Below are 288,358 nucleotides of genomic sequence, written 5' to 3' on the forward strand. Positions count from 1 at the left end.
GAACATTGTTAATGATGATGGTCTATAATTTTAAAAATTTAATAGACCTATTAAATAAATATAATTGTGCTACATTTGTTTAGCTTTGCCTATTGTCCATGCATAAAGAATGTAGTTGCACGTGCATTCTCAATTCAAAGTGACAAAATCTTATTTTGGATGCAATGGAAAAATGACATGCACCAGAAGATGGGAAAAAGATGTCACTTTTGCAAGTTTAGAGCTTTTTTTGTACTTTAAACATTGATCATTTCTTAAAGATTTTAGATGTTAATGGCGAATTTAAATGTTTTTGTGTGTGTGGGGGGGGGCGTTGGGGAGGGGGGGTGGGGCCAAATGAGCTTCTACCTTCATGTGGTTGGCCTTGATTAGTAGAGAATATTAAAATATTCTCGAAACCAAGTGAAGCTCAATATTAACCTATGATTGCATCATAGCTATTCAACATTTGCCACCAATTTTTTTTAATACAACACAATGTTGCAATTATGATGGATGGTCATCAATCCTACAACATTCTTGCCACATGCCCATCCCAATTATGATGAGCTTTCTGATAGCTTGTCATGGGACCCATAGCATTTTTGTCATGGGACCCAAATGAGCTTCCACCTTCATGTGGTTGGCCCTAATTAGTAGAGAATATTAAACTATTCTTGAAACTAAGTGAAGCTCAATATTAACCTATGATTGCATCATAGCTATTCAACATTTGCCACCAATTTTTTTTAATACAACACAATGTTGCAATTGTGATGGATGGTCATCAATCCTACAACATTCCTACCACATTCCCATCCCAATTGCGATGGAGCTTTCTAACAGCTTGTCCTGGGACCCATAGCATTTTTGTCACACAGATGTCACAATTGTGATAGTGTCTTTGATAGATTTTTGCTGCAATTCTTACAATGAAAATTAATGGTTTGCTAGAGTGGTATCCCAATTTATAATACCTATAGTCATCATAATTGCAACAGTAACCCTTGCTATCACAACTTGTGATAAAAAAAATTGGATGCCCATTTGACGGGAGCCAATTTTGATTGATGTTTGTTGGGCAACAGGTTACTATCATAATTGCAATGGCCTGCTATCACAATTTGGGCCCAAATGTAGTAGTGAGTGTTATTCTTTTGTTCAACATATTCATTCGATTGTCTAATCATGGGTCCCACACTTAAATGGTAGAGCAATGGTCGTGTAACCATGGCCTTAGAGAAATGAATGTTAAGTGAACCGACGAATGTGCAAATAACACTATTTTATATTTAATGTTTATTTTACTTGTGAATGCGCAATGAAAACTATACCACACCATCACAATGTGCGAGCAAGTTCATGTCATTTAACCTGCATTGCATCAAATAGTAGTTTTCCACATCATCATAGCCTTCGACAATTCGCATTGAAGTGATACTATAAACGAGCGAATGAAACAATAAGTAGAAAGCAATAAAAATATTTGTTTCTACTATACATTGCACATCAAGTCTTCCCTTTTCCCTCCTCACTTCTCACAATGAATATCAACCAACATCTAAATAATGATTTTGCATAAGCTTTGGGAGTCTTATAAAGTATCAAAATTATAAGTCATTTTTATTGTAGAAATGTTGAAATTGAGAGTGTTTTATTGAAAATTACAAGGCTTTGTGGACAATAGAAAACTATCAAAATTCCAAGTCATCTTTATTGTAGAAATGTTAAAATTGAGTGTGTTTTATTGAAAATTACAAGGCTTTATGGATAATAGATCATTCTTGATGCGGTGGGACTTTATATTTTGGAATCTTGAATAACCATTTTGCATAAGCATTATATTTATTTTGAATGATAGATATAAAAAAGTATATACTAGAACAATTTATGATAGATTTATAGAAGCACATAGTGGAACACTATAGTTGTTTGGAATTATAGATATATAGTGGTAAATACTTGAGCATATTTGAGAAACTTTTTGGCAGCAGCCCACTATAGTAGCATGCTGATTTTGGAGAAAATTGCACTCAATGATGTTTGTGTTGACTTATTTGAATGGTTCTTATGTTACATTTTTCCTCTACAAGCAATAGAATCATCAACCAATAAATAAGCAACTAACATATTACAAGGACTTGGTGAAAAATCTCAAGGTGCATTGTAGTTTCGTCATTATTCATTGAAGTCCACTCAATTTTAGATTCATTACAATTGCTATCAATCAAACCAACATCTTCACCAATATCGGAATGATTGCCATCAAGTGAAATTTCATAACTAGTATCTCTTGGCTTATTGTTATCCTCATGTGAAAAGGTTTTTACCTCATGATATTGTGAAGACATATTACCTGCTCTTGTAAAAACCAAAATTTTTGTGACAACCTTGTCTCATATCTTCTCTCTTCACAAGTACAACACCTAATTTTTGAAGAACCTTGATCATTTATATGTCATGGTTGAAGCTACTTTGAAATTTTCCCATGGAATCTATTATAGAAACTATTTCATTTCTACATAACGAAGCATCATTAATAGATTATTCATCAAAGTTCTTGTGTTTGACTTCTTGTTGGTACTTGTTTTTACATCCTTGATAAAGACTAATATTCTCACTATACTCGTGCCCTTTTTTCTACATCCTTTGAATATCCTTTGATATCCCATCACATAAATGACACAACTTTTTTGCTCATATAAACCATTGTCTTAACTCTTCCATATTTCTTCCTTCCATGGTGTTGTTAATGTTGGTTGTAAGATGAGAAGTGGTAGCAACATATTTCTAGTGGAAACATACATAAATGAATTTTTTTGTTCAAAATCAATGCCAATATATAATATTGTTGATGATAAGGAATTCTCACAATTTTGAATGTCGAAGGCTTTAATTGTAGATGTCTATTTCATTCTCATCTATGTCTACAACAATTTTACATGTTATTGTGGTATGTTTATTTCTTATGGATTAAATCAAACTAGTTGTAGGTGTAGTATGGATTAATTTCCATATATTCTCCAATAAAAGGGGACTACTTGACGGGGAAAGGTAGATTGAGGAAAGTGAGAGGTAATTATAAGATGTTATTGTAGTTAATTAATCCTTATCCATCATCAATATAAGTTGTTTCTAATTGGTCCATTTAATTTATACAGTTGCTCGTGAGTGGGATGCACTTCATTTGTATATTGCAAACAATCTTGATTGGATGATGGTATGGATTGAGTGATCTCAATAAAAGGGTTGCTCATTAACATGGGAAGGTGTTGCTTCATTGGTTAAAGAAGCTCATCGTAATGGAGATCCCAATGTTAGGCTTATTGGTGTTATAAAGCTACAAGTTACAAAATACTAGTACTAGGATACATAAGATCATTAACAGCCTAAGGATTAGCTAATTCCCATATTCACCATAAATATCTCATATCTAGACCAACTTCAAAAAAACACACAAGGGCTTTCTACTCTTTAGGCTATGCAAGGCTAAGGCGGGTGCACCTAGGGATTTCAATAGTTTATTCACTGATATTCCTTCACAAATTTATCCCTTATTGTAGAAAATGGTCATAAAAATTCTTGAAATGTAATCAACTGGTTGATTTACAACAACTTACTATAATTCAAAGAAAGTTGTCACAATAAGGGAATGCGTGGCAATTCAATTCTTTATTACAAAAATGGAAAATTGATTTTGATTTAAAAGTGTATTATGCAACCCAACAGAGGTATCAATTTGCATTTGAATTAATGACTAATGTCCTATCAATTTTTGCACAGAGTCAAATTAGTAACCCTTGACCTATTTTAATTTACTTGCAATTAAATTTGTTAGTTGTTAACCCTAAAACCATTTTTATGATATCTCTCTCATATGCTAAGAAATCCTATCAATTTATGGAAGAGTTTACTTAGTTCCTTGAATTAAAAAAAACAATAAACTAACATACAACTTATCCCAGCTTCATTAAATTGTATGGAGTTTGCTCGTTCAATCTCAAAATGACAAGCACATGAAAATGGAGACAGAAATCAGAGACACATATATTTGGAATTTCCTCTTTATATTAATTTCCTTGAAAACAACATAATATTGATATGAAACTCAAAATACAACTCAAGATATGAAAAAACTTGTCATCCAACATATACTATATTCTTAAGACAACATAACAACTGGACCGACTGTAATAGAAAAAGTACTAAAATTCTATAGACTTTGGACACTCACTCCACATCTTGAAAATCCTTTTATAGCAAGGATTGCAACAAGCTTCGGATGGGAGGACACATGTTCAAATTCTACTTGAAATAAAATACAAAGATATTTTACATTGTTACTTCTTCAAACATTCTTTATATTCCATCAAAAATTGGGGATGTAGTTGCAAAATTGGCAAGTGGCACTTTCCTCAGGTGTCTTCATCTTGAATCTATTTGTGCTTTAACTTCCTATCACTTTCCTTATGTTTTCTCTTTGTTTTGTCTCGTCTAACTCTAACTGTTGCTTTAACCATTCAATCACTATCCCCAGATGGTAAGGCCTTTGTCCCTACTATAACTTCCCTGATAGCTATATCTGTGTCCACATTAAGCCAAGTGGCATCTTTCATACCATTTATTTTCTCAAGGCACTTATTCCACTTAGCATCAGTTATAGCTTTAACTTCTAAAGTTATTTTACCCATCACTGACTCTAGTTTGTATAACATATCTATTAAATCATTCAATACTACAATATCAGCTTCACCATTGTAGGCCATGAACCTAAAGTGATTTAAGATGTCATCAAAGGAGGATGACCATTCTAGCCATTCCTTAACTCCTCCATAATTATCCAAAATGATGGGTACAAAATTAGGTATTCCTATGGCAATTGTTTTCATCTTATTTTGAATTAATTGCAACTTGCCCACAAAGAAACTATTCAATTCTTTTACCTTGTGGATCAGTTTTCTAACAACAATAACCTGCCCCATTGGTAAGTTCTTCTTCTAGGTAAGCATGGGCACAAGATTCTCAAAGAATTGGGTGTAGGGGCCCCATGTGGTGAATAAGGGAGATAACAAGGCAATTTCCTCAGAACATTTATATTCTACCCCTTGCAAAACAAGGTAGGTGCTATGCACAATCTGAGAAACCAATTTCAATGCATTTACCTTGTGAGTCAGTAAGTTCTTGATGGTTTTGATTTCAATATCCTTGCTAGACTCCAACTCTTCTTCATTTACCACCATGGCTTGACCTATCATATCCTCTATCTCATGTCCATAACCTTTTATCTGTATGCCCTTGTCTTCAATTTCAATGGTGGATCTTGTAGTATTTTTCAAGACCATTATCTCATTCTCTAACTTGATATTTTTCTATTCCAGCACATAGGTCTTTTTCATTTCTTCCTTATAATGCCTCCTGGTTCTACTGTACCGCTCATAGGCTCCTTCTAATTACTCTTTAAATACATCTATGATGTCCTTTCCTAATAGTGATGTTATATTTAACAATCCATAAATTTGATTTCTAGAAGTAGAACATGCACATTCTAGAATATGACATTTCCCCTAGGGGAATCCTTAATCTCCATGAGAGTTGGCTTCTAGTTTTCTAGAGCTAAACTCCATATTGTCATAGTTTGGGCATCAATGTTATTGTGCACATCTGATTAAATATAGTTTCAACAACTTATATAAACTACCAAAATTGTGTGGAAGGCTCTCCAAGCTAGAACAATAGCTTAAATCCAATTTTTAAAAAGAAGACAAACTACCAAAACTATTTGGAAGGCTCTCTAAACTAAAACAAGAGCTTAAGTACAATATTTTAAAATAAGACAAACTACCAAAACTATTTGGAAAAGTCCCCAACCTGTAACAATAACTTAAATTCTAATTTTCTAAACAAGACAAACTACTAAAATTGTTTGGAAGGCTCCCCAACTTGGAACAATATGTTAACTTCATATTTTCTAAAGAAGACAAACTACTAAAACTGTTTGGAAAGCTCCCCAAGCTGAAACAAACTCTTAAATGCAATTTTTAAAAATAAGACAACCTATCAAAATTGTTTGGAAGGCTTCCCAAGCTGGAACAATATCTTAAATCCAAATTTTCTAAAGAAGGCAAACTACCAAAACTGTTTGGAAGGCTCCCCAAGCTGGAACAATAGCTTAAATCCAAATTTTCTAAACAAGACAAACTACCAAAACTGTTTGGAAGGTTAGGCAAGCTGGAACAATATCTTAAATCCAAATTTTCTAAACAAGACAAACTACTAAAACTGTTTCAAAGGCTCCCCAAGCTGAAACAACTCTCTAAATCCAAATATTTTTAAAGAGACAAACTATCAAAACTGTTTGGAAGGCTTCCCAAGCTGGAACATGATTTTAAATACAAATTTTCTAAACAAGACAAACTACCAAAACTATTTGGAAGACTCCCCAAGCTTGAACAATAGCTTAAATCCAAATTTTCTAAACAAGACAAATTACCAATACTATTTGGATGGCTCCCCAAGTTGGAACAAGATCTTAAATCCATTTTTTTCTAAACAAAACAAACTATCAAAACTATTTAGAAGGCTGCCCAAACTTAAACATGATCTTAAATTCAACTTTTCCAAACTAAGTAGATTGCTAATGCTTTCAAGAAGGCTATTAAACCCACTACGACATAACTTTAAAAAGATCTTAAATTCAACTTTTCCAAACTAAGTAGATTGCTAATGCTTTCAAGAAGGCTATTAAACCCACTACAATGTTGCAATGTTAAGCAATTCAATGATTTAACTTGGTAAAGTGTAGTGGTAAGGCTAGTTAATCTATCAGCTTCTATATGTTCATTGAGATTCATATCTCAATGAATATGGGATGGTGGCCGCAAACTACAAAACAAATTTTGTTCTTTCGATTTAGTAATGTCTGGAAAAAAAAATTAAAATCAAAGAATTTTTATAGAAATAATATTAAAAATCAGGTAGAAATTGTAGCTCTTGCCTGAGGGATGTTGGAATCTTTCTTGTATCTCAAAAATGATTGTTGATAATTTTGGATGTTTACTTACATCCATCCACGAAGAATTATTATGATTGTATTTTGTAACTTAAACATACATTCAAATGTAGAGCACTAATTGATCTTTTAAATATTTTCCAAAACTGATTATATGAAGATAATTGGGAAATTTTTATTGTTAAGTTGGTTTTATATAGAGAATCTATAATTTTGGAAATAACTCAACATAAAACATACCTCTTCGTCATGGAGAGCATCGGTGAGAGATTGCAGGTCAGTGATTCTCTTCCAATCAGCATTGTCCCTCACTTGTGATGTTTACAATTGCTGCCCTTTCAAGTTCTTCAAAAACTCTGTCATTCCAACACTAAAGACAATGTCAAGAAATGCCTCATCCATGCGATTATAAACAAAGTCTACCATACACTCACTCAATTCGTCTTCCACACCTTGTAGCAACCATAACTTTAGATATTCCACTCTCTCTCTATACGCTGCCATATTTTGTGCATGCTCACGTAATCTTGCTCCTACCATTTTTATTACTAGTGGAATTCCTTGGCATAATTCAAGGAGGTCATCAATATCTATTGTGGGATCAAAATTTGTTTGACCACTAGCTAAAGCCAAATCGCACAAGATTTCTCGTGCATTTTCTTGTGGAAGAAATAGTACTTGATAAGGACATCATTCAACTCCTTGATAAGAATCTTGCTATGTGTTGGAGGTGACGCCAGGTCAATAACTGGTAGAAGCTTTTCCAGGTGATTTTGCTCCAATGCATTGTCAACAAAAATAAAGAGAGGCTTAGAGGAGGGCTCTTTAAAATATTTGGACAGTTCTTCCCAACCTTCATTCAAATTCCTCATGAAGGCAATATTAGGGTCATAAAGGTCTCTTAAGATTTGTTTTGTTGTGCAACCTTGCAATATTTGTAGTTTTGAAGGTCAAGTTTGCTGAAAACTGTATAGGCTAAAGTAGTCTTTCCTATTCCACCTTGACCATAAATAATCACTATTAGTTGGGAGGCAGCTATCTTCCCTAAAAACTATACAGTTGACCAATTTTCAAAAAACTGAAAACATCATGGATATTTCTGAAAATTTCAGCATTTGATCTTTGATGATGTGCGTAGTTTTTAGTTGAAAAAAATAAAAAAATAGGAAAAAAATCACTACATTTTCATGAATCTAAGAAAAAAAAATTGACTTTGTTTTGTCCTTAGTCCATTTTGTCTAGAGATTAGCCTGTCCCTATTAGTTGCTTCTTAGATACCTACTACAACAAACATAAATTATATTTATCAGAAAATTTGTTTAAATAGAAAAGATATTTTTTTTAAATAAAAAAAAGGAATAATTTCATTTATATAGAAAAATTGAAAAATAATACATGAATAGATGATAATTACATTATTCATTTTAATCTTTTTAAGTTTCTTATAATTACAAGAACCGCATAAACAAAGGGTGATTAAATAAAATAGAAATTAGTACCTACGTGAGGAGATCTTCCTTGTAAGGGAGGCAAAACAACTGGAATCCTATTCCTACCCAAGTCCTCTTTGCAATTTCCACAAATCATCAACCGCAACTGGATCTAACCATTCTAGTGGATTATTTTAATCATCAACCTTTTTGAATGTGTATTTTTGGGATCTTATTTCGAGACCAAATCTTTTCAACCCCATCAATGTATCTTCTATTGAAAAAAAACATGGTATTAGTTTAAGGGAATATTACAGAGTGACACAACCTAGGATAACATAAAAGTATCACAACCTAGGATAACATGAAAGTATCTGAAGAAACCAGTCACATAACACACATATGTAAACTAGTTACATAACAAACAGATGCATGTGGTTCAGCCATAGCCTACATCTATGGGAGAAGGTAGAGAGAGTGTTATTATTCATGGTATTAAGGCACAGGTCTTATGGAGGGGGCTTGGGTTATATTTTTTGGGAACTAGAGGTCGGGCATGTTTTTTTTTGGTGGAGGCTAAAGCTTTAATTAGAAACTTTTCCTATTTTATAGAAGCCCCTACTTTTTAGCTTTTACATTTTGAGTGAATAAAAAAGGGGTGGGGCTGGAATTAGCCCCACCAGCTTAGGAGAAAATTTTGCCACTTGTCAATAATCTGTTTTCATTTTCCCATCAAAAACCAAGAATTTGTTTTCATTTTCCCACCAAAAACCATTAGCTTCCTTGTTTGTAGGAGCTAATTGTTTAAAGCAAATTCACATTAAAAATTCATGAGACCGTTTTCATTTAAAAGTTCCTAAAAAACTTAGCGGCACCCGCTCTATTTTTAAGCAAGTGGGTGCCCATGGGAGCTTACCCTAAAAATGGAGATTACAATAGCTCCATATATAGAGATACATCAGCCTTAATTAGTGGCAGCAAAATTAGAAGCACAAATTAAGGAGAATCACACAAATTATGCACTCTCCATAAATAGCTCAACTAACTACCAATCCACATATAGAAACAAATCCCTCATAAATCTCTCTTCTCCAACACTCCCCGTCAAGTTGGTGTGAAAATGTCAATAAAGCCCAACTTGGACAATATTACTTGAAACTTGAGAGCTAGAAGACATTTTGTAAATATATCTACCAATTGCTGAGTTGTATGAACAAAGGTTGTGCAGATGACGTTGGCTTGCACATTCTCTCTAACAAAATGGCAATCAACTTCAATATGTTTAGTTCGCTGATGAAACACTGGGTTTGAAGCAATATGCATAGCAGCCTGATTATCACAGAATAATTGAGTTGGTAGAGATGAACCATAACCAAGGTCTTGCAATAGAGCTCAAAGCCATATAATTTCACTGGTAGTTGATGCCATTGCTCTATATTCTACTTCAGCACTTGGATGAGCAACACCACTCTATTTTAAACTTTTCCATGTGACCAAGTTACCTCCAACAAAAGTACAACATCCAATTGTAGACCTTTGATCAATGGGACATCCTGCCCAATCAGCATCACTGTAGGTAGTAATAGAATTATGAACATTCTTACACATCCATATACCTCTACCTGGTGACCCTTTCAGATACTGTAAAAATCTGGTAATAGCATGCATATGTTGAGCCTTGGGAGCATGCATGAAACAACCTACCAAACTAAATGCATAAGAAATGTCACATCGAGTAATGGTCAAATAGATTAACCTACCAACCAACCTCTGAAACTACCCAATATCAGACAACAATGCACCAGTATCATCTAGTTTTCCTCCACTATCTGTTCATGTATCTAACAGTTTAATTCAAAATTTGCCTATTTCTTGTAATAGATCCAACACATACTTCTGTTGATTAAGAAAGATACCACTTTTTGAGTAGGAATTTTCTAATCCTAGAAAGTACTTCAAAGTTTCCAAATCTTTAATAACAAATCTATTGTGTAGCAGAATCTTAAGCTTGGAAATTGCATGTTGATCATCACCACTAATGACTCTATCATCAACACAAATCAAAACAACAACAATACCAGAACTACCTCTTTTAACAAATAGAGAAGGCTCTACATTACTCTGTTTCAATTCATTCATCATAAGGATAGAACTAAGATAAGCATACCAAGCCTGTGGAGATTGTTTAAGCCCGTAGATTTCTTTTTTTAACTTACACACTAAACCAAACTTGGCCTCTTGTGGATGCCTAGGTGGGATGCTCATGTAAAATTATTCTTTAAGATCACCATGCAAGAATGCACTTTTGACATCCATTTGAAACAATTTCTTGCCTTGATTCACTACAAATTCTTCTTTAAGATCACCATGCAAGAATGCACTTTTGACATCCATTTGAAACAATTTCCAGCCTTGATTCACTACAAGAGAAAGGAGGACCCGAAATGTGTTCATCTTTGCAACAAGTGCAAAAGTTTCCTAGTAATCTACTCCATATGTTTGTGTGAATCCTCTAGCAACAAGTCTAGCCTTATGTTGTTCTAAGGAACCATCATTGATGTATTTATTTTTGTACAGCCAATGACATCTGACAATTTTCCTTCATGGAGGTGGCTTAACAATCTCCCATGTCCTATTTTCATCTAGAGCTTATAGCTCATCTTGCATGGACTTCCTCCAAACTACAATGGAGTTAGCTTCTCAAAAAGTCTTAGGTTCTTGATTATGAGAAATGATACTAATCAAGAAAGTTAGGTGAGATTGAAATATTATTATAAGACAGGTGTTCCTGCATAGGATAAGAGGTAGCATGATAAGTGAAGAAAACTTTCATTCTCTCTAGAGGGTGATTTTCTCTACTTGATTGTCGAGTAGCTTGAGGTGATGTGGGGATTGGGATTGCCTTAGTAAATTCTACATTTTTATCAGTAGAAACATGCTCATTGGTAACTGTAGGAAGTAGGACTAGGTTAGACAAAGACTCCCCCTATGACCGACTTCTAGATTCCACACAAGCTTGAAAAAAATATTCAATCTCCACAAAATTTACATCACATGAAACATAAATTCTACGATTGATTGGATCATAACATATGTACCCTTTATTAGTGGAAGAATACCCAAAAAAAACACACTGAGTAGAGTGAGCTTCTAACTTATCTCTGTGTATTTCTTGTTAGTGCACATAATAGACACATCCAAATAGCCTCAAGTGTGAAATGTCAAGTGCTCAATTTTTTAGTATCTTCAATTGTGGCTTGAACTCAATAACTCGGTTGGGAAGTTAGTTGATCAAATATGCAGTGGTCAATACACCATGAGACCAATATTTTTTTGGAACCTTCCTTTGAAACATAAGGGCTCATGCGATTTCCAGGATGTGTTGATTCTTTCTTTTGGCTACCCCATTTTGTTGTGGAATTCTGACACAACTTGTTTGACAAATAATGCCTTGGCTTCAAAGATATTCTGAGAAAGGTCCTTTACCATATTCGATACCATTATCAAACCTAAAAGTCTTTATTTTAGCAACAAACTGATTAAACACCATAGTAAGAAAATCTTTGAAGATAGAAGTCACTTCAGTTTTTTATTTTAACAAGTATAACCAGGTAGCACAAGAAAGATAATCAATGAAAAACACAAAATATTTATATCCATCATAAGAATCAATAGGTGCAGGTCCCCATAAATTAGAGTGAACTAATTCAAAGAACTCAGTAGACATAGAAGATGAATTAACAAAAGGTAAACACGTTTGTTTAAAAAATTGACAAACATCACAAACATCAAAATCAATAGTAGAGGGACAAAGTCTTGACAAGATATGGTTGGATGGATATCCAAGCCATTTATGTAAAGTGTGACTTTCAATTACACCACTGGCATAACACGCCTTATTGAGGGAGTTTAGAAAATAAAGTCCATGTGAGTATGTTCCTTTACCAATCATCTTCTTTGACTTTCGATCTTGAAAGATGATAGATTTTGGAGAAAAAATGACATCACAGTTTAAAGAATTAGAAATTCTTCCAATAGACATAAGTTGAATAGGAAAGGATGGGACAACGAAAGCATTAGATGAAGCACTATGAGAAAATAAACTAATTTTACCACTTCCTAAGGTAGGAATAGTAGTTCCATTTGCAACAAAAATGTCATGCTTATTAGTTTTTTGAATGAAATTAGTCATTGAAGAAGGACTATTGGCCATATGATCAATAGCTTCGGAATCAATAATCCAAGAATTAATTTTGGAATGGGAAGTAAGATAAACATGAAGTTTACCTGACACATGAGTGGAAGTGGATTGATTGTTGTTAGAAGAGATAGTCTTATTGAGTTGTTGAAGAAGATGACCCAACTAATTTATTGAAAAAGGTGTCTTAGCTATAGTAGCATGATCCTTCTAACCCTTATATTTAGATTTGAGATGTGGATATAATTCCCAACAATGGTCCTTGGTATTCCCAATTTTCTTGTAGTGATCACATTGATAGAGTTCCTTCTTACCCTTGTAGCGAGAAACATTCTTGGTTTAATCAAAAAAATGAGGCTTTCTTTTATTATCCTTTTCATCCAAAAGGACATTAGATTCAATCTTCTCAGTTGAAGTTTTGGATTTTGAGCTCATAGTCTTTCTACAAGTTTCTTCTCGCTGAATAGTAGCACAAACAACAAGAAGGGTGGCTAATGTGGCATCCATTGGAAGTTTTCTCCTTATGTATTCATACTCAGGCTTTAGGCTACTAAGTAGTGAGAAAATTGTATCCTCCTTAGCTTGTTTCAAAAGAGTTTTGGCATCAATTCTATGTAGACAATACAGGTTCAATTTGTCCCACAATTTTTTAAGATTCCCAAGGTGTTCACTAAAGGTTTTTTCACCTTGCTGAGCTTCAAAAATCTCACAAGTGAGTTCAAAAATGCGGGCAACATTATTTTGGTTCCCATATAATTCAGTGATTGAATCCCACAATTCTTTTGTCGAATTAGAAAAAGTGAGAATTTAGGCAATAGGTAAAAGCACAAACTTGTGTCACCCTTTTGTAAATGAAAAGGCTAACAAAAGTATAACTATTCACCTTCAATGATATAGAACTGGTATTATTATTTAGAATTTGAAAATGAAATAAACTAATGAAATGTGTAGAAATTGATCAAGTTTAGGATTATAATGTTTAACAATTATTTGGAATATGAATTGATATATTTTCATATTTTTTATACATGATTTTTTAGTTGTTGAAAAACGTTGAAAAATTAGGGGTCTAGTTCCCACCACAAAACTATATGGAAATAAACGTATTTCCCTTTGATCTCAGACTATGATATACATAACATATATATTTAGAACATTGAAAAATAAAAATAGGCTTTAGACTTATATTTTCTCTTTTATAATTATTCAAATTTCAATACATCTGAAAGATAGTTTTCATCTCCCACCACATTTTTCAAAACAAATATATTCTGACCTGAATAGAAACTATACATTCTAGAAGAGGACCCTCTAGAACGTCATATAATTTTTATATTTTTTTGATATGATTAATTTTTTTTTTTTTTCAAAATTGACATCTTTTCGAGTGTTAAAATATGTGTTTGTAGAATTTTTTAATTACAATATACTATATCTAATTAAAACACTATAAAATCCATATGAGAATATTCTTGACTTTGAGCTCTATAAAATGGCATTTATAAGTTATTAAAAAAAATCATAAAAAATAGTAAGAGTTATTGAAACATCAGTTTTTTGAAATGATTATATTTCTTTAGTAATTGGATACAAACTAGTAGAGAACATGCATTTAATAGACATTTCCAATTGGAAAAGTGTGAGAGCATATTTAATTTAGCTATAATGAATTTATCTATATCATATGTTTGAACAAAATTGATTTTTAGATGAAAATACTCAAATTCAGTCCTTCTGACAAGTTAGCGTGAACGGTGACAGAACTTTATACTTTTACCCCAATATGAGGTTCCATTGAATTGAGTAACCATGATCAAACAAGATGATCATTGGGTATCCAATCGTCATATCCCGATTCAGTATTTTTAGGAAACTTTTTATCACCATTAACGAAACCCAATTTTTTCTTGCCACCAAGCGACAAAGTAACAACTCTATACCATGCTAAATAATTAACACCACTTAACAGAACTGATGAAAGTCTCCAACTAGGATTCAAGTTGAACTTGGCCATGAAAAGAGCAAACAAAAAAGAAATTGCTAAACAAACTTACAATGAAAGTCTCCACAATAGATTCAGAACACACCAGATTTTTGATGAAGAGCATAAAAACCTCTGCATGAACTAGTAGAAAGAGCAGGCTTGGTATCAAACATGGGAGATCATGGGACAAGGAAGCAAACAAACCCTCTATCACAGGATTCTTAGAAAAAGAATAACTACGCAAGCGGAATAAAAAATTCGATTAGATCCTCTCTGATACCATGAAGAAACAAGTCACATAACACATAGATGTGAAATAGTTACATAACACATAGATGTATGTGGTTTGGTTGTAGCCTACATCCATGGGAGAAGGGAGAGAGAGTGTTATTATTCATGGTAGAAATAATGGAGATTACAACAACTCTATGTATAGAGATATACCAACCTTAATTAATGGTAGCAAAATTAGAGGCACAAATTAAGGAGAATCACACAAATTATGTACTCTCCATAAATAGCTCAAGTAACCAGCAATCCATAGATAGAAACAAATCCCCTATAAATCTCTCTTCTCTAATAGTGTCCAACCAGTTTTCTGTCTTCTACAAAATTAAAATAGATTGTTAGGGTTATTATGAGTGTATACACTCATACATTAGTTATCTTGGATCACTAAGATTTTATTTTATTTTGGGTTTGGAAATTGATGTTTTTCTTATGGTTTGGAAATTGATATCTTATATACTACTAGCAAACTATTAATAGCTTCTTAGTGTGCAATAGGCATGTAGTGTAGAAATTTGTAAAAGATAACATACTATTTTCTTAAAAGTTATGTGTATTAAATGTGAAAAATAAAATAATTTAGATATGATAGACCAGTTGTGTATATAGATCTTTGAGAGACACAATACACAATGAAAATGCTAACATAGTCACAAAATGCATTGGAAACACTTACAATGAAAAAGATAAAATTACTTTGAAAATGTACTACCACTTGAAAAGTATCTTCTATCTTTTAAGCTACTTTTATTCATGCACAAATCACTTTGTTTCAAACCTCTATTAAACATTTTGATATATCTTCACTCTCATGATATGTTACTTGTCTCTGAAAAAAAAGTTATGTATATAAACATTGTAGAAAAAAAATTCATAATTATTTTTATCTTAAGATCAGTTAAAAAATGTTTAAGAATTTTGTAGCAATTAAACTACTAATATCTGTGATCTAAAGAAACCTAAGGATAAATTAGAATCTAATGTAAATATATTATCTTTAAACCAATTTAATTAATATTAGTTTATATGTCAAGAATAATTAATTGTAAACTCACTAAATATTGATAAAAGAAAAAAAAAAGGAATAATTTTTTTTGTCATTACCCACCATCCCGCACCAAAAATCAAAGAGAAATAGTGAGAAATGCTCACATGTAATAAGCCCTATTTAGGGTTACACGAGAATCAATATTTTATTGGTTATTAATTTCCACTTTATAAATATAACATATTAATATTATAAGAACACATTTTGTTTACAAGGTTGGGGTTTTAAAAGCTTGCTATGATCCAAAGAAAAATGATCATCTATTTGGGAGTGAGAAAAGTATTGCATTTAAGTGTAGATAAATTAACATCGAGTAGGAAGCCAAGATATGTTTATTTGAATTTGGATAAAAGAATATATTTTAGTATAAAGATAATTGCTATACTTTTTTGTGGAATATTTAGTTACGATAACATGAGTAATATTTAACTAAATTAAATTTAAGTTTTTTTTTCCAAATACAAATTCTAAAATGGGGTGCGATTATAAAAAAAAGTTCTTTGCTCTACAAAATGGTGAATAAGACAAATTCACAAGGAAACCCTAAATCGTCCACTCAATTCTAATATGCGCACCAATAGCAAAAAAAGGAACTCAGTCCTTTGATAACCAACAACAAATTCGAAGGCCTTTTCTCTCAGAACAAAGAACAACTGAGTAAAACCAAAATAGGCACAAATGGGTTTGAAAACCTAATCCAACAACATAAAAAATGTAATGTGGAAATTATCAAGAGTCAAAGCTATAGAAATGAGGATGGATGGCAGCTCGTGCACAACAAGAAAAAATGAAATCAAAATCAGTGACAACAGGATCATGAAGGAGTTACAACAAAACTACAAATCCAAAAAGAGTTTTTCAGTAGAATAAAGTATGCTCCTCTATCAAATCAAAAACCTAGCCCAAGGAAGCCTAGCTAGACAAGGCAAGCAAATCAGCGTAGAACAATTTTAGAGGCCAATAAAATTCCTTTAGGTCCTGCATCAAAGAGCTTGTAGAAGACATTGGAAACCCATGGCTCACTAAAGAATAGCTACAAAAACACCCCGCAGAAGGCAACATTCCACCTAGCAAAAGAGGCATATATTTCACTGCACTAGAAGAAAAACATAGCAATGATGAATCAAAGAGGCAAGAAACTCTAATCCAAGATCTCCAATCAAAAACCAATATAATGAAGGGATTATCATCAGTAATTTGCATAGTGAAGGAAGATGGATGGATTGCACAGAAAAGGGCATCTATATGTACTGGAACGGACCACCAAAATATAGAATCAAGCTAGTATGCATCATATCTAAGAAATGGGGCAACAAGGTAAGTAATATAACCTCTTTTGCAAATAAATATTGGTTCATTCTTTGTCAGAATTCAAAGGACAAAGCTGAAATTTTAAGTTTTGATAATTATTTCTATAAGGGACATAACTTTAACTTCTCAACATGGCAACCAAATTTTAACAAAAACCACATTAAAAATATAAAAATTATCAAATGGATGGAATGCTTAGAAATACCATTGGAACTAATGGAGAAAAATATTATAAAGAGAATTGGTGAATCTTTAGTATATCTCATAGGTTTTGAAGATAACATAGTTAAATTCAATAAAATTAGGGTTCTAGTAAAATTAGATCTAAACAACTATTTACAACTTATCATTTAGAGAATGCTTAGGAGATATAGATAAAATAAAGGATCCAAACTTAACTATACTGCATATCAAAAGCAACATTAAAAACAATATAATAATAAAAGAAGTAGAGGTATGGGAAAAGAAAGGAAAGTAGAAGAAGTTGAAACAACAAAGGATAATAGAGGAAGCCAAAGAGTAGCAAAAAAGATTAATAATCTAGAGAATAAAGATGAATCCTTACAAGAGATTAAGGATACAAAAGGAATGGAGGAAAAAGATTGGATGGCCAATATAAACTATCAGCACTCTCTAGAAAAAATTAAAAGATGCAAGGGCTGTCAAATGGAAAGAGAGATTGTAGAAGAAATGGAACTCAATATTAAAAAGGTAAATAAGCTATTCCATGAAATCTTTCTACTACAAAATGATCTAATAGATCAAAGCATATTGGTAGAAGTTGTTCACCAAGAGCACGAAGGAAAGAGGATACAAATATTTAAAATAGGGGAAACATCAAAGAATAGAAATAGGTAGACTGAAGTTTGAGGAGAAGAACAATCTGAAGTCTTAGGTGAAAATTTAGAAATTGAGCAAACTAAACAAAGAAATAATAAAGGCAATGATCCTACAAATGATAGAGTTCAAGGGAAAGCCCACCAAATAAGGACCTCAGAACAAGTAAACATCCCTTTGATAGATTCAGCTTAGTAGAGTAACATCACTATCAGAAAGAAAGCAAAAAAGAAGAGTTACAAATTTTGGCAAACTCCTAGTAATGGTAAGGACATGTTTGCATCAATCACAGAAGGAACATAATCAGAATCAGGAATAAGGGTAACAACTCCAGAGTTAATGAACACGTTAATTAAAGATAAAATTATATGGAATGACTTAGGGGAAAACCTTAATAAAGCTAGATACAAAAAAATGATCAAGGTATTAGGGAAAGACCAAATCTCAGAACATAAAGATGATCAAATTAATAAGATGATAGGCAAAGAAATAATTATACAAGACAGCCATGAGAAAGAAAATTCAATGATAGCGAAAAAAGTGCTAAAGGATCAAAATTTGGAAAGGATAGGTATATCAATAAATCGGGAAAGAATAAAGACACCAAACTACAAGAAAAAAAAGCAAAAATGAGGAAGGAAATCACTAAAAGAACTTAGGGAGGCAGTAGGACAGGCAAAGGAACAAACCAAGATCTCCAATATTCTACAAAGTGGGAAGGGGAAGATCCTTCCTGAGGATCAATGAGAATCACAACTTGGAATGCTAGGGGTTTAAATGCCCCTAGCGAAAAATTCTTATTAAAGAGTAATCTCACCTTATTTGATTTAGACATTACATTATTACAAGAATCAAAACTAAACAAGGAAGAGGGAATAAAGTTAAGTTAGAAACTTGGGAAGTAGAAATCAGAATTTAATTAGTCATAGGGAGCTTCAGGAGGTCTTGGAATCATTTGGAATTCTCAGCAAGTGAATATAGAAGAAATAACCTCCCACACTAACTAGATGGGAAGTAGAGCAGTCAACACAAAATCAAAAATACAGGTGATTATAATAAATGTTTGCAAGCCCACTCAATCAACAGAGAAATCAGCTAACTGGAATGAAATCAACACATTTATCAACTCAAAGCCAAATGAGACCTTCATCATAGGAGGAGATTTCAATGTCATTTTAAGAAAAGAGGAAAAATATGGAAGAAATAATTCAGTATCTAGAGCTATGGAAGATTTCAAAAATTGGATCCAGAAGGACTTCCTTATAGATATTGTCACCAAGAACAATGTATATGCATGGAATAATAGAAGGAAAGGTTTTTTTTATATAGCACAACATTTGGATAGATTTTTCTTGAAAGGTGAGCTCAACACAATTGATAAAGCAGTAAATGCAAAAATACTACCAATGGCAAGTTCAAATCACTTCCCAGTAAAGTTGGAAATCAAAGAGCAATTTAAACCTAACAGGAATCCATTCAAATGTGAAAAGATTTGGTCTATGGACAAATCTTTTATTGGTCAAATCAAAGGATAGTGGTAGGAAGAATAGTTTCAGGGATCAAAAATGTTTTGCTTGGTTTCAAAATTAAAAAGTATTAAAATGGAATAAAATGCAATTAAAGAATATCTTCAAAGAAAAACTAGATATAGAAGAAAAAATAAGTAAATTAAACAAAGAAATTATAACTAAGGGGATGAATAATGAATCTTACCTATTAGGGAAATAGTACCTAATAAAACAAGAAGAAATATTAGCAAAAGAAGAAATATTCTAGAAATAGAAATCCAAAGAAAAGTGGTTGTTAGAAGGAGATCACAACACAATTTTTTTTCATAACAACACTATTTACAATAGAAACCACAATAACATAAGAAAGATAAAGAATCCACAAGGTGAGCAAACTGAAAATCTAGAAGAAATAGTTGATATCTTTGTCAATTATTTTAACAATACCCTTAATAATTTTGACTCTTCCAATAGAATAGATCAAGAGGAAATTTTAAAATGTATTCCCAAGTTTATCACAAATGAGGTTAATAAATTCTTAAATAAACCTTTTACTCTTGAAGAAGTCAAATCTGTGCTTTTCAATATTAACCCAAACAAATCCCCAAGTCAAGATGGGTTTCAAGCATTTTTCTTTCAACAATTTTGGGATATACTAGGAGTAGATCTATGGAAAGCTTTGGAAGCCTCCAGAAATGGAGGATCTCTCTTAACAAAAATTAACCATACTTTACTTACTCTTATTCCCAAAAAAAAGGAATGTGTAGAACTAGGGGACTTTAGACCAATCGCTCTTTGTAATACTATTTATAAAGTGTTCTCAAAAAATTTATCCAACCATCTCAAAAAATTCCTTCCTAAACTTATTTGAGAAGGACAAACTAGTTTTGTCCCAGACAGAGCTATCTTAGACAAGATTTCTATCATACAAGAAACTATCCACTCTGCAATTAAAAAAAACAAAGCATGTATGCTATTAAAGCTAGATATCCAAAAAGCTTATGATAAAGTAAATTGGAGATTCCTCTATAAAACTTTAGAGGCCTTTGGCTTCTCTAAATAGTGGATAAACATCATCTATCAATTTATATCCACCCCAAAAATTTCTCTCCTCATTAATGGTACTCCGAAAGGATTCTTTAACACTTCAAGGGGTATCAGACAAGGAAACCTGATATCCCCATTTCTATTCATCATCATGGAAAAATCATTTGGAAGAGCAATCAAATCCATGCAAGTAGAACACAAAATTAAAGGAGTTAAAGTAACAAATGACATAGAAAATATGACCCATCAACAATTAACAAATGATACTATTCTTGTTGGAATCAACACTTTGAATGAAGCAAAACATATGCAGCATATTTTAGAGACATATACTAAAGCATTAGGTCAAAGAATCAATGCTGAGAAATCAGAAATCTTCTTCCTAAACACACTTGAGGTAAGAGAAGTTTAGATATGCAAAAAAATAGGGTTCAAAAAGAGTACTTTTCCATTTAAATATCAAGGAATGTTCCTAGACAAAGGAAGTAAATCTAGCCCAGGATGCAAGCGTATACTAGGGAAAATTGATAACCAAATAGAATCGTGGAAAGGAAGATGGTTAACCAAGGCAGGGAGACCTACTAAAATCAAAGCAGTTCTATCAGTAATTCCCACCTACCAGCTCTCTTATACAAAATTAACTAAAAACACAAATCAAAAAATTGAAAAGAAAATGTGAGATTTCTTCTGGAATGGACTAAAGGATTAAAAAAAAAGGTAGCCCTAATCAATTGGAGCAATATCTGCAAACCTAAAGAAGTGGGGGGGGCTAGGAGTTGAAAATCTAGAATGACATAACAAAGCATTAGGAGCTAAAAAAGTGTGGAGATTGTACCAAGAAAGGGACAGGAAATGGGCCAAAATCCTATTTAGAAAATGTTTTAACCCGTCGGATAGTACCTCTTTATTCAGAATTAAAGAATCCCCTAAAGGTTTTGTAGGTTGGAACTTCATTATTAACTATCAGAACCTGATATCCAAATACCTCACTTGGGATATAGGGAAAGGCGATGAAACTCTATTTTGGGAAGACTCATGGAATGAACATCCACCACTAAACTATTCAAATATCACCTCAGAAGCTATGAATCTCCTTAAGACAACGTGGCCCGGGTCAAAAGTGAAAGATTATTTAGAGGAAAACCATTTTGAGGCAAGAAAGACATGGAAATGGAAAACTCTCTCTAATTGTGGACTCAACTAGGTGCATCAAGAGAGACTTGAAAACATTCTTTAAAAATGCCCAATTTTAATTGAAAATAGGGAGGACAAACTAATTTGGGTAGCCTCTAAAGATGGGATTTATAAAGTTTAAGAAGGGTATAGATTGATCACAAACTCCCAAAGATGGGAAGCTAGTACCATCCCAATAAGTTTATGTTGGGATCTAGTAGGACTCCCCAAAGTAGGCATGTTTCTTTGGGTAGCCTTGCAAATGAGAATACTAACAGAAGATAGAATTTTAAAAATGGGTCTTGAGGGACCATCAAGATGTATATGATGCAAAGAAAGTGAAGAAACTATAGAACACTTCCTATACCTTTGTAAATATACTCAGGAGTGTTGGAGGTGGCTCCAATACAAACTCAATTAGACTGTCCCTCTTGCAGGTAAATAGATTGATCATCTAATGGGTTAGCCCAAAGACCCTCCTAATAAAATATACAAGAAACTAGGGAATATATCCCTAGAAATTCTAATCTAGGAGATTTAGAAAGAAAGAAATCATCATATTTTTTCAAAATCAAGATCTTAATGTGCAAGCTCTTATTACAAAGATTGAAGTAGCTATTATAGAGGTTATGAATAGTGATCTTAGGAAGAGACCAAGAGAAGAAGGAGCATTTATAGAATGGGATGCACAGATTAAAAAATTATGGCCTCTTATCATTAATCCTACTCTCTACTATAAAAAGTAAAACAGTCTAGGTAGGCAAGCTTGTAAATGGGAACCCCCACTACCAGGATGGAAGAAACTGAATTTTGACCGAGCATCTAGAGGCAAGCTAGGTAAGGTAGGTATAGGATGTACTATAAGGGATGAATCAGGAAATTGGTTAGCAAAAAGATCTTAATCATTTGAAATATCGACTAATAATGTAGCAGAACTTGAAGTAATAGAAAAAGGGATAAAAATATGCAATAGCCTTAGCATCAAAATGATCATGATTGAAGGGGATTCTTAGATCATATTAAATGCTCTCAGAGAAGGGGAAACTCCAAAATGGATCCTAAATTCTAGACTAGAAATGATACTCAAACTACTAAGAAAATTTGAAGAAGTAAGATTCTCGCATATATACAGAGAAGGCAACAAGGAAGCCGATAGCTTAGCTAATAAAGCAACCGATGGAGAAAACTTATTAATTTACAATGAAAACTTATGATAATCTTTTCACCTTAGTTGTTTACTCTCATTCCCACCTTATTCCCCTATTGAGATTTTTTAAATCATTAAGCGAGCCTATACTAGATTATGAGGCATATCTCTCTCTCGTGTATGAAAATCCATTTAATTATGACTTCAAGTGGCATTTTTGAACCCATTAGGGTGTCCTTTTCATTATTTTTGTTTCTAGAATTTTCCTTCTTAAATCTATAACTAGTGGTTTCAGCTCAGAAGTGTTTATATTTACTATAGCTAGTGGTTTGCATATCTATTTCTCCATGGATACAAATTGACATGCAGGCATCATTTTAGTTTGTTAATTTGGGTTTTCCTTCGTTTGCATATGTGTCACTTTCAAGATCATTTTCTTGCCATGTTTAGTTTTTTCCATTTCCTGTGTTCATTTGCTTCATCTTTGTAGAATAATTTGCAATTAAAATTAGGGATTATTCACATTAGCCCCCTTGATCATTCATTTATTTGCAATGATTTACTCAATCTCGAATTCTCGAGATTATTTGCTATATGATGGAGTTTTCTTCCTTCAAATTCCATGAAACACGATCATAATTTAATATTTAATTTTTAATTATGATTTCCTAACCTCTAACACCCATTGCTATTTATTATGTGATGTCTTATAGAAATCAGGATTTCTATTGCAGCATGTAAAAATGGTCTAAAAATCAAATTTAAGCATTTGATGATGTAATCACCTAGATATTATGTTTGATTTTTAAAATTGGGTATGCCCCTTTTATTGATGTATAATATAGGACTTTGGTCCCAGGCTAGAGTGGAGGTTTTCTTTCTCCATTCTTTCCTACTAGTGCCCATCAGAATGGAGGAACTCTTGTATTTTTCAATTTTATTAATATAAAATATTTAAAGGCTACAGCCATTTACTGATCCAAAAAAAAAAAAACAAGAGTAATGTTTAAGAACTATACAAATAGAATAATATGTTTGTTTCTTATAAAATACAAGATATATAATAAACGATTGCTGAAATTTCACTTAGCATTCTCTATAATTGTGTTGTTTAACAATTTTTCTTCCTTAGATTTTAGTTTATACCTTAACTCTTTATTGTGCCCAAAGTGGTGGAAAACAAAACAATTAATGATAGAATCGGTCAATGTAGTAATCTATTAGAGACCCCTGAATTGAAAGGTACAACTCCCTTGTGGTACAAAGATTTACAAAGAAATTTTTTTAGTAGATCAGTTACTTTTGGGGGTATGCTTTTAACTAGAGAGCATAAAAGGTATAACCAAATTGCCCAACACTTCAAGCAATCTAGGCCAACTTTAGATTATGACTCACAACTTCCACCACTATGAATGAATATAAGTCACAATTAATCTCATCTAACACCTAAAATTCAGTCTATTCTACTTTTGAATGCAAGATGTAATGACACAAGACTATCTACCAATGTACGTTGTGTAAGATCAAAAATTATGGTCAACTAGACAACACCAAAATTGCCCTAGTAACTGAGAGTTGATAATACTCAGATTACTTTCATTTCATCTCATAAGACCTTTGGGTTTTTGTCTCCTTCCATTTCCACGTGTCTTCCTTGATCATTAGAGCAACCCATCGGCATGTGATGTACCTTGTAGGGGCACAATGACCTAAATGGAAACTGCACCTTTGGGCCTTCAAAGTAGGAATAAAAGACCAATAGTGTCAAATATTTAATTGCTAAAGGTATCATAACAACTGTCACTCTTGTCATCCTCATTTTCATGTGAAATAGTGTCTCCCCTTCCTCTCTACTACTCATTGAAACCTTGTCTCCATACCCTAATTTGCTCCCACCTTTGTTTGTTTCAAATCAATTTTGTCAAGAAGTCTATCTAGATGAAGAATATTAGTTAGAAGAATTAAAATTAATTAACTTAAATATAGAGAAAAATAGTATTAATTATCATTTTGCAAGTGTCAATTAGCTTTAGGTATTCGTACCTCTAAACCAAAATCCCTACTAATTTTTCAACTTTCTCATTTTTTAATGTGAATAAAAAATTCTATAATGCTTGGGTGACATGATTCATTATATATGGTATCTACAGAGAAAATGATGGCATCCTTCTCTATATATCTTTCTTATTGTCCTTCAACTTTATTCTCCTTAAAACACAAATTTGCATCATACTTTATCAAAATAGATACATAAATGAAAAAAGAAAAGGTCCTTAACTCATTCCAAAAATAAATGAAGCCATCTTTTCTTTGGGAAACTTGTTACTACTTATCTCACCCAACACACTAATGAGTCCCCCCAAAAATACCTATCTCATTACTACTTTCATAGGGTGCCTATTTCCATATGACGAAGGAGATACACAATATTTTACCACTCTTGAAAACTCTCTACAAGGGAAGGAATTTTTTCTATAAAAGAATAGAGTAAAACAACTAGTTTATTCAAGATAGATAAATTTAAAATACAAATAAAGTAAAATTTATAAGTTAAACACATGGCTAGTTGAAAATTATCTTGTCATATACGAAGATGATAATGAAAGTGGGATTGTAGTTCAATTTTCATTACTTACGAGGTAAAGTTGGAAGGATGGATACAATTCTTTTTTAGTCACATGCTATAGAAATGGCCAAATTGCAAAGGTCTGACTATGTTAAATTTATAGATCTAATGCATTAAAAGTAAATTGTTGAAGTGGTAGTACTAAAATATTGAAATATCAACTTAGAGTACTGAGTAGTATGCACATAGAAATACTACACTAGAATAAACAATGCATTAGTCAAAACTACAAAATGGTTGACTTAATTATTTATTTTTCACTAAAATAGCATAGCTAGAACACATGATGTCTTCACTAATTAGAGCACATATTGAGAACTTCCATCTTAACTAGTGGATTATTTATCTAGAAATTTTACTAATAATTTACTTTATAAAAGAATTAGAAAATTATTTTCCAAGAAAATGTGACCATGAATACATAATCCATATTTAATAATATCTAATGCTAATAATACTAAATCTTGCCTAGAACACTAAGATTAAATTACTTTTGTGAAGATAGTTTTAATACAATTTTTTAACTATATTGATATAATCCAAATATATAACCATAATCATACTTCATATTTAAAAGCAATAACTATATACTATAATAGAATAAAGATAGATAACAATATACTATAATATAATATTAATTATGTAAAGTAAGACTTACATAAACAAGATTAAGAGAGACCAACTATTTTTTAAGGGGAATTGAATATATCATAGGCACTTATAACAAGATTAAAGATTAAAAATTGTTTCAATTTTTTTTCAAAGAATACTTATTATTAGAGTGATTATTCATATAGATGTTATAATACACTTGTACACCCTATTAATCAAGAAGTAAAATAGTATTTTATTTATTTTTAGCAAAACAAAAGTATGATGAGTGTTAATCACATGATGAGTAATTATAATAGAAAGTATTTTGTTTTCATTATCAAAAATATCATATATTTTTAAATAATAAATAATTAAAGTTAATTTCTTAGTAAAGAACAAGAAAAAAATGAGAGAGAACCCTTAGAAATGGGTATTTTTAATGAAGGTAAGGGGTGAGACTCCACCTAAGAGGAGTAAAAAAATGTATGAAAGCAAAATGCCTTACGAAAGAAGAGAATCATTTTCAGATCCGTGCTCTTATCCCTATGAATACTCTATTCTATAATTTATTTGTTTCTAACACTCCCATATAATCTTCCTCTTTATTTTTCCCTCTACATCATCTCTTATCTAATTATACATCTCTCACACCCATACAAACATTGAGTTTGATTATGTTCCCACTTTTAAGATTTTGTGTCATATCACTATCACCATAAATTAGTTACCCACATCTTAAATAATTACAATTGACAAATATAAATTTAGAAATGATATATTAATATATAACATTTACTACTTTTAAAATTAAAAATAAGAAATAGAATAACTGTTGAAATATTAAATACAAAACTTTTTAAAATAATATAAATTTTTTTGTTCGAAAATATATAAACTCTTTAAATAAAACTACAATAAATTTAAAATTGATTATATAATAAATCAAGCAACTTAAAAGAATAAAAAAACTAATTCATAAATAAATAAAATAACCTATTTTTACTGATATTCATAAAATTGGAGCCAATCGTGAAATTTATCAAGGAGAGGTGGAAGGGCTCTAATATGAACAGAAGATGCATCACTGGGCAAGTAAAAGCAGTGTATTTCATATTAATACTCCAAGAAATAGGTGCCACGAGTTGCTGGGTCCCACTGAAAGGGTACAGCCCATTTTATTTGACTTGTGTAAGGATAATACATTCTCCAATGAATGGCAAACCTTTACAATATCAATATCTCTAATAGATTCTACTTTTACATACATCTATATAGTGAACTTTATATATAATTTGGATAATACATTTGAAACTATTTCACTTCTCACTTTACACATTTCCAAAGATTATTTTACTCAATTTTATATAAATGCAAAGAAATTCACTTTTCATCATATTATTATTACCAATGTATGCTTGTTTCTAAAATTGTTTTCCCCGAATGCTGAAAATGGAGAGATAAAACTGGGCATATTCTTTCCAATTTTTTTAAAGTTTCTTAAAAAAAAGATTTGAAATCGGATGTAGAATCCTCACACAAATTATCAAAACAATCCGACGAGAATCCTCACACAAATGAGCCTATCGGCTCAATTACATTAACGAAAATAATACATTTTCATATGAACACCATACATATATCATTTTAAAAGATTAAATTAAAAAAATTGGTAAAATTCAAAATTTCAAAAATATCACAAATAAATATAGAAAATGAGAAAGAAATATGATTTAAGTAGAAATTACAGGTATTCTAGTAGATTTTCTATTAAAAAGGATAAAAATATTTAATTCAAATTAATATAATTAAAAAAATTAAATAATAAATATAATTTATTTCTAACTAATGTTATTAAAAAACCTATTCTAACTGATCAAATATTTTTGAGTTCTGGTTTGGACAAGTTGATCTTCTACCTGTAATCTGAACTCAAGATCTATTTTAAAAATTTGTCACCAGAACTAGTTAACATTTCAGGAATTGTTATCGAGATCGATCATTTTTACAAATATAAGTTTATAAAATTAAAGAATCCAAGTTCAGAAATGCTCAATTTTATTCCATTTGGGGGTTCTTCACTATGAAAACAAGGGAGATTATTTGTTCTCATGCAATATTCAGTAGGACAACATCCAATAGGTGCCTAGATAATTTGTAAAGAAGGGAGATGTATAATTTGACACTACTGTTTGTCTTGAATTGCTTCGAAATGATTGGATTTTGGTGCACTACTCATGGCCGCCTGCCAGAAAGTCGGGTACAACAATTGCATTGCATTGCGTTTGAAATAGGGGACAACAATTGGTCGGAAATGTGTTCGCACTCAGATTGAGCAAGAGGAGGTGTTTGAAGGTCGGGCAGTATGAATTGGAGGTGATCGAGTTCAAGTCTCCTCCCCTCTTCATCTACACACACTGATGTGCCCAGGATGCAATTCCCGACTCCAAAAATCCGCCTCCTGACACTCTGTCTATTGTAATAACGCTGCACGGAATAGGCGAAGAGTAACCTTGCCCTGTTGTCAGGAGGCATCCAGGCAACTGTGCCGTTGGGCAAATGTGGCAGAGCTTCCTCAACACGCCCCTCTCTTTCCTCCCACGACCCTCCCACTTCCACAAATATCATCTGCCCACCCTCCCAAGCAACCACCTCCATCCACTTCTTCTTCACCGCTTCCCACCACCTTCTATTTGATGATGATGTCACATCCCTCTCCTTTAATAACACCCACAGCTTTACCCCATGGTGCAGGAGCACCTCAAATATTCTAGTCACAGTTGAAGATTATAAAGATTACAAAGATCCTCAAAATAAATGAGAAGGAAGGAATGTATAAACAAGGTCATCAAATCAATTGGGCATCTTGGAACCTATAATGATGCTAAAATAATATTAGGTCTTCAAGATAGGTTTAGGTATAGAAAAGAGTTTAATGTTTAATAAAACTATTGTATGGCTTTTCAAGTTCAAACATTAAATAAAAAAAAGGTGACAGCTGGTTTAGAGGGAAGTTCAGTTTGTAATAGTTTTAAAATACTCAACTCAACGATGATAGTTGGTTGGAATCAATTATTTTAGGGTGTCTTATAAATTGGAAAGAGTCTCTAATGTAAAGGAGGAGAGAATATATTGAAAGACTGGTATGTACTGACTGGTGAACAGCAATATTTTCACAAACTGATTGGTTGGCTCTATAAGTTTCATGTTATTATAGGTTTGTTGTTGCTGAACCAGTAGATTTCTTTTAATGATTTATTTACTACAATAGGTTTTAAAGGAAATGAAGATCTTTCCATGAGGATGAAGGCCTGATACTCATAGAAAGAGTTAATCTAACATGTATAATATATTACTAACCAAGCACGTGCAAAATTAAACAAGATAGAGATTCTACCCGAACAAGGAGTTTATTTGCTGATTGGAGACATTAAACAATATCCATGTGAAGGTGAATCCATTGTTAGTTGGGATTGGAAGAGTGTGTAATCAAGTGATTGAGAAAGCCCTAGTTCAAGAGTAAGAAGTCTTAGGAGGAGTCTGTCATATGGTTCCCTTGTAAATTCTGTGACATTCGAAATCACTAGAGAGGCTTTGTAATGCACTGCATCCATGCATGCTCACATATTCTAAATACTTTAGCTGACAAAATTTTTGAGGTAGATTCATGAGCTTCTCATAGTCTTGCAACTCCAAATGTTTCAGGGAAGCAAGATTTCCAAAACTTTCAGGCAACAAAGATAGTTGTGTACAGTTGACTAAATATAGTTTCAACAACTTATATAAACTACCAAAACTATTTGGAAGGCTCCCCAAGTTGAAAGAAGACCTTAAATCCAAACCTTGTAAACAAGACAAACTACCAAAACTATTTGGAAGGCTCCCCAAGCTGGAACAAGACCTTAAATCCAAATATTATAAACAAGACAAACTACCAAAACTATTTGGAAGGCTCCCCAAGCTGGAACAAGAGCTTAATTACAAATCTTGTAAACAAGACAAACTACCAAAATTGTTTGGAAGGATCCCCAAGCTAGAACAATACCTTAAATTCAAATGTTGTAAACAAGACAAACTACCAAAACTATTTGGAAGGCTCCCCGAGCTGGAACAAGACCTTAAATTCAAATATTGTAAACAAGACAAACTATGAAAACTATTTGGAAGGCTCCCCAAGCTGAAACAAGAGCTTAAATACAAATCTTGTAAACAAGACAAACTACCAAAACTGTTTGGAAGGCTCCCCAAGCTGGAACAATATCTTAAGTCCAAACGTTGTAAACAAGACAAACTACCAAAACTGTTTGGAAGGCTCCCCAAGCTGGAACAAGACCATAAATTCAAATGTTGTAAACAAGACAAACTACCAAAACTGTTTGGAAGGCCCCCCAAGCTGGAACAATACCTTAAATTCAAATGTTGTAAACAAGACAAACTACCAAAACTATTTGGCTCCCCAAGTTGAAACAAGACCTTAAATCCAAACCTTGTAAACAAGACAAACTACCAAAACTGTTTGGAAAGCTCCCCAAGCTGGAACAAGACCTTAAATTCAAACCTTCTAAACAAGACAAACTACCAAAACTGTTTGGAAGGCTCCCCAAGCTGGAACAAGACCTTAAATCCAAACCTTGTAAACAAGACAAACTATCAAAACTATTTGGAAGGCTCCCCAAGCTGGAACAAGACCTTAAATCCAAACCTTATAAACAAGACAAACTACCAAAACTGTTTGGAAGGCTCCCCAAGCTGGAACAATACCTTAAATCCAAATCTTATAAACAAGACAAACTACCAAAACTGTTTAGAAGGCTCCAAGCTAGAACAAGACCATAAATTCAAATGTTGTAAATAAGACAAACTACCAAAATTGTTTGGAAGGCTCCCCAAGCTGGAACAATAGCTTAAATTCAAACGTTATAAACAAGACAAGCTACCAAAACTGTTTGGAAGGCTCCCCAAGCTAGAACAAGAGCTTAAATCCAAACATTGCAAACAAGACAAACTACCAAAACTATTTGGAAGGCTCCCCACCTGAAACAAGAGCCTAAATTCAAATATTCTAAAATAAATAGGTTACTAATGCTTTCGGAAAGGCTATTAAACCCACTATAGTATCATAATGTTAGACAATTCAGATCTTGAACTTGGTAAAGTGTAGTGATAAGATTAGTTAATCTAACACGTTCTATATATACATATCTCAATGAAGACGGGATGGTGGCCGCAAACTGCAAAACAATTTCATTGTTTCTAGTTAGCAATGTCTTTAAAAAAATATTAAAATTAATTTGTTTTTCCAAAAATAATATTATAAATCAGGTAGAAGTTGTAGATCTTGCCTCAAGGACGTCGTAGTCTATGTCAGGGACATTGGAATCCTCAGAGTCTATTTCGGAGAAGTAGGAATTTTTTTTATTTCTCAAAATGATTGCTGATAATCTTGGATGTTCAGTTACATCCATCGATGAATAATCATTATGATTCTCGATGCTAAGCAGCCTTAGATTTTCAAAGGCTCCTCTGCATTCTCCATTTACTATTCTTGTGTTTCCTGTCAATCTCAAAACTCTTAAAGATCTCTTCATCATATTCAGATGATGTGCTTCCAGCTCGAATGCTTCATTAAGAGCGATCCCCTTTATTTTTTTTATGCTCTGCAAAAATGTTTGTAACTCAAAACTACAATAAAATGTAGAGCACAAATTGATCTTTAAAATATTTCCCAAAACTAATTCCTTTTTGCAACTCAAAACTACAATAAAATGTAGAGCACAAATTGATCTTTAAAATATTTCCCAAAACTAATTCTATAAAGATATATGCAGAATTTTGATTGTTAAATTGTTTATATATAAAATCTATAAATCTAGTAAAAAAAAAACAAGAAAAACATACCTCTACATCTTGGAGAGCACCAGTGAGAGATTGTAAGTCGGTGATTCTCTCCCCATCTCTCGACAACATTCTTCCTCGTGCTTTCACTATATCATGAACATTCACCATGCCTTCATCTGTAACATTGAAATGTGCTGCCCTTTGAAGTTCTTCAAACTCTGTTGCTCCAACACTAGAGACCACCCTCTCTCGCTTCCAATTACAAAGAAAGAAGACAATATCAAGAAATGCCTCTTTACACGAGGCATCCAAGCGATTGTAAACAAAGTCCACCATGTGCTCACTTAATTCGCCCTCCACTCCTCCGAGTAACCATGCCTCGAGATAATCCACTCTCTCTCTACAATCTGCCACATTTTGTGCATGCTCGCGTAATCTCGGGCTTACCATTTTCAATATCAGTGGAATTCCCTGGCATATTTGGAGGAGGCCGTCAATATAATCTATGGTGGGATCAAAACATGCGTGGGCAGTATCTAAAGCCAACTCACACAAGATTTCTTTTGCCTTGTCTTGTGGAAGACAAGGTACTGGATAATGGCATCGTTCAACTCTTGGCTGTAAAAGCATACTGGTCTCATTCAGATTTCTTGTTGTAAGAAGAATCTTGCTCTGTGGTGGAAGTGACGCCAGGCCACTAATAGGCAGTAGCTTTTCCAGGTCACTTTGCTTCAATGCATTGTCAACAAAAATAAAGACAAGGTTAGAGGATTGCTCTTTAAAATATTTGGACAATTGTTCCCGACTTTCATTCAAACTATTGAAGTTAATATTAGGGCCCTAAAGGTCTCTTAAGATTTGTTGCTGTGCAACTTTCAGCTAAGCCTCTGAACAGTTCTGCTCTAAATAAACCTTGCGATATTTGTAGTTCTGAAGGTCGAGTTTGCTGAAAACTGTTTCTGCTAAAGTAGTCTTTCCTATCCCACCATGACCATAAATAACCACTGCTTTAACCGATTGAACTTACATATGGAGAAGTTCGATAACAGTATTAGTTGCTTCTTCGATACCCACTACAACAAACACAAATTAAATTTATCAGAAAATCTGTATAAATTTTTTAAAAAATCTGTATATATATAAAAAATCCGTTTAAATAAAAATGAATGAATAATTTCATTTATTTAGAAAAATAAAAAATAATATATGAAAATATATGATAACTATATTATTGATTTTTTATTTTTTTAGTTTCTTATAATTATGACAACCGCATAAACGAAGGGCTATTAAATAAAACGGAAATGAGTACCTGCGTGAGGAGATCTTCCTTGTGAGGGAGGCAACGCAACTGGAATCCTATTCAAAACTTCTTCACTCCTATTCAACACAGCAATTAAGGATTCCATTGTCAGCTCTGTGTACTCCTGCCCAAGTCGTGCTTGTAAACTCCGCAAATCATTAGCCACAACCGGAGCACCGAAAAACCTATTTACCCATCAAAAGTAAATAAAGATTTTCAATCATTCAAGAGTCAAAATACGAACACATGGTGACTAAAGAAAATTGACAATGCATGGCTATGAGTTACTTGGAAAGCGGATGAGACTGCATTTGCGATATGCGATATGCAGAGGATATGAATTGGAGAACCCTCTTCAGCTTCTCTTGATTATCCAAATGATCCTCTAATCGCTTGATGTATTTTGCAAGGTTAAACATGTATTTCAGCAGCACTATTCATTCCTCTCTGTTGGAAGAAACTTGCTCTATTCTTTCCAACACAAAACCCACAATTGGCAATGCTATTCCCACCCACTGAATCTGCGATGCTTGCTTTGTCACATCAATCACAAATACCCGTGTTTCACGATTAAGATTTGGAACAATGCTCTTCTGCACTGAAGAACATATTTAAAAAAAAATTGTAATTTTTGTGAGAAATATAAATTAAAATTTAATTTAATATTCAAATACTCACAACTCTAAATCTAAAAATTTTACTCGGCACCTAAAAAACTGCTCGGCAAATGAAAGTGCCGAGTGTCAGTTTTACTCGGCACATGAAGGTGCCGAGTGCCAGTTATGCTCGGCACTTGCTTGACACTTGTTGAAGGTGCGAGTGACAGGGAATAGGTGCCGAGTGAGCTCAGCACACAAAGGATAGGTGCTAAGTTAGCTCGGCACTCAAAGAAGACAATGGATGCCGAGTAAGTTCGGCTCCAACTAATAAAAAATTATAACTTAGAAAAATCTAACGTGAATGCTTTCACGATTAAAACCAGAGAGTCGAGCTTTAACCTTTCAACCAAGTTTCTCAAATACAATGAATAGAAGAGGAAGAACAATAGATTCAAGCATGCCTACTTGTTTTTCTATTCAACTGAGATTTAAACTATTACAAATCTGGGAGCATGCAGCTTCAACCAAAAAACCCTAAAATGTTAAAGCTTCAAACTTTCAATAAACTTTAAACTTTAAATCTTAAACTTACAGTTCTAATGGCTGCATACAATGGTGCCTAGAGCAATCACTGCTTCAACAGGACAAACTCAACAAAACAATAAACGTACAGAATGATCAGAGAATGAACACGTGCAACTATAGGCACGAAATGAACTTCCTTTTCTCTGCACTCTGACGACTGGATCTGCTGATCTACTTCTTCCTTCTTCGTTTACTCTCCAACTTCTGAGCTCTTCCACTTCTTCTCCTTCTCTCTATTTGGTCAAATAGAACAGAACATTCCTTTTGTCTTCTAACCTAAAATAGTTTTCCTCTCATTTTCAAATTTGAAAATCTCACCTACCTATATTAATTTTTCTGGCTGTTCTGCTGGTCGTCAGATGGTAGGTGGGCATTTGGCTCAAAGGGACAAGACAACCACCGTATTAAACATTCCAACAATTTCTCTGTACCTCAATACATTCAATTGTGTACATCCAGAAGCTTAACTATGATAAGGAAATGAATTTTCTGAATTAGAATAGTTGTATACCTTGCATATATGTTCAGATCTTCAATATCTTCTCCAGTAAATCGCCGCTCGAATTGAGAGAAGCAGTCACCCGATTGGTCTTGGCAAGGCCGGCAATATTTGATTGAAGGTTTCCCTGATCAATGGCAGTTAAGAGCTGGTCTATCTAAGAAATGAGTTCATCAATGTGACTCATCTCTTTCACTGCCGCCAAATTATCAAGAAAATCTTGATAATTTACTTGACCAAGGGCAGAGCTTGAACAGCAGGAGCAAGTGTTGCCCATTCTAATCTCACAGAATTTTTGAAAGAGGGAAGCTATGTAAATGAGATTTGAACAAGATATGACTTAGGGTTAAACAAATGTATGTGCACAAAAGAGGAGATTCACAGTCTTTAATAGATGTATGTTCTCCAGCTGTAAAGGCCAAAGAAAAAGGGCAACGGCTATCCAGGATAGCCGTTGCCAAAAAAAAGCAGGTGCGAAAGCATCTTTTGCAACTTGCCGGATAAATCGGTACAATGTTCTGCACCAGTGGCCGTTGAACTTCACTTCCACTATTGTTTCTTCCCCGTCCTTTATGGGAAGAGAGCCATTAGATTAAAATATGAGTATTTGGAGGTTCCTAAGCTTTTTCATCTAGTTCACATTGTCAACACAAAAATGGGTTTCCTTGAATAACTAGACAAAGTAAGAAAATTCCACATGCACAGACGAAAATAATTGAATCCCTTTCAAATGGATTGGCGTGCGAATCCTCGTTTCCCTCTCCTTGTCGTATCTTACTTCATTATCGTTGTCCTTAGGCTCTTGATTCATTCTCTTACTATTGACTAGGATCTAACCGTTCCAGTGAATTATTTGAATCATCAACCTTTTTAAATGTGTATTTTTGGATCTTATATCAAGACCAAATCGTTTCAACCCCATCAACGTATCTTCTATTGGCAAAACAAAACGTGGTATTAGGTTGGAATATTTGGCAAAACAAAACGTGGTATTAGGTTGGAATATTACAGAGTGATACAACCTAGGATAACATAAAAGCATCCAACCAGTTTTGTGTCTGTTGCCAAATTAAGATAGATTGTTAGGGTTATGATCAGTGTATAGACTCATCCATTAATCATCCCGATTCACTACATTTTATTTATTGTACTTGCTGTTCTATTCAATTAATCAATAGTTATTCACTCACGAACCAACCATATATAAATTTTTTTTTCTTATTTGATATTACTAAAGTTGTGATAAATATTTATTAATTTGAAATGTTATATAATTGATTTATTTCAATTATGATTGGCTCACTCAATTTTCTCTTATAGGACCTTTTTTTCGGACGAGCACTCCATATTCATTATTTATCGGCAAGATTTTAAAATTGGTTAAATCTTCTAATGAAATTTTTCAATTAATACATTAGTAAAAATAGTTTTCATTTTCATAAACATATTTAATAGAAGAAATAGTTTTTTGGCCGATACATGAGATGGGATCAGTTACACCCAAAAAGCAGAATAAAATATACGGTTATGGCTCTATGAGAAATATCAATTAAAATTTAAACTCAAAACTACAACCCTAACCCTAAAAATTTTGCTCGGCACTCACAATTGTCGAGTGCCAATTTTGCTCAGCACGTGAATGTGTCGAGTGGCAGGTTGCTCGGCACTTAAGAAAAGTGCTCGGCACAGGAAGGTGCCGAGTGCCAGAAATTACTCGGCACTTGCTCGCACATGAAGGTGTCGAGTGACAGGCAACAGGTGCCGAGTGAACTCGGCACAAAGAGGAGCTCGGTAGCAAATGCCGAGTATGCCCGACTCACAAAAGAAATGCTCGGCAACAATAGATGCCGAGTGAGCTCAGCTCCAACAAAGAAATTATAACTTAAGAGATTTCAACGTGAATGCTTTTATCATTAAAACCAGAGAGCCAAAGCTTTAAGCTTTCAAACAAATTTCTCAAATGCAACATAGAAGGGAAGATCAATAGATTTAAGTATGCTTGCTTGCTTGCTATTCAATCTTTCACTAAACTATTACAAAATCTGGGAGCATTCGCCTTCAACCAGAAAACCTTAAAATAACCCTAAACTGATAATACTTCAAACTTCAATGAACTTTTAAACCTGCAACTCTAATGGCTGCATACAAAGGTGCCTGGAGCAATCACTGCTTCAACAGGACAAATCCAAACAACAAACTTACAGAGTGAACAAGGAACCACATGCAACTGCAGGCACAAACTTCTTTCTTTCTTCCTTCTCTGCTCAGCTCTGCAACTTCTCCCTGATCTACTTGATCTGTGCTTAATGAATGAATGAATGTGTAAACATTCCTTTTGTCTTCTGACCTAAAAAAATTTTCCCTCTCATTTCCAAATTCAAAAATCTCACCTACCGCATTCATGTTTTCTATCTGTTTTGAGTTGTCAGGTGGTAGGTGGGCGTTTGGCTCTAGGGGCAAACGTCAACGCTGCATTAAGTTTTCCAACACTCCCCCTTTGTCCCAAACCAAAAAAAACAAGGATCACAGCTGATCCACATCAACTACACCAAGACACTCTCTTAGGGGTACAAAAGGTCCAATGCCTAATGGCTTGGTAAAGATGTCTGCTAGCTGCTGCTCAGAGCTGCAAAATTCCATCTTGATATCCCTATTCTCCACCAACTCTCTGATGAAATGATATCTGATCTCAATATGCTTGCTTCTCCCATGGAAGACTAGATTCTTGGACAATGCAATTGATGAGATGTTGTCACAATAAATTGTGGTTCCATCCTCTTGCCTTTCATTCAAATCTATCAAGATCCTCCTCAGCCAAATTGCTTGACATGCTGCTGCATTTGCTACAATGTATTCAGCCTCTGCTATAGATTGAGCAACAATAGGTTGCTTCTTGGATGCCCATGAAATTGCACCCGATCCCATATGAAAAATGTATCCAGAAGTGCTCTTCCTATCATCTAAACTTCTAGCCCAATCACTATCAATGTAACCAACCAACTTGAAATCATCATTCGCAGTATACAAAATTCCAAATCCCTTGGTACCTTTCACATACTTTAGGATCCTCTTTCCCACTTGCCAATGGGAATCCTTTGGTGTTTCCATAAATCTGAAAATCAAACTTACTGCATGCATTAGGTCTGGCCAAGTTGCAGTCAAATACATTAGGCTTCCAACCATACTCTTGTATAATGTTGGATCCACTCTCTTGCTAGAGTCTTCTTTGCTCAACTTCAGACCTATTGCTGTTGGTGTGGGGGCTGCCTTACTGTTCAACATTTTAAATCTCTCCAAGATCTGCCCTGCATACTTTTCTTGAGAGATGAAGATGCCATCATGCATTTGTTTTACTTCTATGCCTAGAAAGTATTTCAAGAGACCTAGGTCTATCATTTCAAATTCACTTTTCATGGTCTCTTTGAACTCACCAATTAGAGCCTTATCATTACTAGTAAAAATCAAATCATCTACATACAAGACAACAATCAATACATTACCATCTGCTGCCTTGATGTAAAGAGTAGGCTCACCATTGCTTTTGCTAAAGCCATTTCTCATCAGATACGAGTCAATCCTACTATACCATGCCCTTGGAGCTTGCTTGAGCCCATAGAGAGCTCTCTTCAATCTATATACTTTATGTTCTTCACCTGCAACTTCATAACCAGGTGGCTACTCCATATACACTTCTTCTTTCAATAAACCATTAAGGAAGGCAGACTTCACATCCATTTGAAATACCTTCCACTTGTGCTGAGCTGCAATTGCTATGATAGCACACACGGTTTCCATTCTTGCAACTGGGACATAGGTCTCATCATAATCTCTTCCATATTGCTATTTGTAGCCCTTGACTACTAGCCTTGCCTTATGCCTATCAATCTTGCTTTTAGGATTGCATTTGGTCTTATAGACTCATTTCACTCCAATCACATGCTTTTTGGGAGGCAATTCAGTTAGCTCCCATGTCTCATTCATTTCTATGGCATCTATTTCCTCATTCATGGCTTTACACCATTTCTTCTCCTTAATAGCTTCTTCAAAATATATTGGATTACTATGAGAAAATAATGCAAAATTAACACTCTCATCATAATCTTCATACCTTTCATCTTGGTATATCTCCCTAAGACTCTTGGTCTTTCTTGGTAATAGGGAGGAGAGTGTGGGATCAGAATCTTCACTACTGTTGTTTTGCCGACTAGCTCGGTCTTCACTGGTACTCGGCACTGACACTCGGTCATGCCTAGAGGAGCTCAGCAATGTCTGAATCTGCTTGCCTTTTCTTCTATTTTCTCCTTCTTCTTGCTGTTCATCAACATCCTCTTCACTCATAATTGGCACTTCACTTGAAGTGCTTGGTGACTCATCAGTTGAACCATACCAAGATTGATTTTCAAGAAATTCCACATCTCTTGAAAGCATTATCTTGTTGTTCAATGGATCTTACAATCTGTATGCCTTTGATTCTGGGCTGTCCCCTGTGAAAATGCATTTCACACCTTTTTCATCAAATTTATGTCTTTGCTCTTTAGGCACATGTGCATATGCAACACATCCAAACACCCTTAGGTGTTCAACTATCCATCTTATTCGTGACCAAGCTTCCATTGGAATTCTGTCACGGACTGCCTTTGTAGGACACCTATTAATTAGGTAAACTGTTGTTGCCACAACCTCTCCCCAAAATTTAGTTGGGAGACCTTTCTCTTTCGTCATGCTTCTTGCCATTTCAACAATGGTCCTATTCTTTCTTTCAGCCACTCCATTTTATTGTGGTGTATAGCTGGTTGTGAGCTCTTTCTTAATGCCATGTTTCCTGCAAAAGTTTACAAAAGAATTGGAGGTATACTCTCCTCCTCTATTTGATCTTAGGACCTTGATATAGTGTCCACATTCTCTTTCAGCTTGGGCTTTAAATTCTACAAATTTATCAAATGCTTCAGATTTGTTCTTTAAGAAATACACCCATGTACGACTGAAATCATCAATAAATGTCATAAAATAAGTACTCCCCCCAATGGAAGTAACTTGCATAGGACCGACTAGGTCAGTATGCACTAACTCTAATGGATATCTAGCCCTCCTAGAATTTTCAGAATTAAAGGGAAGCCTATGTTGCTTACCCAAAATACAAGCCTCACACTTATCACAATAATTTCTTACATGTGGCAAACCTTCTACCATTCTTTTATTTGACAATAAATTTAAACCAGTGTAGCCAAGATGACCATACCTGAGGTGCCATAGTCGTGAGGGGTTTTCAATCACACTCCTTAGAGCTAATTGTGTGGGAGGTGCAACACAAACTTGAGATGAGAAACATGTCTCCATCCTCAAGGGAAACATTGTGTTCTTTGTCATTTGAACTGCTGCAAGTAGGTTCTTGCTCCCATCTTTTTCTTGAATGACACACATGTCATTTTTCATCAGCACTTTGTATCCATTTTGAATGAGCTGACCAATGCTCATCAAATTGTGCTTCATACTAGGGGCCAAATACACATTTTGTATTTCCCTTTTCTCACCTTTCTTGGTGCGGACCATAATAGATCATTTTTCCACAACTGGTAGGGTTCCATTGTTACCCATTTTAATTTCTAATTTGAAACTTTTGTCAATGAATGAAAACAAGGTTTCATTACCACTCATGTGGTTGCTACATCCACTGTCGAGGTACCAAACCTCAGGGCTTCCTTCTTCACCAACATTACACATGATGAAGACAATGTTTTCACTTCCCATATTCACGTCAGCCACATTTTCTTGTCCTGACTGATCTTTCTGCTTCTTCCAGCATTCATTTGCATAATGCCCATATTTATGATAGTAGTAGCATTCTACATTACTCTTATTTGAGTTGTAATTTTTCTTACCTCCTCTTGAAGTATTTTGTGAGCTACTTGCTCCATTTGCTCTTCTTGAGCTTTCTGCTACAGCATTTCTTTGTCCTCCATTTCCTCAGCCTCTGCCTCTGGAGTTTCTACCTGAGCCATTTCTTCCTCTCCCCCTTCCTCTTGGATTTGACTGAGCCTTGAATGCTTGGTCTTGGGTAGAAGAAGATGTGGATCTATTGATCCTATACTCATGGGTTTGAAGAGAACCCATCAACTCATCCATTGTCAAAGTAGTGAGGTCTTTTGCCTCTTCTATGGTCATGACCAAATGGTCATATTTATGAGGTAAACTGCTCAATATCTTTTCCACTATCCTCTACTCTTGATAGTCTTCTTCATTTGACTTCAATTGGTTAATCACATTGGAGGTCCTTAAACTAAAGTCTGCAACTGATTCATTCTCTTTCATTTGAAGGTTCTCAAACTCCCTCCTTATATTCTGTAGCTTTACAGTACTATCCCATGCTTCTTTTGCATAATTTGCTGCTGCAATCTTTGGAAAAATTATCTCTATCATTGCTACTTCAATAAGACTTAATGCCTTAGCATCCTTCCTCCTTGACTCTTTCAAATGAGTCTTCTGTGCATTTGTGAGGCCAGCATACTGAGTTGGGTCTGTTACATCATTGAACCCATTAACTACAAGCTCCCACAAATCATTTGCAACCATTATGGTCTTATTTTTTTTGCAAATGTATCATAATTCTATCCATTAAATGATGGTGGCTGCTGCCATATCTTTCCTGCATCTCCTGCCATGTCAAATATCCCAAGAAAAAATAAATGTGCCCTAACTCACTTTGGATGTGGGGCTTCAAAGCTCTAATACCATGTGAGAAATATCAATTAAAATTTAAACTCAAAACTGCAACCCTAACCCTAAAAAGTTTTCTCGGCACTCACAATTGCCGAGTGCCAATTTTGTTCGGCACGTGAATGTGCTGAGTGGCAGGTTGCTCGGCACTTGAAGAAAAGTGCTCGGCACAGGAAGGTGTCGAGTGCCAGAAATTACTCAGCACTTGCTCGACATGTGAAGGTGTCGAGTGACAGGCAACAGGTGTCGAGTGAACTCGACACAAAGAGGAGCTCGGCAGCAAATGTCGAGTATGCCCGGCTCACAAAGGAATTGCTCAGCAACAATAGATGCCGAGTGAGCTCGGCTCCAACAAAGAAATTATAACTTAAGAGATTTCAACGTGAATGCTTTCACCATTAAAACCAGAGAGCCAAAGCTTTAAGCTTTCAAACAAATTTCTCAAATCCAACATAGAAGGGAAGATCAATAGATTCAAGTATGCTTGCTATTCAATATTTCACTAAACTACTACAAAATCTGGAAGCATTCGGCTTCAACCAAAAAATCCTAAAATAACTCTAAACTAATAATACTTCAAACTTCAATGAACTTTTAAACCTGCAACTCTAATGGCTACATACAAAGGTGCTTGGAGCAATCACTGCTTCAACAGGACAAATCCAAACAACAAACTTACAGAGTGATCAAGGAACCACGTGCAACTGCAGGCACAAACTTCCTTCCTTCTTCCTTCTCTGCTCAGCTCTGCAACTTCTCCTTGATCTACTTGATATGCGCTTAATGAATGAATGAATGTGTAAACATTCCTTTTGTCTTCTGACCTAAAACGTTTTCCCCTCTTATTTCCAAATTCAGAAATCTCACCTACCGCATTCATGTTTTCTATCTGTTCTGAGTCGTCAGGTGGTAGGTGGGCATTTGGCTCCAGGGGCAAACGTCAACGCTGCATTAAGTTTTCCAACAGGCTCAACAAGCACACACAGAACTGGAGATCAAGAACATTGGTTGTTCAAGGAAGGTTTTGGAGAAGCGAACTCTACAAGAGATTGAGCCACAAAGATATTCAACATGTTCCTACATTGACTACTAGACTAGAAAAGGAATTGGAAAGCGAGCAATAGGAGAGTTGAACCAGCGATTACACTGGATTCTTACTTTATTTTGAAATTTGCTTTTGATTAAGTGTAAATTCTGTAAGAAGACGTATTTTGTAAAGGTCAAAGAAGATGGAACAAAAATGGAATTTGAACAGGTGTTTGCCATTCTTTATTGCTTTTGGAAAAACCTATTCGCTTCCTTTGAAAACTTCTCTCCTTTTAGCATAACAAAGTCTATAGGGATTGCATTCATATAACTTAGAGTGAGTAGACTAGTACAATCTGTAATAAAGAAGCCTTTGCGACTTTTCTTGAAAACCAAAACCTTCTTGTACATGTGAAACATAACTATTGCCACGGGTTATTAAAATTTGACTTGATAAATTCTGCCAAGGTAATCTGTAAGGAATATGATAAATACTCTTACTCTGCCTAAATCAACGATTTCTTCCAGCAGTTCGAGGATAGGTATTATTTTTTTTGGGTAACCAAGAAACAATTAGGTCATTAAAATCAGTTTGACCAAAACCATTGCCTATGCCTGAAATGGGATATGACTTGAAATATGTTTGTATTTCATTAAATAAACTTATTTCAGTATGGCCATTATGATTAATTTTTTTTGTTCAAAATAGAGACTCTCAATGTAAATGCATACTTGCGATAGAAATAGTATATCTTCAACCACTATCGATGGTTTCTATTCAATGTCCAACATAGGTGCAATGTCAAAAGCTTGCATATGCAACATATGGATTGCATTATATTTGTAGCTATAAAATTCTCTCTCATATCATTGTTTCCCATGGCTAGTTTATAAACAAATGGATTGTGCATTATAGGAATCGTTGTTTTCATTGTTCTTCGTCGTGTTTTAAACGAGTGTTAGTGTCTTATTATTTGTATTTAGGCAAATAATTCAAAATTTACATGGAAGTTAGTTTGAAGTGAATCGTTATTAAACCAGACAAGTGATGCATTTGTACAATTTTAAGAATTACATGAGTAATGGAGCTCTGTTAATTGCATTGCATAATCATGCATACAAAATGCTTTCGTATCTTTGAATATTATTATATTTCATTCAAAACTATATTAGAACATATAGATTTGACTGTGTGGAAATCAATTTTCTGTATTTATTTCCAATGTGAAATTTATATTCTTGAAAGGTGTATTTTGCAATTTGTGACATATCTATAATATATCCACCGGAAATATATTTCTTATTTAAAACTACAGATTTCCTTAAACAAAGTGGGGAAGCTTTCGCATCATATCAATGGAATGTAAATTCTTAAACCAATGGGAACCAATGAATTTTGAAAAGTGTTATACCTACTTTAAAATGTCCATTTTGAATTAATTTCAATGAACACATATTTTCTTTTAGCCTAGAACAAAGCCAATTAACCAAAATAAAAATAGAGGCTAAATATTGTTATATGCAGGTATAAACTTTAGTTAAAAAACAAAAGATTTACAATAACCTAATTAATTTAGATTGATTATTTTCCATAAATATTATGAACTCTATCTACTTTAATCATATCATCTTGTATCTTCATATCATAATCATAGAATATAAATTATAATAAAAGTGTTGAACAACTCATCATTAAATTATTATTATATTTTTATTAATATTAATATTTTTCTATATAAATTATTACCTTTTATGTCAAAATGGACAATTATTAATATTTTATAATATATTTCTTTTTATGTTTAAATATATTAGTTCAATTTAAATATTTACTATCCACTATTTCCTTCAAAACCACATAATACATTATGATTTTAAAAAGAAAATTGGTTAATCTTAACAAATCTTTTAATTTTTATTAAAAGTAATAATTAACGTACATATATTTAAATTTTTAATAACTTTTTACAACATAAATATCTTTCATACATAAAGTTAATATAATAATTTATTATACTCTATATTTGTCATCTTTTATTCAATTTTTCATAATTAGAATTTTAGAAAATTATCTTTAGATCAAGGCAACTTTGTATTTCAACAATTTATTGATCCTATACATATTATTTTTATTACTTTAAAGGCAAGTACATGCCACTATGTGGCACTTGTTTTATTTTGGGTTTGGAAGCCGATGTTTTTCGTAGGGTTAGAAAATTAATATCTTATACACTAGCAAACTAACAATGGCATCTTAGCGTGCTATAGGCACCTTGTAGAAATTTGTAAAAGGTAATATATTATTTTCTTAGAAGTATGAGTTATTTGTGAGCTATTCAACTTCTCTAGTAGACCAAGGGTCTATTGACAATACGAGTATTTTGAAAATGTACTACCACTTGAAAAATATCTTCTATTTATTAAATTTTACCTACTTGTATGCATGGATAAATCACTTGGTTTCAAACCTCTATTAAACAATTTGATCTACCTCATTCTCATGATATGTTACTTGTCTCTAGAAAAAAGATATGTATGCAAATATTGCAGGAAAAAAATTTATAATTCTTTTTATCTTAAGATCAATTATAAAATATTTAAGCATTTTGTAGTAATTAAACTACTACTATCTATGATCTAAAGAAATCTAGAAATCTAAGGATAAATTATAATCTATTGTAAACTTGCTACATATTGGTAAAAGAAAATAAAAATAGTAAAACTTTACGTATGCAAAATAGAAATTTTCTATTGGCTTAGTGAAGCTCGTTGACACTACTATTAGATCACATCAATATCTCCAAAATTAGTGATACAAAACTTATACATGTATAATTGCAAATTTTATGGTGATTTGTAATAAAGCCGGCAGGCTTCTTCTCCTTGATTTTTTTTAGTTTAACGCACCCTATAGGGGATGACAAGTATTTACGTGGATGTCGTATGCAGATTCACATGATTTTCTATATGAAAAAAAAGGTCATTTATGTTAGAGTAATTAGATATTTCCTAATTAACTCTAGTTGCTTAAGCTAAACTTTAAGCATCTAATAATTAATTCTTTTATTAATTATTTTGATGCAACCTAGGTTAGACCTTTTTAGGGTTTCAATCTCTTTTATAAGGATGATCTCTCTTTGTAAATTCACTTGAGAACCGAGATTAATTCATTGTTGATTAGAGAAATCTTTTTTTTGGCTCATCAGGGATGTCTTGTCTATGGATATGACATTTTTTGCCTCCATAGCTTTTTGCTTCTCTCTTTCTGTGACAAGTGTTTGTATGTAGGCGATTCTTGGGAGTTGTGGGGTTAATCTTTTATCAACTTCAACATGGTATAAGATATCTAGATATTCATGCCCCTATTCTATTCTTGAGAGATTTGGCATCGATTTTCAGATCTATGGCTTTTAGAGGATTTTGTATTGGATTTGGTCGAGGGGATGCCTATTTTTGGGGCACTATGAGCCCAAACAGACATCACTGTTGAGCTCAAAGTTTTCAAAAATCTCCATTTCCATATAAAATATGTCTAGTTCAGACGTTGTTGAAATTTGAGGCAAAAAAATTTACACCTAAGCCTGAGCACGCAAATCAAGGCAAAAAAATTTATTTAATTAAAATATTATTTTTTGTTTGAAAGCTTATTATATTAATGGACTACGGTGATTTGTTTTTGGTTTTTGGGTGCATGTGGAGAGGGGAGTTTTTTTTTATTTGAAGGTGCTCGCGCATATGTGTACCATCTTTGCATCAAGCTTGGATGCTCTTTTTTTTTGTGCAAGTCCATTTTCTATGGGACCATTTTTACTTGATCCACAAACTTTTCTTTCTCGAGCCCTTCACACAAGATTGAAGCCCACATTTTTGGAGTGGGCCCTCTAACTTCTTGTGGATGATAGCGCATTTGTGTGGATATCTATCAACACCATTTTTTGGCAAGATATGTGCCCAATGGTTTGCAAACATTCTTTTATCTGTGAGTTAGCCTCTATTTGTTTGGATAGCACAATTTTCTTTGGCATCTGACTGAAGGTTTAATCACAGTCCTCTATTTGCCTCAGTGTAGCATTTAAAATATTGGAGGGTGTGCTTTAACATTTGGAGAGGTCATGGTTACAAGCGTTTGATGTGCTTGTGTTAAAAAATTGAATATAGAAACAACATACACAGAAAAATCAGAATACAAAACTATTTTATTCATTCATAAATCTCTGTGATGATTTTTACATTAGCTCAGAGGTTCTATTTATAGAAGCCTTTAGATCATTCTAGATTCAAAATTCAGTTGTAACTTGCTTTCAATGTGGGCAGAAGATTTTGGTTTGATGGATAGCACTGAAGTTATCTGCCAACCATTCTATATGTGGATAAGCTATTTTTCACTAAAGAAGGATTTGTTTCAACTGTTTGAAAGAAATAAGGAATGTAATAACTGCTCATTCAATTTGTAACAAACCACATTACGTGGTGGTAGAATAGGTCTATCCAACACCCTCCCTCAATTTGTACCACTAAAGATAATGTGTGAGAGAAATTACAATAAGAAATTTAGATAGGATAGGTTCCGGCATTGAGCCTTGTTAGGTACCCTTTACATAAAAAGATTTGTTTCCCTTCTTTAGGGTTTTTCACCAAACAAGTGGTTTTGGCTTACCACAAACCCTTCAATAAACTTTTAGGTTTTTCACCTAAACAAGTGGTTTTAGATTACCACAAACCCTTCAATAAAATTTTAGATTTTTCTCCTAAGGAAATGGTTTTGGATTACCACAAACCCTTCAACAAACTTTTTATGTTTTTCACCATGAGTGGTTTTGGCTTACCACAAACCTGTTAAGACTTTACTACAAACCCTTCAAATACATAACAAAAAATCTCACTTTTCATGGATGACTTGCTAGATGATTTTGATTTGCATGAAACATTTGCAATCCTTCTTGAAATTTGACACTTTGATAGGTTTTGATTATTCGTCACACTCAACATTTATATCTAAACAAACCTTTTATCATACCTATGATATTTTTCCAACTTGATCCATAACTCCATCCAACATCCATTTTGAAGCATTTCTCCATAGAATTCTTTTTACACTCTCTATTCCACTATGTCTTTTCACAATGACTCTTTAATCCATAAAGACTACATGGATGTAGATCCCAACATTTGTCTTTCGTGTGACCTTTCCTATTACAATTTGAACATTGCATATATTGTTTACATTGAAAATTTTGATTGAATCCATATAATTATTTCTTTCATCTATCATATATCCTAGTCCTTCATACTTTGGTCTCATTATTGGCTCAATAGGCTCTATGATTCCTTGTTGGTGTTTTCCCAATCCTTTACCTTTGTAACCCATTTTCTTCATTATATTCCATCCAACATTGTTATTATCACAATAGATAGTATTTGATGCTACATTTTCATATTCTTTATCACAAACAACCTCAGCAGAGTGACACTTTTCTAGTGGTGAATTCAAATCATTTGTATCACATGAAACATCACATGCTGATTTTTCTTTGACAAATGCATTTCTTTCAATGAAAAATTGATTTAGTTCATCCTTTAACAAGTCATTTTCTTCTTTTACTTTCTTCATTTTCTCCTCTAATTCATCCTTTAACAAGTTATTCTCTTCTTTTACTTTCTTCATTTCCTCCTCTAATTCATCATTTATTTTCTTAACATTATCCAACAACTTTAATTTATTCTCTAGCTCTCCATTTGCATCTATATAGTCGTTAATTTGATTTTAAAAATTGCATCTTTATATATTTATTTCATTTCTTAATTGTGTAAGTTCTTCTTGCAAATGATTCTTCTCACAAATTAAGTCTCCATTTTCTTTCTTCACATTTATTAATTTTTCTTCTAAAATGGCTATCTCAGAAATTAAATTTGCATTTGCCTTTAACACTCTTTTACCTTGCTTCCCCATTGCTATTAATCCACAAATAACACTTTCATTGAATTAGATTGGCATTTTACCACATTTCATAATCACAATCACAATTTCAAATTTCCTCATCTATTCTTTTAAGAATTCAAATATAAGATTATTGAACATGATCACCATCTCAACAAAATCACACCAAACTCTTATGACCTTTTCTCTACATTGATAAAATAGATAATTTTACCTCCAACAATCTCATTCTTCTTTTGTAGAAATAGACAAAATACCAATAGCCTTTCTCCTGAGTAATCTTTTACCAAACATTTTTGTTCTCCTTTAGACAACAATTTCAAAAAAAAAAACAATCTATTCCACTGTCCATCTTTGCTTTCCAACCACCCAAAGATTTCTTTGATGCTTCTCAATCACATTATAACCTGCAATAAAAAAATTCACACAAAAAAATCTGCCACAACCCAAGTGTCAACAAAGCCCTGATACCATGATAAAAAATTGAATATAGAGACAACATACATAGAAAAATCAAAATACAAAACTATTTTATTCATTCATTGATCTCTGTGATGACTTTGTGATGATTTTTACATTAGCTGGGAGGTTCTATTTATAGAAGCCTTTAGATCATTCTAGATTCAAAATTTAGTTATAACTTGCTTTCAATGTGGGCAGAAGATTTTGGTTTGATGGACAACACTGAAGTTATCTGCCAACCATTCTATGTGGATAGGCTATTTTCTGCTAAAGAAGGATTTGTTTCAACTATTTGAAAGAAATAAGGAATGTAATAACTGCTCATTCAATTTGTAACAAACCACATTACGTGGTGGTAGAATAGGTCTATCCAATAGCTTGTACAACTTCTGTCAACACCAAGCGGTCCCTCCTCATGTGTTGATCTTGGGGCACGTCGATTCTTGTTGTTTGGAATCATTGACCCCTCCTCCATGGTCAGTGGCATTGATTGCAATCTTTTTCACTAATTGTGCACCCTCATTCAATCACATGCCTTTGATTGGGGGTGGTTTGGAGTTCGTTTGCTGCAAGTTTCAATGTATGGCTCAGGCTTTTTCTTCTCTCTGGCCTCTGTTTCTAACAAGTGTCTTCCACGTCTTAGATTTGGTGATACAAATTCTAAGCAGTTATGTCACTGAAGACTCTTGCAACTCCCATTTTCCATTGCAATGCCTTTATTTATGAGGGCCAATGCCCCCTTGAGATTGTAGAAGAGTACAAATACTTGGGCATCGATTTTCATAACAAACTTAATTGGGATACTTGCAGATCGAAAAGGATCCAAGGGGGCTGGAAGGCATTATACTCTTTAGAAAAAAAGTGCAGGAATGCAGAATTATGGGATTAGAAGACCATGAAATGGGATTAAACTCTTTTTGGTTTGCTGGTCACTCCGATTATTCTATACAGATGTGAAGTGTGGGGCGGTAGTATGTCCGAACAGAAATGGCGGCAAGTAGAAAGAATTCAAAAACACTTCATCACATGCAATCTTAAAGTCAAGACCACAGTTTCATATGAAATCCTTTTGGCAGAGGTGGGTTCCTTTCCATTAGAAGCCGTCGCATTGATCCGGATGCTAAGCTATTTAAAGAAAACCCAAGGTCTAGAAACACATCGTTGGCCCAAGTTGGTCATAGAGGAAAAACTTGTGAGGCGAAAAAGCACATGGATGAAGCAAAATGACAAATGGATGTGAAAATGGGATATCAACATCCAAACTTGCCTAGATAACATTAAAGAAATCAAGAAGTTTGTCAATGAAAAATTTCACAATATTCTGTGGACAAGACACATAGGGCGGAAAAAATCTTATTACATTAAAGAATTTAATCCCACTTCTAGTCATGATGAAAAGGCCTATATAAGGGCACCTATTAACTGGAAAGCAAAAATGTTGATGGCACAACTTAGAACTAGTTCACATCAACTGCGATGTGAAACTGGTAGATGGCAAGTTCCAAAGCAAGAGTGGGCAGACAGAACATGTTTATTCTATAATATGGGAATAATTGAGACAGAGCAGCACTTTGTCAAGGAGTGTCTGGCTTACAACGACATCAGATCTGATTATACAAAAATACTGCAGAACAAGGACTTCAACTATTTATTCAAGGAAGATCAAGTGAAGAGAACAACGGATTTGATTATCAAACTTCAGAGAAGGAGAGACAAGTTAACCAAAACTTTGCAACTGACTAGTTTCGCTCCTGACTCAGGAGGGTGACTGCATGGGTCCCATAGACTACTTTAGTCTCATGGACGTCATTAAAATCTATCATATCATATCATCATATCATGCAATCTCTATTTCAATTTTTGGTAATTTACAAATGTTTTGGGTCTTTACACTTCATTGGGGGAATGTGCATAAAATTTCCCACGTCAGCATGCTAATTGAACTTCGATCCATCATGAGGGAGTAGGGCTTGGTGCTATATGAGGATGTGTTTTTTGGGAAGATCATTTGAAGACATGTTCTCAAATGTATTACATGTGTCGCCCTGCATAACAAAGCAAATTTGTGGAGAGGCCGACCCCTGCCAATCTGAATGTTCCTTCCTCCGACCCACCTCGAGTATCCAAGTGGCCCCCTCTCCTTTGTGGGTCTGTGGCTACATTAAAAGTGCACTTTATGGTGTATTTTCAAAGACAAAGACATAGAGTGAGCAAGGATGGCACAATCATCTCACGTATTTCTAGTGAAATTTAATTGGTTGTGAGGAGAAGCTCATTCGACTTTGGAGATTGGCCAATTTTATTTTGGGGAGAGACGGTGGTTTTGTGGTGAGCATTGTTAGTTTCGCTCCCTTGTCGCTTCCAACTTCACCATTGTGGACCCGTGCTTCCTCCTATGTCAGCCTATGATCAATCTCCATGCCACTCTAGCAACTTTTTGGAGGGAGAATAGTTTTTAAGGCTACGTAAATGCCTCTGCCATGATATGACATGATGCCACCATGATTTTGCATGGTGTATTTTTCAAACACATGGGTATTTTTTGGCCACTGGTTTTTTAATCCAGCACTAGCCCTTTGATCCAATGACAGTGACTTTTTTGTCATCCTACATTGTATTTGGCGGTTGGATAATTTTTTTGATAGAGGTCATTTTCAGGCTTTTTTTTGCCATGACAGTCGTTTGATCGTCAAATTTGGGTTCGTCGCTTGCTAATGTCAGCACCACATCAACATTGCATCATCATTCCTGTCACCTCCTCGAGCTCTATTTTGACTTACCTTCACATTAACTTGAGCTCTATTTTGACTTACCTTCACATTTTTGCTTATATCTAGGACATACGGACTTATTTTTTTGGAAATGAGGTATTGCCGAAAAGTTGGTTCCGAGCCCATCACAGTGGTACCAATAATTTTCAATTTTTATGTTTTTTTGATGGTTTTTTCTACTGTCAAAGTTTGGAGTTCCTTTTTGCACTCTACGAGACATATCTTGAGCATCCGATCTCCAATTTGGGAAATTTTTATATCATTGGAAAGCTCTTTCCAGTGATGCTGGTTGTTTTTCCAGATCTCGCTTCAGGCACATTCTATTTGGTCTTCTATATTTTTACATTCTGGCGGATAACTTGGTTGTTTCAAGTTCAGGGATCAATTTCTTTGCTTTAGATGATTTGTCATGACTTGTACTATCTTTTGTATTAGTCTTATGTCTCTTCTAGTCTATTTAGACATCATTTCTATGCATTCTTGCAAATGCACTGAGATAAAGTGCCTTACTGCATCTATATTTTCATTTCAATTGTTTATCTTGTTTTGCCTTTTGATTTGAGCAGTGTCATCTAAGGACACTCATGTAGATTATTGTATTCTTGGGTATTGTATCTTGTGCCTTATTGTACATGCACTACTCTGATAAAGTGATCTGATGGATACTTTTAGTGAAAATTGAAGTGTCTTCAAATCTCTAGATTTTTGCACCATCAAAAAGATCTCAGCGTCTTGATTCCAACACAACTTGAACGGGGCAAAAAGGAGTCAGTTTGTGCAAGTTATGCTCAGTCAAAGTTCTGGTCAACAGGTAGACCAAAGGGCTAGATAAGGGGAAAAATCAAACCATCTTGAAAGTGGTCAACAATGGATTTCAAAATGAATAGCTTGATGAGAGCTTTCCAATGGCATTCGTTTCATCAAAATCGGACTTCATATGTGAAAGTTATGCTTGTTTGAAATTGGAGGGAAAAGTTTAAAATGGTGACAACATCATGATGTCATCATTTGACATGTGGCATTTACATGTCATCGGCAAGTGGATGGAGGACTTGGGTCAGTGGGGGTCGAACTCCCAACCACCCTTTTACCAAAATAAGGCATTGATGTTAGGCCACGCAAAGTAATCATTATGTATTTGTCAAATATTTTATTTGGATTGTGAATGCCGCCAAAGCTGTTTGAAAACATGTGCCAGCGAGAGTTGAACCTCGGACCAGCCAAGACATAAAATATTTAATTGCCACTATGCTACACACACATCTTAAAGTATATATTGGTTAAAATATATTTATCATGTGACCACCGACTCAGCCACCCTTAAAATAAGGATATATAGTTATTTTGTTAATTGTTTTAACCTCAAATTCATGTAATGTCAAAATTATTAAATCGCAAAGAGGTTAATGACAAAGCATGTATTGTTAATAGGCCTATTATTAAAATATTTTTGTTTTGGCCTAATTCAAGTAAATTTTTTGTATAAAAGGGGGAGAGAGTGAGTGTTTTTCACTCATAATTTTCAAGAGTTTTTTTTTGGAGGAGAATTTTGGCCAAGTGTTCTTGGAGGTAGATTTTATTCTCTTCAAGTGATGATGTATTGAAATAGGTGTTGAGATATAGAGGTCTTGTAAGGATATTTTTGTACCATTCTTGTATCTCGAAGTTTTGTTGCTGCCGAAGTGCTCGAAGGAATGGTCTTGGTGCTTTGTAATTGATTTTGGAGATTAATTGGATCAGTCGTACTCTATTGGAGCTGACCCAGAGACATAGTCATGTTTATGGCAAACTCTGAAATCAAACTTTGTTTACACTCTCTATCTTTTTCTCTCTCTCAATTCTGTTTATTTCTCCTCAAGTTTTTTGAGTTTTGATGCTTAATTTAATTTATGTATAAATGTATTAAGACTTCCGTTGAGTTGTGTTTTTAATTAAGCATTCAATACTGCAATTAGTCTAGATCCCTCCATCAGATCATAAAGTGCCATGGGGGGTTGATGTTTTTCCTTTGCTTGATATCTTCCTTTGTCTAGTGAGTGTCCCTTTCGTGACATTAGCCTCATGATGTGTCTGAGATTGATCACCTCAGTACACCCATATGTACTATTTTGTGCATATTGATCATGGTTCCTTGACATGTAGTTCTTTTGCCCACTTTTCCAGTTGCCTGTCACCTCACCCTTGTCTACATTAGGGGCGGGGGGGTGGGGGGGGGGGGGGGGGGGGGGTGGTGGGGTGGGCAGAGGGGGTTCTTCTATTGGTTCTTTTATTATTTCTCATGCTTCCTTAGTTCGATTCATCAACTCTTCAGGCTTTGGTGTTTCATGCCATCTGTATTTTTGAGTTCAATTGTTTGTCTTTGTGTGCCTCTTGATTCGATGAAAATTACAATCTTCTCTACTTGGTCAGGTTCTATTTCAATGGAGGTTTTTCAGATCAATAGTTACTTTTAATAGAGCTTTATAGCTTCTACATGCTTCAGTGATGTTCTTCATGATCATCTCTTGTTCCTATCTTTTGGGACATTCCATAGTTTGGAGGATTCTTCAGTCCTTCACTAGTCTTTTCAGCATGTTTTCCATCTCTTTTTGGAGTAGAGTTTTTCCCCATGTGGTTTTCTCTATTTCTCCTCTTTTTAGAGATTTGATTATGCTTGGGTACCTTATCAGACCTCGTTTGTCGGGACCCATTTTCTACTTTTAGTAGTAGTTTCTAGGTTTTTAGCTACTCCCTAAGTTTATCTTAAGGGGGGGTGTTAGAGTAATTATATATTTCCTAATTAACTCTACTTGCTTAAGCTAAACTTCAGGCATGTAATAATTAATTCTTTTATTAATTATTTTGATGCAACCTAGGTTAGACCTTTTTAGGGTTTCGATCTCCTTTATAAGGACAATCTCTCATTGTAAATTCACTTGAGAATTGAGATTAATTCATTGTTGATTATAGAAATCTTATTTTTTGCTCATCAAGAATATCTCATCTATGGATCTGACGTTTTTTGTCTCCATAGCTTTTTGCTTCTCTCTTTCTATGACAGGTTTTTGCATGCAGGTGATTCTTGGGAGCTATGGGGTTGATCTTTCATCAACTTCAACAATTTATTTGGGGATGAGAAAAGTATTGCATTAAGGATCTGTTTGTTTGTGGGAATAAGAATATGGAAATAGAAATACGTATTCTAGAATTGCCTATTCTTGCTTGGTTCAGTCAAAATTTGATGTGAAATTCACAGACCCAAAAATTTATGTTTTCTAAAATAAATAAAACTGGAATAGGAATACAAATTTCAATTCCACCTATTTAGGTGGAATTGCAAATGCTCATTTTTGGCCAAAATTGGAATACGTATTCCTATTCATAATTCTGATTTGGTGCACCCAAACAGAGAATTTAAAATTTTAAGAATTTACATATGCCTATTCCACTCATATTCTGGTTGCCAAATGGTCATAAGTGTAGATAAATTAACATATAGTAGAATCGAAGATATGTTTTCTGCTGAATCTTTAATTACATAACATAAGTAATGTTTAAGAGCTATACAAATAACAAGTGCCAACTTGTATTTTCCTCAAAGTTATAGTAGTTTAATTTGATAAAGTAGCAAAAACAAAAATTTAATGGTTATAGTAAAATAATTGAATTAAATTTCATGATAATATTTAATATTAATTAATTAATATTTTAATCTTCGATTAAAATTTTCATATTTTTAAATAAAAGTTTTATATAATTTCTTTAAAAAAACTAATTTTTTAAATCATTTTTATTTAAAATACATACATATATAACTATTTGAAAAATATTTTTTTGTTTATATAAGAATATTTACAATAGTTATTTTAGTATAAAATGAGTGAGCTTAATTGATAATACTTAATATTACAAGTAGTTAATAATTTAATATTTAATTAACATTATCATATTTTTAGATTAAGATTTTATATACAAAAATTAAAAATATTTTTAAAATTATCATTTTTTAAAAATATGCATAATATTTATAATTCAAAATATTTGCTAACTTATCATATTATTATTTTTTAATTACTATTATTGTATTTGATGTATTAATTTTTAATTGGAGTGAATAATTTTTTTGAATATGTTTTATAAGTTGCATCCAAAAAATATATTGTGGTAGTGCTTCCTTGAAATTCGCTAAACATTAGTAAAATAGAATTTTAAAATAAAAATAAAAATACTTAGATATTATTGGTTGAAATAATTTCTTAGTTGAAGTAATTACAATAATATGTTTATTTCTTATAAAAGATGAGATATGTAATAAATGATTAATGGGATTTCATTTAGAATGAGGCCTATTATATGAGTGTCATCTAAGTATCATTTTAAATTTGGGTTTCTGATAATCTTGGTTGAAGAATTAATCAAAGAATGAGTAAGTAGGCTTGTGTTTTGGGTAAATGTCTCTAACAAACTTTCAATAGTATTTGTGTTTTAAAGTTCTAATTAGTCCTTATGTATTTCCATTTACATTTTGTTTTCATAATATAAAAATTGTTATTAGGTTTAGTGGAAGTGGAATCTACAGGCTTTTTTTTTTACTATTATTAAATTGTCTAAATTAAATCTAAATGAAAAATAAATTATTAACTAATTATAAATAGGAAGGGAAAAATAAATACTTAAAAAAAAGATCAGAACAAGGATATTTTGATTATATCATTTATAAATAAAATAAACATTTTTAAATTATTTTATTATTTATTATACTCATTCTCACTCAAATTATTTATGTATTGTCACTTTAGTTTATATTTAAATTATTATTTTTCATGTTTAAATTTGTATTTATAAGCATTTTTTTTATGACATCATTCTCTAAGTAATTTAGGTGCGATTATAATTTTAAAAAGTATACATTGTTCAGTTATGGAGGAGTAAACTAGATACTGAACGAGGGGCGGGGGGGGGGGGTGAATCAAAATCTATAACAATGTATATCTTTTCACAGATTCATCCACATCCAATAATAACTTATGCATGCAAATCTATAAATGTAAACTTGTTGTAACATGTAAATCAATTCAATCACATGCATGAAAGTAATAACACATAGCACAATATTTGTTACCAAGAAACCCTCCAAGGTGAAGGTAAAACTAGGGTGGGGATGACACACACAAATCTTCACTACTACAGTAATAAAGTTAACCAATTAAGGTTACAATGTTTGACCATAATATATGATCTACTCTGTGAAAGGTTTGTCTTGTTAAAGACTTAAGAAACTATTAGGTTTCACCTTGTTAGAGGATTTGACACTTACAATTAAGTAAGGACTCTCTTAGGAGATTTACAAAGATCTATTAAGAACACTCTGTTAAGAGATTTACCCTAATTCAAGTATGTTAAAACTAACTCAGTACCTGACTCTTAGTTTTCTCTGCAAGATGATTTCAATTCTTCTCCTTTCTAACTGGTCCTCTCCTCTGACCTGATACTCTTGTCTTTCTTTTCCACTTTCACTGCTTATGAATAGGTCACTTGTTCTGTTAGATGATAACATAATCCTTGAATGACTTCTGATCTTCTCCTCTCTGATATTCACATGCACACACACGATCACTTCCACACTTGATCTAGGTTAAGATCATCACTATATACAGATTCCATGAAGAGTCTTCTAGATGGTTCCATGTTTTTCCTCTTCATCCTGATCATTGAACATACACATGGGGATATGTGATCCATGCCATGTAAATGTTCTATAACAACTTCTTCAAATATGAAATGTTCTATAACAACCTCTTCAAAACTTAACTAATCCTTCCAAGTCAACCTGATAATCGTTTTGTCTAAAACTTTGTTCCATTCCTAACTTTTATGTAGACTCTAAATTGCTCAGCCTAACCTATTACTGGTGCTTGACATTGATGTTGCTTGACCTTTATTAACTTCCTAATGCTTGACATATACTGTGCTTGGCACATACTATATTACTCGGTACTTATATACTTGGAATTTCACTGGCCGGTGATGACTTGCTTGGTCACTGAATGAGCTCGGTCCATATCAAAAATTTCTCTATGACCATGCTCACTTGACTTCTATAGAATTAATCAGTACATACCATCTTATACACATGTGACTCGGCCTATGTAGAGTAGCTCGGTTGTAGTGATTACCTTCTGACTCTACCTCGTAAATGACTAAGTGATTGATACTAATAGATGGGTAAGAGCACAATGTTGGGTCGCAATTTTGTGAAATGAGACCTTTTTAGAATTGGGTACCTAATTGTGGAAAACTAGAAAAGCCAATTTTGGGTGGTTTTTTGGTTCATTTTTACTGTTTGCAAAATGTGAGCTCGATTTTAGCTAGATACGGGAGCCCATTTTTGGATTTCTACTGACCCCCTATTGCTCTTTTTTGGTGTACTAGGTATTTTACTTTGTTTTCTACTATTTTATTTCATTTATTTCATTTCTACACTTTATAATTCCATCAATTTATTATTATTATTTTCACTTTTAATATGTAAAATTGTAAAATTCCATTGTTAATAGTATTATCTTTAGATTATTGTATATGTTCATTTAAATAGTTTCGTATGTTTTAATTTTTTAAATTTGTAGATGTTCATTTAAAAATTTACTATTTTAGATGTTTCGATGTATTTAATAAAAATTACAATGTTGAATGATTGGATAGATGTAAATTAGATTGTTTAAACATGTAATTACATTCAATATTTTATATTTATTTCAACTAAATAGTAATTAATTATAAATTAGTTTGTAAACCATTTAACAAAGAAAGTAAAACTAACTATATTCCTAAGTCTAACCTCAACCTAACCATAACCGTACAATAATTTAATCTAAACCCTAAACATAAAACTAAGTATTTAATGTGTAATGCCCCGCCAAGGGATCCAAATGTGCAAAACTAAGTATTTAATGATTTTTTACTTATTGTATTGTAATTTTTTTCATGGATTGGAAAGGGATCATGTAATCTATTTAATAAATATATATTCTTTCAGCCTTACATACCTTGTGACATGTACAGTGGATGATTGTGCATTCCTGATTAATGCCAAGTGGCATTCAGAACAAAATGTATATTATTTAAATGGATTGAACTTGTAGTTATTCTTTCATGTGGATGTGTTATTTATTTTACTTAGTATTATTTAAAAATTAAATGTGACTCAATGTCTTGGGATCCTTAAGGAATGTAATCTATTATGTTTGATTATGTATTGTATGTTATTGCTTACTTAGTAAAACCTTAGGTAAGTTCTTTGGATCCCTTGGTGGGGCATTACATAATGTGCTCCCTTACCTTAAAACCATATCTTTTTTAATAAAACTACACACTAACCGTAAACATAGTATTAACCTTGATGTAAAATCTCACTCCCACTATAATTCTAAGCCTACCCCTAACATTGATTAAAATTTTAACCAAATTATATAATTAAAATTGAGAAACCTAACCCTAATCATTAATAAACTTAACCCTAAATGTTAAACCCTAATTCTAATTGTAACTTCAAATCTTAAACCTAACACTTGATCCCTAGCCAGGTAACCATAACAATAGGTCCATAATGGAAAGTAATCTTAATCCTAGATTTGAAAACTTTATTTAATGATTTTAAATTGGGTTGAAGAAATTTTGAAATCTTAAATGATAAACTATAAAATATTACTTCAAGAAAAACTTATTTTGTACACTTATAATCTAATTATATTAATTTGTTAATATTTCTCTTGATAATGATATTTAAAAATGATTTATATTCTTTTAATTTCTCCACACAATATGTAGGACTTAACTTTTCACCATAATTTATGTAGATAATGCATTTCAATTGATATGGATTTTATCTTTAGATGTGCTTTTTATTCTTTTAGCACGAGGTTTGTTCACATTGGACATAGCTAGAGTGTCATAAATTTGACAAAGAATCCAATCTTTTATAAGAAAGAAAAACACATGGATATCCACTAATATCTTCCAACTAAGATCTTGTTATCACCCTAACTATTACTATGACATTCACACTAAACATAATTATGATCTAGTAATCAAACATGAAGTTGCCTATAAGGAAACACCACTTTTTGATACACATTCTTGGTTGCACAAATCTTCACTGAACATCTAAGGTCACAATCTACATGAGCCTCCAACTTAGCCTCTTTACTAAAATTTATACTAGCGGGAGAAACAATATTTTGGTTACTTTTGACTACATCCTCCTCGCATTCACTACAAAGACCTTTTGAAACCATTACTTTTGGGACCACCTTCTTCTATCGTCCATTAATAGGTGGCTTAACCCACAATACTAGGTACCACTTTTGGGGGACAAAGGAAATTGTGAAATGATGAAAATTATGCATGTCGAATTTTACATATGTTCGCCCGAACGTGCTAACTATGTTCGCGCGAACATATTAACAAGGTATGTTCATGCAAACATGTTAAGTTTAAATAAGGTATGTTCGCACGAACATACCTTGTTAATATGTTCACGTGAACATTTTAGTAACAGTGATTTTGTGATTAAAATTCCACTTTTCTGTTTGGGATCTTGATAAATTTGCCCTTTTTGCATGTTTGTGTGAACACAAATTATTATAAATGTTCACACAAACACATTAAATAAAAATTTCAGCTGTCAAAATATTTTTCTCATACGTTCGTGTGAACATGGGTTCGCGCGAACATGCCCAATATGTTCGCGCAAATGCGTAAAATTAGGAAAATTTTAACCCTTTTTCCTTTTTTTTTTTTGCTCTTTTGACTCCCATAATTGCAAGAGAATGATCTCCTACAGTAAAATAAAAAATATCGAAATATTCTGCTTGGAGCAAGCTTTCCAATGACTATAATTGTAATACATATTTTAGTCATTAAGACTTTCAAATATGAGTTTAACTCATTATAGTTTCATTAACGATTGAACATCAACCGACTTCGACACCTCAAGAAAATTAGTAAATCAGGTCAAAAAAAAATTGAAAAATATGTAAGAACTAGCTTATTGAGATACCTTTCTATTCAAAAAAAAAAAAAGGTTTATGATAAATTGACTTCAAATTATCTGTGTCAAATGGAACATATGTCTAAATTACAATTCGTGTCACTTCAAAACTTCATAAACTATACAATGTTCAACCAAAATAAATCAAACCAAATGCATCCTCTAGATATTGATGTTACAAATCTAACGCCAAAAGAATTACTTCATTATCATTTTTAAAAAAAAAGTTATGTGTGTCAAACAGACTGTCACTCTTTAAAAATATTGAATTTTATTATGTACCACTTTTCGAAGGAGATAAAAAAATTTGATATAAATAATTTTTTTATTATTAAAAAATATGGTTACAAAGTAGGAACAAAGTACTCAAAATCACTAGTTTATGTCATCTTGAAATTATTTATAGTTTTGGAGATATAGTCACTGGAATGTGACATTTGTTGCAAAAATATTGATTTTAGTGTCAAAATTGGTCAAAAAGTGGAACCCATTATTATTGGATCACCCAGGTCCAACAATTTCTTAAAGAAAAGAGTACTCAATCTTACCACTATAGACACCTCTATTCAATTCTTGAAACATCACCTAGTTGAGAAGGGAAAAAAATTCACCTCCTTTTATTTTCTACATATCACTCGATAGTTCTGTAGAAACCTCTTGAGAAACCCTTTTGAATAGTTCAATTCATAGAGCACATGTCATTTCCTTTGGTTTACTAAGATCCAATAGGACTACAAAAAATTTGGCAATGATAGTGTTCACATGCATTGTATGTAAATTACTAGGTCATGTCCAAAAATCAACCATTTTAATAATATTCTCCAAAATCACTCCTAAGAAAAGCATTTTTTTTTTTTCTTAAATGAGTTTAATCCTAATCAACATATCCATATGATGGCACCTTAAGTGTAGAGTGTCACTACTGGAATGTAAAGGAAAATTAATATTTCTACCTAGCCCATGATATTTATAACCTTCACTATATGTTACTTGATAATGATTAAATTAGTTTCTAAAGTCCCATCATTAGATGGTACCATTATTCTTCCACTAGGAAAGGGAGTATTTATAGGAGGAAAAGAAATTGGGCAACCCATGAGAGGGACACTCGGCAAAGAGATAATAGCTAGAATATAATTCACCTGTGGAATGTATAATTAGTGTACATGGAAATATTAATCTATAAGTTATATTATATCTTTGTTAATAATTAATATTAACTGATCAATATAAATTAAATTTAATGTAAATAATATATTATACAATTATTCAATAAATTGACATCTAAATAATATTTTTTTTGTTAAGAATATTAACCAAATAACCTACAGGTCTAATAGTATAGACCGTACTTCCTCTTCTTATGATAATATATCTCTAAACTGGCAGTATATTATATATATAACTCTTCCTAGGAGCTGGAAACTTCTCATGAAGCAATAATATGATGCTTAACTAAACTAACAAATAGTTAGTTAGGTCTTATTAATCCGTCTTCCCAAAATTGCTGACTTAGAGGAAGTTTAGTTAAGTGCTAGTTTACGAAGGGTTATGTCCCTTTGAGGGACATACCCTTTAGGAAGGATATATAGGGAGGTTAGAGATGTAGATTAAGGACACTCAATTACAACAAAGTCTGCTCACTAAGCATCTATATCCTACAATTTATATTAGAGATACTCCCTCACAATCAAAGGTTGAATATTCATTATTGGATCTGCAATTAAAATAGGCATCAACTTCATCAATATTCAAAATTCTTAGAATAACATTCTTAGAATTTAAAGACTGGGTTAAAAGTTGGATTCAGAGATCAGGAATTAGCAAAAACTTTACATGGTATCAGAGCTCTGGTAGTCAAACCTAGGCTCTGCAAAATTTAGTAATCGAACTTTGTATATATCTAGCAACAATCTCCTATCTTCAATGGCATACAAAATCAGACCTACAAATAGGTTTGATGGGAAGGAACATTTTGATGCCTAGAAATTCAGAATCATGATGATTCTTGAAGAGAATGATGTAAAACAATTTGTTGAGAAAGCATCCAAACAACCTTTAGTTGAACCTCACAAATCTATCTGGAGCAAAGGAAATAGAAAGGCAATTCAAATCATATTAGATGGAGTTAAAAATGATATCATACCCACGATTACAAAACATCAAAATAAATTTGATATGATGAATGCATTACAAAATACATATGAGGTCAACAATACAACAAGGGTTCTCGCACTAAAAAGGCAACTAAATCACATTTAGATAAAGAAAGGAGAATCAATGAATTCCTACTTCCTAAGGGTTGTTGGCATTAGAGATGAACTATCAAGTATAGGAACCATTATTAGTGACTTATATTTAACACTAATGGCTATAGATGGATTGCTAGATTCATGGGAGACTTTTGCACAAGGAATAAGTGCAAGAGATCAACATCCTGACTTCAACAGATTGAAGAATGATTGTCTTCAAGAAGAATCCAGAAAACTAAAGAAAGGAGGGAAACTGAAAGTAGAAGATGAAGAACTTCACGTTCTTAATACAAACTCCTATAAGGGCTCAAGAAGAAAAAGGGAAATCAAAAGAATGGAAAACTCAAGAAAGAGCTATCTAAAATAAAGTGTTTCAAGTATGAAAAATTTGGACACTATAGAAGCATGGGTAATTGATAGTGGATCTTCTAGACATATAACAGGATACAAAGAAACTCTAGATTCTTTATCAGAGAAGATTAACGGTGAAGTTACCATTGGTGATACCTCAGCACACTCCGTTGAAGGAATTGGAAATTGTACTTTGAAACTAAAATCAAGAAATAGTCTTATTCTTAAAGGTGTACTCTATGTACCAAGAATTAAAAGAAACCTAATCTCAATTACAACACTTGAAGATGATAGGCACAATGTTGCATTCGTGCATGGAAAAGTATTAACTTGGGCTAAGAACTCCCCCATCAAGAAAGAAAACTTAATTGGTCAAAGAAAAAGATATTTATATGAACTAAATACTAAATCAAGCTGACCTATTCAAGCCTTAATTCATGAAGCTACAGACATAAATGAGATATGGCATAGAATATTAGGGCACCTAAATTTCAAAACCCTATCAACTATGGAGAAGATGGTTACTGAGTTACCTAAAATAAATAAAGACCACTCAAGTATTTGCAAAGGGTGTGCTCTGGGTAAGAACACCAGAAGTCCATTTCATGATAGTAATAGGAAAACAAATAATGTATTAGAATTAATTCATTCAGATTTATGTGGAGCTATGTCTATTCCTTCTCTTGGATGATTTTGGTATTACATTTTGTTCATAGATGACTTCTCTAGGAAAACATGGATTTACTTCTTAAATGAAAAGAATCAAAAGAAATCGTAAAGAGATTCAAAGAATTCAACACATTAACTGAAAAATTTTCAAGACATAAGATTAAAACCCTTAGAACTGATAATGAAGGGGAATATAACTCAGACTTGTTTAAATTTTTTTTTAAAGAATTAGGGATTAAGAGTGAGTACACTATTCCTTATAATCCAAAACAAAATGGGGTAGCAAAAAGAAAGAATAAGAAAATTATAGAAGATACTAGAGCTATGATTTTTTATCAAAATCTAGAATATTATCTTTGGGCAGAAGCCTCTTGTATGGCTGTATATATTCAAAATAGAAGCCCTCACTCTTACCTTAGAGATAAAACTCTTTAAGAAGTTTTTACTAAGGTCAAACCCAATATAAGTCATCTTAAGATTTTTGGGTGCCCTGTATATATCCATGTTCCAAAAGAAAAGAGAACCAAGTTGGAACCCGCTAGGAGGAAAGGTATTTTTGTAGGGTATAGTGAAACATCTAAGGCATACAAGATTTTCATACCTAGAAAGAAAAGTATTGAACTTAGTAGGGATGTGATTTTTGAAGAAGATCTTGCATTCAAAATAGCCCTAAGTTTTGAAGAGCCTTCCCCTTTATCTCTAAGTTCTAAAGGAAATAGTAAATTTGGGTCCCAGAGGGAGAACTTAAGAGAAATTAAAGATGAAATTCAAAACCTGAATTTTGAAGAAATTCAAAATTCTAAGAAAAGACCACTTTGGGCCATTAAAACAGTCGAGGCAGCTCAAGACTTTGTTGCACCTTCTGGAACAATCAAAGAAAGCAAAAGACCTAAAAGATTCTCTAATTATATTGTAGTGCCTGCCCTAGTCTACATTTCTGATATCATTGCCAAACTCTTTTAGGCCAATTTATGTTTGATGATTAGTATTATTATTTTAGAGATTATCAGATGTTGTTTTACACTCAGTTTATTATATGATGAGATTACTTGGTACTCTATATTTCATGCATGTATGATGATTATTCAATGGTTTCAATTATCGATGATGATTAGTTAGATGGTTTATTATTCCATGTGCTTCTTATGGATACTTACCCCATACTGCATGTGTATGGTGTGCGTGTTGTTTTATTTATGTATGGTGTTTCTGATGTGGTTGAGGAAGGGAGTCGTAGTCACCTACTAGTCGGGATCTACACAATGCACCACTTCCTGCCATTGTCTGTTTAGCTTAGAATATTGCGTTTGTACATGCATGGATTTTTTATGTAGGTTGTAGGTACTGGGTATCGACTTCCCTGAATTGTCAGGATGAGCATACCCTATCGCATTGTCTCAATGGTAAGAGAGGGGAGATAAACTCTTAAGTCCAATTCCTAAACCCTTTAGCCAATTGTCCTAATTGATAATTAGGACAAGTATCTGAGTTAAGTACCCTCTAAATGCATCAAATGATGTAATTTCAGGATTATAACCTTTTTGTTTTGATTTAGTATATGCTTTTCTATGTAGGGTTTTCGTATATTGTTATATGAGTCCTTGATGTGTTTTCTATTAATTAAGTCTAATTAAAAAGATTAATTAAAGATTTAATTTAATGGAGAATTAATATGATATCTTTAATATTTAATTGATTGAGAAATTAATTAAATAAAAGAATTAAATTTAAAGGTTAAAGTTCAAAGATAAATTTAGAACAGGATAATATTTATTTAGTTTAATAATAATATATTTGGAGTTCAATTTTAAATAAATGCTAAATATTATTGTTATTTAAATTAATTAAATATGTTATCAATTAAGTTCTAAAATAAATTAAAAGTGAAAGATATTAAATTATTAAGAATTCTAGATCGCATGATCTAAGCATGAGTTTAAATATGAGAATTAAATTAAAAGATTAAATTATAGAAATTAATAATGTTATTTTAATTTCTTAAAAGTGCACATAAGATTAAAGTAATAAATTAATTTAAAATAGAAGTCAAGTGGAATATTAAATAAAGTTATTTAATAATTCAACTTTAATGTGCATGAAAGTTGAATGCAAAATAAAAGAAAAGATAATAAAGCTTAATTTGGAGTTAACTGAGTTGCGCAAAGAGTCTTCTCGGGTAAACGCACAATTAGTGCCCCGATTTGAGGAGAAATTGCTTATCACAACTTTGGGGGTTCATTTTTGATATATACGAAGTTGGACGGGAATTTTTGGAGAGACAATTTTTGGAAGCGAATTTCAGAAAGATGATAGCAAGAAAGTTTTCCAGAGGAAGGTTATTGAGAGGAGCGAATTCTTTTACAGTTCTTAGAGATTGCATAATAGCATCAAGATCAGGTAGGGTCTTGTGTTTTCGATTATCGATTTATTACATAATTATCCTTTCCTGTCTTCTTCGTGTCTGGGGTTTGTAAATTTGGAATTCTCTGTGATGAATGTTAAAACATTACGATATTGGAATTTATCAGATGCTTGTCAATAAACTTCTGTACACATAAGATTTAAATGGGAAGGGTTGAATCTAATACCGAAATTCTAAATTAGAAGTTCGAATGGTTGACTATATTTTCTATATCAATTTAAAGAAGGGAACCAATTTTTCAATGCTTTTATATATATATATATATATATATATATATATATATATATATATATATATATATATATATAAATTTTATATATATATATATATATATATATATATTTATAAATTTATATATATATATTTATAAATTTATATATATATATATATTTACATATGTTATTAGTGGGGGGGAGGGAATTATTTCATGCCCACCCCCACTGTCGACGGAGCCGACAGTACCTACGTCGTAGGTACTGCGATGGCAGGTACAGACTACCTGCCATCGCAAGCCTTGCGACCGCAGGCCTGTGGCAGACCGCAGGGTCTTATTCAACCAACGGGCTTTAAAATATATTTTTTTTAAAGGATTTTTTATTTATTCATTTTTTTATTATGTATAAATTTTATTACTTTTTAAAATTTTCCATTTATAAAATTTTAATATATTTTAATTAATAAATATTTTAATCTTGATTAATATTGATTAGTTAAATAATAATACATTTAACATAGTTTGTGAATATTAATTTATTAATAATGTTGGTTAAATATTAATAAATTAACAATTAATGGATAGATTAAAATAAGTAATTGGAACAAATGATTATTGATTAATTTAATTAAAATTAGTTTAATTAAAATTAATTAATAATGAATGTTAATTGATTAAATGGTAGATTTGAAATATTGACTTAATGGAAGTTATTATAGAAATGGGTTAATCGTAAGGGGTAGTTATGAAAATTTAGTTACTTGAAATTCGACATTAAACTGAAACATAAACCTTACCTTAACTCAAATAATATACTTTCAGATCCAATCTTTGAGACTTTGATGTTGTCTTTGTGCTTTGAATGTTTTGGGGTTGGTTTAGCGTTAACCAGTTTAGGTTGTTACCAGAGGCTCGGGGTTGTGAATGTGATCTCATGATGATTTGGTCTCGATCTTTCTTAACCCGACCATGGTAATGTGATGAAGTGCTCTATGACATGATTGTGTTTACTGTTTGTTATTGCTTTCTGATTTCCTTGTGTGAAGCTGAGATGTACGTATTTGAGATACTTGACTTAACCATTTTCGAGTCTCGATTAGTTATATTTGATAACCATTTTTGAGTCTCGATCAGTTATACTTGGATTGCTTTTCAGTCGCTTGAAAGGACTGAAGCGGTTTTTATGTTTTTGATGATGTCATGTGTTGGCTTGACCATTTTGGAGTCTTCGATCAGTATGGTAATTTACTATTGGGATACTTTCTGGTTGCTCATTGGAGAACCATTGGATTTTGTGACTTATCATTGATGCCTTCAGTTGCTGATAGAGAACTGTCGTGATCATATGATTACTAATTGATATTATCTGTTGCTCATGAAGAACTGATGTAATTTTGTGGATTATCTTTTATGATGTTTTTCAGTTGCTTGTATAGGACTGAGGTGGTTTTATTATGATTCTTTGATTTATGATTTCATGAGCCTAGGGTAGGTTATCTATGTGTAGAGTCGAGAAGTGGCTTGCAATGGGGGTCGGAGCCCTAAGAGGCTGCCTTGAGAAACCCATTGTAAGTCATTTTTAATAAGTGAAAACATTTACACTAAATGAGAGAAAATGAACCTAACAAGATAATTGTATGTTCTCTCCCATGCCTTGAGTGCTAGTACAAACTAGGATGGGGTAGAGAGAACGCTTGGTTACGACCTTGCATTCCATAGTAGGCCTCCTCAGTACGAGAGGATACTAGTGGCCGTAGGATCAGTAGGGAACTGGGATTCCTAAGGGATTGCTCGGGTAACTTCTACATGACTTTTGCGATGACACTTTCCCACTTGCATATTAGGTTTCCTACGTGTCTTGTGGTACCTCTGGGATTTAGATGTCAATCTTTTTAGGAACCTTTGAGTTAGCATACTTATAGGATTTCCTGGACTTAGAGAGTATTTATGATTATAGGTTTTGTTATCCTATTTGGGACTTGAGACTATCTCCTTAGCGCGGTGGAAGTGGACCATTTAGGTTCCACGCGGTCGGGTGGTAGTGCTTTTACTCTTACCATTGAGATCCGTTCCGTGGTCACCGTGGCTAGAGTTTTTTGTGATTGGCATTTACCTTCACTATGTTCTTGGATTATTATGATGGACGGTTAGATTTTATGATAGATGTTTTATCATTGTGGATGTATGGATGTATCATGTATGGGAATAGTTTCATATATTTTTACTGTACTTTGTATCATGGATTTGAGGATGTTGTATCTTTATCTTTACATATGTATATTCTTTTAAGCCTTTCATACCCTGTGACATGTACAGTGGATGATTGAGCATTCCGAATTAATTTGCCGAGAGGCATTCGGAACAAATGTATATTATGGACATGGGACTTTCTGATTATTCTTTCATATGTATGTGATAGTTGTTAGACTTAGATTTAATTAAATTTTAAACATGACTCAACGTCTTGGGATCTTTAAGAAATGTAACTTACAATGTATGTTTGTCGATGATTACATGTTATTGCTTCCACTACTAAGTGTTTGATGTGTATGTTGTACTTTCTTACTTTAAAAAAAAAAATGTTTAGCAAACTTAGTAACTTTAGGTTAATTCTTTTGGATCCCTTGGCGGGGCATTACTTATATAGAAAACATGAGTGATTTATCCAAATTAGAACCAACCAATCCTTTTGACGCTATTAAACATACAGCTTGGAAAGAAGCTATGACAAAAGAATACCAATCTATTATGAAAAATGATGTTTGGGAAATTGTTCCAAGACCTAAAAGAAAATCTATTGTTTCTTCCAAGTGGATATATAAAATAAAGCATGTAGTTGATGGTAGTATTGAGAAGTATAAAGCCAGATTTGTAGCTGGAGTATTTTCTCAGAAAGAAGGGATTGATTATGAAGAAATCTTTGCTTCTATTGCCAAATATACCTCCCTAAGAGCAATATTAGCAATTGCCACATCAAAGGGATGGAAGGTACATCAGATGGATGTAAAAACAACATTCCTAAATGGAAAGATTATAGAAGAAGTATATCTGGAGCAACTCAAAGGATTTGAAACTCATGATCTTAACCTTTTTGTTTGCAAGCTCAAGAAAGCTATTTATGGGCTTAAACAGGATCCTAGGGCTTGGTATAAAATAATTGATAAATATCTCACCGGCTTAGGATTCTTCAAGAATGAAGCTGATCCAAACTTATATTATAAAAGAGATAAAGATGATATGGTAATTCTGATATTGTATGTTGATGATTTATTAATCACAGGTGATGATCATCTTATAGATCAGTGCAAGAAAGATCTAACTAGAGAATTTGAGATGAAAGACTTGGGGCTTCTCCATTATTTCCTAGGATTGGAAGTATGACAAAATTTTGACAGTATCATACTTAATCAAGGGAAGTACACATTAGATATTTTAAAGAGATTTGGAATGTGAAATTTCAAGTCAATGTCTTCTCCAATGGAAACTAATTTACATAAACTTAAAGAAGTAGCAGCAGAATCACCTTCTATAGATTCTACTCTCTACAGAAAGATGATTGGGTCCCTTATGTACTTAGTAAATACAAGACCATATATTTGCTATGCAATTAATGCCTTAAGTTAGTTTATGTGTAAACCAAAGGAGATTCACCTAGTTGCAGTTAAACACTTTATGAGATACTTACAAGGCACTCTTAATTTTGGACTCAAATATGAGAAATTTTCTTTAAATTTCAGATTGGGGTGGAAGTGTTAAAGACAGAAAAACTACTTCAGGATGTTGTTTCAGTTTAGGATCAACTATGATATCTTGGATGTGCAGAAAGCAGTCTTCAGTAGCTCAGAGTTCCATAGAAGTCAAATACATTGCAATAGCAATGGCCTCTTGACAAGCAGTCTGGCTAAGGAAGTTACGTGTAGGATTATTTGGGCAAGCCATGAATCCTACAATTATTCATTGTGATAATCAGAGTTCCTTCAAGCTTTCAATGAATCCAGTTTTCCATGATCTAGGTCCAAACATATTGAAATTCCTTACCATTATGTAAGAGATATGGGAGACAAAAAAATTTTAAAACTGGAATACATTTGCACTGTAGATTAGACAGCAAATATTCTCACCAAACCTCTATCTAGAGTAAAGATAGACCACTTCACGAGAAGGCTCGGTATGGTTGAAATGTAATTCATTTGTATTTTTCAAATTATTAATAAAATGATTTTATTTGTCAGGCTATTGATTGTTATGGGCTTCACCATTTGTATTCATTATTTAAGAGGTGATGATCTCTGAGATAATGAACACTTGCATAAAAGACATTATGAGAGATGATGATCTCTTAGCTAATGTTCTAAACAATAGATTTTACTATAAGATCTAGATGAGTTTTAGATCATATTGTGATGTTGATATTGTTATGTTCATGGGTCACAAATTGGATAAAGGAAGAATCGTAGTATTCTCTGGGTTTATCCTATATTCTGGTAGATCTTAAAACTTAGGATCTTGTTGTGATATAGAAATATCAGGTTCTATGAAATCACACCTTGGATAAATGAAGAGATTACTCTTCAAATTTATCTTGTATAATATCACTAGTAGCAGTGATTTGTCATATAATAAGATTAGTAATATGACTTTGTATCATGTGTTCTATGATAACACTTACTAAGAAGAAACAGATAGATATAGAGTATTAATTCTTGCTTATTCATCTATAATGGTGTTGCTAGATATAATATCTCTTTGTAGGATTATAAGGTTAAGAGGGAGTGTTAAGAATATTAACCAGATAACTTATAGGTCTGATAGTATAGACCGTACTTCCTCTTCTTATGATAATATATCTCTAAACTAGCAGTATATTATATATATAACTCTTCCTAGGAGACGGTGACTTCTCATGAAGCAATAATATGATTCTTAACTAAACTAGCACATAGTTAGTTAGGTGTTATTGATTTGTCTTCCCAAAGTTGCCGACATAGAGGAAGTTTAGTTAAGTGCTAGTTTAGGAAGGGTTAAGTCCCTTTGAGGGACATACCCTTTAGGAAGGATATATTGGGAGGTTATAGATGCAGATTAAGGACACATAGTTACAACAAAGTCTGCTCCCTAAGCATCTATATCCTATGATTTATATCAGAGATACTCCCTCATAATCAAAGGTTGAATATTCATTATTGGATCTACAATTAAAATAGGGATCAACTTCATCAATATTCAGAATTCTTAGAATACCATTCTCAAAATTTAAAGACTATGATTCAGAGATAAGGAATTAGCAGAAACTTTACAGTTTTTAAATTAAAGTACTTAAAATAAAGGGGCTTGGTGCATAACAACACAATGGTTAAACTATTGGGCACTTTCACATCCTTTTCCTTAATATCAAAAACATGTTCCCTTGAACTTGCATAGACAAAACAGGTTCATATCTAACATAAAAACCAAATTTCTAGTTCCTCCTTATAACAGAGACACACAGATAAAGATGTACCATCTACACCTACTAGAAGCATAACTACTTAAAGGGTTATTTAAGTCTACTTAAAGAGTTATTTATTCAATTATTGGAAACCAACACATTTCCCTGTAGATGTCACCATCTGAAAGGCTACTTATGTGTGTTATTATAATATGTTCAATCCTAACCCAAACCACAATCTTTTTTATATGTTTAATCCTAATTGTTTAAATATTGAACCTTAATCATACAAATTTGCTAAGGCATAATCATAAACATATTTATATAAGATATTTTTAGAATTCACATTTAAGTTGATTTATTAATATAGTTTTTTGGAGTATTATTTTATGATTAGGCTTAAATTTGGTATAATGTTCAATTAGCCTTAACATTAAAGTTTACTTTTAAGTGTTTAACTTTATTTATTTAATTGATATGGTTTTAAAGATCTGTGCATTTATATAATTGATATTTTAGATTTATTTTATTAAATAGTAATTTTGTGGTTTTTTATGTTGTTTAAACATATATGCAGATTATATTTGATGGACCCATCCCCACCCCCTCCCCCTCCCCGACCCCCGCCTCTGTCCTTTTCATCTCCACCTCCAACTCCACCCCCACCTCCACGACAACCTAGTCCTCCTCCAGCACCTACCACAAATGATATGTGAGAGAGCATGAGGCATAATCTTAGCAACCTCATGTGAGATATTGAGATTATTAGGCGCAAGGCCCACCCCCCTCCTCACCTACTACACCTTATAGATAGCATGCAAGGTTTCATTCACTCTATACAACATTTGGATTCTGATATTGATAGTTTTAGATTATGGAGGCAAAACATGCATGCATTTTATTATGATGACCTATCCTATAGAGAGGTCCGTAAGCTGAAAATAGTTAAACAATATTTTACAAGATATTTTGTAAACCCTAAGATGGGTGATGAGATTAGTGAGAAGAAGCCTCACATTTCTATTAGATGGTGCACACATCCATGTATATCAGCACACTTTTGGGAGTGGTGGTGGATGGTATTTGACCATCCACCACACACAAATCAAGAGGTGCTTATTTACTTCCTTAGGAAGCTATGGGATGAATTTGAATTGGGTTTGAAACCCAATTATTTTGCTATTAGATCATTTTAGGGGGTTGGTGGAGGGATGCCCTAGGATAGGCTTGGGGCAAAGCTGAGCAATAGAATGAGGAATCACATATGACCTTAGCCTCTTGTACCTCTTCCCGTACTAGTTGTCCTAGTGCCACATCATCATCGAGTAGTGTCATATGCTCTTACCTCATTGAGTGCACTTTCGGGCAATTTAGTAGAGCAGTAGACACAAGCGAGAGATATTCGTCCACTTGGACACATGTGTACTAGTTGTGGAGATATATGGAGATGCCCCCAGAGTGATGTTGATGTGGCACATGATGAGCATTATGCTGAGGATGCTGATTTTAATGATGATACATATTCTGCCCATGGTGATGGTAGTGATGATATTGATGTGGCATCATTTGTTGAGCTCATGCAGGGAGAGCTTGGAGATAGTTAGGAGTAGCAAGTAAAATTTTAATCAAAATTTAAATAAAGTACATAATTATTTACTTTCTACATACATGTGTAATTGTATTAACCATATTAATGTATGTTGATTTTGAAATAACAAAGGATGGATGATAATATTCCTCCTAGGAGGCAATATAATCTTTTTTCAAGACCTACAAACGTTGGCTTCCCTCATATAGTATGCACTTTGAATTACACTATAAATAATATACATTCGAACTTGAATTTAATAACATGTGCGCATATGTTCTTTTTATCTAATTTTGTATAGAATGTCAGCTGCTACATAGTTTGATGTCAGTACAGGTCTTGATCCATTGACCACTAAGGCACAGCCTCAAATACCTACAGTATGAACTTTTGACTCCAGACAAATAATTTGTACTATTTTTATGTATGTACATTGTTATTAACTTATAATCTTCAACTTTGATTCATGTGTATAATTTTATGTGTTTTAGTTTTACGAATAGGAGATGGGTCGTACTTATCCATATAGGCCTCAGTATAGTTTATTTTTGACTCCATCTTTTGACCATGTGAGACATGTCGATGATCAGTGTGGTAGCATATCTTTAGACACATCTGTGACATTGGCTACTACTCAAGTATGAGACATATACATGTTTTTATAGTTTATAAAAAATGTAGTGTACAAATTATGTACTTTTTAGTTTACATACTTTGTAATTCATGTATATATAATTTTGACTCAACGTTTATGTATCCATAATTTTAGGACTATGTCACCATGAGTGTTGCTGAGAGTACGGGACTAAGCCAGATGGAGGTACATACATCATCCTTTGAGATCAGTATTGTGATTCATGTACATACATAGTTCATTATGCTCTATATCAAATTTTAAAAATGTATGTATTGTAAATTACAGGACCTCACCACTACCACATTTGGTAGCTTTCATAGTGCACCTCCTCCCATTACAGAGGGACACCCATCTCATGTGGTATTATTTTTATTATGTAGTGAATATTTAATTTATTCGCAAGCTAGATTTTGAAACCTCTTTCAATTAAGCATGTACATGATGAGACACCTCATGTTACACAGGATGATCCATCTGCCTTATGGGGTGTCCCACATGAAGAGACAACTCATGTTACATAGGATGATCCATTCAAGTCCTCTTCACATGGACTAAAGAGGACTACAGATAAGATAGATTAGATCTTTTTGGCACCTTTAGATTGTGTTTTTATGACACATATTGTTTATTTTGATACACTTTCTATTAGGACAGTTAATTGTATTATATGTGTTTTTTGACTTCATAGATCATGTTATGACATGTTAAACCATGTACTATTTTTTTATGACTTCTTATCATGCTAGTGTATGTAGTATATATTATTATGTTATCATGTTGTATGTATGAACTATTTTCTTTATTGTGACATATTTTATTCGTGTTATGACACATTTTGTAAGTATATGGTACATGAACAATAATTTTAATAATTTTAACTATTTATATACAAACATTAATTTAAACATGTTTGAATGTAAAAGTAATGGAAAAAAATAGGAGGTCATTACTTGAATTGAAAATTAATTTATAATATCAAGTGCGCACCTTTAACTTTCAAATAGAAGTAAACTCCTATTTTTAAATGTTTACAACATGTTTCAAATGAGATCCTATAAAATAAAATTGTAAAACAAAAACACATGTTAATAAAAGCATAAATTAATATGAGCTATCTAAACTATGTAAATATGTGTAATTTGTATGTACTCACTATGTGTAATTACACAAGATGTTGATGTTTGATCCACCTTAACATTTAAATTTGCATAAATTGTAACTAAGACCTAAATAAGAGGTATATATAAGTTCTCTAATTTGCTATTGAAAATGCATACATTCATGTAATTAAATTATATAAGTACATATATAAAAATAGTACAATAAAGAAAAAACTTATATGTGTTTGATTTAAATGTAGTCAACCCACTGTACCATCTGCATCCTCTCTCTTTTGCAATGCATCTATGATTGTCTTGTGCTCGTCCATTGAAATTGTCCATAATACCTTATTGGCGAGTCTCCCTTTGTATCTTTCTAATTCGATATTCATTGCCACAACCAAATGAGAATAGTGTAAAATATTCTTTTCATATTGGTAGTCTTCAAATGCTGGTAAACCATTTCTTCTTGTTAGGTATGTACGTAGCCACGTGCTAGGTACAATGACAGACCCATTTGGATACTCAAAACCATCATCATCTACTAGATGACATATCAATTTTTTCTTAGGTTCCACACATCTAGTTAGCCAATACTCAGTATGTTCATCGTTATCATTAGGTGCAATAACAACACAAACATGTCCTACAAGATAAGATAAAGTACATAAACACTTTAATCACATGTGTACATATATAAATAATATATTAAAGACATGTACTTGAATTATATTAATGACATGTACATAAATAAATAATATAAATTGAAGCATGATCACAACAAAATATAATTTAATTATGCATACCAGGTTGTATGAGGTCTGAAATATGACCATAGTATTTTGATGCAAAAGTAACATTCTAGCCTTCATTTACTATATCATCTTGAAAATGTGTGTCAGTAGGTGCTAATGATTTTTGTTTCCAATCTTCAACCCATTCTGTATTCTCACATTCTTCCCATTCACTTGCAAGACAAAACTGACCAAAAAAAAGCAAGCTCCCTAGTCCATATAATCCAAGTTTTAGAATCTGAACTCCTAAATGAATGCCATTTAGTTGACCCACTAATTGTATCACAGTCATATCTTGAAAGGATATTCTTCTCTTCAACTAGGTAGAAGAAATGTTTGATTGTAGAGTTCTGACTTGATCCTATGTATAAATATTTGTTACACCATTCGACAATCTCATGTGCATTTTTGAATTTGGCTTTTTCCTCAAATTTTAATTGCTCTCTACTAAGGGCTCTCTTCACGCATGCACCAACACCATCATGTTCTCCTTTACCATGTCCAACCTCAAAAAAACTTCACACATGTTGGATATTAGTTTGCCTATGTGTCCTACTCAACAAATAGAACATTCTAGCATTCTTGAATTGTCATGTACAATTATCTGACCATATCCAATGTTGTGTCATTTGAATTTGTCTTTGTTTTAAATTATCATAAAAGAACTTGAAACAATATTGAACAAACTCAGATGAATGAAGTTTATTATCACTCATATAGAAATGGTACTCTCTTAATATTTTTTGATCGTCCTCTGTACTAAACTATATGAACATAATTTGTTACTTGCACTAAATTGTAATATTGTGGTTGTACCTCATCTTGTGGTGCAAATGTGTAGTTCTCTGCAAAGTCAACAATTGAAAGTATAGTACCATTTGGAAATGTATTCTTACATATGCAAAATTTTCCATCAAGCCATCTAGCATATTGAGAGTGTTTAACATATTTTAGTATGATCACACTCTTAAACTCATCCATAAAAGCATGATAACTAACTTTATTTTTAACTAGATCACACCTTCTTCCAATCTTCTTATCCTTCAATATATATTCAATAGTTTTGAATCTTTTTACATCAACTAATTGTTGTCCAAAAGTAGTCAAACCATTTTTATGCAAACATCTATCTAACAAAGAAAGATCGCCACACATATCACATGTACCAGAAAGAAATGTATTGAAAAGAAAGTTTTGATCATTAGGTGGCTTACAAAACAAACCTAATATGAAATCCTTTATAGTTTGAGGTGGTATTTTTATACTACATTCCTACAACATTTCTTTACTATGCATGGTACCATGTATAGATCAAAATACATCATAATGGTAACGAAATTGAACATGATTTTTACAACAACATGTGATTCTTTCCTTGTTAATCCTTACATACCATGGTTTACACTTTTCAAAAGATCTTTGACTAATAGTAATAGTTAACACCTTACCATCTACAAATTTTCTAAACAATTCAGTTTAAGTCATGTCCAAAAGGTGTTTAGGATGTGGATCACATATTTTTGAGCCAACTCTCAATTTAAGAATGTCTCTTGAATTAGGTGATACTCTTGTATTATAATGCCAAAAAATTTCAACCAAACTTTTCACTTCACTAGTAAGTTTCATATCACATCTTGGGAATCTACCACTAGAAGTCCACAAAATATTTGTTGGATCACATTCAAAGTTAACCCTTCTCTTTATAGCTCTTTCTAAAGTCTTACGATTCACATTAAGATATCCACTTATGTTGCTAATCAATCTTTTGGCAGTTGTTGATTTGTTAACTAAAGTTGTTGTTATTGCTCGTCGTGTTGTAGTTTTATCTTTAGAGCGACTTCTCTTTTCGATAACATCAAAGGAACTAGCAACGTTGGATACAACTTGTTTTAAAGACTCATTTTTATTCTTGGGTTTTGCATACATTCCTAACCTTTTCGTTACTTTTTGCATTTTAGACATTTTAATTAGTTGCAACATCAACTGACATTGAAACCCAAATTTCTTATTATAAAAAAAATGTCTATATAATCTATTAACATGTGTCCTAATTTGTCTCCATGAAACCAATCCCTCAAGATTATCTAGCACATCATTAGGAAAATAAAAATTATGTTTAGGCACTTTAGTATCATTCTGACATGTTTGTTCAGTAATTGGTGTTTCTATGTCTACATTCATACAATTGTTATTTTCAACTGGCATTTCATTTTCAGTGTTATTTGGAATTTCAATCTCATTTTCAATTTTTCTTGGTATTTATTTTGGGGCATGCATTTCTATTTGATTTTTTTGTGCATGATTATTTGACAATCTATTCTTATGAAGAAAATCTAAATCGTTTAAATCATAACCTGCTTCTAAAAAATCACCAATTTTATCATGAGAAAAAATTTAAGGGTTTGGAGACACACATGTATTGAATGTTTGATTAGAATGTGCACCTAAATCTCCTTGTATTTGTAAGGAAACTCAGGTGAGAAAACAGCTTCCTACACTAATCTCTTAAGAGAAGTATGGTGCAAATCCTATTAAAATATTTTACACTTACAAATTCAATATCATGTAAACAACAATATTTCAACCAACTAAACATAAAGAAAATATATTAAGAAAGAAAACCATAACACAAAGATTTTTTGATGGGGAAAAACCTTTCAGTAAAACAACCCCACCCCTCCAGAACCTGCATAATGTTTTATCTTCAACACAAGGTTACAATACACTTGCAATGCAAGTTCAACAATGACAACAGAAGACTCCAGTAGCAACTCACAGTACCAACAATACACTTTCTCGCATCGCTTCTCTTCGCAACCCTAAAAATGCTTATAACGTGTGCTTCACTTTAGGGCTACACCCAAAGGTAACTATATTAGGGTTTTACCATTCTTTGAGAAAATAGGAACCCCAAAAAAATTTCTGAACCCCGTGATTGGGGTAGAGTGTACAATACTCAAATTTATTAGTTTCCACATGTTTTCACCTATCATTGAATCTTCCTGACATAGCTCTTACATGTCATAGGAATCCATCATAACTATTTTAGCCATGATCTCCTTATACACAATTCAAGATGTCGACACATCAACATTATTTGCAAGAAATACATTTTACAAAACAAATAATAAGAATAGGAATTATCCAAGGTTGAGACACCTTATTCCTAACAGTATTGGGTTCTCTTCTTCATCCTCTTCATCCATCGTGGTATCCTCAATGTCTTTCTCCTTTAAAACATTGCTCAATTCTTTAATTCCTTGTCTTCTCTCTCATTGACATTGTGCTTCATTCTCTTTATTTGTTGCAATCTCCTCATTTTTCAGAACTTTTATTTTCTTCTTTCTTTGTTTTTTCGATCCCATGTTTGCACCAGTTTTGAATTTGAATCGACAGCTTGCAAATTGTAGAAGAAGACAAGAAAATAGAATAACTATGACAAAAATTCATTGTTGCAAATCGAAACTATCATTCAATCATTGTAATCATTGAAAATTGGTCTATGGGGCATCTTTTGGGGCCCAATGGGTAGATTAGAATTGGGCACCCGATTCTTGAAAATTAGGTGCCCATTTCGGTTAATGGCTAAAACAAAATCGAGCACCTGATTTTTGAATTACAAATTGGGTGCCTGATTCTAGTGACATGGGTGGGAATTTGGAATAGCTACAAACTTGCATGAGATTTTTCCTTGGGGAAAGGTGTGGCATAGGCTCGGTCCCACCAAGTCTATGCCTTTATGAATCATTGTTTTTCTAAGGCATTTAATTGACAATTTTAGGGATTGTCATAATTTTTATATGGTCGTCCCCATTGAATTTTTTGATGAAACAAAAACCCATTATAGGTCTTACTATTTTGATTCCAAAAATGTAAATTTTATAGTGTTATGAGTTCATTTGCTATTTTTTCATTATTTATTAATAAAAAATATCTCTTAAATGTTAGATAACTTTAATAACTTTTTACAAATTTTATATTTTGTAAATTAATTTACATGTCATCAATCCTCACACAATTATTTTAAATTTAAATAAATTAAAAATTAAAAATTTAAAAAAAATTGATTAAATTATGGTGTTCATACACGGGAGGTTTTAGATATTAGCTTAATCATCAATTAAAAGTTAATTTAAAAAATTCAAGAAAAATATTCTCATCAATCTTTGGTGTGTCAGGTAACTTCCTTTTAAAAGATTCCCAAAAATTCATTTAGTTGTGTCAAATTATGGTTTCTGTACATGAGCGTGGTATGGTCTTGAAACAGGCATTTTGAAAAAGTGGTTTTTAAAGATCCATACCAAAAAAATAATCTATCATATGGGTATAAAAATAAATTACATATTCAAAAAGAAGATCACAGGCACTCCAATTTTTATTCTTAATTTTTTTAATATTTAATCTCTAAATGGCTCAAATTTTAGCATCAATTAACAATATATTTCAAAAACAGGAAAAACAATTCCACTTTTTGGCCAAAAGTGAGACCCAACTTCTTCCACTGACCTAGACAATAGTGGTTAGAGATACCAACAATATTCCCCTTTGACATTAGTGGAAAAATAATTTTTATCATATTTACACTTTGTCATATCAATACAAAAATGAGCTTTTTCCCTAAGTCTTATGACTTATGAAAAATGAATATAAAAATTCATTACAACCTTTATTCGTTACCTCTACATGATACTCCTTCTATATACATTTCTCCCTTGTATACATTTCCCCCTTGTTTTTGAACACTTGATGTCATTACTATTGGGGTTGAAAGGGTTGAAGTAATCCATTTGTTTCAATGAATTCCTTATGAACTCTGATTCCATGTGGTCCTTGTAGCCTCCAAAATTTGATTTTGCAATTGTAGTCTTGCAGCTAAATCAATCAAAATCTCAACCACTGATAAGTTATGATCTTCTTGGATAAAATCTAGGGCTATTTTCAGTTCTCTTTGCATGACCTCCAAATGAGGTATCAACATTGCCTTAATTGAGATCAATTTATATCTCATAGTGATCTTAGCTTCCTCAAGCTCAACCATTTTTCCTTGAGCATTCAATAGAATATTGAAGTGATCTATGCTAGATCTATTGACTATGAGATAACACTATTGGGTGCCTTCATCTTAGCCTGAGTCTTATCTACTTGCGCCTAAATAGTATCTATAAATCTAGGCACATCTGACAAAATTGTGTACACCTATTGTACCCTCTATATTAGATTCATCATTACTTGTACCTTTCCCTATAATAACACTTTTTTCTCAGCTATAGCTATGAAAACTTTGTCCATAACCTTGGTTTTAACTCTTCTTGTTGTCCAATCCATTAACTTGTCACTGGATTAAAAAATTTCAGCACTCACTTGTTCAATGATATGTACAAGTTGATCAATGATTGGTGTCTCTTCATCTACATTTTGTATGTCAAAAGCATCAACAAAAATATGCTTTACACCTTGTAGAGTCTTTTGCTACTTTAGCTATCTCCTGAGTTCTTCTTGCCTCTTTTTCTTCTTCAAGATTTCTTGTAGCAAAAATTTTTGCTGCAAGGTGAGATTTTTCAAATCAAATTGTGGCATCTCAATATGTTCATCTAGACTAACCTCAATATCTAGTGAAATATCTTTTATTTCTTTTCTGTTCCTATTTGGTGAAGGGGTGTTGTTGCTCAGCATTGCCTTAGGAGTAGGTGAGGGGTTTTCACCACTCGGTCATGCTTGTGCATCGATGCTCAAGATAGCAACAATTCTTAGTTCAACCTTATTCAATTTTGTTTTCCTCAATTTAAGGTGTTGAAACAATATTATCATTTTTATCAACTTCTCTATCTTCACCATTTTCTTCTTTATTTGTAAGCCTTGACTACTTAGCTTCTAGAGTGTCAAGGGTGTTGACATGTATAGGAGACACGTTGCCTTGTGGACTCGACACACATGAGGTTTCTCCACTACTGTGTTCATCATCAATATTCACAATCTCTACCTCCTTTGTAGCTAGCCCAAAAATGCTTTTCCATAACAATTAGCTTTGTTTTCGTACAACTTCCTCTTTACTTTGTACTATCAATAACATTTTTGTATTTAGGAACAAATCTTCTCCTGTGTTGTTTCAAAAATGTGTCCTTTTTTTCTTGAGACAAATCAGGGATAACTTTGACTAGTGTGTCAGTTCTTATCTAATTTTCTATTACTTCAACCTACTGTCATCTTCTCTCTAATATATCATATAGATCCTTGGGTATCTTCTTCTCTATTGCACTAGGAGCTATATTTTTATCTTCAATCATTTCTACCATAGCTTCCTCAACTTTATTTCAATCATCATTATCTAGTGTATCATATCTCACATATCTGAAACTAGATAATCTTATAGATCTTCTTAGGTTGTCACATACCTCTTCAATAGTTTTGATCTTCTTGATAAGTGGTCCTCTAACCAATCTCCTTCTCCTGGTCCTAGGTTCACTTGAATCAGTAGTCTTTTCTACTTTTAGCTTCATAGACTACTCAACAATAGCAGTTGCCCTGGTCCTTGGCTTATTTGGTGGTGGAGATATCATTGCTTTGTTTTTTTCTATTCTTTTGGCCTTCTTTCTCGATGGCATAACAAAAACTAAGGCTTTACCCTTGTCAACTGCTTCATCTTCTTCATCACCACTTTCTTGTTCTTCGTCTTCACCATGACCTTGAGTCAATTGCAATGACTCTTTTCCCTTGCCTAGGGTGTCTAATTTATCTTATAGGTATTGAATCATCTTCTTCATGTTCTTTTCTTTGGAAGCCATCTTTATGTTCATTGTTATCCTTGCATTTTCTTCTTCATATCTTCCAAAATGTTCTACCTCAACATCTATCTCTTCTTTTAATAGTGCGTCAATGTTTGCACGAACATCATCACTCTCTATTTCATATCCAAAACTTTATAGCCATGCCTTCCTAGGCTTTAGTACTTGCAAAAATGTGTTATCCATATCAACAAGGAAAAAATGTCACAATAATATTTTGTGACCAATTCCTTTGGAATTCTCATTCTCCTTTTCATTCTCAACTTGAATTCATCAAAATATGTATTCATTTCATTATCAAAATTGTCTCCCAATTGAGTAATAAACTCACTGATTTTCCTTGTAATTGGTTTTTCTTCTTCCCATACAAAATTCCCTATGCTAGGAAAATACTTCTGAATATAAAATAATGTAGAAACAATTAGGGAACCAAACTTACACATTAAATTGTTTTCCTTTCTTACGGATGATAGGTTTTCTACCAGTTGTAACATTTGCAGCTTGGCAAGATCATACTTGTGATCTTTCACCACAATCTTCCACACTTGGTCCACAACCATACTTGGCACACGATTTAATCTTCTAGATTGATAGAACTTGTGAGAAATGACTCTCACTAAAAATTCTATAAGTGGATTAGAAATGCCTATAATGGACAAACTACACCCATTCCACCCGACTCCTATATTAGTCTCAACTTCTTCTCGGCTCAAGCATCATACGGTTTTCTTCCTATCTAGGGATGGATAGTCAATAACCCTATGCATCACCATCTTCATGATTTCTACTAGTCCTTCCTGTAGCCAGTACTTCATATCATGAATTTTGCTCAAGATGACATTGATCCATTTCACTCTAAAATTTCTCTAAAATTATAGGGCTCGAGTTAAACCTTTCCTTTCAACAATTTTAAACTCATCCTTTAAGGTTCCTTGATCACACAACTATTAGATTGTGGTGACTGATCAAGAAAGTACTGTAATTTTTTGGGCCATATTTTATCAAGATTTTGGGCCAACATGTAATAATTAATTACAACCCTAAAAAAACATAAAATACTTGTATAAAAGGGTTTAGGGTTAGGTATTTTATTATTATATTGTGATACGAAATTGGTTCTTGCAGCAGTATTGAGCTGTAAGGGATTACAGATTGTAATCAGGTTGTAATCGCTGGATTGTAATAAGATCAGACTTGTTGTTTGGTGGATGTAGCCTAGGGATTGGGTCAACTACGTTAAATCTTGGTGCCTTGTGCTCATTTTTGTGTGATCTATTATTTTTTATTATTGGTTTTATTTGCATGTAGTTTTTATTTTTGTCCATGGTTTAATCCTAACAAGTGGTATCAGAGCCTAGTTGTTTTTCAGTTATCCTCTATAGGAAAATTTCACAATTGAGTGGAAGTTTCATGGTTGAGTGAGAGCAATGGCAGATGAGGGTAAGCTAAGGGTTGATAGGTTTAATGGGCAAAACTTCCAGTAATGGAAGATGCAAATGGAAAACTATTTGTATCAGAAGGATTTATGGAAGCTGTTGGAAGGCAAAGCCAAGAATCAGGGAACTATGTCAAATGATGAATGGGATCTTTTGGATAGAAAAAAATTTGGAAGCATTTGATTATGCCTAGCACCATCAGTGGCATTTAATATTACAAAAGAAAAGATGATAGAAGAATTGATGAAAACTATAGTGACAGTGTATGAAAAGCCCTCTGCTTCAAACAAGGTATTTCTCATGAAGCATTTATTTAATATGAAAATGGTAGAAGGTGGATCTGTTGTAGATCATTTAAATGAGTTTAATACTATTACTAGTTAGTTATCTTTTATGGGTATCAATTTTGAAGAAGAAATTAGGGCTCTCTTGATTTTGTGTTCTTTTCTTGAAAGCTGGAATGGCTTGGTAATGGTTGTGAGTAATTTTGTTCCTAGATCTAGTACCCTAAAATATGATGATGTGATTGGTGTTATTTTAAGTGAGGAAACTCATAGGAAAACCTTAGTGGATCTACATCAGGAAGTGCTTTGAATGCACAAAGTAGGGGTAGAATGACTGAGAGTGGAAGTAATTTTGGAAATCGTGGGAAATCAAGAGGAAAGTCAAAGGGGAAGAGGTCCCAATTGAGAGGACCGAACGTTTGCTAGTATTGTGGGAAACTAGGGCACAAAAAGAAAGATTGCTAGAATCGAAAGAAAAATGAAGGAGATAAATCAGATGGAGGCAAGGAGGCAAATGTGGTAAGTAACAAATCTAAAAAGTATGTTTTGCTTCTATCTTTAGAAAGTGTTGATGATTCATTGGTAATAGATTCTAATGCTTCATTTCATGCTACACCTCATAGAGGTTATTTCATTGATTATGTCCAAGGGGATTTTGGGCTTGTTTATTTGGGGGATAATGAACCCTGTCAGATTGTTGGAAAGGGTAAAATTAAGATTAAGTTGCATAATGGGAATCATTGGCTACTACATGAGGTAAGACATGTTCCAAGGCTGAGTAGGAATTTAATTTCAGCAAGGCAACTCAGTGATGAGGGCTGTGTAGTTACTTTTAATGATAAAAATTGGAAGGTTTCAAAAGGTTCCCTTGTAGTAGCAAAAGGTGTGAAAATAGGCACCTTATATCTTTTTTGTTTCAGAGAAAAATGAATGTTTAGGAACAATTGCTACAGTTGAGTAGGGAGAACAAATAGCTATTGTAGATTTTGATACAACACTATGGCACAACAGACTTGGGCACATGAGTGAGAAAGGCATGAGAGTACTTCATTCAAAGAAAGTTTTACCAAGTTTGGAATGTGTTAATATGGATTTTTGTGAAAGTTGTCTGTATAGAAAATAAAAGAGAGTGAGTTTTACAAAGATTGGGAAGGAAAACAAAAAGGAGAAATTAGAGCTTGTGCATACATATGTATGGGGACCGGCTCAGGTATCCTCCCTTGGTGGCTCTCATTATTATCTTACATTTATTGATGACACAACCAGAAAAGTATGGGTTTATTTCCTTAGACAAAAATCTAATGTATTTCAAACTTTTAAGAAATGGAAATGCTTGGTTGAAAATGAGACTGGTAAGAAATTAAAATGTCTCAGATCTAATAATGGTGGTGAGTATTGTGGTTGTGAATTTGAATATTATTACTCCACTAATGGTATTTGTAGACAAAAAACTATTCCAAGGACTCCACAGGAAATGAAGTGGTTGAATGCATGAATAGGACTATAATGGAGCACGCAAGGAGCATGAGTTTGCATGTTGGGTTGCCCTTATACATGTGGGTAGAGGCTATCAATGCTACTACAAGAACCTCTCATAAGCTTCTCTAATTCATAGTCTCCTACTTCTCCAATTTTGTACATGTAGCAACTTCTAACATCCTGAATCATGATGAATTTAGGTGGTATCGAGGATAACACAACCATTGGGTCTCCTTTTACAACAATTTCTAGAATAGCACAAAATTTAGGTGGAGGACAGGTGTCACTCTTTACCAGTTAAATTTTACTAACCCTTTGACTCATTCTAGTGGTCAATGAAGCTACTATGATCGTAACTAGGGTTTGATGTATTTCCTTCTCTGGATGCTTGGCCCTTGATCACACTCTCATTCAACCTTTTTGTTCAATTCGCTCCTTGAAATCTCTATTGGTTTCTTGCATTCTCTTTATCGCTTGATTTCTTAATCACTCAGAGCTCTTCTAAAATCTGGGTGCAAGGTATGAAATAATGTATTTGAAATGTATTATATACCTCATATTTTGATTGATTATGATTTTCATTAATGTTTTGTCTTTCATTGAGTGGAATCCAACTATCATAACAACTTGGTATCTTCCATAGCCTTCAATCTTTATTAGAATACTTGATCTATGTTGCAACACTTGGTCAAAACATACAATATATTGATAGTTGGCAACCTTTCACAAAGTTTGTTCTCATGCATCTTATATATGCAGATATGAACTTTTGGCACACATTTATGTAAGGAACTATTGTATGATGTATCATTTAAGAATATAGTTTCATACATACGTATTTTGCTTAGTTAGAGATGACATGATCACATTCTCTATGGGATTGGGTGACCTTAGTTCCATTACCTCAACTATTTCCATGTTTTTTTTTTCTTTTTCCACTTATGGTTCATTTCATTCCTCACTTGCTCAATGTCTACTTTGCCTTTTCCTTTGCCCTTTGTCTGATTGTCTGAATGCACTTGAGTCCAACAATTCTTTCTTTGATGTCCAAACTTGTTACATTTGGAACATGCTTTATTAGGCGCATAATTCTTCTTTCTTTGATTTGGCCAGTAGGGTATTATCTCTTATTTGCATTCAAATTCTCTATGCTCATATCTCTGACAGTTGTAGCAATATCCTTTAAATCTCAATTTTGACCTATAGTCATGTATTTGATGTCCTTATTTGTTGCAATAAAAATAGTAACCAATAAACTTAGGTTTAGAATTTTGCATACCATGTTTTCTTTGACATATATTTGCAGAATGACCAATTTTTCCATAGTGATAGCAAGTTGGCTTGTCTTTTGGCTTTACATTTCTCATTTCTCCATTCTTGGATGATTCTCCTTTCTCAGTGCATAAATTTCTTGACCCATTAGAAAAACTTGATGACTTCATAAGTTCTTCAAAAATATTTTATTGCTTGCTTTGGTTTGTTGAATTTCTCCATAGATTCTTTCCCATTCATGCGTTCATTCTTCAGTATCTCATTGTGAGATTTTAGGTAGGCAATATACACATCCTTGTGATTCAATATCTGATTTACAGTCATTATTTGATTCATCAGATCCATTTGTGTATTTGTGAGCTTCTACACATCTAATATCCTTTCTTCGATTCTGGTAGCCATTACCCTATTCTCATCTTCTGCCATAGTTTGGTTTTCTTCAACTTTCTTTCTTTGTTCAATCACTTCACATAGTCTTATTGATTGGATATTTCATGTTCTCTTTTGAGTGCCCTTATCTCTTCATTGAAAATTTTGTTCCTTTCAAGTAGTTCAACAGATTCTTTATCATTAGGGTTGATTGGGTCAAATAGTCCTTTAGTTTCAACTTCTTCATAAGAGAATTGCTTTATCTGGATGACAATTTCCTTTCTCCTTTTTAAGCAATCCTTCAGATCTTGTCTTGTCTACTTTAGTTTCTACAGTGTGAGTTGGTTGTTAATCACCCGATTCTCAATATAATTGTCTAGTTTGAAATACTCCATCTTCCAAGACCTAATCTCCAAGCCTTTAAACTTCCTTTAGAGAACTAAGCTTTGATACCAATTGTTGATTTATGGAGGAGTAAATTAGATTTTGAGGGGGAGGGGGGGTGAATCAAAATCTATAAAAATTTAGATCTTTTCATATATTCATCCACATCCAATAATAACTTATGCATGAAAAATCTATAAATGTAAACTTGTTGTAACATGAAAATCAATTCAATCACATGCATGAAAGTAATAACACATAACATAGTATTTGTTACTTAGAAACCCTTCAAGGTGAAGGTAAAATGGAAGTGGGGATGACACTCACAAATATTCATTGTTGTATTAAGGTTATAATGTTTGACCATAATATATGATCTACTATGTGAGGAGTTTTTCATGTTAAAGACTTAAGAAACTATTAGGTTTCACCTTGTTAGAGGATTTAACACTTACAACTAAGTAAGGACTCTATTAGGAGATTTACAAAGATCTATTAAGACCACTCTATTAAGAGATTTAACCTAATTTAAGTATGTTAAAACTAACTCGGTACCTGACTCTCGATTTTCTCTACAAGCTAATTTCAAGTCTTCTCCTTTCTAATTGATCCTCTCCTATGATCTAATGCTCTTGTCTTTCCCTTCCACTTTCACTGCTTATGAATAGGTCACTTGTTTTGGTAGATGATAACAAAACCCTTGAATGACTTCTGATCTTCTCCTCTTTCATCTTTACATGCACACACACGATCACTTCTACACTTGATCTACAGTATGTGTAGGATTGTGGTCAACCAAACTATGGCCTTAAGTGGTAGTGAAAAACCAACAAATCAAGGTTATGTTAACTTGATATGTAATTTTAAAGTAGTTATGGTCTTTATATCAAAATATTGTAAGAAAAGATTCTATAGAAAATTGAATGTAGTTTCTAAACTACTAGGCCTTATCTAGAGGAAAAATCCTTTGATTAGTCACAATTTTGGATTTTAATGCAGCACTACAAAAATTTTAGGGTGAAAATATAAGTAGGTGTATGTTAGACCACCTTAATCAAAATCAAATGATAATATTTTTTAATATAATTATAGATATAAAAAGTAGACTCATGCTCGAATGTGACGTAGATCTTGGGTATTTTTATTCCAAATAAATAATTAACTATGAATTTTCTACTATATAATTTTTAGAATAAAAAACTCCTATGCCTGACCACCTTAACTAATTGAAAACTTTACAAAATTGATTTTTTCTCTTTTTTTTATTATATTAGGTGAAGCATAGAATGTGATGCAACTTTTGGATTTCAAAAATCTTATACCGTTTGAAAGTTATAGGGTTAGTGCAAGAAGTTGAGTTTCATTTTTGGCCAAAAAGTGGAAGTGGTTTTCTCGTTTTTGAAATATATTGTCAATTGATGCCAACATTTTAGGCATTTAGAGATTAAATATTTAAAAACTTCAGAATTAAAAATTGTAGTGCCTAGAATATCCTTTATGAATATGTAATTTATTTGTATACCCATATGATAGATTTTTTTTGGTATGGATCTTTAAGAAATACTTTTTCAAAGTGCCTATTTCAGGACCATACCACACTTGTGTACGAACACCATATTTTGACATGACTAAATAAATTTTTGTGAATCCTTTTTTTAAAAAAAGTTGCCTAACCCACCAAAGATTGATGAGAATAATTTTCTTAAATTTTCTAATGAATATTTATTATTATTAATTTTTAATTGATGATTAAGTTAATTTATAAAACCTCTCATGTATAGACACCATAATTTAATCAAAATTTAACTTTTTTGGATTTTTTTTTAAAACTTCAAAAGAATTGTGTAAAGATTGATGACATTCAAATTAATTTAAGAAATATGAAAAATTTAAAAAGTTATTAAAGTTTTAGTGAATCTCACTATTTTATGTTTAATAGACTTTTTTGATTCATAAATAATGCAAAAATAGAAAATAAACTCATAACACAATAAAATTTTCATTTTTGAAATTAGAATAGTAAGACCTATAATGGGTTTTCATTTTGTCAAAAAATTCAATGGGGAAGACTACATAAAAATTATGATAGTCCTTGAAACTGTCGATTAATTGCCTTAGTCAAAATTTGGTTCATAAAGGCACAGGCTTGGTCCCGCCAAGCCTATGCCATGCCTTTCCCCAAAGAAAAACCCAATGCAAAAGGGAAATTCCCACCCATGGCATTAGAATCGGGCACCCAATTTGCAATTATTTAACCATTATGGGAATCGGCCACCAAATATTTAAACAATTAGGTAATCAATTATTTAAATATCGGGTTGTTTAAAAATTGGGTGCCTGATTTAAAATTGGGTACCCAATTCTTAAGTACCTATTGGGCCCCAAAAGATGCCCCACAAAGCACTTATCAATCATGTCAATGATTGAATGACAGTTTTAATCTACAACAACGAATTTCTATCACAATTATTCTATTTTCTTGTCATCTTCTACAATTTGCAAGCTATTGATTTGAATTCAAAACTAGTGCAAACATGGGATCAAAACAATGAAGAAAGAAGCAAATACAAGTTCTGACAAATGAGGAGATTGCAAAAACCAAATAGAATGAAGCACAATGTCAACAAGGGAGAAGAAAAATAATTAGAGAGTTGAGCAATGTGTTAGAAGAGAAAGACATTGAGGATATTGTGATGGATGAAGAGGTTGAAGAAGAGAATCCAATATAAGGAAATTCAGGTGCACACTCTAATCAAACATTCAATACAGGCGTGTCTCCAAACCCTCAAGTTTTTTCTCATGATAAAATTGGTGATTTTGTAGAAGTAGGTTACAATTTAAATGATTTAGGTTTTCTTCATGAGAATAGATTTCCAAATGATCATGCACAACAAACTCCAATGGAAATGCAAGCCCTGAAAGAAATACCAAGAAAAAATGAAAATGAGATTCAAATTCCAAATAACATTGAAAATGAAATGTCAATTGAAAATAACAATGGTATGGATGTAGACATGGAAACGCCAAGTACTGAAAAAACATGTCTAAATAATACTAAAGTGCATGAACATAATTTTCATTTTTCTAACGATGTGCTAGATAATATTCATGGATTGGTTTCATGGAGACAAATTAGGACACATGCTAATAGATTATATAGACATTTTTTTTTAAATAGGAAATTTGGGTTTCAATGTTAGTTGATGTTGCAACTAATTAAAATGTCTAAAATGTGAAAAGTAATGAAAAGATTTGGAATATATGCAAAACTTAAGAATAAAAGTGAGTCTTTAAAACAAGTTGTATCCACTATTGCTAGTGCCTTTGATGTTATTGGAAAGAGAAGTCACTCTAAAGAAAAGAATGCAACATGACGAGCAATAACAATAGCTTTAGTTAAAAAATCAACTACTAACAAGAGATTCATTAGTAACACAAGTGGATATCTTAATGTGAATCGTAAGACTTTAGAAAGAGCTGTAAAGAGAAGGGTTAACTTTGAATGTGATCCAACAAATAGTTTGTGGACTTCTAGTGGTCGACTCCCAAGATCTGACATGAAACTTACTGGAGAAGTCAAAAGTTTGGTTGAATTTGTTTGGCATGATAATACAAGAGTATCACGTAATTCAAGAGATGTTCTTAAATTGAGAGTTGACTTAAAAATACATGATCCACATCCTAAACACCTTTTGAACATAACTCAAACTAACTTGTCCAAAAAAAATTAGATGATAAGGTGTTAACTATTACCATTAGTCAAAGATCTTTTGAAAAGTGTAAACCATGGTAAGTAAGGATTAAAAATGAAAGAATCACATGTTTTTGTAAAACTCATGTTCAATTTCATTACCATTATGATGTATTTTGATCTATACATGGTACCATGCATAGTAAAGAAATGTTGCAGGAATATAGTATAAAATAACCACCTCAAACTATAAAGGATTTCATATCAAGTTTTTTTTGTAAGCCACCTAATGACCTGTAATGCCCTGCCAAGGGATCCAAAGAATTAACCTAAAGTTTCACTAAGTTTGGTAGAATTTTTTATTTTTATTTTGAACATGAAAGTAAAACCATTCATAACATACATAACAGGTTACATTCTTCATGGATCCCTTAACATTGAATTACATCTAAATTAACTATTAATGATTCCATATAATACTACATCCACATAAAATAATAATGAAAAGTCCAACATTCTTAAATTACATTTCCGTTTGCTCAATCATCCACTGTACATGCCACAGGGTATGAAAGGCTTAAAAGAATATACATGTGTGTAAATAAACTACATCGTCATACTAACTCTAATCCATGATGCAATAACATAAATGAAACCACGTATCATACATGATACATCATCATAGAAGATATAAACATCATAAAAGATAACCATAAATCATCAAACATAATTAACTAAGTGCATGGTTCCTCCCAACCATAAATAGCATCATTAGACCATCGTGGATCCTAGCCATCCCTCCATGCGTAACATCCCAAATCACCAAAGAGATTATCAATATTATCATAACAGGAATGTCACTCCTAAAACATACTACATCATATGCATAAAGAGATCTAACATGCAAGAATAAAGCATAAGATGATCCTACAAAGTTGATAACATCATCTATCACATGCTAATCATCAATATAAAGAAATGTACTAGAAAATACATCCATCATAAGGTATATCATCTATCATAATGATACAAGAATAGAATGAAGATAAATACCAACCAAGGATGCTCCAACCACGGTGTCTACGGATGGATCTCAAATGGTAAGAGTGAAAAAAAGCACTACCACCCGATCGCATGGAACCTAAATGGTCCACTCCCACCATGCTAAGGAGATAATCTCAAGTCCCAAACAGGTTACCAAATCACACAGAACAATTACTCTCTAAGTCTAGGAATTCTAAAAGTATACTAACTCAAAGGGTCCAATCACAAACTGACATCTAATCCCAGAGGCACACAAAGACATGTAGGAAACCTACTATGCAAGTTGGAAAGTGTCATCGCACGGATCATGCTAGAGTTACCCTGGAAGTCTCTCAATAGACCTCAGCCCCCTAGTGATCCTTGTGCGGCCACTAGTATCCTCTCATACTGACAAGGCATACTATGGAATCTAAGGTCGTAACCAAGCATTCTCTCTACTCCCATCCTAGTCTGTACTAGCACTTGAGGCATGGATGAGAACATACAATTATCTTATTAGGTTTATTTAATTCCCTTTTAGTGTAAATGTTTTCACTTATTAAATAACTTGCAATGAGTTACCCTGGCAGCCACTTAGGGCCCCAGCCCCCATTGCAAGCCACTTCTCGACACTACAAGTATATAACCTACCCTAAGCTCATGGAATCATAAATCACAAAATCACCACAGTCCTATACAAGCAACTGGAAAAATACCAAAAGATAATCCATAATAAAAGCATCAAATCACCATGAGCAACTGAAAAGCATCCATTAATAATCATGACCACAACAGTTCTCTATTGGAAACTGAAGGTATCACTGACAATCAAAAGTATCCATTGGTTCTCAATAACCAAAATATATCTCAAAATCATACTGATCAAAGACTCCAAAATGGTTGAGTCAAAACATGTCACAACATGACATCATTAAGAAATAAATCAACATTTCAGTCCCATCATGGCGACTAGAAAGTAATCCAAGGATAACTGATTAATGACTCAAAAATGGTTAATTCAAGTGTCTCAGACACATATAACTCAGCTTCACTCAAGAAGACTGATGAGCAATAACAATCAGTAAATACAAACATCTCATAGAGCATGCCATCACATTACCATGGTTGGGTTTAGAAAGATTGAGATCAACATGCCATCACAATCATAACCCTCGAGCCTCTGGTAGATGTCCTATAATTGGTCAACACTAGTCAACCCAAAAACCCAAAACAAGAAGCATAGAAAAAACACAATGCAAGCACATGTTTTTGGTTTGCTAAAATTACATAGTTGAATTGAGTGTGGAAGTTTCTATTTCTGTTTGCAAGTATACTTCAAGTATATAAGATTTATCATTTGACCTACAAGTCAAACCCGTTTGTTCCCTCGATAACATTATCCTTCCATTACATTCTAAGAATAACTGAAGGATAAATATTTACTCATTAAATCATTAAACTAATCTTCATATACTTTTAGTAAAATCATTCGCCTTATTTTGCTAAAGTCAATGTTACTAATCAACTTCTCCAATCAAAATCAAAGGATCATTAATTTGTTTATATTATTGGAAAGCTTGTTATCAATCTTCAAATAAGAAGATTATAACAACAAAATTAACTAGTCTTACTTTAACGCCATGCTTTATTAATTAATCTTAATTAAATCATATAATTAAATTAATTAATAACGTACACAATCCATGACTCTATATCATTCTAATAGTTCTTAAGTAAAACTCAATTAAATATCAATAAAATTTAGGTCTCTTAATTTAATCGTTATAATAACTAAATCATCACTAATGACCATTAAAATATCTAAAGTCATTATTCAAGTCATTAGAATAAGACTTATCAACTTTGATGTAAATACTTAGAACTTCGTTAAAAGAATCATATCAACTAAAACTCTATTACATAACTTAATTATTAATTAAATTTAATTAAATCTAATTAATTAATTAAATTAATAATTACATAACTATATCAACAACCCAATGAATATCAGTTGATTAATAACTAACTATAATTTGTAAGTTAAAAGTCAACTATAATCCAATTCTCAAATATTAATAGTTCAATAATGACTTGTTATTATTTAATAACAAGTTATATTGGAAATCTTATTAATAAATCTATAAGGACCACATTCGTCACTCTTTTCAATGAATACTAATATTTCCTTAACAAATTTGTATTATCGATAATCATTTCAATTAAGATTCTATCGCATAACTTAATTATTAATATCATAACTAATAATTCAATGATTATTAACAAGCGAGAAGACTCTCTACTACCCTGTGGATATCCCATCTAAATAATTGGATCAATTATGTTTAACCCCATCAACCTTCATAGAAATCAACTAAGGGTAAATATTTGAATTACTTAAATCATTAAGATTTAATTGATAATCTCTCAGTGATTAAATTTTGACTTTAAACATCAGCATTATAAAATGAGTTCATTTCCATTAATTGCTCCCCTTTTAATTTCGATCTCCAATAAATAACTTACCCATTGAATTCCAATAATCAATTAGTAATTCTAATGAACTCAAATAATTGCAAAATTCCAAAACTTTGATTTATAATATGTTCTATGATTAACCTTAATTAAACTAAATTTAATTAAGTTAATTATTAAATTCTAACTATATAAAACTATATTAATATCTCTCCCCTTTTAATAATAATTGACAAATTATTATTAATACTTTTAAATCTTTTATCTTTTCAATAAGTCAATTTACAATTTTGAGAACCCTAAAATAAATGATAACTTAAATATTTAAACTCATTCTAATTAAATATTGCATGATTAATTACTAAAATAAATTTTTATTACTATTTTATATATATATATATATATATTTATGTATATATATACATATATATAATAATTAATATTCAATAATTTCATCGTACTTAAAAATGAATATATATATATATATATATATATAATAATCAATATTTAACAACTTCAAAATCGAGTTACATAACATAAACCTTTTTAACAAAACATAATATGCACATACCCCAACCGCTGTCGTGGGTACGTAGTACCCTACGAATGCCTACTACACAGGCGGGGGTCTTGCCATACTCATGACTCTTTTAACATAATACATGTACATGCCAACATTCGGCATTGTTTTAAATAAAATGCAGGACAATATATGGCATGTGGCTTAAAGGCCTAGCCGGACAGTCTTAGCCTGCGATCGCAGGTCTGCGACTGCGGGTACTTGACTGCCAGCGCAAACAATAAATGGGGTAGGGATGGGTGTATCCCACCCCCCCCCATATGTATTATATATACAAACATTTTTTTTTATAATATTTTTATAAAATGTTTTCCTCATATGCGAATTGGGTCTTTTTAATATATATTCAGATTTTCATGAACAGTGTTTAAATAATTTTATATAAAAATATATATATGTATATATATATATATACGTATATGTATATATGTGTATATATGTATGTATATATGTGTATATATGTATGTATATATATATATATATATACATATATATATATATATACATATATATATGTATATGTATATATATATATATGTAATTGGTAAAGAATGTTTTCAATCATTGTTTTTTCATTGATGTCAAACTTGCTACTTGTAGGAATGATAATTGCTTTAGTGATCCAAATACTATAAATTGGTTGATTGACCTGGAGGAGGCAATCAATAAGATTTAACTATAGCACCTAGAGAAAGGTTGAAGTTATGATGTTATAATGAAGTATAAGGATCAGATAAGCCATTGATGAAATAGTGTATTGATGTCATACTCTAAGACACAGAGAGTGGGCACACTAAACCACATCAAAGATGTAAGGTTTAGCTAAGTCATTTGTTAAGCCTAACTAAGTTCAACTTAGTGTGTGCCAAACAATCTTCAGGTGCCAAGCAATCTTTAGGTGCCAAGCAATCTTCAGGTGTCAAGTAGTCTTCAGGTGCCGAGTGAAGATTAGGTGCCGAGTAGTAGAAAAGATAGTAGGTGCCGAGTAAGTTTTCAAGTGCCAAGTGATATTGAAGTGCCGAGTGAATTTCAAGAGTCAATTTTTACAAAATTTCTTTAGGTGCCAAGCATCAGTAAATCAATAATGTTAAGTTGCTACATTATTTTGAAAATCAAAGATTCGCTAGATCTAAGCCGACATGGTAGTTATCTAGAATTCTATGAATTAGATAGAAGATAAGAATGATGAGCTGGTGGCACAGAACACTATGTAAAACATTTTTGGCAAATACAATAGGATTCTAGATGAAGTTTCTAGATAAGAGCAAGATATGGGATAGATACATTGTATCCTACCTAATCTATTGAAACCCTAAAGTTGGAGAGGGAGAATCAAGTGGGAAAGGTATTCCAGATTTATTTTTAAGGAGTCATAAGGTCACGAAGAAAAAGAGAGAAATGGTAAACCATGAAAGCATGAAATGCTGAAGAAGGTGCTAAGGTGGACGAGAGCACAAATACTCTATTTTGATAGGTGACCATAGATATGATTGCATTGGTATGATGAGTAAGGAGACTCAAGATGATGAAGCTTGAGATGACAAGCTGACAGAAGCTGCAGTGATTAAAGCCAAGCAAAAGATTGAATTGAAGTGTGATCTGTAATCTGCAAGATATGTTGTACGTTGTATCAGATCAAAAGTCATTATTGTTACTCTCTAGCAATTGTAACAATTAGAATAAATTCTATGGACTTAGGTTGGTTTTAAACCCATGATGTAAATCCTTTAACAAGGTGACATTCCAAGTGAATGTTCCAAAGTCCTTTAACCAGGCCCATTCCTAACAGTATGGTGAAATCCTCTAACAAGGTCACATTTAACAATGTGTTGTAGCCTTTAATAGGGCAGGCTTTTAATAGGGCAGGCCATCAAAAGTGATTGAAATCAATTGTGCAGTTATTTTGTGGGTATCATCCCCACTCCAGTTTAACCTTCTTATTCCTGGAGGGTTTCTGGGTTATCAAATTCTTAGTGTTATGGTGTGATGCATGCTTACTTTTCATGATTTTCTAGTGATCAATTGCATGCATGTTAATTTCAGTTATGTTCCATTACTGATTTGTAGAAAAAAAGTATTATTAGGGCTTTTGTGTCATGTCCCCTTTTCAAACAATTAAAAATAATAATCTTTTCTAAGGTAAGCAAGTCCAAAAAGAGGCTGCCAAACCTGTAGAAAAGGAGACCCAAGAATGGGAGTTTGTAGGTTTCTAGGAAGGCTAAGGGTGGGAGTTTGAAGCCATTCCATGTGCATGCTCATGCAGAGTTTGCCTTTGTGCTAAACAGTGCAGATTTGTGATTTTTCGGGTGTGTTTTTTGTAAGAGTTTGGTGTTTCCAATTGAGTATTTCATATCAGTTTGGGTTGCTGCTATATTTTATAATTTTAGATGTTAAAATAGAGCTGAATATATGTATTTGGTCATGATTATACTTCTGTGATATATTATTAGTGTTTTTGTGGTGTTTTCGGGCTATTCTATGTTGTTTTCGGGAGCCCGATGAGCATTGTTTTTATCCTCCGTTTGGGAGCTGTTGTGTAAATGTTATATAGATCTTAAAATGTAATTTTGTAGGCTTTTATGCTGCTGATATTTCTATAAAAATGTCCACTTTCAGATTTACTAATAATATGTGAAGCTGTGAAGTTTTTGGCACTATTTTCAGCATACCCGATTTGGGGTTTATCGAGAAATTGGTGGATCTTTGAAATATTGGTTATTTGATTTTAAAGATCTGATTTGAGGCTTGAAATATCATATAAAATCAGAGAAAGGGACATTTCAGTGGTATCAAAGCTATGATCTTTCTAGCCTGGGGGTTTGTAGAAGTTTGCATGTCAGTTTTGACAACTACCCAAATCTTGCATGTCATAATTTATGGTTGCATGTTGCTTCTAATCAGTTGCATGTCAAAATTTATGGTTGCATGCTACTTCTAATCATTTTCATGTTAGTTCTTGGTGAATTTGGTGGTTGCATGTTGCTTCTAATCAGCTGCATGTCAAAATCTATGGTTGCATGCTACTTCTAATCATTTGCATGTTAGTTCTTGGTGTTTGAAGAAGTTATAACCTATTGGGGTTACACTCTACTTTATCTAGAATGGACAGGTATAGTATAGAGTCTCAGAGGACACGATCTTGGACAATTGATATCCAGAGTCAGAATAGTAGAAAGGATGGTTATTTAGACATTCGAGATAAACTTAGGAAAATAAGCCATGACATGTCTGAATAGTTGGTTGAGCAACACCGTATGATGAATGACATGTTGTCTGACCTAGCTAAGGTGGATAAGTTGACCAAATTTCTATTTGGCAGATTTTCTCATAGGGCAGGTGACACAATTACCAAGAACTTGCATGAGGAGTTTGAGAAACTAGCTTATAGCCAGGCAGAGGTCTCATACTCTACTCTGCCACATGAGGTAGTGAGAAAGGATATTATGTAGATTGATAGTAATGGTCAACTTGATACTCAAATTGAGACAATTGTATACAAGTCGTTAAAGGGTGATGTCACAGGTATTCAGGATGGTATATTTACAATAGGTAGTGACTACAAAGTAGTGGTTTGAGATGATGATTATGAGGATGTTGTTGTGCATGATGGTGAGATACCTGGTAGAGATGAGAAAACATTGAGCATTCATGACTTTGCTGAGAAAGAGTACCAGGCACAGTTAGATGCTTTGTCACATGAGGTTGAGGCTGGTAGTACTTCACACGATTTGTCCAGTGAGCTGAAAGTGAACAAAGATAGTATTGTGACTTCATTATCTCATCATGATATGTATGTGGAGTTAGTTGGTATTGGTCATATTACTCAAGTGAGGATTTTGCTTGAGTTACTAGCTGATTCTAGTTTACATATATGGACTTGAGATTGTTATATTGGCATTTGGGATTTAGTTGACTGAAGATCTTTAACACTTTTTGGTAGCAGTATTTGTTTGGGTGCTATCATGGATTTGATTAGCAGATTGCATGGTGTTGTCTTTTGTTGTGCTAGCAGCTTTTTCGATGTTGGTATTAGTTTTTATACACCGGTGTTGGGCTTTGTTCATATATCTAGTCGACCATACTTGCTGGAATGTGTTGATGATCTTTCATATTTGGTAGTATGTACAGATGAGTCCCAGGATCATATTGGCATTGATGACATCCAGGAGGATGCAGTGGGCAGTTTTGAAGACTTAGTTTCCTTGGGTACAAAGGAGTTGGATAGCAGTGTTACAGTTTTTGATACTCCGTATGTTGATATGAGCTTTAGAGTTGATTCACAGGATATGGATGGTAATACTCTAGAGACTAGTAACTTTGAGGATACTCCTTTAGACAGTGCATCAGAGGAGGTTTGTAGGAGACAGTCAAGCTAGTGCCATCATGTGTCTAATCAGTTGAGAGTTAGTGAGTGAGACATTGCTATCGCTTGCCAACATTTTGATGATGCTCATCAATTGTTAGCAATTTTTGGATGGGGTTCTCCTACTAGTGATGAGCAGGGAGGTAGTTATCTTTCCTTGATAGAGTTCCACTCTTTATGGGAGGCTATCCAGATTTTGAGACAGGATTATATGCAGTTGGTAGCTGACAGAGATTATCTTATGGAGTGGGGCAGTATAGCATATGATGCATTGTTGGCCAAGGAAGATGAGTTGAGTGAGCTTACTGAGCAGCTTGAGGTGACTTCTGAGATTCTTGAGAGTACACAGTTGGCTTTCAAGGAGTCACAGTTTAATTTGGCTAAGGTGACCATGGAGTTAGAGCAACTACAGTCTTTACTAGATTCTGTACAGTCACAAGTTGTGGTGTCTAATGATTCAAGGATGTCCATGGTCGATATTGTCAAAGATAGTGGAGATGGGGATGCATCCATCCTTGATACTAACATTGGCATATCAGGTTCATCCCCGCCAGAGTCAGGTTCAGTTGAGTTGGGTACTCCAGCAAATTGTTGTGGTATGCCTGACATGGTGGTTACCTCTAGCACTAATGGCACGAAGACTAGAGATGTTGTATCAAAGACCATGTGTGATGTTGGTGAGCCGATAGTTGGCATGGTTCCTTCTAGTAATACTACTCCCTTGGCGATGTCTTTAGAGGTAGTAGTCAGTTCCAACTTGGTTAGTGATCGATTGCAGTTAGTTACATCTGGATTGCAGTCTAAGCCACTGACTGAGATTGGCACATTCTATCAGCATTACGTTGTGAGGTATGCTCATCAATTTACCTTTGATGACCATGTTGATGAGATGATGATACAAAGATGTACTTTGGTTCCTAGTGCTTATCATCAATTATGGGATAGTTTGATGCCTCGGGATGAGAGTTGTGATGGGCATGACATGGCGATAGGTTTTGTAGTTGACAGCTTGATAATACGTGACTTAGAGCAGGAGTTTCAGAGTGATTCTTTAGTAGGTGTTGTTATTAATTCTACTCCTTTGGCTATGACATCTCCTGACTTAGCTGGTGATCAGTCACAATGGGTTGTATCACTTGTTCACGGTGAGCTTTTGACTGAGGTTGGTTTTTTTTATCAACATTATATTGCAAGGTATGTACATCAGTTAGCATTTGATCCTTGTGTTGAGGAGTTGATGGAAGGCAAATTTGTTTTGGGTTCCAATTCTTGTTGTTTATCTTGTGATGGCTTTTCACCATCAGGGGTGCATGGGAGTTATGGTTGTGAGATAGTGATCGGTGATCTACAAAGTTGTGTTGACTGCAGGAGTTGTATAGTGTGTGGTTTCTCCATACTTGGTACAGTTTCATTCGGGAGCATTCACCATTGTTGTAGAGATGGATTTTACATTTCATATAGGCTAGTGGAATGCGTTGATGGTATTTACTATGTTGGTAGTTTGATTTGTCCACTTTACTTTGGTTTTGATGTTCTAACATTTTGTGACTCGTGGGTTTCTGGCTGTGGAAGTTGTGACTTTGGAGTTTGGTTGAGCAGTAATTGTCAGTTTGATTATGGATTCCTCTTGGTTATATTGCAGGAGCCTGTGTTAATTGACAATAGTATAGTTCATGACTAAATTTGGGATCCAGGTGGATTGATTGGTTTATTATTCAACCATTGCTTGAGGACAAGCAATATTTGGAAGGGGAGGACTTGTCATGTCCCCTTTTCAAATAATTAAAAATAATAATCTTTTCTAAGGCAGGCAGGCCCAAAAAGAGGCTGCCAAGCCTCTGGAGAAGGAGACCCAAGAACGAGAGTTTACCGGTTTCCAAGAAGGCTAAGGATGGTAGTTTGAATCCATTCCAAGTGCATGCTCATGCAAAGTTTTCCTTTGTGCTGAACAATGCAAATTTGTGGTTTTTCGGGTGTGTTTTTTGTAAGAGTTTGGTGTTTTCAGTTGAGTATTTCATATCAGTTTTGGTTGCTGTTATATTTCAGACTTTTAGATGTTAAAATAGAGCTGAATATATTTATTTGGTCATGATTATACTTCTTTGATAGATTATTAGTGTTTTTGTGGTGTTTTCGGGCTATTCTATGTTGTTTTCGGGAGCCCGATGAGCATTGTTTTTATCCTCCGTTTGGGAGCTGTTGTGTAAATGTTATATAGATCAAAAAATGTCATTTTGTAGGCTTTTATGCTGCTAAAATTTCTACAAAAATGTCCACTTTCATATTTACTAATAATATGTGAAGCTGTGAAGTTTTTGGCACTATTTTCGGCATACCCGATTTAGGGTTTATCGAGAAATTGGTGGATCTTTGAAATATTGGTTGTTTGATTTTAAAGATCTGATTTGAGGCTTGAAATATCATATAAAAAAAGAGAAAGGGACATTTCATTTTGGACCTTGAATAACTGATTCACCCCCCCCCCCCCCCCCCGTTATTCTAAAGAATTATAACACAAACACGCTCTCCAAATGCTCTCTCTAAGCTTCTAGGAGGGCCTGAATATAAAGAACTCTCAAGAAGCACCTAGAATGTCTCTAAAAGAAACTAGAAGGTGTTGACAACTAAGCATGAGTCTTTTCCAACCATCTAGATGAGTCATAAGGTTGTAGACACCATGTGCTTAATTTGTACACTAACTCCTGTGTTGTTGACAACACGTGCATAATTAGAGTGCAAACTCTTGTGTTGTCTACATGACAACTCCCGAGAATTTGCAAACTCCTATGTGAATAAATATTAAAATAAAGCATATTAATTTATTTAATATTCACTTTACTCTTTTCAATTTAATTTATTTATTTTTAAATCTTATGCACTCACTTTAATAACTCCACTTGTTTTATCTTAACATATTTATAGTTTAATCACATGCACACATCATGCAACCTATAATCTTTTAATAATTTTAATATCTTTTCCACTTTTAAATTCATTTTTGAAACTTAATTGCTAAAATATTTATTAACTTAAATAAATATTATCACATTCCAACTTTAAAATTATAACTTTTATCTTCAAATTTAATTATTTTATTTATTAATTTCCTAATTAATTAAATAAAATAAATATTAAAATACCATATTAATTTTCCATTAAATTAAACCATTAATTAAATCTTTTAATTAGGCTTAATTAATAGAAAATACACTAAAGACTCATAAGGTAAAATACAAAAAAAACCCACTATAGCAAAACACATACAAAATCAAACCAAAAGGGTTAATATCATGAATTATGTCATTTGACGCATTCAAAGGGTACTCAACTCAGATACTTGTCCTATTTTCCAATTAGGACAAATGGCTTAAAGGGTTGGGATTTGGACTTGAGAATTTATCTCCCCTCTCTTACCATTGAAATAATGTGATAGGGTACACTCATCTTGGCAATTCAGAGAAGTCGATACCTGGTACCTGCAACCTGCATAAAAACTATGCATGTACATACAATATCTATATATATATATATGCTAAGCTAAACAAGCAATGGCAGGAAGTGGTGCATCGTGTAGATCCTGACTAGCAAGTGACTACAACTCCCTTCCTTAACCACATTAGAAACGTCATACAGAAAGAAAACAAACATGCACACCATACACATGCAAGTATGGGGTAAGTATCCATAAGAAAACACATGTGATAATAAACCATCTAACTAATCAATAACTGAAAATAATGTAATAATCATCATGCATACATGAAATGTAGAGTCTAAGTAATCCCATCACATATCAACTGAATCCATACCACAATATCTGATAGTCTCAAAACAATGCTGCTAACCATCAACATAAAACTAGCCCTAAAAGAGTTCGACAATGATAAAAAAAATGCAACCTAGGGGCAGGCACTACACGACCAATATTTTCTTTTTAATCCATGTCATTCTGGTACATGTGATATCTATGGCAATCTTTCTTTGTTAGATGAATATTTGCATGAAAATTCTTTGACTACTTTTGGACAACAATTTTTTCATGTAAAAAGATTCAAAACTATTGAATATCTATTGAAGGATGGGAAGATTGGAAGAAGGCGTGATCTTGTTACAGATAAAGTTAGTTGACATGCATTTATGGATGAGTTTAAGAGTGTAAGCATACCAAAATATGTTAAACACTCTCAATATGCTAGATGGCTTGATGGAAAATTTTGCATATGTAAGAATACATTTCCAAATGGTACTATACTTTTAGTTGTTGACTTTGTAGATAAATGCACACTTGCACCACGAGATGATGTATACGCATAGTTTTACAATTCAATGCAAGTAGCAATTTTTGTTCATATAGTTTATAGGCATGCACCTGATAGTACAAAGGAGGATTGAAAAATATTAAGAGAGTACCATTTCTATATGAGTCATAATGAAATTCATTCATTTGAGTTTGTCCAATATTGTTTCAAGGTCTTTTATGATAATTTAAAAGAGAGAGAAATTCAAATGACACAACATTGGATATGGTCAGATAATTGTACATGAAAATTCAAGAATGCTAGAATATTCTATTGGCTGAGTAGGACACATAGGCAAACTAATATCCAATGTGTGTGAATATTTTTTGAGGTTGGACATTGTAAAGGAGAGCATGGTGGTGTTGGTGCATGCATGAAGAGAACCCTTTGTAGAGAGAAATTAAAATTTGAGGAAAAAACCAAATTCAAAAATGCATATGAGATAGTGAAATGGTGTAACAAACATTCATACACGGGATCAAGTCAGAACTCTAAAATCAAATATTTATTTTTCCTAGTTGAAGAGAATAATATCCTTTCAAGATATTACTGTGACAAAATTAGTGAGTCGGCTAAATGGCATTCATTTAAGAGTTTGGATTCTAACACTTGGACTATATGGACTAGGGAGCTTGTTTGTTTTTGTTAGTTATGTCTTGTAGGTGAATTAATGGGAAGAATACAAGAATATAGAATGGATTGAAGATTGGAAACAAAAATCATTAGCACCTACTAATACACATTTTGAAGATGATATAATAAATGAAGGCCCAAATGTTACATTTGCATCAGAAGACAATGGTCGTATTTCAAACCTCATATAACCTAGTATGCACAATTTAATTAGATTTTTTTGTGATCATGCTTCATTTTATATTATTTATTTATATGTGTGTCATTAATATAATTCAAGTACATGTCATTATTATTATTTTAAATGTACACATGTGATTAAATTGTTTACATGTACTTTATCTTATCTTGTAGGACATGTTTATGTTGATATTGCACCTAATGATAGCGATGAATACACTAAGTATTGGCTAGCTAGATGTGTGGAACCTAAGAAAAAATTTACATGTCATCAAGTAGATGATGATGGTTTTGAGTATCCAATTGGGTCTGTCATTGTAGTTGGCACCTAGCTACGTACATACCTAACAAGAAGAAATGCTTTACCAACATTTGAAGATTACTAATCAAAAAAGAAGATTTTACACTATTCTCATTTAGTTGTGGCAACAAATATCAAATTAGAAAGATACAAAGGGAGACTCGCTAATAAGGTATTATGGAAAATTTCAATGGATGAGCATAAGACAATCATAGATGCATTGCAAAAGAGAGAGGATGTAGATGGTATAGTGGGATGACTATAAAATACACACATGTAAGTTTTTTCTTTATTGTGCTCATTTATATATGTACTTATATAATTTAAATGTATGTATGCATTATCAATAGGAAATTAGGGAACTTATCTATAACTCTTATTCAGGTCTCAAGTACAACTTATGCAAATTTAAATGTTTAAGGTGGATCCAACATCAACATCTTGTGTAATTACACATAGTGAGTACATACATTACACATATTTACATAATACATATAGCATTGTTAATCTCATATTTGTTTTGACATATGAGTGACAATATACTTAAGTCATTTACTTAGTTCATGCCAAACAAGTAATACATGTTGAACATAATTTGTTAGATAGTATATGTCGAGCAACATATATTTAGTATATGTCGAGTAAATAGTAAGTGTCGACTCACTCAAGTGTCGAGTATCTAGTATGTACTGAGTTATTCAGATGTCGAGTGATCAATGGATGTCGAGTCATTCAAAGGTCGAGTTACATCATTGAAGTTACAGTTGATGCTGAGCATTAGGGACTTTAGATACCGAGTTTTACAATTTATATATATATGTTTGTAATGGTACAAACTTCTATGTAAACCATTTTTGGGTTGACTTAAGGATTGATTTGCGATCTTTGATGCTAAGGATGAATCTTAATAGTGAATCCCTATGAATTACATGCATCCAATCAGAAAAAGAGAAGGATTACATAGTAATATGGGTGAATCACTATCGTTGATTCATTCCTAACCCAAAGTCACCTAGGTCTTCTTAAGGAGGAAAAAACCCTAAACATTTGATGTGTGTGGAAGGAGAAAATAGAGAAGGTTTTCATGTGCAAACTGAGCTTTCATGGTGACTAAGGAATTGTGAATTGAGATACATAGCAGAATTAGTTAGAGGAGAAGAGAGGAAAGGAATTGGAAGACTGCAGAGAGACATCTGATCAGAGAGGATCAAGTACACATCAAGCAAGGGGTGATCTATCATCAAGCAACATAGTGCTAATCGAAGGATCATTGCTAAGACATTCTAACAGGTGAATTAGTTAAATCTCTTAACATAGTAGTCTTAACAGGCTATTGTAAATCATTTAACAAGGTGCTTACTTCATTGTAAGTTGAAGTCCTTTAATTAGACATACTTCTAACAGGGTGTAGAAATCCTTTAACAGGGTGAGACCTAACAATCTTTGTAAGCCTTTAATAGGTAAAACCTTTCATAGGGTAGATCATGTTTCACGATCAAAACATTGTAACCTTCATTGGATACACTTTATTACTGCAGTAGTGAAGATTTGTGGGTGTCATCCTCACCCCAATTTTACCTTCTCCTTGGAGGGTTTCTGGGTAACCAAATATCTTGTGTCATATATGTGATTGAATGTTTTACTTTCATGCTATGGATGTATATGCTTAATTTGGTATTTCAGTTTATATGCATAGATTGTGAGATGGATGTGTGGTGAATGTTTTTGAAGTTGAATTTTTTTAAGTGTTGATTCAATCCCCCAACCCCCCTCTCTTAGAGTTTACTTTCCCTATTGTATTTCCAACAAGCTCTTATTAATTTATGCTTTTATTAACATTTCAAATTGTGTTTATCTTTTAAAATTTTATGTTGCAAGACCTCATTTGAAGAAATGTGTTGAAAAAATTTTTTATTTTGAAATTGAAACATGTTGTAAACATTTAAAAATAGGAGTTCACTTCTATTTATGTCCTTCACATTGTGTTACATATATATGACTTCAATTGTTTTAAATTTATATGACTTTAGTTGTTTTAAATTTATATGACTTCACTTTTTTTAATAATATATGAGTTCAATTGTGTAAAATATAGGAGTTCACTTCTATTTGAAACTTAAAGGTGTGCACTTAATATTAATTTCTTTTTCAATTGAAGTAAGGACCTCCTATATTTTTCCATTACTTTTACATTCAAATATGTTTAAATTAATGTTCCTATATCTAATTAAAATTATTGTTCATGTACCATGTACTAACAAAATGTGTCATAACATGAATAAAATATGTCACAATAAAGAAAATGGTTCATTCTTACAACATAATAATCTATACTCGATACACTATCATGATAATCTAAATCACAAAAATATATAACACAGTCTAACATGTCATAACATGATCTATGAAGTCAAAATATATATATAATATAGTTAACTATCCTAATACAAAGTGTATCATAATAAATAATAATAAAAATACAATCTAAAGGTGCCAATAGACCTAATCTATTTGATTTGTAGTCCTCTTTACTCCATGTGAAGAGGACTTAGATGGATCATCTTGTGTAACATGATGTGTCTCATCATGTGGGACATCCTATGGGGCATCGTGTGTCACATCTTGAGAAGACAATATGTATGTAAGCTTAATTGAAATGAGTTTCAAATTATAGCTTGTAAATAAATTAAAATATTTACTACTTATTTAAAATAATACCATGTGAGATAGGTGTCCCTTTATAACAAGAGGAGGCACACTATTAAAGCTACCAAATGTAGTGGTGAGGTCCTATAATAGAATACATAAATTTTAAATTTTTGATAAACATCATAATGAACTATGTATAAATCACAATACTGACCTAAAAGGATGATGTTTGTACTTCCATCTGGCTTAGTCCTGTAGTCCCAACAACACTCATGGCGACATAGTCCTAAAATCATGGATACATAAACTTTGATTCAAAATTATATATACATGAATTACAAAGTATGTACATTAGAAAGTACATAATTTACATTACATATTTTTGACATAAAAACATATATATCATACCTAAGTACTAGCCAATGTCACAGATGTGTCTAGAGATATGGTATCATGATGATCATCGACATGTCTGAAATGGTCAAAAGATGAAGGAGTCAAAAATAGACTATACTAGGGTCTATATGGATAAGTACGATCCATCTCCTATTCATAAAACCAAAATACATTATTATACATGAATCAAAGTTGAAGATAAGTTAATTTAGAAATGTGTACATAAAAATAGTACAAATTATTTATCTTCAAAAGTTCATAAAATAGGTATTTGAGGTTGTGCCTTAGTGGTCGATGGATCAAGACCTGTACAAGCATTCGATTGTGTAACAAACGACAATCCTTGCAAAATCAGATAAAAAGAATATATGAGCACATGTTATTAAATCCAAGTTCTAATTTACATTATTTACAGTGTAATTCAAAGTACATATCATATGAGGGATGGCAATGTTTGAAGATCTTGAAAAAAGACTATACTACCTCCTAGGAGGAACAATATCATCCATCCTTTGTTAATTGGAAATCAACATACATTAATATGGTTAATACAATTATGTATATATGTATAAAGTAAATACTTATGTATTTTATAAATTTTAATTAAATTTTTACCTGTTGCTCTTGACTCTCTCCCTCTCCACAAAGAAGGTCAAGAAATGACTCAACATCAATCTCATCACTACCACCACCATGAGCAGTGTATGCCTCATCATCGAAATCAGTGCCCTTAGTATCATGGTTGCCTTTTCCTACATCGACATTGCCCTAGGGGCCTCTGTATATACCTCCATAACTCATATAAACATTTTCAAGTGGACAAATATCTATCACCTACATCCACTGGTCTGCTAAATTGCCTGAAAGGGAACTCAATAAAGTAAGAGAAAATGACACTGCTCAATGATGGATAGGCACTGAGAAAACTATAGCATGAAGAGGAACGAGAGGCTGAGGATGTCTACAATTCCTCGTATTATTGCTAAGATTTTCCCCAAGCCTATCCTGAGGCATCCCTCCACCAACCCCCTAAAATGCTCTAATATCAAAATAATTGGGTTTCAAACCCAATTCAAACTTGGCCCATAGTTTCCTAAGAAAGTACATGGGCACCTCATGATTTGTGTGTGGTGGATGCTCAAATACCATCCACCACCACTCCCAAAAGTGCTCTTAAATATGAGGATGTGCACCATCTAATTAATATGTGAGGATTCTTCTCGCTTATTTCAAGACCTATCTTAGGGTTTACAAAAAAAAAATTTTAATGATTTTTTGTTTCAACCAATGGACCTCTCTATAGGATAGGTCATTAGAATAAAAGGCACACATATTTTTCCTCCATAGTTTGAAGCTATCTATATCGCTATCTAAATGCTCAATAGAGTGTACAATGCCTTGCATGCTATCTACAAGGCGAAGTAGGTGAGGGGGGATGGGCCTTATGCCTAATAGTCTGAATATCTCGCATGAGGTCATGAAGGTTGTGCCTCATGCTCTCATGCAAATCCTCAGGGGTAGGTGGTGGAGGAGGACTAGGTGGTCCTAGAGGTGGGGGTGGAGGTGGAGGTGTGGTTGGGTCCATCAAATATAATATGCATATATGTAAACAACAAAAAAATTCACAAAATTAATATTTAATAAAATAAATCTAAAATATAAATATAAATACATCTTTAAAATCATATAAATTTACATCTAATACATCTTTAACTACTTGAATATAAAAAAAGAGGAGAGAATATATTTGGATTAAAGAAACATTGTGGACATCATAAACATACATAACTGTAAAGTATAGGGTAGGGTTAGGGTATGGATTATGATTCAAATTATATTTAAGTTATGGTCACTTTATTAGGCTAAGGATTAGAAGTGTTTTTAAAAAAGGTTAGTGTTATGATTGTGCGTAGACTTTACAAAAGTTTTCTAAAGTGTTAACATTTACAAAATTATCTTTTGCTAGATTGAGTATTAATATATGTTCGTGGATTTAGGATTTAACATTTTTTATTAAAAAATTTCCATTTAGAATTAAGGTTACAATTTAGTGCATTAAAATTCTGCAATTTGTCATTTATAGGGCCAAGGACATGTAACATGAGATAAATAGGGTAGAGCTTGATGGACTCGATTGCAAGCTCACAAGTCTTTTTGAATTAGGAATAATGCATGTAGTTTTTCACTATGAAATTTGATTCAAGCAATAAGATTTTAATAATAGTTACAATAGTTATATCAAATTTGTAGAAATTTCTATTCAAAATATATGAGAACTATAAATTTCTAAATATTTATTTCAAGGAAGAGTGGAAATAATTCCACTTGTAGAATTATGGAAAAGGGTCGACATTTTGAATAGAGAAATATTTATAGTAATATGATTTTTTTAATAACTATAATTATGTGTGGATAATGTTTATGTTGAAGGTATTTTATTATTTGAAATGAATAATTAGATATTTGAGAGTTCAACATATTTATAATTCCAATCAATGTTTTACAATTTCAATTGTATTGAATTTATTTTTTATTAATCAATATTTATATCAAATATATTGCATTTTAAATTTTAATTAATTTTTATTAATGATAAAGGTTTTTAATTTTGATTTTTATTTAGTAGATATTTATATCAAAATTAGATTTAAATTTAAATTTAAATTAATTATATTTATTGCAATATCACTTTTTAACAATATATTTATATCAAATTTATGTTTAATTTTAGATAGTAATAAAATATTTTTAAAAATATATTTGTTGTTTAATTATATTTGTGGATTGTAATGTATACATTTGATTTGGATGGAAAAAATGACTTATTCAAAATCACAAATAGAATTTAAGAGAGTCTAGGTTTATGTCATAATTAGGGCTAAGGTTGTGTTAAGGATCTGGTTATGATTGTTTAGGAATAGATTTTTAGTTAATGTTAGGATTAGAGTTGGGCTTATGACTAGAGTTACATTAATCTAGGGTTTAGAATTAAAATTTTGGTTTTAAGGTAAGGGAGAACATTATACTTTGTTTTATGTTCGAGGTTTAGATTTTTATTGTATAGTTATGGTTAGGTTGAGGTTAGACTTAGGAATATAGTTATTTTTATGGTTGAACTTATGATTTTTAATAGGGTTATGCTTAGGATAATGGTTTAGGTCTATGTCACAATTCGTATTAAGATTTTTTATCTTGTTTACCATTATGATTTAATATTTGTGATAGGGTTTGATAAGTTAAGGTTTATGGTAATTGATTAGATCTTCATAATTCTACCTTTGAGTAAAAATTTCATGTTAGATATTTAGTATATATTTAAGATAAAAAGAAAATTTTCATTGTTATGTTACATGTAAAATATAGACAATAAAATCAACTTGTGACATTAGCAAAACCTAAAAAAATTTAAAGGTCATGGATCTATATTGTCTTACCAAGTTCTAGGGGCCTATTCGAGGTGATAGAGGAAGTTTTCAAGTTTAATATATTGAATATGAACCAAGTTGTTGTTTTGATAAACATATATACATGTACATAGCTCTAGATCATTTCATATAACTTAGGCAAATTACTTTTATCTATTATTTGATATATCATTTAGAATTTATTTTAATACATAAAGATTGATTATTTATTATTTAAAAATTAAAATAAATTCTAACTTGATTTTTTCATATAATGTTATCAATTTTCTCCACTTTTGGATGATTCTCCTTCTTTAGTAGATGAAGATTGCTTGTTGTATCCAAGTCTAGAGGAGTCTTTTGTTCTAGGTAACTTCAACATTTCTTCAAAGTGCTTGATTACTTAATTTGGTTTGTTCAATCTCTCCACGAGTTCCTTTTCATGTCTTAACTCACTTTTCAATTGCTCATTATGTAGTCTTAGATTTGTGATCTCCAAACCTTTTCTATTTACTTCTTGATTTGTAATTACTAATTGATTTATCATATCCCGTTGATTATTTGTAAGATTTTGTACTTAAAATGATCTTTCTTCAAGTCTGCTACCCATCTTTCTTTTGTCTTCTTCATCCATGAGGCTATCTTCCATTTCTTTCTTCTTTTGTTTGATTTCTCCATATAGTACAACTGATTGAATTTCATGTTTTGTCTTGAGATCTTTTGCTTCTTTTACTAGGGTACTATTCTTCTCTAGCAATTATGTTAGTGCTTCCTCATTGTTTCTAGTCTTTCCACTATTTAGCAGTCCTTCTGTGTCAACTTTTGTGTATTGAGTGTCATTTAGCTGAATTTCTATCTCTCTTCTTCTCTTTAGGGTTTTCCTTAACTCCTCTTTTGTTTCTTCTAATTGTTGCAATATGATTTGAATTTCAATCATGTAATTCTCAATGATTTTTTCCATCTTATACACTTCCATCTCCATGATCTGATCCTCTTAAGTTGTTAGGTTTCCTGACAAGAGAATTGAGCTCTTATACCAATTTTTGGAATGAGTATATGGGAAACAAGATTTTGAGGGGGTGGGGGGATGAATTAGGAGCTTAAACTTTTGAATTCAAAACCAATTTCATAAATTCATACCTGATTCATCATATATATTAGATCTACCATTAAAACTGTAATGTTGAAACTTAAATGAAATACATCACATCCATAAAGAGTTCAATACATAACATAATGATTTCGTAACCCATAAACACTTCAAGATGAAGGTAAAACTGGGGTGGGGATGAAACCCACAAATCTTCATTGTTACAATAATAAAATTAACCTATTAGGGTTACAATGTTTGATCATAAGATATGATCTACCCTATAAGGGGTCTGTCCTATTAAAATCTTAAGAGATTATTAGGTCTCACCTTGTTAAAGGATTTTACACTCACAATGAAGTAAGGACTCTATTAGGAGGTTTAAATAGATCTATTAAGACCACTCTATTAAGAGATCTACCATGTCTCAATTAATAATAATTGATTCAGTACCTAACCCTCAATTTTCTTTGCAAGTTGATATTGGGTCTCCTCTTTGATATACCTCTAATCTGATCTCCTAATTTGGTAACTATGTTCAATCCTTCACTGCTTTGATTTCCCTCTGCTTGATCTGTCTTTAAAACTTTTTCTTTTCTCCTTCACATTTTCTTACACTCCTATGCATCTCAACTCCTCTAATTCTAGATTTATAATCCTCCTTAAATAGATGTTCTATGAAGGTTCTAGATCTTGATTGATGGTTTACACTTCATCATCTTTTATCATTTCTATCCCATTTTTTTATTAGTTGAATTGAACACCTTGGGATCATTACCTTCTATAATGATGTGTGATCAACTCCTTATCTTGATCTACAAATATTAAATATTATAGAAAAGTTAGCCAAAATGGTTTACATATGTGTTTTTGCCATTACAAACTTATATATCAAAATTGAACTACTTGTCACTCAAATGCTCTAACGCTCAATCATGTATAAACCTTCATGTTGTTACCCAGCTTCTATATACCTATTTTCTTGGCACTTGATAACTTGTCAACATTCTTGTTCTCAACTATATTTCTTGGCTCCAACTATATTTCTCAGCTCATACATCTACTCGGTTGCTACTGAATACTCGATAATCACTATCCTTCTCGGTATAAGCATTGTATATTCGGCCTTTACTAGATAACTCAATCACAATGATGACCTTGTAATCTTTCCTAGTAAATGACTAAGTGTTTGAACATGAATAGACATCATAGGCTTAGAGATCAACACCTTTATCAAATCACGAGAAACACATATTTAGTCAATTTTTAAATAAAAGACAAACAAATCATAAATAAAGGGAAGATAAACTAATTTGGGGAGCATCGAAAGATGGAAAGTACAAAGTTAAATTAGGGTATGAAAATATAATAAACTCAAAATAATGAAATAAGATTGATATTCCTCTAAATTTGAAACCGTTGAACACTTTTTTTTGAATGCTCATTTGCTAAAGAATATTGGTACTGGTTATGTAAGAAATTAAACTGAAATTCTGCATTTCCTAAAAATCTTTTAACTATTTCATTAGTTGGCAAAAAATGGAAGTTCTAATGTTTATAATAATTTGTAGAAAATATCCCCATCTATTCTTCTCTAGGAAATCTGGAAAGAAAGGAATAGGAAGAATTATTTGTAACACAAAGATGGATCTATCATGCTTCTTTAATAAATTAGAGGCATGCATAAGTGAGGTAGCCAATAATAATCTCAAAACTTAGTATAAGGATGAAGGATCCTTTTCAAATTGGGATGCATAAATGCAGAAAATTTGGTTTCATCTAATAAATCCATCAATGATTTATACTAAAAAAAATAAGATTTCTAGGAAAGAATGTAAATGGGAACCTCTTCGTGTAGGATGGTCAAAATTAAATTTTGATGGGGCTTCTAGAGGTAATACAGGATCACTAGGCCTAGGATGTACAATTTATTTAGATAAGGGACTATGTCTAATTAAATGTGTCAAACCCCTAAGATTAATGTCTAACAATCTAGCAGAATTAGAAGCACTAAAGAAGGCTTAAGACTTAGTTAGGATATCATAATTAAGAAACAAATTATAGAGGGAGATTCACAAATTATTTTAAATGTATTAAGAAAAAGGAAAAGCCTTAATTGGATGCTAAATTCTAAACTTGAGTATGCCTTAGATATAGCTGATAATTTTGAAGAAACAATCATCAAACATATTTATAGAGAAGGTAATAAAGAAGCAAACGAACTTACTAATAAAGAAGTGGATGGAGAATTGATATTAATAAGATAAATTTGATAAGTTAATCATTAGATAAATAATCATGCTTAGTTAGTAATAATTGAAGAGGGATAAAATTTGATTTGGGATATAATATAATAAAGATTAAATATAGATGTTCTAAAACAATCAAAAGAAAAATAAAATATAAAAATAAATATGTATAATCAAAACAATTTTCTATAGCATATTTTGATTATATAATAATTTAGAAAATGCTAACTTGTATTTGATAATGTATTAATTGCATTTCTAACAACTTGGTCTTAGTTTATTTTATTTTGACGAACACTTCAATAAGGATATAAAAAAAGTAGAACTACAAATATGGAAATTAAAAAGTTGGTGTCAAATGATTAAATTAGCTAATTTTTAATCAAAGATAATTATCCATCCCTAATCTTGGATACCTCACAAAAATGGCTATCAAATTTATTTCTAACTTTGGGTCTTATGGCCTTTTACCTATTAAAAAAAGGTAATATTTATTCTATATTGAATTTATTACCATCTCAAAAAATCACCTAGAAAATTAATCTATTATCAAAAAAATTTAAATTAATAAAATTAATTAATTTAGAAATATATGATTCGTATTCTTGTTTGTTAAAATCTTTAGTCCTTTTTAAGATATTATTTTAGACTTTTGTTTAAGAATAGTATTTAAAAGATTTACATAGAACACAATGATCCTTGTTCTTGTTTCTAAAAATCTTTATCCTTTTCTAAGATAACATCTCAACTAAAAGATTATTTTAGAATGGTATTTTGTTTTAAAAGAATTTGAAATATTTCCATGAAAAACTATCCCTATAAGCCCATTAATGGGCCTTTAAGGGTTGATCCTAAATAGAAAAGGGAAAAGGTGCGTTGGCTACCACTAGAGGAAGGATGGGTAAAAATCAACTTTGACAAGGCAACTCAAGAAATCTGGGGGTCTCTGGTTGTGGATGTATACCAAGAGATCATTAGGGAAACACCCTTGCTTTTGTAGCCAAATAGCTAAGGGATGGAATGAATAATGTGAATGTAAAGAGGCTAAAGAGGCTTTATTCTTAGGTGTTAAATTGGGCTTCTGTCAAGTACATTTGGAAGGAAATACAAAGATAATCACTAACAAAATTAAGAAAGGGAAGCTAGAACCATGGCATCTTGACAAACACATAAACCAGATTAGATGCATGTTACTGGAGTTCGAGGACTTCAAGGTTTCCCATATATACAAAGAAGCAAATAAGGTGGCAGACAAACTAGCCAACATGGGTATGAATGTAGATTTGGGGATTCAGAACAAAAATTTTGAAGACCTTAGGCTTCTCAACTTGGAATAAATATTGGAAAACAAAAATGAAGGGGCCAAAAAAGTGTTCTATCCAATTATTATGGGAGTACATCTCAAATCATGAATCAATATCCCAACGGAATTAAGGAAATATTAATCCCTCACACATGACAGAGATTATAATTATTGAATGGCACCCTGTGTAAAGAAAGCTTCCAAATTGTTCAAAGTGTGTGATTTTAAGGAGGAAAGGAAGGGCATCTCATAGGGTTTTCAACAAAGAGACAGATATGGAGGCTAACTTTGTGCTTGAATCAGACAACCAGACATAATTGTATGAAGGGAAGATTTTGGTTAGGTGTTTGAAGAACATTTTCTTTTTTTGATGACCAAGAGTTCTTGGATGGCATCCAAAAAAGTATGGAATGAAATATCTAGAATCCTGCTAGAGGAGATGCTCCAACTTGGATGTTGCTTCACTCTTTTTGGTGTTGGCTCTTCTAGTTGGTGAGACCAAGAAGGAAGTCTGTAGGGTTGTGGTAGCATGTGTTGACCCACAATGGCCATAGGGGCTAGAGGATATTATGGACAGAGTTGTTTTGGGTGTGGGTTTATAGATGGGACAGGAGCCATGGAGGCTAATTGGGGGAGGGGGTTCCTCAATTTAACCCCTGATTGTATGGTCATTGACAAATCCACAAGGGGTGCATGTGTCGCAGGCAGAGAAAGGGTGGAAGAAGATTGTGAATTTCTTGCAGGAGAAGATATGGGTTTCAAGTGAGGAGAGGCAAGGATTCATGAAAGTGATGTCTAGTAAGAGCATGATGACACCAATTTCTCCCCTATGACACCAGATTGAGAGGAGAGTGCAGAATGATGTTGGGAATTCCATGGTGAAAGGATTGTGGCTGGACATCATTAACTAAAGAGGTAGGCACAAGTGAAATGGGCAGCAAGCGTCGCTAAGGAACCAAGCCTCTTAGGATGCCAAAGTCAGTTCAGGATTACCATGTCATTCCAAACTTCACGAGGGAGGAGGCAACACAATGGTTTAAGGATTAAATATAGGTGGTTGTTGGTGGTTGACTATGTCATTGCCTTTGGCATCTACTACATCTTTTTTGTCGGTTGGGGTGTTGTTGTTTTCTTATTGGGTGTTAATGCCCTTTTTTATTTAATATCTATACATGTCTGTGGGGTAGGGAAGATGGAATTTTTAAAGCTTTTGGCCAACTTATGCAAATGGCAATCCAATGTAACACCTCTTTTATTATCAATGAAAAACAAAAAATGTTACCTATCAAAAAAAGAAAAACTATCCCTATAAGATATTATAATGAATTTATTATTTTATATCATATTAATATAAAATAAAAACAACTTTATGTGTGCATAATAGAAAAAAAATATTTAGGAAATTATTCATTTATTTAACTCAATTTTGTAAAAATATTATTTATAATTAGTTGCATGATTAATTGTTTCCAACATTTATTTTAAAATAAAATTAGTTTATTGTTTGTTTCAATTATTTACTTGAAATTAAAGTCACTTTATTGTTTGGAGTTTTTATGTGGTAACAATATATCAATATTAACAAATGAACAATAATATTGACCTACAGAGCCTTCTAGCCATGAGTTTAGTATCATGTATACTTCTCTTACAAAATCTTACAGAATACATTATTGCATTCTTGAAACTAAATGTTACATTTCTTTTACATATGCTTATTAAAAAAGACAACAATAAGCTTATTGAAAAAAATGACTTCCATGAAAAAAATATGATCTCAAGATTGGGCACATTAGCCTTGAATTGGTAGCTATTCATATATGTTTTCATTCCAGGAGGCCTGAGAATGTATGTAATGGCCCACCAAGGAACCCAAAAGAAATTAACCTAAAGTTTCACTAAGTTTTCCAAACATTTTCTTTTATAATAACAACAAGAGATAATATAGTGGAAGTAATAACTCACATGCATACATAAACAATACATTAATAGTTACATCTCTTAAGGGTCCCATGACGTTAAATCGCATATATAAGTTTTATTAATACTAAATCTGATACATAACAAATCCACATCATAGAATAACCACAAGTACAAATCCAATTAGATAATATACAAATTACATAAGATGTCACTTGGCATAACCAAAATGCATAATCATCGATTGTACAAGTCACAGGGTATGAAAAGCTCAAAGAATATACATCATGAATAAAATTAAAATCATCTCATAAGATTTTTTATAATCAAGTACAGTAAAATAGAAAGTAACCATCCAATAGAAATACATGATCAAAATGAAAGGAACAGTTGCACAAGTACATCTAGCAATGACATCCAACTGTCAGATCTCAATGGTATAAGAAACACTACCACCCGACCTCATGAAACCTAAATGGCCCACTCCAACCATGTTGAGGAGATAATCTCAAGTCCCATATGGATATCAATCCACAAGTCATAACCAACATCTAGGTCAAGGAAATCCTGATAGCAATCTATCTCTAAGGTACCAAGACACAAGTATCATCTAATCCTATAGGAAATAATGACATTTAGAAATCTACTATGTAAGTGGGCAAGTGTCATTGCATGAGCCAACTCCAAGGTTACCCTGGTAGCCTCTCTGGACTTTGGCCCCCTAGTGTCTTTATGTGGCATCAGTATCCTTTCGTAGAAACAAGGCATACTAAGGAGGCAAGGTCGCAACCAAGCATCCTCTCTAGTCCCATCCTAACCTGTACTAGCACTTGAGGCATGGGTGAGGAAAAACATTGAATCTTATTAATTCATTCTAAACTCTTTTAATGAAATGTTATCACTTATTAAAATAACTTACAATGGGTTACCCAGGCAGCCTCTTTAGGGCTCCGGCCTCCATTGCAAGCCACTTCCCAATGTACACATAGATTACCTACCCTAAGCTAATGAAAAGTACAACTCATAAAATTACAATTTTCACCTTAGTCCTTTACAAGCAACTAGAAAGAACCTATAGATAAAACACAATATTCACCTCAATCCTATGCAAGCAACTAGAAAGCACCTAAAGATAAATCACAGTATTCACCTTAGTCCTATGCAAGTAACTAGAAAGCACTAACAAACAATTGATCAAAAATCATCATAGAAATATGTGAATACATCACCATGGTCAGGTATAAAAGATCATGACCAAATAATAACCATAACATCATCAGATAACAAAAACCCCCAAGCCTCTGGTAAACATCCTGACTGGTCAACGTACTAAGTCAAACTTGAAACCCACCCTAGTAAACCACACATCACATAAAGTACATAACAAATGTAAATTTCATAATTCATTAGGTTTTGAAAACATAAAAGTTCAATTTTCACTATTAGGTTTCAAGTTTTTATTTTTTCAAAAGTAATCATAATCAATAAAGGCTTCATATGTTATATTGATCAATTATGAGTCTCACATTCATACCCAAAAATTAACTATATATTTAAATTTAGTCCAATGATCACCTTTATGGGATGAATATCTTCATTTAAAAATACACGCCTAAAGGTCCTTTTAATGATATTTACAATTTTTTCCCTTTACACGTAAATGATCATTTATCAAATCAAAATTAGATTTAAAATTAAATAAATCATTTATACCTTATTGGGTTAAAATTATAATCAATTTTCTAATTTTCTAATTAACTAACTAAGTATGTTTAGTAAATATTATTAATATTAAATAATTAAAACTCAATTTTGATGGAGCTTCTCGAGGACACCCTGGGGTCTTAGGAATTGGTTTCATTTTAAGTAATGACTTAGGAGAATGAATACTCAAAAGAGAAAAACCCTTGGGTATAACCTCTAATAACATCAGCGAACTACAAGCAGTACACAATGGCCTCATATACTACAATAAATTAAAAATCAAAAAAAAAAAATTGAAGGAGACTCCTAGATAATTTTAAATTCTCTAAGGAAAAGAAGCACACCAAATTGGATAATAAATTCTAAATTAGAAAATGTAATTAAAACATTAGATGAATTTGAAGAAGTAATTATAAAACATGTTTACAGAGAAGGGAACATAGAAGCCGATCTTCTAGCTAACAAAAGGACTGATGGCAATGATATCCTACTAAAAATCCCTAATATTGACTTCTTAACAAGAATTTAAAATCATAAAGTTAATCCTAAACTATATCTTCTAACTTGTCATCTTGTTTAAAATGTGTCACTTCTATTTTTGATCATGATGCTAGACTCTCTAAACTATCATTATCTTTGCCATTTGGATTAAATCTATGATTTTGTCATGATATCAGCTGACATAAGACTTCTAGATCTTTCCTTTGCACTTTTGTTTCTTTATTTAAATTCAAATTGATCTACAAATAAAACTAGGAGAAACTGTTCAATTCCCTGGATTCTATCATTGGCGCCATCTTTGAAATTAAAATCATTTAGTACTAATTAGTAAATTGGATGTATAAACTGCTTGTTTCCATCTAAAGAATCAGTTTTTAATAGTACACATTCATTCTGCAAATACTAATCTAAAGAGTGAGTATTCTCCTTTTAACATTGTAGGAACCCTAGCTTCCCCATCAAAACAGGAACAATTTGGTGGAATTTTCTTAGGAAATCAGTATTATATGACAATTTTTTTATTCATAACCCTTTCTTCTTATTAGCTCTCTTGGAATCATTCAATGTGATATGGTTCAGAAGTATATAGCATTTTATCCCTTCCTTTACCTTTCTCCATTTTTACTAACCTACTGGAAGCTTTAGTTTCTTCTGGCTTTTTTGCTCTTTGGTTTCTTTGTCTATTGATGCAGGGAAAAGCACATCCAAACAGAATAATGTGGAAGCTCAAATCTACCCTACGACATCTTCCATAACTTCCTCTAAAAGCTTATAAGGATCATTTGATGAAGTTGTAAAATGTAAAATCTGTTAAATTGTAAATATGATGATGATACCAAGTTCTACCTAAAGTATTAAGATGAAATTATTAAACTGGGGTATGCCCCTTTGCAAATTGTATAATATTGGACTATGTCTCAAGCAAGACTAGAGGTTTTCTTCCATGTTCTTTCCTACCACTGCCTATTTGAATAGAGGATTTGTAAATACTTACTCATTAATAAAATATAATCAAAGGCTCGGGCCGTTTATCGATAAAATATATATATTAATTAAAAAATTGATAGATTTTTTTTAGGTATATTAATATTATTTATTAATAACACTAATTATACATTTAATAATATAATAAAAATTATATAATAATTAATAATTATATTAATTAACATTTAAAATAATAATAATCATTAACAAATTAAATTTCTTTATAGCCCCTAGGGCTTTCACGTTGTGCGTGATTGCTGCAAAGTAGCACTCAACGTTGCTACAGCAGTGTGAGCCGCTATTTGTCATTGTTGCTATGATATCATGAGTCACTGCTTGTAGTGCTCATGGCTGCTATACACAGCGTGAGTTGCTACAACAGCAGGGTAAGGAAGGAAGGGAGGTGGAGGTGATGGCCTGCCTCCCAATAATTTTTAAATTATTTTTTTTTCAAAATAAAACAAACTAATACAAATCCCTCCCCCCCGTATAACCAATTTGATTATATATATATATATATATATATAATTATTAATTTATTTATTTATAATTATCATAGTAATTACCAATTACTATGGTAATTGTATTTATTTAATTTATTTTTTGATAATTTTCCGATATAGATCTAATATAGCAACTCAGATTAAACAGGAAAAAATAATAAACAAATCTGATTTTCTTTTCTAAACCCCCATCCCAATTTTAATCAATTTAATTATGAATCACCAAATTTTTCAAATAAGGGTTTCCAATCTTAAATCCTTTCACATATGTTTTCAAGAATGGTAAATTTTAACACAAGGGTTTCAACCTGAATTAAATTCTAAAAATAGATCCATACAAACATGGAGAAGACAGAGGAATTTTGAAAAGTGATTACTACGCAAAACTCAACAAGATCCTACCTCAATCTAATGCTAAATAGACGAACGCTCAAAGCTCACAAGAAATCCTTGTTTTTCTCGAAAACCCTCTTCCTCAAAAATTTTCTTCTCCAAACCTATGTGTGGAGAAATGAGCTATGATTTCTTAATAAAGAGCCTTCTCCCTTTAGGGTTCAATTTTGCAATCACGTGAACCGTTTTTCTTTATTATTTTATTTTAATTTAATTTTATGTGCAAGCTGTTGCATTTTAATTAAAATAAACTTTATTAAATTTAATCTTTCTCCTTTTTATTAAATCATAAGACGTCTTTAATAAAATATTTATTAACTTAACTAATAATAATATTTAGAGTTTATTATAAAAATGAAGCTCCTAAATAAATTATTGTTAAATTAAATAAATATAATTATGCCAAAAATAGAACTTTAAATAAATCTTTTAAATTTAATTCTTTTATTTAATTAATTTATTAATGATTAAATATTGATTTTTCTTTATAAAATTTTCGTTAAATTAAATTATTTAATAATCTTTTATTTGATTTAATTATAACTGAAAATCACAACAGACTCACAAATTTAAAATAAGAAAACCCATAATAAAGGACAGAGTACACTAAATCAAACTCAAAGGTCAAAATCACGAATTCACATCACTTGAAAAATTTGAAAGGGTAAATAGCTCAGATACTTGTCCTACTTTCTAGGACAATTGGCTTAGGGTCAAGATTTGGACTCAAGAATTATCTCCCCTCTTTTACCATTGAGATATTGTGATAGGGCATGCTCATCCTGGCAATTCAAGGAAGTCAATGCCCAATACCTGCAATTTGCATAAAATTTGAGCATGTACATATAGATATAAATCTAAACTAAATAGGCAATGGTGGGGAGTGGTGCATCGTGTAGATCCCGACTAGCAGGTGACTATGAATACCCCCCTTAACCACATCAAAAATATAAAACATAAAGTAAAACATACAAGTATACCATACACATGCAAGTATGGGATAAGTAACCATAGAAACTGCATATAAATCATCCATCAAACTATCATCATGAGATAATTGAAAATCACTATGTGAACATATATATATCATCATCAAAATAATCAGGAACACATGAAATAACTAAGTAACTCCTCACATATATAAACTGAGTCTGAAATATTTAGACATCCAATCAAATCTAGCAATCAAGTACCACTAATCATAAAATATAATCATAAAATTGGCCTAAAATTAGAATCTGACAATTCAACATAAAAATTAAACTAGGGGTAGGCATTACATCCACCCCCCCTAGACTTAGGCTTACTCCTAGAAGCCTACAAGAAAGATAAAACTAAAGCACTCACTGTGTGGGTTCCATAGGACCCTTTTCCTTTGTAGGAGGATAAGAATCCACTGAGAACACCCTCTTAGATCTACCCATATCTCCAACCATGGGTTCTAACATTGTAGGTCTTTGATCTAAGAACTGTGATTTCCATTGAGGACAATGGGATGACTTGTGTCCACCTTGTCTACATGAAAAACATTCTCCATCAAAACTCCTCTACACTCTAGGTGCTTCAGACTACTAAAAACTACCCCCACTAGGAAATGAATGAGTACTTTGTGATGATTGATCATACTAATTGTGCTTATTGTGCTGAGAGTACTAAGAATCCCTAGAGTGTGAACCACCACCACCACTCTATGTTGGAGGATAAGATCCTCCCTTTTGTTGTTGTTGCTTGCCTCTTGAAGAAGCATGCTTCCTATTGCTAGTCATTCCCTAATTACCTTTGGACCCTAATGTTGGAGGTGCTCCCACAAAACCACCATGTCTCAAAGTGACATTTTACTCTACAAACATAGCCTGATGTATTGTATCCTTCAGGATTTTAGGTTGGAAAACCTTTACACCCTCAATGAGATGATTGTTCAGACCCCAAATGAAGTGTTCAACCATTCACTACTACATTTGGATCCAAATTGCAATGACAGGCTATCGCAATTGAGATGTGGACTACTATCACCCAAGCGACAAAACCAAAAATTGCTTTCTGTCAAACAGGCGTCGCACTTTTTGCATCGCAAATTGTGACAACAAGCTCATCCATTGCAAGTATAACACCAAAATCCATCACAATTTGGTAGAAGCCAAGGTCAATAGGTCACCATCACATTGTTAGTTGCAACAAGAGACTATCATAATTGACGTCATAATGGTGATGATATGTGATAGCAGTTCCATGGGCATGATGGCTTTCTATCATGTTTATCCATTGCACTTGCGATGGATATGCAAGGGCAATGCTCTTATTCTAATAGAATTCTATCAAACGTGTCATCGCAATTGCAACGGACTGCTGATATATGAAAAAAAATGTTTTTTCTTCTTTGTTAGAAATACATTTTACTATGTTAATCACATTCATATGTTGTTTAGCGTAGGTCATGCAATTTCCTCTTTGGCCCCTCTCACGGATATTTCTCCATGCACACTAAAAAAATAATCACGACATTTGACTTCTTATCTACAGTAATATAAAAAGGAAATGGAAATGCAACACTATATGTGAAACACTTGAGTAGACGTAGTATCAATCAGACAACTTAGAAGAATGTCAAAAACAATCTCCATGAGAGAGACCAAAGAGCAAACCATGACCTGTGCTAAATAGTGTACGCATGTGATCGACATAGTAAAATTTATTTCTAACAAAGTAGAACAAACTTTTTAACATGTTCTAAATAATGTATACTAACATATTGTGAGTATGATCATAAAATTAATCATACTTAATAACTCACAACATTATGTAGAAGATTGTGTGATTCAAGAACCTGTTGTGATGGTTCCAGTTGCTTATGTCGCGGTTCAAGGTTCTCTTGTTATTGTTGATGGTGTTGCCAAAGCTCCTTTCCTTGGTCCTTGCGATGTCATGTCCACTCTACCTATTGATGTTTCAATGGGGGATGTGTGTCTTCCTTGCTCATCTCTTGCTTGGAGGTTCCTCTTTCTCGTATGGTTTTGGTTACAACTTCTATTGGTGTGGTTGTCCCTGTGGTTGCTAAGATTTGAACTCTGCAAGCATGTATATTCCATCTCTGAATTAGTATGTTGTGACAAGGCTTATTGAACATAACATAGATCAAACTAATATTCAATAGAGGTTAATTGAAATCAGATCACAAAAATTAATCAGAATGCGGTACTCTTATTTCAATACTTAACCAATAGAGAAGGTGGTCTCAATCGTTTCCATTGCATCTTTGTTCAAAATCCTCCCCTTCTTTTCCACCATGCAAACGCGAGATGTTTTATAGCCAACAATGGAATATATCTCGGAGTGTTTGTGAGGAAGGCCACTTGATCCAATGCATAAGAAGACATGTCTTCCCATGTTGACAAGCATTTTAGGCCCTTCTATTCTAATTGTTCAGTGCAAATGTTTAGTGCTACAAAAAATTGAAAAGCTTTCGGTCTCAAAAATAGCAAATAATTGATGACAGAAAGAGGAAGTCTAAGAGTTGTTAGGTGTATAAGTCAGGATTCTGATGGGCAACTTAGATGCTAATAATTTATGATAGCTCCCTACATATATGATTTACATGTCTTTTGAAGTAAATTATAGTTGCTACAAGTTCATCCCTAATGTTTCCAATTTGTCATGAGTATAGTCATAATTTATTGAATTGATGATGAAGACAAGGGGAGTTTGTGGTTGGAGTGATGATGAATGGAAGGGTTATTGATGAGCATCAAGCAGAAATCCTTTCTCATCAATATTTCTAATCATCCTGATATATCTAATCTTTTCAAACAACTAAGATTGCCAAAATGGTCTGGAAGTTTGCTTAAACTATCACAGTTTGAAAGATCTAGATATTTCAGTGCTATAAGGCAATAGAAATCACTGCACAATTCCTCCAATTTACTGATAATTTTAAGGTTTCTAGTGAGCCAAGTTTCCCAAAACCTAGAGGCAGCCTTAACAACCTCTTTCAATTACTTAGTTCTAATGTTTTCAGTCCTACTAGGCAATGAAAGTCGTTACACAATTCTTCTAAGCTCTCACACCCTGCTAAGTCTAAATGAAGATGCCCAATTTCAGTGATCCCATGGATTCTACATCTAATGAATTTGAGCATGTTTAAATTTGAAAGGTTCTACAATGAAAATTATGAAGGTTATTTCACAACTCATCACTACTAAAGAGAAGAGTGGGAATCTATTAGCAAAGATAAAGTGCAGATTTATGAAGGCTTCTATGGACAAATTTATGACTATATAGAGGACTCTGCTTTCTCTATGGATAGACTTATGAGTATATAGAGGACTATGGAAGGACTATAAATTTTAAAATTATAAATGTTACCTACTTTCTCCATTAAGTGTTGCATGTCATATAGACTTTACGATCCTCTACTTCCTCTCCTGTAATATTATTCAACATAAATAAATGAGTTTGACTATGGCATCCTTCTACATTTCTTGAAACCAAGAGATTCACACAGTTAGTTTTCATGCAATCATAGGTTAATGTTAAGTGTCACTTGCTTTTGAGAATAGTTTAATATTCTCTACTAATCAAGGCCAACCATGTGAATGTGGAAGCTCATTTGGCTCCACACACCACCACCCCCCCCCCCCCCCAACATCTATATTCCCTGTTAACATCTAAAATCCATTCATTCTATTAATAAAATGTAACATTCATGAATTATCACATGATAACATTCATTAACACATTAGTTTCATTAGAACATTCACATTAACATTGAAACATAAGATTCATTAGAACATTCAATAAAACATAAATAAAACATCTATACATAAATATTAGTCATTATCAAATAAGTTACATAAGTTCACATGAATCATTTCTTTTTTCTTTTTTTGTCATTCCCTATATTGTTGCAGAGGCATATCCATGTCGTCATTGATATTTCTTCTCAACCGTGGATGTGCACTCATTGTGCTTTGCAAAGGTTGGTCCTCTGCAATAACAAATAAAAGGGTTAAATTTTTAAAAATTGAGACTTAAAAGATTTTAAAGAACATTGTAGCACTCTTTACCTTGTCTAACCACATCATCTTGCCCATCCACTGGCTTGGACCTCAACATGCTCATTAGGAACAACCTTTGCATCCCTACAACTACAATACAAGATGTTTTCTTAATCCCAACACAATATAGTTAAATTTGTATTACTACACCAAATTCAATTTAAAAATGTTTACTTGTATTAATAATTTAGAAATCAAAAATAAAATAGGAAATTTTTACTTGTATATACATTGATAGTATTCTTCATCCATCTCATCATCAGGATCATCGTTGTCATCGACATTGTCACCACCACTATCCTAGTCATCATTTTCATCGTCATCATCATCATCATCATCCTCATCATCATTGTGATTAGTAGAAGCATCATCACCATGATTAGTAGCAGCATCATTTTCTTCAAGAGCATCATCGACTAACTCTCAATCATGATCCACTTCTTCCTCTTCCTTGGTATCTTCTTCTTCCATCACATTATACTTTATTAGCCTTCCCTTTGGATCATGTCTAAAAACAAATGACCAACTCAATTTATGTGGAACTTCTGAGTAAAATACTTTCTCACATTGGCTTGGAAGAACATAGGGCTCATCCCCAACTAACTCAAACAACCTTATATTAATCATTGGAAATCCATTCTCATGTTCAATAATAGTTCTATCAAGATCATTTTGATTGAGTCGTAGTATGTACCATTTGACAATGAAGAGAACTAATTTGAAGGAATTAAAGTCACAATCAAGTATATCAACCAAAATGCCATAGTATCAATTTTGATATTGTTGAGGATGTAAGTCATTTCTCGATGAAATATTGTTTATCTAGAAGACTACACTTATCCTAGAATCACAAGCTTTCTTCATGTCATCTAAATATTTAATGCAAAATTTATAAACATTGCAGAACATAGTCTTGTAGCATGTCACCTACAATAATGTCAAACATGTATAAATTATTCCATCACGAGTTCAAAAACATATGGTTGATTAACAAACTTATAAGTACCTAGAGATCTCTTAAACCATATGCTAAATTTGTTTCGTTTTGTGTAACATTGGGATCTCCATTAAAATGAGCTTGTTTAACCAATGAAGAAATGGATTCCCATTTTAATCCATGATCAGAATGTTGACATCATTCAATCCATACCATCATCCAATCTTGATTACTTGCAAAAAAACAAATGTATTGCATCCCACTCTTTAGCAGTTGTACAAAAGTAAATAGATGACTTAGAACAGATTTATTTTGAAGATTAAGAATTATTTAACTACAATAGAATCTCATAATTTATTACCTTTCACTTTGCCAAATCTACCTTTCCCCACCAAGTACTCCCCTTCAAATTTTTTAATGGAGTCGAGATCGCAAATGCAATTTATATGGGGCTTTGTTGCAAGATTAGGAAGATATTGAGTAACATACACCATCATATAGTATGCCATATATCCCTCAATCATAAAACCCTTGGGACATGCTCTTTGTCAAACCAAACCCTTCAAAAATTTCAAGTGTCTCTCAACCATCAACATTGACCTAGGCTATATAGGTCCACAGAATTCAATCTCCTCAACTTGGTGTATGAGGTAGTGTTCTTGTGCATTGAAAAAAGTTGAAGGTAAACACTTTTGCATTTAACACATTAGTAGAGGAATTCTTTTCTTCCAATATTTTATATCTTCTTTATGGATTTCTTTAGATGACAACCACCTACAAGGGATTCAAGACACAAAAACATATAAATACGAGACTTTGCAATATATATGACTTGTTTGATATATTGAAAAAATATCATTGCTTACCTCATGTATTTTCCAAGATCATATATTCGTTATTTGATATTATTGTCAAATTTGTTTGGGAGCGATAGGGGTAGCACATATTGCAACAATTTTCAATTGATCATTTCATTCTTTTCTAAATTAATACCTTAAAAATTGAACACAATTTCACAAATATATTGTAAATACAAAAGATTGTGACTTACCTTGAAGAAGGTATGACAATCATGCATTTTTAGCCCTGGGCCAAATTTACTTTTCTTTGATATGACATTGCCTGTATTCGCAACAAATCCTATAGGAAATCTCATTTTTAGTATGAATTCTTTTATGGCATTACTTTGTTGCTCCATTAATAACCAAGGAAGGGCACTTGCATTAATCCGGTATCCATTGCTATTTGATTCAATGATATTTTTCATTGCATGATTGGAATCATGAAGGTCACTACAAATTTTGGCAAGTTTTTCTTTGTCACACCTTCCATCCAATATTTTCCACAGTGTCCCTGTTACATTCTTTCCAATATGCATGGTATCAAAAAAATGCATAATCTGTAGCTACTCGTAGAAGGGCATCCTACTAAATTCTTTGGGATAACATTTTATTCCCTTTGGAAGGTGGTCAGTACTAATTCCTTGATGACCTTGAATTCAATTATATTCCAATTTCCATAGGTGAGGTGTCATTCTTTGTTGCTTTAATGTAGTCTCTTCTTTCCTATTGAAAAGATATTTTTTGGTACTTTGATACTTATGTTTTGTGTGGAGAATGTGCCTATTCTCATCAAACACCTAATTTCTTAAACTTTTGCAGTGATGAGATTTCATCTTTGGACCACACATTGGACATGCAAATTTTCCCTTTGTTTGAAGACCTACATGATAATGATACAATTGGATTAAATATGTTCATTTTTTGAATTAGTATTATCATGTAATGTAACTAGATTTTAGCATAACATACCACAGAAATGTGTCAACCCTGGGGCATCATGAATTGTCCACACACGCATTGAATGGAATTGAAATTATTTTTGTCCAATTGGCTTAGAGATATCATACATAGTGAAACTATTCCATAACACCAGCAGCTCATCAATAAGAGGCACAATATATACATTCATATCTTTCACTTGGTACTTACCTAGTTGAATGAACAACATCACATAATTATTGTGGTCATTTCACTCCAAGACTTATAATTAAATGTAGGTAACAATAAAATATTTAAATACCTAGAACAATCATTTCCAACATAATGTGCTCCCTCTTTATTGACATCCATGGAGGAATATTATTATTAATAACAAAAATAGGCCATACCAAGTAAACAGATCTCATTTCTCCATATGGATTGACACCGTCAGTTGCTAGAAAAAGCCTAAGATTTTGAGATTCTTCTTTAAAGTGTGGCCACTTTTCCTCTATGTCCTTAAATGTTGAACCATCCACAGGCATTCAAATAATGTCATCTCAACTTCTATTGTGTGCATGGTAATCCATAAATTGTGTCAAGCTACTGCACCTAAATAATTTTTTAAGTCACAAAATAATGGGGATGTAATGAAGAACCTTGTGAGACACCTTTTTTGTCACTTGATCATCTCGATAACTGCTTGTATGGCATTCAGGGCATTATATTGCATTTTTGTGTTCTTTATGATAAATTAAATGATCTTGAGGACAAGCATCTATTGATTGATACTCCATTCCAATATGTTTCATAGTGGCACATAATTCTTGAGACGAGCAAGGGAGAACATTTGAAGGTGGTAACAAATAGTCACCTATCAATCTACCAAAAAAAATATTAGTCATTAGTATAAACAATCTTAATGGTACATATTTCACCTTTTATAGACTATAATGATGTATATCACAAACCTTAGCATACGTGATATTGTTATGTTGAATAAACTATTCATAACCTTCAAATTCACCAACAACAAGATAGTAGAGAGAAGATTTGATTGGGATCCTTCGTAAAGGGTTGTGTTTTCCTTCTCAAGTAGAGCTATATCATGGATGACCTCAATGTCATCCTCATTATCATCATCATCATCATCAACAACAACAATAGCACCAGCAACACCAATACCAAATATTTCATGCATCAATGCATTCATACCATCATCTTCAAATGTGTTTTATAAAGCATGATTGTCATCTTCCATGGGATCATGATCTTCTCCTTCAATACTCACACCTCCATGTTCCTCCATATTCACACCTCCATGTTTCTCTGAGATGTGTTGGTCCATATCACATACTACCCTGGGGAGATCAACCCATATAAAAATGATGATAATCAAACCCCCATTCTATGGTTCATAAGTATATTAATTGTGAAAGCAATATAACAAATAACTTACCAATTGATGATAATCAAACCCCCCTTCAGTGTGACCATTCTCCCAACAATGTCTCTTAGTTGTTTTGATTTTGATTCTTCTTGTCTTTAAGCCGTTAAAATGCTTATAAGGACAATAACATTTATCATCGCCTGGTCTTTGAAAGTTAGACAACAATCTAGTGATTGTCTCTCTATTTTAATCAAACTCCCTTTTATTATCTAACATGATCCTTCTTCACAGGAATAACTTATTCATGTACCCTTATTGAGTTGGTTGTAGTTAATGCTTATATATGCACATATGGTTTTGAAAGAAACATTTGGTGTAATTAATGTGTATATCTGTAAAAATATTGGACATGTTGTACTTAATGTTTATATTTGCACATATGGTTTTGAAAGAAAAATTTGGTGTAATTAATGTTTATATCTACAAAAATATTGGACATGTTGTACTTAATGTTTTTATCCGCACATATGGTTTTGAAAGAAAAATTTGGTGTAATTTATGTGTATATCTACAAAAATATTGGACATGTTGTACTTAATGTTTATATCTGCACATATGGTTTTGAAAGAAAAATTTGGTGTAATTAATGTGTATATCTACAAAAATATTGGACATGTTGTACTTAATGTTTATATCTGCACATATGGTTTTGAAAGAAATATCTGATGTTGAAACAATATAAAGTTTTACAAAATTGATTTTTTACAAGAAAATTCACCTAAAGAACTATTAGCTCAGAAGAAAGAACATTGTGTTGAAATAGTACAGAAAGTGCTTGACATGAGAGGTCCACAAGTGAGGGTGTTGACCAATCTTGAAAACTTGAATGTTGAAATGAAAACTATCAAGGATCAAACACCTATGCTAGAGCTACAACATAATGTGAAGTTGAAAGCTATCAAAGATCAAACACCTATGCCCCTTGTTCTCTATCCCCTTCGTCTTCATTCCTCTTTTTTGTAACTCCTTGTCACTCCCTCCATTCTTCTTCTTGTTTTGGCCTTCTTGTTTTCTTGAACATTCAAGGAGTTTTTCACATGATCACCTTGGAAATAGCATCTGCATTTTCTTAAACCGACATATCCTAATATATTAAATGTTGGTTTCTCATATTTGTTCATTTGAAACATTTTGCTGGTTTTTTTTTTACATTCTTTAATTATCTTCTTTCTCCTTTAAAAATTTGCATGCATGGGATCTTTAAAGAAGACACACTTCTCATAAGATTCTTACCCTCTAATTTATTGCATTTAAGATATTAAGATATTAGGATTTTTCATGATCACCTTGGAATTTTTCATGTATTGCATCTACATTTTCTTTGCCATTACTTATAAGAGTGTTTCAAGGTTGGCAACCACTTCAACATCCTTTTCATGGTTTAGAGGTAATGTCATTATGGTAGAGGCTTCTGCAAGGGAATGAGCCTCATGATTATGGCATTTACATAGAAGTAGAACTTTCTTCTTCAACTCCTTTCACTCAACTCTTCACTGAGTTTATTCTTCCAGCAATGAGAATAGCTGCTACAAATCCTAGAAGCCAAGGGACCCTAAACCTATGCTACATTTTATGGAGACATGGGAGAAGTTATTACCAGATTTAGTACTTTATAACATTTTGGATCATATGGTGATGCCCAAATAACAACAGCAATAGGTACTTGGGATCCTTGCAAGGAGACTATGCCAAATCATGCATGGTTGCATCCTTGGCTTCCATTGTTGGGCCAGTGTATGGAGCCTTTATATCCAACCATTCATTATAAGTTGTGGAATGCACTTCATGCCCGGTATGCAAGTGATGCATCTGCATATGCAATTTTATCACCTTCAAAAACTATATTTGATCCTACTAGCTGGGAACAGTTGATTGTTTGAATTATTTTCAATTGAAAATTTATTTCTCCATCTTCAAGTAACCTAAATCCTTGCTTCTCCCAGCTATATTGTTTCTCTATTGTTATATATATTCTATAATAGATTTTCTATTTCTTTCTCCATGTTTTTATGATGCATAGAAAAGCCCATATCATCTTCAGATAACACTAAGGAAAGTTGTTGCAAATATATGAAAAAAGAACTCAAAAAGGAGTTCAATTAAATAAATAATTTGTGTGTTCGGTGCTATTTAATGAAATACTAAACTAGTTAATCATCATGTACTTATAATGATCAAAGTATGCACAAAGTAAGATCTTCGTACATAAAATTTCAGCAAAAAATAGAGGGAAAAAAATTCAAATAGGGAGTCATATAGTATCTAACTATAATTATGAATTAAACATAATATCAAATATAACCTTGTTTACAATGTAATATCATTTTGTGTATTTTTTTAGTCCACACCAAAATCAATAACCTTGTTTTTACTATACAAACTTTTTGTTAGTCAATAACCTTTTTCTTTTTTTAAATTTGGGAAGTAATCCGCTTGAATTGGGCATACCATGTTTTCTATCCAAGTACTATCAAGACGAGCACAAACAGCTCCTAGAATTGTTGTTCATAGACCTAGTGGATATTCATGCACATCCAATTCGAAAGTTGCTACCATTAGATCTCTATGTTTAAGATAATCATATAAGAATTTGGGTTATGGTTCTCAATCCATGAGAACTCTAAGCCTTATCTTATCCCAAATGTCAGCCAAGTACATTTTATTTCTCCTTTGATTAAATCAGCAAAAAGACTTAATCCACACATGCCTTTCAAGAATCAATTACATTCAACGTTGAGATCATTGCAATTATTTTTATTAATGGTAGAATTTAGTTTTTATGATTACAAAGGAAACTATTGGAGTGAATGTGTTTCTTTATCAACATCAATAGGCTAGAGAGTAAAAAGTCATCTATACCCCAAAATGACTAAGGAAATCAAAGGCTTAAGAAAACAAAAAATGGAGTCTATCTTAGAAGTCGAAGATCACCTAGCATTTGGTGGAGCTAAGGAAAGATTCTAGGGTTGATAAAATTGAACTAATATTGCATATCTCATGCTTTCAACTATATTTCTTTTTCTATTCAACAAAATAGGAAGAGTTTGTATAGTAAAAAAATCATTCTGTGCATTCTATTTATTTTGTAATATCTGTTATGATATGTTTTTGTAAAAATTCTTGTGAACTCTACCCATTTTTTGTGGTCTTCATTATTTTGTGCAGGATCTTGAGGTAAGTCATTTAGCATAGGTTGAGTGAGTTTTATTGTTTTATTATTTGGATTTTGGAATATGTATGCAGCTAGATCATTTTTTCTTCATTTTTTCTATTGTGTAGATAATATGTAATAAGCACCTTAAAAAATATCTCTCTAAATATATAAAGAGATACATTTTTAGAAGGAAATATAAATGCATACATGTTTAGAAGGAAAGGAAATATAAACACATCTATACCTCTTCTCACCCTAGAAGAAAATCATAAAGCAAGGGTGCGTAGACCACAAGGGCATGACACGGCTATGAAATCACAAAGCAAGGGCATGACACAACAATGAATCGTAGAGCAAGGGCATGAAAATGAATCGCAGAGAAACGACATGGCACAAAAATGAAATTGCAGAGCAAGGGCACAACAACAAAATGCAGAGATCATGAGGGCTTAGTTACCAAATGCACCGAGCACCGATCACAAGGGCCACCACACCATTCATAGCACTCTACCTCTTTCATGCATAACTCACTCCACCTCTTTCATGCGCAACTCTCCACAATCAAAATCAAATGGAAAATGATTGTCGTGTTTTCTTTTTTTTTGTTTATGCTCATGAGGTTATCGCAATTATGACGCCAACGTTAGTATTGTGATGGTGTCGGGGACAATTGCAAAAAAAAAACATGAAAATCGTTACAAAATACACCGTCATTGCAATTTGACCCCAAATTTTGTAGTGATTATTGGTGAACTGTCATTGGTTCCTACGTAAGGTATGAGCTCATAGAATTCTCATTCATACTCTGCCACAGTCATAGTATACTGCCTCAAATTATGGAACTCATCAACCCTCTACTAGTCTCATTCCTCTGGTAGGAAGCATTCATAGAAGTTCTCAAGGAATAGCTCCCATGTAACAATGTTCATGTTCATACCTAGTTTATTTTCCTCAATGTTCCACCATGTGTCCCCAAAGAGCTCTAGGTGGGTGATTGCATACCTCGCTTTGAAATTATAGTCAAAGTCTTGCATTGCAAAACATATATCTAAATAAATTAACCATTTCTTTGCCACATACCCTATACCAACCCTAGTGAAAGGTTTGATCTTGGACCTTTGTAGGTCCTTCATCTAAGCGGCCTTAGCTAACCTCTATCTATCACCATGAAGGTCTCGCTGAGGACTCCTAGACCTCCACCTCTCCTTATTCCCTACATGATGTGATTCCTCTTGATCAAAACCCTGAGGAGGAGGTAGGAGCTCCATAATAGTCCTCATCATCTATCTCAAATTAGTCCCCTCTAAGTTAGCATGCTCTTCTCTATGGCTCTCTTCCCTGTTTTCCTCCTAAACATGACTCTCTCCATGAATCAGAGGAGGACTATCATGTCCACCTCTTCCATGACCTCTACCTCTACCTGCACTATGACCTCTAACAACTGATCTAGTCTTAGACACCATCTTCCTACAACACCCAAGCAAGAACAACAAAAATGTTCACAAAGTCAATAAAGGTATACCACCTTAAAGCACAATCATAAGAAAATATGTTTGAAATCAAACTCAAGAGATATTCAATTGTTTTCTTTTTCTATGTTCAAATATTCAATTTTGAATTTCAAAGTGTTCAAATTGTAATAAATACATAAAACTATTTTATGTTTGATTTAAGTTTGACTAGTTGTCATCTAGCATTGTTTTAATATACCTAGAGCTCCCAATGTAGAAACTCAGGCTTTGATACCAGATGTAATGCCCCACTAGCGAACCCAAAATAAATTAACCTAAATTTTCACTAAGTCTCCAAACATTCTTTTTTTGATAATAACAACAAGAGATAATATAGTGGAAGCAATAACTCACATACATACATTAACAGTTACATCTCTCAAGGGTCCCATGACATTGAATAACATATATAAGTTTTATTAATACTAAATCTGATACATAAAAAATCCACATCATAGAATAATCACAAGTATAAATCCAATTAAATAATATACAAATTACATAAGATGTCACTTGGCATAACTAGAATGCATAATCATCTATTATACAAGTCATAGGGTATGAAAAGATCAAAGAATATACATCACTGATAAAATTACAATCATCTCATAAGATATTTGATAATCAAGTATAGTACAACATAAAATAACCATCCAACAAAAATACAAGATTAGAATGAAAGGAACAATTGCACAAGTACATCCAGCAATGACATCCAGCTATCAAATCTCAATGGTATAAGAAACACTACCACCCGACCTCATGGAACCTAAATGGCCTGCTCCCACTATGCTAAGGAGATAATCTCAAGTCCCTTACGATGTCAATCCACAAGTCATAACCAATATCTAGGTCAAGGAAATCCTAATAGAAATCTATCTCAAAGGTACCAAGACACAAGTATCATCTAGTCCCAGAGGCAACAGGAAATTTACTATGTAAGGGGGCAAGTATCATCACATGAGCCAACTCTAAGGTTACCCTAGCAATCTCTCTAGACTTCGGCCCCTAGAGTCTCTATGCGGCATTAGTATCCTTTCATAGAGACAAGGCATACTAACGAGGCAAGGTCACAATCAAGAATCCTCTCTACTTCCATCCTAGCCTGTACTAGCACTCAAGGCATAGGTGAGGAAAAAAATGACTCTTATTAATTCATTTTAAACTCATTTGATTAAATTTTATTAAATAAACTTACAATGGGTTACCTAGGCATTCTCTTTAGGGCTCTGACCTCCATTGCAAGCCACTTCCCAACGTAGACATAGATTACCTACCCTAAGCTCATGAAAAGTACAACTCATAAAATCATAATTTTCACCTTGTTCCTTTACAAGAAACTAAAAAACACCTATAGATAAAACATAATATTCACCTCAGTCTTATGCAAGCAACTGGAAAGAACCTAAAGATAAATCACAGTATTCACCTCGGTCCTATGTAAGTAACTGGAAAGCACTAACAAACAACTGATCAAAACTCATCATAGAAATATGTGAATACATCATCATGGTCGGGTATAAAAGACTATGACCAAATAATAACCATAACATCATCATAGAACAAAAACCCCCAAGGCTCTGGTAAACATCCTAACTGGTCAATGTACTAAGTCAAACCCAAAACCCACACCAGTAAACCACACATCACATAAAGTACATAACAAATGTAATTTTCATAATTCATTAGGTTTTGAGAACATAAAAGTTTATTTTTCACTGTTGGGTTTCAAGTTTTCATTTTTTCAAAAGTAATCATAATCGATAAAGGTTTCATATGTTATATTCATCAATTACGTGTCTCACGTTTGTACCCAAAAATTAACTATGCTTTTCAATTTGATATATATTTAAATTTAGTCCAATGATCACCTTTATGGGATGAATATCTTTGTTTAAAAATATACCCCTAAAGGTCCTTTTATTGATATTTACATGTTTTCCCCTTTACAGATAAATGATCATTTATCAAATTGATATTAGATTTAATATTAAATAAATCAATTATACCTTACTGGGTTAAAACTATAATCAATTTCCAAATTTTCTAATTGACTAACTATGTTTAATAAATATTATTAATATTAAATAATAAAATATTAAATTATTATTATTATTAAATCATTAATAAAATAATATTAATATTATTTATTAATACAAATAATTAAATATTTAATACTATAATTAAAATTATATTAATTAACATATATTAAAATAATTAAAATAATAATAATCATAAACAAATTAAATTTATTTATAGCCCCTAGGGCTTTCACGTTGCATGTGATCGCTGCAAAGCAGCACTCAATGTTGCTACAGCAACATGAGCTGCTGCTTGCAGCTCTTACGGTTGTTGTACATAGTGTGAGTTGTTGTGGCAACAGGGTAAGAAAGAAGGAGGGGAGGTGGGGGGTGGTGGCCCGCCTCCCAATCATTTTTTTTAAAAAAAATTAAATAAAACAAACTAATACAAATTCCTCGTCCCCCCCATATAAACATTTTCATAAAAAATGTGTGTGTGTGTGTGTGTGTGTGTGTGTGTGTGTGTTTGATAATTTTCCAATATAGATATGATATAGCAACTTGGATTAAACAAATGAAATAATAAACAAATCTGGTTTTCTTTTCTAAACCCCCATCCCGATTTTAATCAATTCAATTACGAATCACCAAATTTCTCAAACAAGGGTTTCCAATCTTAAATTCTTTCACAAATGTTTTCAATAATGGTAAATTTTAACAATGAAGAAGATAGAGGAATTTCGAAAAGAGATTATTGCGCAAAACTCAACAAGATCCTAACTCGATTTGATGCTAAATAGACAGACGCTTAGAGCTCGCAAGAAATCCTCATTTTTCTCAAAAACCCTCTTTCTCATAAATTTACTCCTCCAAACCTATGTGTGGAGAAATGAGCTCTGATTTCTTAATAAAGAACCTTCTCCCTTTAGGATTTCAGTTTTGCAATCACATGAACCCTTTTTCTTTATGATTTCATTTTATTTTTATTTTATGTGCAAACTTTTACATTTTAATTAAAATAAACTTTATTAAATTTATTCTTTCCCCCTTTTATTAAATCATAAGAAGTCTTTAATAAAAATATTTATTAATTTAACTAATAATAATATTTAGAGTTTATTATAAAAATGAAACTCCTAAATAAATTAGTATTAAATTAAATAAATATAATTACGCCAAATTAGAACTTTAAATAAATCTTTTAAATTTAATTATTTTATTTAATTAATTCCTCAATTAATTAAATATTAGTTTTTCTTTATAAATTTTTTATAAAATTAAATAATTTAATAATCTTTTATTTGATTTAATTAAAACTAAAAATCACAATAGACTCACAAATCTAAAATAAGAAAACCCATATTAAAGGATAGAGTACTAAATCAAACTCAAGGGTCAAAACCATGAATTCATGTCACTTGACAAATTTGGAAGGGTAAATAGCTTAGATACTTGTCCTAATTTTTAGGACAATTGGCTTAGGGTTAGGGTTTGGACTCAAGAACTATCTCCCCTCTTTTACCATTGAGATATTGCGATAGGGCACGCTCATCCTAGCAATTCAGGGAAGTCAATGATCGGTACCTGCAATCTACATAAAATTTGAGCATGTACATATACATATAAATCTAAACTAAGTAGGCAATGGTGGGGAGTGGTGCATCGTGTAGATCCCAACTAGTAGGTGATTACAACTCCCTCCCTCAACCACATCAAAAACATTAAACATAAAGTAAAACATACAAGTACACCAAACACATGCAAGTATGGGGTAAGTAACCATAGAAATTGCATATAAATCATCCATCTAACTATCATCATGCAATAATTGACAATCACTATGTGAACATACATATATCATCATCAAAATAATCGTGAACACATGAAATAACTAACTCCTCAAATATATAAACTGAGTCTGAAATAAAATCCAATCAAATCTAGTAACCAGGTACTGGTAATCATAAAACTGGCCTAAAAGAATCTGACAATCCAACATGAAAAGTAAACTAGGGGTAGACATTACAATGTAATCCGGTTCGCATGATAAGCAGGATGAGCTTTAATAACAAAGTTGAAGAGATCAACCAACACCTTTGAAATTTTGTAAATAAAAATCCAACATCAAATGGATTATTGTCTCTACAAAACAAAATTTTAATGACGAATTTTCTCTTTTATACATGTTCTTTTAAACTAAAAAGTGAATTGTAATGTTATTTCTTCAATATGTTACTAGAGATGCAAAATAAATTATTAAATTTGCCTCTTTATGAAACAAAATTTAGATGATTATATAAGTTATAGAAATCAAAATTACAAATTCTTTCTAAAATAAAATTTTAATGTTAAGCTCCTTCTGAAACAATGGTATAGAATCTAAGATGCCCTCATAGTAAGAGATAGAACAAAATACATCACGTTGACATCACATCTAAACCATGCATTAAGACACATAGCCTAGATTTAGTTCCTCCAAGAATTGTAATGAAAAAAATTAGTAAAATAATTTTAAAAGGGATATACAGATCCATCAATAACAATAACCTAAAGCACAACTAATGAGCCAAGAATAAAGGCACCTTCAATTGGTTCAATAACATTAAAAAAAACTTAAATCCTAGTTTCAAGAAAAATTGAAACTATAAAAATGTATAAGCAATATATGAGTAAATGAACAAAAAACTGATTACAATTGACTATTCAAGAAAATTGTAATGCATTCGATATAATAAATGGGTATTTTATTGAATTCATCTAAAGACCTATCTTACAATAACAACTTTGTATTCCAAATTTAATGAAATAATTTATTTTTATAAATAAAGGCAAACATATCTATAAATTTGGGAGCTAAGAAATAGAGATAGTAGTCAAAAATAGATATGAACAACTAATTCTTATGAGAAAATTTTTAAATAGGAGAAGGGTTGTTGTAAAATCTAAGAAATTACAAGGCACTTGCCACTATGTGACACTTGTACAAAACTACAAGGCACTTTCCATTATATGACAGTTATTTTACCATACTTTTACATTTAGAAATAGGTTGCATTTTAAGAAGCCTAAGGTTTGAAACAAAATTTGTTGTTGGACTACTATTATGGAGACCAAAAATAATTAGTGGTATCATGTCGTAAATCCAAGCAGAAAAACACAAGGATACATGTACAAACACTGACACATTTACAACACAAAATATAACAACATATAGAAGAAGTAAGATATAAATTTGAGAATGATATGATGTTTCAATTCCTTTATCATCTTTTACTAATGGAGCAACAAGGGTCATTTAAAGAAATCTAAAAAAAAATATAGCAAGGAAAATACAAGTGAAGAACATCACAATAGGCAAACACACAAAAGCTACCATGCTAGGGAAACCACTCGAGCACGTTGCCTCTCTCCCCAATCGCAATATGTATCATTTAGAGAAGGTGGGAAACTTAAAAGAGGAGAAACATCCAACACAACATGAATGATAGCTAAATCCAAATTAGGACCCTCTTAAGAGTCACTATGCTCAAGACTAGATATATGTGAATTTTTTTTTGAAAGCATGTTAGGTAATTCATTTTCAAGATCAATAATATCATATTCATCATCATTATCAGTAGGATAATGTATCTTCTTCATCAAGATTAAAAGTAATAGTATCCAAAATATGAGTATCATGTTTATCTATCTCATCATTATGATTGTTATTATCTTCATCCATAGACATAGGTTTCTCAAAGGAAGGAGAAGAAGAATGAGAGGCATGCACATGAGCCTTAACTAAAGCTTGATGCTTCTTTTAATGATCATATGCATGTTTATTGTATTTAATTTTTCTAAAAATTGGTTAAGGAGAATAAGGATCAATAGATATAGGTTCCTTGTTACCTTGTGATTGGAGAACATAAGGAACAACAACTAGTTGAGATGCAGGAGGAGAAACCACAATAGATAAAGAATTTGATGCAAGAGGTGGTGTCTGATAATAATAAATTGAAGAACTTGAAAATAAATGTATAAGGTGTAGGAAAAATCCCATGAGTAAGATCTATATGCATACTTAACTCAATAACATTTCTATGTTTATAAGCTTGATATGATTGGAAAAGGAAATTAGGACAACTAGGAGGTGTAGCAAGGAAATAAGGCCAAAAGAAGTCAAGTGTAGCATAATTCCTATGTTGAGAAGGATGGTAAAGACTATGATTGATCATCTTAATCTCACCATCATAAGGGAATTTGATGTATTTATGGATAGGATAAGAAATGGCTTTCATGGAATTCAACCAAGGTAAACCAAAATTTAGTTAGAATTGATTAGAAGTAGGTATGACAATAAAGTTAGTATCCACCACTTTACCACATAGTTCAACAAACAAAGAAATGGAACCATGAGGTCTATAAAGAAAAATATTATAAGCTTGAATCCAAGTATCAGTTGAATCATAAAATTCATAGTGTAAATATTTGATAAAAAGATGTTCCTCAATGATGGCATTAACCATGGAAGTAGGATGAACAAGACAATCATAAGAAGGTGACTTAGAAACCCTAGCAATAATGTAAAGAGGACCATCAATAGCATTAAAAGTTTTAGAATCATCAAATGCAATACTAAGTTCTCTAAAATTCTTAAGAGAAGCTTTAGGCTTAGGTTGAACTTGAGGTTTAGGTTGAGGCTTAGGTTTGGGTTGAGGTGGAGGTTGAGGTACACACTACATGATTCTACTACAGGATCAGCATGGGACAAGCATGCTAGTAAAGTCAAGTCTAGGCAGGCTAGCGACCCATCCTGCATTACCCCCCCCCCCCCCCCCTTTCTAAAGTAGTAAGCATAGCCCCTAAAATATATTATTTAGGGGGAATCCCTACCATTCTATAGGCTAGTTTTTTTCTATTCTACTCCATGGTTTATTTGGACCACCATCAACTATGTATGATTCGCAACCTCAATTCGAGCTTCGCAACCCTCTGCGTCTGGATTGACATATCTAGAGTAAGTTCCCTCTTCTCTTCCCCTCACTTGGCCCTACCTCCATACCTCAAGATCGAATCAATGTCTGGGATTCACTATGCATGCAGGGTTATCCACTAATCCCACTCTCTCTTTGACATGTTATGCCTATAATAAAATTTTCTAATGAATAGAACTATCTATCATCATTAGTGTGTATGTATATAGGCCATAGTAATAAATTTGTATTGTATCTTGATCAACAATTCCTATTATTCTAAGGGGCCCTTACTATTCTCTGGGTGGGTTCTATCGGCCAAACAACAAAGGTCACCTACATGAATGACCTGCTTTTGGGAGTATGGAATGGAAATGACAAGACTACCAGATCTTTTTATGCATGCAAAGCTCCTTAGGATACTACAAGTTACCCCATGTGATGTCCCTAACCAACCCTAACAATGTCATTTATGGGACCAAATCCCCTTTTCCATAGTAGGGGGAGGGAGGGGATGGATGCCTACTATTCTAAAGGTGACCCTCCACTAGGACTCTAACCTACACATTTGCATGCATTGAACAAACAACCTAGAGAACTTGTCGTGGCTAAAGCTATGGATGGAAATGGTACGGGCTGTAGCCCAGAGGCAAATGCACTACCCCTACCCCACCCCACGCCACCCTGCCATTTTAAGGGGAAGGGGAAGGGCCCACCCCCTAGAATTTTATGGGCAAAATGGGCAGATTATTGTAAGGGTAAGGGAATAGGCACCCATAGAATTTTGAGGGGGGGTGCCCATAGGGGCATTGCATGTTTGATTGACTTCTATCATCATCCTACTATTCTAAAATTCAATGATGATTGTTACTCTTTGGTAACAATGGAATCAAAGATGCATTGTAGATGGGGAACTAAATAAACTAAACTGCATTTCCCTTCTGAATTGTCATCCAATGATGATTGTTATGCATGCACTCTGTCAATTTCTATAGGAACTAGTAATGAATAAAAGGTACTATTATCATGCATTCATTTTCCATTAGAATAGTAGGGGCCCATAGAATTATAGGGCCATCTCTCGACGATTCAAAAACAATGCAACTATGCAAATCGACCATTATAATAGTAGGGGCCATAGAATAGTAGGGTTGTTTAGGGGCACAATAAAATAATAGGCAATATAGGGGGTAGGGTTGTTTAGGGGGAATAGTAGGGTAGCCTACAAAGTAAGCACCATTAGTCTTAGTAGTTTAAGCTGCCTAAATTGACCAGGCCCCTATAATTCTATGGTTGTAGCACACGAAAGCATAAGCAACATCAATTATAAGCTAGGCATCCAATATGCATCCCTAGAAGTTTGAGAGCTTTTTAGAGAGTGAGTGCACCGCACCTAAGAACTAATTTCTATATAAATAGAAAAGGCAAGAGCACCTCACCTTATAGTAAGTAGTGTAGCCAGCAACATACCTAAAAGTTGTAAAAGAGCAGGCTTTTGCAGGCCAATCGAGAATTGAAGGACTAGGCAGGGTTCAATTGCATAGGTCAATTGAACAACACTAATACCAGCTTGGTTCCCAACTAGTCCCCTAGTGCACATCCAGCCACCCCAACAAGTGACTCAAAAACTCCATCTTCTTTATGCATGCAAAATTAGATAGCCCCTACCTAGGGTAGCAAGGTGGGGGTAATAAATAATAGGGCTTTCATATAATGAACATGTTGATTCAATTGTTTACTATGTAGATCAAGCACTAGCACTAGACCCAGTCTAAGTAGATCTAGTACTAACATAACTAGCAATAATCGATGAAGTAGCCTACAGGGGAAGCACCACCAATACTACCATACTATTCTAAGGCCCCTACTATTCTAAACCATAAGAAACACTAATAGTATACCTACCACAATCTTCACCAGAAAACCTTCATTTCCTAGCTTCTCCAGAATCACTACTAGTATCAGTAGCATATCCACTAGTAGTATATACAAAGTAAACACCACCTGCATGCAGAAGCATCAGTTGGTTTAGTAGAAGACTTGGTACTAGCATCACTATTTTTTGATCCAGAAGCAAGGGTAGCAGTACCTACAACAAAACCAGCAACAACATCTTGTTGCACCACTAGCTTATCCACCACTACAATAATATGAGAGAAGGGCTAGGATACCTTTGCACTAGCATAGCTAGATCAATACCTAGTAGCAGAGCCCCTACATACCCCCACCTATTGTGCCAAAATAATATAATAATAGGTTTTGGAGGGCCCTTTTAATCTCAAAGTTGTTGGCCCACTATTTTGATAGTCCTAGATCAATATCCAAAATAAGTAGATCTAGCACTAGCAGTAGCTTACTCACCATTACCACCCTACTTATATATTGGGCATTAGTAGCATAGCCTACAATGATTATAGATAATTCAATAGGGTACATAGAAAGCCTAGTTTCATTATACAGATCAATACCTAGTACCAGTATATCTAGCAACAGAGCTAGGTGCAACATAAGCAAGGGTAGTATTAGTACACGTAGCAGCACCAATAATACTAGTAGCAGTGCTATAAGTTGATGGTGATGTATATAGATAAGATTCACCACCAAAAAATGCAAGGGTGTAGGTGGTAACATAAGCAAAGTTAGAGATAGAGACAACAATTTCAGTTGCTTACTTTGAATGAACCATTTGATCCAGCCCTACTATTCTAAGGGACTCAGTAGCACTAGTAATAGCAGTATATTCAGTAGACTAAGCTTAAGAAGTAACTAGAGACCCACCAACAATAGAGTTAGTTTACCCATACTCAGGTTATGTTTTTTAATACCCACCACCCCCTACTATTCTAATGGGCATAAGTAGATCCAGTAGTTATTGATGTATATCAAGGAGAAGTCTAGTGGTTGATTATGGTGCCCTAATTTCTAAGGGAGAAATACCCATGCACCATCAGCATCAATAGTTCCATAAGCATCATAAGAAAAGGTTGTAACTATTTGGCCCCTTTGGTGCATGCAGAGGTAGATTAACTGTGTGGCCCAGGAGCATAAGCAAAAGCAAGGGTAGGACGTAGGAGTAGTTGCTTTAGTAGTAGTAATATATCTAGTAATGGAACCAGTAGTGGATCCATCAGTAGTACTATCCTAGCTAGGACTAGTAGAAGCAATAAAACAAGCATAGGTTGCGGTGGTATCTGTAGCTTCGCCCATAAAATTGTAGGGGCATCAGTAGCAAAGTCAATTGTTGATCTAATAGGTTTTGTAGATTATGTTGTTTAAGAAATTCACTTAGCATTAAAAACATACCTATAAGCAACATTATCTAGCCTCCATGCCTTCCCTATTGGGTATTCGTTTAATCATAGCAAACCCTGGTAAGATGAATCATAGTAGACCCTAGTAAGAGGAATCATATTAAGGAGATTAGATTTCCATAGTCCATGATAGTTATGGTGCTTAGGTTATGGATTAGATTGTGTTGAGATTTTTACAATAAATGTTTCGAATCACACTACATGATCCATCATCAAGATGAGAGAGCAAGAGATGTAAAGAGGAATCATAGCAGGGGGACTCATTGTCCTCCCATCCTAACCGGGTTGTTCACTCATCAACCCTACTATTCTATAGGCAGTTTAGGTAAGCTATTTGATCTCATGTTCTCCCACCCTATAGTTTTTCATGTTTAGTTCAGGCTAAGTGAAAGCTTCCATGTGGATAATAAGAGAGGGGGTGATAATTATTCACTCATCTAGATTAGCTAAGGGTGAAGGGAGGATCTCTACAATTCTATTGGGCAGTTGAGACCTGAGAGAGCTAAGGTTGCGACATCTTCATCCGAGATAGGCCCCTACTCCTACACCACCCCAACCCACCCCACTCCATTATTTTAAGAGGTAGGGTAAAGGTAAGGTTAAGGGGCCCCAAACAAACCATACCATAATATACTATACCATAAATTATAAGGCCCTATTATTTTAAGGCATACCCATAAAAGCCTTTTAAGCAAGGGCCCATTATTTTATTGCATCTGTCCCTAGCCTAAAAGGCTTTTATGGGTATGGGCACATATTATTGTAGGAATGGGAAAATTATTGTAAGGGGGAGGGTTGATCTATACTGACAAAAGTCACCTATCACATACAGTAATGTACGACCTAAGACCCCTAGCCCCTACTATTCTATGGGTGACAAGCCAAATATATGGATGATAGGCTAATGAAATAAATAGTTAATAAATACCCCATAAGTACCCTAAAAGTCTGAAGGGTGTATTATGGGGTGAGTGGATCAGGTAGTTGGATATCTATTAGTAGGAGGGATAGCTTTAGTCAGAAGGGAGGAAAGGTAATGTAGGAAGGCAAGCACAAGGACACATAAACGCTTCCATGGGCCTAAACCTTTTACTAAATCTAGCCATAAGCCATAGTCTTTAGTAGAAATAGTGAGTAGGGAGATAGATAGGGATACGAATAATATAGATATGGAACAAGCTTAATTTACTTATGGGAACAGTGCATGCAAAGGATGAAGCAATAAATGGTTGTAGTAGGAAAGGAAGGCAACAGATTGGTCTAACCCATTGGTTTACATAACTTGACAGTTTAAATGCTCATTACTGGCACCACACCTTTAATGCACTTTAGCATGCCTCAACAACCATCAACAGCATGTTTTGGCAGCGTGATTCAACCAAGTTCCTAGCAAACCAATTATGTGTGCATGTCTCTCAATATCCAAGTGCCCAGCCCTAGAGGCCAAGTGCCTATTGAAAATATGGTTGTCCTCTTCCATTTGGTGATCATAAACAATGTGTGTAGCACTAGAGGAGGAAGAGGGTTGAGAAATCATACTGGTTGTGTGTTAAAGTAAAGGATTGGTGTAGATTTGAAGATTTTGGTTAGGAGGTGCCACAATTTTTTTACAACTATAATGATTATCAACAAACAAATCATTTGAATTAATCAAGTCTTGAATCTTATGTTTCAAGGTAAAACATTACTCAATATAATGGCCAAGGTGATGATGATATTGACAAAGGGCTTTGGAATCAAAGTGTGAATTAGATATTGTAGAAGGAAGAAGAGGTCTAATAGGAGGAAGTGTAATAACATTAGCGCTCACCAACATTTCCATAATATATTGCAAAGACTTAGAAAGAGGAGTAAACTTGTAATTCATCCAAAAAGTAGATGAAGAAGTAGCAACACTTGGTGTAGAAGCTACTTGTTCATCTACTATATTTATTACTTTGTTTATCTTGATATACTTGCTAGGTTATTGAATTTTTTTTATTAGGTATGACATTACTCTTATCAATGGGTATAGGATCCATTAGAGAAGTTCTCTCAAACTAACTCAGTTGTAATTGATAGTGATGAACCACTGCACAAAGTTATGAAAAAGTGGTAAATTTAGCAATCAAAATCTTATGTCTAAGATATTTTTATAAATTATAAATAAATATATGTTCAATATGTTATCAAGTACATGGTAAGAAATTTGAGAGTACAAATGCTTAAATCTACCAATTAAATTAGTCACTTTTTCCTTAGGACCTTATTTACAATGCATCAAATCATTCAAAGACACTCAAGGAAAAATTTTGTTTGGGAACTGTCGAATAAAAGCATTAGAAATCCTTTGAAAGAAATCAATAGAAAAGGTGACACGGAGAAATACCATCGCTAAATCTTGTCACAAAAAGTGTGGGCAAACAAATTGTCTAAAATATTATGGTCATGGGTATAATCACTATATAGGACTTGAAAAGTTTTAAGATGAGTTAGGGGATCACCCTTACTATTATAAGTATCAAGGAGAGGCTTATTATCTTGTTGAGGGGAAATGATTGGGATAATATCTAAGGATAAAGGACTACCCATGTCACATGTAGGCACATTGAATTTATATTGAGTTAAAGAAGCAAGTTGTTGCTACAAGGAAGAGGCAATTTGAGAAAGGCTAATGATGATGGAATCATTAGAAGAAATAGTTGGCATTGGAACATTGGATACACTATGAAGAGCATGAATTTGCAAGAATAGAAGATACTATGGGTTTAACACTTGGAATTATAGTACTAGAAGAATTAGGATAAGTGTAAGGAACACTATTGTATGAAGGCCATGAGGTAGGAAATGAAGTAGATGAAACACTAAAAAGAAGAGAAGGAATAGGAAGGCTCACACTAGTAGAATTAGAAGGTTGAATAGATGTAGTCATAATAGGTGGAACATAGGGATGAATTCTAGATATACAAGTGGAAATAGGCAAGGAAGGCTCAATAATAGTGACAAGTGGCACCATACCTATTTCAAACACAAATGATTAACACTATTCTCAACATTATGGATCACTTTCCTAATAGATTCAAGAGTAGAAATAATATCGATATCACGATTCTCTTTAATAAGCCAATTTTGCATCTTTTCAATCTCAGTAGCAAGAAAATGGACTTGGGCATGAGAAACTCTTAAAGCATCTTCTTCATCATGAGATGAATGGGAAGATTTATTTTCCATAGAGGGATTAGGATCATAGAAAACCAAATTTTCATTAAGATATCTAAAGAGGGGGGAATAAGATTCTAGATCAAAGGAAGTCATGAGCCTATTGTTGAAAACAATTGATCAATTGTATATTGTCCTTGATGTTACAAAAAATGTCATATCTTTACCAACCAGTGTATGTCGAGCTCACTCGAGTGATGAAGATAGTTTCCTATGTTTGTCGAGCATTCCAATGTTTGCCAAGTTCAGAAGACAGTGTCTATTGAGTTCACTCAGGCATCGAAGAGAAGTTAGCAAAAGTTGAGTGTTAACCGAGCTCACTTGGTTAATGAAGGAAAGTTGGATGGAACTAGTGCTAATCGAGCTCACTCAGTTACAAAAGGAAGTTTCTAAAGATGCAATGTTAACCGAGTTCACTTGGTTAACATAGGAAAATCATTTATGAGTTAGTGTCTACCAAGTAGGGTCAGTTAACAAAGGATTTTCTTGATTTGGCATATTAAGTTTAATGAATTTGTTTGTTGGTTCTAGCCGACTAAGGAGATGAATATTAATTATTCTAAGATGTATTCAAGCTAACTTGACAATGTGTATGATATAAGTATAAGGTCAGTTTGAGGATTGAATGTGTGTAAGTGGATGGAAGAGTAGAAGATGCCAAGAGGAAGCGAATTAGAAGGATAAGCAGAATATCCTTGAGGAGTTACAAAGATACATTCGATTAGAAAGGATCAAGTATTCGAGCCAAAATTGAGGTCTAAAATCAGCAATATAGTTGCACTAGAAATTAGGGCATATCATTGTTACTCTCTAACCATTGTAGTAGTGAACTAAATTTCTTAATAGAGTTGGGTTAACAGCTATTTGTAAATCCTCTGACAAGGTGGCATTTCTAGATTGAAGTGTCTAAAGACCTCTAACAAGGACACTCCTAACAGGGTGATTAAATCCTCTAATAGGGTCACACCTAAAAATGTGTTTTGTAATCTTTAAGAGGGTTGGCTCCTAATAGGGCTCACTTTAGAAGAGTGAAAATCAGTAACTAGTCGCAATTAGTGGTGTTTCCCAAATTGGGTTTCCACGTTAAATCTTGGTGTCACTTGTGTTCATGCTATTTCTTTTATGTGTATGCAACTAAGTTAATTAAGGTTAATCATGGATAATATATTAAGTTCTACATATTCAGTTTTTATCAAGTAACAATTGTTATTTTAGTGGTTACTGAGTTACAGTAGTTTCATTAGAGTTTATGTTTTGTATTGACATATAAGGGATTTGAGATTTATTTTTGTGGTAACTAATTAACCCCTCCCCTCTCAGTTACTCCTCTTATATTTCCAACATCTGTGACTTCTAATGAGAATGTTATAATTAGGGCTTAACGTAAGAAAGCTCATACACAAAGCAAGGCAAAGGGAATCTAGCCTTGAGGTATTAACTAGATCTAAAGAAGATAGAGCATACAAAAAAGAACTCAATATAATCTAAATGAAAGTAAATACATAAAACATGTAAAGTGAAAGCACAAAAGATGTATTTAACAAGATAAAATAATCTAACTCCAAAATCAAAAGTGGAAATGTTGAAAATCAAGTTCACCAAAAAGTATAATGAAGGTAAAAATTCAATAGAGTACAACAATATAACTCTAATAAGAAAGAGGCATAAGTTGGGTTCACCAAAATGCATAAGGTGAAATGTGAAGTAATCGCAAAGCTCTCAATTACTCCATATTTTGGGTTGTGGGGGATCTTATACCTCAAAGGGAAGTTAAGGAGATTGACCCTTTCAATTCCAACTCTAGGTAATTAGATCCAAGCAGATTAATGGAATCCAAATAATGGAGCACTAATGCTACTAAAGATCTAATGGTTATAGAATTGGAGAAAGAACACAATATCCTTAAATCCCTAATGTAGAAAGAAGCTATGGAATGCAATTAATACTATAGATATGAAAAGTAAATTTTTTGAAATGAATAATAAAAATAAGTGACTAACCCTAAAAAGTGAGTGGAATATTATATTGGAATTTATGCCCTCTATGCTACTTTGAACAATGAACATACCTGGATCCTAACTTGAAACTATAAGATGTATAAAACCTATAAATTATTTGGCTCTAGGATAGAGTCAACCTACAAGGGTAGTGTCAATCTAGGACAGGGTCAATCTATAGGGGCGAGATGCAGTGCATCCCTGATCTTCTTTATCTAATCACAAAATGGATTTTGGATCTCTTAAGTTCTATGAAAAGGGTATCTAAATATGCACTTTGTTTTGCCTTCCAAGATTTGTAACTTGCAAGAAAAATGGTTTTATTTTGTTGATGAGGAGGTTTGTCTTGGTCAACTCTAGTTTAGGAATTAACCTTGAAATAGAAATAATTTGAATGCTTGAAATATAAATAAATTAAAAAATTCACCTAATAATAGTAGGATTTCATAATAAAATGCAATAATCCCACTTTACCTAGTTGATTGTATTAAAAGGATGTGAATGTAGAAGAAGAATGAATGTTGAAGTCCTCTCTTGATGACAAGCACTACTATCACCAATGGAGGAAGCTAGATCTTGAAAGGTTGCGGAATGAGCATGGAAGATAAATGATGAAGCCCCCAAATGAACTCATTTGAATCTCCTTGAAAACACCTTGAATGCTAGAGATTTTATCTCTAATGGATTACAAAAGGATCTCCTTGAATGTACTTGAAGATGGATTAAATACTTGCATGCTTGAGTTGTTGAATGCTTGGGTCCTTATTATGATCTAAATTTAAGAAGTGGGCTGCAAACATGATATCTGGTGAATCAAAATACCTGCAATACCAATGTTCAAGTTTTGGAAAATCTTGCAAAACTCAAAAGAGTTGTATGCAAACCAAAAGCCATCTTATTAATTGAAATTGAAAGAATATATACAATGATGGAATATCAATAGTCACCATAGCCATGAATTCAAAATGTTTATGTGGCTATAATAAAAACAACAAAATTAAACTAAAACTATTTAAAACTAGATGTTTAATTACCCCAACTTGTCAAGGTCATAAACTTTTGACCTAGAGCTCAGATTTTGAAATTGCTTACACTGTCGAAAAGAAGAACTAAAAATTTAATTTTAGTCCCTAAAATAGCAAGCCTATGGTTGCCTAATTTTAGGGATCGATAAAAGTTTCGGCTTGAAATTTTGAGAAAAAGACTTCTGAAAAGGCCAAATAAAAAGACATAGAAAAACTTTTTAAAATATGAAGAAAATACTTTCAAACATTTGATCTCCTATATAATCTAGATCATTCCTCCTCCCTTAAGAGGCAATGGGTCCCATTGCATTAATCTTCTGCAATAGATGAGGGAATTGTGTTCCAATTTATTCCTTGATTAACCATTTTCCCTAATGAGAGAATTGACTAGCTTGAACCACCCTATATAGCAAAATTTTCTGATGTCTCAAAGATTTCAGCATGACTTCAGTGACATGATCATACTGTAATGGAGTAGTAGTGATTGGATTTAATTCTGTAGCATGAATATGTTCAGCAGCTTGAGAGATGTCCAATAAGGGAGGAAAATAGGGTCACAACAATTCCACATTAAAAACTAGATGTAATCCCAAAAACTGTGGTAGATCAAGTTCAAAAGCATTCTCACCAACTTGTTTCTTAATGGTATATGTGTAGACACTTAAAATTGTCCTAAACACTATATTAATTTATTTAATATTTTCCTTGACATTATAATTGATTATTTATTAATTAATTATATTTTTCATGTTCTTCTACTTATTTAATTAAATTTATTTGATTAAATAAGTTCACCTTCCTAATGTATTTAAATTTAATTTAAATTCTTCCATCCCTAATGTGTTAAATTCATTTTAATGCATGATCCTCCATAAATCCCCTTTTTAAATAAATTATATTTATTTAAATCCCTCCATCTCATTAATTCCTCTAAACATGTGATTAAATTAAATCATGTTTAATTTAATCCTAAACCTAGCCTAAAACCTGTAATATCCCAAAATTGGCTCATTGCCATCTCAACCAATTCTGGTCTATTTTTGACTAATCCTAAAGTCCTATTCCATTAGGCAAATTCTTATGCTACTCGCTACTTGACTTAATTGTCAGATGCAGAAAACCCTAATCTGCATTCATCATGCTTATTATTTAATTCCTATAGTATTTACTCATATTAGTTACATTAAACCTATTGATTAATATTTTATTTAATTATTAAGTATTTATACTTTAATTAAATTAAATCATATCCTAAGGCTAATGTACTATGGAACTAAATTTATTTAATTTAATAAATGTGCCTATTTTAATTAATTAAAACAAATTATTTAATTAAATGGAGAAAGCTATTTCTAATTAATTAAATGAAGTTATTTAATTAAATGGGAAGTCATTCCTAATTAATTAAATGAAGTTATTTAATTAAATGAGAAAAGAATCTTTAATTAATTAAATAATATTATTTAATTAAATGAAAAAGGTAATTAAGAGAGCATATCTCATTTTATTAAATTAAATATCTCAAAAAAACCTCTCTTCAGTTCAAAAAGGAAAATTCCCAGTTCATTGTGAATAAAAAAAGGAATTAAATCAGTTAACTCCTTACTTTACTCAAATTAAATCAGTTAACTCCCTTTAATTTGGGAATCTTCCTTTATGACTAAACTTCATCTTCAATCCTGACCGTTGATTGAAATTGATCTCAACCGTTGATGGATTCTAGGAAAGTCTATTTAAGAGACCCTCCTCTCTTCATTTCAGAGAGGATGAATTGATTTTCTATCGAATTGCTATTGAAATTCATGCTCACATTTACTGACATTTCTTGCATGCATTCTCATTCTTAGTTTAATCTCATTTTAGTTTAATCATGCATATGCTTAATCTAGTTTGCTTTATTTGTTCTTAGATTACATTGCATCTTTCATTCTAGATTAATCTGCATACTCATTCTTAGCTTAATTTCATTGTCAAATCCTTCGTTCTTAGAGGGTCTGGTTGCTTAAATACCTCAAATATGAGGATATCTAACAAGCAATTCCCTTTAGATAGAAGGCAATAGGTCGCTTTGCAGGGCAAATTTTGGATGAACAATCCAATGTTCATTTCGAGATGAATCCGCATACAATGACCGTGTTGAAGTGTGTGTGTTAGCAGAGGCCACATATTCACGCATACAAAACCTAGTCTACACCTATCACTTTCATCCTTCTAAGCCTACCCACTTCTTAATCCCACTTATTTATCCTAAACACCTTGCTAAACCCCCTTTCAATCCTAAGTGTTCCCTCACACATGTGTGAGGAGCCCTCACACTTTCCACACCCCTAATGCCTTCCACACCTCTTACATCTTTGTCGCCCACTCCAAACATTGAATGTCGACCACTTGCATGGCTTGCTCACATGTCTCCCATGTGGCACCTATGTGGATGCCACATAGATGCCACCTGCCTAGGGCCTCTCTCAAGCCTATAAATAGAGCCCTTGTCTCAAGCATTTTCATCTCCCTCACATGCATTTTTATCATGCTAGTTTTCCATTTGAGCTTTGTAGTGATTTTCTAGAGTTGCTTGCATACTAACCTTTGGTAGTTGATAGCTATCATTTGCATTATTAGATTAGTTTTTTCATGTGTTTACATTCTCATTTCACTTGCATACTAGCTTAGTTTCTTTATTGCATTCCATCTCCATATCCTTGAATGCTCATCAAGATGGCTTCCTCCATAGCCATTGTTTGAGGTGTTCTTCATTCATATAGCATAGTTTTATCATCACATTTGCATTTCAATATCAAGGGATTCACCATAGTTGTGTTTTGGGAGAGCACACCAACATCCCTCAAATCTAAACACACCAACAAAGGCCTCTCATGGGTGTATTTGTTGAGTTGTTTGAGGTTGTGTGAGGACTTGGTCTTTTGGTTGCTTGGAGTTGCAAAATCAAGCAAGTGTTAGTTAGTTTTCATTTTATTGTTGAACATTTGATATATACATATTGGCTAACATTTTCTTTTTTACTCTTGTTCCATTCAGATACCCCCACCCTTTCATCCATTTACCATTCCTTGGATCTCCCTTGTCAATGGTCCCACTCTCATCATTTTCAACAATTCAATCAATTCATTTCTCCTCTAATCTAATCATATTCCCTTCTTCTAATCTTTTTTACACATCATTTTTCGTAATCAATTGCTTCATTTTTCCATCAATTTTCATATATCTTAATCACATTTCTAGTCTTCCATTAAGCAAACTTTCCTCTAGAGAACATTTATCACTTGATTTCTCACATTCCTCTTCCATTCCAATCCAACTCATCCATTATATTATCATATCTTATCTAGATTCTTCTATTTATCTCATGATACTGAGCTTCACACCATCAAACTGAGCTTATCAAGTAGTGATTGCAAACAAACTTACACAAATTCACACTAAGACTAAATGATTTGAGAACCTTGTTCCTTTCACACAATTTCCAATGAACAATCACAAACATTTCAATACAATTCAATCAAAAAATAATTTTTTTCCTTATAGGATGAATCCTTCTTACACAAGCTTAACAAATATCACTAGTAGAATCAAGTTCATGGCAAGAACTATGGATTGAATGACTACTTGGTCATAATGTCTTTTGTTGATTTTATCTTTGTGTGTCAGCAATAGCCTCCCCACATGTGCCTTGATCTTCAATAGATCTTGGTATCATTTGGATGGTTTAACCTAATTATACGTGTCATTTTGCAATATGATCTATTTTTATGATTCTTTACCACATCTACGATGATTTCAAGTTATGGTTATGCATTGCTCATTGGGGGCAATGGGTTAGCACACTTTCCACCAAGATCCCTTAAAAGACTTTGGGTGTACCTAGACCTCTCCAATGCGTATATGTCATTTGTTCCATCATGACTCTAAAACCTACATCTATTGTTTTGAGAGCCTAGTCCATGCAAAGGAACCTTGTCATCTATGCTACTATAGCATTTGGTGCATAACTCCTTTTGCAATATCAAACTAGGGTGTGCTCTCCTATATGAACATAACTGAATCCCATGAATTCATGTAGTTAAGCTGCATTTAGATTAATCATTATCCAATTCACCCTACTTCATTTCAATCTTACCAACAAATCATGCAAGGCCTTCATTTAAGCATTTTTCCTCTTTTCCTTCCTATGTCTATTTTCGAGAAAATGGGGCAAAATATGTTCCTTTTTCATTCCTTGAGGGGGCACCCTCCTCCCCTATTGGCACTTTGACACCACTCCCGCCACTCCTATCTCTTTTCTAGGGAAATCTACAATTTCTTCTCTTTGATATAATGTCATCCCAACATCACATCAAAGAGGGGAAAAATGTAGACACTTTAAATTGTCCTAAACACTATATTAATTTATTTAATATTTCCCTTGACATTATAATTGATTATTTATTAATTAATTATATTTTTTATATTCTTCTACTTATTTAATTAAATTTATTTAATTAAATAGGTTCACTTTCCTAGGGTGTTTAAATCTAATTTAAACACTTCCATTCCTAATGTGTTAAATTTTTTTAATGCATGATTCTCCATAAATCCCCTTTTTAAATAAATTATATTTATTTAATTCCCTCCATTCCATTAAATTCTTTAAACCTATGATTAAATTAAATCCTATTTAATTTAATCTTAAACTTACCCTAAACCCTAGTCTACACCTATCACTTTCATCCTTCTAAGCCTACCCACTTCTTAATCCCACTTATTTATCCTAAACATCGTGCTGAACTCCCTTTTAGTCCTAAGAGTGTGCTCACACATGTGTGAGGAACCCTCACACTTCTCACACCCTTCACACTTCTCACACCTCTTACACCTTTGTCCCCCACTCCTTCTTTCACGTTTGCTCACACACGTGTGAGCAAACTTTGAATGTTGACCACTTGCATGGCTTGCTTACATGTCTCCTTGTGGCACCATGTGGATGCCACATAGATGCCACCTCACCCAGGGTCTCTCTCAAGCCTATAAATAGAGCCCTTGTCTCAAGCATTTTCATCTCCCTCACATGCATTGTTATTATGCTAGTTTTCCATTTGAGCTTTGTAGTGATTTTCTAGAGTTTCTTGCATACTAACCTTTGGTAGTTGATAGCTTGCATTTGCATTGTTAGATTAGTTTGTTCATGCATTTACATTCTCATTTCACTTGCATACTAGCTTAGTTTCTTTATTGCATTCTATTTCCATATCCTTGAATGCTCTCCAACATGGCTTCCTCCATAGCTATTGTTTGAGGTGTTCTTCATTCATATAGCATAGTTTCATCATCACATTTGCATTTCAATATCAAGAGATTCACCATAGTTGTGTTTTGGGAGAGCACACCAACATCCCTCCAATCTAAACACACCAACAAGGCCTCTCATGGGTGTCTTTGTTGAGCTATTTGAGGTTGCTTGATGACTTGGTCTTTTTGGTTGCATTGAGTTGCAAAACTGAAGCATAGCATTAGTTGTGTTTTTTTTATTTTGAATACTTGATATATCTATTACAACTAATGTGTGTTTGTTTACTCTTGTTCCCAACAGGTAAGTTTTCTTGCATACAGTATGGTCCATACTGAATAGGACGAAGCTTTCTATAAGGTTCTTGGAGGCACTCCTTCTAAAGATGTAGCCATACCTTGTCACCAATCTGGAAATGATGGGGAGTTCTATTTTGATCATGTCTTTCCTTATAGTTCTTATTGTTGTGCTCTAAAATATCATGAACTTGTTGTTGTAACTATTTGATCTTTTCAATAAATTTGTTTTCTTTATCTACCTCTTTTTCAATATTTAGTGGCTGACTAGATTGCAAGATGGGTAGCACTACATCTATAGGTGCTAATGGTTGATACCCAAGACAAACCTCAAATGGACTAAGTCCTATAGTAGTGTGGAGTGCATGGTTGTAGCTATGCCACACATAAGGAAAGCTCTCATCCCATGTATGTGGGTGTTTGAAGTGGTACATTTGAAGGACATGGATAATCATTCTATTGACTACCTCTATTTGGCCATCTATTTGAGGATGGAATTCTATAGACTTTGTCAACTTTGTGTCAATTCTAGCCCATAATGAAGACCAAAAATTGTTTAGGAATCTGTTATCCCTATCTAAAATAATACTTTTTGGCAGCCCAAAGTTAACCCAATCATGTTCAAAAAATAGCTTGTAGTCTCCTCTATTGAAATCATTTTTTTACAGGCCACCATGATAGCCATCTTAGAAAATCTATCTACTACCACATATATACAATCATTTCCCCTTCTGCTACTTGGGAGCCCAAACATAAAATCCATTGAAACAGAATGTCATGGTTTATCAAGGATAGGTAAAGGTAGATGAAGGCTCAATTTATGGTTTGAAGGCTTTGCAATTGCACATACAACACAAGATTTTATATATAGAACAATATCATGTTTCATTTTTGGCCAATTTATAAATACTTTTGGAGAATTGTAGTAGTCCTACCAATACCAAAATGTCCTACCACCTAGCTATAGTGTCCTTCCCATATTATTTTTTGTATTTCTTCACTAGGGACACATATGTGACCAATATGAAAAAGTAACCCATCCTGTATATAAAATTTAGGAACATGCTTCCCTTCTAAGACTGTGTTGTAAATGTTACAAAAATTAGGATTATTACCATATAGTTGAGCCCAAGTTCCTGTTTGATGGCCACAGGAATCCAACACCATTTTCAAACCTATGATTGGAGGCCTACTCAAATAGTCTGCTACTTTATTGGTACAGCCTTTTTTATGATGAATGTTGAGGTGAAATTATTGCAAATAAGTTGACCACCTCTGATGCCTATCATTCTGCAACTTCCCTTGTGTTTGCAAGAATTGAAGAGGTTTATGATATGTATGTATCACAGTTTTCTTTCCCAAAATATCATGCTTCTACTATTTACAAACCTAAACAATGGCACAAAACTCCTTGTCATAGGTGGGGTACCTTCAAACTATTTCAGAAAATGTCTCACTATGGTATGCAATGAGATGCCCATGTTGCATGAGTATAGCACCAAGAGTGTAATCTGATGCATCTATTTCTATTTCAAATGATTGTTGCAAATCTAGAAGGACCAATATTAGAGCTGAACATAATCTGAGTTTTAATTCCTCAAATGCTTTTTATTTTTCCTCTATCCATCAAAAAATTTCTTGTGTTCCACTTTTGAGTGACTGATTAAGAGGCCATGATAAATGTGAAAAACCAAATACAAATCTGCATTAGAAGTTGGCTAGACCCAAGAAACTGGGATTTTCTATAAAAAAAATTAGGAGGTGGCCAATCTCTAATTATTTGTATCTTTGTAGGCTCCACATGAACACCCTCACAATTAGTGATGTACCCTAAGTACTAGATGCTTTGCATACCAAAAGAGCACATGTCTATGTTGGCATAGAGTTTATGTTTCTGTAAACCCAAGAGTACTTGTTCAACATGTTGCAAATGTTCAGACCAAGTTTTACTAAAAATGAGGATATCATCCAAATAAACAACTACAAAAGAATCAATGAATGGTCTAAGCACATCATTCATCAACCTCATAAATGTAGCGGGAGCATTTGTAAGGCCAAAAGGGATAACCAAACATTCAAACAAACCTTCCTTGGACTTGAATGCAGTCTTCCATACATCTACTAGATCAATTGGTACTTGGTGATATCCAGATTTCAAGTCAATTTTTGTAAAGAACTTAACCACCTTAAGTTGATCCAAAAGATCATTGATTTGAGGAATTGGATATCTATTTTTCACAGTAATTTTTTTAAGTGCCATATAATCAATACAAAGTCTCCATGTCCCATCTTTCTTTCTTTCCAAAACAATAGTGTTTCCACAAGGTGAAGCACTTGGTCTGATATGTCCCTTTTCAATCAATTCTTGAATTTGTCTCTTAATTTCATCATTTTCCATAACTGACCTCCTATATATTAGCTCATGTGGTAATTGTCTTCCTAGAAATAGATCAATATATAATTCTTGACTCAATAGTGTGTTGGGACCCCTACTGGTGATTTAAACACACTATGGTATTTTGTCAAGATTTTATCCATCTCCTTTCACTGGTCTACTGTTGTGGCCACCTGTGTGTGTGTGTGTGTTAAGGACAACTAACTTTTCTTTCTCAGAAAAAATCATGAGGACTGCAAAAGTTCTAGTTTGAGGAATTAAATGTTTACATTGTTTAGCACTAATTAAAGAAGTAGCTTGAGTTGGGCATACCTCTAGTATTTGATATTTCTTTTTACCAAGCTTGATTGTGACACTACGTGGTCTGGATTCATACACCCCATGCCTTTGATACATGTATGGCTACCCTAGCAAAACATCACATACATCTAAAGGTGCTACATCACAAATTACTTCAGCCTTGAATGGTTTTTGATTGAGTATACTATTGATTTACCTTAATGTCTTTTCCTTCATTAACCCATCCCATAGAGTATGGTTGTGGGTGTCTTTTCATCTTTAAACTTAATCTCTTGGTTGTCTCCATATAAATTAAGTTCTCTTCGCTACCACTATCAACGATAAAATGTAGAGGCTTTCCATCAACCCGCATCTATGAATGGAACAATCACTCTTCATCTTCACATGGAACTACTTTTGTTTTCGTAACTATGGCATACAGGTCTGCTTCTATCACCAAATTATTGTTAGGAGTTTCTATTGGTGTGGATTCATGCTTAGCTTCATGTCCTTGTATTTTTGTCATCAAGTTTTTAATTCTTTGACACTCCTTCATGTTATGAGTTGGACTCTTATGTATCTCACACCACATGCCTATATCTGTTTGTGTCTTTTAGTAACCCACTAGGTATTCTTGGGTGGATTTGTGGGAGGGTCCTTCCCCACTAGTTTTCCTCTGAATTTATTACTATCTTCACCCCTTACCTTATTATTTGAAAAGTAATCTCTTTTTCCTTTTTGTTTGAGTTCAATTTTTGTAGCATATTTGTAAGCACTTGCCAATGTTTCAATATTCAAGAATTCTATTTCATTTTGAATGTGTCTATGAAGCCCACTATGATATTTTAGAATTCGATGCTTCTCTAAATCTTCTATACCAAGTTTTGTAGAGAGTGCATGGAATGTATTGGTGTAATCTTGTATAGATTGGTCCCTCTTTTGTCGAAGAAATTGTCATTCTACATATTTCTATTCATATACATCTTCAGGAAAGTATGCTTCTTTTATGTATTCCACAAATTCTCCCCAAGTGGGTTTATTATCAAAGAGTATTTCCAACTCTTCTCTAGCTTCACTTTGCTTATTCAATAATATTTTTTCTCAAGCTAGTTTGACATGGATTTCTTCTTTCAAGAGGGAAAATGTTATTTTTTCCACATTAGAAAAATTATTTACAGAGAAGTATCATTCTAACTTGGATAACCAATAATCAATAGCATCAGCATCAACTTTTCCTTCAAAATTTGGGATATCAAAATTCACCTGTACTTTAAAGGGGGTGTTCCCATGGAACGGTGCTATTAAATTGGGCACTTGTTGGGTCTTCAAAATTTCTAAAAACTTACTCATCATATCTTCTCATTGCCTAGCCAAAGCCTCTTCCACCATCTTCTTCACAGAGTCTACTAAATTATCTAACATTTTTGGTTTTGTGCACCGCAAAGGAAGGTATTTCGATAAATTTCTCGTGGCCAATCCTAATCATTGATAGGAAGTTCTTATGTTAGTTGGCATACAGGAGTGTTCTTTCTCTAATACCACTAATCTAAATTTAAGAAGTGGGTTGCAAACATGATGTTTGGTGAATCAGAATACCTATGATACCAATTTTCAAGTTCTGGAAAATATTGCAAAACTCGAAAGAGTTGAATGCAAACCAAAATCCATCTTATTAATTGAAATTGAGAGAATATATAAAATGATGGAATATCAACAGTCACCATAGCCATGAATTTGAAATGTTTATGTGGCTATAATAAAAACAACAAAATTAAACTAAAACTATTTAAAACTAGGTGTTTAATTACCCCAACTTGTTGGGGTCATAACTTTTGACTTAGAGCTCAAATTTTGAAAATACTTACACCATTGGAAAGAAGAACTATAAATATAATTTAAGTCCCTAAAATAGTGAGCCTACGGCTGCCTAATTTTAGGGACCGATGAAATTTTTGGCTTGAAATTTTCAGCAGGAGACCTCCGAAAAGGCCAAATAAAAAGACAGAAAAACTCTTAAAAATATGAAAAAAAAATACTTTCAAACATTTGATCTTCTATATAATCTGGATTACATTATCTGTGTATGCATATATCTTTGTATGCTTGTTTAAAATTATAGATGAAAAATGAGGAAAATTAGGTGCTTATAAAAGATTCAGAATAAACTTTCTCTCATCGACCGACTAGGCAAGGAAAATGCCTTAGATCAACCCTGACACAAGATCCAAGAAGGGGACCCAAAATAGGTTCCAAATTATGAATGCATTATGTCCCTTGTATGTGTTAGAATCAGGATGCAAAAGATATAAATCCAAAGCCAAACATCTAACAAATTAAATCAATTAACAAACATATATGATAAACCAATAAGGAAACTAAATAAAAAAACATGCAAACCTGTGTCTTTGTGTAACCTCCTTGATGTGTTGATGTGGTCATGATCGTAGATATGTACTCAAATCTGGTGCTCAATCTTCAACAAAGGATGGATTTGATAGATGCATGGAAATATGAGTATCGCCAAATAGTGCTTTGAAAGTAATTAGCTCTCAAAATGGTATAATAATTCTACTTAGAAGGTGGTTGATTTGTAAGGAACAAAGGGTTCAATTTATAGGTAATTGGGTGAGGAGGAGATAAGAAATATCAATAGACAATACATTGAGTGATGTGTGAGATAGGCTTTAGTTAACTAAGATAGGTGGAGGAGATAGACTTCTATGTTTAAAGATGGAGGGGGGGCATGTGGCATGAGAGTGGACTTTGGCTTGAGTCAAAGGGAATAAATCATGCCTTGATGTGATCACTTGCAAAGATGTGATGGTCATTAGTTCTAATCAATATTGTGGCGAATGGGTTTGAGCCACATGGTAGTGGGAAAACTTGTGTGTTATCCCATTTTTGTCATTTTGAAAAGTATCACTTTTGGCTCTCGCAAAATTGTGAAATAGTTGTTGCCTCTTCCACCATGCATTTGGGAATGTGTTGGCCAGCAATTTTGTGCCACATGGTAGGTTTCTTCTTTTTTGAGATTCTTTTTTATCCAATGGTGCTCATATTTTTGCATTGTTTCTTGGGCCTCTTGCAAAGATGGCATGCCTGTTAGATTTGGATGCATCTTTGGAGATTTTGAATACATCTCAACCCTTTGTTTCAAATGAAGAGGATCTTGATCTACAGTTGGGTTTTATTCATGTGTTGGGGAGATTTCTTGCAGCATCTGGACTATCCATATTCAAAATGAAGATCTTCATTGACGACTCATCTTTTTTGGGGCAAATCAGATATATTCACGTGGGTCAACTCTATATTTTCACAGTGGGTTAACATCTTGTGTTATCCCACCCAATATTTTTTGACAGCAGAGCGAATTCATTTATTCTGGTCATGACACATTACAAGGACCATTTCTTCAATGCAAATTGATATTTTGGGCCTTGTTCCATGGTGTCAATGCATCTCCATGCCCTTTTATTGATTGTAATGATAAGATATTTTGGGTTTGATCTCTTTTATGGCTAGGTGCATTGATTTGGGTTTCTTCCTATCACTTCATTACAAAAAATTGCACTTCATGATCAGATCTCACTCTAACTCTTCAGTTATTCATGCTCTCTCCAACTTGACTCCATCTTGTGGGGTTTGAACTTCAAGTTACCTCAGAGATATGCCTAATCTATAAAGTCAAGTTATAAATATATTTTTTGGGTTCTTCTCTATTTATATCTTGTAGTAGCATTATGCTCTGCCATTTTTTCCTTCCATTAATGAAACTTCTCAGTTTTACCTCTTCTATCCATTCTACTATCTTGTGCATGTTACTTTCCTTGTGGTGAATTTTTCCCTTCTACTTTATTAGATTTGCATGTTGTGTATGATTTATTGGTGAAGTGTTGTGTTTGATTTATTGGTGAAGTGTTGTGTTGTGAAGTTTTCCTTCCTTTCAGCAACTAATCTGTTCTAACTTGCATGTGGTTTCTTGGAAGATAGATTGGAGCTTAGAACTATGTATTTGGGAGTTTTTATCCATGTTTTGTGTAGTCATGGGCAGAGTTGTAACCATCATTCTATCTCAGTGTATCACCCCCCTTTCCCTTTCTACAGTTTCTTTTAGTTTCCTTCTCCCTTTTCCCTCAAAGTGATAGTGTAGGTGCATCCTGATAGTGAGGAAGTGAACCTTCTCTGGAGATTCAATCTCATAGTGCAAGTCCCACATCTAGAGGTTGTTTTCATGTTACACAAGGTTGCTTGAGGATCATACCTCAAGCAAGGATGCATACTTTTGTGTCAATGATAACCAAGAAAATCAAGGCCTTGTCACTGTTTTGCATAGGACTGACTCAAAATAAACACACAAGGATTGCCCCAACTGTCATGCCCAAACTACGAGGGCAAAAACACACAATTTATTTTTTAAGATTATAATTATTAAATAATGTTCTCTAAGTTGAAATGATTGTGATAACAGTTAAGCACAGGTTCTCTACATTACGTCTTAAGATAATAAACATGAGGGTGATTACATCGTTAAGATTTTGAAACTTTTGATATAAGATTGATATCGATAAACTTATGTTCTTACATTCCTTATACAACATTATAGTTAAAATTATTTAAATTTAAAAAAAAATGTAGATGACTCCAAGTTAGTTGGGTCGAAATATCTAAGCAAATAGAGTCTACTTTAAAACTTGTTTTAATTAGCCAATAACCTTTAAATTAACCTAATTAATACTCAAAAATTAAACTAGCTAACTATCTTTAAAATTTAAACTAAAAGAAATAATTCAAAAACTAAATTAAAAAAATAACTAAACAAATAAAAAAAAACTTGACCAATTAACAATTAACTATATAACTGTTTAATTACTAAACATTAATTTTAACTAAATAATAAAGAACACCTTATTTAAAACCTACTTACAAAACTAGATTAAAATAATAACTAACTTTAATAATTAATTTTAAAAAGAATACTACTAACATAATTATATATTAAAACTTGAACAAATGACTATACATAAGTTATGAACAACTTAAAATGATAAAAAAATTTCATTAACTTAAATTTAACTAACTTAAAACTTTAATACTTTAAACTAAAATAAACTATATTTACAAAACGTACAAAAGAAAAGCTAAAACAAACTAAAATTACAAAAAAACTAACTAACCTATACTAATCTTAACCTAGCACTAACTTTTCACCCCACCCACGTACTACTCATGTGGTGCCTAACTTACATAAACTAGCTTACTTTCCCCAAACTCCAAGCGCAGATCCCTAAGACTAACGAGTTCCAAGCGCTTACCAAGGAGGCTTGGCTCTCTGCCCCAAACCCACTAGCGCTGACCACACTCAAGTGTGATGTGGTGACCAAGGTAAGCATAAAAAAGAATGGGAGTAGGCATTAAAAAACTAAGACAACCTCCTATCACTACAGAAATCACGAAGCATGTCAAATCAAAGATATGGTCAGGCTGCAAATTCCCATGAATTGCTAGAGTGACGTCACCCAAAAGTGGTGTGATGATTTGACTTTATAAAAAAAAAGAACTTTTCAAAGCCAATGCAAAAGTTGGCGCCCAGGTAAGGAGAATTTAAGGTGTTTTATTTTTAAAAAGTTTTATAGGTAAAAACCAAACTAGAGATAGTTATGACTTAAAGTTAAGTAGATAAGGTCTAGGATATTTTGAAAAACTTAAGTCTATTTCCTTTTTCTTTTTTTTCTTTTTTTTTAAAATTTAATATCAATAAATTCAGAACAAGAATATTCAGAGAATCTTATAGATGCTCTGTTGTAATTGAGGGATTAATTCATCCTCATACAAAAAGCAGAACCTTATTTTTCAAAGGATGGGCAAATTTTCTCAAGCCCAGATTTTTTCTAAGTATGGATTTTTATTTTTATTTTTGTTGGAGTGAAGTTTATATTTTCTAATTTTTAAGGGGGATGATCGTTCTTCTCTTCTAGGTGTTGAAATTTTGTAAATGCATTTAATAAACCTAAGGAGAACATTATTAAATATTTATTTTTATTTTTTTAGGTATATTTAATAGAACTACTAGCAATTAGATAAGCCAAGATATTTAGGTAATCATTTTAAACCACAATGCAAAAGTTTATATAATTTCGATAATCACAAAACTAATCTTCCATTCATAATAAAATTTTTGTATCCAACATATAAGAAAACTTGAAATTTGCCTAATTAAAACAACACCATTTCCATCCAATTTTGATTTCATCCATCCAATTTAAAATTTGCAATTAAATCACAAGATAAACAGTTTTACTCAAACACCAATTTTATTGGCAAACCTGATTCAAGGCTCAGCCGAGAAAGAACCAGGAAGAAAACCCGACTTCATTGCCAATACAACAAAGTTTGAATTAAAAATTTAATAGGATATCAATCCCAATTACAACATTTTAATTGAATTTTCTTCATGATCAAAATCAAGGGATTTATAATTTTTTTCTGCAACTCATTTCTAGAACCATGGAGGAAACAGAATTCTGATCAGGTGACAACAAAACATAACCAAGAGACAATCGAACATACATATTCATACATGGTTTTCACCATATGAGTCACAATGAATCAACACTAGGGAAAGGTGGATTCTTCCAACCAGGAGAAGTCAAGCACAACACCAACAAATGCCCAATCGGGGCTATATACCAAGAGCTTTCGTTCTTCCATTTCAACATACCAGAATCATACAAGGTTTGTGATGACAGGTAGGGGCCCATAACACCCTACCCTTTCTCCCTCTTCTCATCCTGAGAAGAGACTCTACACTGGTTGCAGTCTGACTAAACAGACCTTTCCCAAAATTGGTCACTTCCGCCCTCTCCAAGGGTGAGTAATACCAAAACACCCATGCAAGAAAAACTCAAAATTGCAAACATAAACATGAAAGGAAAACAACCAAAATAACATAGTTTTAAAATCTTCCCAACATACCCACAACCATACAAACAGTGAAACAACAACAAGGTAACATGAACATGAAACAAAACATAAAAACTGAATAAGGGAGATGAGAATTTCCTACCTTCACAAAGAGGTAATGACAAATGAACAAGTTTGAGTAGAGCATCCCTTTCCTTCCTTCAACCTTCAAGAATTCCTCTCTAAATGTAGAGATTGGGTAACAACCTCCACAAGTCCAAGAAGGGCCTCTAAATAAGCCTCTAACTCAACCACCCAAAAGGAGGAATAACTATTTCCACCCACTAGCAATTCTAGAAACTCCTAACTCAACCTACACTACGGTTAAACCCTAAGTGGAGATGAGGTGAGGTAACACAAGATACCCATGGTCAATTTTCGCACAAAGGCAAAAAGAGACTTTTTGAGTAACCTCAAAAGTCAATAAAAGGGGCTTAGGGGTTGGAAAAGACCCCTAACCCATACCCATACCCTTTGGGTAGAATAATTTCATGTTCTAAGCCTTAGGAAAAAGGTTTAGAGCCAAATAAAATCTAGGAATAAAATAGCACCTTCTAACTACTCTAACATGCAAATAAGCACTAATCCGAATTAGGGATGACTAACCTTAATTAAGAACCTAATAGTAATCTGACACTAACTTAAACCAACTTGGTCCAAAGGTTAAACAATTAACCCTAAATAGCACATCGAAGAACATAAACATTTTACGAGTGTCAAGCGACACTGAAAGAACATAATTACGAACATTAACATTCACTGAACAAAGAAGATACATACATATATCTCACAATACAATACGTGAATTACGAACAACAAGGCTTCCAAAAATTAGCACAAAGAGATCAGTTCTGTTCCTCCGTAGGGTTTCTTAGCTAAATATCTGCACACTCATTGCACACATCAGTAGTCTCATAAAATCACATGTACATAAATGTATACGTATTCAAAAATTCACATAAATTAAAACATAGACCAATAAGAGTTTCTTCATCCTACTTAATTCTTAATCATTTAAAATCTCTTAAATCAAAGTCTTAATCCTACATTTACTGATTTCATCAACATACATATACATGAAACATTAAATGACAATCATCAAATATATCTGAAAATAACATCACACAACATGAAATAATAAAGTATGTTCTAAGCATCAGATAATGTCTCGACATCTCGAGTCATGAATATCAAAAAATAATAGTAATGCATCACTATGCTACGATGGGTCGTGGCGAGGCCTCACATCCTCCCCCACTAGGCATGAACTTCCTCCTGGAGTTCATCAAAAAGGTACGGGTACTGAGATTGCATTTGTCCTGCATCCTCCCATGAAGTCGTGACCTCATCGTAACAATCCCATTGGACCCTAACCTAGTCCAGATCTCTTCCTCAAAGTGCTAGGGTCCATCGGCCAATAATGCGGATAGGCTCTAGTGCTAGCTGTCCGTCCGACTCCACCTGTAAAGCATCCCAATCTATAATATGAGACTCATCATAAATGTATCCTCTAAGTACTGAAATATGAAACACATCATGGATGCGTGACAGGCTAGGTGGAAAAGCTAAATGGTATGCAACAGGTCCTATCCTCTCAAGGATCTCGAACGGCCCAACAAACCGGGGGTGCCAACTTAGAGCCCTTTCCGAAACGAATCCGACTCTTGTGTGGTCGCACCCTCAGGAACACTCTATCACCAACCTGATACTCTCGATCTGTCCTCTTTGCATCTGCATACTTCTTCTACCTATCTTATGCCTCTCTCAGGCGCTGTCTAATCAGGGTCACCTGCAGCTCCATCTCCTTTACTAACTGGGGACCGATAGATACTTTATCCTCAATCCTGTTCCAACTCAAGGGTGTCCTGCACGGTCTCCCGTATAAGGCCTCATAAGGCAGCATACCTATGGAAGAATGATGCCCATTATTATAGGCAAACTCGACAAGGTGAAGGTATTCCTCCCATTTGACCTGATGATCCATCATGTACATACGTAGCATGTCCTCCAAAACCTGATTCACTCACTCGGTCTGAGGATGGTACACTGTACTAAAATTGAGCCTAGTGCCCAAAGCCGACTGCAACTCTCTCCAAAATGAAGAAGTGAACAAAGATTCTCTATCAGAGATGATCTTATGGGGAACACCATGAAGTCTAACAATGTCCTGCAAGAACACCTAAGCTATGTCTCGTGTTGTGAATGTAGTATGCACGGGTGAGAAATGGGAAACCTTGGTCAATGTGTCAACTATCACCAAAATGGCATCATGGCGACGAGATGACATAGGAATACCAACAATAAAATCCATAGATATAGTGTCCCATTTCCACACTGCAATCTCATGTGTTTGGAGAAGCCTGCCAGGATGACGGTGCTCCGCCTTCACCCTCTAGCACTTGAGGCATCTCGTAACTATGCTAGCAATCTGCACTCTCATGCCTGGCCAATGATACAACTACTTCAAATCTGCATGTAACTTCTTAACACTGGGGTGCGCTACATAAGGTGCTCTGTGAGCCTCAAGTACAATGAGCTCGCGCAAACCCCCAATGGAAGGTACATACATACGTCCTCTATGCCGCAAAAGTCCATCGGACTCCAAGGAATACTCTGCAAACTTCCCTTCCAAGAGTCTCTGAGAATGTACTAACTGACTAACTTCTGCATAAAGCTCATCAGCTAGTAAGTGCTGCAAAATCCGCTCTCTCAAGTCAGTGCAAGTAGTCACAGATGAAAGCTCATGGCGCCTTCTACTTAAGGCATCTGCAACCACATTCTCCTTTCCCTTGATGTAATGTACATCAAAATCATACTCACACAGGAACTCCATCCACCTTCTTTTCCTAGCATTAAGGTTTGGCTAATAAAATATGTACTGCAAGCTCTGGTGATCAGAATGAAGCTCGAATCTATGACCCAGAAGGAAATGTCGCCATCTCACCAAGGCATGAACCACTGCTGCTAGTTCTAGGTCATGAGTAGGATAATTGAGTTCATGAGGCTTCAACTTCCTAGACTCAAAGGAAATAGGTCGTCCTTCTTGCATAAGGACTGCTCCTAAACCATCTAAAGATGCATCGGTGCACACCACAAAATTTGCAACAGGATTTGGTACTGCAAGAATCGGTGCACTCGTGAGGGCTCTCTTGAGCTCTTCAAAAGCTCTACCACACTTCTTTGTCCACTCATACTTCTTCCCCTTTTTTTGAAGAGAAGTGATGGGGTGTGCCAATCTAGAGAATCTTGAAATGAAGCGACGGTAATATCCTGCTAGCCCCATAAAGCTCCTCACTTCGGTAACACTGGTGGGTGCTGGCCAATCCATGATAGCCCTAATCTTTGATGGGTCTACTGAGACACCATCACCTGATATGACATGACCCAAATAATGTATCTCAAGTCTGAAGAATGCACACTTTGACAAGCTGCCAAACAACTGATTCTCTCTCAAACTCTGCAATACCTATCTCAGGTGCTCTTCATGCTCTCTCTCATCATGAGAATAAATTAGAATGTCATCAAGAAACACAACCACAAACTTATCCAAAAAGGTAACCCGACTTTAGGTCAATCTTTGAAAATACTCGGGCACCGTGCAACTGATCAAAAAGATCATCGATTCTGGGAAGAGGATATCAATTCTTGATGGTCACTTTGTTCAATTGCCGATAATCGATACACAACCTAAGTGATCCATCCTTCTTCTTTACGAAGATCACCGGTGCACCCCAAGGTGACACAGTAGGTTGAATATGCCCCTTCTCTAAGAGTTCCTCCAACTGAGCTTTTAGCTCACTAAGCTCATGAGTAGTCATCCTGTATGGTGCTCTCGAAACTGGCTCAGCTCCTGGCACTAGGTCTATGTGAAAATCCACTGCTTGAGGTGGAGGCATACCAGGAAGCTCTAAAGGAAACATATTTGCAAACTCCTGAAGGATTGGAAAATCATCAAGGGATGGCTCCCTTTCTAAATCTTCCTCTCGGTCACTAATAGTGATAGCAAACAACTGACAACCCTTTCGCATGCACCATCTAAGATGCATAGCGGAAATCATACGAAGGGACACTGGCCTCTTGACTCTGAAGATCTCCCTAGAGATACCATCATCATCCACACATTCCACCCTCTTCTGTTGACAATCTATCTTGGTGCTGTGGGCATAAAGCCAATCCATGCCAAGAACAACATCATAAGAACCTAGAGGGGTAATGCGTAGATTAGTCCTAGTGGACATGTCTCCAATCTGCATCTGAAAACTCCACACCATGGAACTAACTGACACTCTGGCTCCCGAGGCTAACTCTACCTCCCAACTAACATCCTTTCTAGCTGCCACTAGCTCGCAACGCTCCACCACAAATGGAGATATAAAAGAGTCAGTAGCCCTAGAAACAAATAAAACTGCAACCATATGGCCTTGTATAATACCTGTAGCCTCGATAACTGTGACTTGATGCTCAGCCTAGCGGTTGTCAACCGCTGCAAAAACTCTATGGGATCTACCCATGTCACCAACTGTCAGCTCTGAAAAAGCCCTGCTCTGACCACTGGATGGTTGTCCCTGTGGACACTCCTTAGCTATATGACCCATGCCACCACAAGTGTAGCATGGTCCGCGAGTATAAGATTGTGCACCCTGTGACCCAGACTGTTGTGGGCCTCCTAACCTGCTAGATCCGCTGAATCCTCCCCTAGAAGACTGTTGAGTCTTCAATGACTATGACTATGGAGCTTGTACTTTCTGATCCTGCCTAGGACCTTGTGACTGCCACTGCTTGGGCTTGGAGCCCTGATAACCCTGATAAGGTTTTTGCTGCTGCTGCTACTGCTAGGGTTTTGGCTGCTGAGACTACTGGCCCCTAGAGGACCCTGTTGTATAGTTCTGATTCCCTTTCCAAAGGGGTTTCTGCTGGGAGGAGTTTCAGTTCTGAGACCAATCCCGTGACTCCTGCCTACCTCGAGTATCCTCGATAACTAGTGCTATCTCCACTGCCTGTCTAAAGGTGGTAGGGAAGGCCATCCTAACTAGGCCTTGAAGAGAGAAATTTAGACCCATGATAAAGCGATGCACCCGTAGTTTCTCGTCCTTCATGTATTCCACATAAGGAAGGAGCTTGAGAAACCTACTCTCGTACTAAGCCACTGTAAGGCCTCTCTGATAAAGAGAATGGAACTCCTCTATCTGTTTCTGCTGAAAATGCTCTGACAAGTACCTCTCCTAGAATCTTTCTAGGAAAGATTCCCATGTGAGGGTGTCCATCCTCACTCCACCTATGATCTCCTCCTGATGCCACCAGTTGGAGGCATCCCCTCTCAACTGATGAACTGCTAGGCATGCTTTTAGATTACTCCCATAAGGGCGTAACCCAAAGCACCATTGTAGGCTCTGCAACCATGCCTCTGCTACTAAACCCTTAGTGGTACCGGTAAACAATGGTGGTCTGAGTCGAATCAATTCCTTGATGCCATCTCCTACATGTCTAGGAGATCTGTCAAATGGGGGTCCTCTCTGGTGTATGGACTCTTCCTCATGTTCACCTTGACCCTCTAACTGCCTCGGTGGGGGACTCCTAGTCCTCTCTCTGACTCTGGGCCCACCTCCTTCGGGTCCCTCTACTTCCACTACTGGAATCTGCTAAACTGGTTGAACTACAGGTACTACTCTCTGTTGAACTACACCGATCAAAGTCTGAAGTGCATCTATAATGTCCTGGTTTGGGTTCTGTGGTGGTGGAGGTGGAGGTGGTGGTGGAGGTGGAGGTGGTCCGTCCTCCTGTCCCGCTCTACCACCCCTAGTGCTACGACCTCTGCATCGTCGGCTACGAGTAGGCAGCATCTACACAATTAAAAGCTTGAGTTAAATTTAGGAAGCACAATGGTTTAAGGTTCCTAGCGTTGAAACTAGGATCTGATACCAAAATGTCATGCCCAAACTACGAGGGAAAAAACACACAATTTATTTTTTAAGATTATAATTATTAAATAAAGTGCTCTAAGTTGAAATGATTATGATAACAGTTAAGCACAGGTTCTCTACATTACGTCTTAAGGTAATAAACATGAGGACGATTACATCGTTAAGATTTTGAAACTTTTGATATAAGATTGATATCAATAAACTTATGTTCTTACATTCCTTATACAACATTATAGTTAAAATTATTTAAATTAAAAAAAAATGTAGATGACTCTGAGTTAGTTGGGTCGAAATATCTAAGAAAATAGAGTCTACTTTAAAACTTGTTTTAATTAGCCAATAACCTTTAAATTAACCTAATTAATACTCAAAAATTAAACTAGCTAACTATCTTTAAAATTTAAACTAAAAGAAATAATTCAAAAACTAAATTAAAAAAATAACTAAACAAATAAAAAAAAACTTGACCAATTAACAATTAACTATATAACCGTTTAAGTACTAAACATTAATTTTAACTAAATAATAAAGAACACCTTATTTAAAACCTACTTACAAAACTAGATTAAAATAATAACTAACTTTAATAATTAATTTTAAAAAGAATACTACTAACATAATTATATATTAAAACTTGAACAAATGACTATACATAAGTTATGAACAACTTAAAATGATAAAAAAAATTCATTAACTTAAATTTAACTAACTTAAAACTTTAATACTTTAAACTAAAATAAACTATATTTACAAAACGTACAAAAGAAAAGCTAAAACAAACTTTAATAAACTAAACTAATTTTAAACATTTAATAACACACAAACTAAAATTACAAAAAAACTAACTAACCTATACTAATCTTAACCTAGCACTAACTTTTCACCCCACCCATGTACTACCCATGTGGTGCCTAACTTACATAAACTAGCTTACTTTCCCCAAACTCCAAGCACAAATCCCTAAGACTGACGAGTTCCAAGCACTTACCAAGGAGGCTTGGCTCTCTGCCCCAAACCCACTAGCGCTGACCACACTCAAGTGTGATGTGGCGACCAAGGTAAGCATAAAAAAGAATGGGAGTAGGCATTAAAAAACTAAGACAACCTCCTATCACTACAGAAATCACAAAGCATGTCAAATCAAAGATATGGTCAGGCTGCGAATTCCCATGAATTGCTAGAGTGACGTCACCCAAAAGTGGTGTGATGATTTGACTTTATAAAGAAAAAGAACTTTTCAAAGCCAATGCAAAAGTTGGCGCCCAGGTAAGGAGAATTTAAGATGTTTTATTTTTAAAAAGTTTTATGGGTAAAAACCAAACTAGAGATAGTTATGACTTAAATTTAAGTAGATAAGGTCTAGGATATTTTGAAAAGCTTAAGTCTATTTCCTTTTTATTTTTTTTATTTTTTTTTTAAAATTTAATATTAATAAATTCAGAACAAGAATATTCAGAGAATTTTATAGATGCTTTTTTGTAATTGAGGGATTAATTCATCCTCATACAAAAAGCAAAACCTTATTTTTCAAAGGATGGGCAAATTTTCTCAAGCCCAGATTTTTTCTAAGTATGGATTTTTATTTTTATTTTTGTTGGAGTGAAGTTTATATTTTCTAGTTTTTAAGGGGGATGACCGTTCTTCTCTTCTAGGTGTTGAAATTTTGCAATGCATTTAATAAACCTAAGGGGAACATTATTAAATATTTTTTTTTTATTTTTATTTTTTTTTAGGTATATTTAATAGAACTACTAGCAATTAGATAAGCCAAGAGATTTAGGTAATCATTTTAAACCACAATGCAAAAGTTTATATATTTTCGATAATCACAAAACTAATCTTCCATTCATAATAAAATTTTCGTATCCAACATATAAGAAAACTTGAAATTTGCCTAAGTAGAACAACACCATTTCCATCCTATTTTGATGTGCATCCATCCAATTTAAAATTTGCAATTAAATCACAAGATAAACAATTTTACTCAAACACCAATTTTATTGGCAAATCTGATTCAAGGCTCAGCCGAGAAAGAACCAGGAAGAAAACTCGACTTCGTTTCCAATACAACAAAGTTTGAATTAAAAATTTCATAGTATATCAATCCCCATTACAAAATTTTAATTGAATTTTCTTCATGATCAAAATCAAGGGATTTATAATGTTTTTCTGCAACTCATTTCTAGAACCATGGAGGAAATAGAATTCTGATCAGGTGACAACAAAACATAACCAAGAGACAATCGAACATACATATCCATACATGGTTTTCACCATATGATTCACAATGAATCAACACTAGGGAAAGGTGGATTCTTCCAACCAGGAGAAGTCAAGCACAACACCAACAGATGCCCAATCGAGGTTATATACCAAGAACTTCCGTTCTTCCATTTCAACATACCAGAATCATACAAGGTTTGTGCTGATAGGTAGGGGCCCATAACACCCTACCCTTTCTCCCTCTTCTCATCCTGAGAAGAGACTCTATATTGGTTGGAGTTCGACTAAACAGACCTTTCTAAAAATTGGTCACTTCTGCCCTCTCCAAGGGTGAGTAATACCAAAACACCCATGCAAGAAAAACTCAAAATTGCAAACATAAACATGAAAGGAAAACAACCAAAATAACATAGTTTTCAAATCTTTCCAACATACCCACAACCATACAAATAGTAAAACAACAACAAGGTAACATGAACATGAAACAAAACATAAAAACTGAATAAGGGAGATGAGAATTTCCTACCTTCACAAAGAGGTAATGGCAAATGAACAAGTTTGAGTAGAGTATCCCTTTCCTTCCTTCAACCTTCAAGAATTCCTCTCTAAATGTAGAGATTGGGTAACAACCTCCACAAGTCCAAGAAGGGCCTCTAAATAAGCCTCTAACTCAACCACCCAAAAGGAGCAATAACTATTTCCACCCACTAGAAATTCTAGAAACTCTTAACTCAACCTACACTACGGTTAAACCCTAAGTGGAGATGAGGTGAGGTAACACAAGATACCCATGGTCAATTTTAGCACAAAGGCAAAAAGAGACTTTTTGAGTAACCTCAAAAGTCAATAAAAGGGGCTTAGGGGTTGGAAAAGACCCCTAACCCATACCCATACCCTTTGGGTAGAATAATTTCATGTTTTAAGCCTTAGGAAAAAGGTTTAGAGCCAAATAAAATCTAGGAATAAAATAGCACCTTCTAACTACTCTAACATGCAAATAAGCACTAATCCGGATTAGGGATGACTAACCTCAATTAAGAACCTAATAGTAATCTGACACTAACTTAAACCAACTTGGTCCAAAGGTTAAACAATTAACCCTAAACAGCACACCAAAGCACATAAACATTTTACGAGTGTCAAGCGACACTGAAAGAACATAATTACGAACATTAACATTCACTGAACAAAGAAGATACATACATATATCTCACAATACAATACGTGAATTACGAACAACAAGGCTTCCAAAAATTAGCACAAAGAGATCAGTTATGTTCCTCCATAGGTTTTCTCGGCTAAATATCTGCACACTCATTGCACACATTAGTAGTCCCATAAAATCACATGTACATAAATGTATACGTATTCAGAAATTCACATAAATTAAAACATACGTCAATAAGGGTTTCTTCATCCTACTTAATTCTTAATCATTTAAAATCTCTTAAATCAAAGTCTCAATCCTACATTTACTGATTTCATCAACATACATATACATGAAACATTAAATGACAATCATCAAATATTACTGAAAATAACATCACACAACATGAAATAATAAAGTATGTTCTAAGCATCAGATAATGTCTCGACATCTCGAGTCGTGAATATCAAAAAAAAATAGTAATGCATCACTATGCTACGATGGGTCGGGGTGAGGCCTCACACCAACATCACACATGAAACCCAATAGGAATCAGAGTGGAAATGACACTAGGTAACCCAAAAACAAGTGATATTTCCCAAGTGCGCCATGTAATCATAAATTATCATATGTTTGGATATACAAGGGTTATACCCGACTAACTCATAAGTAGAAAAGAAAAAAACAAAGTCAAATCAAGACCTTGCTTTTTGACTGCCCCATTTGCAGCACACTATGATATGAATGATTGTGGCAACCTTGAGGAGGGGATAACCAAATTGCTCGAAAAAGATAGTCAAGAACCAAAATTGAAATCCAACATCAAAAGAAAGAGTAAATCAACAAAGAATAATTGTGTGCTAAAGAGATAAGTAGGACTCAATACTAATGAGCCCAAGTCTAACGGGATGAAAGATGTATCTTGCAAGGACTTATCAATAGCACCTAATGCCTAGATTCAATAGCAACTAAAATTCTAAGGAAAACACTTTAGTGACATAGGATTTCACATAAGGACATTCTGAAGCACGAAGCAGGAAGATCTAGAGGACTTGATCTAATGTGAGATAATATGAGATTGGGCTATGTATAATGGGACTAAGTAACGATGATGAGTAAGGATTAACAAAGGATGAGTTAATGACTGATGATTGATATAGGGGGATAGTGATGATTGATGATTTCTATGGAGGATGGTATGTACAATGAAACTCACTGAGATATTTATAATGATGACATTGTATAGGAGCTATGTATAGGGGATGGTGAGGATATGTTGGTGCTATGTATATGGGGTAGTGAGGATATGTTAGTGCTATGTATAGGGGACGGTGAAGATTGTTGGGATGCATTTGTATAGTACATATTTTGAGGGCGAAGGAAAGTGTGATAGAGTACGCAAGACATGTTACATTTAAATCTGTTTATAGTACATGTCAAGATCTAGGATGGTAGCATACATGGTGGAGCTATAGTACATATGATTCATGATAGAGTACAATGTTTTTAGATTTTTTGCAAGTATAGTGTTTGGTACAAGGGTTTTGATCGTTTGATTTTGGAACACCTTGGGGATATGGGTAAGTGGATGGAAGAATGCTATGGGGATTTGGTAGATAATAGAACAACTCAAGTACACATAGTGACCATTGCTAGGTTTTCACTAAGTAACATATCCAAGGTGCTTGAATTGCCAAGTTTTCAATGTTAGATGCTTATTTTTGTGCTTTTCTCTTATTCTTCTTCTTTTTTAAGGGCTTTTTATGATGTTTTTGTACTTTTTTCAGAACTAATAGGGTATATTGAGTGGCTCAGGCATAGAACTTCTTGAGGAAATTGAGTTTGATTTAGAAAATGACAAAAATGAAGAAGAATTAAAGAAAAAAAGAAGGTTAATTGAAAGAATTATGGAAGTGGATAAATAAGATTTTGAAGATGAAGACCCAAAGACTAATACAAGAATTCTCAATCCTATTAATACTAAGGGTAATAGCGAGTCAAAGCTAGATACAGCTGTAAGGATAGGAGAAGATATTGATCTAATCATAATACCCTTAAAAGAACAATATAAACTCAAGCAAAAGGATTCATGCTCCATTTTAGATCATAGAGGAAATGCAAAAGTAGGAACTAATACTTGTAATTTTATTCCTATAGAGGTTGAGATGTTTTTAAAATAATTTGAATTATTAAATCAAGAAGAAATCTTAGATAATGTGAGTTTGGATAAATTAGAAAAGGATAAATTTAGAACTCAAAACTAGAAAGAGTTTGGGATTGGAAGTATTTCAACAAGAAAAGGATATTATAAATAAATTAAATTATCAAACTTCACAATGAATAATCAAAGAAGTGGTAGAAAAAGATAAATAAATAAGTAACAAATTATGAAAGAATTAGAAAAAAATTATTTAGATAAAGATGAAGATGGTTTTATTGCAAAAAGTGTGCATAATGGAAGTAATAATCTAGATAACCTAGGTATTAAAGCTAACATACAAGTATTAGTTAAACCAAAACGTGTTAACCAAAGAAGGAAAAGAGGTAGAAAATATGTGGTTGAACTGAGAGCAGCTACAAGTCTGGCTAGCAATCAGAAAAAGATTAACACCATGTTGAATGTAGGAAAGGGGAAGCTCCCTTCTACTTAATCATGAAGTTAACAACTTGGAACATAAGGTATCTTAATGCCCCTAATAAAAATATTTTACTAAAGCGTAACTTGTCATTGTTTAATTCTGATATAATTTTAATTCAAGAAATAAAACTTAATAAAGAAGGAGAGAAACTTAGAAGAAAATTAGGGTTTTGGAAAATAGAATTGGTTGAATCAACTGGGGCCTCTAGGGGAATAGGTATTTTATGAGATCCTAGGAAGGTAGAATTTAATCCACTCATTTCAAGAAGTAATTGGATGAGGGGAAAGTTAAAATCTTCAAAAGAAAAACTCAGTTTATTCTAATAAATGTATATGGACCAACTCCAACATTGAATAAGAAAGAATTATGGAATGAAATAAGTAATTATCTAGAAACAATACCTTTAGAAAATGTTTTTATTGGGGGGGATATTAATGTTATCCTAGAATTTGGAGAAAAAGTAGGTGGAACATCGATCATTTTCCACATTATGCTAGAATTCAAAGATTTGGTTTGCAAAAGAATTTTTTATAGAAATCCCAACAACTAATGAAACTTTCTCTTGGAACAATAGATCAACGGGTTTTTGTAATATAGAAAAAAGATTGGATATATTTATATTCAAAGGAAACTTAACTTTTTTCAATCACCCTATTGGTACAGTCATTCTTCCTAATGCAGGATTTGATCATTACTCGGTTAGGCTAGAAATAGGTGAACAACATAAACCATTAAGAAATCCTTTTAAATTTGAAAAAATGTGGTTTTTAGACAAATATTTTATTAATAACATTAGGCAATGGTGTAATGAAGATAATTTTAAAGGATAATGAATGATTTGTTTTATATCAAAACAAAATCTTTAAAAGAAAACATTAAAAAAATGGAATAAAGAAAACTTTAATGACATTTTAAAAGATAAATTAGAGAATGAAAAAGAATTAATAAATTTAAATGAAGAAGTTATCAAGGGAGGAATGGACAATGATAAATTTATCAAAGAAAAAGAACTTTTGGCTAAACAAAAAATTATTCTAACAAAAGAAGAAATATTTTGGAAGCAAAAATCAAGAGAAATGGTTGTTAGAAGGAAATAGGAATACAATTTTTTTCATAATTGAAACTATCCATAGAATTCCATACAAATAGAATAGTAAAAATCAAGAATCCTGTATGTAGGGTAACAAAATCACCTAATGAGATAGCAAAAACTTTTGTTAAATATTATACTAAAATTCTTAATGATTAAGAATCCTCAAAATTAATAGCTCTGAATAAGATGTTAGGATTGATCTCTAAAATAATAAATTTGAAAGATAATAAGACCTTAAATAAGAAATTTACTAAAGAAGAAATTAAAGAGGACCTTTTTCAACTTAATCCAGATAAATCTTTGGGACCATATGGTCTTTAAGCCTTTTTCTTTGAAAAGTGTTGGGATATCCTAGGAGATGATCTCTGGAAAGCAATTGCGGCAACTAGGAATTCTAGATCTCTTTTGACAAGAATTAACAATACCAATGAGTGCTAAGTGTTCCATTTATTCTCATGAGAGATGGATTCATGTTGAATCACTACTCATGAAACATGGGTCAATGAGTTTGACTCAAAATCACACAGTTAAATCCTAATAGCAATATCACAATTTGACTTGCTGTGGAAATTATCTCCTACTTATCAATTGATGAGCTTAAGGGGCTTTCTAATGAATGGATCATAAGGAAAAACACTTGGTGAAGGTTTTTTAAATGGGGTTGCAAGCTTTGGGTTTAACCATGGAGGAAACTCTATAGTTAAGCGCACTCAGGCTGGAGTAGTATTGGGATGGGTGACCTCCCGGGAAGTCCCAGTGCTTCACCCCTGTGAGCATCACCTAGATCCAATGGGTGCTAAGTGTTTCATTTATTCTCATGAGATATGTATTCTTGTTGAATCACTAATCATGAAACATGGGTCAATGAGTTTGACTCATAATCACACAGTTAAATCCTGATAGCAATATCACAATTTGACTTGTTGTAGAAATTATCTCCTAGTTATCAATTGATCAGCTTAAGGGGCTTTCTAATGAATGGGTCATAAGTAACAACACTTGGTGAAGGTTTTGCAAATGGGGTTGCAAGCTTTGGGTTTAACCATAGCGAAAACTCTGTAGTTAAGCACGCTCAAGCTAGAGTAGTACTGGGATGGGTGACCTCCCAGGAAGTCTCGGTGCTTCACCCCTATGAGCATAACCTAGATCCAATGAGTGCTAAGTGTTCCATTTATTCTCATGAGAGATGGATTCATGTTGAATCACTGCTCATGAAACATGGGTCAATGAGTTTGACTCAAAATCATACAGTTAAATCATGATAGCAATATTGCAATTTGACTTGTTGTGGAAATTATCTCTGATTTATCAATTGATGAGCTTAAGGGGATTTCTAATGAATGGGTCATAAGGCACAAAACTTGGTGAAGGTTTTGCAAATGGGGTTGCAAGCTTTGGGTTTAACCATGGAGGAAACTTCGTAGTGCACTCAGGCTAGAGTAGTACTGGGATGGGTGACCTCTTGAGAAGTCATGATACTTCAACCCTGTGTGCATCACCTAGATCCAATGAGTTCTAAGTGTTCCATTTATTCTTAGGAGATATGGATTCATGTTAAATCACTACTCATGAAACATGGGTCAATGAGTTTGACTCAAAAACACACAGTTAAATCTTGATAGCAATATCACAATTTGACTTGCTGTGGAAATTATCTCCTACTTATCAATACCTTCTTAGCTTTAATTGCAAAGAAGTTAGAATATGTGGATCGAAGAGATTTTAAACCCATAACTTTATATAATACAATTTACAATATTCTCTCAAAAGCGTTAGCCAATAGACTTAAAAAAAGTTATCCCAAAACTCGTTTCAAAGGAATAGACAAATTTTGTTCCCAATAAGTTATTTTTTGATGGTATTGTTATTATTCAAGGATTAATTCACTATGTACAATCAAATAAGGAAACTTGTATGCTAATGAAATAAGATATTCAAAAGGCTTCTAATAAAGTTGATTGGAGATTTCTCTATAAAATTATTAAAGCTTTTGGATTCTCTTGTCAATGGATCAACTTAATGAACAATTGTATTTTGACTCCAAAAATATCCATTCTTATAAATAGCACACCTAAAGATTTTCTTAGTATTTCTAGAGGGCTCAGACAAGGGGACCTTCTCTCACCTTTCCTCTTTATAATTATAGCCCAACATTTTGGTAGAGCAATAATAAAGGCTCAAGCTGAAAGGAAGATAAAATGTATTACAATTATTGAAGAATTTCCTAAAATAATCTACCAACAGTTTGCAAACGATACTATTTTACTAGGAGAAAGTACTAAGGAAGAAGCTCAAGATTTTAAAAAAATAATAAAAATTTACATGGAAGCTTCAAGACAAAAGGTAAATGACAACAAGTCATAAATCTTCTTCATTAATACAAAAGAGGAAGTGGAAAGAGACATCTATATAATTATGGTATATAGAAAAGGAACCTTCCCTTGTAAATATATTGGGATTCAATTTGAAAAAGGTATTAGAGAAGTTAAAGCTTGGGACTCGATTATAGAAAAATTAGATTAGAAAATGGGAAGTTGGAAAGGCAAATGGTTGACTAAAGCTAGAAGAAGGACTATGATCAAAGCAGTTCTTTCATATATTCTATATATCATATGTAATGTCTACCACTACCCAAAGGTGTTAAAAAGAAATTAGACTATAAACTTAAAAATTTCTTCTACAAGGAATTGAAGGAAAAAAAAAGATTTGATAAAATGGGATAAAATATGCAAACCTAAAGAGTATGGAGGCTTAGGAATTAAAATTTTGAGTAGGAAAAGCAAAGCATTAGGAGCTAAACTTGTCTAGAGAATGTTCAAATAACATAATAGTAAATGGGCCAAAAATTTATATCATAAATATTTAAATAGCAGTAATCCTTTAGCTCTATTTAGAATAATAAATCTGCCAAAAGGATCAAGAATTTGGAACTTTATGTTAAGTTGTCGTACTCATTTATTAGCTAAAAACCTAACTTGGGATATTGCTTTAGGACATAAAGCTTTATTTTGGGAGGACTCGTGGGATGAGCTTCGTTCCCCAGATATTGCAATTATACTATTGAACATAAAACATATCCTAACGAATCTATGGGGTAAGTATGTGTGTGATTACAAAATTAAAATAAACAATAACCAATATGGAGAATGGTAATGGAAATGGAAATCTTTAGATGAAACCCCTTTATCAGATCAGGAGAAACACATATTTAGTCAATTGTTAAATAAAAGACATACAAGTCATAAAGAAAGGGAAGATAAACTAATTTGGGAAGCATTGAAAGATGGAAAGTGAAAAGTTAAATTAGGGTATGAAAAGATAATAAACTCAAAACAATGAAATAAGATTGATATTCCTCTCAATTTGTGTAGGGACCTGGTATGTCTTCCAAAAGAAGACATCTTCATTTGGGAAACTCTTCAAAGGAGAATTCTAACAACATATAGGTTTACTAAAATGAGTTTTGAAGGACCATCAAGATGTCCTCTCTACAAAAAAGAATCTAAAACCGTTGAACACTTGTTTTTTGAATGTTCATTTGCTAAAGAATGTTGGTACTGGTTATGTAAGAAATTAAACTGAAATTCTACATTTCCTAAAAATTGTTTAAATATTTTAAGTAGTTGGTCGAAATATGGAAGTTCTAATGTTTATAATAATTCATGGAAAATATCCCCATCTATTCTTCTATGGAAAATCTAGGGGGAAAGGAACATAAAGAATTTTTGTAACACAAAGATGGATCTACCATGCTTCTTTAATAAATTAGAGGCATGCATAAGTGAGGTAGCCAATAATAATCTCATAAATTAATATAAGGAGAAATAATCCTTTTCAAATTGGGATGTAGAAATGTAGAAAAATTGGTTTGATCTAATAAATCCTCCAATAATTTATACTAAAACAAATAAGATTGTTAGGAAATAATGTAAATGGGAAACTCCTTGTGTAGGATGGTCAAAATTAAAGTTTGATGGGGCTTCTAGAGGTAATACACGATCACCAAACCTAGGATGTACAACTTGTTTAGATAAGGGACTGTGTCTAATTAAACATGCCAAACCCTTAAGATTAATGTCTAACAATCTAGCAAAATTAGAAGCATTGATAGAAGGCTTAAGACTTATTAAAGATATCAGAATCAAGAAACTCATTATAGAGGGAGATTCACAAATTATTTTAAATGTGTTAAGAAAAAGGGAAAGCCTTAATTGGATCCTAAACTCTAAACTTGAGTATGCCTTAGATATAGTCGATAATTTTGAAGAAACAATCATCAAACATAATTACAGAGAAAGTAATAAAGAAGTAGACAACCTTGCTAATAAAGGGGCAGCTGGAGAATTAATATTAATAAGTTAATCATTAGATAAACAATTGAGCTTAGATAGTAATAATTGAAGAGGGGTAAAATTGATTTGGGATATAATCTAATAAAGATTAAATTGAGATGTTCTAAAATAATCAAAAGAAAAATAAAATAAAATATAAATATGTATAATGAAACTAATTTTCTAAAGCATATTTTGATTATGTAATAGATTAGAAAATGTTGACTTGTATTTGATAATGTATTAATCGCATTTCTAACAACTTGATCTTAGCTTATTTTATTTTGAGAGGCAATAAGGATATCAAAATAGTAGAACTACAATATGGAAGTTAAAAAGTTGACCTCAAATGATTAAATTAGTTAATCTTTAATCAAAGATAATTATCCATCCCTAATCTTGGATACCTCATTAAAATGGATATCAAATTTATTTTTGACTTTAGGCCTTATGGCCTTTTACCTATTTAAAAAAAAGGTAATTTTTTTTTATATTGAACTTATTACCATCTCAAAAAATCACCTAGAAAATAAATCTATTATCAATTTTTTTTAAAATAATAGAATTAATTAATTTACAAATATATGATCCTTATAGTTTTTTTATAAAAATATTTAGTCCTTTTTTAAGATATTATTTTAGTATTTCGTTTAAAGAATAGTATTTAAAAGATTTACATAGAACAAAATGATCCTTATTCTTGTTTCTAAAAATCTTTATTTTTTTAACATAACATCTCAACTAAAAATGTATATAACAAATTATTCATTTATTTAACTCAATTTTGTATAAATATTATTTATAATTAGTTGCATGATAAATGGTTCAAACATTTACTTTAAAATAAAATCACTTTATTGTTTGTTTAAAAAATTTACTTAAAGTTAAAGGTTAAAGTCACTTTATTGTTTGGAGTTTCTTTTGTGGTAACAATATATCAATTTTAACAAATGAACAATAATGTCTAGCCATGAATTTAGTATCAAGTATACTTCGCTTACAAAATCTAACATAATACGTTATTGCATTCTTGAAATAAATTTTTGCATCTCTTTTACATATGCTTATGAAAAAAGACAACAATAAGCTTATTGAAAAAAAAAAACTTTCATGAAAAAAATATGATCTCAAGATTGGGCACATCAACCTTGAACCGATGTGTGTTATATGTTTTCATTCCAGAAGACTTGAGAATGTAATCTGGTTCGCAAAATAAATGATTAAATATGCCTCTTTATGAAACAAAATTTAGATTATTATATAAGTTATAGAAATCAAAATTACAAATTCTTTTTTAAATAAAATTTTGATGTTAAACTCCTTCTGAAGCAATGGTATAGCATCTAAGATGCCCTCACAATAAGAGATAGAACAAAATACATCATGTCAATATCACATCTAAACCATGCAATAAGACACATAGCCTAGATTTAGTTCCTCCAAGAACTATAACGAAAAAAAAATTGAAAATAATATTAAAGGGATATCCAAGATCCATCAATAACAATGACCTAAAGCACAACTAATGAACCAAGAATAAAAGTACCTTCAATTGGTTCAATAACATAAAAAACTTAAATCCTAGTTTCAAGAAAAATATAAACTAAAAAAATGTATAAGCAATATATGAGTAAATGAACAAAACTCAAATTACAATTGATGATTCAAGAAAATTTTAATGCATTCAATATAATAAATGGGTATATTTTTTGAATTCATCTAAAAACCAATCTTACAATAACAACTTTATATTCCAAATTTAATGAAATAATTTATTCTTATAAACGAAGGCAAACATATTTATAAGTTTAGGAGTTAAAAAATAGAGATAGTAGTCAAAACTAGATATGAACAACTAATTCTTATGAAAAAACATTAAACTAGGAGAAGGGTTATTGTAAAATCTCTAAGAAACTATAAGGCACTTGCCACTATGTGACACTTGTACAAAACTACAGGGCACTTGTCATTATGTGACACTTTTTTTTCCTTACTTTTACATTTAGAAACACATTGCATTTTAGGAGGCCTAAAATTTGAAAATAAATTTGTATACATGAACAAAACTAACAAAACTGGAAATTTTAGAAGTGTATTAACATTCATCAAAACATAATATCACTAGCACTTGCACCCAAAGGAGCAAGGGGTAGCTGATAGTGACAAAAGGTACAAGTGTATATAATATAGTTATTCACATATATTTCTTTGTTAGACATGTAATATAATATGAAAGAAAACTTAAAATCTCATAGAATAAATTAAACATTAAGCGTAAGTAGATTTTCACAATCCATGAAATCATTTACTATTATCTCTCAACTCAATTGTGTAACAATTTTTTGCATCAACATTTTGGATCACACTCTGTGAATACATTATTCACTTACTCTGTATGCTCTATTTTTCTCATATTGCACTTACTCCTTATGCTTTGTTTTTCTCATCTTGATACCAAAACGTTGATGCAAAAGACAATTACACAATTGAAAACAAAAATAATAGCAATTAAATTAAACATTGTTAATTTGAAATAGTTAAATTTAATTGTTCTTCAATTCATATGCATTTATTATAAAATGAAAATAAATGTAGAAGAGGAAAACAAAAATCAAATATAGCTAAATTGGTATATGTTTTGCCCACAAAATAAGCCATTTTTAAGGAAAATAGTAGAATCTTTTAGACACATTTTTTGTTGCAATTTTAATACATTATGTGTATTACAAGGTATTGGGAAGTTTGCTTTTGGAACAAGAAGAAATGGATTTCTAAATAATATGATTTGCATCACCGCAAGGGATATTGAAATGCATAAATATAGCCAATAAAAAAGTGATGAAGTAACACACATAGACTCATATATATTAAGGGATCACTTGTGAGAGTTATTGCAATCAAGATTCTTCTTTTTTTCATAATAATTGTATATGGATTATTTTTCATTCTTGAATATCGACCAAAGGAGAATGTTGGTCCTAAATGAAAGTTGTCTAGTGATTTAATGAACATCCTGATGATGGATCATGTAGTGTGATCCAAAACATTGATGATAAAAATTGTTTACACAATCAAATCCAAAAAATAGAATAGCAATACTGATGGATTGTGGAAATCTGATAGCTCTAAAAGATTAAATTCAACTTGATGGAAGTAAATCAAAAGGTGAGAGCAAGAAGGATTGAACGAGTGATCAGGAACTTAGTAGGTTCCTTCCTAAATAAGGTTCTCTCCACTTTACTTAGAAAACAAAAATAATTGATCACTGTTACAAGAAAAAAAAATTCAAGATGTATAATGAAAACATGTAATTCTAAATCGGAAACACCATTGTCCAGCATTGATAGCATCCTTCCTATTAAGTTGTTGTATCACGCTGAAAGCTAGTGTTTGAAGAAAATTCACAGTCAAATGATTTCCTTTCCTCCCATTGATTTAAGAATAAAAACATGTCAAAAACTAGACCTATACCAGCATCCAATTTGCTTGTCCACATTGCATGCTCCGAAAAATTTTCAAATGTCATACTTTGAGAACATAGCAGATTTGCAGGGACATCTCTTATACAGAGATGAGAAGTTGGTGTGCATAGGGCTCAAAAAGAAGATTGATTTTGTATGTTTAAGGGAAAGTCGGTGCTTAATTGCCTCTTTAAACCTAAGTCAAAGTTCAACGACATTATCCAATTTTTATGATATTATTTCTCGAGCAGATCTGACATGCTATTTGTTTGTCATTTGAGATTGAAGGATGAAAACCCCTTGATCCTCATGCTGACTAGTTGATGAAAACCCCTATACATTGTTAAGAAATTCCATTTAAGGATTGTATTTGAGCTTCATTGATTTGTTGTCCATATGGCTCCTCCTAGCTCCGAGTTAGGCATCTCTCTCTTAGTGTCTGGAGATTATTATTTTATGGTGGCTTTTGTAGTACTGCCTTCTTGCTTCAAATTTTTGTACTTTTTTTGTATATTATTTTAAATTTATTATTATTAGGATCGGCCCGATTCAAAATAAGCCTTGATCGTTGGTATTCCATGGAGTTAAATCAATATGAAATATTAAACATACTTAATCAAGGATATTATAGGGGTGTCAGAGCCTTGATCCCACCGTCTTACTAGCCCTATACAATTTGGAGGAAATAGGAAGGATATGTGATTTGATAGAGGAAGAGAAAGCTCAGACCATGTTTGATGCAATGATCAATTTTGAGGCAGGGCAGAGAGTGGTCCAAGTACTCAAAGGCTCCAGAACTCCAAAATCATACATTAGAAGGTTTGTTGTCTAGGTTAATCATGTAATTGGTTTTTTTTCAAACCCCTTCCAATTGAAACTAATTTGAATTGATGGCTTTTTAGTCATGCATGTTGAATGCAAGCCCTAGAGCAGGATATTCAAGATGAGACTATCCATTATTTTTTGCATTCTACAACGTCAAATTTTGAAATGGTCCACAAACTAAGAAGAAACCAGTTTGAAACCAGGGTGCAGGATGATGAAGAAATAGTGGTATTAATTGGGAAAGAATGTGAATATATTCCCTTAAAATGGTATTAGGACCATCAGATGGATTTTGCCTATGCTTGTGCAAATGTCATTAGATGGATTCTCAAGGTATATATATCTCGATTTTGAAAATTGTGCTACAATTTTCAACCGCTTCTATTGGAAATCCACATAATACATAACAAAATAACTCAATGAAGATACTTCCATTATACACTTTTTAATAATTAGTAATTATCATTCTAAAATGTTCAAATCACACCAATTTCCTGATGAAGATTCTCCAAAGATGACAAGATTTAAAATTATACCTATCACCTATTTCAACTATACGAATCATAAAGGAAGAATAACAATAACTTTTGAATAAAATCTATATAAGAGCATATCAATATCTTTCCTTGTATCCAAGTCTAGAAATATCATTTATTTGACCTCTCAAAAGTATCAAGAGAGATTAACAAAAATCATTGGATAAATTAAAGATTTTCTTAAAAGGCCTTGGTTTCTCTACTCCTATCGATGGAATGCATTGCATATAGAAGCCCTAACTCCAGCCACATATATGTGTTTATTAGGTTGCACCATGTTTTTTCTGACTACCTATTTAACAAACTCACTCTCGGATTCACGTTATGGTCAACTACCCAATGGCTATTTGATAAGCTCTCTCAAGTTCACTCTTTTCAAGTATAAAACACAATATTCATCAGAAACCTTGTAGACTTCTCCACAGGACACCCATAGAATCCTTTACTCTAATTAATTGTATCATAAAGAACTTTGACCTTGTAGCCTTATTTTCAATCTCTTTCAGTCCCCCCAAGTGAGAAGATCCTCAAACATAAACACAAACTTGAACATGCAATATGTGAAGCAAGTATCTTTCCCTACAAAGGCCTCAATGATCGTGCACCCATTGAAAGGCATGCTTCCATTTCCTTTGTATAATGGAGCTCTCTTTGTCTATGAGAAGCTCATTATTATTCTGCCACAAGGCACCAAAAAGTGTAGGTAGGATTTCATCAATGTGAAACCCTAAGCACACTTGGTCAGACTCTAGAAGCTTAGCCAAACTCTTTTTTGTTTATTGAAAAGCTGTAAATTTAAAACGTATGTTCAAATGCACCTGACCTTAAACCCTAAATTGAAATTGACCTCTCTTGTGTTTTTCAACTTCATTATGTTTACATTAAGCTTTTGCATTTGAAAAATGACCTGCATCGTACAAGATATGATATTTGGAAATGGATTTCTCCCTTATCATGGCTTCTCTATTGCTTTCTCCAAAACCTCATAAAACAAATAAATATTTGAGGCTCGATTTGCCATAGCCCAAGATGTTTTTTAGAGGTGTTACTACTTTATAACTATAACATAATCGAGTGAAGGATTGGGTGGAACATATGATATTGTGGACACTATTTATTTGTCCCTGCCTAAATAGACAGAGAACTAATGTTTTGAGTTGTTTGGTTGTAATTATTTTGTCAGCCAAAAAATTGTCAAATTCTAATATTTTTCATCCATTAATTTCTTTTTTACTATTGACCATTTCTATTTTTTACTAGGAACTTCATTTTTTTTTAATTCCAAAAATACCATAAATTCTCTTTTCATTTGTCTCGAACCTTCCAGTACTTCAAACCAATGTACTCAGAGCCTTCAAACCATTAATAACGAGACTATAGCTACAAATCTGGTGATAGGATTTTCATGCACAATCCAGTGGCCAGGCTCCTTAGTCACAAATTTAGCCTCTTGGGCAACATTTAATGGAAAAATCTAGGCTGGAGAATGGAAGAGGCGGATGCTAAAGCAACTCCAATCGAAAAATTAAACACAAGCCGTTGCTCTTTGTAAATAAGTTCAAAAGATTGTCAGCAACAGCCGACCAGCCGACTTTTGCAAGCTTGTAGAATTAAGGATGAGCAAATGTGTGGAGCTGGAGTCAACTGTTTAGAGAAAATGGAGACGGAAGCAGTCCACTGAGAAGGTGATGCTTCATGCCCAGCCCTATACATATGAGAGAGCATACAAGTCGGCATCAGTTTCTAGAAAATCTCCACCGATGTTGTGTGACGGCCTACAACTACAGTAAACACGGTCTACAGACCGCGCAGTAACTCTTGCTTCTTTCACTCTTAGATCAAAATTTATGTAATTCAACAGTTGGTGGATGGACAGGGGGGTGGATAAAAAGTTGTAGAGTACTGTAATGGTACCCCTGTCCATTCACATTGGCCCCATGGCATTCAAAATACTGACCTATTAAGTATTTAAGCCTCTGTAATGGCCTTTGTGATAATTTCTTCTGCATCTGGTAGCCGAAATCACCGCATCAATCGATAGATTAGTATAGTCTCTCAATGTTTACAGCTAAGAGAACTTCAATCTGCGACTAAGAACTTTTAATTATTAGCAAAGATCTTAGCTTTCAAATTGTCTAGCAATTCTATCTGTTCTCTAAAATTACTGTGAAAGATTTCATCTTCTAATTTATCTCCAAAATTATTCCTTGCCTTCCAAATTGTTAAGGAAAAGATGAAGGCTTTGAGGTCATCAGCCCCCAATTTCACCATCCATCAAAAGAACACTGGCAAAATTGTATTAACAACTAATAAAGATGTGGAAGAGGCATCCATTCCTCATTCCATAAGAATAGAGGAAATTTCAATTATTGTTGCATATTTTTGCGGAGCTGTAAGAAATGCCACATAAACAGGTGATTTTTTTATGAGTTTGATTTATCTCTAAATATAAAAAGATTAAAAAATTAAATGTCCAATCAATATAACTTTTTTCTGTACGTGAAATGCCTGGGTTTCTACTGTAACCGTATTTGACGGAATTGAGTCCATGGTACTCATGGATTCCTTATGGACCAATTCGCGAAAGATAGTGTAAATGATAGGACAGATCTCTTAGGCAAAAACTTGGAGAATTGTTGTAGATTTGTCCTTGAAATTATGAAAGCAGTGGTGGATGAAATTGGGGTAGAGCATGTGGGAATTTGGCTTTCCCCCTTTTCAGACTATTTTGACACCTGCTACTCAAATTCACAAGCCCTAGTAATTTACATGGCAAAGGCCTTGAATAAGTTCAAGTGGAAATGCATCTCTGGCAACTCATGGCAGATTTTTAATATCTAATCCAGACCTTCCAAACATATTTGAGTTGATTGTGCCCTTCAATGCGTATGACAGAAGAAAATTCTACACTTCTCACCCTCTAGTTATACAGATGTTTTTAGTAATTAAATCAAAATTAATTAACGTGTACAACTATGCATTCTTAACAATAGTATTTTTTTCCACATCATGTGAAATATTCATATTGATGCAGTCATTTGTGTATAATATTTTAGAAACAAAAATAAAAAATAAAAGGCAAAATGCAGTAACTTGACAATGAAAGGCAAAATCCAATTTCTGTAAATTTTGTAAGTTTTGTTCAGAGTTTTTTTCCATCACTTTTAAAAAAAATCGTGGATGTGTTTATTGAAATCACACATATTTATACACCCAAAAAAAAGGTTGATTCTGGTTGTTGGGATATTTTCTGTAGGGGGTTGAACGTTAAAGGTTTTCTCTGTGCATCTGCAGATCACAACGTTTGGGTTCCATATTACAGCACCGTTGAGCACATATTGGGAGTAACTATCCTCATTTTTGCATCAATATTATTACTTCCACTGCTAGTAACTACTTTCAATAATAAATCTGTTTGTATATATTGATCGGTTGTACCAATAATTACAACTATGAGACCAATATTCTCCCTATTTCTTATTTTATGTTTTTGGTGCCAACGTATTCTTCTATGTCCCCTTCATTCTTTATATGTTATACTATTGAATGAGATTATTATTGGGTATTTTATTGGACCATTCACTTTCTATATCAAGTTTCTCTAATGAGATATTTGTTTACTTTCTTTTCTTTTTATGTGCTGACTGGACTATTTTAACTCTGCTGGCTAAGTATGTTGATTGGGATTATCGTGGCCCTCTTGTTCACTGTCTCTATTTGTGCTCTGCTCTATATATTTTCTTCCTTTATTTATGTCCTCTTGCTATAGTCAAAGGAGTTTTGATGCAAAAATTCTATATTAAACAATTTTATTATTTTTTTAGTGAGCCACCTTATCCTTGCCATGGAAAACCATCTTCAATAGTTACAAAATTGCTATTGAAATTTATTTGCAACAATTTTGTGTTGGGATAAGGTGACTTAGCCTTACCACAATCTATTGCTTTATTTGCACTTTCTTGAAAAGTTGCTAATTGAAGTTGGATTCTTCCACAAGAAAAGACTTGGAGTAGAAAAATAGAGAGCTTCTATTTTTTGGTGATTTATTCTTTTATGCTTTGTTTTTATGCAAGGGTTGTGCATAAAGAAGTTTTTAAAATAATTTGTAGATGCATTGAATGTAGAGGCTTTAGAAATTGTTTCCTCTTGTATGAAAACTCTATAAGTACAAAGCATTGTTGTAGAGAATTAAGAGAGAGAGAGGAGAAGTTATTTGCACAGGGTTATGCTACCGGATTTTTTCTAGAATGGAGCAAGATGTAAATCTCCATGTGAAGACTAAAAATGTAGTTGTAACTTGTTGCTGAATAATACATTAGCTTGATGGTTTGGAAGGTGGGGTTTTTAACTTGGAAAGGTTTTCCCCATGTATATTTGTGTTATCTATTATGTCTCATTCTTCTAGTTCTATGATTGTAGAATAATAATTTGTATGTTGTAATGCTGCTGAAATTTATTTAGTTTAGTAAATTGCAATCACTTTCTTTTAAGGTTTTAATTGTGAGAATTCAACTATGTTTGTTTCCGCTTTTATGGAATAGTAGTATGCACTTGTATTTTCTTATTAGAAGTTGTTCAAGGAACTATTGGCTATAAGATGTGCATATTGATGTTAGATAACTTTCTAGGGTGCTCTCATTTCTCTTCAATTGGTATCAGAGATCAGTTTTGTGAATTGCATGTTTCTTGCATGTGAAGATTCACAGTGTTTCTGGTTCTAGGTATTTCATTTGTTAATATTTCTTAGCTTGCAGAGCTTGAAGATTTTTTGAAGAAATTGGCTAATAATTAATCCTTTGATGAATGGAAGTCTTGCAGTTGATCAATTTTTTCAGGAGACAACAAACATTTCTTGAAGCATGGTGAAGACAAAGAAAATAAAGTTGGTCATGTTAAAATGACATTGATCTGGAGCTCTTCGTTGATAGCAAAATAATTCTTGATGCATTGGTATTGGAAGATGTCTCTTTTGTTACTTGTAATGGATAAAGGTTACGGAGTTGATAATTGGACGATCTGGAAGCTTATGGATAGCCTATCCCTCTCATATGCGTGTACTAGTAGTGGTAGTGAAATTGGTCTACAAGTGGGCGTGGAGTTCCAATACTATAGTTTCCTCTTGGATGCTTATACATGCATGGCTTGGATTCTTGTTCATTGGAAAATCTATGGTGATGTTCATCTATGATCATCCATTATTCTGGGTTCAGTTGTTTGGTATTTTTTCAGAGTTTGAGTCTTCCAGATGAGAAGTGGGTGTGGATGTGTATGGGTGTTCTTACACACAATGTTTTTTGCAGGTTTTGCATGCTGAAATAAAAACTTGTGATTTTTGTGGATCTACTAAAGAGCTATTTTCTTGAATCTTGTCCATTTAGAGTGGTACCATATGAGATACTTGTAGTTCTACATGCATGCATTCTTTGTGCATGGTGAGAGGAGGGTTTTTTCTTTCTCTGCATGGAGATGTTAGTACTTGATTAGTCACTCAACATTTGTGTGGTGATGCTTTATTGGATTCCTAGACTATGGTGCTCGATGTGGACATGATTGGCAAATCAGATTTGTGCTTGATCTAGTGTTTGAGTCATATTGTCTACATGATTATTCTCTTTTATCTCATTTGTATATGTCATTAATGTGATAGTGGGTTTGCATGTTGCAATGATGGGATCTACAAGTTATGCAATCAGGTGGGTAGGCCACCCATTTAATTGCAATGGGATAACTTGGATGTGGACTGTCTATATCCACCAGATTTGATTCAGTGTTCGTGCAAACTTCTTAGTTGGCCTTGTGTGTGGTCACTTGTGCATTTGTGTGATTGCTTTGGGATGAGAGGGTGGATGATATTTGAGTACTTGGATAGTCAGTTATGGAGTCCTAAAGCACGGTGAATTTCCTTAGTGTGGAGATCTTGGTTTCACCCAGTGTGATGTGTAGGCCTGGATGATTTTCAGATTTGAAGGATGGTGTGTCATATGCTTAGATAGCTCGATATCACATTTCAGTGGGAGCTTTGGCAATGGTTGTATTTTTCCATCATATGGTGATCGATGATCTTCTTTAGTGTTGCAAATGTTGGAGGATTCCTTAGATCTTGTTGTTGCAAAAGGGTCTTTCACATTTTTTGGTTCACTAGTTGGAGATGGTATCTTCATGTGATTGGATATGTTGACATATTTAGGATTCAAGGGGTCCTTGGTAGATATGTTGTTTATGCTTTTATTTGATATGTTATCATGGTGACTTTTATGTCATGGTTTTCTCTCCAGTTTAGAGTTGTGACATGATACGATTATTTGATATGATCACATGAAGCATGTTATCTCTTTGGAGGAGATGGTTTAGTTTATGATGTCATGTTTATGTTCTTGATTCCATGGTTGGAGCTTTAACATTGATCTTGGTTCATTTTCTCAGTATTGAGTACTTTGATCATTTGCTTGATACTTCATGATAGTGCTATGTTATAGTGGAGTTTTGCATGGAGTGATTGATTAAAAGTGCTTGTGGATACTTGGAGACTTAGGTGAGGTTAGAGTTCTCTTGAGATGAGAGACATGTTGTTGAGATGTATACTCTTGATGAGATTTCAATAGAAAGTTTGAGGAGCCTACACCTTTGTTGGACTTGAGTTCAATAGAGACCTATAAGGAGATTGTTTTTGGATAACTCACAAGGTGACTTGCATATCTTGGAGGAGAATTCTCATTCCATGCTTTTGGTCTAATTCGCAACTTATCACTTGGGAGGTATTGTCCAATGTTACTTTAAGGTGTTTTATCTTTTCTTTCATAGTCATGGATCTTGAGCTGCAGTTAGATGGTTCTAGAGGATTCATTATGAGAGATGGATAACATGATTATCTCCTTGAGGTGTATTTTCATTTATGATGACAATAGGAGATGGTAGTAGGTTGATTTCCTAAAATGGAAATGGAGTTGTTTGATCTTCTTTGAGAGGCTTACATCCATGTAGATTCATGATATCGTGTTATGTTTGATCTCTTGAGGTTGAACAGTTTTGCATGTTGTTGTGGCTTTTCTCTTGGGGTTGTGAAGGAGATCATACTTGGCATAGTTGATCTTTAGAAGTGTTTGTAGAAGGAAATGCTACATGCTTGTGATTTGTAGTTTCTTTCTTTGGTCTTGGTTATCTTCTTAGATGTTTTGGTTCACATAACATTGTTTTTGAGATCTATTGGAGCTATGGTGGTTACTCTTTTGTGGTCATTTTTTATCACTTGTACTTCATTATTTTTTGTGATGACAAGGTAGTTCATTTATCTCTTTTCTTTTTTGGATGTGGAGAACACGAGAGAGTTGTGGAGACTGGATGAGAGAGATGTTTCTTGTAGTGTTTTTGCTACAGGATTTGCATGTCTTTGTGGATGGTCCTTGGTACTACATGGTTGCACTTTCTTTGCGTTCAGTATGCTTTTGATTTTTTTAGATTTGACATTACCCATGTAGTGGGAGTTCTTGTATGTGTTTGGTCTTCATTGACTAGTTTGCACATAGAGCTTGAGGTTGTAGTTTATGGGTTGGTTATGTTGCTAGCATGAGTTTTCCGGTGTTGGATACCTTTGAGGTATGGGTGATTGGATGGGTTAGCATTTACTGTGGATGCTATTTTCAATCTCATGTGTTTATTAGTTGGATTGGACCAATCAATTTGGTTGTTGTTCTAGCTGATGTTTTATCTTGTTTTATGGAGGATGACTTCACAGTTTTGTTGGGCTAAGAAGTTGGTGTCTTTTTTTATACTTCTATGTAGCTCATGAGCACAGTGGAGTGGTGGAAGCAATGTGTAGCCTTTGTTATCACATGGATCTTAAGCTTGTGTTATTTGGATAGGTGTCTAGTTGGAGCACGAGAGCATATGTTATGATTTATGTTGTTTCATGGATGGCTGTGATGATATAGTTTCATTAGTTTGAATCTTGTAAGGTCTTCATCAAGTGGGAGATTGTTGGGATAAGGTGGCTTAGTCTTACCACAATTTATTTCTTTATTTGTGCTTTCTTGAAAATTTGCTAAATGAAGTTGGATTCTTCCACAAGAAAAGACTTGGAGTAGAAAAATAGAAAGATTCTATTTTTTGGCAATTTATTCTCTAATGCTTTTTTTTTATGCAAGGGTTGTGCATAAGGAAGTTTCTAAAATAATTTATAGATGCATTGAATGCAGATGCTTTAGAAATTGTTTCCTCTTGTATGAAAACTCTATAAGTACAAAGCATTGTTGTAGAGAATTAAGAGAGAGAGGAGAAGTTATTTGCACAGGGCTATGCTACCAAATTTTTTCTAGAATTGAACAAGATGTAAATCTCCATGTGAAGGTTAAAAATGTATTGTAACTTGTTGCTGAATAATATATTAGCTTGATAGTTTGGAGGGTGGGGTTTTTTTACCTAGAAAGGTTTTCTTGCATATATCTGTGTTATCTATTATGTCTCATTCTTCTAGTTCTATGATTGTAGAATAATAATCTTTATGTTGTAATGCTGCTGAAATTTATTTAGATTGGTAAATTGCAATCACTTTTCTTTAAGATTTTAATTATAGGAAATCAACTATGTATGTTTCTATTTTTATGGCATAGCAGTATGCACTTGTATTTGCTTATTTGATGTTGTTCAAGGAACTATTGGATACATGATGTGCATACTGATCTCAGATGACTTTATGGGGTGCTCTCATTTCCCTTCATTTTGCACTAATATGGAATGACATTGCAAAAATTATATATCCATGGAAAAGATGTTTTTTTCTTGTAACTTAGTATAGAAACATGTTGGTGGTAGTACATATTGTTGTAGAAAATCAATCATTCAATTTTTGCAGCAACCATAGTAAAACCTTTAAAGTAAAAATAACCCAATTCTATTTATTTCCTTTAGCCGTCTTGAGCAGATCATGAGCAATTCAAGAATACATGTCTCGAAGATGTCATGTATAGGATAAAGATGATATAAAAAAAAATACAAAATATGAAGAAAAAAAAATACAAATTGGATATCATGATTTCTCAAATATAGAGTCTAGTGGTCATTATAGTCTGAAACTGATGAAGGAAGATGAGAAGTCAGCTAGCTACAAAGAGTTAACATGCAAGTCCAATAATCATTCATCTTACATTTAATACATGATAATTATTTGTTTTCTTTCCTTTATGGAATTATTTTAGGAAAACATGAGATGGAAAATCAGAGAGCTGATCATTTAGTATATTGCAATATTAACTTCAATTAAATTATCTCATAATTTTTTATTTGATTGCAAAAATATGAATAAAATCAAACTTTGTTGTTATTCCTCAATGAGTTTGTATTGGATAAAGCATATTTTGAGTGATTTTGAGGTCACGGCTGCAAGGATAGGCTCAATTTAAATCCACATGAACTAGTTTACAAGGTTTACTACAACAAAGAAAATAATTTTTTTATCACTCAATGCCAAATTTTAATTGAGCGTCACATTTTTTATTTCTCAATGCCAACATTTCAAAAGGGGTTGATAGTGCTAATGTGTAGGGGAAGAGGAGGCTTTGATTTTAGGGTTGAGAATTTCAACATTTCATTCACGGTTTAAGAATTTCAGCATTACAACCACATAACAAAAAGATGGAGTTAAAAATTATTTTGTTTCTAATGATTTAGGGATAAATATTAGGAGCATATCTTTTTGTAGAATATAAGTGATGCTATGTCGATTTCATACAACTTTAGATATAGTTATTGATTGTCATTCACTACCATACATTTACAACTAGCAAATTTCATTATTTTAATGCACACTACACTGAATACTTCAATAGGACTTCAACATGTCTTAACTATTGTTTTGTTTTTACAGGGTTCTTATAAAGAAAAACTTTAATATTTTACGTAATGGTGGATCAAGTATTTATGTAGATATTGTTTTTACTTGTGATATCATTTTAATGAAATTAAAGACTAAACTATGATTTATATTTATCACATATAGTAATACCTAATATATTCATTGTTGTGATTAATATATTAAACTAGTTAGTGATAAAAAAATGAAATATATGTTTCAAAGTTATGCACATGAAATGTGGGTCTCCTTTGTGACATTAATAAAATGCTTCAAATTAGAAAACACCTTTATTTTTTTTTACATACTATGATACTAAGGGTAATATGTGAGTCAAATAATTTACTCTTACCTATTATATATTGAGCCAAAAAAAAATTATAAGGGTTAAGTGTGACATTTTGAAGAGAAACATGTTTTTGAAATAGTGCTTAGTTATGGTCTTATACTAAGACAAACCTTAAAATATAGTATCCTTTTGTTTCTATAGAATTGTGTTAAACGATGATAAAAATTATTCTAGCATATTATCTCAAGTTACTTGAAGGCATACAAGCATTCAAATTAGGTTACTTATGATTACCCTATATTCACCTCAATACAACATTTGCAACATGTTTTTTCATCTTTAATGTAGATATCATATGGTACTAGTATAAGAACATTGTTTATTCAACTTATAATTCTAGAGCTATGTATCCACATTAAAAATGTTCAAAAAGGTAGTCTAAGAAGATAAAAATGCACTTAAAATCATGTCTCTTCGAAGTTAAAATTTGTTTATAAGTTTTTGTGCTAATAAATTCTACATTTGAAAATAGCTAAAACTTTTCCACTTTGGTGTATGTCTCCTTAAACCCATGTTTTCAAAGTTTTAAATTTATTAAGTCTTAATCACATGCTCTTGAAGAATATGTGATACGCAAGTTATAATTAGTACACTTATTGTTGATCGTACATGGTGCACTCAATAAAATAGGATGTCATCATCATCTGAATATTCAAATTAATATTATAATAAATTTTTTATAGGAAAATATTATTTAATACATTATTATTGATCATTTCAATTAATTTTTTGATTAAAAGCCACTTCCAATTACCAATATTATTGAAGAAGAAATAAATGTTACTGATGATAGTCAATCCCAAGATGAAGAACAATACACATTTATGGATGAAACCACTTCACAAATAAATGAGCAAGTGTCAATGAATTTATCCAAGAGTTCTAAAAATCTTATGAAGAAGTTATTGATTCACCTCTAGCTTAGCTGACTAGGACGCCTCTGTTCCCAAGTGCAGATACTTCTATATTGGCGACACTTATGTTGTTGTTGAACTTGAAGGTTACACATGAATTAACAAATACATGTACTTTATTTAAATATTAAGGTAGGATTTGATAGTCATATATATTAATTTTCTTTGATGTCTTAAAAAAATTGTGTTTTTTATACTTATAAAAGTTATTTGTTTCATAATGTAGGCTTTTGGCAAACAAAATACTTCCAAAGGATAATAAGTTGCCTCATTCTCATAGAGATGTATCTTCAATAATGAAATATATTGAGATGGAGTACAATAAATATGATGTATGTCCAAATGACCATATATTGTACTATGGAAAGAATGTAAATTTGAAGCAATGCCCAGTTTGTCACACAAGTAGGTATCTCCAAGATCAAGTATCCAAGAAGGTTCCTTATAAAGTACTACGACATATTCCACTAAAGCCAAGGATTCAGAGGGTGTTCAAATGCAAGAAGTTGGCAAAATATATGAGTTAGCATGAGCAAGGGAGGAGCCAAGATGGTGTCACGTGTATGGCTTCAAATAGAAAACATTCAAAAGAGGTTGAGGAAAAATGGCCACATTTAAGAAATGAGCCAAGGAATGCAAGAATCTCTCTAGCAATGGATGGAGTCAATCCTTTTGGAGATCTTAGAAGAACATATTCAGTTTGGTCAATTTTAATTATTAGCAACAATATCCCCCTTGGATGGAAATAAAAAAGGAGCATGCAATGTTAACTCTAATCATACCAAGTATTAAAATATATAAATATAATGCAGTCCCTTCTTGAAGATTATATACAAATGTTTCAATGTTATTAAACCTTTAAAAAAAATTGTTTACTTAGGGAAGTATCAGTATAGGGTATGGATATATACATGGAGCCCCTCATTGACAAGCTTTAAAAATTATGGGATGGTGAAATATGCATGATGTATCAAGAACTATTAATGATAGAAACTTCCTCTTTCATGTGATACTTATCTGGACAATGCCTGATGGCCCTAGGATCTATATTTGTTGTGGTAATATATGATGAATTACATTGTAATTATTATGTTCATTTTACTATATACTAACTCTGGTTAACATTCTTATTCTTGAAGATTATATACAAATATTTCAATATTATTAAACCTTAACAAAAAAATTGTTTACTTAGGAAAGTATCAGGTAAAGGATATGGATTCATACATGGAGCCCCTCATTGGTGAGCTTTGCAAATTATGAGATGGTGTAAATATGCATGATGTATCAAGACCTATTAATGATAGAAACTTCCTTTTTCATGTGATACTTATCTAGACAATTCATGATGCCCCTGGGCTCTCTATTTGTTGTGGTAATATATGATGAAGTGCATTGTAATTATTGTGTTCATTGTACTATATCCTAACTCTGGTTATCATTCTTATTTTAGGGCTACAAACCAAGGGGAAACATGGTTGTCCATCATGTGGGCCAAAAACCTTGTATAGGCAGTCCAAAGATCTCAATAAAACTGTGTATGATGAGTATAGACATTTCTTACCAAAAAATCATTGCTATCGAGTATGTGATAAAAATAAGTTCAATAGAAAGGAAGTGGAAATGTGGAAGCCAAAAAGGATGTACCCTACTAGGTGGAAAGTGATGTATGACAAAAGAGAAGGGATGAGCTTTCCACTAGGAATGAAAAGACTCAATTTTCTACAGATTTGAATATTATGATAAGTTACCAAAAGGCCGCCTATTTGATACTATGCACATTGGGAAAAATGTGGCAGAGTGCTTGTGGAAACATCTAAGTAGAACTAATCTTGAAGCACAAATAAAGTTATGAAAGGATTTGCAAGTTGCCAATATCATGTCGAACATGTGGTTGCATGGAGACAACACATATGTTCATGCTCCATGGACACTTACATTAAAGGAAAAAGAAAACATCATTGATACAATCGCTACAAAATTTAACCTCATTTTTTTACCAAAATTTTCGACCATCAACTAAATAAGTTTAGATTCATCAGAATGTTAAGGCAAAAATTTAATTTTTTTACATGTAAGCCTCATGTTGGTCAAAATTTTGACCAATACGGAGGTGGTGGTCAAAATTTCAACCAACATAGGGCTTATACATTAAAAAAAAAAAAAACATTTCACTTTCTCTTTCTCACATGCAAGTTTCCTTGTGGAGACTGAATTAGTTGTTGAAGGGTTCTACAATATCACCATAACAGATTGGGCGATGCCACTTCTCAGGCAGAATAATATTCTTGCACTCTATGATCCAAGGCTGAGTCCACCCAAAAATCTGGAATTAGTAAAACAAATGGCTTTCATTGCAGCATGGTGTATCTGATCCACCAAGGAGAGGAGACCTTCCATGAAAGAGGTCATGGGGGGGCTGAAAGTAGTGAGTAAGAGTATGCCCCTTCATATTTGGGATGGTCTCTCGAGGCAAAAGAGGAAGCCAAGTGTTAGACAAGAAAAGGGTCATTTAACACAAGGCAATGATACGCCCTACATGACAATAGAAATGAAATCCTCTATGAGTTCGATGCCCAAGCCTATGAAATCATTGGTGAGAGCATCATCAAGGAGCAGAGTTTCAAACGATGAAGCCAATCTCAATGTTAGCAAAGAATTTATCTAGCAGTATTTTGAGGCGAGGAAGTGGAAGAAATCTGGTAGATTTGTTCAGTGAAACAGTAAAAACTTTAGAATCTAAACCAGTAGATTGGCAAGCTCTTGCAAAGGTGAGGAACCCATCAATGAGGGTGCCTAATGGTGGAGTCCCATTGAGGGAGGTGATGCTTATTAGTAGATCGCTTGCCTCGCCAGTCATCAAGTCAGGTCCTTCACTAATTTTTGGTGATATCCATAAGAATCCTCTGAGCCAAGCTGTAAGAATTCCTTCTATTGGACGTGTAAGGAAAATACCTGTTTGCATAGATCCTACTTTGCATTACAAGCAGATACCTCAAGTTTCAAAATTCAAGGTTGTGGAGCGGATCGGCTAAGCAGGCTTAAAACTATATAGGCCTTCAAGAAGATGCTTCAATTGAGGTTTAGGTTTGGTAAGGTGTAACAAAATTTATCATGCCTACCAATTTTTCCTTTTATTCAGTTAATCTGCATTGCAATGATCCTACACATTCATTTGTTTGACAAAAGCTTAGAAAAAGATTAAGCTTAGATCTTCTTCTATCATTTTGTATGTCCTTTTTTTTAATTATCTGACTTGTTGGTTGCTACATTACCAATCATTTCTCATGATTGGATGTTGCATGTTTTTTCCCATCATGACTATGAGTGCAATAAAGCTAGTATATTACAATGAAATTAGCTTACTCAAGTTGTTACAGTCATTAGTATTTTAATATTTATATTATATGACCGAGGAATAATAAATTATCCTCAGTTTGGAGAAAAAGTTAAGAATTGGGTTACTCTACCTCTATTAATGATATAATCTTTCTAGAGTGACATAGCAAATTGTAGCCCCATTTCCCTTACTTTATTTTATGTTATTATTTTTATTGAGTAGTTTTTAAGGTACATGCAAAGGAGGTTCCTTCTCTGTACAAGCATTTTACTTTTTAATCGAAGTATTTTGACTATCCCTTTCTAGAGGGAGAGGAATCTTCATTGTAAGTTTATGTGCTATGTTGCATAAAGAGTGGAAGCAAATTTACCAAGACTTTACTTTGAATTTCTCTTCCTCTTCCTTGGCTGCCTCAGCTTGATTTGAGGGTAATGTCCAGTTAATAGTATCAACATTGGAGGCCCTATAATTTTTTGAGGAAACCTAAACCCCAACGGGCCTTGTCAAGTTGGTTTCCCACATTCCCACCCACTGCTTCAAGTAGGAATAGTGTTAATGTATCATTATAGATGGGGTGGAAAGCATGCCAAGCCCTATATCTACTTTAAAAACCAAGCCCCATAGTTGAAGCTTTAGAATAGATTTTTAGTTTCACATCCCATTTGAATTTGATAAGGGCTTTGATAACTCTCTTCACAATGTCATTAGTTTCTCCTAAATCAACATTGTCGCAAATTGAGTGGAAACAACAGAATTAACTCAAAGCTATTATGCTTTCATAAATGCTTCTCCTAGCACCATCTTATCATTTCTGGAATCACTGAGGAGTTAATTTAAGTATTTTCACTTACACAGCTTTGAGATTGTTCAAGGCAACCTACCACACTTCAGGTAAGTTCACTTTTGGATTCATGAATGCAGCATGAAAAATCTTTATTCTTTGCATAGGACTCCAATAGTGTTTAGTGCATTTCACAACACCCATTGAGTTTCTGAGTGATTCAGAATTACCATTGGTGGCAGACAAGCTTAACTTTTCTTGTAGAGTCCATTAGGAAAATACATTTATGCTTTCACAAGACTTGATTTAAAAACACGCATCTTGCCTCATATTTTGGTTAGTACATTGCTTTTGTTGATAATTTTTTGCCCTTGCACATTCTTAATGAGGGCTTATAAAGGTAATTGGGTACTTTAGCTTGATTCTTTTGGCTTTCAAAGAAAGTCGCTGATAATAGACAAAGTTAATGATCTTAATCTTCAATAACTCTTCTCAAATACCCTTTTCCTGACAAAGGTGAGCCTACAATAATTCCAGTATGACTGCTTTCAAGAGTGTAATGAACGTATGCTCTTGTGTGTTTCAACAAGGTAAATATCAATGGTTGATTTTCTATTCGCTTGAGTGTTGTGCTACACAGGTAAGAGCAGTTGCAATTATAGATTACAATGTTGTTTCTTTGCGGTTTTATGTTTGTTTCTTCCATTTATTTTTGTGTCATCTTAGCTCTATTAATTGATGAGGTTTTGTTTGTCATTAAGATTGAGCCATCTCCCAAAGTAGTTTGTACAATTTTATTTGCGTTCCAACAAATAATTGAAATTCTCAATAGATTTTTGTGACAGATGTTATCCATTGTATCCATGAAAAGATGGATGAGATTATTGTGAATTTAGTAATGTTTTTAAATATAATTGTTTTTTGTAATGCAAATCTTTATTGTAGAACAAAAAAAACATACAAAAGAAAATAGATGCATTAAAAACTTGTATGTGCATGTGCTAACAAAATAGTATGCAATTTTTTAGTCTAATATAGTAGACATGAATTTATGAGTTTCTATATAGATGTGTTTACCAAGTTTCACATTATCCAAAGGTTTTAAAAAGGTCTAGCTCATCTAAGATCAAGTCCATGCTCCCATCCAATAATTCTAAAGCTGGTATTTAGGAGAACAGGGAACAGAAGAGAGGATTTATTGTTGGGAGACAATATGAGGTTAGAAAATAGCAATTTAGGAATGCAATTCTTGTCATCAACCTATTGGAAAGTACTGAAAAGTACATAGTAGTATGCAGTTTTTTAGTCTAATATAGTAGACATGAATTTATGAGTTTCTATATAGATGTGTTTACCAAGTTTCACATTATCCAAAGGTTTTAAAAAGGTCTAGCTCATCTAAGATCAGGTCCATGCTCCCATCCAATAATTCTAAAGTTGGTATTTAGGAGAACAGGGAACAGAAGAGAAGATTATTTTGTTGGGAGACAATATGAGGTTAGAAAATAGCAATTCAGGAATGCAATTCTTGTCATCAACCTATTGGAAAGTATTGAAAAGTACACAGCAAGTCTTCTTAAACAAGGGCCATGAAGTATCCTTGATATGAATTCAATTCACAAGTCACTGTTAGAGAATACAGTAGTCTTGCATGTTAGCAGTCATGACCCATCAAAGCACACAACAACGAAAGCAACTAGTATACCACAAGTCACATGACGTGAAAGCTCTAGCATCCACACAACATACATCAATAGGGGTAATGGTACTCCAGAAGGAAGATAAAAATGAAAGCACTAGCCATATGTTACCTAGATTTTTCACTCGTATGTCCTCATTCCTCATTAAGGCATAGAAAGACTAAGGTCATCGACATAATCAAGTTGTAACACTAATATATTCAACTAGTTCCAGCAATGTGCCCATAAGAGGCATTCACTCTTAACCACAAAAACCTTTGGGAAAGTAGCACCCCATAATAAATTTTCTTCTACAGTGCTTTGAGAGCTCACCATTTTATTATCCCACCACCAATTCTGTGATTGCTTACATAGGTTGAAAGTTGAAACCTGAACTTAGTTGTTCCATGGGAAATTCTATGATTTCTATAAAGGCTTGAAAGCTTAAAGTTGAACTTATCAAAGTAGGTCTTAGCGAAATGATTACGGGAGTGATCTAGATAAGTGGTTGGAGAATGATATGTTAACTATGACTGGTTAGTTTTTAACAAATATACTCAGAATGTTTGTAGTTCTCCAGTGAATACAATACTTATAGAAGGTGGCTGATACAATCCACTTGCATGGGAATTCTATTTATATCTGAAAAACATGATGATTCAAGCCCAACAGGTTTTTGATAATTGATTAGTGTAATTCTTTTTACCTACAAAAAAGAAATGTGTGCAGCTCAAAACCCTTCATTAAATCTACAACCATCTAAATTATACCCTTCAATTAATCTATAGCCATCTAAATTGCATGATGCAATTAATCAGGGCTAGCCATGAAACTAAAATCCCTATTATCTAAAGTTCATTTCAATGATCTTCAATATCAAACCAATTTTTGGAATGAACTTTAGCTAAAACTTTTAGATTAGTTATTGGTCCTTTCTCTTTTAGCTGTCTTTTTTTTGTGATAAAACCATTCTATCATATTTGAGGTACAAATATCCATGAATGGACTTTACAAAGACAATGTTCATTTACTATTTGAACACTACTACATTTGACCTAATTTTTCTATCAAAAATTTTGACCATCAATTAAAAAGGTTTAAGTTGGTCGGATTGTAGAAGGAAATTTTTCTCATTTTTAAAAATCTAACTCGTGTTGGTCAAAATTTTGACCAACACGGGCTTGAACTTTAAAATAAAAAATCATTTGACCGAGTGCGCGAAGGAACTAGAGGGTGGTTAAGGGTTTAAGTTTTAATTTGCAAATGGATTCCCTAAAATTTGCCTGTTAAAGTTTTGGTGAAGAGGCGGCATTTATTTGTAGCCACATTACAGAGGGGCAGAAATTGATGCAAATGCAGTAGCTATAAATGTTGCAGAGGCAAGCACAACAACAACAACAATGCAGAGAAGGTTTTTTAAATGGCTCTACTAATGGGTTGGTCGGTAATGATCCTCTCCTTCGGTAAAACCCAAGGACAACAAATGCCATTGCAACAAAAATGTACAAGGAATGACTAAAGCCTCCTCATCCGAGAGAATCCATGGATGATGGATCCCTTAAGGTGTTTGATTAGTTTATGCACCTATTTGAATACTTATCAAACTAGTGCATAGTATGAACAATGGTACTAATTTTGTTTGATTAGTTTTTCCATTTGAATACTTATCAAACTAGTGCATAGTATGAACAATGGTACTAATTTAAACACATAAAATGTGTGACTTCATTTTGTAAATCATCATTAACAGACAGTTGTATGGTTGTTGGTACATTGATTTCATAGAGATTTGGAGATAATGTTCGTCATTTATTGTATGCAAACTAGACAACAATGCTAAAGGCAATAAACACGCCTAGGCAGCCTTCTAGGTATATAAATTCTCAGCAGAAACTCCTATGTCAAACTTACACTAATTCATGTATTTACAATTGGAAAGTGTGAATTGAATTTTAGTATTTGGTTCTAGTATAATGGTTTTTCATTTAAGCTGAAACTTTTGCTTGATGATTATACATTTGGATTAGAGTTTTCTTTCCAAATTGTATTTCTCATCGTGTATATATGGCCTTATTTCCTTGTTATTTTGCATGTTGCATGTATAGGAAAGTTTTACATAGAACTGGAGGTAATATGTTCGTTGCTATCCAGCATGTCCACATGCCTAATCAGTAGCTACCCATAGCCCCACAGGTGTGTAAATGCTTTTCTTGTTCAATCCTATTAACTTTTATATATAATTATATAATTAGGCCCTTTTGCAAGGATATTGATGTATTGGAGGATATACAATGGCACAGGGCATCAAAACTGAGATGAATGTAGTACTTAGTCAGAGATCTGGTGCCTTAGAAGCTTCATTGTTTGGGGTACCATGAGCGGGTCACTCAATAACAAGCTTGCTAAGCCTAGGTTTGATGTCTTTCAAATTTAGATCCAAAAAACAAGTCCAACAATTTTTTTAAATGACTATCTAAGAAAGGTTTGGTTTGAGAGTGTTGAGGCTAGCCTTGCTTTGAGGTTGCCCCTGCATATTTTATAGTATAGTTATTGCTAGCTCTTGAGTACCACCAAATGATGTAGTCACAGCTTTTTATCTAAATTGGGGAGACATTTATAGAAGTTATATTTCCATTATCAAGATATGTTACAGACTAATGCATTCCCAATTCCCAATTCCACACCATCTGCAAGTAGTTTGTGCAAGGAATATCTATATATTTATCAATTGATAGTTGTTAAAGTCTTTTAAGGAAACATAATAGTGATGCATTTTCTCAAATGGAAAAGATGTATTCATGAGCTTAAAGACTTCTTGGAATCTAACCAATTTGGAGATATTAAGAGAGAATATAGGGAACTCAAATTTGACTTTTCCATAGAGTTTGGAGGTTATTTATGAGTAGTTGGAGCACTTCTTGGGGTGGTTTTAGGGAGTCATAAATGTATCAACGACTTGGAGGGAAATTTTTATGTTTTAGACTTCATTTCAGAGAGTGGGGTGTCCTCTGGGTTTTTCATTTTTTTATTTGAGCTATTATAAGTCACATGAAGAGATTTCTTATAATAGCTTATTGGTATCGTATTTCATTGAGTCGAGCATAATATAGTAAACAATATTTTTCTTTGAGGCAAGAATGAATGTAGTTGATTTTTGGACTTCAATAAACTATAGCAAAGACTAAAGTTGTGTTGTTATTAATTCTGTGATTAGAGCAATTGTTGTAAGCAAACTAGGACATCTTGGGCAGCAAAATGGAAGTCGACTAGGTGATTTTAGAAGTATTCTTGATGATTACAGATTTGAGGAAATTACAAAAGGACATAGGAGACATCATGATGCAGGAGCATCAAGGCCAAGGATGAAGGCATAAGAAGACCCTAGAGGCAACAAGATATCAACATGACCACGGTGGGCCATTGGTTGTAATAAGACCATGAAATGGTCATTCAAATATGTTTTATGATCATTTTGTATTAGGATCAATTATGTAAGCCTTAATAGCATTGTGAGGGTTAGAATGTACCTAGGGGTCATTTATAATATGTCAAGGGGATGGGAGTCCTAGCATGTACTAGGAAGCATACATGAGGTCAAAAAGTTATAATATGCATATAAAATGAAGTCAATTTAATGTAATTGCAAAAAATGTCAAATTGTCAAAATGGTAACAATAGGCCACATATGGCAATCCAAGTGGAATCAAGAGGATAAGTGAAGTCCTTAGGTCCTTTTAAGCATAGTTAGTCATTTAGGGAAGTTTTAAAAAGTTTCATATTATCAAATGTTAAAAACAAGAGCAAATTAGTAAAATGTTGTTAATGAAAGGTGAGAAACTGTCAAGTGACTATTATGAGACAGTTAGGGAGGTTTTGGTTAGTTCTTTGAGGTTTGGGCAGTTAGAAGGGGGAAAAGAAGTCAATAAATAAAATGTATTTTTTGTTCAAGAGATTATGGTCAAAGATCTCATGTAAAGGATTGAAAGAATCAATAAAAACAACCTCTGTTTCACTATTATGTTCAGACTGTTGTAAAACAGTAATTATTCCTTTCATTTTTTTTTGGATTGGAGCAAAGTTTATTTTGTTTCAAATCTTTATCTTGAATCTACAGATGATTTAGAAGATTTTAAAGATTCCTTTCATTTGAAACAGGCCATTTGTTAAAGGATTTTGTACAGCAAATAAGTGACAGATTTACCATTGTTTTGTTGTTTCAATGAAGGAAAGCCCCTCCCACTTTATGTAGATGGTTATTTCTTATGGGAGAAGGGATAAACATGTAAATTATTCCTTGAATGCATAGTCTTTCATGTAGGGTTATGCAAGGAGGTGAAGAAAGAGATCTTTGATTATGACAGAGTGTTGTTTGGGGTCACATGGTGATTGGACCAGTCAAGGTCTAGAGATTCTACCAAAATGAGGACTATATTTTATGGTATAGAAGGTCATGTTATGGCTATGTGAAGGTGTTAGATCCATTGGAAGGATCTGGAAATGTTTGGAGGGGTGAGTTTGGCAAAACCCTAGGCTTAGGCACCTAGGAAGGAGGGTTTGATGATTGGGCAAGCAAAACTTGGTGGAATCTCCTGTGAGTATGAAAATCCTTTGTTTGGGATGTTAATACAACTCTATTTGGGGTTAGAATGTTTGGGGAATGAGATCTATTAGTAGTTTCTTTGTAATAGGAGGGTTAATTGTGGAGCAGCAGTAATAGTTTGGGTATTTGGTCCAAAGGAATAGTATAAAACTTTGAAGTATGTTGTGTAACTTGGAAAAGGGTATCCAAATATGGGTTTACATTTCTAAATGTTTTGGGAAAAGTGGAAGAAAATCTTGAAAAACTGAACTGGCAAGGCTAACTAGGAAATAGGTTTAGTGAAGGGCTATAATTGGGTTTTGGTATTAGATGATAAGATGAGGGTTTGGTAACTTTGGGAACATATTGTTTGAAGTTGTTTGATGTGTATGAAGGTGGAGAAAACACCTAATTAAGGTGAAGCCAAGATTGGAGCCTATTGAGGCATTGTAGGCATTTGATGGTTGTTGAACAAGATTGCTTGGGTGAATCCATTTGAGGGACATGGGAATTATTTCTAAGATGTAGAGCCTATGGTGGAATAGGGAGTTGTATGTGCACTCTGATAAGGTTTGGTGATGGCTTGGATCAAGGAGAGTGATCCTGTGAAGATGCTAGATTGGTGTTATGAGAACACTATGGAAGTCCCTCTTATTATGAATAGCCGAAAGTCCACCAAGGTCTCTGCATCACATCATAGGTTGTTATTTGCAGCATCTGGGCTTGGAACACAAGTTCAAGCTAGATCATTTGGGACGTAGCCCTCAAAACTAGTGAAGAATTATCAAATAGATTTAGGAAGAGGACTGAGCACCCACACACTTCCTTTGGAGGATTGGTAGTTGGGAAATAGAAGGAAAAGGTTGAATGAGAAACTTGTTTTGTTTCCATCTTACAATCATTTTATATTTGATTACACCCAGAATTTGCATCTAACACTGAAACAGGGATGAGTAGTTCATTTTAGATTGAGATTTCAACAACATTTTTTAATAGAGGGAGAATAATAGCGAGCTTTTTTAGAAGTCACGCCCTCTAAGATCGCACAGCAGAAAGTTTGTGTTTTAATGCCTCTGGAGAAATATAGATCAGATTTTAATAAATTTTCTTAACACCATATATTATTTTCTATTTACTGTGCATCTAATTTCTAATAGATAGAATGGGTCTCAATTCTATGACATTGATGCCTTTCTGCATCACATGTTGAAGAGTGACTTTGCAGGCACCTAAATTTTAACTAGTTTATTGAGGAAATTTGTGCAAATTGTAATCATATAAGGGTGAATTGAATTGGTCTATAGCATCTTAGATTTATGCTAACTCCTTTCAATTGTTCCTTTCCATCAGTAGCCTATGCTTAGTCACTAGTCACAAATTCTTGGATTTGACTCTGTCAATCTTTTACTATCAACATTTATGTTCAAGCTTCATGATCCATTTGAAATAGCTAAAAAGGGAATTTAAAATGGGTGTGCATGAATTTGAGAGGAAATTAAATGAAACTAGAGCACATCTTTCAATGTTTCATAGATCTTGTCATATTTAAAAATCTTGTATACAATTATACTCCCAAGGATTCTATATTATTATTGTGCATATTTACAGGACTTGGCCATTTTTTTTTAATAAAAATTGCTTGTTGCCAATTAATTTAAAATACTTTGATGTTCTCAAGATTCAGTGATCTTATTTGTTTTATATCTTGAGACCAACCATGTTGGGGCTACACTATGTCGTATCTTGAAGATATGTTTGTCTATAACTTAGCTGAGATGCACTTGATGGTGGATGTGCATACAGAGATTTTTAAATAGAAAGAAATATATTGAAAATGTCCCAAAAATTTGATGAAGTTGAAATATGGACTTAAGCTTCATGATGGAATCAATTGTACTAGTTGAACTACAATTTTTAGACTTTCAAAATCATCACATCATATTTATAACAATTGTATTGGTAGTTTAGGACACAGCTGTTGTCTGAGACTCTGAAGTTGTTAGTAAATGTGGAAAGGTATTATCTATTATGGATTTTAAACTTGTGCTTAGTTAAGATGGCTTGTATTCATTACAGTTTCATCTTAGTTGATCCACCATACATCTATGTGTATTATTTGAGGCATTAAGTGACTAGTACTTTCAGGGTGTTATTGAGGATTCTTGTGTATGTTTAGCTTACAGTGCCATTAACATTCATTTCTTATTAGTAGATATTTGTTAATATTTCATTATAATCATTTTCTATGATAAATTGAAATGGGAAGACTTATTTCAGTATTGTTTTATAAAATAGTTGTACTTTGAACAAGAAGAGAATGGGGGATTGAGTCTTTCTTTAAACAGGTATAATAATTTTTTTCTAAATTTGATTATTTGAATATGCATTTTGAAGGCAATTAACTGATACAATTTTGGCACATTGAATTTGAAGCTATTTCTACAATTGATTGAATAGTTAATAATTATAAGACACCAGCTTGGGATAGTGACCAAAGAAACTTATGGACCTTCTTATTACTCATTTGACAGTAGTGGGGAATCCTAGTCTCTAAAGATCATGCTTACATACAGTTAGCTTTGAAGTTACATTTGGTAATAGATAGAGATCATGAAGGGAAATTTATGTTGGATTCTTGAAACAAGAGTTGATTTTTCTTTTTCATCCACTTTGTAGAATTATTCCTATTAGCATTTGCATTGTATCATGTTTGGACTATTATTAAGAATCTGGTAGTTGTTTGGAGTGTGTGTTTGTTGTTACTATCCTATGTGGATAACAATTGTAAGATGTGGTTTATGAGGCATTGGTTGCATCAATTCTCAGTGCCTATGGAAGGAAAACTAGTTTTAACAAGGTTACAAGTTGCAATTAGTAATTAATGGCTTGTGCCTTATATCAAGCGACTTAGAAGCATCCCCATCAGAGGTGGTAGAGTTGTTGGTATTGTGGGGGATATTTTCCCCAAGCTCCATAGTCTTGGAAACATTCCTTATTGGGGATGTGGTTTTTTGAGAGGGACGCATCCTTGTGGAACACTGTAAATTTTTGCCAATTTAGAAGCAGTTTTCCAGGTGTATGTCTCAAAGTTGATGCATTTGTATCCTCACTCGCCATGGTACTAATGTAAGCCATTGTTCACCTTGTGGGACCTCACTAGCTTGTTATTCTAATGTATGATATGCATATCCATTTACTACTGCAAGCTATTTATAAGGTTTCATATCCCTATGATAGGATTTCGTGTCACATTAAGAATCTCTATCTTCCATTTCCCCACTCCTCTGCCTCATTTCCTAATATGAAATCACAAGCCAGGATTTCAGTAGGAAAGTCCAAATATATAGTGGAAGTACTTGATGTAAAGATTTGCAAAAAAGAATGTAAACACAATTTCAGCTCCAACATTAGGTAACCAAAAACTAGAAACATCAAGTATTTGCATCAAGATCCTTTGACTTCATTACATTCTCAATCTGCATCCACAAGAAAATGTAAATCAAATTATTTGTTTGATAACTCCTAGGTTGTTAAAAACAACACATTGAATTCCTTGCTTGCATTCATTAACCTCCTTGGCATCATCAGGTTGAGAAGTGGTTCCTCAGTCCAGTCAATATAAGATTCATCATCATTCAGATATTGTGGCATTATTGAGCCGAGTCAGTCTTCAATTAAATTCTCCACTCTAATAGACAAATAATTGGATGCACCAGAATAGTTGAGGAACTTTCTTTGGTAGCCATTACCTACTGTACGAAGACAATCAAATGTGTATAGCAACAACTCATAATTATAAATGTTTTTGCTTTTATTTTTATTTGTGTTGTTGACCTTCTTGAGTATGTTGCTTGATTTTTTAATTTGGAACAATTTTGTTAATCTCTAAGTTTGCAGAAGGCAAACTACTGGGCTTCTCTGCAAATTAGGCTTCAAATGGCCCTTTTTTGCATATTACTTTTTTCGGTAACAAAAGTACAAGGGATGATAACAGCAACATCCACCATAGTAAATGCCATTCCACAATCCCCAGAGTTACAATAGCTCATCCTCTTTCCATTCCATATGTTGTTTATAGAACTGTACTTGGGAATCTATGTTTCTTATCTCCTAAACTTAAAGTAGGAAAGCTTCCCATATTACCTTAAAATTAAAACATAACACATGAAAATATTTTGAAGATTTTCCTTCTCAAAAGAATAAATCCTAAAATTCTGACTTAAATCTTATTATTTCTAACCAACAGAGAGGACAACATGATCTTAGTGACATAATTTCAGTCAATGTGAAGATTTAATTGACCTAAGAGAGCATTTTGTTTTGAGTCCATTTTTTTGTAGGCTGTTATATTATTTCTAGTCTTGAGTTTTGAATACACACCCTTCTATTCTTCGTAGCTTTCTTTGTCTTTCTGCTTCTGTTTCTAAAGGTACTTTTATTCCTTTCAAGCTAGACTTTCTGGCAAATAAATGGTATCCAAAGTGGCTTAAAACTATTAACAAGACTGTCTCAAAGCTGAAGTTAAGCCATTTTTTTAACATTTAGGCTAAGATTGTTGGAAATGATTGAAATGATCATAAGAAAAGTTGTTGGAATAATATATGGAACTGGTAAAGAATGTCCTCAATCATTGTTTTGTCATTGATGTCAAACTTGCTACTTGCAGGAATGACAATTGCTTTAGTGATCCAACTACTATCAATTAGTTGATTGTCAAGGAGGAGGCAATCAATAAGATGTAACTAGAACACCTAGAGAAAGGTTGAAGTTATGATGTTGTAATGAAGTACAAGGATCAGCTAAGCCATTGATGAAAAAGTGTATTTGATGACATACTATAAGATACAAAGAATGGGCACACTGAAACATATCAAAGATTTAAGGTTTTAGGTAAGTCTTTTGTAAAGCTCAACTAAGTTCATTAGAGAGAAGGAGCCGAGCAAGCTAGTAAGAGCCAAGCAAATTCCTAGTTAATGCTAAGTAAACTTCAGATGCCGACTAAACTTTAGATGCCGAGTAAACTTCAGATGTCGAGTAAACTTCAGATGCCGAGTAAACTTCAGATGCTGAGTAAACTTCAGATGCCGAGCAAGTTTAGATGTCGAGTGACACAAAATTTATCAAGGGCCGAGTAGGTATAGGTGTCGAGTAACACAGAGGTGTCGAGCAACAGTAACTCAATAATGCCAAGTTGCTGCATTATTTTGGAAATCGAAGATTCGCAAGATCTAAGCCGACAAGGTTGTTATCTAGATATTTGTGAATTAAAAGGAAGATAAGAATGATAAGCTAGTGGCACAAAACACCATGTAGAACATTTTTAAGGATACAACTGGCAAAGTTTCTAGAAGAGAACAAGATACGGGGTAGATACATTGTATCCTACCTAATCCATTTTGAAACCCTAAAATTGGAGAGGGAGAATTGAGCAGCAAAGGCAAATCAGATTTCTATTTAAGAAGACATAAGTTAATAAAAAAAAGAGAGAGAGAGGTGGTCAAGCATAAAAGCATGAAGTACTAAAGAAGGTGCTAAGGAGAAGAAAGCATAGGAACTCTATTTGGATAGACGACCAAAAGGATGATTGCATTGGTAGAATGAGTAAGAAGACTCAAGGAGATGAAGCTTGAGAGGAAGACAAGCAGTCAGAGCTGGAGTGATTGAAGCCAAGCATAAGGATTGAACTGAAAGTGTGATCTGAAATCTGCAAAGTATGTTGTAAGTTATATCAGATCAAAAGACCATTATCGTTACTTTCTAGCAATTGTAATAGTAAGTTTAAATCCTATGGACTTAGGTTGGTTTAATAGCCATAAGATAAATCCTTTAACAGGGTGACATTCCAAGTGAATGTTCTAAAGACCTTTAACCAGGCCCATTCCTAACAGTTTGGTGAAATCCTCTAACAGGGTCACATTTAACAGTGTGTTGTAAGCCTTTAACAGGGTAGGCTTTTAATAGGGCATCACTTCAGAAGAGCAAAAATCAAGTAGCATGTTACTGGCAGTTTTTCTCAAATTGGGTTTTCACGTAAATCATTGTGTCATGTGTTGATCTTGGATGTTTTATCTTTGCATATTGATTTATTGTAACTTGCTTATATGATTGATTTAAGTTTGGATGGATGAAAAGTGTATGGATTCATTAAAAGTAGTAAAAAGGTATTAATAGGGCATTTGGACCTTGGATAACTGATTCACCCCCCCCCACCCCCCTCTCAGTTATTCTAAAGAATTCTAACAAAGATCATTGACATTCGGGGGTGGCTTCCAACAAATGTCACACAATTCAACTTCATATTCTTAAGCAACTGATTAGTTGAACTGATAAGTGTAGAAGTTTTGAATTTTTTCAGGTTATGTGATGTTCACATATATGTGCATGCTTTCTCAGGTAGTTACTAGGGATTTTGTCCTTGTAAAATTCACAAAGATCAAGGTTGCAATGAATTAGACTTTAAGGGATCTAGAAGAAATGGTGCCACAAGATTTATCCAAGGAGGTACATGAGTCAAAAATGATTGCATCTAAATTTATGCATATAATGTACTACATAGAAGTTAGAAACTTAGAACTATTTTTTGATAGTTTAGAGTTGGTTTACTATAGATGGTATGGATGAGATGTAAAGGTAAAATTCAATTTTTTTGTGAACCTTCAGGCATCTTGTCAAATAGTTCACATGACTTACATATATCAAAAGTTTTTTAATGTGATAATTTTTTTGTTGTAGTTTATGTCATCTAGATTAGATTTGAGTGCATATTAGCTTTTAATTTCATCATGCTATGTGGTATTAGTTAGGCATGGCACTGCTAGCTTATTGAGATCTATTCAGATTCATGTCCTTGTATCATTGTTTTCTCAATTCTATTGAAATGTCAAAACAAAATAGATGCCTATTGTTCTATTATCTATAAGACTACAACATATATACCTCTTTTTCTCTTGAGTTAGTTTCTCTGCAAGAAGGGACTATCTCATTTAAATTTGGCATTCAATGGTTCCTCTATTTCTCTACTTAGACTGATACAATTTGGTTATCTTTTGTTGAGTGTGTTTGTAGAGCAGTTTTCTTTGTTTTTTGTAGCATCTTTTGAATAATTCTCTACAAATATACATGTTCCCGTCTTAGTAATATTTAGGAAGAGCACTCCATGTTCCCTATATTGGGATAATAATGATAATTTAATTGTTGATGCTTCTTTTACATAATCTTATTTGATAGGATGTTATAGAGGAACACATATGAGCATATACAGAGTTTCTCTTCTTGGTTGTTTACATAATTTAGAGTATATGTTCCTTTTGTGCTAAATGTTTTATTGTTTATCAATTTAGAACTTTCTTCGCATTATGGTCTTGTGTTTGTTATTAATAGATTTATCTTTGTTCCATCTCCGAAGTATTTTTTGGGGTTAGTAGAGAGTATGAAATAAGTAATTTGCTTAAAATTGTTGTTTGGATGTACTTGTAGACCAAATGGTGTCCAGCTCCTTGCTGTGAGTATGGTGTTGACTTCGTAATTGGAAGTGGTTGCTCTGATATCACTTGCAAATGTTCACACAACTTTTTCTATAATGTAAGTTATGTTATATTGCGCTTAGTAATAGTCCTTCTGGCAGGTGCTTTTCTTTTCCAACAAATTGTTCTTGCTTTTGATATATTGTATTGAAACTTAAATAGTTTAAAATTTTGACTGAAACCTCTTCAGTGCTCTGAGGAAGCTCACTGTCTAGTTGATTGTGAGACAGTAGAAAAATGGATTTTAAAGAACAGTGCAGAATCATAAAACATGAACTAGTAAGAAATTAAATATTTTATTCCATTCCCTTTTAATACTTGAATGCTAGCTTTGCTAATTATTCCACAATTAATTTGAATTTATCAGGATGCTTTTTGCTTAGAGTCGATGTGTCTTGTCTTGAGGATCTTAACAAGGTAGTATTAGGCCATCATCAACCCAATACTAGTCTATTTAAGCTCCTTGAGATAGAAAACACATATGATAAATGTGGTTCTCAATATTATATAAAAGATGGATGAAATGTTGTTGGCTACTTAGTGGAGCTTTTATTTCAAAACTGCAGTAAGAGATTTTCAATATTAGCTGTTACAAACTTATTGCAGGTTGAATATGCCTACTGGTAGAGACATAAAACTTTATGCAACAATAAGTGTGGTGAGATGTGATGCCAAAAACATGACACATATGACTAAAAATCATCTAGGAATAGTGGCCAATACATAATAGGATCTTGATGGATTGTTCAAAATGTTGATCCTGATGGTATCTATAGACCATTCAATTGAACTATGTATTTGTTGTAGCCTTCCTCCAGGAGGAGGATTCAGTTGAACTATTCATCTAGGATTCCACATTTTCCATTCATGTCTACCAGGGCAGTTGCAACTTAAACAAATATATTCTCTCAATATATCTATTTTGTACATATCCAGCAACCATGACTTTTAATGACCACATTACATTCAGGCATCTTGTCAAATAGTTCACATGACTTATCTATGCTTCCATTTTGTAATCATGTCTCCCAAGGAAAATACTACTACTTCATCTACACCATCTGACAAAATCTTTTATGCTTTGATGGATGCCTATATCTTATCCCAAAGCTCTCATTCAACAGTTATCAGATGATCAATCAAGAGGAAATAGTTGAGAGCTTAGAGTGACACAATTTTAAGATGATCATATGAAATGAAATGGGCATGTGAGTAGAAAGAAACTAGAAAGACATTGTGTATAGATGAAGGCATCATAGGTTGTTATTTGCAGCATCTGGGCCTGGAACACAAGTTCTAGCCAGATCATTTGGGACATAGCCCCCAAAACTGTGATGGTTACAATTGAGATGTTCAATTCATTGGTAGAAGATGGAAGCCTTCTTGCCATGCTGATGTACTATATTTTTTAAATAGGTGAGACATGTGATTCTACAGTCACATATTCAGCCCAAGCATGTAATGAGGAAGACACAAGAGCTCCCAGTGATAGAAGTACAACATCTTCCTCAACATCTTAATATGGCAGCTTGCTTTAGCTCTAACTGGTCTGTTACATAGCTTCCACCTAGTTGGAGATAGATCTGCAAAATTTTGAGGTAAACTTTCTAATCAGTTTATATTGGAATAATATAAAATCCTTGACATTTATTTATATGGAACCTGTTGGTAGAATAGAAACTGTTCTCCAAATTACATTTTTTCCACATAGAATAGTTAAAATAAAACTTGATGGTGCAAAGAACAATGGGAAAAATAGTAAAGAGTTTTTCTTGCTAAACAGATGATTTTAGCTGGATCACTGGCTTTGAGTGAATGTGTTGCACCATATAACAAACTTTTTCTTGATGTTTCATATAAACTTCACCAATAAGTAAATGTGTTCAGCATTTTTCAAGACCTTGGCACTTGAGCTGTAGTATCTAGTCTAAGTGTTTCAAGTGCTTGTACCATAAATTTTTATCCATTCAATTACATGTCATGTGTTTCTGTAGGGACTTTGACTAGTTTAAGCCTTCATCAAAAGAACATGTTCATTTCAAAGGATCAAATGCCTACAATGTTAACATTTCAGGTATTAGTTATGATTTCTTTCTACTATCTTTTACATTGATTAATGATATAAATCATTTTTAGGATTGATATGGTTTACATTTTTGTTTTCCAATTGATATGGTTTACGTTTTTGTTTTAGGAAGACTTTTGTATCAACATTTCAGGTGATATTTCATAATCTATCTTCTACATTAACTAAGATCACATGTCAATTAAGCCTCTATAGTTTCTTTTCATCTAGAGACAATTCTAACACTTTGTGAACATTATGTTATGGCAGAAGAAAATAGCAAGGACACTCTTGACATCATCTACAAGGAGCCATGGGAACAATTCAAAGAAATATGCTTCTCCAAGTAAAAATAAAGAAGCCGATAAAAGAGATGAAGCTTCCTTCCAAGGGACCAAAACACCTTCCACTCCATGTGAATCACACAACTTCTCAACATCAAGGTCTTCCACATACCAGTCAAATGAAATTGATCTCTCTAACCTTGTTGATATGGACTATGGTAAAGTGTATGATATGTAAGTGTATGATAGAATAGAGAAAATCTAGAGCACCACTATAACTTATAATATAGAGGGATGGTGATAGTAGTTAGTTGGAGGTCGGTTCTGATATTCCATCCATCCCTTTTTGGGTACATGATGATAATTTTATTTGGTGGTTGTTGTTGAGCAACATAATAGTTCTATTCACATTATATATCAAGTAAATAAATGGCTTGACATTACTTAAACTTTTCAAGCTATCCATTTCTTTATATAATCAAAAGGCTTGAAATGTGGCAAAATGTTTACCATTAAATGGGGACAATCCCTATGGAAATTAACTGAACTTAGTTGAGTTTTGCAATAATAAGTCATGTTATGTGTACCCCATATGTTCAAAACATGAAAATAATTATTTTTATCATATGTTTTATTTTTTGGTGGGCCCTGTCAGCCATGGACTGCCTTCATACAATGTACATGATTTGTCTCAATCATATAACTAATTATATATTCTTCATATTAGTTACTGTCAGTGTTTTTCAAGCATTCTATAAAATAGTTCACATGCCTTGCGTATGATATGACATTTTTCATGCATCCTACACTCTCTCTCATCCGGTTGATGATGGATTATGCAGAGTGATCTGAAACCATGATGCTAAAAAACACACAATCAAATCCAAAATGAACTTGCACTACAAATGGATTGTGGAAATTTGATATTGGTAAAATTGCATGCATGTCTACCAGGACATTCACAACTTAAACATATATTTGTCCTGGTAGACATGCATGCAAAATTAAAAATATCAGATTTCCACAATCTTCATTTTGGATTTGATTGTGTGTGTTTTTTAGAATCATGGTTTCGGATCACTCTGTGTAATCCATCATCAGCCGAATGAGAGAGTGTCGGATGCATGCAAAATGTCATATCATAGGCAAGGCATGTGAACTATTTTATAGAATGCCTAAAAAAAAATTTACACCTAGCTATTGGTGTAAATTTTCACCTTCATTGGTCGAAATTTCTACCAACGCCTAAATTTTTTCCTACCTTTGTTGGTTGAAATTTCCACCAATGCCTAAATCTTTTTCTACCTTTGTTGGTCAAAATTTCCACCTTCATTGTTCAAAATTTCCACCAACACCTAAATTTTTTTTCTACCTTTGTTGGTCAAAATTTCCACCAACGCCTAAATTTTTTTCTACCTTTATTGGTCAAAATTTCCACCTTCATTGATCAAAATTTCCACCTTCGCCTAAATTTTTTTTCTACTTTTGTTGGTCGAAATTTCCACCAACACCTAAAAATTTTTCTACCTTTGTTGGTCAAAATTTTGACCAATTCCTGATTGAATTTAGACAATGGATTTAGAAGGTTTTCGACCAATAGATTGGTCAAAATTTCAACCAACCAGTGAGTTGGTAATATCGACCAATGGGTTGGTCAAATTTGGTCAAATTTTGGTCGAAAACTGGGTCAAAATTTTGACCAATAAAGGTCAAAAAATGAACCCAAATGTACTAGTGAATGAAAAAAAAATTGTTCAAGATTTGGAGCAACATTAAATAAACATATTCATAGGAGATAGATCAGAGTTGTCAGACCTGAAAACCCATGATTGGCACAACTAGATAAAGGTAACTTTGTATTATGTTACAATTATTAGAATACAATCATAAATTGGTATATATGAGTGATAATATAAGTTCGTGCATATTTTAATATGGTTATTCATCAATGGTCATGTAGTACATCTTGTCCGTAGCAATACCAAGCACTTTTGATCATGATATCACATTAACTATTTACAAATTATCTAAATATTTGAGGTATATTGAATCATTTAATCATACTCTTCCATGACACTTATAATTTTAAATGTATTGTTTCTTATGCCTTTATATGATTTGATACTTTTAATTTTCAAAGTATCATAAATATCTATTTAATGACATGTGAATACTTGTAGGTGGGTCTCATCAAAAGAGATACATCAAGATGACCTTAAGTAGTAGAGAAATATTTCAATTTTGATGTGTGATCTTCAAATGTGCTTCCCTCCAAGATTTTTCAATTATCAAGAGCACTACCTTGTACACCTAGTAGAAGAGATGGAGTGATGTGGTCTTATTCATATTCGAACAATGTATCTTTTGGAGAGTTACATGAAAGTTTTAAATCAATTTGTGAGGCAAAAGGCTCGACCAAATGGGTCCATGGTTGAGGGGTATATGATTTTCCAAACCATGGTTAATTTGAGTGAGTACTAACCTCAATTGCACCTTGAAGCTCCACAATTATGGAATTATAAACAACCTCAATCATTTGAAGGAGAAAAATTAGTGGGTTAACGAGATTCTAAGAGGATAAAAGGTAAGCAAGAATGTTCGAAATGGTTGTTTTATCTTAATTTTTAAAATGGATGTCCTTAAATAATTTTTAATTAATTATAAATCTTTTTTTATTGTAGATGTTAAGGATTGGGAGGCATGTTACATTTGTCTATTGCGTACAATTTTGACTTTATGTTTGAATGGATGGAGAAGTACGTTGAACAAAAGGAATTAGAAGATGAAAAAGCATGGGCCAATATATCTAATAAACATGGTCAAAACACTGCTTGAGGACTACGTGGAAGCCATAAAAGAAAGTGGCCAAAGAGATGCTCATGGAATTGGCTAAAGACCAATATTGAACATGAGGCAACAAAAAGGAAGAATGGAGTGACACCACAATAATTAAATTTTGCTAAAGGATGTATAAATGGGGAGGTAATAAATATATATATTAACATATTAGATATTATTAATGAAGTGTTCTTCTAAATTTTGTACCATTGAATCTAATTCATTAATATTTATATGAATTTAGGTAACATATTACAAAGCAATGTGGAATCATGCTCATCATTTTTGCATCAGAAAAGTTGATGAAAATAGACAAACTTATGATTGTGGAGTTTCAGCATCATTTGAGGTGGAATGTTGTTCACATACAAATGATAGACAACCAAGTGCAACCACACTTTGGTATTATGGAGTATTGGAGGATATCATAGAGCTTGATTTTATGTCTTTCAAGAAAGTTGTTTTTCGTGTTGAATGGTATAAGCTTATCAAAGTGGGTGAAGAGAGAACTATCTTATTGCACAACAATGGATTCTATATGATAAATACATCTAGGTTTGAAGCCACTTATGAACCTTATGTGTTTCCAAATCAACATGAACAAATTTTTCTTACTCCAAATTTAGAACAACCTGGATGGTCATTTGTAATTGATTATGATCCAAGAGGACGAAGAGTAACATTTTCTTAGGATATAGATAACCACAATATACTTGAAGATGCAAAAGTACCCCCTAAAGACACCTATGGCCAAGATGGAGATGATGAAAATTTTACTGTGAATGAGGCATATGGCCAAGATGAAGATCATGATGAGCCTACTAAAGTATTTGAAGGAGATGAGCAACCACATGGGCATCAAGTCCATGAAGATGATGAATTTATTGATTTTCATTTACCTATATTTGAAGGTGATGAAGACCATGAAATTGATAGTATTAATTTATTTGTGGATTTAGGTCTCATTAATGATGGGGTATATATTCCATTAGACAATGAGATCTCATGTGAGGGTGACATTGTTTGATCACCATGTTCACTTTAAGATAATTGTGAAGATTTAATAAAAAATAAAGAAATATTTAGAAGTTAACTATTATGTTTCTTGATTGTACACAACATGTAATATAAATAAAGTAATTTGGATGTTATGATTTTGTTTGTGCATGTCTATAATGTAAATTCATTACAAAATTTATAACAGTACCCTTCATTTCTAAGTGTCATATCAAGTCTCTATCTTATTTTTTCTCTTCTTCTTTAATAAATTTAGCATTGGCCATGTTCTTCAAATGCTATTTAAATTTCAATTTAGGAAATTCATGGGCCTTATATTTACAAGTTAACTATTATGTTTCTTGATTGTACATGTGAATAAAGTAATTTGATTGTTATGATTTTGTTTGTGTTAAGTTGTAGCTTCTGTAGGATTGAACTATTGTAGAGTTAATCCTTCTATGGTTATTGGTAATCATTAATTATAAATACTTTATTAGACATACTCATGTATATATATATATATATAATGTAGATATGTTATAATTAATGATTAATTAATATATATAACCATAGAGACATGTCTCTTCACAAGACATGTCTCTTAAAGATATATGTATATATCTTGGAAATCTGCAATGAAACACATAGAATTACAATAATGTTATTACATTTGCAGAGATCCTAAAATTTAACATGGTATCAGAGCCAGACTAAAAATGTAAAACAGTCAGCAAACAAGAAGACAAGATGGTCACCATCAAGCATCAAAGCCAAGTTTTCATGTTTTCAGTGTTTGATGAGAAGTGCAATATGTTCGCCTGATTGGGTTTTGGTAGGCTACATTGGCATACAAAATTATAATCCAAATTTGAGGCATAACATTATGTTTATTGTACTACTCATGCCTAATGATAAATCGCAGTCTTTAAGAAAAGATCATCGCAGTTTGATTTTTTTTTTTTTGGGTATTTGATATTGTCTAAGTTTGTTTGGAGATGAGCAATTTGATTGATATATTATCAACTCCCCCCTAAAGTCAAACATTGGAAGTCAATAATGTTTTAGTACCTTGACTAAGGTTGGCTCTTCTAAATATTATCAAAAATTCCTGTAAAGTCTTGGTAAAGTGAAGAGCATCAGTGTTAGAGGTTAGGAATGAACAGAAGTTATGAATGAATATTAGTGATGCAAATGTAAGGAAGTAAAATTATTGAGCCAAACTAAAGTAGGAACTTTGAGATATACATACACAGCAACTAAAATATACGAAAGGGTTGTTAGCATGTTCAAGAGATGGAAAGAATCAAGTACAGGCCAACACACTTATTCCACCTTTCAAGAATGTAACAACAATACAATCAATATGGGAGTCCAGATGTAATATATAGAGATGTGAATCATATGTCCAAGCCATATTGATTAACAAATCCATACAACTGAACTTATAATAGAGAAGAATTTACTCTACAGCACTAGAGTTTTTTTTAACAGGAGTAGATGATACAAAGGGCATGGTCATACAAGAAAATGTGGGTGAGGAAATGAGGAAGAACCTTTCATTTACATAATATGGGAGATAAGGCCAATCTTCAATGAAACAATGCTAGAGATCAGTTGGGAAGAGATTGGATATTCTTCATGGTAGATATAAATACAAGCACCGAAGATTATAGGAGGACTTATAAAGTTGTTATATGTGTTGATAGATGAACATAGAAAGGAGCGATCATACAGTTTAGACAACCATTGTCTAGTTGGACATATGGTTCAATAGTAAGAAATGATAGTATTGAGAATTCTTGGTTGAAGAGAACAACATGAATCAATTCCCATTTTCAAATAGACTTAGAGATGGGTGAGGCAATGCGAGTAATGTCTACATCCATTTTGCACAAGGAAGCAGTGTAAATGGGCCCTGCACCTCCATCTCTGCATGATAATTCTTTGGAGAAGTTGATGCAGGCTCTGCCCACTTCTTCCCAAGTGAAAGGCTACAATGTGGCGAGTTATGTTTGAGAGGAAGCAGCAGTTGAGGCTCTGCAACTATAACTACACTATCCTAGCACTGGTTATTCATGTGCATCATTTCCCCATGGCCATTGGAGCTCAAGATTATAGAACATAGATGTATTAGTTGGATCACCGTGGAATATCAATTTGTGAAACCTCATTCAAATAAATAAGTTGTATAATATTTGGATCCTTTGATCTAATAAAGGAGTTATATAGCTAGAGCAAGCACGAGCTAATAGTTCTATAGTGTTCTAACCTACATGGGTAAATTAATAAGGCATACAATGGAAGTACTATTTACTCATGGAAAATTATGGAGGAAAATAAGTCAAAGGTCATGATTGGTTTGACTCACTAGCGTACAAAATCACAACTGGAATATATGTAAACAAAGGCATCCACATGTATGTGCGATATTTATAAATTCTACTAGCTATTCCAAAGGTGAGTTAAGGTAAAATTACATTTAAAACTTTCTTATATTATTGAGGTGACGTAAATGAATATATATATATATATATATATATATATAACTCATGTGAGGTTCCTCAATTTTATTAAGTTTATGAATATATAATATGCTTTGTATTGAATAATGAGAATATATGTAACAAGTATATAAATACATATCTAATATAGATGTGTATTTATATATGTATGATTACATTTGATGACAGTTAATATTTGATATAATGATTGCGAGAATAATATAGGAGTATGAAAGATTAAGTATTATGTGTTCTTACTTCTATTATTAAAATTATAAAATAAATATTACAATCATTTATGTTATTAGTAATAGGCAGGAGTTAAATTCTAATAGCCTAGTTAACATTCTTTTTATACATCCTATGAGCTATATACCTTGATCTTTTCCTCTGAAAATGTAACTGTAGGAATGATATCAAGACTCAGAGGGAGCTTGACACTTCTTCAAAAGAAATCATGGATAAGGAGCTCTAATAATGATATTCAAAGGGAGTTCAAAAGTTGTTATGAGTAATAAAATGATTTTAATGGGTCTACACTTTGTGAACATCATAAGAAAATGAAAAATTCCTTAAATAACTTGCATGATCATACACTGGGTACTGAGTATGTAAAATTGTTCGATGATATAAGAGTTGGAATTTCACATTGTGGGGGGTAAATATAATAAACAATGTTCCAATTCCCACTTGAAATTGACATTTATGGATTGTCATAGAAAAATAAGTAATTCTTACTCTTGAGCATTACAGTTATCTACTCACTATAGTCTCTCTCTTTCTTGGTTATAAATTTATACATACTATAAGAGTTAATTTACTTTGACCTTTTCTTGTTTCCTTCATATCTGAGGATGTTCTTGCAGGAAAAGAAGGTCGGTACTTTACATATGCTACCAAATATTTTGTAGACTCAATCTTATGAAGTAGCTCCAAAGAAGTTGTGATCTAGAATTCATTAGTCTTATGATGATCAAGTTGGATAATGTGAGGATCTTGAAACAAATATCCATGATGATTGAGATTATGAGTACCCTTCTTTATTAAGAGGGAGTCTAACATTTCTTCTAAGGCAATGTTGGAGCTCAAAAGATTTATAATCAGAGGGAGTCTAGAAATACATGGACGTGTCTTCATGATTTTGATGGGCCTACTCTATGTACATCATGAGGAAGTATTGACTTATCACCTAAAGGTTGAAAACATTATTATTAGATTCAGAGGGAGTAGACCATATCACTTCAGAGGTAAACTTAATATGATTAATGTTTTTTGTTTCTTATGCACTTATTGACTAACATCATATGATTGATGATTATATGCATACAGTGATAAATCTACTCTTGTAGAAAATGTTCCATGGCTTAATGTCATGTGACCTTGTGATATGTATCTTAAGAGTGATACTGGTGCACTTATCACAAGGATGAGTTATATCATTTAGTTGATATGGAGGTGCACTTGCATCATTTAGTTGGTGGGTATATGTCATGAAAGGTGACAATCTTTCATTGACATATGTTTTAAGGTATCTATTGTAAGGTGACGATCTTATCAATAGATGACCCTCCTTCAAATGTGTTGAAAGTAAATTGGTGTCATTTTTCTTCAGGCCATATTTTGTCGAACACATTGATAACCATCATGGTTCTTCAAGCTGGATTTTGCTAGACACCATAATTTGACCACATTTTAAGTGGTGTATAACCTTGTGTTATACTTCTTTAAATTCCCTCTTTCCTAAAGAGGGAGAGTTGAGGAATTTAGCCTCACAATGATTTGAATTAAATTCCATATGTTAAATATGATGTGTGTTGATGGATTTATATTGATATTCTTAATATGTCATTCTAAGATCATATCTCTTCATATACTCAAGAGAATAATGTGTTATATTTATATCTTCCCTAGTTAAGAGGGAGTATTAAGGATGTTAGCAATTTTTTATATTGAAACTACTGGTGGATATTCTATCAGCCACAATTGAGTGGTACTCATACCTAGTAGTACAAAGATGTTTCAAACCCTCATTACTAAAGAGGGAGTGTTGAATGTAGTTTTGATCAGTTTTAATGTCTAATGAAGTATATGCTTAGACATGATTAAATCAGTTTGGATATAATACTCTTCATTAGTATTACAGTTAGATTATTATATTGATTGTAATATTAATGCAGATCGCTCTCCTTAAAATTGTTCTGTTTAGCCTTTAATAGAACTCCTTGTGTATTTGTATGGATCAATCTTGTTAAAAGATGGTCTAATTAAGGAGATGTTAAATAAACTAATCTATTTGTTAGTGGGTAAAGAATAGACATGATCTATGTGACCATATTCATGAAGAGTCATGATTCTTACTCTTACTAACCCTTTGTATGATATATGATAGAATTATATCATAATTAATTCATTAAGTGTTGTCTCAAACTAAGTTGGATATCATAATATCTAAGTTTATTATCATGATAATGTATTCTATAACAATCCTCCTGAGCTAAGAGGGAGTGTTAAGTTGTAGCTTCTGTAGGATTGAACTATCCTAGAGTTAATCCTTCTATGGTTATTGGTAATCATTAATTAGACATACTCATATATATATATATATATAATGTAGATATGTTATAATTAATGATTAATTAATATATATAACCATAGAGACATGTCTCTTAAAGATATATTTATATATCTTGGAAATCTTCAATTGAAACACATAGAATTACAACAATGTTATTACATTTGCAGAGATCCTAAAATTTAACAGTTTGTGGATGTTTCTAATGTAAATTCATTACAATATTTATAACATTAATTGTAACAAATTTATACAATCCATGATATTCTATTTATGCTTCTGGGTGAGATTGTGTGTGAGTTTATCAATATCAGTGTTTCAGATCATACTCAATGGTCCACCATTAGGATGAGAGAGCTAAGAAAAGAAATAAATATGATCATTAAGTATGATCTAAAACATTGACGTTGATAAACTCACATACAATCTCACCCAGAAGCATGAATAGAATATTTATAACAACTTGCCCTTCATTTCTAATTGTCATGTCAAGTTTGTGATCTTATTTTTTCTTTTCTTATTTAATAAATTTTACATTGGCCATGCTCTTCAAATGCTATTTAAGTTGTGATCTAGGTAAATCATGGGGCCCTTTCAATTTGTGAGACTTGGATTTGTACCATGGTACTCAACCAGATATTGAGATAAAAATGTCTTGTTTGGATGTCAAAATTTTTTGTAAAGTGGTTATGAGTATGGTCTATTGCATTTTTTGTTGTTCAAATTTTGTATTAATTTTTAGTTTTAGAAACATTTTAATGCATTTTTTATGCCCTGATAATAAAATGTTACTGTATGAAGCACCATGACATCAAATATTATTGAAATTTGTTACCGATGAATTTTTAAGTCCATTAATAATTAGTCTACATTAAAATTTTACAATTTATTAATCACTTGCAATATTCTATAATCAATCTTATGTCATCTTATGTCATTATGTGTTTCTTTAAGAATGTTCCTATGGGTACTCCAATTCTACTATGGGGGATACGATGATATTGAATCCTCTAGCTGAAATGCTAAGGAATGGCCAAGGTCAAAATATTACTATGATGGTGCATGAGGTAAGTTTAAAAATGATCTTTTATAGGCTCAATTATACCATTTTTTATATTATATTATGTTAATTTATGTTTGTGAAATGTAGGCCATCTCTTAAGTTGTTCAAGCCCCTATTACGTCCTTCAATACTTCTAATACTATGTCAGTTGTAAGATGTTTTCTAAATTTTTATGCACTTAATTTACTTATCTCAGCTTTTATATTTTACTAATATTTGTATTTTTGTGATAGGGCATTCCTACAGTAGCTCCACCAAGCACACATCTTGTTGGTTTGCAAGACTCGATTATGTCATTTGATACATCCAATGTTATGCAAAAGGCAAGATTCAATTTAATCTTTGTGTGGGATTAAAAATAAATTTAAGGAAAGTTGCACGGAGCCACTATATAATCATTATTAATATAGAAGCTAGTTTAGAATGTTGTCTTGAAAATGAATCTACAATCTCTTATAAAACTCTTACATAGTGTAGAAGGAAATTCCCCATACAAAAAATGATACAACATCCTTCATCTTTAATAGCATAAGTCATGAAATGTACTACTAGACTCATATGCACTTGATGTTAAAATCCCTTTTATATATTAAATGAACACATGACTGTGGATAGATAGACTAGTTGGGTAAAAGTACAAAGTTGTGTCACCTTTTAGGCTGACTTATTAGAATGAATGAATTTGAGTATTTCCATGTAGATATCAATTATGTTCAAACATATGATCTTGATAAATTTATTCTAGCTAAGTTATATAGGGTCTCACACTTTTCCGCTTGGAAATGTCTATTAAATGGATTTTTTATACTAGTTAGTATCCAATTACTAAAGAAATAAAATTATTTCATAAAACTAACCTTTCAATAACTCTTACTATTTTTTATGATTTTTTTTAATAACATATAAACATCATTTTATAGAGCTCAAAGTCAAGAATATTCTCATATAGAGTTCATAGTATTTTAATTAGATATAGTATATTGTAATTAAAAAATTCTACAAGTACATATTTTAATAGTCGAGTAGATGTCAATTTTGAGAAAGAAAGAAATGTTAAATCATATAAAAAAAAATAAAAAATTATATGATGTTCTACAGTAGAGAGTCCTCTTCCAGAATGTATAATTTTTCTTTTGGTCAGAATAGATTAATTTTTTTTAATGTGGTGGGAGATGAAAACTATCGATTTGAGGTGAGTTGAAATTTGAGTTATAAAAGAGAAAATTTAGGTCTAAAGCCATTTTTTTATTTTTTATTGTTCTAGATACATATGTTATCAATAACATAATCTAAGATCAAAGGGAAAAAAAATTATTTCCATGTACTTTTGTGGTGGGAACTAGACCCCTAATTTCCAACATTTTTCAACAATTAAATAGTTATCTTTTAAAAATAGGAATATATATATTTTCTTATTCCAAAAAAATATTAAATATTATAATCCTAAACTTCATCCATTTCTACATATTTTATTATTTTACTTCATTTTCAAATTTTAAATAATAATACCAATTTTATGTCATTGAAGGGGAACAGTTACACTTTTGTTAGCCTTTTCCTTGGTAAAAGGGTGACATAGGTTTGTGCTTTTACCTAGTTAGAATATGTTTTAAGCCTTCTCTAACCTCTTCATTAGTTAGAATGTTAAAGCTCCCAAATTCTAGTTCTTCCTCTCTAAGAATTTAAACAACCTTTAGACTAAAGCCACAACATCGCTCTTCTAGAGTGTCCTTCCCAAATTACATGATTGGGATGGAATTAATTATTTCTTCTAGCTGAGAACTTAATGATGCACTTATACTAATTGACTCCACTGTACCGCCATTACTATATGTTGAGATAACAATATCAAGCTTGGGTTCGTAGAAGTAGCTTTTTCAGTCAATACAACAGACTTTTAGTAGTTAAGAGAAAGTCATAGTCATTAAATATTTGTCCAGTTCCCCACTTTAATGTAGTTCAAGGGTGATATCACAACCTCCAAGAAGCTCTCCCATATAATAAACTTATAAAGTTGTGGAAAGCAATCTAAAATGATTTATCTATTTATTTCATTGTCTCGATAATTGTTGAACTAGCAAACATTTCAAGACTAGTAGGACTAGTTGTATCAACAATGTCAATGGAAACATGCACTTTTTTTGGCCAATTCTAATGGATTCACACCCTCTAGTGTATCTACAACCTTCCCACCCTTAAAGAAGACATAGTATGTTGTCAAGACAGAGTCTACATTAGAAATCTTTGGTTGTTGTCCAACATCAAACCTGAGGAATTTGATTATGTTATTTATCTTATTATAACATTTTTATATTTATGTTTGTGCCTCGCAGGATATTTCAAGATGTGTCATGCCCTCCAATCAAGAGTGGATACACCCATCACAAGAGTGACATCAAGTGCAATACTTCATGGCACACTATCTACACCAAACGTGGATGGTCCTAGTATTTCTATCGAAATAGACAATCATGCCCCTGTTAGGAGTACATCATGATTAATAAATAATCCATCATGTGTGGGTTCAATCTGAATTCTTCCACCAACATCTAAATAAGTTTCCTTAAGGAGTGTTATGGAGTCACAATCGAGAATTTTAAGGCTTTTACCTGACACTATTGAAAATGTTGAAATAAGGAAAGAAATACTAAAAAAAATTGACTTATGTGAGAGGATATTGCTGGGGAGTGGAGGGATTACTTCAACTGAATAGGTAAAATTATCTTTAAGTATTATCGTATTACTCTTTTGTAGTTTATTTTTTTCTTCAGCTTTATATATTTTATTTTTCACTATTAAATATCATTTAACTTTTAGTAAACAAAACTTTTTTTATTTGAAACACCTTTGTAAGGTCTAAACCTTATGCTACACCTATTAACAAGGTATAACTATGCCCATGTTTAAAAAGGTATAACTACAAACTTTTATTGTTCGATTGCCACTTCTCTCTTATTATTTTGTTGTTATTTATCCATTGTAGCTATCATTGCATACCACTTGTGTTTCAAGGTATGACTCTAATATTTTTTTTTTTTTTTGACATGTTTAACCTTATTTGTTAGCTCTTTGTTTGTATTTATATGAAATATTATACAAGGTTATTTCCAATGTATTCTCTTTTTATTCTTGTCATAACTTTACTTGGACTATCTTGCTTTGGGTCAATATAATTTAATATTGTTATCTTACCTTTACTTGGTTCATGCATTCTAAAATGAATTTCTTCCTCCAAACTTATTTTTCAATGCCATAACCTACCATTTGTTGTCCACTAATGATGTACTTTGTTTCTTCATCAGAAATTTTGTATTTTCATAAAATATTTTAGACTTGATTATTGTCAATATATTTTATTTTTATTGTTTTTGTGACTTCACTTGGATCAATATAATTTAATATTGTTGTCTTATCTTTATTTGGTCCATGCATTCTAAAATTTGTTTATTTCTCCAAACTTGATTTTCACTGCTATAACTTTCTATTTGTTGTCCACTAAGCATGTTTGTTCATTCCTCATAATAAAATTTGTTCTCTTTCCATTGGACTTATTGTCCTCTTCATGGAATGTACTCCTTCAAAGTAATATTGGTGTTTTCTTGATTTGCATATGTTGTCTTGTCCTTCAAAAAAAATTGTTCATTAAGATAAATCTGCATCATTTTTCAAGAATTCGTTTAACTCTCAATGCACAAATACAATTTTAAATCTAAAAATACTTTCATATTTTGGTTGGGCTTATATCAATTTCACAATCATTATGTAATTATAGGAAATAATTAAGGAGTGACAGATGGACCTATAGGTGCATCTACCTCAACACCTAAGACATCAACAATATCTTCAGTCACTACAAAAGAGATGCAATAAGTTACAATCTTGCTCTCCTCTGATGGTAATGTTTTGAAAGATGAAATGGGTAAGAAATTTTTCACTTTATTTATCATTGTCCAAAGAGTTTGTTCGGTAATACAATTCAGATGGATTGGAGAAAACAAATGAATGCCAACAAAGATCAACTTTTAAAAGATGTAATATTAGAGTTTGGAAATCCTGATTTTAATTAGGAATTTATTTTCGATATTGTAAGAAAATATATTCATTCTAAATGAGATAATTTAAGGTCTAAGTTGACAAAGGATTTGAGATATCCACATCCAACTTGGATTATAGATCAACTAACATGGGATGAACTTATAAAAGATGCAAAATTCAAGAGGAAGATACACAATAATCTGAACTATTAGCCATCTGCACAAGTAGGAGCTAAAAGGTATCTTCGAGATATGACAAAAGCAACTGACGCAACTGTATCAAGTATTGGATCCCATAGATTAGGATCTAGTGGATACAATAGCATTCATGGTGGCTACATGAGTAATTTCATCTTTAGTATTTTCTAATTTCATAAAAAACTCATAATAAATGTGTTTCAATTGTATCCTTTAATTCATTGTAGCTTACACTTTTGTTATATTTGTTTATGTAGGTTAACCAATTTCAAAAGGAGGCTTCAGAGGAGGACTTACGATATGCCTTACTATATGGTTCTCAAGGTCTTCAACAACACTTGCTAGACCAAAGGAGAAATTAGTCACTAACCTTGAATCTTAGGTAAATTCTTTATAATATTCTATGACATGCCATAATTTAATTAGGGGTATTCAATCATTTAAATAAGTAATGTGTAGGAAGCGCAACAAACATACTCATCCAATAGTGAGCATGAAGAGGAACTAGAGGAACATGCTAAAAAAATTGTTGTACATAATGATTCAACTACCATTTCAGAAGTTTAGCAGGAAATTATCCTTGAATTCCAACAAGTTGGAAAAAACAATAATGAGGGTTTTCAATGTTATGACAATCCACACGCACAATCACAACAATGCCTCATAGAAAGAGGATGGATCAAAGACAATGTTGAATTTGAAAATTGGGTATGTAGTAAGAAATTACTAGAATATATTACTATTTTAAAGATCCAAGAATCCTTGAACTTGAAGACAAACTTTATGTTTATTGTTACAATATTCTTGTCACAATTGTTTTCTTTAAACTTTGTCAAAGTATAGTTTATAATAAGTCCTCTTTTCCACTTTTCTTATATATTTTTCATGAATGGATTGTTGCTCCTTTCAAATAGATTGATGTTCATTAACATATGTAAACTACTATATATGCATTCTTCTTGTCATTCTATTCACAAAATTCATTATTCTTCTAATCTGAAAATTATTGTCTCATCTTTCTCTTAGGCAACTAAAGAAACATTAAGAATATGGAATCGCTCATGTTTATCTGAAAAAGATTGTTTTGCAATTACATCTTCAAGTGGTCATTAACATGGCATGTTGAAAAAACTATAGCTCCAACATGTTGAAGCTAAAATATTTTCTTCTGGATATCTCAATAAAAATATGTATTTAGATTAGAATTGTCAATTAATAAGAGATGATGGTTATTGGTACTTATAATACGTAATGATAGCCAATGCAAATGATACACTTGAGGCTGCAATAAAGAGTTTATTGTGCAATTTCAAGTTTCAATATTCTAATGTGAGATTTTATCAAATAATTGACTTTTATCTCGATCATCTTTGTAAAGTTTACTTGTGTATACTCTTTGATTTTAAAGTCTCTTTTCCAGCAACTTATTATATGATAGATCGTGTTTCATTTTATGTTCCTTTTTTATATGTCCAAACTTGTGACATTAATGACATTTGATTATGTTTAAAACTATACTTGGTCACTTTTTAAAAATTCACATTGCCCATCCTCCCTATCATTAAGATTACAGGATCGTTCATCTTAACCAATTGATACTTGTATCATCCATTCATAATTGTTTGGAGTTAAATATTTGATGTTGTTAAGAGTTAATTTAATTTGTAATGAGAAAACAACAGCCAATGTAACATTTTAGTTTTGACATTTAAAATTTTTCCTAGCCAACACATGATTGACCAAGAAAATTTGATTAGCTCCATGTATTTTTCAATAGACTTAGTGCAGACGAATATTGGATTGTAATAGAGTTTTTATTGTATTTTTTTAGCTCAGCACTAAGACTAATTTTGGTAAGTAACAGAGTTTTTATAGTATGCAAACCATTTTTTGTATTATTAATTATGGTAAAAAGACTTGAGATGGTGGAATAACCATGAGAATAACCATATGCTACATATTTAGCAAAAAAATCATGTAGTGGTGGTCATTTTCTGTGTGGGTGAATGATTTGTGTGCCTATTTCTCTTCAAAGATGGGTATATTGTAGTGTATGCAGCAAAGTTGTTTTTCACACGACTACAAAGAGGGGTGGTTGAAAGACAACTTTTGAGACAAGTTTGTAATGAATTGTCTTCATTTGAGATAAAATGAAAAAATTATCGTCTCGCATATGTCTACAATTTAGCATCTTAATATGTTGTTAAAAATTGTCTCTATAAAACAAATATTACTTTAGTTTCATATTGTCTAATAGAGACAATTTTTTAAAATAATATATTAAGATGCTTGCTTAAAGGCATATTTTAGACAATACACAACTTTCTATTTGTCTTAAATGAAGATAATTTATTGTAGTCTCTTCCCTACTTGTAATTCTATACATACTATAAGAGTTAATTGCATTGATCTTTTCCTTTATGTGTAAGGATGTTCTTACAGGAAAATAAGGTTGGTACTTTACACATACTATCAAATATTGTGTAGACTGAATCTTATGACATTACCTCTAAAGAAGTTGTAATCTAGAAACCATTAGTCCTCTGATGACCAGGCTAAATAAAGTGAGACCCTCAAAGCAAATATCCACGATGACTCAAATTATGAGTATCCTTCTATATTAAGAGGGAGTCTGACACTTCTTCAAAGGCAATGTAGGAGCTCAAAATATGTGTATAACTACATGATTTTGATATGCCTACCTCTATGTACATAATGAGGAAGTAATGACTTATCACCAAAAATTCAAAAAGGTCAAAATCAGATTCAGAGGGAGTTTGACAGGCATCCTTAAGTGAAGAGAGCTCTAAGGGAGTAACTAGAGGACTTGACTTCCCAAGATTGTTGTTCAGAGGGAGAATTTTGAAGTGTGATATCTTCTATATAAGGGAAAATTTTGAAGTGAAATTCATTGTAATACATTCTTCTCTATGAGAGAGAATTGAGGTGAAAGCCCTTGTACCATCCTCTGACTTTGTTCATGGTGGTCACTATTTCGCATATGATATGTAATGAAAGGTGACAATCTTTCATTGACATATATAAACAGAAGGTAACCATTGTAAGGTGACAATCTTATAGATGGTAGACATGTTATGATGACAGACTTCATCAAGTTTTCCTAGAGTGTTGGAAGTCATGATAATGAATGTATCATACACAGACTTCATTAAGTTGTTGTTCCAGAGTGCTAGATATCATGATACTTGTCATGATAGAGTTCATGACATAGTGATTTCTAGTTGTCTGATCGACTTCATTAAGTTGTTGTCCCAGAGTGCCAGAAATCAAATAACTCATATTGTACTAGGATATAACATATTGTTTTGGTAGGCATCGAGGATTTGATGCTAGTCCACATCCCAAAAGAATATAAGTATGACAAACACCACATGATTGACATTTCTTTTTGAATCATACTTTGGCTTATATTGAAAGATAACATCTAAATTGATGGATATATGTTGATATGTCATTCCAAAAATATCATATTGAGATGATATCTCTCCATATGCTTGAGAGCATAATTTATTCTATAAATCCTCCTTAGCTAAGAGGGAGTGTAAAAGTTGTAGCTTTAGTTGTATTAATTCAATCTAAGATACATTTTTGTTATTGGTAAATTATCATTTCCTCTATGTGTGTGTGTGTGTGTGTGTGTAATTTTTAATATATTAATTAAATGATGATTAAAAACAATGTCTCATCCTCTCATATTTATGAGGTTCAAATTTGCATTTGGAACACATCAATTACAATGTCCATGTTAGTACATTTGCAAAAAATAATCTATGTTGCTCAATATGGTATTCTTGGGCTTTACCTAATCCACATCCACAACTCATTGTTCCACTTAACAGGTTGTGCAGTAATCGTCAACTTATGATACCTTTTGCCTAATTTAATTTAATCTTATTAGATTTCCACAATCCATTTGAGATATGAATATTTTTTTACAAATTTGATTTTCTATTTTTTTAGTATCAACATTTCAAAGAACACTCCATGATCCATTATCACGATGAGAGAATGCAAAAGTAAAATATCACAATGAGAGAATGCAAGAATGTATTCCATTCCATATATCCATATAGTTATAGTCTAGCCAGCTCTATAGACATAGACAAATTAATTCCCCCCCCCCCCCCCCCCCCCCCCCCGCCCCTTTTAGTTTAGTTAAGGGCAACGGAAGGATCCTCCCTCTCTCGGAGTGGAGGTTGGATGGAAACACACCTACTCCAAACCCTCATCCTTAGAAGTATGTAGTTTCTTTAGGCCCTCACCCCCCCAACTATTTTAAGGGTTGGCACTGGCCCCTACTATTTACACTAGCATTTTATCATCCTAATAATGGATCACAAAGTGTGCTCCGAAATGTTGATACTAAAAAAAAATACAATCAAATCTAGAAATAAATTTTTACTTTTGCATTCTTGCACTCTCATCCTAATAATGTATCACGAAGTGTGCTCCAAAAAATTGATACTAAAAAAATGGACAATCAAATTCAGAAACAAATATTCATAATTTAATTTAGTTAATTGCATATAATTCATTTGATTTCGTTGAGACCTTAAATTTCTTTCATCCTTGAAATCAATACATGCATGTAATTTAAATTACATAGTGCTCTAATTGTGAAGATAGTACTTGCAATATTCATGAAGATAGTCTTATTTATTTGAAATTCATGTGATCTAGCTCGCGAGACCAATTTACTTGTATCATTTAACATTTAAATGATGTATCCAGAACATTTCATGAAATATTTTTTTGATGAATAGACCTTATCCATTAATTAAAATATTAAAGATAGATATTCACAAAAAAGGGGTTGAGGGATACAGGATCACCCCGCAAGTTCAAATGACCCAAGGTCGGAAATCAACTATTCATCAAAAAAACATATATAAGTAAAATATAGAAACTTCAAGCTACAAGAGCAGTGCTAGCCGAAAAAGGGTCTTTACCATTAGAACCCCAGAAATCCTTGGGGTCAGTGGTTGGCTCAAGAGGAGCCCAACCATCAACAACAGCAGTATCTTTATCAGCTTATTTTCCTTCCTCAACCTTAGGAGGAGAAATGGCAAGATCCAACCAAAGGCAGCGTGAACTTTAAGAAAACCACCTCCAAAAAAAGATATAAAATATTGGGGAATCTTTCATTATTTTGAAAAAACAAAATTATTTATATTGGCGAATCTCTCAATTTTTTATTCTAAATATGATTAATATTGGTGATTATTTTTGAATCATAATTTTTTTGTATCCAATATTGACAAATCTCAATAATAATAGGAAGTTCATTAATCACCATGGAATATTACAAATCAAAATTGAACTTTTTTACTTCATGGAATATTATGAGGATCGTTACATATACTTTAAATCAATAGTGAAAACTAAATATTGGTGATATATCCCTAAAGTAACTAATAATTATGATAATTATTGGTCAGTTCAATTTAATTTCTCCAATATTATATTATATTTAGGTGAATCTAATAACGTAACGAATATTGTGGTGAATATTTGAGTTTAAATTTTTAATAAAATAAATTATTGAGCGATTTTAAATATTTTAGAGATAAATTTTATAAAACTATGGCGATTTAGCTTGTATCAAATCTTAAACTATTAGCCAAATTACTAGCCAAAAAATTATAAAATTAGCTAATTTGCGAATTTAGCCACTAAAAAATACCTTGGCCGAGGGAAAGCCCACTTGGGGTCACGAGGAGTAGACGACCAACCTACATCAGTGAAAACAGGGGGAGCCACCGAGGACTAGTCCAAGCCCAACCTTTGAGGAGGTGAGGCTAAGAGTTGATGGCCATGAAATCCACCACTAGGAGAGCAGCAACGAGGCTATGACTTGGGGGTCTGTAAGTGGCGAGCAGAACTGTTTCGACCTTGCCGATGACCATGGGGAGGAGTGTGGTCACCAAAAAAAGTATCTGGAGGTACTCAGGCAACCGTACAAGGGGCATTTCCCCAGTGAGCAAGTAGCTCCTACAAGTGAGCCACTTCCAACATGACCTTATCAGTTTGTACTTAAATCTACAACATGACATTATTACATATACATGCTTTAGAGTACATTGCAACATAAATATCAAGAAAATTGTGAGAGACTAAAATAGCATTATGATCTTTCCAGATTGTAAACATCTCCACTCTGAAAGCATGCCAGATCTGGGCATATATAAAAAGGAGCCTAGGAGCATCACCCAGAACTACCATATAACAAGTGAAGGCCTCTGGATGAAAAGGCTTGAAAAAATTCATAAATCCAGAGCCAGTAATTATGAGCTCTTCTATAGAACCAAAAAATATGCAGAAAGCTTTCAGGCTAGCCAAAAAAAGGGCATCTAGGATCTAAGACTCCCAAATGGCATGTTGAGATAATGGGTGTTGCACACATTGCATAATATTATTATATTTTATTATTTTATTATGTAATTTGCACCTAGATGGATGTGCAACATATAAAGATTCTATGGGATATACTTGATGAGTTGTATTGTAACATTGTGATAATATTTCACAAATGGCTCAATGCCTTGATAGAAAATTACACTAACACAAAAGGCCCAATCCCTCTTCTCAATTCTAAGACTAGGGACAAAGACAAAAGAGAGGGATGTAGTTGGTCTCTCTCGCCTAAGGGTTGGAATAAGGCTAATTTTGATGGGGCGGCCAAAGAAAACCCAAGGAAGGCTAGGGTTGGTGGCAGCATTAGAAATGCTTCTAGAAAAGGGATTGTTGCAATGGTTGCCTCCCTTGGAATTCAAACTAATCACTATGCGGAGGCCATTGTGGCTCACCAGACTATTAAACTTGCAAAAGATATAGGAGTGAAATACCTATTGCTAGAAGGAGACTTGAAAAACATAATTGATTGCCTAAATGAGAAGAACAAGCCTACTTAAATGACCACAAATATTATAGATGAATACATTCAAAACCTCAAAACATTTGAAAAAACTTATGTGACTCGTGAATACCGAGAGGCCAACAATGTGGCGGACAGGCTAGAGAATTGGGCAGTAAAGTACAATGAGGTGGCTAAGTGGATGGATAATAATGATATCCCATCAGAGATACATGAGATAATCAAAAGGGAATGTATCCTAGGTAGATTAGTTATAATTAAAAATCATTATGAAAGTTAGTAAGTTGTGGGAAGCGATCAAAATTATTATGTGTGGATTTATTATGATAGTTAGTGATTTATGGGGAATGTGCAGAGTTGTGAGGTGGAAGTACGCTATCACATGTACTTCCCAAATCCACAATATCCATCAACTCATCTCAAGGACCTCTTTTGGGAAGAGAAATCACAAGGCAGAAAATAGGCATAAGAAAATGAGGAGAGCCAAAGGTTTGTAGGTTTTGAAGGGCTTCGATACTGGATACAGAGATTGCATTAAGGAGGACACCACGGTTGGGGAAGGACATAAGAGAGAACCAAAGGATGAAGCCCAGAAGTGGAGATGAGGTTCCAAGGTGTGGAACATACTGAAGAAAGGGGAAATAACAAATTTTATTGAACACTCCATGGCTGGAAACCCTTAGTTACCAAAAGTATGGTCAAGAGCTAGAACAAGGGCATGGTCAAAATTGATGGGGTAGACTTCATTGTTACGAAAGAAGTCATCTTCATAGTTATGGGCATCCCCCATAGTTGGAAAGAAATTCTACAAGGATCAAAAAATATCAGGGCAAGCGGTGGTGGAATTCACAAAGGACCAAGAGGAAAAAAAGGTGTTGGTGAAGAGAGGAACCCATTATCTTCCGAGCTCCATCAAGCCTCTGTGGAGATTTGTGCTCTGGGCTATAATCAAATATATTTCTCTTGACACCAGGTTTGATTGACTATGCACTCACCACTTTGTGTTGCTCAACCATTTCAAGTATGGGGCAAAAATCTCTATCCCCTTCTACCTTTACTCTTCCATGAATGAAAGCATTAATGATTATCAAGAAAAGCATACTAGGAATCCGTCACTTCATGAGGGGTTGTTGTTGTTAATTTATGAACACTTCAAAGCTAGGGTTTTTGGCAAACAAATCAAGGATAGGAAAGAGGGCAAGAAAGGAAAAGGGGAATCTGAAGAGTTTGATGAGATTTATTTGCCCTCGGATATAGAGGAAATCCTAGCAATGCATATAGACTCAGAGGGGTCTGACTCCCAGCAACGTAGCTCAGGGAAAAAAAAACCTTCAAAGCAGATAGAAAGGAGAAAAAAGTGATCTCCAAGCCCAAAAAGGACATAGATACATCCTCAAACAGGGATTACAATGAAAGGGTTGAAGGGACGGATACGGGAGAGGATAGTGCAGAGGGAGAGGAGAATATCAGGGAAGGGGAAGGCAAGGAGCAAAAGAAGAGTAAGAGAACCATAACCATTAAAATGTTGACAAGCAAAGAGGAGGAGGTCACAACTTCTGGGAGCCGAAAAAGGAAAATCCTAGATGACAAAGAGGAAAAATAGGGGGAGGAGATTGAGGATGTGGAAGGGGCCCCCATCCAAGGTGATAGGGAGGGACCCGAACAAGACCTCGAGGAATTTGACACTAGCACTTACAAATGCTCAGTCTCAAGGAAGGATAGGAAGGTGGTGTGATGGAACTTTGACTTAGTTTCGGCTAAAATGGGCATCAAATGGGAATTTATTAGAACACATGTCAAAGAAAATGATGAGGGTAGAATCCAGATGGAGGAGTTAATTGACCCCGCACTAGTGATCTTCAGTGACACCACTAAGGAGCACCCAGATATGGACGTCCTCAACAATGTGAAAAATAGTGTGATGGATAGCTTTCACACCACCAAGTGGTTCTTCCACAAAATTCTTGAGCTCAAACACAAGGTGAGCACTTTGGAAAGGGAGACCTATGGCTTAAAGAACAGGGTTATGGAGGACAAACAGAGCATGGATAGCAAAGTACATGAAGTCAAAAATAGGGTCCATGCGATGGAGAGGTCAATGCAAACCATAGTTGAACACAGGGATTTTTTTAGTGGCTATTAGTCACCAGTTGGTGAATATGTCTCGATCGAGCTATAGAAATTGGCAAAAAAAAACATCATATACTAGTTGACCGATTCACCTAGATTTTATAAAATACTCATATAGTGGTCGAAACGTTCACCACTATTATTATGTAGTTTTTGTTTGGTAGTCGAGTTATTCGCCCATATTTCTCTTTAATGTTTACTCTTATTCGCCACGGAATTAATTGATTGTCTCTTTCGACGATCATCATTCGCCAAATTCCCATTTTCCTATGTGAAATTTTTATTTGTCCTAGGACCCAATTCGCCATGCATCACAAACAATGGGGTCCCAAATTCTTGCCCTACTCGCCCACTCGATTACTTGAAATTACGCGGGCTTTGCTAAAGATTAGTTCTTATCATATGTAATGGTCAGCCCATTCGCCAAAATGAAAATGGTTTATTTGTAGTTGTCTATTTAAGAAATATGAGTTTCGTTATTGAAACATGCCGAAAGAAGGAGCCTTCTTCATAGTATTGCGATCAGTAGAGAACCAGAATGACTACGACTATGAGTCCATAGTATTTTATTGTAGCCTTAATTTGATGAAGATGTCACAATCAAATTTAAATAGGAAGAGGAGCAGGACTAATGAAGGTGGAGATGTCCAAGAGAGGCCAACAAAATGCAAAAATATATCTTCATACTTTGGTGGGGGTAGACGCAACAGTGTTGGTCAAAGTAAGGAAGGTACATCATCAGAGGAGCCTATACAATCTGAACCTACACAAGAGTCCATTCAACAAATTGGGGAGCCTAATAAATCTGGTGATGGAGTTGCAGAACCTGATATCTCTAATGAAGATGACCTTGAAGAAGAATATCCATTAAATAACCAGTACCAAGACAAATCAATCGACTTCGATGCAATTAACAGTGATAGTGACAGTAAAGGGAGAGAAAAATTGAAAGAAAAAACTGATCATCACTAGGAGATGGCCAGGAGATTTAAATTTGATTGGGCAGAAAAGTATCCATTCATTGAGCCCGTGGACAATCCAATTGTAGGTGAGCCACCAGTAGAATGTAGATGTGCAATTTGTAGTTGGAAGTATAAAAAGGAAAAGTGGTTGCAGCTTAAACTAGACACCATATAGAAACATGTTGGTAAGATTTACGAAACCTCAACTGTAGATGTTAAGGAAATAAAAGTGGTAAGATATAAAACAAAGGAGCAATGTCAACATAAAAGGAATGCTAAAGAATATTATATGTTTCAAAAATTTCAAACGAAGCCTGGTGAAGTTCAAGGTTCTATTAATGTTATTTTTTCAAAAGCAAGTGAAGTAGAAGAATATAGAAAAGTTGTTCAATTAAGTAATGTTTTCTATATTTTGAGTAGAGGGTGTCCAATGACAAACTATCTAGAAATGAGTGGTTTTTTACACTTTCTGAAAGTTTCTAACTATCCTCTCAGTCATTGGTCGATAAACAGTGGATGGGAATGGGAAAGTTGTATTGCGCAGGTTGAAATAGAGGATGTACAAAGAAAAATAAAAGAGTCAACTTTTATTGCATTGTCCTTAGATGAAGTTACGGCAATAGATAATACGTCATGGGTATGCAAGAATGTTTATATTATACAGAATAATGTTTGCCAACCACATCTACTATCTGTTGCTAAATTGAGAGACAATGCGACAGCAAAAACTTTATTTCAATTAGTAAAGAGCAATTTAATTGAATATGGAGCTATGGATGAATTGACAGTAGCAAAGGAGTTGGTCTGTATTGGAGCGGATGGAGCTTCAGTAATGCAAGGTCAAAGGAATGGTCTTTGCAAAAAGATGCAGGCTTCTTGTTCACCATATGTTGTTGCCATTCACTGTATGGCCCATAGGATGAATCTTGCTTTTAGAGTTGTGAAGAAGTTTCCTTCAATAAACAGAGTTGAAGATTTAGTAAGAGAGTTGTATGCATATTTTTGTCGAAGTCCCAAGCATTTTAGGGAATTTTAGCACTTTGCTAATGGAATTACCGATGGAAACAAGCTTCTAAAAGATATTGATACCAAATGGATCTCTTTGGATGGACCAGCGTATTGAGTATTTTTTGAATATCAATCTTTGATTGGACTGATGTACGAAAATCGGGACAATGCAGAAAATCAGAGATGTGGCGACCTACTTTGGAGGTTAAGCAATATAGAGACACTTTTGACTTTGGCATCTCTTCTTCCTATGCTAGAAGAAATGAGGTTAATTATGAAAAAAGCCCAGCAAAGAGCCATGTATATTGCAGAATATGCTCAGTTGCGTAAAATGTCATGCCGAACCCTTGATAGTCTCTATCGTACTGAACTAAATTTATCCAATGATAGATTTAATCACTAGCAGAAACTAACAGATTTGGATGATCCTGATAATTATTTAAAGATCATTGAAAATGGAGATTTATGTGTTTGTGTAAGGAGATTTTAGATACCAATGTACTACAGTGCCCCAAAGAAGCGAGCTACAAGAGTTACAAGGGAAGAGTTTACCAAGATTGTCGAGTCTATAGCATCTACTGCAAGGGACATAGCTTATAGAGTTTCCTCTGAAATAATATCACGATTCCCATATGATCAACTACTTGAGGCCATGGCAATTGTGTTTCTTCAATATTGGTCCTTCAACAATAAGGAAGATTATCATAGAAGGTTATTGATTTTGATAAAGGAATTTTGCAAATCTATAGAATTCAATGGAGTGACTATCAACAGAGTATTAGATGAGGGTCTTCTTAGACAGCAATCAGGCACCTTCGCAAGGACCATGAAGCATCAATATCAATTAATTCGTAACCCACATGAAGAGGGCTCGGCAACAAAGCTTTGGACAGAACTAAAACAGAGCACATTGTTGCGTGAAGATATTTCAGAGTACTTCAAGCTTTCTGATCTATGTCAAACCATGATATTGGGTTCAGTGGAGGATGAGAGAGTTTTCAATGCTTTGGGCTTCCTAAAATCAAAGCTGAGAAACAAACTAGACAAGAATTTGGAATCATGCTTGAGGGTATACACATCTATGTATAATGTCAATACTTTTCCTTTTCAAAAAGCAATGGAAATCTAGAAGAAAAGATGCAAAAGAAGAGGGGTGGGACTGGGCAACACCATTAACCAATCTCCTACAGCGACTCCAAGTGGGACAAGTATAGTTGGCAGTAGCACTGGCCATGGGATTGGGAGTCATAGACGTGGAGGTCAGAGTGAACTTGAAGTTGAAGAAGACACAAACGAAAATGAAGAGAACAATGAAGCAACTTGACTACCAGAATTGGATGATGATGATGACATAGAGATGAATTAGAAAATTTAGGAAATTTCTACTAAATTGGTAGTGGCAACCAATAGGTATTTTTTGAACTTATTAACTACTATATGATATCCTATCATTCAATGTTAATTTTAGAAAAGCAAGAAATTAGAATGTATTATGTTTCATCATTAAAATTTGAGAACAAAGAGTATTATTACTGTAGAGTATAGTTTATATCATGTCATCAATGATCATTCATATTTGAATTTGAAATTCCTGAATGAAATTTTGTTTTCTATTTTATTCATTTATTCAACATACATTGAATTGGAAAACATGAAAATTAGATAGAATCGTAGATTCAATTCCACAATTAATAATTATTAATGGTTTTCATTTGCAATATTCAGCTAATATGGTACAATTCTTGTAAGCCAATGACCCTAAATTCCCTTTTATAGAAACAAGGGAGCAACAATAGCTTCAGGTCAATTTGCCTAATGTGAAGTCTCAAAATCTAAATCAGTAAGACATCTACAAGTCTACAACATATCTACAACTTTATTTGTACATTTCTGCATTTGATAGGCCGGTTTAGTAAATTAGCAATTTTAGCATAGGCAATAGCATCTGCAAGACTGCAACATTGATCCTGTTCAAAAAACAAAGTTCAAACTTATTACTTTAAACTCAATTCTAGAGTCTAGACTGTAGTATGTAGGATAATATGAAAGATATTCATATATAGTAAAGATATAGAGATGATTGAAACTTAAAGTACTTTCACATACAGACTATAAGTTTCTGTAGTATGCTCCATTCTTCTTCGGTTGGAAGGGAAAAAATTTTGATGTTATGGTAAATGACCTACATTCTCATCAGCATTCCATACTTGAAACAACGAGTTTCAAGCAATGTTCCTTCCACTAGTGCATGCAAATTTGTGAATGTTTTGATGCACTTTGCAATGCCTTCATGAGTTTTGTCCTGAGGAAGGTTGCCTAAATTAGAGGTTATTTGGTCCTCCAACTTTTTTTTGTAAACTTCTCTTCCAACGAAACCCGTTGTTGAGAAATCAAGTCCAGCACTCGGTAAACCAAGAGATATCAATTTTCTGTTTTATTATTCATCTTGGCGAGCTTTGGCCCAAATAAAGCAAGAACTTCTTCTACTTATGTTAGTTTTTGAAATTTATGAAATATAGAGGTCGCCTTTATTATTGAACCAATGCGGTCCTGAATTCCCTTGCTTGCCAAATGCCTATCAGCAGTCCTATTGATTTCTTCCATAATCCGCTTTGTAGTTTTTTGTCTCTGACCAAAACTTTTGTTCTCCTCAAGTTGCTCTTTCAGCTTCCCAAAAACATCTGTAAGAGCTTCGTAGAGTTCGAACCAATCATACAACCTATCAGTAGAAGTCTTTATTTGCCCCCAGAAGTAATTTTTTATTTGCTTTACTGTATTATTTACATGGTCAGTCAAGCTATTTTCATATTTTTTAATAGTATCATTTGCCTTCTTTAGGTCTTCTTTCATTTCTGAGTACTGGTGTTCACTATGTTTTCTTATTTGCTCTACTTTATTTTCCCACCCTTTTGCTTTCTCTTCCCACTCTTTTGTTTTTACCCTCTCATTTTCCATTTCTTTATTTAACTTATTGTTTACATTTGCAGCATTTTCCAAGTTTCTGTATAACTTTGTTGAAGAGTCTTTTTCATCCTGAAGTTTTTTTTCCATTTTTTCCAAATTTTTCCTCAGAGGTTTTAGTTCTGCATCCCTTTTTTATTGTTGTTTAATTGCTTCTTTAGAGCCAGAGGATGAATTTTTTATCCTTTTCTCTAATTCTTTGCACCTATTTACTGATGCCTTCTCACTTGCCTTTACATTTGCCAGGTCTACCTTTAACTTATCTATTGTGCCCTGAAGCTTTCCTTTCTCTCTCTCCAACTTCATCACTGAACTGTAGACCACTTGGTTGGTCATTTTGGACACATTTATCTTGTCCACATTTTTAATTTTGGATAAATCCATTTGGAGGGTGCTAACTTGAAATTCAGATGGATCTAACTGACTCTCTGGTGGATTGTTATCTCTAGCTGGGGGCATAACAACCATGAATTCCATCATATCTTTATCTGGGTCATATGTGGGAAATAACCTGTTGGTTGCAAGTTCTGTATCACGAGCTATAGCAATTGCTTCCATCTTCATTGTCTTACTATTTTGTCTATTCTTGTTTTTTGATTTTTCATAGTTAGTTACAAATTCATCGTAACAAAAATCAAGATTTTGTGAGACAATTGAATGTTTGAATGGTGAAATAGCAGTAGCACTTGCTCTGATGTACGAGCTTCCACCAATACCATGAGGATAACCAACACCTAGACCCATTAGTGGGGTTTGTGGACTATTCTGATGGTTTTGTCCTGAAGGATGGGCAATTGTTGGACTCACAATCACCATTGGCATTGTTGTACTAGTAGTACTACTAATACTTGTCATAACCTTCTGCTTCTTTACACTTTCTTAATCTCCGGGACCAAATATTTTTGCATCTATATACAATGTCCTTTTCGGACCACTAGTTGTAGTTGTACCCATGATATCTACAGCTATGGGAGTGACAGTTGATTCGGATTGAATCTGAGTGCTTGGAAGTGGAACTGTAAATGAAGTAGGAACAAATTTAATTAACTGAGATGAATCCAATGTGGATGGAATTGATTGAGTTGATGATTGATCTCCATGCCCAAGGCCTAGTTTTTTACCATGTTTTGGTGCTATAGCTAGTGGTTGAGGTGGTAACCAAACCCCTTCTCCACTAGGACCCAGACCACCAAAACCTTGGTAGCCCATTTTTTTCTACAATTTCTGCCCCTTTTCTATATAGAAGTTTGGTGGATGCATCAACTCCTCTTTGAATTTGTGTATTGGATGAGAGATTCAAAGAATCTTGGTCATCATAATCATCATCAGTATCACTGTGATGTGATTCAGGTGGATGCTCCTTATTCCACAATTCTTCAAATATTGTATCCTCTTCAACCTCGTCATGATCTAAAGAGGTCTTTGGCTCACCGAGATTCTTCCTCATTTCCCAAAATTGAGAAATTTTTCTTCGACTCCATCCAGCATCTATACATTCATTCATTAGCTCTTTTGGAATAGGTTTTGTAGATGGTTTATTAGCTTTCTTGTAGAAATTGGACGATGTCATGCCCTGCACTTTTCCTTTTTGATTGTGCAATGCCATTATTTGTGATGACAATTCCTATATTGACATATTGTTTTATTTCTCCATCTGTTTTTTGACCTCCTCCCAGGAGTCCATGTTTTTAAATTTTTCAATCAAAGGCATACTTTCATGTTGATATTTTCTTGCAAAAGTCCCAATACCCTTAAGCCTTGCTCCAATTATATTCAGTGGATCACATTGCCAGTGACTGTCAACATCAAATCAAAAAATTGAAAAAAAGGCTTCTACCACTTTGAATCCTCTTCTCTCAAATGCGAACCCTCCAAAAGAGAATGGCAAGGAGGGAAATATCATTTTCTTTTGCTGACCATGAAAGAGTACATCTATGCTCTCCATTTTTCGTACATATTCCAATGCAAATACCCTCTCTATTACATGTATTGGAAGTTTGTAGGGTTCTACCCATGAACCATAAAACCTTAACACTATGTACTCTTCCATTAAGTACCAGTCAGCCAATTGTAGTTCACTTCCAAGTTGAATGCAATTTCTACAAGTAACAGGCAATCTAGGCATTGGAGTGCCTGTAATTTTATGGTACATTGGTGCCAAAAAAAAGTCTACAAAATTGTTGTAGTTCCTTCTGTTGTCAATCATCCTTATCTGAGGTGTCCACTCATATATTGAATTTTGGCCTTGAGTCTGACTGCAAAGCTTGTTTGCCTCAAATAATGCACGATGCTTTGCTAGGAGAAGATAGCACAAGTAGGTTGTGAGTCTAAATGTCTTCTCTGAACCTCTTTGAATCATTAGTAATTGATCTTGCATGCAACGAACAATGTGCTCAATAAAATGATATCTTACTGGTTCTTTTTTAAAATGAATATGATAAAGCATTTCAAGAATGCTAGCATCCACTTGTTTGTTACTATCCAATCCCAAACAAAATGCTAGCAAGGAAATACTGTCCTGTGCCCATGGCACAAAAAAATTGAAATCATAAGGAGGCATGTGATTTGGACTCCGTCTACAACCGCTTGTTATTCCTCTGATATAAGAATCTCTTTTGTTCTGCATCTAATTTTCATAATCATCTGCCAGCTTTCCCAGGTCAATATGTATGTTTGACTCTTGTTGTTGAAACCCTAGGTTCAACAGACTAGCAAATTCACTCTTAGTTATGGACAAAATTTCTTCCTAAGTAATTTTATTCACAATTGTTTTTCTATTTTCATCATAATTTTTGGCGCAAAGCATAACAATTTTTGGGCAAGGGAATACTTGAGGTAACGCCATGTGTGCCGACCCAGCTACCCACGGTGCAATTTTATTTGCAGTTGCATTTACACTAGGGTTAAATGAACAAAATTTTGAAGCCTTATTTGGATCATTCCACTTATTTTCAACTGCAAATCTTATCTCCATTATACCCTTATTTCCATGAATAATAGGATCATATATATCATGGAATAAATCACTGAAACCTGGTGTTTTAAGCATATTGTAGAATTCTGTTATTTTGCCTATGTTATTCTTGGTTTTTGTTTTGCCCATCATGGTAAATATTTAAACATAGCTACAAGCCTACAGGGGTGATTCAAAATTAAAACCTTACAGACTAAATTTTTTTATATAATATAAACAATAAAGTTGTAAAATTTAAAATGCGGGACATAAATTTTTAGGATTTTAGTAGTTACACTTACCCGTTCACGTTCACATTGCCCTTAGTTTCAATTTTTGCAGAGAGCTGAGAGACTGTAGTTTGTTTCTTTCCTCGGACCACAATCCTCAACCTAGAAATTAAGAATTCGTAATTTGTTGCGTTGTAACTTTGTAAATTGTAATTTGTAACCCCTTTCTAATTTTTAAATATGCAGACAACGTATAACTACAAAATTAAAAAAACTTAACGTGCCAAAATTGTACAATCTATACTCTATAGTCTATAGTCATCACACTTGTCACACAGTACACTTTCAATTTAAATGTGAGTGGAATCGTGGACCACTAGCACTAGTTAGTAGTTACTAGACACGTGTTAAGTGTTAACTAACCCATCATAATGTATTAATGTCATTCATAATGTCATTGTTAACTGCAAGTGGAATGTGATTATGTCAATGTGTTAACTAAGCAGTGACACGTGTCATGATTACGAGACGCATTTGAAATGACAGGGTTTCTTTTTCCTTTCATCCCAAAACTCAACTTCGATCATTGATCTATAAACATCCAACTACACTGATGAATGGTGTGGTGGCCCAGTGGGTCGTGGGTCCCACTCCCATTAACTAAGCTAGTCAGGTATCAGGATGACTCACATCACAAGTCAGAAGTGTCAGTGGCACATCATCACCAAATTGAAATGACATTGTTATTTTTTGGTCGACCGACGAGATTAGTGACATGTGTCATAATTTTGGGACGCGTTTGAAATGACAGGGTTTCTTTTTCCTTTCATCCTGAAACTCAACTTCAGTCGTTGATCTATAAACATCCAACAGCACCGGTGAATGGTGTGGTAGCCCCATGGGTCGTGGGTCTCACTCCCATTAACTAAGCTAGTTAGGTATCAGGATGATTCACATCACGATTCAGACGTGTCAGTGTCACGTCATCACCAAATTGAAATGACATTGTTATTTGTTGGTTGACCGAAGAGTTTAGTGACACGTGTCATGATTCTGGGACATGTTTGAAATGACAGGGTTTCTTTTTCCTTTCATCCTGAAACTCAACTTCATTTGTTGATCTATAAACATCCAATGACACCGGTGAATGGTGTGGTGGCCCCGTGGGTCGTGGGTCCCACTCCCATTAAATTACGAGTATAGTTAGTATATTATTAAATTATATAACTGCAATGATGTATATTAATTAAAATAGTAAAAGAATATATAAATAAACATTATAGTATCATGCTAAATTAAAATTAGATGACATCCTAAAGAAAATTTATCATACCAAAGATATTTATCAACTAATTATACATGAGATATAGATAAAATTGTATATTTTAAAAAAAAAAAGAGTTAAATTGATTAATTTCAATTATTAAATTGTTTGATATATCTTATTCAACTGATAAATTCATCCAATTGCAAAAGCTGGACAATATTCTTAAGGTTGAATATAATGCATTAAAATAATAATAATAATTTAAAAATAACATTTATGCTTTAAAAAAACCAAACACACTTATAATAAATAAAGTTGATAATATACCAAGCTAAATAATTTGAACTTTATTAAAATTGATACAAAATTAATATTATGTATTTTAAAGTATAAATTAAAAATATCAATATAGTAAAAATTATATATGTTAAATAAATGTATATATATATAATTTTTAAAAATGTATTAAAAGCATTGGTTTAGATATGTAAAAATAAAAATAATTAAATTCTAATTTAAACTTATATACAAATTAAAATTAAAATAAATATGAAATTAAACTATATAAAAAATAATTTTTGAAAATTGACAATTTAAAAGAGTTAAAATGTCTAGATTTGATTAAAATATATATATTTGAATAATATTTTACAAATTACAAAGATAAACATCAATTAAAACTAATTGTCTTTTTTTAAAAAGTTTTATCCACTTGTCACAAATGTGGAAAAGATAAAATTGAAATTAATGCATTCATTAATAGAGGTGTTAGAAAAATGATTATTTAAAAAAAAAGTTTATCCACTTGTCACAAGAAAATATAAGGTTGCAATTAATGCTTGCATTAATAGAGGTGTTGAAAAAAATAGTTGTATTTTTTATGAAGAAAATTGAATTTTTTTTTTTCCTTTTTCATTATGAACCAATAAAGTTTTTAAAAAATTGTATTTTTCAATTTCAAAAAAAATGCAAATTAATAAACCTTTTGCAAACATTGGTATATCAATGAAATTTTTAGATTATAGAACTAATATGGAACTAGGTGATTCCATTAGTTTCCTGGCAGGAACTAATAATATTTTATATTCACATAGGCTTTTATAAACAATTCAATAGAAAATTCAAAAATGCAAAATATTTCAATGTTGCATAAGTAAGCATAAGAAGTTAAAACAATGAAATACAATTTTATATGGAACTAAAACTCCAAAAATTTCATTAATATTTCTTGAATTTTACAAATTTACAAAATCAGGGTAAAACCCTAGACTCTAGAACTACTGTACTATTCATCGTAGAAACCACCAGAATTGACCATGGTTGCGAATTCTTGTAGCCATTGTTTGCCATCTTCCACTTCATCCAGGAAAAACCATTTGCGAAGAAAATTCAACCCAATTCTTGCGCATTTCCTATGGTGCTGCAACTGCCTAGCAGTCAAGCCTAGTAAAAATGGTTGAAGGACCACATTCTGGCTAGGTTCCAGAAGCTTGTGGACTTCAGCCGCCTAAAGGATCCCCATTCCTAAAACTGCATGAGCTACAATTTCAATGTCATCACCCAAATATACTACTTTAAATATCTTCCTCAGAGCAGCACAATTTCAGCCCTTACTTCTCCAAGGTCAAGCAGGGAGGCTAGAAATTGTGACGTAATGTCACTGGTGACACGATACCAATTCTCATTCTTCAAAAACTCACACCCTAGGACCATTTTGACAGCAACAATAACAAACTTCACACCGGAGCATGGAACAACCTCATTGCAAATTGACAATAGGTTTTTCTCAGGAACGCGACCTAGAAAGGCCTTTTGCTCCTCTTCCAAAGTGCATCTCAAGCAAATAGGGTTGTCCATCTTTACTACAAAGTTCAAACTCTAAGTTCTAGCAGACTAACACCAAACAAACCAGACCTATCGACTACCAAAAATGAGATGAGCAATGATGAAAGAAGTAGCTCAATCGCCTATAAATAAGCTTGATGGGCAGGGTGCCAGGGATTATATATTTGTTTTTGTCCGACTGCCAATTTAATTACATTAAATTAGAAAATATTCTCAAATCTTGAACATAATTGCAAGTACATGCCAAAAAGGCCAGTTATAATCAAACACTAATACCATCCATTGTCCTATAATGCGTGTGAAGCCACTTAACTGATGGAAAAGGCCAATTGTAATTAAGACTAATAGTACTACTGCTAGTGGACTTTGGCATGTCCTATAATGTGTGTGAAGCCGCTTAGTCGATGGAAAAGGCCAATTGTAAATTGTAATTAACAGTGACAAGACATTAATATACTATCTCCTACAACTTAGGTGATACACGCTAGACAAAAACATTTCACCATTCCGAACACTTGGACAAGGTCGAGGCTTCATTCTAGACGTTTGGTAGCATACTAGCAAGAGAATGTCGCTATCACTGACATGGCATTTAATTCTTTTCGGGTGCACTGTACTGCGCATACAACTTATCTTGATACGTGTCAACATTCCGGTGACTATCTCGACAATCCTTCTTCCTTCAAAAAATGTTGGCCGAAATTAAACCTCAGCCATTGATCTTGGATCATTAGATGGTCTGAGTTCTCAAATAATACATTTAACATAATTATAGTGGTAGTGGCAAAGATTATGCTTCCATAATGTACGGTCAAACAACCACATCTTTAAACCATCACTTGCTAGTTGCCAATAATTTATGTAAGTTGGTATGTTAGGTTAGGCTACTTATTTCCCATCTTTTGAAAATAGCCATACCAACTATAACTTTCTGAAAACCATTTTCCATAACAAATAAATTAATTCAATTATTTGGAAAATAATTTTGCCACCTTTTTATAAAAAGGGTATCAGTTATTAAAATATTCGCCAACCAATATCCATATTTCAAAACATAATTCGCCATCAATATTAATAATTTTATTTTAAAAAAAATTATAATTGCCATTATTTTATAAAAATTGTCTACACTATTAAAAAATTCGCCACCAAATATCCATCCATTGACGCATAATTCGCCAACACTATTAATTTTTTTTTCACCCAAACGGCATGTGATTCGCCACAATTTTATAAATTTTGGGAGGGGGGGGTTCCTTAAAGTTATCCTTGGTTGAACAGAGCTCTAATATCCTTAAGGACAATGAGAACATCAGGAGGTTCATAAACTATACAGACAACCAAAGCATCAACAAGGAGGAGGACCTAGGCACCCATAGTATAAAAGACACGACCCTGGATGAAAACTCAAGGAAGAGGACAAGATCCAACACTAGAAAAAAGGACACCCTGGCTCTTGACTAGGATCAATCTGAGATGAAGGAGGTAGCTAGTAAGCTATCAGAGCTAGAGATTAGCATGGCAGAAATGCTAAGAGATATAGCCTGAGTACCCTAGCTTTTTGGGGGTAGTCCTAGTTTTTTGGCATCTCTCCCTGGCTTTATTTATGTTATTATCTTTGTTTAGAGAGATGTTTTTTCTTTCTACTTTTTGGCTCTATTTGAGGGCCTTAAGTGTACTATTATTGATCGTACTTTGTTTTGTTCGAGATTCAGGGCCCTTTTAAAGCCTGTTTTCCATAATCAAAAACATTGTGATAATATTTCATGTAATTATTTAATATTGAGGAAAAAAATCCAATATTAAATGTGGGGTCAATGGGTTAGGTAGAACATGGTTTTAGCACATGGTTTATGTAATACCACTTGGTGGTTTTGTGAGACTTGCTACTATATAAGTAGCCACAAGGGTAGCTCTTGGTGAAAGGAGAAGACAAAAGGCAAAAACAAGGAAAGAGTCAAATGGGACAAGGCTTGACAAGTTAGCCAAGGGAGAATTTGTGAAGGTTGGAGCACTAGTACATTTGACCTCAATTTTCAACCAAAATTTTCGACCATCTATTAAAATGTTTTAGATTGGTTGAAATATGGAAGGAAAAATATCTTTTTTTTTAAATCCATGCCCGTGTTGGTCGAAATTTTGACCAACGTGAGCTTACAATATTAAAATGAAAAAGGGCAATTTCTTATTTCATTGTTATGTTTTACACGGAGCGCGGGAGCTGTAGGAGCGAAGGAGAGAAGGAGCAGGGTTTCCAATCAAGATCTAACATCATAGCAATCAAAGGAGTAGGGTTTGCACTTGAGGCAATTTGTGAGGTGATTTGTGAAGGGTTCTTAGAGAGCAACAGGTGGAGCTATTAGGGGCGGACTTATATTATGTGTTGTGCCATAGTCATTAAGAGAGCCAATTGCAAACTTCAGCTTTATGCACTAGAGTTCTAGAGATTGTTTCAAAGCATCACATAGTGTGCCACAACAGAGAATTATTAAGGTATTAAGGTATGAAGTATATCGAGCCTTCCAAACTTAGGTGAAAGTGTTCATAATTTGTCCTTGATGTTGATATTTGGTATATTGGATATAAACATTTGATTAAGTTTGATGATGTGGACCAAAGACACATTTATTGGCTGGCTTTATTACTATGGTTGAAATTTGTTAATAACATATTCAATGACATGGTTTGTGATTTGGCATCTGACCTAGGTTTAGAAACTGTGATCATATTATGGATTGCTTTGGTTTAACACCTTGGTCAAAGATATGCCATGTGGTGACTTTGTATAGATGAATTTCAAAGTTTCTATTTCAAGCATTAACAAAATTCTCAAAAACTAAAGGTAATTATAAAGCTTCTCTTATGAACTCTAGCAAACAGGTCACCATCATGGACTTTTGCTTGATCATTTTGAAGGATTTTTTTGTTGAGATTTGTTCATGGGTTCAATATATGTCAATCTACATAATGTGACAAGTTTTTTTGGTGGTCTTTTTGTGTCAAAAGAAAAGGATCTGAACAGTTAAGAATGAGATTTTTGTTTTGAACAAGATTTTTTTGTGTTTCATCTAAAATAACTGACATTCAATTACAATTTTTCAAGTAATATTTATTTCATTATTGGTAGTACATAATTTATTTCTAGTTTTAACATCATTTGTGTCTAATGTAATATTATGAAAAAATAGAGTAGTACTGGGATTTGTGTGAATCATTATTCATGAAGGATCAATGAATTTGTCTCAAAAACTACATAGTTAAATTCTAATAGCAACATGACAATTTAACTTGCTGTGAAAAATATCTCCTACTTATCATATTATGTTTTGTTTTCTTTATGTTTTGTTTTCTTGTATAAATACATTGAAGAAAAAAGTTTAGACAGCACAATTTGGCAGTTGTGATTATACATGACACTGATGATATAGTTACTTCTTTTTATTAGAAAAAGTTATAGTTATGTTTGATTAAACACAATAGTTTAAAGAGGACTAATAACTGTCCATAGTTATGGTTTCTTAATGTATTGAAACATTTTTTATTTACGGGCTAATAGAGGGTTTATTATAACCAAATAGTTACAGCTTGTTGTAACTGATATGGAATAGTGAATGACATATTTTGCGTCCCTATATAAGGGAGTATAGACACTAGTACATTTGAGACCATTTTTTGACCATTATTGGTCAAAATTTTGACCCAATTTTTGACCAAACTTCGACCAAATTCAACCAACCTATTGGTTGGAAATTTTCCAGTCGAAATTTTGACCAATACATTGGTCGAAAAACTTCCATAGCCATGGTGCAAGTTCGGCCAAGAATTGGTCAAAATTTCGACCAATGAAGGTAGAAAATTTTGACCAATAAAGGTAAAAATTTTGACCAATGAAGGTCAAAAATTTTGACCAATGAAGGTAGAAATTTCGACCAATGAAGGTCAAAAATTTTGACCAATGAAGGTAGAAATTTTGACCAATGAAGGTAGAAATTTTGACCAATGAAGCTCGAAAATTTTGACCAATGAAGGTAGAAATTTTGACCAATGAAGGTAGAAATTTTTACCAATGCCTAGGTGTAAATTTTTTTTTAGGCATTCTATAAAACAGTTCACATCCTTGTGTATGATATGACATTTTGCACGCATCCTGCACTCTCTCATCCGACTGATGATGGATTATGGAGAGTGATCTAAAATGATGATGCTAAAAAACACACACAATCAAATCCAAAACGATCTTGCATTACAAATGGATTGTGGAAATCTGATATTGTTAATTTTGCATGCATGTCTACCAGGACAATCACAAGTTAAATATATGTTTAAGTTGTGATTGTCCTAGTAGACATGCATGCAAAATTAACAATATCAGATTTCCACAATCCATTTGTAATGCAAGTTCGTTTTGGATTTGATTGTGTGTGTTTTTTAGCATCATCATTTCAGATCACTCTTCATAATCCATCATCAGCCGGATGAGAGAGTGTAGGATGCGTGCAAAATGTCATATCATACGCAGGGATGTGAACTGTTTTATAGAATGCCTGAAAAACATCGACAGTAACTAATCAAACTATCGTAAACACCAACAGTAACTAATATGCTTCTTCATTAATATGCCTAATACAATAAGAAAACTTGGCAACTATGCACAACAAGTTATACGCTAAAAGAAAATCATTTAGCAAATACAGAACTTGAACAACCATATGTTAAGATTCTACAATTTGTATCACTTGCCTGAGTTTGACAGTTGAGAATAAGTTCATCATCCTCCCTACAGTATGTTCTAATGTTTTGAACATGATAAGGGCAACAGTGCCTAGGAAAAAGGACTAGAATGATGACAAATTTGAAATTTTCCTATTCCAGAGAAAAATTGCATCTCCTCTTTCAATCTTAAAGTTTAGTTAGATAGCTCAAAAGTTAGGAATGATTAGTAGTGCAAGTGTAGCAAGCTGCTCCATGTGGGAGTACATGTTCGAACTTCAATGAACCCTTATTAGTTGTAAGAGCCTATTGTTTTCTGAGAAATGCATGCCAAGCATTAGCAATAATCCAATATCTGTGCAAATACCTGCTTCCTCTCTTTGAACCAGAAGCCCCATCTTTGGATAACACGCATGTTATTATGAAATAAATAGAAAAACCTCTTTGTTAACAAGGTGGAAATAGACCAATTGGGCAACAAAAGACCTGAGTACATATTCACACAAACCTTCAATTCCAACCTTTGATTGATCATCAGGATTGATAGTTCCTCCCCGTACAAATGCTTTGTCACCAAGTACATCATCTGCCTTGAAAGATTCCATAAACTCTTCATACAAGCAAGTTGCTTCTTCATCTGCTCTCTGCACCACAAGAACAAATCATACAAGATAGCTTCACAAGGAGATTATATAATTAAGAAAAAAAAAATCGTTCATGACTAAATCTCAAAGTCGATGATATGTACCTTTTTCTTAGACTCCTCTTCTTCTCTATGCTTTTGAAACAGGGTCTTCTTCTAAATCACAAACAATGAAGTCATCTTCTCATCAAACGGTATCTATTGAAAACATGGCTATTTAAGAACAAGTAGATTTCCACAATCCATGAGATATTTGCAACTTGCCGGTTGTGTAAATATTTTTGCATCAACCTTTTAGATAGCAATGACTGAAGTCTCTTCACCTCATTTTTGAATTCCTTAATCATGTCTGAAACATTCCTGAGCATGAAAACAACAAGAGAAAATGATCAAGGCCAGAAGATTTGTCACCTTCAAAGGAGAAAACAACTCTCTTAATCTCATTTTCCATGGGGATAGCAACCAATATTCTATTGCAGTCATCATCAACAAGCTTAGGAATAAAATTAAGATAGCTCTTCTCACAACAGCATCTTGAAAACCTTCCTCCAAAAAAAGATTAGAGAAGTCACAAACCACCACAATAATTTATCCCTCTTTATCCAATAACTAACCATTCTTAAAGTTTTTTGATATCTTGTTAGAAGCTCTATGAAGGTAGAGAGATGAAAAAACATGGTATTTTAATCCACACACTACAACCAAATAGCTCATGACCTCTACTTCCAGAATTCCTCCTCCTTTGAATAATGTTAAGTAAATGAGCAAGGAGACTATCCTCCTGGTCTTCCATCTAATCATTATAACCATTGGATTGGATGGAGTTTTGAACATTTTTCAGCACCTTCAGAAGAGAATCCTTATTCCCAAAAAAATGTGATCAAAGGATGATTTATTCCATTTCTTCATGTCGGGTTTCACAAAGCTAAGTTTCTTGACTAAAATATACATTGCAATATCATCAATATTGATGCTCCGGCTACCTTTAACCTATTTTTGTGATCAGGGAGCTTCAGCCACATCTTTTCAAAGTGGAAAGGGATGACCTTCCTAAGATCTCCAACTAGAAAACAATGGGGAAGTGGTCAAAGTCAATGAGAGAGATAAAAGAGAGCACGCATTAGACATTAACCATTTAGGAGAAACAAAGCATGATCCAATCTAACTTAGATATGATCAGTTTCAACCCTTCTATTTGATAATGTCGAAGAGCCACTCTAAATGTCCAAAAACAAAATAACATTATACTTGTTTTCTAGCCTATAGCCCTGGTTCCCAAAAATACATCTCTTCTTTTCAAAATGCAATAGACAGAACCACCATTATTTGAGTACTCTTTCTTTACAGTCGAGAATTTGTAGCTATAGTTTATCTTAGGAGAGCATGTACTTCCCATATTTTGCAAATATGGTGTTGTTCGATATTTTTCTGCAATTCATTCTATGAATTTTTAAGGAACTCCTTAGAATCTGCACTATGAAGGAAAGAAAACAATTTATTTCATTGGTAAACAACAGGGAACATAGTCCTCTAATGGTAGAAATGATAGCTCAAGGTGAAAACGGCTTCTAAGGAGATGCAAGCAAGATGATTAAAGAATTTTTTTCTTTCTTGATAGATCTAATCATACCCCAAAAATCCATCCACAGGTTCAATGAGAGATTCCCAAAAGTCATGCTTTTCAATGTATGACCTTGTCACTCATGACAAATTTACTGTTGAATTTAAGTGATGGAGTCTTCCATGTAAACTAGACATGATGCCAGTGAAACAAATGTTCAACAATGGAACCATCTGCATGGACAAATGAAAAGTGAAGAGTACATGCAAGAAAAGTGTCACATCAGAAGATTCCTACCCATGAAATGCTTATGAGACCCCCAAAATCATCAAAAAGTGTTGTTGAAATCCTTTGTACTTGGGCATCAATCACCAAGTCATCTGGTTCATGGGAATTGGTCTGATCAGCTAGTCTCAGGGCAAACCTTCTTGGTGGCTTTTTTATTCCAGTTCTTACAAGGAATGTACCCGCCTGTAAATTACCTCACATGGTTAGATTCCAAAAAAATAAAAAAAGAATCTCAATTATCCTTCCGCAAAAGTGATCAACAAATTATACCTCACTATCTAGCATCCATTTGCTAAAGTCTTCTCTTGTCTGTTTAATTTTAGTTAAGTCCCAAATACTATTATTAGGGAACTGAGCTTCAATTACTAAATCATTGCAAATACAACGCAATGATTTGAAGTCACCTGGTTTTGGGGGAGATTTGCTTGTAATGCATCCTAGAGAAACATATCCAGGAGGAGCCTAAGGCAACCAGAAGGAGATACTGTCCACGCCTCTATGTTTATATATTTGTCCCATTTTTATGAAGTCTAATGGTGGTTTTAAAAGAACCCCATCATTTAGGTCATGAAGAATCAAACTTTCATTTGAAGGCTCAAATCTGCATTCTAGAACATTTTAACAATAGGAGAAATGTTAATAATAGCAGTCGCTTGAAGTACAAAATAAAGAAAAGCATTATAGCAATTGAACTGTACAGTGAAGAATTGAAAATGTAAGGAAGATAGTTGAGAACCAAGATTGATGTACAACAATTAAAAAATACAGATAAAGTGTGCTTTTCCTGTTGAGGTATAAGTGGCATCTGTTGCTGTTGTTGTTGTTGTTGAATGGGTGCAGCTCCAGACCGCCTAACATTAGATCATTGTCCTTGTTGTGGCTGAACCAAAGGAAGATAGAAATTTGGAATAGGTGCATTTCCTGGCCTAATACCAGGGACAAGCTGCTACTGATAACCAAATCCACTAGCTTGCGACAAAATTGGCATCAGATCATAAATTACCAATGAAAACAATGGTGAATGAAGAACTTGCAAAAATTTGGAATGGTGGAAAAAAGAAAATCACAAGAAAGAGTTTATAGACCTTGACAAGCTAGATTCACCATTTTATAAAATAAGAAAATAGCTTACATACACAATCAATTTATCTTTACAAAAGGGCAGTAGATCATATATATTTCCTTTGCTATTCATGTTTAAGTTGTTTTTTAACTTGAAACAACCAAGCCTAAACTGTATTTTAAGCAAAATATCAGCCTTCAATTAGTGACAAAAAATTGAGTTTGTCAAAGTACGATGCAACCCCAAAGCATCTCCACAAGGGGAAAGATTTAAACTTGAGAACAACAGCCATGTATAGAAGTTACCTCATTGCATTTTACAAATAAGAAGTCTACCACCAGATAAATATTGACCAACAAAAGGAAGCTCATTAAAGCAACTTTTACCACAAGCCTCCCACCTACCAAGAATTTCTTATGGATCATCATTTGAGAATACTAAGATTAATTACCTATTTTGTTGTGAAATCTGGACGGAAACCTACATCTTTGTAGTTTCAAATTTCTGATTCAAGTTCTTGGACTTTTGAGCAAAAGAACATAAATAATTTACATCATTGCATACCATTTGCTAACAATTTTAAAACTATAAATGAAAATCCTCGGTTAAATACTAAGCAGCCAAATAAAGTTACTTGACGTGAAAATGACTTTTATCTAGAATTCTCCCACCCACCAAGCCGATCTTTTGGATCATAATTTATGAAAAGCACAAACTCATTGCCTAACTTGTTATGATGTGTGGGCCGGAACCCACATGGCCGAAGATTCAAAAGTTTTAGTGCAAGTTGTTCTTGAACTTTACCTAAAATACAAATCAATCAGTTTTAATGAAAAGAAAATTTACCTTGATTAAAACTAAACATCGAGTTCATTCTTGGAATAAAGATAATGCTACTTCTAGCACCAAATTCCAACGTTCATCTCTAAATAAAAAATAAAATGACAACTCAAAAATGGATTCAATGAGAATATTATATGTAAATAAAAGTATCAACATTAATTATGATTAATTGCATACTAAATGAAAATAAAAATTTATTATAGAATCAAGAATAACCAATATGGCTTTGATTCTTATTTAAATTTGCTGTTACGCAATATTATCAAAAAATTATTATAGAATCAAGAATAACCAATATGGCTTTGATTCTAATTTACAACTGATCACTTTTATTGACAAAAAGAGTTATTTTATTCAAGTGTAAGATTTTTAACTTTTATAAACCAGAGCAAGCAGATCTCCACAATCCATGAGATCATCTGAAGTTGCTTCTCGCTTTGATTGTGTAGATGTTTTTGCATCAACATTTTGGATCACACTCTGATGATCTCTCTCTCTCTCTCTCTCTCTCTCTCTCTCTCTCTCTCTCTCTCTCTCTCTCTCTCTCATGGTCATCCTGACTTTTAGTAATCATCGAAACTATTTTTCCTAAAGGGAAAATGTGTGAATTAAATGATTAAAAAATGTTAAGCACACAAAACATCTTAAATTCTTAGTTCCAAATTTAGCATCTATTTTCAAGCTACTTGTCACCCAAGCCACGAGAGATCTAGTAACTACATGACTCTGCTATTATCGAGTCATTTTATCTAGAGTTTGAATGTGTGTGTTTCTCATTGACTGTGCTAGCTATTGGTGGAGTTATAGCAATTGGTGACTCGTAAGCATCAGCACTGAGGAAATCCATTGTCTACTCAGTTTGCTAGCCGTGAGTATCAATATTTTAAATATTTTAAGTGCATGGTTGATACTGGTGGTGAATGTGTGTATTTCTCATTGACTGTGCTAGTTGTTGGTGGAGTTACAGCAGTTGGTGACTCGTAAGCATCAGCACTGAGGAAATCCATTGTCTTCTCAGTTTGCTGGCCCTGAGTATCAATATTTTAAAGTCCTGGTGGTGGAGGTATCAATGGGAGTCAACCTATTCACTGATTCTTTTCAGTGTTATCAACTCTCTGATGAGCTTGTGCATTGGATCTTGACCTACAATGCATAAAATACTGTTATTTCTCTTTTGATTTTTCTCTATACAAGCCTGTCAAATCATAGTACATGGATTTAATAAATGAAAGGAACTAGTTGAAAGAATTTGATGAGTAACTACATTATTTAAAAATTACACAAACCCATGGCATGTGTAAGAAACATCTTGGCAAAGCTTCTGCAGACACTTTCAAAAACACTAAATTACCACTTGTTTAAATCAACAATCACATTTCTATAAGAACTAGCCATTGACAGATAAGCTACCTGCGAGCTAGTTGTGTTAAATTATCCTCAATATCATCTTCCTAATGGTTGACACTAACAAGAGGAGCCGCATGAGTTGATGTTCTTTTTCACGTATAAGAAATGGTTGAAGGGTGTATAAGAGAAGTTGAAAGAAGTGTTAAGTATGCACTTTTATCCTCTACAACACTACAGTAACCTAGGACAATGCCTCCAACTAGATAGAAAATAAATCAATGTTTGATAATGGCTGCATGGACCATAGTGGACAACAATCACAAGTGCATGAGCTCAGATAGGAAGTTCAAATGGGCTAAAATAACATTTGTATGGAACCCAAATGCACATGCAAAATATATGCAAGTAATAAAAACATGAAGGGAAAATTCTCAATCTTGAAAATGGAGATGATACCTTCTAACCCCAAAAAAATGGGGTATACTCTCTACTAACCCCAAAAAATACTTCGGAGATGGAATAAAGATAAATCTATTAATAACAAACACAAGACCACAATGCGGAGAAAGTTCTAAATTGATAAACAATAAAACATTTAGCACAAAAGGAACAGATACTCTAAATTATGTAAACAACCAAGAACAGAAACTCTGTATATGCTCATATGTGTTCCTCTATAACATCCTATCAAATAAGATTATGTAAAAGAAGCATCAATAATTAAATTATCATTATTATCCCAATATAGGGAACATGGAGTGCTCTTCCTAAAGATTACTAAGACGGGAACATGTATATCTGTAGAGAATTATTCAAAAGATGCTACAAAAAACAAAGAAAACTGCTCTGCAAACACACTCAACAAAAGATAACCAAATTGTATCAGTCTAAGTAGAGAAATAGAGGAACCATTGAATGCAGAATTTAAATGAGGCAGTCCCTTCTTGCAGAGAAACTAACTCAAGAGAAAAAGAGGTATATATGTTGTAGTCTTATAGATAATAGAACAATAGACATCTATTTTGTTTTGACATTTCAACAGAATTGAGAAAACAATGATACAATCGGGTTGTTTAAAACTATGAGTCCTTTCCAAAAATCCACGCCAGAATTTAATCGAGCAATGAGGAGTATTTGAAGGCATTCACAAATATCACAATTTTAAAATTGTTATCGAAGTTCATTGGTTGTTTTGATTAGCATTCTAAGTAACTATAAGTGTTGTGGCAGCTATCAAACCAGCAACAAACTATGGATGTTGTTCTTAATGCATGTAAGAGGGGTGTGTTTATCGATATTGATACTTTAAATTGATGAAGACAATATATGATTGTTCTACGAGTCTTCTTCTCATAATTTACGGTCTATTGTGTTGAAAGAAGCATCTTGGGCACTTTAAAAGTTGTGAAGAACCTCTGTGTACTGGAGACTTTAAAGAAGTAAATCGTGAACAACTATTTGAGCATATTTTTCAGAACTTACTCGAGCAAGTGACAGTGTGAAGATATTCTGCAATTCATAGTGGTGAAGAAAACACCTGTCATGGAAACTTTTGTATATCTGAATCACATCTCATTATAGAACATTCAAAGGATAACATGGAAACAATTGTGTTCTTTTTGTGTGGAGGAAACTCATAATTTTTTCAGACCGTTACGTTCCAATCTTCTGGACATGACTGAGAAGATTGGTGTTAAAAGAAAACGACAGCTAGCATAAGCAACAAACTAGAGTATTCGACTGTCCTAAATTTCCACTATATTCTGAAGAATTCGTCAATATCTCAGTAAGCTTCCAATGGACAGTGCAATGCTTAATTAAGCAGCCTTTCTTTGTAGAGAATCTACAACCGTAATGAGCACTCCAATCTAGAGAGAGTAATTAGTGGAGAAACAAAAAATTGATGATGATCTCCTCAGTGAATCTCAGGTCTCCAGTAATGTCTCCACCTGCTACTGAATTCTGAAGAAATTTCTATACCATCGAGTTTCCCTGTGGAACAAATATTCTTTTTACTATTTGTCTACCTTATGACCCGACTATTAAACTTATAAATTTGCCATACAATTTTTTTATTTTTACTTACCAATACATAATGGTTGGCAGAAAAAGATAAATTTTGGGCTTTCAGAGCAACAGTAAACAAAAACAATAACAAGGCCAAATGCCTATTCTGGCATATACTTTTAGTCACTGACGTGTTGGTAACGAAATGAAGAAGTGAACATTTGAGGCATTGAAAAACGTACGTATTAAGGAGGAATGTTGCCATTTCACCAGTGTCAGACAATTCAAAAAATTGTAATTGCCACAACATCCTCATGATTTAATGGAAGGAATATAATCGAAGATATTTAACGAAGGTATGACAGGTGCACGAAATTTCCTGAGAATATATATATTGGAATAAACACTCAATTAACATTTTTGGAGAGCAAACGCGAACTGCTATAGAAGGAATTTATTAATGCAATTTGTGACTGTTATGAGGCATATGAAAACATTGAATAAGGAGAACGTCTTTAAATTTTGCATAGTTAATTTGGATCCTTGATTCACTTTCAACTGAGTTAAATGCAAGCTATCTACAATAGTGGGGTTGGAACCATGAACAATTGCTCCAATATAATCTGTGTTTACATAAATTGCTCTCCGACTGTAAATTGGGCAAGTGCAGACTTGGCATTGATGTTGTCCAATGTTGGGCATAGTTTGGGTTGTTTAATATGATAACAATAATTCCTCTATCACTAAGTCAGGGCACCTGCTGGAGTAAAAAAGTGGATCTGATCAATTTTTAAAAGTACATTATTGTCATAGCTCAGCAAATCAGATTTTCAAAGGACATTCAGTTTGAAGCATAATTGAGGAAATGGAAGGTCTAAAAACTCCAATGTTTTCAAAAGAATTTAATGAAACTTCCAACCATGAGCAGCTAAGGGATTCGCAAAAGAAAAAGGCAATAGGAAGCAGGTTGTACATCACAGGATGGCAATTGGAGTCTATACAATGTATGGATGGTGTCCTTAAAAAATTCAAAGAGCTAGAGTCTTGTTTATCTAAGGCAAATCAGACTGATTGGAGGTTCTTAATTTGGATCTTGTTGCCTTCAATGGTCGCCTTAGTATAACATAGGTTAATGGAGCATCTGAGCGAATGAGTAAGACCAACAGCCACCTTTTGCCTCACTAAAGTATCAGAATTACGGCACCGGTCACACTTTAAAATGACAACATACTAAATGGGGTTTTACAGCTGATTGTGGATAGTCTATGTGGGCTACACGATGTCAAGGGCCTTAGTTTTAGGAAGAAGGTGAAGATCTTAGAACTCATGGAAAAAACCAAATTGTTTACTCCCATGTTGGATCTCGGCTCTAAAAAGATAATTCGACAATTGTTTCAATGTTTCTTTAAGAAAAATTGGTAAACATCATCTAGAAATTGTGAGATCTTGCATAAAAATGATAATGTCTCTAATTATATATGAGGATGATGATGTATGTACATTGTAAACAATTACAATCAGACTTGTCGGCTATATGGAAAAAGGGAGGAAGAAATATCACCTATGTCTTATGAGCTCGTGAATAAACTGATTAAAAATAAGTTTAACATGTTCAAAGAATTTTTTTTTGAAAATGAGCTAAGATCAGCAGACATACTATTTGTGGGATCTCGAACTTGAGCAAGAACCAAATGAGAAGAGGGCAGATTTGCTTAACATTTCATGAGCCCTACCATAGACATCTATTTTGTTTTGACATTTCTACCATAGTACATTTGATTGGTAAATCTTTTAAAAGGCTGATGAGATGAAATGAGAGGAGAGCAAAGAAGAAATTTACATCTTGGTCTAGAAAGTCCATGAAAGTGCGCTTGTGCGCCAAACTGGCTTTCTCATTTATATCCATCACCTGCAATGTAGCTTCCTACAGTGGGAAAATGAGGTACTGCAAACTATCGATCCAAACCCCACTTGCAAACACCAAAATAGTACTTAACTGAAACAATATATACAAGATTAGTATTGTAGTTGTTCTACTAAAAAAATTTGACTGCAATATATACAAGATTAATATTGTAGTTGTTCTACTATTTTTGAATTTTGACTCCCTTATGTCTTCTGCAGCTTGTTCTGCTCATTGTAAAACAACAAATATATTTGTAGCTCTCTTGACAATCTACCGTCTTCTCATCTTATTCTCTTTGCATTTTTTCAATCAGAAACAATAGAGAAAATGTAATAACTAATAATTACATAAGCTTGTTGTATGCCCAAATTAAATGTAGCTTTCGAAGTCATTGATTAAAAATTATTTATGTAGCCTTTAGCAGGGATTATAATTGCATTCCATTTGCTCAAGTAATGAACATCTATATCTTTCAATGCCCAAAAGACAAAGCTCAGTACAAGTCTTGCATGAAATTTAATAGAATAAGTAGAGCTAGCCATCATACTTCTGAGAACAAAATTTTGAGGCTTGATAGGCTACTCCCTCTGATGTTGAAGACTTTGGTGAGCAAGACTATTACATAATTTTCAAAAATTAAAATGACCTCTATCAATTTAGCCCTGAAAGACCTAGCTTTCTGGCCATTACAATAGTTGATGGCCATTACAATAGTTCTTGGGGTCTTCTCAAACTGTATTTACTGTGAGAAGAGGATTCAATTGTGCTATTTTTGAGTCCATTGCAAAGGTACAATGGAATTGGTATTTGCATTTTTGGAAATATATTTAATATCTTCCATTACTGTTTCTACTGTGGTTAGAAAGACAATGAGTGCTAGGAATTATTAGCATTTTACATCTGTACACTGGGTATTATTGTCACTGTGGTTTGGCATTAGCTGTCTTGACATAGCATTAGAGACTTTCCAGTTATAGTTGCATCTATCCGGGTAAAAGCACAAACCTGTGTCGCCTTTTATGAAGAAATGTGATATTAGAATGCGACAATTCAACATTAATGACAAAAAAAATGGTATTTGAGTTTAGAATTTGAAAATGATGTAAATAGATGAAATGTGTAGAATTGGATGAAATTTATGCTTATCATTTTTTAAAAATTTTTTGAGTAAGAATTTATTCATTTCTTTTATTTTGAAGTCCCTTTTTTAACTATAAAAAATATAGGGTGTAGTTCCCGTCCAAAAAAAAAATGCAAATCATCTTTTTTTGTTTTGATTTGAAAATAGCTTATAGATGACATGTATATCTAGTGCACAAAAAAAAAAAAAAAAAAAAAAAATTATCTATATTTTCTTTGTTATAAGTACTCAAGCTCGACCTTCTCAAAAGCCAACATTTTTTTCCTCCCGTCAAAACTTCCCAATCAAATCTACACCTTCTTGAGAAAAAATTACATATTCATGAAGAGGACTTTCTCCTCTAGAGATAAATATAATTATTTTATTTTTTTGGTATGATTTACTATTTTTTTCCTTTTTTAAGGTGAGCATCTTCTGAAATGTTGAAATATCAACTTATAATATTTTGAAATTCTAACATATTATAACTAATCAAAACACTCAAAAATTTATATATTGATGATATTGAATGTAAGATCTATAAAAGGGTATTTTTAGTTTTTGAATAAAATTGAGTTTTGATAGAGAAATGAAATTTGACCAAAACAAGTTTTGATATCACAAACGGTGACATAGATCTATGCTTTTACCCATCCCTATTTCAACAATTCTCCCATTAAGAATAGATGTCGATCTATTCCAATGCTCCCCCTTCAGCACAGACATCCAATATACTGCTAAAGGTTGTGGAATTTGTCTTTGAATGTGTCTAGAGGCTTTTTGTTAAATCTATTATATTCCAAAATCATTGTAAGCCCTGAGACAAAATTTCTTTCAGCCATCAAATCAAAAAGATCACATGCCTTGTGTATGCTTTGAGAGATGTTCATGCCTTGTTTGGAAACTCTTGTTTTGGCACAGACAAGGAGGATGCTGGCAAGGGTTCTGAAATCTTTATACCTACCAACTCCATCTTTCTACTCACACGCCCATTTCATTTCATATGATCATTTGAAAATTGTGTCACTCTAAGCTCTCAACTATTTCCTCTTGATTGATCATCTCATAACTGTTAAATGAGAGCTTTGGGATAAGCTATAGGCATCCATAAAAGCATAAAGGATTTTGTCAGATGGTGTAGATGAAGTAGTAGCATTTTCCTTGGGAGACATGCTTGGAAAATGGAAGCATAGATAAGTCACGTGAACTATTTGACAGGATGCCTGAATATAATGCGGTCATCAAAAGCCATGGTTACTGGATATGCATAAAATAGATATATTGAGAGAATATATTTGTTTAAGTTGCAACTGCCCTGGTAGACATGCATGCAAAATGTGGAATCATAGGTAAGGCGTTTGAACTATTTTATTGACTGCCTCCATGAAATGTTGTCTACATTTGGCAAGCCAATATTGCAGGATATGCATATTGATTTGTTGAATATATCTGCACACACACACACACACACACACACACACACACACACACACACACACACACACACACACACACACACACACACATGCATGCACATATGCGTGTGTATATTTATATCAGAGAAAATGAGTTAAATATATGTGCTTTGCCAACATCTCTTGTCTATGCCAAAATGGAACCTTTGAAATGGGTTATAGACATCTATCAAAGCATAAATTATAGAAAACTATTGTTGGATGTTGTTGCCATTAGCTTGGTAGACATGCATGCAAAATGTGGAATAATAGTCTGCCTCTGCATAGTATAGCATGGTATAGATAGTACTGTTACTACTACTACCACTACTACTGACTGACCTAGCCTCCTATTACTCCTGCTGGCAACTAAAGTATTGTATGTAAGCCACTTCTACTACACAGTGTATACAAGACCCTTCCTTTTCCTTTTCCCTTTCTTCCTTCTCCACTGAAAAAGATCACTACAGAAACATAGATCACAAGGGCACAGCAAAAGACAAAATATATATCCACTCTTGAATCATAAATGAATGAATGAAGGGAAAAACTAGGTGGCGGCATAAGTTATAACAAAATCAATCAAAATTTAATGACTTTTAATTCCCATTCCATTCCCCCAACTTAAAAAAAGCTTCCATTGTGTAGCCCCCTGGTTTCTCTTTATCATTGATTTGTGCATATGCAAAAAGGAGAGATAGAAGAGCCTGCAATCAGAACATCACATCAAATCCATGTACAGCAATGAACTGCACTGTTCAGTCCTAGCTATTTCTCATCAAATCCCACCTAGCTTTATACATCAAAACCTCACAAACCAGGAAAAAAAAACCATAATCAGTGTCAGCAGATATACTATATGAATATATGAATGCCATGGGAATGTTGAACTCTGCAACTTAGTGATGATTGTAGAATTAGTTTGAAACTGTACTTAAGATAATTATATTACAAATTGTAGAATTAATTAATTTGGAACCACAAAAAAATAAAATTGCATTGTCTTATATCCCTTGAGTTTCCTCATAAAAACGTACACATAATATTCCTACAACCTGCTATTAGTGTGGTTGCGATACAACAAAATTCTACATGATATCATCCAAATACCTTCCATGTGTGAAATAGCAAGCACTATAATAGTTTTCTTAATGATGCCTGAAGTTTATCAACAGCAATGTTCAATTAGCACAACTGCGACAAGATGTAGATCATAACGAATTTTAAATGCAATAGGAATGAAAGAAGGGTTTGCACCCAACCTATCAAACTGATGATAGCTAGTAGTTGCTGAGATTGGAATAACTTGCAAGATGTGGATTTTTACTAATGTTTTTAGAGTGGAAAATTATGAGTAAATTAAGAAAACTGTGATTTTCTGGCAACCTCTAACATTACGGTTTTTGGACTTGAATAATTTTTGCACCAATTGTTTTTTTAATTTTTTCCTTAACCTAACCTTGACCAATTTTCTTCCCCAAACTTAACACTAACCCAATGTTTTTCCATTATTTGGAAAAAGAAAAACATTTTTCTTGCCAAGTTATTCACAAGAAAGATATTTGCTACTCAGATAGCTATAATGCAAATATTGTTAAGACTTGGGGAAATATCAATGTTGAATTCATCCTATGTTAAGGCTTGGAGGAAAGCTAACTTAATTCAATACAATCTAATCCTATAATTAACAAAATTTTGAAACATGATTTTCATTAGATTAAAAAAGAAGTAGTCAACACTCCTACACATAACGTCATCTCTTTGTTCAACAACAGTTTCCATCTAAAGAAAGACGCTAGTAAAAATGCATGATATGAAGGAACTATCTATGAACATACTTGGAAATATACTTCAATATCAACACCTATAAATTTGCATTTGCACTCAATTGCCTGTTGCAAATGTCTGTAGACTCTGTACTACTGCTTGTACTAAAATGGCTGCTATTAAACCCATCCACCAAAAAATTGACTCTAAATTAATCCTATTCCTAATCATAATCTTCTGAAAAGTAAACCCCATAATAAATACCAACCTAGACTTAGAAACTGCCAAACCCTTAACAAATGCTTACCTAGAATCTAGGCTGGATTTTAAATCTACACTGCTACATTGCCGCAAAAAGATAAATAAATGTTTAATTTCATGCCAAAATTTGATTAACAAGCATAAATTTCTGAGCATGACATAATCAAGCAAATTGTCTAAGCGCTTTTATGGCCATTTTCTTCCCCTTCGTAATCTTCATCCTCTTCCTCACTCCCATCATCATCTTCATAGGCATCGTCATCATCTTTAGATATACATTCATCATCATCACCTGCTTCCCCAGTGAACCAAGAAACTACATGAGGGATGAGTTTATCCTTAATTGTTGATCTACAAAAAACACATAAAATCAATGAAACCTGGTACCCAGAAGGTACATAAACACAAACAGTTTGCAATGGATCAAGAACAAACCCAATCTCATAGTCTTGCTCCATCATATCTTGTAATTCCTCAGCCTGTAAACCACCCCATAAACTTATCAAAACACAAATACAGGATGCCAAAAATTGTATTCTTTGAGAACTAAAGACTGCAGCAATAAAAAAAAGTGTGCTCGTCATTACTCACAGTATCATCATCAACATCATCATCTTCAGGAACATTGGGTGGATCAAAGAAAAGAAACTTGGTCATTGCTCAATTTGTCATTGGTTTTGCATTCTTCACTCCCTTCTTAGGCTTCTTCTTCATGACCTTTCAAGTTAGGTTCTTACTGGGTAACCAATCAATTTCAGTTCTGTGTGAAATAACATCACTACATGAATGAAGAAATTCACATAATCTAATTAGCAAAAGGAGATATTTACATTAGACTTACCCTACTAAATGATCCAGGATAGGTTCATTTTCATCTTCCATGTAATATATCTTTGTTAACTGCATTTCACAAATGAAATATGATAGCTTAGGAAGGTAATGAATATATTAAGAAATTGAAAGATAAAATAGACATTGAAAGTGTTCCAAGGGCACTAAAATGTGAGTACTTACCACATAATTCTTAAAATAAGAATTCTCATTGAAAAAGAACCCCAACTTGAAACCTTTCTCACCTTGTCATTGTCAAGGCGAGAACATTATATATCCTCCAAAAACTTCAAGGCACCTTCATCACGTTCTATAATCTATTTATTATTTAAAAAAGTTAGTAAATTCATTGCATTTTGAAGATAGGTAATATTGCTTGGTATAGCCAAAGTGAGTATTGGATACAAGGAAAAGGAGCAACATCCTACTTGCATTGCCAAAACATCATTTTCCTTCATGGCAGTCAGCCAAAATTCAGGAATGCCCTTTTTTGCCATAATGACAAAGATATCACAATAAGCACTTCCCACCAAATATCACAAATCAAATGAACCTTGAATTTGAAACAATTATTACATACCAGCATCATCTTTCTTTGAATCTTCCTCCTCTTTTTTATCATCTTCAACATCTACTCCTCCATTCACAATGTCATATCACTGCAACAAAATATTTCATTATAGGAATATAGATTACAGAGTGTTGAGCAGAATCAAAAAGTTTTTACCCTAAGAGCTAAACATCTTTTACAAAATTTTGTACTGAGAATTGTAAACTGAAGTAGTTATTTTGTCTCTTTAATTTCTTACCGACATATAATTATCCAAGAGAAAGATCTGAATAAAATATAGTTTATTACAAATCAAGTTGCTCCTAAAGGATTGTAAAAGTTCCATCTATGCTTTAAGGATGTCATGTCATGGAACCAAAAATCATTTTCTATTATGATATTATCCTATTTGCACTTGATTAGACATCATCTATTCTTCCATTTTCTTGTTCTTATTCTGAGATATTTTATGGTCAACACTAAAAACTCACCTATAGTGTAAACGAAGAAGACTCGCATCTCACAATATTTGTTGGAATGCACAACATATTTAGTTGAGGATAAAATCTAGGTTATAAGAAGGAAAGACATTATGAAACAAAATAGATAAGGTTACGTGGGAATCGTAGGATAAAAATAAATTCTAGAGAATGTTGAGGAAACTGCACAAGTGAAACAAGATATTGTTATTTAGGAAAATCTCTGTTATGAATCATGCGAACAAAAGATGCAATAATAATGAAAAAATAGCATCTCAAAAAATCAAAGATATAGCAGATTAGATCATATAGGAATCCTATAGCAAAAAGACAATCAAGAATATGACAAGGAAATGTTGCACAGGGGATGCTAGATATTGTGTTCCAGGCAAGTCGATCTATAATGAATCATGTGTTGTCTGACCCCAAAAATGTAACTAATAAGAATAAAGTAGAAGTAGACAGCAGCATCTGGTACAATCTATATAATGAGTACGAAGTACCTGACTTAAATTATCAACCTTCGTGGTAGCTTAATATCAACTAATTATCTAAATAAATATATACAAATTTGTAGGTTCCAATCCATTAGAAGACAGCAACATCAAGTGAAATCTCATAATATGAAAATTACTTGACTCTCATTGTATATATCAACTACATGTGTGCAAACTCCTATGAGTAAGCAAGTTTCAATCTATTGGACCAAGTTTTCTGATAAAGATAAAAATATACAACAATGCCTGAAAATTCAGTAATTGCTTAGAAAAGCAAGAGATCAAGAGATTATATGAAGCTTTCAATTTTGAACACCCAGAAAAAACACTAAACATAGATACCTTCTTGTAAAAAGGTTCATAAAGCTTTTGATACTTGGCCTCCAACGCAACTTTTTTTTCAAAAAAATTAGTCTCTATCTCCTTATGTTTACCCTTTATTGGTAGACAAAAATCATAAATCCCTTTGCATCAATATATTTACACAGAAAATCACAATCTAAACATATCAATACCTGTAGATCTTTACTTTGTGAGGAGGTGATTCAATGTAGTCTGACAAGGTACTAACAAGATTCTGTAGCTTGTCCTGAAACATATCATAGAAGAGTTATTAAATCCAGTGATAACTAGAAATTTCTATTATAAACCAGATTCTATCCAGCAAAGGCATTGCCAATTTATCCTAGGCCTTAGAAATTTTACTTCCACATAGAGATGGATGAACAGAGAATTCACCCATGTTCTCACAATACAAAGACAACCATCGTTGAGATTTATGTTTAGAAAATATTTCCAACAAATTCTTGATATGATTATAGTAGAAATTTCCCTTGGAAAAATTATTAATGCTATTGAGACACTTTGGTATAGAGATGTGTGATGCTCATATGAATTTATATGTTATCACGAAAACCTGTTGATATTTAATTATAATACTCGTTAGAGTAGTTTTTATCATATATTCTTACTATTTAATGATTATTAATTCATATTAATATAATATCTAAACCAAAATTATCTCATATATGCATCAAAATTAATAATATTTTATAGAAGTTATCTTTGTAAATGAATTGCATACTCCAACTTGAGTTAAAATTGTTATTTTCGAGAAAAAATTTGGAAGATCCCAAGAAGGAACATTAAAATAAGAATAATCAAGAATCAGCTGTATGGGGTCTTCATACCAAAAAAATGGCATACTCATCTTATCTCCATCCCCATTTCCTAGTGACCAAGGGTTAAATCCATTATGCTTCAGGTTATACAATTATTTTATATTAAATATTTAGTTTAATGGCAAGTAAAGTGATGAGTTTAGGGGCAATATCAATTGGGCAGGGGGCACAACATTAGGTACATGAGTTATCCTTGGCTACAGCCTATGACTCCAAGCTAGATGCACACTGTTGTTACTGATACACCCTAACACACCATTGCCCAAGGATTATTTAAATTATTTTGCACATTACCTTATTATATACTAAGCCGATCGAGGAGTCAAGGCAAAAGAGTATACCAATGCATTTGCTTAATTTCATTAGATTTCTAAAGTTCATGCTTATATTGAATAATGGTTCTAAATTAAACTATGTTTGCAACATACAGTAGTAATTTTTCAGATTACACTCTGTGATCCATTATCAAGAGGAAGAGAAAAAAAAAGATTGTATAAAAAAAAATTGCAGACACTATTTAATCCAGAAGCATTATTCAATGTATTTGCCAGTAAATAAGGATACGAAAAAACTAAGTAGGAGAGTGAACCTTGTGACATCTTTTCTTATTATCTACTTACTACAAAGTGAGTTACTTTACTTAAGAGTGGAATCAAGAAAACCAAGTACAACTAGCATAAGGTTTTGTTCTATGGGATGTCCCATGATGATCAAATGGTTTCACTATTCAAGTGGTCAGAAATAACATTTTGCAAAATCAAATGCAAGTAGCATATGTTCCTTACTGCTTCAATAGGACGAATTGTGAAAAATGCAATAACTAGTATTACAATAGAATTTTCTGGTACAATGGAAGAAGCAAATTGATTAGCATTGTAGTTGAAATCCCAATTCGTGGGCAGTAGTTCGTAATCCAAAAGAATTCATACAAGTTTTGAAAAGCACAATAACTTGAATTATAATAGAAATTTTTGGTAGTATGACAGAAGCATACCTTGATTACCAGTGCAGTTACAGTCCTAATTTATTGGCAGAAGTAGGAAATTCAAAAGAACGAGTGTAGATTAGCAGTGCAATTACAATTCCAATCCAGGGACAGTAGTCTATGAATCCAAAAGAACTCAGATGAATTGTGAAAAACACAATATTTGTTGTTATAATGGAATTTTTGGGTAGAATGGAAGAAGCATACCGTTATTACCAGTGCAATTACAATCCCAATTCGTGGATAAACATTTGTGAAGCAAGATTTTTTCCACCTATTGGTGCTCTCAAAAAGAACAAGGTTAGTATCATCATCGTTTCACATTGGATGGACTAGCCTGATCATACGAGCTTGAAAAATCCAAACACATGAATTGCTAAGAAACTTATATTCTATTTGTCTACGAGCTTTTGAGACATTGCATTTTTATAGACAGTCCACAGAGCACCGGATTTAGAATGCACTTGAATGATCTGGGCAACAAACTTGGCCTCGGACAGCATCAACATTGAAAAAAGTTGATTCGAATTAACCTGCCTTGCTCCATTTATTGCTTCTATAGTTTGCAAAACTAAAAGCATGGGCCTGATTAACTAGTCCAAATTGATTGAAAATAGGTGTGAATTCTTTTCCATAAAGTCTACAGAGAGTTTCATGTGATTGAGCATAAAGTCCATTTTTTTCTTAATGCTTTCCTCTAGCATTGTGAGAATCAAAGGGAAAACCCTAACTACCTGTGAGAGGCTGCAAAGTTGAAGATTGTCTATCCTAGCCTATAACACTTTAGTAGGAGCTATGGCCACCATGCTCACAACGTATTTGTACATTTTTCCTTCCTTATGAATGCCAATATTTTGAATGAGATCAAGTTTCCCTAGGGTCAGAGAATTGCGCCTCAAAACACAAGGATCTATCAACAAAAACATGGTGAGCTCTGTTCCATGAAAACCAAAACCCTCCCAAAGTTTTCTGCAAGCATTTTCCATGAAGAAAGTAGTAGTTCCTAATTGCTCCGATCAACAAATCATCTGTCAAAAATATAGCCTTGAGAAGCTCAATGTTGGAGCAAAGAATGTCTAGCTTTGTTGTTAAGATCCGAGGTAGCCCAAATACAATTTCTCTTCGATTTTCCCTCCAAATGCCGAAATCTCTTAGCAGTTGAATCTTCGGCTCCAACACTCTTTGCGCACTTGTGACCAAAAGCGTGGGCTGAGATTTGATTATGTTTATAATTTTCTCATCATTGCATGAGTATGGACTAAGCATTGGTCAAAATTTTGACCAACATGGGCAGGAATTTTTTTTTAAAAAAATCTTCCTTACATATTTCGACCAATCTAAAACATTTTAATAGATGGTTGAAAATTTTGGTCGAAAATTGAGGTCAAATGTACTAGTGAGATATGCACATGATATATAGTAAGTGTATGTATTCATACTTTCTTTTGTATGGAATGTGAGCAGTATTGATTGAATATTATAAAGTTGTATGTATATGTATGAATGCATAAGTTTGAAATATACTTGTGTATGTATATATGATAGTTTATGTTAATGTTAGCATTGAGTTGTTAACAAATTGATGTCATTATGCAAAGACAAAATGTTAATCCATTCTCGGCAATTACTAATCATGAATAGGTACCTTGATGATGGTAATCAAGCTCGATCTGGATTAAGACAACGAATTATGATATGTTCTAATAAGTAATTAATAATCAAAGGAGGCAATCACAAGGTTGTGTTACAATTAGCTATTATGAAGAGTGACATTACAAAGAGACAGAGCATTCTTTATCCTACGTGACTTCTCACACCAAGCACATGGTATAAAAGGACATTCGTTATCATTTATTTCAACATCAATTTGAAATAAACATGTTATGTTGAATGACTACCTTTGGCATTATTGGTTGTACACATTTAAAGAAAGATCAAACATAGCACCCTTGTTGCAAGAATTATTCGATCATATCAGACATAGTAGCATTTTCAAAATTTCATGAGCCTATCAGCAAATCAAAAACATCAAATCTCACTTTAAGCAATAATTAGATTTGATTGAAAGCATTGAAGGATTATATTAGAAACAACATTAATACAGTTGTATTTCCATTGGCAATAAATAAGGATTAGATATTGCATGTTATCAAAGTCATACTAATGACAGCAATTTGCATTGGTAGAAGCAATACCATTACATCTCTATTGCATATAGTTTATATTGACATAATTGACATAGCAAGGATCATTCCACTAAGTGCAATAAGAATCAATTCTTTTTAGCATATATATAATTGTATATAAATTGTTCATTGTTATTTTCCACACAATTATATTCATAGCATCCATTACATAGTTTAATTGGGAACTCAAATATTCTAAGTTTAGGGATTGCAATAATTATCTTATAATGAAATTAAATAGGGATTGTAGTAATTATCTTATAATGAAATTAAATCTGCCAATCAATTATTGTTGACATAAACGAAATTAAAATGTTGAAATCACTTATAGAATATACTATGGTAAATGTTGTCTAATGACCCATAGCCATTTCTATCCTGACTTTGATATTGCTTATCTGGACCACCTTCATACCAAGGAATTGCAAAACCCAAATCCATCTACCTCTCATCTTCTCATCCCAATAAGTCATCTTTTCTGCCACTTTTATTTGGAAGGGTCTAAACCCTTATCAATTCATCATCTGCATATCCTAAAATCATAACGCTCCAAAGAAAAGAATGATGTGCTTGAATAATGCACACTATTTCTTTCACCCACTTTATTTGGATGCCAATTGCTTGCATCACCAAGTTGAGGTAGTGTAACTTGTAAGGTGCCCAAAATATGTGCTCATATCTTGCCTCAACTGATGTAGAGCCTACAGCTTTAAACCACCAAAATATTCTTAAGTGCCTAGTAGCACCCAACCCACTGCAAGATGCCAAGCAAGGTTACCAGCATTTACCCAATGCTGACCTTTGTCTCTCGAAGTGGATTCCACTTCTCTAAGGTCTTACCCCCTCTCTAGGGCTCTTAGCAAACTTGGGTCAAAATAAGGCTTTAGGGACACTAGCCCTCAACTAGGCCAAATATGGCAAATTAGGCAAAATGCTTTCAAGGCTTCAAACAAAGACTAGTTTGCCATTCCTAGTCCTATATACCTTAGTTTTTATTGAATACAAATACAAGAACTCCACCACTTAACCTTTGATTCAAATATGACCCCATTTTCCAACAAGATTATCTAATATGAATCCTGAAATCTCTTTCCACAATAGTGGTTGGCTTTGACATGATTTCTACTAAGTTCATTTTTGTGTATACAAGTTGGAATGGAGCATTGGGCTCGCTAGGTTCACCAAAAATTCTGGCATAGTCCTCTCTGGAATATCCATGAGGTATGAAATTAATGCTATTATAGTTTAGCTAAAGTGGATGAAAAAATGATCTTTAACCCTAAAATTTCACTATAACAAAAAAAAAGGTTTACTTACTCTATTCTAATCAAACATTCACTTGGTTTTGCAGTCTCGTCATAGGCCTAGAGATGGACCTTTTGAAATAAACGATATATTTACCATCCTCAATTCCATCCTTGCCAATGTCTTACTAACATACGGACTCTACTGCAAAGGCCTTGTGCCAAGTCTTTGTTTTGGTGTTGTATGGACTGCCCATTACCTTGTCTTCTATATTTTTATGAATTCAATCTTGGAAAACAGTGTAATAATGTTAAGGATCCTAAGCTGATACAACATCTACTCATACAAGCTAAGGATCGGTTGCCACTTACTGGAAAAGCCTTTCAGCTTGCATGTGGGAAAAGTAGTTTATTTGTCTCTTCCTTTGCACAGGTTACCTTAACTATTTACTGATTTGTTTATAACCAATACATGAACTTGTCCTCATAGCAATTTCTTGAATATTTTTCATATTCAAATTTGATCTGTTGCATTGTAATATTCCAATTTTCTTCTTGCTTTTTGTTCCAAGTGAATCTAAAGAATACTTGGCCAGGGAGAACTCATATGCATATGTACATGTTTATAATTTCATAATCGCTTTATAGCATAAGCTGTAGTAATTGCTCGTGATATTGTTGTTTTAAACCTTGCCTTTAAGGAAGGACTTGTAGTTCCACGTTTTGGTTATTGCCTTTTATTTTTGATATTAGAATATTTTAATCACTGGATACAATCAGTTCAGCTGGATATATTCAGCATAAAAGTATCTCAAGAGGTCAACAACAGGTTCATCTTCTATAGTGTTATCTTGGTTGAATGAAAATTTTGAAATCATCTAGATAAAACCATATTAAGGCTATGTTAATTGACTAATGTTGGCTTTTATTTGGCAATAAAAAAGAAAAAGAAAGCTTGTTTCAAACAGCCAAACAATAGCATGTTTACCTAGAGACCTGCTTCACTTGAGAAGGGTTGATCAAAATCATGCAGCAAATGGACATTACCTTTTGCTCCAAAACTTGTAACCACTAACTGTCCTACTTCTAATTGTGACATTGTGTTACATATGGTAATGAGAGCTTCAAGTGTCATATGACTACACTAACTTTCCAACATGCTTTGAGAATCATCAAGCACTAAAACAACCTAGTATTGTCATTTATTGGGCTTTGTGCAGCATAGCCAGATCTTATCTTCTTGAAACTGATTGGCAATATAAGGAATGACCTGAAATATACAATGCACAGAAAATTCCAAAATCCTTTAAATTGCAATAAAGAAAAATTATATAAATGTAATATCTCACATCACTTACAAAAGAATGAACAAACTGATTTTCTTACCTTTTTCATATTAATACACTTCCCAGTTTGGTAATCACCTTCAAGCCTGCTTGCTAAGGTTGGTTCCATGATCAATCTTAACTGCTCTGCCAAGTCTTGTGAAAGCCTTGTAGTAAGTTGGTCATACTTTGTCCAAACTACCAAAGCATTTTCAGAAGCATTGTGATGTTCCTTTAATATCATCCAAATATCCTTCCTCAATTTTATGTTATCTTCCTCAGTCCAAGAAGAGTCACTAATTGTTGACACATTATTTGGGTATAGAGTTTTATGTTGATGTTGTCTTTCAATTGACACAAAACTTCCAAGTTGACCCCTTGCTTGATTTTGGTGATCTAAAGTCATGTCAACATTCACACTTTTTGTTGAAAATGATGATTCATTTCCAATAACTATATCATGCTTTGTCTTTGATTTATCCTTGATCATTTTAAGAATCTTCTCTAAGACGGTTATCTTCTGCTTCTATTTCTTCAATCTCATTTAAAAAGTATGAATTCTCCATCACACTAACATCTTCCTCCATAATTGAATTGTTTGAATTTAGGTTATGGTCAAGTTGATCAGCAATAGCAGCACCTAGTGCTTGGGCATGACCCTGATCTCCTTCACACACAAATTAAAACTCCTCTCCCCCATCCATGTCCAACTCATCCACTTGCTTAGAAGAGTCATCTCTATTAGGATCTTGTGATGCCATATCTGATACTTTTACCCTCTCTTTCTAGTCTTTCAAGGCATCACCAATGCTATGAAAAGGATTGGCACTCATTCTTTCTAAAGATTGCAAATGTCTTTTAGATGATGCAGGTACATTAGGATCAGGCATGCCTTCCTTTCCACTATCAGGAAATGATGATGGCAACTCAGTAGTTGCTACACTTAACGCACCTCCAATATAACTATGTCCATCTACATGACTATCTTCAAGCATAATATCATTTTGAACCTCAGAAATAATGTTGTTTTCTAATCCTTGATTTGTTTTATGATAATCATTACTTTTTTCCATATTTGGAATATGTTGAAAATTTGGAAGATTCTGAGAAGCCCCAACTTGGGAGGAACTTTCATAAGCTTCGACTGATTGTTCAACTCCTCCAGATGAATTTTCTTTAATTTCATCATTTTCAATATGTTCATCTTGTTGTTGCTCCATAGAATCATTTTCAACTTGCTTGCAATCTTCCATGTAAGAGTCTTCTTTTGTTGATTCCCCATCTTGCATATTATTTTCAGTGGTTATATCATCGAGGCATGAATCAGATTCATCCTTAGCCTCATCTGAAACTTCGGGCTCATCCACCTCCATATCATCATTAAGTTTGAATTCCTCCTCCACATCGGGTTGCATCCCTATAGGTTCTGAATATGCATCATCTTTGTTCATGGTTAACTCCTCAAGAATGTTAGTCACATCAGCACATGAATCGTCAGGAATTTTCATGTCATCATTTTCAGCACCTTCCTTGTCATCCTTATTTTGTTGCCCTATTTCACCATCATCCATATCTTGCTTTGCTCTAAGCTCTACATAATCTACACCCATCTGCTGCACAAAAGATCATCTTTCATACTGCTCTTTTTATTTTGTGGTTGAACATCATCCTCTTTGTTCCATAGCTATTCATCAACCACCTTGTCATCCTCGCCTATCTCCCCCATAGCTGAATCCATATTTACATCCTCGTCATTCTCCCCACTATCATCCCTTGAATCCTTGCTGACATTGTGCATATCACTTGCAAAAAAGTCTTGCTCCATTTCTATGCCTTTATCATGTTCACTAGGACCTTTTGTAGATGTAGAAGGTTCCTCACTTGGTTGAGACATGAAATGCAAAGGATGGTAATTAAAAATCCTACAGGCTAAATGAATGGACCATAAAAATGAAACCTCAGAGATATGTGACAAAACTGAGCATAGCAATAAAAACCAAAGTGTAGAATAAATACCTTGTCAAAACTACCAAGAAGTTGATCCTCGTCTTTGATCTGATCACTTACATCCTTGGCACCTTCACCCTCTCCCATGCCTATTACACTAGCATCTTCAAACTTGAGATTATCTCCCTCATTCTCGGGATCTTCTTTAGTTACACAGAAACCATCAGTATACAATGCTACAAAGATGTTTGAGAGGATATAATCCAATTTCGCTACCTACACAAACACAAATCAGAGGTGTAATATATGATCAGAGGCATAATATATGACATTATAGACATGCCATAAAAATAAAAATAAAAATTGAAAATCTAGAAAATCTAGAAGGTCAAATCAAAATCCCTTCTCAAAATAGTTGGCTAATTAAGGACCAGAAAACTGAATAGAATGCCTATCAGGGAACAAAAAAGAACTTACTGTCTTATGCATGTTTTCATAATAAAAAAGGACTGCCTTTGCAGCACTTATGCACAAATAAATATAAACTTCCTAACATTTTTTCTGTGGAGATACAAAGCTCGTTTTTATCCTGAGCTCCACAGTTGATGAGTTTAACCTAAAAAAAAAGATAACATCGGAGGAATGAGAAATATGAAGAATATAAAGTGAATGAATCAACTGCACACCAATAACATATGAAACATGACAAAAAATTATTAAATAGAATAGGAGAATCGTCTTACAGCAGCTGAAATTGTTTCAAAAAGTGTCCTCTTTATGGTACCCAAGCGAAGGTTTGATATTTGTTGGCTAAACAGGGATTCCCATGTTTGCAAATTTCCTCCGAGATCCATATTCTCAACTGCCAAAGAAGACACTTGCGTATGAGACAAACCATGATCTCCCACTCTATCATTCAATTTCTTGATATTTTGCACTGCAATCATGATTGCTGAAATAGATCTTTCATGAGATTCTTGAAAACAGGTATTCAGTTCATTGATGTTGCAAGAGAGCCCTTCAGTATCATTAATGTATTCATGAAACAAATAAAATAAAAAAGCATACAGCTACTGAAATGTTTTTGGTCAATTGTAAAAATTAAGATCATTTTAGAAATCGTGAGGGATATTGGTGCATCTATCTTATAATGATCTTATTCAATATTTTAATCTGTCAGTGAATCCAACAGATTGGAATGAAAGGATTGTTATCCATGCAAATCTTTAGCCCTTCTAGCCTAAAGATTCGTCCAGACACAGTTCAAAACCTCTGGCAGCCAAAAGTGACAGAAAGGGAAAATGGTATATTTCAAGTTTGTAACATATAAAACACAGAATCAAGTATTTTGTAACAGAATGAAATATATAAATTAACTGATAAATAGAATGATAGTTTTCTTTCAACAGTAGTACTTCTTAGATACCCGAGAAGATTAAAAGGATAATAAATTATATTTCCCAAAATGTTAGGTTCCTTGACTCACTTGGAATGGTATGGGTGAAACAATGTTCAGTATAACATTTTCCATTACAAGCATCCTCATTTTCGACTCAGA

At 33.2% G+C, this 288,358-nt stretch overlaps 3 pseudogenes; 1 reads left to right on the top strand and 2 right to left on the bottom strand.

Moving 5' to 3' along the window:
• Nucleotides 1-28,411: 28,411 nt before the first annotated feature.
• LOC149527928 (uncharacterized) lies at nucleotides 28,412-33,043 on the bottom strand (annotated as a pseudogene).
• A 34,017-nt stretch (nucleotides 33,044-67,060) lies between these two features.
• Nucleotides 67,061-204,933, top strand: LOC149527929 (uncharacterized; annotated as a pseudogene).
• Nucleotides 204,934-275,751: 70,818 nt separating this feature from the next.
• On the bottom strand, nucleotides 275,752-285,343 carry LOC149527930 (nucleosome assembly protein 1;4-like; annotated as a pseudogene).
• Nucleotides 285,344-288,358: the final 3,015 nt, after the last annotated feature.

The sequence above is a fragment of the Cupressus sempervirens genome, unplaced genomic scaffold (assembly GCF_028749045.1).
Source record: "Cupressus sempervirens isolate cs-2001-9-10 unplaced genomic scaffold, ASM2874904v1 CseChr00c100005_01, whole genome shotgun sequence".
Lineage (NCBI taxonomy): Eukaryota > Viridiplantae > Streptophyta > Pinopsida > Cupressales > Cupressaceae > Cupressus > Cupressus sempervirens.